At 36.9% G+C, this 288,358-nt stretch overlaps 1 protein-coding gene across 11 annotated transcripts; it reads left to right on the top strand.

Annotated features, from left to right (window-relative positions):
* Nucleotides 1–128,599: 128,599 nt before the first annotated feature.
* Nucleotides 128,600–255,002, top strand: NETO1 (neuropilin and tolloid like 1). 11 transcript variants are annotated; one of them, XM_054538083.2, is made up of 12 exons: nt 128,999–129,356; nt 129,513–129,875; nt 131,379–131,432; nt 131,677–131,814; nt 137,570–137,818; nt 202,528–202,569; nt 202,688–202,815; nt 213,160–213,388; nt 240,992–241,105; nt 246,414–246,972; nt 247,944–248,018; nt 249,285–255,002. In XM_054538083.2, exons 2-11 carry the CDS (start codon nt 129,872–129,874, stop codon nt 248,002–248,004), a joined length of 1,578 nt encoding a protein of 525 aa, XP_054394058.1. In that variant the 5' UTR covers nt 128,999–129,356; nt 129,513–129,871; the 3' UTR covers nt 248,005–248,018; nt 249,285–255,002. The 11 variants fall into 11 exon arrangements, 10 of the variants coding, with proteins under 10 accessions (XP_024091713.1, XP_009250748.1, XP_024091716.1 ...); XM_054538081.2 differs by having other exon boundaries at nt 202,649–202,815; nt 248,868–255,002; XM_024235945.3 differs by lacking the exon at nt 129,513–129,875 and having other exon boundaries at nt 128,600–129,356.
* Nucleotides 255,003–288,358: the final 33,356 nt, after the last annotated feature.

The raw sequence follows: 288,358 nt of genomic DNA, 5'->3' as shown, positions 1-288,358 counted from the left end.
AATTTGCTTTACCTGTGTCTTTATAGAATATAAAAGTATTTTGTCTGGATGAAATTTATTAACAGCCCAAATAAAATGAAATTACAAGGCATTTTACGTGTCAGTGTTTTTAATTGTATAGTCTATTTACCGGGGCAAATAGAATCTTCTCTTTCAATGAAATTTCATAAACATTGTAATAGTTATATGCTGGACATAAAAATAAATTTATAAGAGTGAAATAGACACACACTAACCACACTATATTGTTAAAAATTAATTTTCTGAGTTTTGACATTTTTTCAAATATATGTGTTATATTTTATTTAAAATGCCTCATCAATAGTGGTTATTCAATGAATGCTTTGAGAAGGATCATCATTTTTTTCCTTACCTTGGTCCCGCGATAGCCAATAATATCTTCTGCATACAAGTAAAATTATTTTAGCTGTGATCCCTACTTAGCCCCCTCTACCCACTAGTAGAAAAGCAGGCTTGACAAGGAAATTACTAGCTGAATTGATTGCAGTCTTAGATGTTCATGTTCCAGCTTATATATTTGCTCAGTGGCTAAAGGGTAAAAAGAAAGAGTGACTATAAAGTATGTAATATAAACATGGTCTTCAGAAAACAAGATTACAGTCACCAAAATTGTCATCCTTTACTTGTGGACCACTAGTCCTAAAACTGTTCACTTTATATTAGTTAGAGTCCTATCGTTTTTGCAGGAGTTATTTTAAATAAATGAATTTGACATTATGAAAATATTTTATTCTGATTATGTGTTCACTTCTTTAATTATATAGTGACCTAGAGAAGTTTTTTTTTTTTTTTTTTTGAGGTGGAGTCTCGCTCTGTCACCCAGGCCAGAGTGCAGTGGCGCCATGTCAGCTTACTACAACCTCCACCTCTCAGGCTCAGAGGATTCTCCTGCATCAGCCTCCCAAGTAGCTGGGATTACAGGCGCCCACCACCACGCCCAGCTAGTGTGTGTGTGTGTGTGTGTGTATTTTTAGTAGAAACGGGGTTTCACCATGTTGGCCAGACTGGTCTTGAACTCCTGACCTCAGGTAATACACCTACTCCGGCCTCCCAAAGTGCTGGGATTACAGGCGTGAGCCACCGTGCCAGGCTAGAGGAAATCGTTAAAGATGTTTTTTGATACAAAATGTAAAGAGAAGTATTTTGTTTGAGACAAAACTACGTTGAATAAATAAATAAAATCCATTCATTTTAGAATCGAGTGACAGGCCTGAGTTTCTTTCTAGGCTTGGACTAATGAAGTATACTCGATGCTAGAGAAACACACACAAATAGGTAATTAAAGCTTTGGCCATTAAGAAGCACATTCCTGCAATCTAAGAAATTAATATATCACTCTGAATTTTAAAAGAGAGAGAAAGGAAGCTGATAGAGTTGCTAGCCCTTAGAAGGGATGACAGTTCTCTGGTAGTTTCTGACTTGAAGACCACTTCACAGATTTGAAACTGGAGAAACATTAACAAGATCACCTTGAAATAATCAGTTGATCATTATATAATCTACTTGTCTCTGTAGGGAAAACTATGGTGCCCTCAGACCTGGCCTAGGCATAGCCTGAGACTGTAAGCAAATCTTGGGCGCTACTGCTATTTGGAAAAAATTGAACATCCATGTAAGGTGTTTCAAAATGGCATCTTCTCAAGTTGGTGTTCCTTAGTTTTCTCACTTTGTGAAACAAAATCCATACTGCAACAGTCAGGCACCTCCCACTCATCTCAGCTGTCTGTGTGAACACCCAAAGAAACTGTTTAAAATATAACTTTATAAAAATGGCCAAAGAATATGTCCAAGATGATTGAGTCCACAGGGCTTGCTACAGAATTTGGAGATGGGAAGATAAAAACTAATCTGGCAACTATATTTGGATAATTATGTCCAATTGCTTTTGGAAGTGACAATGAGGAAGATGTCAAGATAAACATTGGTACCTATGGGAGAAAAGTCATGGACAGAGCTTATACTTTTCTTCTTAGAATTCTGGAATTCTTCAAGTTCTGGGGTTTTCTATTTTCCATCTCAGTGATGAGAGCTACATGTATTTATTTGACAACAAATATATACGCTGGTATATATACAAAGGTATGAAGGACATATTAGTCCAATTATAAAACTACCCCTGACTTATATTTTTCTCCAGCCGTAATAGCGGAAAGAAAAGCAAATTAATTGAACTCTTATAAACTTCTCTATAAACTGGCCTGAGCAGGATGATCTATGACTATTTGATCTAAAATTATTTCATCTGTGTTCCTCATCAAAATTCACTGGGCATATGTTCCATTTTTGAAGCTCCTTATTCTTAACTGTGCTTAGGGCTTGTAATCATTGACAATATGTCTGTCAATGTTAACAGTTGACAGCTTAATGTGTTAGCCTTCTAGTGGATTTACATTAAAGTAAAACATTATTGCAATCATCTTTTTTTAAAATTGGAGTGAATCTTTACAACTTGAATTATTGGTTTCACCTCAATAAAGACAATGGGGAGAGAGATACGCTTTTTTAGACAGGATTTTCCAGCCACTACTTTGTATACCGTATTAAAAATTGATATAATACAGTGCTTACCAGTCACCCAACAAAATTTTCTTACACAATGCTTGAGTACTCCAGGCCCTTTAGCATAAGTATAGAAGTAAATGTGCCACGTTATAATTCGTATTGAATTCTGTTCAGCATTTCCTCTCTGCATTGCTATCCCTTATCAGAAGAGGCGATTTTAGAATAAATAATCTTTAAGATTCATTAAAACTCTCAAACTCAGAGATTTCAACAGAGGCTATAATTTCATGTTCTAAAAGATGTCTTTCCAAGATTTCTTTCCCAAATCTTGATTCTACCTATCATCTATTGCATTAGTCTTTCATTCCAGCTTTTTAAGGTAAAATTTTGATAATGCCAAATGTTGACATTCGAGGCTCTAAAATTCTGATGATCCTGTAAGTTTTGATAAAAATACAAAACAAGACTTGGTCAAGGACAGAACTCTCTGGAATTCCAACTGGACACTTGTTACAAGAAATAATTTTCTTTGTCCAGAAATATTAGAAATGTTTGAATTTTAACCACACAGCAACTCCAGTGTAGCTGCATACTACAAATAGGAAAACTGAAGTTCACAGAATTTAAGCAAATTTTTAAAGCAATCTCAGTAAGCCTTAGACTAGGGATCCAAATTCAGATCTTCTCTACTACAAAGATTAAGATGTTTCTAGAACACAAATAGTTTATTATTTTTTCCGTTGAGATTCATCTCAGGTGGAAATAGGCTGTGACTGGAAGACCTAGAAGGGAGACATCTCTATAAATCACCCCTTCACTAATCAATTAGTTCTACTTTCAACATATATAATACATAAATAAATTGTATATATAATCTCTTTATTAATTAAAGCGTTAAATGTGTTGAAAAGGAACTATCTGTTAAATTAAAAGTCACATTGGTCAAATATCTTACTCAATATCCAGATTTTTCACAATTTCAAAGACACAAGTAATTACACAATGGGTCTGGGATTCCCAGTGCACATCCACAGAGCCATACTCCCCACAGAGGGCTGTAGCCTAGGCTATTTTTAGGGTCCTTAAGTAATATGAGCAGTCAGATCATTGACACAGAAAAGACAGATTTGGATAATTAAACAGCTCGGTTTTATACTCGGAAGATCAAATAATTTACCTACATTTTCCAGACTGCCATGCTTCATCAATCCATGCACTTCAAGACCTCACACAAATTTTACAAATCCTATGTAAAGCTTTCTACAAATTCATTCTGTATGTTGTGATGAAAATACAAAACAAGACTCGGTCAAAGACAGAACGCTCTGGAATTCCAACTGGACACTTGCTACAAGAATTAGTTTTCTATGCTCCAGGAGATATGTTAGAATGTTTAAATTTTAACCACATAGCAATTCCAGTGTAACTACATGTTACAAATTGTAAAATTGAAGTTAGTAAATAGTTTGTTAGTAAATAGTTTTTAGTAAATAGTAAATAGTTTTTAGTGCATTTGTCAGTTTGGTCAAGAGCAAGTTTCCAAGGGAATTTAACCAGGTCACCTCCTTTTGTTCTTTCCCAGGGAAATTTCTTCCCCTGTAAAGAGATATAGGGAACTTCCACGGTGCTTCTTAGCACTTTCTTCCCAGTTTCTAAAGCTGAAGTAAAAATGTGAAAACTGATGTTTTTCAGTTGTAGATTGTAGATCAATATCTACAGATTATATAAGACATTTAATCAGCACCCATTTAGCAAATTAAGCCTTGAAGTTTTAATATTATTACTTTTATTTAACCCATTTTTTATCCTCTTGTCAGACTTGTCCACCAAATATAAATGTTTTTCCAAATGAAGTATAATTATTTTTCAATATTTTTATGTCTAAGTGTTCCAGTATTTTCTATGAATGGCAGAGGAATATGGATTAAATTATTAATACAATATAATAGTTATCATTAGCTAGTACAACTCATCAAAATATTCTCACACTATCCGTTTGATAAGTTTTAGAAATTTTCCATAATTTCGTATCAGCCTATATTTTCAAGAATATTATTTTCTTTCTCCCCTCTAACAATTGGGATATTACTTTACTTCCAGTCTATGAGCATACCTACTATTCTGTAAAAATTTCAAAAGTGGTGGTAGCTCAGTTATAAATCTTCAATTTTGCTTCATGCCATGACATATAATTAGTCTACATCTAGTTAAACCTATTCACTAAAAGGATGAATGTATTCTTGTTATTTTCTTAACTTTTTCCCCGTTTGCCCCAAGAATATTTGCAAGCAATGATTGCAGCTGCACCTGAGATAATTTTGCCACAAAATATCTCACTTTTATTGTTATTTTCGTATCACTCTGGTATATTGACATTGGAAGCAAAAGACAACATTCTATTTCTAGCATTCTGTTTTTAGTAGTGATATGTCCTTTTACAAAATGTAGTAATTTTCAGTTGCTGAAAATGTCAAATCCTAGTAAACGTAGCAATCCCACCTATGACGTTAACATCTTTCTCTAACACTTGTTGGCGGAAGATTTGTTTGAAAAATCAGATTTTTTTTCAAAGTAGATGATTCTGATGATTCAGATGATTCTGATGTCTGTTTTGATTAGAAATAACTCCAAGAACAGTTTTTATATTTTATTTTCATGTTGAAAATCAGTCAGATTTAGTTCAGCCTCAAAGATTGTGTTTATGTAAAATTAAATGAGTGCTGACAGCATGCTGCATCTTTATTTTTCTCAACAGGAAAATGGTTAACTACCTTAGGCTACAACTTCCATATTTTTAAAAATTTTGTTTTGATTGTTTTATTTAATATTAAAGGAATTTTCCCACATAAAGAGTAAGAAATTCACAAAGTTTTTCTTATTTAATTGCTTTTTAATCCAAGAACCATTGATTTTTTCCCCATATTTTAAAAATGACAATGTATAGTACAAATTCATCAGGAGGTCACATATGTAGACACACTGTTGTTTTGTAATTGCTACTATTGCTGTTATTACTATTTCCTACTTTTCACTCTTGTAATTTTTGCTGTTTTATACATACACACACATATATGTGTAACATCATATATATGTGTATAAAACTTGTGTGTGTATGTGCACATGTGTGTCTGTGTGTGGATTCTTACAGAATCCTGACTTTTTGGTATCATTTACTGGGCTACTTGGATGACTGTTTTTAACTGAATCGCTTGTGTCTTGCAGTTTGCTAAAAGTGAGTCTAAAATGGTTCTTTTACTTTTTTCTTTTTATTTATTTATTTATTTTATTTTTTTGAGATGGAGTCTTGCTCTGTTGTGCAGGCTGGAGTGCAGTGGCATAATCTTGGCTCACTGCAACCTCTGCCTCCAGAGTTCAAGTGATTCTCCTGCCTCAGTCTCCTAAGTAGCTGGGATTACAGGTGCACACCACTATGCCCAGCTAAATTTGTACTTTTAATAGAGATGAGGTTTCACTGTGTTGGCCAGGCTGGTCTTGAACTCATGACCTCAAATGATCTGCCCGCCTCGGCCTCCCAAAGTGGTGGGATTACAGGCGTGAGCCACAGCACCCAGCTTAAAGTGGTTCTTTCTTTTTTTTTTTTTTTTTGTTTTTGAGACGGAGTCTTGCACTGTCACCCAGGCTGGAGTGCAGTGGCACAATCTTGGCTCACTGCAACCTCCGCCTCCCAGGTTCAAACAATTCGCATGTCTCAGCCTCCTGAGTAGCTGGGATTACAGGCACCCACCACCACACTCGGCTAATTTTTTGTATTTTTAGTAAAGATGGGGTTTCACTATATTGACCACGCTGGTTTCGAATGCCTGATCTTAAGATCCACCTGCCTTGGCCTCCCAAAGTGCTGGGATTACAGGTGTGAGCCAGCATGCCCGGCCTAAAGTAGTTCTGAAGTACAGTATTTGCTTATATGTCCAGGCTTATACCCCCACAAAATGTTTTCAAGATACAAACCATTGTCTTTTATATACTTGTCTCATGTCATAACACCTATTTTATTTTATCTGTGGTCCACTTTTTGATACAACATTAAGAAAATTTAGTTTTTTTTTAATTTGTCATTTGCAATAGTCTGATAAGCAATGATTTTTGTGATGATAAACATCACTATATTATTTTTTTCTACAGTAACATAGCGAAATTAGTACTCATACTGACATTTGCCTTAAGTTTTCATTAGGTACAAAACAATACATCAGCATATTAGTATATGGACAGGTCTTTATAACTCTTTCATCACAAAAACAAAGTAGTGTTGATGTTGGATTGTATCTAGTGTCCTTGATATTGAGTACTGAGCATGTTTGTGAGTATTTTAGTGATTCATTGCTAAGATGACAAAAGGAAAATGTAGAGATGAGACAGATAAAAAGAAAACAAATATTTTTTAAGTTATCAAAGTTTGAGTATAAGCTTAACCTGGTATAATTGAAAAAATGTAATGTGGAATGGCAGGACTAAGACGATGATTTAGGTAAAGTGTAAACTGATTTGGCTGAAAATATATCAAAACTCTTCAATTTTGTTGAAACATCCTTTACACATCTAACTAAAGAATTTTAAGTACTTATATTTTGTATTATCTGGGCCATTACAATTAAAGTGAATTAAACCATATGAGTTATATTCATACATATGAAATATAAACTTAGAAAATATTAAAATATTAGTGTATATAATTTTAATAGAAAAAAGTAATACAAAGTTTCATTTAATAAAATAATGAACAAAAATTTATTCTTGCAAAGATACTTTACTGCTATTTGATGACAGACATTGGTGTGTAGTTGAAACAATTGACATAAATGATGCATTTTTTATTCCTTTGAGAATATAAGATTTTACCCATGTAACTGATATGAGCGAATTCAAAACAAGGTGATATGTCTGGTAAAGAATAGAAAATATTAAAGTTCTTCATTAAAATATCCTGTGATATTAATATAAATATCTTATATTTTAGAAAGTCAACCAGTTTTTGTTTTTACAAGCAAAGTTTCAGAAGTTCAGAAATTTTTTACAATGTTCAGGAATAGCAAATACACCTCAGGCTTCTGTCAACTCTAAGATTAGCTCGTGTATTGCTCATATGTTATGAGACTTATTAGTCATCCTATTGATGAATCAGTACTCTAACCTTATGGTAAGCTGAATTTTCTATGAGTTGCATTGATTGGACAGTATCATTAATCTGAATAGTTATACATCCTTAATTCCATTGCCAACTTATTAAATGAGCCTAAGCACTAATTCCACTTAACTTCATTGTGATCATCAATCATAAACTTTTAAAAATGTTCTTTGTGCATACAGCAAAAACCACTTTGGGATAAAGTAATGATTAGGAGACAACAGCAACAAGCACAAAACTTTTATAGTTTTATTTCAAACATCTTTAAAGCAACTATAGCTTTATATCTTGGTCACAACCTCCCTCTGTGGTTGACTGCAATAGGCTAAAGGACTTCAGCAAAACTTACTCTCAAAGAGGGCATCAGATAATGAGAGTGAGAAAATCACAAATGGCAATGCCAGTCTGAAATTCAAGCTTGTGTGTGTGCTAGGCTCTTGTGGTTAACCAACCAAGTTTCAGTTATAAGTTATATGAGAGAAAGTTATCACTTACACTAGATTAATAAATCTACTTAGTCTCTGACTCTCTTTCTTCCCTAATCCATCACTCCCCATTATAAGAAAAAGAAAAGATTACTGAAGAAATTCAAAGTCATATATTTAAATCAATCTATTGCATTTTTTGATGGGGATTTTTCTTAAGGTTTGTAGAGAAGATGAGCCAAATGCTTAAAAACAAGCCTCTGATAATCTTCTTCTCTGTTAATTAATTATAAAGCTAACTTTAAGACACCAATAATTGCTAAATAAACAATGATTCAGCAAGTTTTTAATTTTAATATTATCTTTCTCTAACTTGTTTTTTAAATAATTATAATTCTATATTTATTCAATTATTACTTTATGCAAGATATTGTTCCCCAGGTTTTTAAAAAATTATTACTGTGGTAACAACTTCATGAGATTTTCCCTCTTCACAAAATTTTAAGTGCACAATATGGTACTGCTAACTATAGACACAATGTTATATGGCAGATCTTTATAACTTATTCATCTTTAATAACTGAAATCTTGTATCTATTGAACAGCAGCTGCCGGTTTCTCCTTCTCCCTAGGCCCTGGCAAACACCTTTCCGCTCTGCTTCCTATGAGTTTGATTAAGTGGAATCAACAAATCACAAAGAAAGACAGAGAGAAAAAGAGACACAAATAATTACAAAAGACATTGAAAACTATTAATAACATGACAATGAGTTTTAAGCTATCGATAATTACTATAAATACGATGGATTAAACTCCAATAAATAGATAGAGTGGGTGAATGGATAAAGAAATAAGATCCAGCGATATGCTGTCTACAAGAGACTCACTTTAGAATCAAAGACATGCATAAGCTGAAACTGAAGGTATAAAAAAAATTATTCCATGCAAATGATGACCAAGAGATAGTAAGAATGGCTACACTTATATTAGACAAAATAGACTTCTTGTTAAGAACTGTCACAAGATACAGAGGTCTACATAACCCTGTCATCTGTATAAGGAACAGCATAATAATAAAATGAATAATCCATTGGGAAGATAGAATTATAAATATATTTATAAATATGTAAGCACCCAACATCAAACACCTAAATATATAAAGCAAACATTGAAAGATCTGAAAGAACAAACTGGCAGTACTACAATAATAAGAGACTTCAATACCCTACTTTCAACAATCAATAGAACATTCAAAAAATCAATAAGAAAAAAGTGGACTTGAACAACACTATACACTAAGTGGATCTAACAGACATCTGAAGAGCACTGTAACCAATAGCAGAAGAAAACACATTCTTCTCAAGTGAACATTTTCCAGGACAGCATACATATTAGGTCACAAAACAAGTTTCAACAAATTTAGGAAGATTGACATCATACCAAGTATTTTTTTCAACCATGACAAAATAAAACTAGAAATTAATAGCAGAAGAAAACTAAAAAATTCACAAATATGTGGAAATTTAACAATAAGGTTTTTAAAAATCAAAAGGGAAATTTCCAAAATATCTTGAGACAAATGAAAATGAAAAGAAAACATACCAAAACTTATGGGATGCCACCAAAGCAGTACTAAGAGGAAAGTTTACATTAATAAATATATATCTTAAAAAAGAAAACATCTCTAACTCTTTCTAATTCCAAACAATGAATTAGGAAATGAATTTAAAATGAAGGAAAAATAGTTACACAAGCCACACAACTAATAAAACAATTAAATGAGAAAATCTTAGGAACCTAATCCACCGGACAAGAATATGTGTAGCAGGAGCAAGTCTTTGGAGAGAGAAGAAACAGTGCTTGATGGTAAGAGAGTCTTTCAATACTACTCAGGTAGTTGATGAGGAAAATGAAAAATCAAGTCATATTTGGAACAGCAAACTATTTGAATATATACTATATATTTTGTTGTTGCTCTTATACATGTAGTAATTTACAAACATTTTCAAGCATTGTTAGAGGAAGGCATCTAGAACAAGAGTAAATTTACCCACGGCCAACTTGGAAACAAGAGATCATGAACACTTATGACTTACAAATCACTGACTCTGGTACATCCTATTTATATTATTTACATCTATTAAGATGTAAATAATACTTCAATATATGCTGGTTAATTAGGATCTATCTTAAAGTTTGGATAAAAAGAGATGAAATATTCTGAAGGGAGAAATGAACATATTTGGCATACAATCAATTTGTTAAATAATTATAGTATCCAAAAGATGTTATTGGTCAGATCATATTATAACAATAGAAATCTGACCCACATACTCTGTAGCTCTGTCCAGAAAGCCAAACCACTGCTTTTGCAGCAACCAGCCCAGAATAGTCAGGACGGTCAGCTTCCCTGTTTTTTTGTCCTTCTTGCAAGCCAGGACCAACTAGAGAAAAACAAGTGTAATTTCAAAACTAACACAAAATGCCCAGCTTCCAGTTAGCTCACCTCCAGCTTCTGCAGGCAAACAACTTCTGATCAGAGTGTACTAGAACCATTACTTTTTGTTGCTGTTTTTCACTCAACATATTTTCTTCTAACATGCCTCCTTTGAGTCTCTGCTAATCACAAGTGGCTGACTCCCTTGCTATAGCAAACTCTGACTATATATTATCTGCTGCTGTCATTTGGATGGTCTCTTTTTTCTTCCATATCTGTAATCAGTTACTCCGTTTATTAGGTCTGCTTTGCAAACAAATACAGTAGTTGGTTTGGAGCATAGAAGGTGTACAAATCTGTTAACCTAATGCAATGGAATCTATAGCCCTGAGCTTCCCTGCAGTGATTGAATAGCTATCACAAGCAGTCACAGGCAGTTTAGGATAGATAATTTTTCTTGGTTGAGCTATAAACATTTTAATTATCTCCTAAATTTTATATTGTCTCATTTTTTAGTTATGAACTCCATCTTGAATAAAAGTTTCCTTTTTTCTGTTATTTAAATGGCTCTGAATTATCCTGTGCTTAGCCATACATCAATAACAAATATAATAAACTGTGCTATTCAAAATATTTAGAGAATGGGCAATTATTATATGCTACATGTTTTTGTCAATAAGATATCCCACTTCCCCGATACCGCATACAATTTAATTCATTCTCAATGATTGAGAAGGCATTTCCAAATTTGTCTTTTTTTCAGAATTCATGTTCAAAATGTGACTATCAATTCTAGTAGTTGCATAAAACTGCAAAATATATTTTAAAAAACTATAGAAATCCCTGCAACAGAGAGGGAATGCAACATTGTTTGCAAATACATGGCTAAGGGATCTAGTGATCAGATCAGATCAGAAGTAAATCTCCAAAGAAATCTTAACAGTGCTTTAAGCAGCACAAAAGGTTACTGAACAGTGGTGCATCTGAACCACTTCAGATAGGTAACATCTCTGTGAGCTTCTCAGCATACATATGAAGACCAACAAGGACAGTGATACCAGATTAAGCAATGCTAATGCTAAAATGACAATAATGTCACATTAACAACCACTATCATAGCTATTACAGCTGTCTCTAAAAGAACAAGTAAATAGCAGGAGATGATAAAGGAGTTTTTCTCATATCATTATGCAAAAAATATATACGAACACAATCTAACATAGCATAATGTATTTTACATTTAAGAAAAAAAATTAATAATTTTTAGCAATGTTAGCGTTTACTTCTCTTTCTTCACTGAAGTTGTAAAATAAAATAACATGGTAGAAAACCTCATATTTAAACAATGTCAAGTGTAAAAATGGAAAAGTAGAGCATAAGCTTTCCCATCACTGAACTATATAATATGGGTGCCTTCCTTCCCAGGCAATTGCTTGACATTAGGCAGTCATTAAATACAACCGAAATTCTGCTCCTTAATGCTAAGTGTTCTTCACTGTAGGAAATACTATCCAAGCCAGAAGAGAGGCAGTGCTCTCAACCTAAATTGCAGCCGACATTAACATGGGATTATATTCAGAGACATTTATTTTATAGTACAGTATATTGCTTTAAACATAATTTCAGGCCACAATTTAAAAACACACATATGGTATAGTTCTCATTAAAATGTCATCATCTAAATAAACCAGGGTGGGAACAGACATTTATGGGGGATGTGATCATGAGGAAAGAGGAAGCAGGGAATGTTGACCAAGTATAGGAGATTTTTGTGGTCTAACGGAGATTGAAAGTTACTCTATCTGTAAATGTACTGATTCAAATCATACAATTTTATTGTAGAATGAAAATACCTTAATAGCTCCAGGTATGTAAATGGAAAAAAGGTGAAGCTATGACATCTGTCTTCTCTATATCATTGATTGACAATGGAAAATTAATCATGTGGTATTTTCTAAAAGCAAGAGAATTATACAGCTATAGATCTACCTAATTCCATTTCTTTTTTCTCTTTTTAGACACATAGTAAAATGACACATTACAGCCTCCCTGAGTTCTGGTGGGAGGAAGGTAAGCAGATACTATATCTGCTTACATACCCATTCTAGGTCACAACAGTTGTCTGTAACCCTCCAGCTCCATTTCTTTCTTTCTTTGAGACAGAATTTCGCTTTTGTCACCCAGGCTGAAGTGCAGTGGCGTGATCCAGGCTCACTGCAACCCCCGCCTCCCGGGTTCAAGCGATTCTCCTGCCTCAGCCTCCCGAGTAGCTGGGATTATGGGCACGCGCCACAATGCCTGGCTAATTTTTTTTGTATTTTTAGTAGAGATGGGGTTTCACCATGTTGCTCAGGCTGGTCTCGAACTCCTGACCTGAGGTGATCCGCCTGCCTCAGCCTCCCAAAGTGCTGGGATTACAGACATGAGCCACCACACCCGGCCCCCTCCAGCTCCATTTCTATGCCATGGAGACCCTGGACACCATATGCTGAGATGATGGCAACACAAGGCAATGGGGTTGGCTATCCAGGAGGAATGTGCATCTGGGGAGACAAGTAAAACCTTCTTGTTGATCCACTAAAATGATTGTAATTATTACATTACTGCCACATAGTCTAATCTATAGTAAAAATTAGATCATGAAAACCTCTACTTTGCATATTTGCAACTTCTTTAAAATAGGCATTTCACAACCTCATGTTATTTTAACATGTAAAATTTACACTAAGTTGTAGTTAGGTAAAACCCTGAAAACAGAAAAATTGCTTTTATAGATTCTTTATGCATCAAAATGTAACTATATACCTAAGAAGACTGATGATTTAATGAAATAAAACTATCTTTTATTAAACTTTCATTATCTAGAGGTTCTTGTGACAGATATTCAAAGATAATTTTCATAGAAAACATTCAAGAAACTGCTCATAATGTGATGGAAATAAAACCACAAAAGTAATTATGTATATTCAAATCATCTTTATTTTCAGGCTCTGAGATTACAGGATAATTCACTTTAAAAACTAGAATATGAGAAATACACCCGTGACTTAGAGGAAAAAGGTGGAAGAAACTGCTGTTGAATTTGACACAAAGGAAAGCCAAGTCTTCAAGTATATTGAGTTTATTTTCCATCATTTAAATAATATATTAGATGTAAGTCTTTCGACAGTCCATCTACAGTAACAGAAAATATACCTTCCATGAGCTGAAAACCGTTGTTTCAAAATTATAATACCAGTTGTTAATATTGAATAACTACCATGTGCCTGGAAATGTGATTAGTGCTGTAGTATTTATTTCTTTCCTTATTTATTATAAAACGGTGGCTGCCAGGATCGGTTAAGGGAAAACTTTGTCTGTAGTTCTCTCTAAAATATATGCATTATGAATTCAAAGTACTACCATAATATAATCTTTACCATATTTGTATAGAATTCTGATTTGTTTTAAATTTCTTCTAGGCCAGGTGTGGTGGCTCATGCCTGTAATCCCAGCACTTTGGGAATCCAAGGGAGGAGGATCACTTGAACCCAGGTGCTCGAGACCAGCCTGGGTAACATGGAGAAACCCCATCTCTGCAAAAAATACAAAAACTTAGCTGGGTGTGGTGGCATGCACCTGTGGACCCAGTGACTCAGGAGGCTGAGACAGGAGGATCACCTAATCCTAGGAGATGGAGGCAGCAGTGAGCCGTGATGGTGCCACCCTGGATGATGCTCTAGAGTGAGAACCTGTCTCTAAATAAATAAATAAATAAATAAATAAATAAATAAATAAATTTGTTCTAAAATTATAGTATCTGAGATTTTTAAAGCCTGTAAAAGATAATCGAGGTAATGATGTTAAGTATTATCAATGCATCAACTTAAAATATGCATCAAGACGTAAACAAACTAACCCAACAGAGCTTAGGTTGTCTACAGTTACATCTCAGCTACCGGTAAACACCATGTTTGAGCTACAGTTTTATTTGTGATCCACCACTTGTTCTTTATAGCTAGCTGCCTACTGTAGAAAATACTCTAATTTCCTACTTTCTGTTGGCATTTACGCTAATAAAGCCTACATTTTAATTAAAAACATTTTAATAGCCTCATAAAAACTGTGAGAAGATATCTTATGCAAAAGATTTCCAAAAGTGAAGAATTTTTTGACCACATTAAAAAAAATGTTGGTGATTAAAAATGCCTAAAATACAAAATATATATTTAATATATTAATATCACTAATATTAAGATGTATTTCATTGCCTAAAGCAAGGCTTCAATGTTTATTTTGAAACAACTGTGTTACCCCAAAAATATGATTATTCCATAAATAATGACATCTTTAAACAGTGGGCTTGCTTTTCACAGATCATTAGAACAACTTGCTTGGAAATTACATCTTATAAACTAAAACAATATTATCATATTCATGACTGGCAAGAAGGAAAAAAATTTGATTTTGAAATTTCATTCAACTTTATCCATTGTGAACCCTGAAAAATCTATTGAGTGAGCAGAGGAAAATGTATGAGTGAATAAATGCATTTGTTCCAATTTTCTTTCAATCATTTATTAAAGAATATTAACTTAAAAAGGGAGAGAATTAGAGTGTGCTTTGGACTATGTCCCTGCCCAAATTCATATGTGGAAGCCGTAACCCCAAATGTGATAGTATTTGAAGGTAGGACTTTTGAGAGGTGATTAGGTTAAGGTGAGATCATCAGGGTAGAGCTCCCATTATAAGATCAGAGCTTTTATAAGAAGAAGAAAAGACCAGAGTTCCTCTCTCTCTCTCTACCATGTGAGGACTCAGCAAGATGTGGCTACCTGCAAATCAAGAAGACAGCCCTTGGCCGGGCGCGGTGGCTCACCCCTGTAATCCTAGCACTTTTGGAGGCTGAGGCGGGTGGATCAGGATGTCAGGAGATTGAGACCATCCTGGCTAACATGGTGAAACCCCGTCCCTGCTAAAAATACAAAAAATTAGTGAGGCGTGGTGGTGAGCGCCTGTAGTCCCAGCTACTCGGGAGGCTGAGGCAGGAGAATGGTGTGAACCCAGGAGGCGGAGCTTGCAGTGAGCCAAGATCCTGCCCTCTGCACTCCAGCCTGGGTGACAGAGTGAGACTCCATCTCAAAAAAAAAAGAGAGAGCCCTCACCTGACACCAAATCTGTTGGCACCTTTATCGTGGACTTCCCAACCTCCAGAACTATCAGAAATAAGTGTTCATTGTTCAAGCTCCCAGTACCTTGTATTTTGTTATAGCAGCCTAAATGGACTAAGACAGTGGGAAACTGTTAAGACAATCCTTTGTTCTTTCAATAAATATACTTTAATTTCACATTACTAGGAAAAGGTTATTCACCATAACAGGAAATGTAAATCTTTAAGAGAAATTAGGAAACTATTAATATGACAGAAAACTGAAAGAGAAATATCACTATTTTCAAAAGAAAGAGTTTAGATATTCTTTCCTTCTTTTGAAAATAGTGATTCAGCCAGTGATTTGATGTTATTTGGTGAGAAACTTAGTAACATGCCTTCTAAAGAATGTATCCTGGAACATTAGCACCCCTGAGAGCTTTGAGGGAGAACGTACTGAGTTTTCTCTGGTAAACTTGGTATTAGAAATTCCATATATTATGCAAACTGTGTAATCACAGTAGACGTATACCATAAACAATATAAGAAATTCTGTTAAGAAACATTCTCTTAAATACATATGATGTATTATATTATTAAATATATAAACACATTTGTTTACATATGAAAAATGTTATACACACACAAACACACAATCAACCCATCATATCCTAGGGTTCCACATCCACTGATTCAACCAACTACTGACTGAAAATATTTGAAAAAATAATACTGCAACAACAAAAAGTAATACAAATTTTAAAACAATACAATATAACAACTATTTAAATTTCATTAACATTGCATTAGGTATTATAAGTAATCTAAAGTTTATGGAAGGATGCCAATATGAAGGATTTGAATGTCTGAAGATTTTCATGTCTGCTGGAAGCAATCCACCTTAGATACAGAGGAACAACTGATTATTCCTTTGTTGGTTTATTCATGCTGGTTTTTAGTGATTTCCAACTCTTTTTTTCATGATTGACACACCTTTTTTAAATTAACTCAACCACTTTTAAATCTAACTTTCCTCACCTCCACCCCATCAGCTATGGCTGGAGAAAAACAATCACCAATCATGCTAAATGGCTTTACTTTAAGTTCACAGCAATCAGCCTCAGTTAGTCTCTTGTCATTGACAATCTTAAAACCCACTTACTGTCTTTCCACTCCCCAAGTAACCCGAAGAATATGTCAAGGCTTCTCCTCTCCCCACAAACAGATAATAGCCGTCCTGCAACTCCTCCTCGCTCTCAACTGAAAAAACAGGAAGTATCCAAAGAGAATTGCCAAGCATTCCCCACACAGTCTTACTGTCCACCTGCATCTGTGCCTCTGTCTTCTGTCTCACCTCCTGACTGGATTGGTTACCTCATGTACTTCCAACCGAAGCAGTTCTCTATTGTGCCCCAGATTTGATCCACTGCTGACCACTCAGTGATTTTGCACCCATAATTTTCTCCTTCCTTCTCTTCTGCAGCATCAGTGGAAAATTTCTTTTTTATACCATTTTAATCAGCATGGAAACATAACATGGAACCTGACAGCATTAAAAATAGAAGGCAACAAATTGGGTTCAGTGTATATTGCTTGAGTGATGGGTGCACCAAAATCTCACAGATCACCACTAAAGAATTTACTCATGTAACCAAATACCACCTGTTCCCCCAAAACCTATGGAAATAAAAAATAAAATTAAAAAATAACATAAATAAATAAACAAAATCTTCTTTGGCCCCTAATTCCTCTCCAGTTACCACTCCATTTCCTCTAGTTTACAGCAAAATTCATAAAAGAGCTGATATACTTACTGCCTCCTAACATGAGGTGCCTTGTGAAACTCTCAGCAGAGACCTTAGTGGAGCCCACTCATGACCTACAGAGCTGTGAGATAATGGGTGATGCTTTAAGCTGCTAAATTTGTGGCGATTTGTTATGCAGCAACAGAAAACTAATCCAAGTGGGGGAAGAACTGTAGTTTTTAAAGGTATGGCTGTGGAGAAGGAGACATGAGAACCATCTTTACAAAGCTGAAGGGCCTAATTTTGTGGATATTTGGGTAAGACGGTTCTAGGCAGAGAGTCAGCCAGTGCAAGGGAATAGGGCCAAAGCTAGGAAGCTGGAGGATGAGCGTGGAGGCCAGTGTGGCTGCAACAGAATGAGCAGGGGAAAGCAGGGGAAAGGGAGCAAAAGAGGCATCCGGGGCAGATCATGTGGAGCCTGAGAGGTCATTCTAAAGACTTCAAATTTTCACAAGGTGAAATGGGAAGACAACACAGGATTTTGTGGTGGAGAAACGTAGCTGCCTTTGTATAACTACCGTATTGCACAGGAGCAATGATAGAAGCAGGGAGAACAATTGCAGTAACTTAGGTTTGAAGGAGATGGCATCATGGTAGGAGCAGAGGAGGTGGAGAGAAGTGTGTTGGAATGTGAAAAATTAATCATTGACATTTGAAATTCAACCAAACAGAAGTGGTTCACTGCAGTCAAAGTAATGACTGGGTGGTGTTGCTTTGATCTCATGGACTTCTGGCAGGATAGTGGTGATTAATACTATATGTCCACTTTGCTGGGCGACAGTGTCCAGGTATTTGGTCAAAGATTATTCTATATGTTTTTGTGAAGGTATTTTTTTCAGTGAAAATAACATTTAAATCAGTAGACTTTGAGTAAAGCAGATTGCCCTCCATAATGTGGGTGGGGCTCATTCAATCTGTTGAAGGCCTTAATAGAAAAAGACTCACCTCTGTCTAAGAAGTGGGAATTCTGCCAGTAGACAGCCTTTGGATGGAAATTGTAGCATCAGCTCTTCCCTGCATTTCCAGCCTGCTGGCCTACCCTGCAGATTTTAGAAGTCACCAGCCTCCACAACTATGTGAGGCAATGTCTTAAAATAATCCCACTTTCTAGACACACACACACACACACACACACACACACACACATATTCTGTTATTTATGTTTCTGTGGGGCACCCTGACTAATACAAGGGTCTTTGGTACACTGCAGATGTGGAGCATCTGAATAGGCTGGAAACAATGAAAACCTTACCCTAAGTTCTTGCCATGTGTTAGATCTGGGCTAGGTCCCCTGGAGATGGAAGGAAGAAAAAGAGGAAGAGAAGATCCCTGTCCAATTTTGACACACCATTCTGTCATTTTGGAAACACTACTTAACAACCTAGATTTCAGGATCTTTGTCTAAAAATGGGCATATGACTAACCTCGCACAGTCACTGAGAAAATTAAATGCTTATAAAGTATCTAGTCATGTGCCAGGCTCGAATTGGGCTCTTAACAAATGACAGTATTATTATTACTGTCTCCCATTCAAAGGGCATTTTGTGGCTGTCATGACTGTTAATAGTACAGGTGTTGAAGCGATAATAGTAACTTACAGTGATTTGACTCATGTAACATTTTAAAGCACTTGCATATATTATTTTATGATGCCACTGGTAAGCTGTGTAGATTACTGTGCTTCTAATATCAATGGAAACCAGGAAAATGTTACATACTTTTATACTCAATCAAGTCTAGGGAAGTATCTGTCTGTAGGTGTAAATCTGGCACTCTGCATAGTGTGGATGAAAATTTATTTGGCGTTTGTGATGTGTAATTATAGTTTAAATAATTATTGCATCAGAAGCCAATAAAACACACAAGGAAAATTGTTTTCAAAAAGCATACATAATTGTTATAGGAATAGTTAAGGAAAAATCTGTAACAATTTTATTGAATTTTTAAAATAAATAAACAGAAGTTTTATGTATCTTAGCACCCAATTGTGCATATATTGTGTCTGTCTTTAATGGAACTGTACAAAATTTCATCAAAAGCAATGTCAAATTTTCTTTAGGGATTTTGAAAGAGTTTTGCACTAAAAACTGTTTCATTATATTTTAGTTGTTTTCCCAAAGAACGCACTGATTTTCTTTAATACTAAATTTAATTGAAAAGACTAGATTGGATTAATAATAATGGCAACACTTGCTGAGTACACAATAGGTAGCTGGGAAAAAGGTAAAGATTTTACAGGATTGCCCACGTGTACATCACTACAGGCCTATGAATCAAACATTTTGGCTTATTTTTCAAATGGCTACACTGAGATCTAAAACAGTCAAATGTTTATCCAAAGGTTTTGCAGCTTGTACAGCACAGCTGTATTTAAACTCATATCTAACCATAATAGCAAAGTCAGTAATTCTCGTTTAATTTCATGAAAGGTACTAGAAATATTGCTAAAATGCAGATTCCTAGAACTACACCAGACCCCCTGGATCAGAAGTTGTGAGAATGGGGCCTAGGAATTTATGTCTCTAATATGTAACTCAGGTAGTAACCCAGCTATGGGTGTTTGAGGGATAGACAACTTGTTAAACACTATACTGCTTGGCGATGAATCATTAAGGTATTTTTTAAGTAAAAAAACTTTTTAAAAATGTGCTCATGGTAAATCTTTGTCAATGAAAGAATTCAAATTTCTGTCCCTACTATTGTATTAAATACGTGTTACTGTTTTAGGAAAGAAACTACTGGGGACATCTTGAAGTATCTCTCCTCAGCTTTATCCAAGATTAATGCATGCCGCAGGATTTCACTCTTTTTTTCTAAATTCACCCTCTAAGCTTTTGTGGATATACAGGGCTAGGCTGAACTACTTCGGAGAGACCTAATCCAACTTGAAAGAGCACCTACATCCTTGTGCACTTTTTTTTTTTTTTAAGATGAAGGTACTTCTCATTGTATACCTTCTAGTACCATTTTTATGTTCTAATATTCAAGGCTACTTACATCTAAAATGCCATGGGAGCTTCAAAATATATTTGTGTTGCACATGTATCCACTAGTAAATTCAGTATATTATCATTAATGGAAAAAAATAGCTGGAGGGTAGAGTATGTGAGGATGTTTAATGTTTAGGGTGTTATAAGAATAGCTAAGTATTATATGAGTATTTTAAGAAACATAATTATTAATTATCTGACTAGCATTGTTTAATATCCATTTTAAGTGACTTATTTATTCTAAATCAATATTATTCTAGCTAACATATTTAATTTGATGGGTTTTTTTCCCCAAGAATTACTTGATTAATCTCTGTTTGACTTTGCAAAATTATATTTGTATGTTAAATTTTTAGCTATTAATGTAATTGGTGCAAGTAATTGTTTTATATTAAAAGAGAGAGATAATTTTATTTGTTTTTAATGAATAAATTATAGCACTGTCTTGTTTTAAAATAATCAATCAATAATTTTGAGGAGTTTTTTATCTTCAAAATAAATTCATAGGGATAAATGGTACCTTTTTGTAAATAAACTGGTATTCAAAAGACTTATATGACTTGCCCAAGATCGCACAAGCAAAGGTCCAACCTGGAAGACATTTAGGTCTGTGGACTCCTTGTTTAGTGGTGTGTTATTAGTTTTTCTAGTAGCCTATGCTAAAGTCTATTTCCAGAATGTGTATCTATATGTACTGATGTCTATCCATGCGGTACATTTTGGAGGGTACTATGACATTGGCCTGTTCAAATCACTTCCCCAAAGGGTTTGTCTGAGATTCATACAATCCAACTCACTATTCTGTCCTTTCTGCCACTGAACAGAGTTGCTGGATGGTGGTCGTCTCTTGGGCTCACCGCCAGGGCCCTGTTGAATAGGGATTTTCAAGGGCAGAGTGGAGCTTAGGAAAGCAATGTCTGTGCTATTGGAAGAGCTGGCTGCAGTGTTGGATCAATTGTGTGTGGGCAGCCCCCAAGCATAAAAGTCCTGGAGGGGTGGAGGTGAGCATGGAAGGGAAGCTTAAGGGGCCAGGGCACCCTTAAATACTCTGTAGCCCTGACTGGGACAGTCTGGTCCTTTCTATTGCAAACCACTCCTGCTTTAGTTTGTCCTCACAAGAATATCTGGGTGTGCCTCAATCTTTAAATTGATTGTAATTAATCGATGAATTAATGTTTAATTTTTATAGCATTCTCCAAGTTTAAACTGCATAAATGTGTCAGTTAACATTACATTTCTTTTGTTGTTATACTGAAACTTAAATGTCAACCTAAGAGAAACAGGGAAAGCAAATATTAAAATAACAAAAACAAAAAATCTATAAAATATGGTTAGGTATTTAGTGAGAAGTATATATTTTTCTTCTGAGAGATGAGAATGAAATACAATAATTTTCTGGCAATCACCAGTCAGTGGCTCCTCCAGGACTTGCAGTGAAGTCTCCTGAATCAGATGCTCCATCCACTTTCTCTCCACTATGCTCCTTCTCACATCTATGTCAAGCTGAGTTATGTTTTCAATAAAAATCACCAAAGCATTAACATTTTACAGCCATCTGTCACTACCAATGCTTATTTTTGTCAGCATCGAAGCTATACTTGAAAACATTCAAAAGTCTATCTGCATTCTCTCTGACGGATCCAGAAAAATCAAGAATTCTAAAGCCAGACTGCTGAGATGTGTGCCATGCTCCTTCCATTTATAACTTGTGTGAGCTTGGGCTGGTTACCTGGTCTCTTCGTGCTTCAGTTTCCTATCTCTGAAAAGAAGATCATGATGATAATGTCCACACTGGTTTATCGTGAGGAGTCATGGAGGTATAGGTCAAACACTCACGACTTACCAAATAGTAACTCCCATAGATGTGCTCCTTTATAAACATGATGCGGTATCAGGCAAAAAAAAAAAAAAAAATGCATGAAGTGATAAAGGAGATTATCCTCTCGGTTGGAGTCAAACTGCTCCCACTATTATTCGGAATACAGTTATTTGGGAGACATTGAGTACTGCTGCAAATTCGAGCACTTACTGCTGTTTGAGCTATGGAAACAGTTTCCATGCATAATGTAGATATATCCTTTTAAATAATTTACCAGCCACTTTATTGTCTTGAAAGAAATATAAAAATATGTGAAATAGTAGAAACCCCATATATCCCTTCTATTTGGAAGTTTAAGAGTAGAGATTTAAGAAATGTTTAGTCTCCTTTTTTCTCTTATGGGCACATGTCTCTAGCTTAGTGATCATTCTGTTATTTTAAATTTTGTTTGCTTTAGGAAACACAAGGGCAGAGTGTCTTATTGTAAATACAGAGGAGAAGAACTACATGTGTGGAGTTACTTGCTGACAACCTAGAATGAGATCTCTCTGGAGGCCAGTTAGCCATTTGCTTGATATTAGGTTAAATGATTTAAGTTTTTATCTCATTAGTGGATGTGACCACACAAAAAAGTTGTCGAGTTGACCTAAACAAAACAAAGCAACAACAACAACAGGAAAAACCGTCTACAAATTCCCTTATGACCTTGCCCCCGCTTTTCATTCCAAACTCACTTCTAAACCATGTCTCCTTGGTCAGTCCACTCCAGACCTATCGACTTCCTTTTCATTTTTTAAACATGGTAATTTTTTTCTAACCTCAGCATTTTTGCACTTGGTCCTCCCTCTGACTGAGAAGTTTTTCCCCTGGATCTTCACACACTGTTTTCTTTTTCTTACATTATTCAGGTTTTCACTGAGACTCAACCTGAAGCAGCGTAGCTCTCAAGATGTGTTTCTCTCGCTGGGAGATGAATTTGACACTTCACACCATATCAAGAACACCACGAGGGCAAACTCAGCTTTCTGTGACTTCACAGATGGTGGTGCCAGCAGGGAAAGCAATTCCATGGCTACAACATGGCTCTATTCTAGGGAGGAAATCATCACCATTTTGGGATGACAGAGGCCTCGTGCCTTCCACCTGTCATCAGGTGTCAGGCTACTCTACCCAGGAATAATCCTATATTGGGGAGTGGTATGGTTTGTCTGTGTCCCCACCCAAATCTGAACTTGAATTGTATCTACCAGAATTCTCACGTGTTGTGGAAGGGACCCAGGGGGAGGTCATTTAATCACGGGGTCCAGTCTTTCCAGTGCTATTCTCATGGTAGTGAATAAGTCTCACAAGATCTGATGGGTTTATCAGGGGTTTCAGCTTTTGCTTGTTCCTCATTTTTCCTCCTGCCGCCACCATATAAGAAGTACCTTTCACTTCCTGCCATGATTCGGAGACCTCCCCAGCCATGTAGAACTGTAAGTTCAATTAAATCTCTTTTTCTTCCCAGTCTAAGGTATGTCTTTATCAGCAGCGTGAAAATGAACTAATACAGTAAATTGGTACCAGTAGAGTGGGGCACTGCTGAAAAGATACCCAAAAATGTGGAAGTGACTTTGGAACTGGGTAACAGGCAGAGGCTAGAAGAGTTTGGAGGGCTCAGAAGAAACAGGAAAATGTGGGAAAGTTTGGAACTTCCTAGAGACTTGCTGAATGGCTTTGCCCAAAATACTGGTAGCAGTATGGACAATAAAGTTCAGGCTGAGTTGGTCTCAGATAGAGATGAAGAACTTGTTGTTATGTTTTAGCAAAGAGACTGGCTGCGTGTTGTCCCTGTCCTCGAGGTTTGTGAAACCTTGAACTTGAGAGAGATGATTTAGGGTATCTAGCAGAAGAAATTTCTAAGCAGCAAAGCATTCAAGGGGTGACTTGGGTGCTGTTAAAGGCATTCAATTTTATAAGGGAAGCAGAGCATAAAAGTTTGGAAAATTTGCAGCCTGACAATGCAATAGAAAATAAAAACCTATTTTCTGAGAATGAATTCAAGCCAGCTGCAGAAATTTACATAAGTAACAAGGAGCCAAATGTTAATCCCCAAATCAACTGGGAAAATGTCTCTAGGGCATGTCAGAGATCTTCCTGGCAGCCCCTCTCATCACGGGCCAGGAAGCCTAGGAGAAAATGGTTTCTTGGCCAGGACCAGGGTCCCTGTGCTGTGTGCAGCCTAGAGATTTAGTGCCCTCTGTCCCAGTTGCTCCAGCCATGGCTGAAAGGGGCCAACATAGAGCTTGGGCCATAGCTCAGTCTTGTTTCTTCCAAGTTTCTGACCACCCTAGCCAAACCATTAGCAATAGCCTTATAAGTTAGTGTAAATTAGTGCTTCTATCCACCTTTCACTCCAGAAATATTAGACCATCAAATGTACTCAATGTTCTTCCTGCTGGGAAAATTTTCCTTCACTTCTGGCCTTCATGTTCACCCCCAAGTACTTCTACAGTGCTGCAGCTACTCCTGTTCGAGTAGTGCCAGTAGATCATAGAAAACCATCTATAAAACAGGCTTGAGTGTGTGGTTTCCCAGCTATTTACCATAAACTAGACAGCCACAGACTTGGATTGAGAGTGAAGAGACCATGAAGCAGTGGTTTGTGTTAAAAGAGTCTGAACTACCTGTTCTTGCAACTTATTTGTACCTTCAGGGCCTGCTTGAGGTCAGTCATTTACCTCACTGCATTCGATGATAGCTTGCTACCATAGGCACCCAAACGTATGCCTAGATGGGTCAAACAACAGCCACTCAATGATGGAAGCTCAGGTCATATGGTCACCCTGGTTAAGTGTCCAGTTTCTGCAAGACCCAGTAGCAAGCCAAAAGTTGTATCCGAAAAAGAAAATTGTTATTTTCAGAAAAGAGCACACATTTATTCCAGCATCCTCAAGGTTCATGCAGTGACTCTATTGGTGCTTGCCAGAGGCTCTATACAGCCTCTCTGTTTGCATCAGACACCTGGAATATTGCTGGTGCTGCTGGCCTGGTACAGGAGCTTGTTCTGCAGCCTGAACTTGCTGCAGAGCCTTCTCTAGCTCCAGGCCTCGCTCACAGCAGGTAGCTGTGTGGGTTACTCTATAAATATGGGTTGGAGTAACACACTCAAATATGGCATATATTGCCTGCAAAAATAACATCTTCATTTTTCTAATGAGGCATTTTGTATAGATTCCATCAAAATAATTATTTTTAAGTCTACAGAATTTATAAGGATGTGTTTCTAGAAAATATACAATACCATTTAAATGACTGTATTGAAAACCTCAAAAATTCCTTCGAACATTAAAATTATGTAATTCAAAAGATAATTTTCGGGTCAACGATATTATTTTCAAAGTAATCTATTATTGATAGAGCATTCTATTCTATGCATATTCTTGTAATTTCATAAATGATTAGTAACCTTATGTTAAATAGCATAAGAAAGGTCATTTAAATCAAGGAGACATGATTTTTTTCTGGTAGAAATTTTCCAAATGTATTTCATTTGGAAAACGAATTTGCATTTAAATCTGCTTTAAAATAGACAAGTAACTAGAAAAGGTAATTATATTACCTATATATTATATGAAACCTAGTAATTTGTATCCTAATTTTACATGTCTATAGCTTCTCCAGGATAAACCTGAATGTGTTCAAAGTTATATACTTATAAACTATTTCTTTTTTTAAAGAGAGGCAGAGTCTCACTCTATTGCCTGGGCTGGAGTGCAATGGCACAATCATAGCTCACTGAAGCTTCAATCTCCTGGGCTCAAGAGATCCTCCCAACTCAAACCCATCATGCCTGGCTAATTTTAAAATTTTTTATAGAGATGGGGTCTTTCTATGTTCCTCGGGCTGGTCTTGAACTTTTGGACTCAAGCACTCTTCCCACCTTGGCCTTCCAAAGTGTTAGGATTACAGAAATAAGTCACTGCTCTTGACCTATAAACCAGCATTTTAAAGTTTTATTTTCTAGGTAGAATGTGTAGGTAAAGCAATGCTTTTATGGTGTATATATTGGTTTATAATATAAATTTGTCACATATGTAAAATAATTGACTATAAATTATATGATGAAATAATCACTTAAAATGAACTGATTTATATATATTATATATTGTTATATAAATTATATGTTATGTGTTATGTTATAATATATGCTATTTTACACATATGTTATAAATAATATGTGTGTAACATATCTTATATGCATATATTACATACATTATCATATACATATATTATATGTATTATATATAGTATTAAACTATGTTAATTATTAATATATTAATCATATTATTATATATGATATGTAATACATATATTATTATTAGTAGTATACATTATATATAAATCAGTTTATTCTAAGTGATTATTATATATAATAATATATATATATACACACACACAAAAAAAAAATCCATTCCAGATCCATTGGCTCATATACTCATATATATATATATACACACACACACACACATACATAAAATCACTGGAAATGATTACTTGAAAGTATACTATTTCATAGAATTTTCATGTCAAATTCATCAATACAGTGGAATCAAAAAAAAGCTCAGCTTTCATGATTCTGAAGCTTAACCTAGAGCATCTTAAGATATACAAGAGGAATTGCATACTCTTCAGAACCTGCAAACAGGTACCAAACTGGTTAAACTTGTCTGTAAAATTGTTTCCAACCTGTGCATTCTTTTCTTCACAGAACTTATGTCATACACATCAGTGGAGTGAATGAGCACCTTATACATCGTAACCGGGAAAGCAGTGCTCACGCTGCTCCACCATGTATGGTGCTCCCCTGTACACTCTCTCTCTTGTTTCTTACCGCCTCTGGGCTGTCCCACTCCCGAGTGGAGGGGATGTTTAACTGAGCTCCCAGCCCACAGACACCTTCTCTCCATTGCCTTGTCACCCACAAGACTTCATGATGCTCAACTTGTCTTCTCTCTCCTGTAATTTATAACCACTCTGTATGCACGGTTAGCCAAACACACAGTCGATGGTACTGATAAACCACATTTGTTGTTTGATTGATGTTTATGGACACAGAAAGGTATTTGATTTTCTAATGTTCACTCTAGGACGAGCCAGTATAAAGATCCAGGCTTACAAACAATGGGAATCTCAAGCCAGAAGCAGCCATGTTTTGATTTTAGGAAATTCATTATGGAAAATAACCTACCAAGTGCTTATTTAAAGAGTATTAATTTTAAAATCAAATTACTCTGGGCTGTCCAGAATCTTAAAGTCTAAAAGGAAGCACACCACATGGAAATATGGACAATTCCAAACTCAGACAAATACACAACAGCAGGATAACTGCCATTTTTAAATCTTTGACTCATTTTAAAATTATTTAATATAATTATAGAATCTCATGGGAAATTTATCAAAAATATGCCTTAAAAACACATAATATCAGCTGGGCATGGTGGCTTACACCTGTAATCCCAGCACTTTCAAAGGCTGAGGCTAGTAGATCATTTGAGCTCAGGAGCTCGGGACCAGCCTGGCCAACATGATGGGACCCAGTCTCTACTAAAAACACAAAAATTATCTGGGTGTGGCGGCGCATGCCTATAACCCCAGCTACTCGGGAAGCTGAGGTAGGAGAATCACTTGAACCTGGGAGGGGGAGGTTGCAGTGAGCCGGTTTCACACCACTGCACTCCACCCTGGGTGACAGAGCGAGACTCGGTCTCAATATATATACATAATATATATGTAATATCTTTGAAAAATTATTTAGGTAACAGACAGTGCTCACTTTGCATGATTCAGTATTAACTGAAGCTTCCTGCTATTAGAGCAGTACCCTCACATTGCAGGGCTGAAAGCCTGGATAGAACATAGACCACGTCTGCTCCCGACCACCCCTTGACACACTCAGACCCAGTTAAGGGTTAAGTGTCACTGAGTCTTCTAAACCCTTGTAGCTGGATACAAAAAAAAGCCTCACCAGAGAGTGTTAATGGATCAAGTTATGCTTTCCACTGTTCCAGTTGATCTCAGGATCATATCTTAGAGTCATCCTCTCATTCCTCCTTCACTAACTCTGCATAACTCTCACTTTGCTGATGGATGCTATTTGCACAGTGAAACAGTGCCTCAGGGTTTCTGCACCTGTTTATTATGTTGTTGGCCACCATTGTAGCAACTGCACATCTACAGTTATTTCTGGAACTGGAAGCCCCCAGCAGGTACCCAAAGGACCTGCTGAGTTCCAGATACTTCTCCCTGCTGCTATCATGAAGGAGCAAACCTCTCTCTTCTTCAAAATTTCAGTCAACTGCCCAGCATTATATTAACTCTTTCTCTGCCTAATGGCCCACTAGCATGAGGAACCCAGCATGACCAGACCTAGCCATAACTTTGATTTTTGTGGATCACTTGCTATGTCCCTGGGACCAGCATGCCTTCCTAGGGAGCCAGGACCCCTGTTCAACCAGAGCCTGAAGTTGAGAGGACAGGAAGCTCAAATTACTCAAATGGGCTTTTTCTGTTATCTTCTACTGGCTGTTGGGTCAAAGTATATTCTATATCTAGTAAGACATTGCTCATAAAGCCCCACCTTCTTCATAAAGCAGATTTATTTGTCTAAATGATGCTGGATGAGTTTCTGTGACAATTTTCTATCTGTGAGTATGCACACAGCGCTGCATAGTGCAGTGGCTGGCTCGGCCACTGCGGGGAAGGAAGGCAATCCCAGGACATGACTCCTTCTCCATGAGGACACACACTTCCTGCTGTAAGGTGGAAAATGTCTGGCAAAAAAGACTATCATCACATGGCTAGTTGGTTTCCTCCAGGATTGGTGCCATATCAAGGATCAACTTGAGTCTCTGCTGCTGAATGCACGCATCACTTTTCCATAACTGTATGTCTCCAATCTTTCAACCTTGCTCCTTCAACGTTCCTGAATTCCCAGCCAAATCATTCCTCACTGCCCAGGAGTGGATCTTTTTTCTTTATCACATGTCCCTTCTCCCAAAATATGAAGGTGATGACAATATGTATTGCTAGCATCTTTGCCTAGGGGAAGGATTTCCTTACCAAGATCTGTCAGGCTCACCTCTGAATGCAAAGTTGATGCTATACAGTGCATTTTGACCTGCAATTATCTATCTATCTATGGCTACTTATATCCCATTCTTAAATGAGGCTCGAGGTGTTTTCTATCAGGTGATTACAGAGAACCTTCTCATCACCATAGTGCCAGAGCTGTGAACTGAGTGAAAAATATCAGTGCTACAAGGCCAGATAGCATGAAGGTTTGGACTACCTTTTTGTGTGATGTCCTTTTGTCCTTCAGCCTGCTTAAGCCTGATTTTGAATGCGCAATGTCCCTTGCATAACGGATTCCTGTAGCCTGCCTGACCATCAAGTCATATTGAGGGGTGTAGCAGTAACCATCTGATGACGAGCAGCTCCACTTACATTGTCGCTTGGCTCCCTGGGGTCAGGAGTTTAGTCTCTTATTCTCTCTCGGGGCCTCATAGTCTGCCAGAAGCAAGGTTTGGAATGTACTCTGCTAAAGATGGCATTGTCTATCTAGCTCCAGAATCATAGTGTCTGCATTTTAGCTTAGCTGTTTGAGCTTTCCAGAGATGCCACACCACTTCCTCATTACCACAAAATACCAGGATCTCCATTGCATCTGCTGGATCTAAATGCCCAAGTGGCAGTGTCATAGTCCATTTGGGCTGCTATAACAAGATGTCATAGGCTGAACGGTTTATAAACAACGAATATTTAATTCTCACAGCACTGGGGGCTAAGAAGTCCTAGATAAAAATTCCAGATGATTCGGTGTCAGCCAGGCGTGGTGGCTCAGGCCAAAAATCCCAGCACTTTGGGAGGCTGAGGTGGGTGGATCATGAGGTGAAGAGATCGAGGACCATCCTGGCCAACATGGTGAAACCCCATCTCTACTAAAGATACAAAAATTAGCTGGCCATGGTGGCACGTTCCTGTAGTCCCAGCTACTCGAGAGGCTGAGGCAAGAGAATCGCTTGAACCTGAGAGGCAGAGGTTGCGGTGAGCCAAGATCGTGCCACTGCACTTTAACCTGGAGACAGAGGAGGAATCCTTCTCAAAAAAAAAAAAAAAATTGTCTAGAGAGGCCCCACATTCTGTATATAGACAGTCTTCTTACTGAGTCCTTTCTTGGTGGAAGGGGCAAAAGTTCTCCCTTGGGACTCTTTTATAAGGCTACTAATCCAATCCATTAAGTCTCCACCCTCATGACATAATCGACTCCCAAAGGCTGCATCTCATAATTCCATCATAGATGCTGAGCATCTAGAAAGAGCAGTGGGAGCGTAGGGTACCCTGGCCTGGGGGTGCTTCCACACCTGCTCCCAGCTTGGCAGTGCCAAGTTTCTGCTAGGGCGTGGCAAACAGTGAATACAGCTGATTCTCTGCAATAGTTATCAGGGGCTGGCTCATTTGGCAACAAAGGGTGATGGCCATGCCCAGCAGCTCTGTCCATGGCAGTGACTTCGTGGAGGCAGGCAAGAGAGGAAGGGCCAAATTCTAGGCTCTGTTAGGCCGAGGTCACCTTCTCACTTGGAGCAAGCAAGTCTTGGCTGAAGCTGAGCACGTAAACAGCTGAGACCAAAGGGGGACAGAGATATTCACATGCTTACGGCCTCAAGGTTTTGAAGTGTAATGCATGAGCAGACGAGACCTGGAAGGGCCCAGTGAAGGGTAACTGGGCCACTGAGCACTCAGTGCTCAGACGTTAGTTTGTAATACCATTCTAAGAAGAGAAATAAGAATCCTTGCAGAAATGGCTTGTTCTAGGGCTGGGGAAGGGAACACAGAATATGAGCCTGTAGCATATTATAGTACCAGAAAAAAAGGAGTTGCTCAAGAGAAAATACAATAATGGGGTTATGTCCAAGAATAAAGGATCCCACAGAAAGGGGTTTTAACAGGCAGAACTAGGACGGCTTGAGCAACACAACAAAAAATATGCTTGGGTTGCAACCCCAAATGTAAAATACATATCCGTGAGTCTATGCTGATGAATAAATTGTAATTAAGTACATAAATGGGAGAGAAGAGATACCTCACTCATGCCGGAGAATTCCTAATAGCTTACGTAGACATTCTGCCCTCAAGGTGGCGGGACCCAAATCTCTACTGCCTAAGTGTCAGTTGCATGTTTGGACTTTCTCCCAAAGTGGGCTATGTGGAAAGGAGGAAGAAGAGTAGCCACACACTGGATAGATCTGTCAGGCACTTCCTCAGCCAGGAGATCAAGTTTAATATCAACAGCGATAAGGCTTGTCATTAGGACGCACCTGTGGTGTGAGGTGAGGAGAATGTGCTTGATTCCATGGCCTTCCTTCGGAAACTGACAACCCCATGTTTAACCACAAGGAAAACACCACGCAAACCTAACATGAAGGATGTTCTATAAAATAGCCTAGTAGTACTCCTCACAACAGTCAAGGTCATCCCAAACAAGGAAAATCTGAGAAACTCTCATGGTATAGAGGAGCCAAAGGAGACTTCATGGTTAAAGGTGGTGTTTTGTACAAGATCCCGAAATGGGTAAAAACTGAGGAAATTTTAACAAAGTGAATAATTTCATTATTAATAATGCATCAATATTAAGCTTATCAATTATGAGCAATGTACCCTATTAATGTCAGATGTCAAGAATACAAGAAACTAGGTATGAATTATATAGGAACTCTGTTTACTATCTTGGCAGCATTTCTTTAAATCTAAAGATACCCCAAAATAACACATTTATTTTAAAAAATAAGTAAGGAAAGTAATACAGGAGGCAGACTTAAAAGGAGCCTAAGTTTTTAATGTTTCCCTTACAAAAGGTTCTGTCGGCAGAGGATGGAAGTCTTACTGGCTGGACTAATTTCAGCACAAATTATTTCCAATCATTAGCTAACCCCTAGAAATTCCTACATAAAAGTAAAAATAAAAGTACATACAAATAAAGAAAAAACTTAGCAGATACATTACAGAAAATGTATACTTCATTGCTACTTATACAGAAAATGTATAATTCATTGCTTTAGCCCAGGCATGCTACTAAACAAACAGACACACAAAACAAAACACAGCAATCTTCAGGAGAAAAATACCAGACTCCCTGCCTCCCTTCCTTCCTTCTTTCCTTCATCTGCCTTTTAATTTATTTAATTAAATGAAAATATTAAATTTCTGTCTTCTACCCCTTCTAGCCTGTCTTTCCTCCAAAGTTTCTTGAAAGGCAACTATATGCTCACTATAGAACTAAAGATTTTTTAGAAAATGATCAAGGCTTTTAGACGAATCAAAACTTGGTTTCCAGATCCAAAGATAAGAAAATATTTTTTTTCTGTAAATGAGTATTCACTTACTCAAAGCAATAGACTATTAAAGTGTGACTAATATAAAATCCAGTTTTAACATTACCTCTTATTTCTCTAAACCCACTGGACAAGATGGAAGGATGTCCTTGGCTCAAGGGCTTCCTTATGCCTCTGGCTTCTTATTAGCCTAGTAAAGACATGGCAGAGGCTGAGGCAGAAAAGAGGCTGAGCAAAAACCTAGCAGCTCAAATTATCCAACTCTAACATTTCACGCGGTGAATGTGACCTGAATTAAACTGGCCCATTACAGTCAAGTGCCAGCTTTTAATTTAAGGCCTAGGGATATCAGCTAATTTAAGGTAGGAGTGATAAAGTCTATTGCAAAATGACAGATATGCCAATGACACATCATCTCTGCCCGCAAGGACCTCACCATCTCATAGTTAAAAGAAATAAACCAATGGCCACAATACAGTAGGATCATAGAGACATTTCTAAGGCTTATGCAACCCAGAAGGGAATCTTCTTCTGATATTCAGGTGGAAGCTTGGGTTTCTACCTGAGTTCAAACATGAGTCTACAACTTATTATCACAGAGGCCTAATAATGGATTGTAGAAATCACAAAAGACAATCTATAGATAATCAGGAAGTAGTAATTTCTAACTGCAGAAGGGATGATTGCCAATAATTATGTGCTCAGAGTTTTCATCCACACTTGCTAATTGTACTAAATCTTCAATCTAATTATCATTAAACACATTTATTACACATTTAGAGAGTTAAGGATGCAAGAAGTGCAAGAAGTTAAATAACTTACCCAGGGTCATGTGACAGGAAGAAAAGGGATTGGAACCCATGTCTCACTCACCTGATGTTGCAGCCTTTGTCACTGAACCTCTCGTCTGGCAACCACTAAATGTAGTTAGTAGAGCTCAAATAGCACATTCTACATTCATGTACAAGATGCCTACCTAGCTATATGAAGCAGGGTCCAATTAGGACACTGAAACCATACCAGTTGTCTTACAATTTAGGGAATAGTGTCATATACACATACACGTTATTCAGCTTTTTGAGATCTGCAAAGGTTAAAAATATGACACTAAAAAGTCATCAGGTGCAATGCACAAAGCAACAAATCTTTAAAAGTTTGGAAGAATAAAAGGTAAATGTTTGGCTTATTTTTAGAATTTATAAATTTGAAAGATATGCCTTTTAAGCAGGAACACAGATGTTTACCGAAATATCTACTTATGATATTATGCAGAAGCTCAAAGAAGGGATTCTATGTATTGGTAAAAGAAGAAATGTGGTTTGAAGAGGCCAGCTCTTGCATCCTAAAGCAAAGTATATCAAGATGTATTTGAAACTGAGGGACAGTAGCATAAAAATTGATATGGTTTGGCTGTGTCCCCACCCAAGTCTCATCTTGAATTGTAGCTCCCATAATCCCCACGTGTCATGGGTGGGACCCAGTGGGAAGTAATTGTATCATGCAGGTGGGTTTTTCCCATGCTGTTCTCATGATAATGAATATGTCTCATGAGATATGATGGTTTTATAAAGGGAAGTTCCCTTGCACACAAACTCTTACCTACCACCATGTAAGATGTACCTTTGCTCCTCCTTCACCTTCTGCCATGATTGTGAGGCCTCCCCAGCCATGTGGAACTGTGAGTCCATTAAACCTCTTTTTCTTTATAAATTACCCAGTCTCAGGTATTTCTTGATAGCAGTATGTAAATGAACTAATACACTAAATTGGTACCAGGAGTGGGGTGCTGCTATAAAGATATGCCAAAATGTGGAAGCAACATTGGAACTGGGTAACAGGCAGAGGCTGGAACGGTTTGGAGGGCTCAGAAGAAGACAGGAAAATGTGGGAAAGTTTGGAACTTCCTAGAGACTTGCTGAATGGCTTTGACTAAAATGCTGATAGTGATATAGACAATAAAGTCTAGGTTGAGGTGGTTGCAAATGGAGATAAGGAACTGGTTGCGAACCGAAGCAAAGATGACTCTTGTTATGCTTTAGCGAAGAGAATGGTGGCATTTTACCCTGCCCTAAAGATTTGTGGAAATTTGAACGTGAGAAAGATGATTTAGAGTATCTGGAAGAAATTTCTAAGCAGCAAAGCATTCAAGAGTTTATTTGGGTGCTGTTAAAAGCATTCAGTTTTCCAATTTCATTCATGTCCCTACAAAGGACATGAACTTATCATTTTTTATGGCTGCATAGTATTCCATGGTATATATGTGCCACATTGTCTTAATCCAGTCTATCATTGTTGGACATTTGGGTTGGTTCCAAGTCTTTGCTATTGTGAATAATGCTGCAATAAACATACGTGTGCATGTGTCTTTACAGCAGCATGATTTATAGTCCTTTGGATATATACCCAGTAATGGGATGGCTGGGTCAAATGGTATTTCTAGTTCTAGATCCCTGAGGAATCGCCACACTGACTTCCACAGTGGTTGAACTAGTTTACAGTCCCACCAACAGTGTAAAAGTGTTCCTATTTCTCCACATCCTCTCCAGCACCTGTTGAATCATCATTCTCAGTAAACTGTCGCAAGAACAAAAAACCAAACACCGCATATTCTCACTCATAGGTGGGAATTGAACAATGAGAACACATGGACACAGGAAGGGGAACATCACACTCTGGGGACTGTTGTGGGGTGGGGGGAGGGGGGAGGGACAGCATTGGGAGATATACCTAATGCTAGATGACGAGTTAGTGGGTGCAGCGCACCAGCATGGCACATGTATACGTATGTAACTAACCTGCACATTGTGCACATGTACCCTAAAACCTAAAGTATAATAATAATAAATTAATTAATTAATTAATTAATTTAAAAAAGTATTCAGTTTTATGTATTCACAAAGATACGGTTTGGAGTTGGAACTTGTGTTTAAAAGACAAACAGAACATAAAAGTTCAGAAAATGTGCAGCCTGTCGAATTGATAGAAAAGAAAAACCCATTTCCTGAGGAGAAATTCAAGCCAGCTGGAGAAATTTGCATAAGTAACGAGGAGCTAAATGTTAATCCCCAAGACAGTAGGAAAAATGTCTCCAGAGCATGCCAGAGACCTTCATGGCAGTCCCTCTCATTACAGGCCTGGAGGCCTACGAGTAAAAAATGGTTTTGTGGGCTGGGCCCAGGGCCCCCCTGCTGTGTGCAGCCTAGGGACTTGGTGCCCTGCATCCTAGCCTCTCCAGCATTTGCTAAAAGGTGCCAAGGTACAGCTCAGACCATGGCTTCAGAGGGTGAAAGCCCCAAGCCTTGGCAGCTGCCATGTGGTGTTCAGCCTGTGGGTACATTTAAGTCAAGAATTGAGGTTTGGGAACTTCTGCCTAGATTTCAGAAGATGTATGGAAATGCCTGGAGGTCCAGGCAGAAGTCTGCCACAAGGACGAAGCTCTCATCGAGAACCTAGGGTAGTGTGGAAGGGAAATGTGTGGTGGGAGCTCCCACAGAGTCCCCACTGAAGCATTCTCTAGTGGAGCTGTGAGAAGAGGGCCACTGTCCTCTAAACTACAGAAGGGTAGATCCACTGACAACTTGCCCCATGTGCCTGGAACAGCTACAGACACTCAACACCAGTCCATGTAAGCTCTCAGGAGTGGGGCTGTACCCTGTAAAGCCACAGAGGTAGAGCTGCCCAAGGCCATGGAAGCCCACCTCTTGCATTAGCATGACCTGCATGTGAGACATGGACTCAAAGGAGATCATTTTGGAGCTTTAAGATTTGACTGTCACGCTGGATTTCAGACTTGCCTGGGGCCTGTAGCCCCTTCATTTTGCCAAGTTTCTCCCATTTGGAATGCGTGTTTTTATCCAATGCCTGTACCCCCATTGTATCTAGAAATTAACTAACTTGCTTTTGATTGTATAGGCTCATAGGTGGAAAGGACTTGCCTTGTCTCAGATGAGACTTTGGACTATGAACTTTTGAGTTGATGCTAAAATGAATTAAGACTTTAAGGGACTGTTGGGAAGACATGATTGGCTTTGAAATGTGAGGACATAGATTTGGGAGAGGGCAGGGGTGAAATGACATGGTTTGGTGGTGTTCCCACCCAAATCTCATCTTGAATTGTAGCTCTGATAAACTGCATGCCATGGGTGGGACACAGTGAGAGGAAATTGAATAATGGGGCAAGTTTTTCCCATGCTGTTTTTGTGATAGTGAATAAGTCTCATGAGATCTGATGGTTTTATAAAGGGCAGTTACCCTGCACATGCACCCTTGCCTGCTGCCATGTAAGACATGACTTTGCTCCTCCTTCCCCTTCTGTCATGATGTAAGACCTCCCCAGCCATGTGAAATTGTGAGTCTGTTAAACCTCTTTTCTTTATAAATTACCCAGCCTCAAGTATTTCTTTATAGCATTATGAAAATGGGCTAATGCAAGAATCAACACACTCACCGCAGTTATATTTCTGGAATCTCAGATGCTCTTTTTGCAACTTGCACAAATTTTTTTCATAGATGTGACTACAAGGATCACCATCATTACTGAATTTATCAGGAGCTGCAATAAAGTATTTTGTTCTCAGGATGTCAAAATTTGCCCAAATAATTCAGAATGTAATTGATATAGTTTATAATTCACAGTAAATTTTACTTATAAAATGATAATTTTTATTTGCATTTCAAAATTAGTGCAGGGATGTTGGTATTTTAATCCACAGACGCATGACTGAATACAGTTCCTCTGCTTCAATCTTATATAAAATATTTACTTAAGTATAATTATACCACAAAAGCTTACTCAAATACCAGGCTCCTCTAGGAGATTTTCACAGTTGTCTTAAATCTAGACATGAGGGTTAATCACAGTGTAGTTATTCTGACATTAAGCCTCATATACCTTTTTATATACCATGCTATTTATAATGCATTTTGGCAGACTAGCCTTTCAAATGCATAGGAGTCTTTTAGTAAAATGGATTCTCATTATTGTCATCAAGAGTACATAGACATCGGTAAGACACAGTTACTGGACACCACCTAAATGCACTGTGCTTTTCTAGAGACACAAAGAATTATAAAGAAGCTTGTAACTCGCTATGAGCTCATATTCATGGAGACACACATGAAGACCTGACTTACAGTATTTAATTAGAAGCAGAAACATGCTATAATCTTTAACTGCTATACATACTGAAAGTAGAGAAAAAAAATTCCCTATAACACTCATTGAAGCTTTCCAAATGAAGTGCAATTTGAACTCAACCTTGAAGAATTATTGCTGTCTGCTCTCTTTCACAATTCACACACTGACCACAGTAGCAGCACTTAACTTAACAGTGTGTTGTCTATGTCCTTTTCTCTTTCTCCCATAAATCTCTGAGTTATTCAGCAAAAGGGATTTTGCCTTATCTATCCCTGAGCATCTAGTATAACACGGCATCTGTTATTCAAGTATTATATTGTAAGACGCTAGATAACATTAGGTTCAAAAAGCCATTAGCCCCTGTTCTTGCAACCTGGTAGGTCAGAGTCTCACCAGAAAGAGATGTGTGTGCTACATTCAATGGCCAAAACAATGCAAAGGCAGTGTGCTACATGCTATGGCAAATATATCCACCCAAGATAGAAGGAACAATTTACCAAGTAAATTTATAGTATTCAACTGAATGAGTTTGACAAATGTGTTCATTCATCAAAACATCATGGCAGTCAAGGTGCAGAATAGTTCCATCATCCCCAAAAGATTCCTCATGTTCCTTAGACCTCTACCCCACACTCTGCCTTCATCTATAGGCAACCACAGTTTTGCCCTCTGTTATTATGCACTAGTCTGCATTTCATACAAATGGAATCATAGAGCATGATATACATACATGTATCTTGTATGTATGCAATTTTGTGGTTTCCTTTATTCTTCATAATAATTTTGAGTTTCACCCTTGTTGTTTTATGTATCAGTAGTTGGTTCCTTTTTATTGCTAAGTACTCAGTTGTACAGTTTATATGTCTTTTCAATTGTTGATGGACATTTATTTTTTACTATTATGAGTAAAGTAGCTATGAACATTTGAGTACACGTCCTCATACAGACATATATATTTTTTCATTTCTTTTGCGTAGATACAACAGTTCCTTTTTTTATAGCACTATTGTTTCAGACCATTCAGTTATAGCAACTGAACTGATATCCAAACAATATCGTTACATATTATTAATATAAAAGCTAGATCTGATAACTACGTATGATATTAGAATTGCATTTCCCCTTGAATCTTTTAAATATTTCTGTTGGTCATTCTTGATTATTTTTAATAGTTAATATTATTTTTGGACAAGCACAGAACTATTTATGCATGAGTAACTACTCTACATAACAGAGCAGCTCAAAAACTAAATTTAAAAAATAGTTTTAGTTTTTCAAAGACGTCTCATAATATTATATAGAAATTGCATTGAATCTGCCAATGGCTTTGTGTAGTACAAACATTTTAACAATATTTATTTTTGTATGTTGATTTTGTATCCTTAATAAAGTTGAAGAGAAAAGGAATACTTTATAAATTGATACTCAATATTAAATGCTGTTTTGAATAAAAAGCGTCTAAGTGGGCAGTTAGGGCACACAGCAGTAGAGTGGCACAGCTGTTCAAGCTGTAAGATTAGAATTGAGTTTATTTCAAATGACATTTTCTCTAGGTAAACTTCCCTATCTATTGGCAAACCAGTTGCCTCTATTTTTCTGCATGCTATTAAAACTTCTATCATGACAGTTACCTAGATAGACTGTGTAATTGTCTGTTTACTTGTCTTTGTGTCTGTTAAATAAAAACCACAAAAGTTAAGTGATCTGAAAAGATCTTTGTAAAGAAGAAAAAAGAGATTAGGAATAAGTATAGGAAAGACCACAGTAACTGAATATTCCAATCGCTCTCTTACATTTCTCCAGACTTCCTTGGAGTTGGATTTCAGTCATGCAACCCATTTGGGCAATGGTTTGTAGACGGTGATGCTGTCATTTTGGGGCTGAGGGGTTAAAAATCAAGTGTTCTTCTAGCAGTGCCTGTAGAGGACTCAGGATGACATGATGAGATGGTAAAACCCCAAAATTAAAGTAACCTAAATTCCTGTGAAAGTTGCCAAACCCATGTAGAATTTTGTGTGAGTCAGAAATACATCGCTATTGTGTTTAATCAATAAAATTTTGTGGTTTGAATGTCACAGCAGATAGCAGTAATTATTCTACTTGAAATGCATGTGTTACTGAAGAGCTTAATGCTTGTTGCTATTGTTTGACTCTCAAAAATATTTAGAGTATTGGTTAGGGCAAAAATAATAGTTTGCTAGTACTAAAACTGAATATGCTAGTGCAGTTAATATTCATTTTTTAACTACCACCTCAACTTCAATGTCATGTAGAGAATAATTATCACCAAACATATCCTGAATTCAAAGGTTAAGGCAAAAAATAAACTCAACTGAGTAGACATTTATAAGAAGATCATGCAGCTGATATTACATGAATAATTTGAGATCTTGAACTTCTAATAATCCATAATGATATGTCACATAGTTAAGTAACAAATCAGTACTTCCAAAATTCATTTATGCAGCAGTTCTTATTGATTTATTCTATGAGGGCTCAAAATATTCTTGCCGATACAAATTTAGCCATTATCTCTAATCTATCCTAGGTATTACTATATTTTTTCACAAAAGCACTTGAATAGATCTATCACATTTGAATAGAATATTTTTAATAGTTCTTGCAAATGTATACAAAGAGGAAATTATTTTTTAAACCTGAAGAGTATTATCAATGCAGCTGAATTACTTTTGAGTAAAAGACTTGCTTTTGAGACCTCGGTGATCAGTGATGTGTGAAGGAAAATTTCCTTGCCATATTTTGCTAATTACCTTTCAAAAAGAACTTGTTTCCTGGGTTTTACATTAAGAATTTTTAAAAATAATGTATAACATAATAATACACTATTGTTTCTCTATCATTATTATAGTTGATGTATCTGTAATCGCTGAATATGAGTATCCCATGTGAATTGAACTTCAATCACAAGTGAAACAAGACCACAGAATCAAAGGGATTGTGCAGAAGAACGTTGACAGAGCAGGCCTGAGGCTGCTCTCACCTAAAAAATCCTGCCAACAAGTTCGGCCCTTGGGTGATGTCTGGGAACTCGGATTTCAGAACAATTCCCATGATTCCTTGATAAGGGTGACTCATTGTCCCTAAACTGTTTATGCAAGCAATATGGCTTCTCCTCGAACTGCTTTTCTTCTGAGAGTCTAGAATTATGGCATGTAGTACACACAGGATGGCAAAGCAACCAGCCCTATAAAACCTGGGAACTGAATCCTCATGAGCATCACCTGTAGACATTTCGCATGTGCTGTCCCTCAGCATGGCCCTGAGGGATTAAGTGCATCTTGCGTGACTCCACTGAGAGAGGATTCTTGGATACCTGCCACTGGTTTCCTCCGACTTCATTCCATGCATTTTTGCCCTTTGCTGACTTTGCATTGTGTTCTTTCACGGTAATCACTTATAACCAAGAGTTGAGCGTGTGAGTTCCGAGACCTCCTAATGAATCATCCAGCATGGGGGTAGACTTGGAGACCCCTTGACACATGGAATTTTAAGTTATCTATATAAAACTTCAGGATTTCTGCAACAAAAGCTTATTTTTGGAGTTTGCGGCTATAATGTTCACCAAAGTTGCTAAAATTATTCACGTTTGTGGGTACCTTTCTCTATGCACCTATTTTACATATGTGGTAAAGCCATGGTTGTTGTTATGTACATGCTCAACTGGAAACTGGTTGAAGCCCTGAGGACAGGAAATAAAATTTATCCAGAAAAAAAAATAAAAACATAATTAAAGTGATTTCTCCAAAAATGAGTTATGTACAAAATAATCAACAGGAGGCATGGTTAGGGCCCAGCTTAGAAATCTGTCCTTAAAAAAAAATAATGCCCATAAATGTCTTCTTTTATATATCAATTTGTTGTTTTACAAGTCTGTGAGCAATTGATCTGCTAGAAAAAATATTTTTAAGTAATATGAGCACATGGACTGATTTGTGATTTGTTTTCAAGATATCTTTTAGTATGCATGCAATTTCTAGGCTTTTATTTTGCTCACTCCATTTTTTAACTTATATTGTAGGTTGATGTTCAACTTCACAACTGAACTAAAAACCCCTTTAACTCAAAAGAAGTACTATTCTGACTTCAAATAAGGACTTATTTAACTATAATCTACAAATTTAAACTTTGACTATAGGGTGATTGAGAAATGAAATACCACATTGGAAAAGAATTCACAAAAGCTTTAAGTTAGTTATAATTTGTCTCTATAACCTCATTGACAGGTAAAAGGTACCAAGTACTGAATAATATAATTTCTTTAAACCCACCTCATACTATCTTGTGCCTTATAACTGTTTTGTTGTTTTAAATTGTATGTCACATACATTTTATCTGCATTTCAGCTGGTAAGGTTCTTAAATGGAAAACTCTGACATATTTTTTCATTTACTCAGAATCAAATCAGTAAAACTCAGACGATATTTTGGAGTAGGATTTTAGTCATAACTCTTTTACCACACATTCCAAGGGACATGTGAGTCTTTGACCATAGGACAGAGGACAGGAGGGTACAAATGTGGATCAGTCCACTTTGAGAACAAGATTGCGTCTAGAGAAGTATGCCAATCTCTTAGAAGAGTAATGTGGGTGGACAAGGGGTGGGATTGGTGAGGGGAAATTCATGGTTTTAGCTTTTGGACTCATTTGTTAATTTAAATGTAATTTCCTATTATATAAAAATTATTATAAGGCCAATAATTTAAGCTTCCTCTTTTCATATTCACTGGGTCAAGTAATTGGCACCATTTAAGCAATCATTCACATGTACCAAGCAATTGTACATATAAAAGAGACCTGCCTTTTACTAAGAAAAAATAATTTATTATTAAAGCAATCACCCACAAGAAATGTGCTTAGTGAATTCATACCTTCCAAATTGTTACTTATTTTTATGTGTGCACAGTTTCAATAAAGAACATCGTTGCTCTAATTTATTTGATTTCCTAACAACAAGTTATTTTTATTTTCTCATATTTCATTACATGATAGCTAATTTGCATTGTATAATGGTCTCCAAAATGTTGCCAGACTAACATGCATTATGTGATCTGGGATATATTGTTCTGGACATGATTATCAATTCCTATTTTTCTAATGCTAATTGAAAACAATATTTAAAGTACTTGGCATTCTTTTTCATGCATCAGTACTCAGTAGTTGAGCACCAATAAATTCTCAAAGCACATTGATCAAAATTCTACTCAACACTTCTGAAATGTATTTGTCAGTCAAATGAGGATTGAATACCTTTTTATCCTGGATTATTATTCTTCCATTTTATTACTCATACTTTCTAACACAAATGTGAGTTTACTGAAAAGGAATAAGAATAGTGGTTAATTGACCTATTTTGATTGTTTTTTATAAAACAAATATTTTTAAATTTTATCTTTAATTCTAGAAGATCAACTGTCCCACTAACAACAGCTAGAGGAGCTATAAAAGCAATTTCAAAAATCTATTTATAGGCACCAGCACACCAACAAAGTGACCATGACAATAGGAGCCATCGTTATGGAGGGAAGGAAGTCCACAGAGGGGCGTCCTGACCTTGGCAACATGTTGGTCTTTGAGGCATTTGCCCATCCTAAGAAGCAGCTGGAATTGTGAGTAGAGCTTTCTGCAGTGTCAAAGAGATGCATCCATGATAGGTCTTCAGACTGTCATCTTCATTTGTTGAGGAGTCATCTACATCATTAATGCAACATTTCTCTGGTTGTTGTTAAGATTCCTTCTTTATCTTACACTTTCACAGTTGTACTATGAGGTGCTTTTGTAGTTTTCTGTTTTTATTTTGTTAGAGGTTATAGAGGTAGAAGTAGAAATGGAATTGAATTCAGGATTCTGTAAGAAAATCTGCTTCAGTAAACAAATCAGGCTTTTAGTTCAGATAAAATAATCACCACAATAGGAACAGAAACAAACCTGGATAAGCCTGTTCTCATAAAAACTGAGGCCAGGTTCAAGTAGCTCAATCTTTACTTGGAGGAAAATTACCTGCCCTTATCCTAACTGACTGCTTGAAGTATAAGTCCTCTCTGGCAGAAAACAACATCATCCAGATTCTTCAATTGCCTTTATAATTTTTCAGACACAGCTTGTCATTTAATCAGAAAAGGGTATGCATTAAAAAGACAGGCATTGACCGAATTCAAAAGATCAAAAATAAGAAGAAAAATAGAGCCACAGGACATCACAATATTGCAGTTAACCAACAAGAATTTTAAAGTAACTGTGAGTAATATGGAATATTTTGAAAGAATAAAACACAGTACAAAATAATCAAGTGGAATTCTACAAGTGAAAAATAAAAGCAGAAATATGTTAGTACATCACTTTAACATTAGTTTAGACACACCTAAAGAGAGCAATAGTACACTAAATCTAGATCAGTAGAAAATTTACACATCAAGGTATGGAGATAAAAGCAGGAAACATACAGAAACAAATGGAAGAGATAAATATACAGAAAGGTCTAACATAACTGTGATTACAGTCTGAGAAAAAGAAGGGAAACAAAAGTGGGATAGAAGCAATATTTGAAGATGTAATAGACAACATACACCTCAAAAGTATTAAAACTCTCAATGAAAATATTTGCAAAGCTGTGTAACCTCTAACAGAGTAAATACGGAAAAAAAAATACAAAAGTACGTTATAGAATGTTAAAATGTAAAACAAAGAAGGAATCTTAAAAACATCCAGAGAAAAGTTGCCTTAAATGATGTAGATGACTCCTCAACAAATGAAGATGACAGTCTTAAGACCTACCACGGATTCATCTCTGCTCAGAGTCTGTGATACTGCGGCCCCAGATGCCTGCTGAACTCTGCTAGCATCTGGAGTCACAAGCAAGTGACTTATGGAGGACAGAAGGGAATTGATACTTTTATTTTTTTCCTAATAACTGAAACTTCTGATATAAATTGTATGTGGATCTTCAGAAGACTTTTTCAGAATCAAGCTCTATTTGTCTACATGGTGAGTAGTTAGGTAATTTACTCTTGTGCTAGGTTTCCTGCCTTTTTCCCTCTTCTAAATCTCTACTCTGCTCCCTAATATTACTTTCTTGTCTCAAGTTCCACTTTCAGGGGAACCCATGTTCAGACAGGAGGCAATGAGCTAACTAGGTTTAGAAGGCCCTGTTCTCCATATTATTCATTCTACAACTTATCTTTTTGCTTTGTAGTAGCTATTATGAATCAATATTCGAGATGCTCTTTCCGGCAATTAAAAGAGTTCTAGTTTATTTTATCTGTTTATGTTAAATTCTATTGTTTATCTTAAAATATTTAAAGTTACCTCGGTATCTCAGTACATGCACCGTTATAAATATTTTGTGCTTACTAAAAAAAAGTGTTGTATGTTCCATGAGTGTATGTTATTGCATATTAAAATAGATCAATTGGGTAAAATTATTTTGGATGGTGTAATCTTCTGTATCCTTTTTAATATTTTTCTCTGCTTAATTAATCAAATCCTGAGGATATGACAAAATTTCAAGCTGTTACTATAGATTGATCAATAATCCACATATAATTCTGTTTTTATTTTTAATATACTAAAGCTATATTTTAGGTGACCACCTCTTCCCGATAGATTTTAATTTTTTTATTACTCCAGGAAATTTTTGATATTGTCATAACATTAGCCCTATTTTTTATTGTTTTGGCCTTATCTCCCTGTTTATTAATTATCTTCAAGTGCAATTTACAGTATATTCATTTGAAGTAGTATATTTGGCTTTTGTTTAATCCAATATTACAGTTTTTGGTTTCAGTTTTAATGTCTAAGACAAGTTCCAGTCCTAGATGTTGTATTTTCAAAATAGCCACTGAATTTCCTTTTTTTGGTGGGAACTGAATATCTGCTCAAGTTATAATTCTGTAATTTGTTAAGAAAAGAGTACTGAAAGATTATAAACATGTTATCTTCTTTGGGGCAGTAATCTCCCTGTAAGATAACCATAGTCATCTTTATTCTGCTAAATGCAACTATATAAAACTAATTCTACTTGTTTCTGCATGCCATTGTTGAGAACCTATTATGTGAAACAATATGCTTTCCCACTAATTCTATCTTTCAAATTTCGACTGTTGGTAGAGATATCATGATTCGTTTAGGTTTCCAGAAATGATTTGAATATTTACTTTAGTTCTCAGAGCCTTGAGAAGTTACAAATAATAGTTTTTACTTGCATAAAAACTTCCAGTAATCAGCTTTAAGTCTATGTACATATATGCAACCCATGCCAATATCTAATACATTTAGTTTTTTTGGACATTAGTGTATACTTACTAAACTTATTTTCCTTATCCTTCTCTTTAATTTTATATACACATCAATGTATCCTTTAGAATTCTCTCTTCTACAAATTTCAGTACTTACCTCGTTTAAACTTTTTTTTGACACACGAAGTTTCTGTCTTTACACTCAATTCTTTTTTTTTTTTCTAATATACTTTAAATTTTGGGATACATGTGCAGAACGTGCAGGTTTATCACATAGGTATACACGTGCCGTGGTGGTTTGCTGCACCCACCAACCCATCATCTACATTAGGTATTTCTCCTAATGCTATCCCTCCCCATGCCCGCCACCCCCCAACAGGCACCAGTGTGTGATGTTCCCCTCCGTGTGTACATGTGTTCTCATTGTTCAACTCCCACTTATGAGTGAGAACATGCAGTGTTTGATTTTCTGTTCTTGTGTCAGTTTGCTCAGAATGATGGTTTCCAGCTTCATCCATGTCCCTGTAAAGGAATTATTCTTTAAATAAAAATATTTAGTGATGCCTTTAAAATGTTTTGAGTATGTTCATATCTTAGGAAATAAAAAGGATAATAAATAAAATGAAAATAGCTATGAAAGTTCATGTAAACATAGAAAAGCCTATAGAATCTACAGAAAAAAAAACTGGAAAAATGAAAAATACACCAGAGACATGAGGCACAAGCTAGTTCACATTGAACTTGCTCTTGTGATAATACTCCTGAAATTAAAGCCTTCAAAATGTGTGACTCATTAACATTAAAATGAAATTTTGTATTATTGTGCTGAATTAGCACTTAAAGAAATCTAAACTAAAATTACTACAAAAAAGATAACGTTTCAGGTTCAGTGATTGCTAACTAAGCAATTTATAATCAATAAACTTAACATCATTGCTTATTCTATTCCATATACCCTACCCTATGTAGGAAATTACATGTGACTTTATATTTCAATGACATTGAGAAGTTTTCTACAGGATGTAGAGTCTTTACTATTTATTGTTTCCAATTAATAAAATGACTAATGTTAAAGATATTTTTAATAAAATTTAAAGTAATTATTTCTATATCTTTACATTTTAAATAATATAAACTTTTTAAGGAATTAAAAAAGTACTTGATTGGGTAGGTGTTTCCTTACACATTGTCAAAGATAATTTATTGTTATTCTGAAAAGTTTTCAATTTACAAGTCATGGATATTATGCATATAATGAATTTATATTTATTTATTTATTTTTTGACACGGTGTTTCGCTCTTGTAGCCCAAGCTGGAGTGCAATGGCATGATCTTGGCTCACTGCAACCTCCATCTCCTGGGTTCAAGCGTTTCTCCTGCCCCAGCCTCCCAAGTAGCTGGGATTACAGGCATGTGCCACCATGCTCAGCTAATTTTTGTATTTTCAACAGAGTTGAGGTTTCACCATATTGGTCAGGCTGGTCTCGAATTCCCGACCTCAAGTGATCCACTTGTCTCGGACTCCCAAAGTGCTGGGATTAAAGGCATGAGCCACCGTGCCCAGCCTACTTATAATGAATTTCTAACATTTACCAAAGACAATAGTGAAAGAGCACGGGGACACTTCTTCCCGGGTGCCTCTCCTTCCTCCCCTCACAGTCGTCTTCTGTCCTGGGCTCCTGGCAGGGACTGTAAGGTGTGAAGGTCCCTCTTCTCTGCGCAAGCCTGGACTTCCTTATGTCCAACCTGCTCGTGCTGGGACCTCTGACTCTTGATAGGTCGTTCTGTATCTTATTTACCACTCATAAACAATGGTTTTTAGAGGGCTATAGGTTTTTAATGTTCTTTGAAGTTATAATTTCAAGTATTAAATGTATTAACCATCAAAAACACTAAGTAGTGTAGAAAATAAAGATTAAAATGCTGTGAATGTTAGAGTATTACCAGATTTCTTATTTCCTGGGCGTATGCTCATAAATGAATTTTAATAAATATTCAGTAACTTCAGCTTGTAGTTGTATCACTTTACTGTCCATTATTCCTGACTTCTCATCATATAAATGAAATGTTGTTTTTCCATATCAGTTTTTTGGCTAGGTATTGAATGATACAACCATGAGAGTGAAAATGAGCAAGTTCTTGGCTTGGCCCAATAGGTGAAAAGTTGTACTGTGTAGGTCCGCTCTGACTACTGTTTAGTGGATAAACCAAACAAATACTTAATTTCTACAATGCCAGAAGAAGAGTAGAAATTTTTTTCTTTGCTTAATTTTTGTATTATAGTTTCTCACAGAATGAATGGTAACACCTTGCATAATTTTAGGGACTTTTAACCAAAAATATTTTACCTTCCTTCTTTTATCCTGGATATTTCTAGAAAACTATTGCCTCAATCCTTTGTCTAGGGATTTCACATTCTCAATAAAAATTGGTGTGTGTGTAAGTGTGTGTGTGAGAGAGAGAGATTGCATACACAGAGAATAAAATAACATTCTGCAGATATACTAAATTTAATTTGAGATTAGGTAACATACAGAGAATCAATGCTCCTATAAACTTCTGAGTGGGTACCCATAGTATACATGGGGACACTAGGCCAAATTGTCATGAAAGAAAACAGGAAATTCATTTTTATGTGCTTTGCTTCAATTATAAAATTAGTGAGAATTTTCCACTGCTTTGACACATTATCCAAAACAAAAATCCATTTCTTTTTCCCATAGATTTGAGAAGACTTCAACAGTATTTTTCAGTCTTAGCAAGTTCTGAAATCACTTGAGTATCATTAGCTCATAGAAGTTTAATTTTAGTGATTTGTGGAGTTCATTTTACATTTCTTACATTTATATATTGATGGGTTCATTTATCTATGTTGAATATAATTTAGGGGGCACTCCAAGCAAATTGGCAAATTCAACTACGTCACTTTTTAATACAAAATGTATATCCGTATTGAAGTTTACAATTCAAAATAATTCATGATCAATTACAACAGAAAACTAGCCACATCATCCTACTTTTGAGAAGTTAACATGATTATTCTTTGAAGTTGAAATATTTTAAGCTGAAACTGAAGAGGTGTGGAATTCCTTAAGTTTATACAATAATATTCAAGAAGGACTTTTGATTAAATATGCTATACACAGTCTTGAATATACGCTAAGACTTTTTATTTGTCTAACTAAAATTTACATCCAACTATCTTGAAATTCTTGTTGAAGTATTATGAGTAAGCCATCACTTTTTCTAATCAAAATATCAGTAGTGTTTTAGAACTCATAATAGTCAGAAATTTAAAAGATATTAATAATGGAAAAGAGGATCTAGCTTAAACTATTGGAGAAGTTGTATGGATAGTTCTCTGAGATGTAGATTTCGATTGGCTATAAAGGAGCTTTTATCAGGGCTAATTTTGGCTGCTACATCATAGAACCCAACTTAAAATCATTGCTCAGGCCGGGCACGGTGGCTCACGCCTGTAATCCCAGCACTTTGGGAGGCCGAGGCGGGTGGATCACGAGGTCAGGAGATTGAGACCATCCTGGCTAACACGGTGAAACCCCGTCTCTACTAAAAATACAAAAAATTAGCCGGGCCTGGTGGTGGGCGCCTGTGGTCCCAGCTACTCGGGAGGCTGAGGCAGGAGAATGACGTGAACCTGGGAGGCGGAGGTTGCAGTGAGCCGAGATAGCGCCACTGCGCTCCGGCCTGGGCAACAGAGCTAGACTCCATCTCAAAAAAAAAAAAATAATAAAAATAAAAAAATAAAAAAAAAAAAAATCATTGCTCAGCTCTCTCTGCCCTAATCCCATAGCAAAGTCCCCTTGGATCTGCCCTGATGGTGATACCACTACAGAATGATGGCTGACATTGGAAATGTTCTTCTGATTTTTTTTTTAAGTCATTTCTTACTCAGTTGGAATGTGAGAGTTCTTTCAGTCCAGGTTACCTGCCACTGGCCACAATCCTTAAGTCGACTTCTAGATAGAAGTAGAAAATAGAGTGGAAGGCTGACCCATGACTCACAAGAAACGAGATCAGCTCCCAGGAAAATGCAAAAGAGTGGGTGTCTTTGTTTCTTCCTGAAGTATCATCACGTTATAGAAACCTATGTGTCCAAAGCCACTGAATCCATCATTCTTTTTAAGAATGCCACATAATACATTAAGAGTTATATGATGATTCTTTAACTAGACGTAACACCAAAAGAGAACATGCTGCTTTCTTAATACTAATTTAATGTCAACTGTTTTTGTGGATATATCATTTAAATACATGTAAAATAATTTATATGGAGGGTCTCCTTCCTGTAGGTAGAGGGGCTGCAAATGTTCCCAAGACACAGTTCCTATGGAAAAAAGTATTTCTTAATCATGGCATCACAAAGCTGTGATTAATGCTGTGGAATGGAGAATAAAGGCTTCAGAGGATATGAGTAAGAGAATGCTTCCCAAATAAAAATTAACTTTAAGAAATAATAGTGAAGAGTAGTAATTACCCAAGCAAAGCAGACAAGACAGGGCCAGAGGCAGGTGAGGTTTTGGTAAAAGTTTCATGATAGCATTAATCATAGTAGCTAAAACTTGTGTCACACGTATGATATATACTAGGCATTCTTTTAAGTATTTTTCATGATTCATGAGATAGGCACTATTGCTATTTCTATATTGTAGATAAAGAAGCTTAAACACAGAGATATCAATTAACTTGTCCAAAATTACACAGCTAGTACTTGGTGAAGCCAGGTAATCTATCTCCTGAGTCTTGTTATGGCCATTGTCCCAAGAAGTAAACCTTGCTGGAGTGCTAGACTTTTATTTTCCAACCAAAAAAATCCTTTCCTTAAGGTACATGTATATCCCTCCCATCTTATTAAAAGATGAATTTCCAATGAAATTTTGCTCTTTATGCTTAAGTATTTACTAAGCATTTTATCTTTATACCAATAATAATAATGATGATATTTTGGTTATCCTTATGCAATAATAATGATGGTACTGTAATACCATTGGGCAGAAAAATTTCACAGCAATTTAAGATCACAAGAACATTTTAAATCATATATATATGCGTAAACATACATACATACATCCATTTGCAAAGAAACATTATAGATGGTCAGTAAAATATTTTCAAAAATAAAAGCATATTATATTATGATGTGATATTGTGGGGAAGATAAAATGCAATTAGGAATTCAAAAAGGAAAATGCAACAATGTAAACTTTCTGACTGCTGAAGAAGAGTTTTTTTTCTGTAAATTTTACAAGGACTCTGGTATTGGAAATAAAATGGTATTGAATGACATTGGCATTTATTATCTATGGCATATATGTCAATAAGAGAAAATAATTGTGGTTCATAATGTCAATATGCAACTTTGCAAAATTTGCCCTTTACAGCTATTTTAACTTGTGATGAGAATCATAAGATGCAAATTTAAATGTGAGGGGAAATATTTAGGTTACCAAAGAAATTAGCAAAATATTTGAAAACCAAAATTTGAGACAGTTGGGAAAATAAGCACTTTTCCACATCTTAGGAACCATGGCCATGGCCAGGGCTGATGCTCTAGCACTTCATGAAAAGCCTGATTTCTCTCCAAAACTTAGAGTGTTTTCTTCCTGCCTCCTTCTTGTCACACTGAAGGGAACAAGATACCCTCAGATTTAGTGCTGTCCAAGAAAAGGTTGCAACTAACCACCCAGAGGGTATTAGGAGAAATCCGTTGTTCATGAGTTACTAATATGAGTTACTAATAAAGTCCTTAAGCTACAGAGTATGAGGAATTGAGTCTTTTTTTTTTTTTTTTTTGAGATGGAATCTCACTCTGTCGCCAAGGCTGGAGTGCAGTAGCGCAATCTCCACTCACTGCAATCTCTGCCTCCCAGGTTCAAGCGATTCTCCAGCCTCAGCCTCCTGATTAGCTGGGATTACAGGCATCCACCACCATGCCCAGCTAATTTTTGTATTTTTAGTAGAGACGGGGTTTCACTCTGTTGATCAGGATGGTCTCGAACTCCTGACCTCGTGATCCACCTGCCTCGGCCTCCCAAAGTGCTGGGATTAGAGGCATGAGCCATCGCACCTGGCTGACTCTTAATGGTTAAATTACAAATGTCTTTGATGCCTACATCTTTGCAGGGTATGCCTTGTTGAATCCTTCCAGCTTCTCAGGAACAATTCATATCTGCTGATGGGACATTTCAGCAAATGGTGTTTTAGAGAAAAAGACCCAAGAGACTTGCTCTCCTTTTCATTTTCACTTAACTTCAACAGTTGTAAGTCACTTATAAAAAGTATTTGGCAATGTATCTTCTAAGATTGTTAAGTGCTTTGTAATGTCTATGCCCTGGCAGGCTGCCAGATCAGTATTCCAAATTCACCAAATCCAAACGGGTTATGTAGAAAGAGGTACCCAAGAGTGACTTGATAATGCTGATTATGTGAAGCTGCTCCTGAGAGTTCAGTACACTCTACAAGCTGCTGTTGCTCCTAGTATTTGGTGTGACAGAGCTACTTAACTCCCTTGATGCTGTAATTCTAGAAGAAGTAATTACTGCTTTCCAACAATGGAACACTTAGTCGCTTCAACTCCACCTCATGGCAGCATCCTCAAAGAATGAAAATGGTTCCCAGAGCCACTGTCTTTTTTATTATTAACTCACAATAGCAAATTAACCCTAGGTTAATAAAAACTTAAAAATTAAAAATTAAAAGTGATAATTTCAAACTCAACTTTCAAAATTTCTAAAAGCAAACTAAATTCTCTGGGTCAATGTGGGACGCATCGATGTTCTGAAAATGAGGCTCCTGGACCAGAGGCACCAGTATCACTTGAATTTTCTTAGAACAGCAAATTCTTGGGCCCCAGCCTAAGCTATGGGATCAGAATCACTGGGGTGGGACTCAGAAGTCTGTGTGTTCAACACGACCTCCAAGTCACTCTGATGCATACTTAAATTTGGGAGTCACTGATAGATTCATCTGTGCTCTTTGGAGTGACCAGGCCCTGGATCTTAATCTCAGCTCTGATACTTACTGTCTGTGATGGTAAATACTCAGTGTCAACTTGATTGGATTGAAGGATGCAAAGTATCCTTCCTGGATATATCTGTGAGAGTGTTGCCAAAGGAGATTAACATTTGAGTCAGTGGACTGGAAGAGGCAGACCCACCCTTAATCTGGGTGGGCACCATCTAATCAGCTGCCAGCACAGCCAGAATGAAAGCAGACAGAAGAACGTGGAAAGACTAGACCGGTTTAGTCTTCCCATCTACATCTTTCTCCTGTGCTGAATGCTTCCTGCCCTCGAACATCGAACTTCAAGTTCTTCAGCTTTGGGGCTCAGACTGGCTTCCTTGCCCCTCAGCTTGCAGGTGGCCTATTGCAGAACCTCCCCTTGTGATCATGCGAGTCAATACTCCTTAATAAACTCCCCTGTATGTATGCATCTATCTTATTAGTTCTGTGCCTCTAGAGAACCCTAATTAATACACTATATGTACAGCATCTGCTTACTTACTGATCTGTGTTTTAATTTTGCCATCTGCACATTGGAGACAGTGCTTACCTGGACAACATTTTTGTCGAGAGGGTGGTAGCAAAACACCTGTGAAAATGCTCCCATTGCTGCTAGATCACCGAAACTAGAAGAGCCATAGATTAGGATGATGAGAGTGGCACCTATTTGAAATCCTAGAGCAGCAGACACTCCATGAACAGAGTTAGATGTGTGGGTACATGCCGGGTTTGAGAAAGCAAGCTACCCATGGCAGCTGCTTTTCACAGATTGCCACCAACCCACCCATTCTGCAAAGGTGATGTATCCAAAGACTGACTGTGGACTTTCCTCACCTGTCAGGCACATTCCCTGAAAACAGCCTGAAATGACATATAAGGGACCCCAAGATTAAAAGTGTGCCCATCAGCATGGGGGAGATAGAACAAGCAGTTTCTATTCTTGTTCTCATCATCAGATCAGGAACATAATTCTGTTTGGATTTTAGTGTCAATCGGTTTTTGAATTCACTTGAGCGGAGCTCCCTCCGCCCAGACACTGTAATATAGGACATGTTTGGGGACAGGTGTTGAATGTGTTGTGAGTATTTCATATTCATTAATCCTCCAAACTGCTTATTGGAACAAGCACAAACTCAGCTAAATTACTAACTATTTAGGATTTGTGAGTTAGCATGGGAGCCCAACAGCTATTTGTTCTGTTTATTTTAAGAGAAAACATCCCATTTTCAGAAAGAGCAGATGATTTATTCAGAGACAAGACATTCAGAAATTGGGATATCTCTCTGATCATGAAGAAAGCTCTCCCCAAATCAGCCTGATATCCTTTAGGAGTCTGAACAAAGCGTGCTGCATCAGAAAACCTTTGCCCACAACTCTGTTTCCTATTTAACCTGCCTTTCCTTTATACCCCTTTTTCTTCTGCATGTTTCTTCATGGTACTCCCAATATCTGATCTTTTAAATGTTTATTACCAGATGCCTGTCCTTTACAAGGCAAGAACCCTGTGTGTTTGTTCACTGCTGTGTTGCTAGCACTTAGAAGAGTATATGAATATGGTAGCTGCTCAATACATATTTATTGAATGAATAAATGAATTAGTCTCCTTGCTATTTTTGCTAATATCTTGCTGTTAACCAATTCATATTTTTTCATTATATAATTTTATTCAAAACAGGCGTAATGCTACTTACATTTTCTCTATTTTAAACACCAAGGATTCAAAAAATTCTACATTATCAGAAACGTATTATTCTTATATGAGGAAAAGTTAAGGATCCCTTCTTAATTAGAATTACGCACTGTAGCTCATTTTCTTTTTATTCCAAGCACTGCAAAACAACCACCTAAGGCATATTCTTTTGATTCTGCATCACCCTCTTCTCTTAATATTCAACATTTGAAAATAGAAAATAAGAATACATGACACCAAAATACAGGGGAAGGCAGTTGTTGTACTTTTTACAGTAAATCTCTATTTGGAATAATAAAAAAGAAAGTCATCAATGCACAGATCTTATAAAAAGAAACGACTAGGAGAAACTGCAGAGACTAGAGTATGACATCAATTTGCTTTACAACCTCTCTGACAGGACAGTCAAAGAACATCAAAAAAAAAAAAAAAAAAAAAAGGAGGAATATAAGAGCAGCAAGGCCGTGCCTAAGAACTAGCGGCTCCGGAAGGAGGAGAATGTGAGAGTTGGCCCTATGGCGACACTGGGGTAAGTATAAATCACTGCCTTATTCAGAAACACACTCACAGGATGTTTCTTGGAAAAGTAGCCAAAAACCTATCACACAGTGAAGTTGTTCAAGAAAGAAGAAAAAAAAATCAAGGTTTATATTTATGGCTCTTCAGGCTGAGAAACATTTAAACTATTTTAAAGGAGAAAAAATGGAAGGAAATAAAGGCATGAGATTTCTGATTTTTGTCAAGAAAGGGACAGAAAGAGATTAACTTTCTTTCATCGTCACATGGGTAATGTAGAATTTGTCACTGAAGTAATCTTCTTCCAGATTTCTTTTATTTATTTTTTCCCAAGAATGTCAATATCTTATCCTCAAAACTATTAGAATGGGGCAGGGGAGGAGGAGAGATGTCTCTAAGACCACTGTTCACAGGTTTGTATCTTACCAACAATCCTGTCACAGACTTTGGGGGCCAGTTTGGCGGGCAAGGTGAGGTCAGGGACATGAGCTTCTTGAGCCTGAAACCATCAGTTTTATGAGCAAAACTATATATTAATTATCTAAAAGTCAATCACGAAGCCCTTCCAAATCATTTTGCTTATACAAAATCTTGTATTTGATTATCATATAGACATGATATTCCCCTGAACCATCCCCTCGCTTCGAAAACACAGCCTGGGTTTCCATAGGATAACCTCAGCCCATTACACACTATGAACTATTGCCCACTGCAGCTTCATCATGCACACTTTCTTTCGTGGATTGCATTTCCTTTACAGAAACTTTTACACACCCTTCTCTTTGATAGATCCTTCGATTAAATTTAAACAGTGCTTTAATTGGCAGATGCCTCCAATGTAGCAAGCCTGATTAACAATATTTATTCTCAGTTTCATGCAGCTTGAGAATCCTTATTTGTCTGAAAAAGAATAATTTGGATATATTACATTTTTAATTCCTAAGCAAGTAACAATCACACTCCATTGATGATGTTGAATAAAATCAATTTATACAACAATAGTTCACATAATTTCCAAAAACTTATGAAAGTTCTGGAAGCATATTACCATGTATGAGCCCTTCATCTATGGAGAATACAGGATAAATCAATACAAATCAACAAGTAAACACTCTGTCATTCATAATTTAGCAAAATATGTTTTGAATCAAAACTAGCATTAGACATAATAAAGGTAGATAACAATTCACAGTGAATTCACACTGTGAATTAATACTCAAGAAATAATAATCAGATCTTTGTTAATAAAATAAAAGTTCAAAGAATTTGATAGATATTTTATAAATATTTTGTAAAAGTGAGAAGATAAGTGAGAACACAAAACATCTTCTATAGAAACCTTTTACTATGTCCAGAGATCTAATGCAAACTTTTGTTGGTCTCTATTGATCTCCCTCAACACCATTCTAATATCTACTCCCAATAAAGTTTGAATTAATAATTTAAAAAATTATTCAGGGCAGCAGACCTAAACTATGGTTCTATACTATTTGTGCAAATAGTGTTGGGTTCTTATGTTTGTTCTACAGGGTCATATTTATTTGAATATTTTATTGTAATATTAACACTATAAAATCATCATTTAATCTATGGTGACAAGATGGATTATTCAACAAATGTTGTGATAATCTGGCACCCATTTGAATGAAAATAAGAATAAATCACAAATTCACAAACCTTTACCAAAATAAATTCCAGAGGCATCAACTATGCAAATCAAACAAAATAAATAATGAGATACGAATGGAAAATACAAATTTTGAAAAAACACTGGAGTATAGATCTTTGTAAGCATAAACAGAAATCAAGAATCATTTTTAAAAGACCAATAAAGGTCATTACCTAAAATATCACCATTTTCTTCATGGCCAAAAAATCACCACAAATATATAAAACACAAAAAAATGGGGAAAATCACTTATGACAAATATGGCACTGTAAGCTTTGATATTCCTAAAGATAAATAATAACAATAATAAAAGTTATATAAACCAATAGAAAAATAACTAAAGGAAATGCCAGAGTTCTCTGAAATCAGAAATGATTTCAATAACATAAAATGTTACTAATCTCATTCATAAGAAGAAAGAAATGAAAATGACAATAAGATACAATTTTACAGAGCAGTTAGCAAACATCAAACTATTTGACAACTGTTGTTAAAAGTGTGAGACAGTGTGAGGAAAGATGCATTTTTGTGTACCATATTGGTTACTAAGATATATTTAACAAAAGGACCACAAAACGGAGTGTATTGAAAACGACTGATGTTTACTTTTTTATTGTGTCACCTGCACCCATGTCAGGGTCATGATGCAGCTCTTCTCCGTGAAGTCACTCAGGGATCGAGGTTTAAAAGCCCATGTCATTGCTCTTCCACCCGCTAGGGAGAGGCCCTCCTCTGCACAGCAGAAGAGTCACTGCTACATTTGCATTCTCCTGGAATGGAGGAAAGAAAAACAAGTCCAGGGCTAATAATTTCCTCCTATCCCTGCTCAGCACTTTCACCACTCTGTATCAGAAACATGGGCAAACACAGGCATTAGAAAACCCCAGAATGATCACAGAATAGCTGGACCGAAAATATCTGTGTATCCACCGAGCCAAGTAAAACACTCGTTTTCCCTTAGAGTATGTGTGAACTCCCTGACCCTAAGCCAAACAGAAGACAGCCAGCAAGTGTGATGAGTTTTCTCTCCACCTGAGACTGGGGTCGAGCTGGAGCCCCGGAGGCAGAGGCTCAGTTTTTTTGCCTGGACAGTGACCTGGAAGTCTCCTGACTACCAGCTCCTCCATTACAAGCCTCAGGGCAGATACCATCTACTATAAACCTCAAGGAACAGACAAGGAAGTCCTACCATCAAAGAGTACAAACCTCACAAAATGCCCATAGTGACATAGAGTAGACAAAGGTGACATGTGACACCTACATAAACAAAACAAAATTTCAAGAATATATATGAGGATTCAAGTACAGGCTCCATGAGAGATATTCTGGAAATAATTTGTCTAAAAAAATTATTTTAAAAATAATATACTATACTATATACTATTTTGTGTAAGTGTGTGTATACACCTTGTGTGACTGTGGGTATATATCTCCTTAGAGAAAATTGATCGTGCATAACTTTATAACTAATATCTTAATGGGTTTTAAAAAGCATAGATTTTAAACCATAATTCAATAAAACTAGAAATAACTAAACATTTCCTAAATACTTTGATTATTGGAAATTAGAAATCTGTTTGTTGATAAGTGCCAAAGAAAAGAACATAATTGAAATAACAACCTAGCTAGAAAGCAGTAAGAAATTATAAGAAGTAAAACAATTGAGAGAGCAATAAGAAATTGGAAAAAAAAGAGAACAAAAACCCATTAGACATCCAGAATTACGTATATAATATTCACAAATGATTTGCCATCTGTGTATTGCATATAGCCTATATGTCTTTTTATACATTTTTGAAATGAAAAATTAATCTAAAAGCTAATTATTTAAAAAGATTTTTAAAACAGATACATACCTTGGGGAAGTTAAGAATCAAGAAAACAAAAAAGATCAACCTGATTTGGAATGAGAAAGATTAGCCAGCTACAGTTATAGAAAATATTAAAAGAATAATGAAGGACATTATGTAAAATATTATTACAACAGAAATGTAATATTGATTTAACAATGACTTCAAGTGTATTATTTAACACAAAGAATCATTAATCAAATCAGATTAACAGGAAACACAATTTTACATGTGTCTTGATTTACTAGCAGTTTCAAAGGCAAGTAATCAAGAGAGAGAGCAAAGGAGGGAGAGATCTGAGACCATCAGCTGAGCTCTCCTCTGGCCTAGATGTACAAGAGCAGTCTCTAAGCAAGTTATGCATTTCATATCACTTACATAGAAGAAAGCTATTTAGTCATGAAAACATTTTATACTCAGTTACATAAGTTCTGTGAGCTTATGTGAGATATTTTCTAAAGAACCATGCCCCATCCACCCTCAGAATACAAATTTCTTTATTGTAAATAATCCCAGACATCCAGGTGTATCCTTCTTAAAGTGTTTCATGATAAGAACTCTCTTGCTAGCAAAAACTATTAGCTTGTTGTCAGAGGGTCCAATAATGAAATGTTTCCAAGGAGACAGTTCACTTGCCTTCTTTATTCCTGGGTACACCCACTAGTACTGGGAGAATTGCTGCTTAATTCTTTCCATCCCAAAGAACCATATTTAATTGTCTCCAATTGTGTCAAAAATACCACCTACAATATTTTTTCTTATGACTCACACAGGCTATTTGATTTTCATGTCTCTTTATTTTAATCAAATGTAGAGAAATACCTTATATATTTGTTTGTCTTTTATGAAAATATTATGTTTTTAAAGTCCAACTCAGTTGTCCTGCAGACTCTCCCACATTCTGGATTCTGGATTTCTCTTCTTTGCTTTCTTCTTCATTTTTAGAAAACAGGTAAAATATTGTTGTCATGAACACTACATAAGTGATATTGTACAATATGATTTTTTTTACTTTTGTATTCCTGACCACTTAATTTATTATTAGCTATTGTTAGTAGGATGCACAACAGATGCTAGTGCATGATTAAATTGTAAATGACATGAATTAATCCTGTTGTAGTAGATTATTCATTAATACAAAAAAATCAAAGGAACATGGATTTTATACACACCTAAATGCCTCACCAAAACCATGTTTATTTAGTTATGCAGCTTTTCTTGGACAAAGAATTCTTATTATTGTGACTCTAAACAAATCCTGGATTGATAAAGTGATGGGAAAATTACCTACGTAAGGTGAGTAGTGAGTATGACAAGTGTCATTCAAAGTATGATTGACATCTCTGAGCTGTTTTAAGGAAGATAAACAAATGACTTTCTGCTTATTTCTTATCTATATAGTTCTTTTGCTTTAAAATCTATATAAAGATTTGTATAACCTTTGATAGAACACTGTATTGATTTTGTGAGCATGTATGTGCCTGGAGTGTCATGAATTGCTATTTTACCATCTTATCATTTTATTAAACTTTCAGATCATATTCTTGGGGATAATCATAGATTAACCATTCCTCTAGATTTAAAAAGCATTTCTTTTCATTTTTATTGAAATTTTATGTGCGTGTCTAAATTGAATGTGAGTCCCATTGCTTTCTATCCCTTTCTTTCAGTGAATTCTTCAGTGTAGGGTGCTGTGATGTCTTCTTATGACTATAATTCTTATTCAACCCATTGTCTTTTTCCATAATACCAGTTGGCATTAAGATTTCATGGTTTTTTTACATTGATAATAAATTTTCCAGTGAAAATCTTCCACATTTCACACCTACAGTTTTGATCTTTCACTCTCAATGTCATTAAGCCCTTCTAATTTCACTGGTGTATGGCCAACAGGGTCTTATGATACTTTATGCTTTCTCAATATGAGACCAAAATTGTGACGTGTTTGATGATACAAATGTTAAGTCATAATTTTCTGAGAGTAAAGATAAGTAAAGAATGGTATGGGATGTACTATATTGACATTGCCCATTATTATGCATATAAATGACCCAAGATGATATTTCCAGCAGTTATGTTTTTTAACCAAAAGTGAATTTGTATAATTGGAGTAAGTATTGAGTATTTTTGCTGTTGTTGTTGAAATGCAACTTTTGATAGAAATATAATTTTTTCAAGTTGTAGAAAATGAAATGCTAAAAAAAATTGTATTTTGATAGCCTTAGAGGGAATAATTCTTATCAGTTAAGGTCACTGCATTAATATATATCTTCTTAACACTTTTAAAGAAACATGAAGGTGAGAGGCTGTGAAATATTTCTAAAAATGTGACATCTTCATTATTTCCACATTAATACCCACTGGATAAGACTTGTAATGTAGGCAGCTTTCAGAATGGAAAAATCTACTGATAGGATATGGTTCTGAGGCAATGGAGAAGGGCAGCACAAGAATGTAAAGAAAACCCACATTTTGAGAATAAGCCACAGAATGAAGAATAACTTACTACTGGGGATGAAGACTGGAGCATTTTGGGACGAGAAACCAAAAGAAAAATATCCACTTGAATCTCACAGCCCAGGACATTATTACAGCTCCTTGTACAGTATAAATTGCTAATAGTCAATTTTCTCAAGATTATGTCTAGGGACATATGCCCTTTGGGGACAAGGTGAGTAAAATTATATTATTAGATTATTTTATCCTTAGCATAACTATCTTCATTCATTCCAGTCCATTTTTATTTTTCTGAAACTTATTGATCAACACAGACTTTAGCATTCAAAATTTAGGCACTAACATGAAACTTTGTTTTGAAAAAGATTCTAGAAGTCATAGTTTAGTTTGATTAACATTTGGTTTAGTCTCATAATCCCTTTTGTTTGAATGTAGTTGTCACAGGGTAAAACTTGCCATACTAGTTTAAAACTAATTTTTATATATTTTAAAATATTATCTAAATTGAGTTTGATTCAATTTCTATTTTTTGGAATCAAATATTCTATCAAAAAAGCATTTAAAAACCAAATTCCAATTCAGACTTTAAATTTTGGGATCTGTGACAAATGTTTTAATTTGTCATATGAATAACCTCTTAAATGACACAAGGTTGTAATTCATGATAAAGTGTGGTTAAGTGACACATTTCAGCATGGTATAAGTGATTACACCCCAAAACTGGTAACAGTTTAGAATATTTGAACAGGTTCAATGCGTTTTACTGAGCTTTCTTTGGGAGATTAATGGGTAAAATAGACAAATGAAGTCAATTTCTGACTTTACAGTTGAAGTACGTCAAGATTTTTTCCTATTTTATTATTGTGTGACTAAAGAAAAGCACCATATGATCCCTCCTCTTCAGAGTTAAAGTCAGGAGGAAAATTATCTTCCCTAAATAACTTATTATGATTCTCCTTCTCATAACTAAAAGTATCTCTCTTTTTTGCCCTGGTTGCCAGGAAACTTAAATCCATGATATATTTACATATATATAATTTTACCAAACTAGCCTGTATATTATATAACATTTTATAAAATGTGTCTATTTACACAGCTATGATAGGAATTGTTTGTGTTTACGTTTAATTGATGTATTTTATTTGTTGTTTCTTGCCACATTTGTTCATAAATTAGTTAAAATATATTTATTTCCTAGGATAAAAGAAACTTCATTAACAATAAACCCTATAATCTGAAGCTTCTCTATTCCTGTTCTCAAAAAAAGAAAAGTAAATAAATTACCCGTTTTAGTATTATAACCTATTCAGTCACAGGCAAGCAAACAGACTAACTCTGTAGATGGGAAAATACAATGTGTATAAAATATATTGAAATATATTTTGATCATGATTTTTAAGAGCACTAGAGAAGCTTTTTTGTAAAAAGTAAGAATATGAGATGATTGGCTAAAACCAAGGAGCCAAAAATGGGAAAACTATGGCCCCACTCTTAGTGTTAACATCCAGAGATTTTCCCAATTCTGCAGTTTAAGTACTGTTTATAGCCTTGTTTTTACCAACCTGAATTGTAATTTCTAATCTAAAGGATAATTGGCTAATGAGTAATTAATTCTGAGTTATTATTACATTTCTGGTTTTCATAAACTGCTATTGATTTCTCACTGGAAAAATAAAATAAATTTAGGCTTAAAGAATGTTAAGTGAGATGCATATGAAATAGTAAACTGGATAGGAAACACAAGCATGAATCTACTATTTTACTCTGGAAAGGGGTTAGTGCTATAGGTTCTGAGAGAAGACACTGGGTCTGAACATAGAAATATCAAAGTCATAGTAGGAACATCTAGCAGCCAGTGGAGATCTAAATATGCCACTGAGTATAATAAAGTGGTGGCTCCTTGGGTGTTCACGTCACAGAGTTCACAAGCCATGCTGACCCTTTTTTGTAGTCTGGAATCGCCCCTTTCCCAAGAATGTTTGGGAAATAAATTTGAATAGAGAACTGTCCCAGATGTGAGAAGTCATGGAAATGCTTAGTTATTTTTCATTGCTCAGCCCCAGATAAAAAGTTTGTCACTTTCTAGCTACCATCTGGAGGAATCCCTTTGTAAGCCTTTCTGTTCGGCCCATTTAATTTTCTCGGGTGTATAGTATGGCACCGCTGACATGGATGGAGTATCAGGTGTGATTGCAGCCATCAGTAGTACCAATTTTCCATTAGTGGTGGCCTTGGCCACTCCGTCTGCCAGGGCATTTCCTCTAATAACAGAGATGCCTCCCTTTTGGGTTTCCCTGCAATGACTAACTGCTGTTTCTTTTGGGATTTGGACAATATCTAAAAATGTGATGATCTCAGAGTGATGATTTGTGGGGGACTCCTTGGCTGTTAATAGTCCTGTTTCTGACTATATGGCAGCATGAGCATGGAGTACTAAGAACCCATATTTAGAATCCATAAATATATTGACTCTTAAGTCTTTTTTCAGTTGGAGGACCCTAATTAGAGCCATTAATTCCACTTTTTGAGCAGAAGTCTGGAGAGGTAAAGCTTTGGCATCAATAACATCTTGTTAGCCTTGTGTCTTTTGTCTGTAAACCACTTAACAGTAGGAATAGGCTGGGGTTCATCTTAAATGTCATTCCTTCAAGAGTAGTTCTGTTTCATAGTTTCCACACATGAGTAGATGAATTAAGGATGTTTCTTGGGTTGTGGGGTCCAGCAACAGGGTAGTGAGGTTTAAAACTTGACATACTTTAAGGTTAATGTCTGGGATGTCAAGAAGAAGGGTGTGATATTTAAGTAACTGGCCCCCTCTTAGCCACTGATGTTCTTTTGCCTCCAGAACTCAACACCCCATACTTGGCAGGGAGGTCATAACGTCTAATTGTTGTCCCAAGGTAAACTTACTGGATTCTTCTACCTATAAAGCAGTGGCAGCCAAATCTTGCAAGCATGCTGGCCATCTGGCTGCCACGTGATCTGTTTAGAGAAATAAACCCTTGGTCTAGGAATATTCCTGAGCCTTTTTGTTAAAACACCTGTAGCTGTCCCTTGTTTTTAGCCACGTAGAAGGTGAAAGGTTTTTCAAGTTTGGGAGTCCCAAAGCAGAGGTCATTCTCAGTTTTTCTTTTAGGGTTAGCAATACCTATTGGCAGATTTTATCCCAAGTCAAAGGCTTGTGATCATTCCCTCTTAGAGCTTAATAGAGTGGTTTTGCTAGGATTCCAAACCTAGGAATCCAAATTCAACAGAATTCTGCCACTCCCAAGAGGTTCTTAACTCTTTCTTAGTCTTAGGGGATCTGGAGTGCCAAGATGGTCTCTTCATTCCTGGGCCAGGATTCTTGTCCCAGAGTGAACATGTATCCCAAATATTTAAACTTTTGAACAGAAATGTAGGCCTTGTGGGTGGATACCCAATACCCTCCTTTTCCCAAAAAAAGAAGAATCTGAATTGTATTCTTATCAGTGTCTTAGGGCCAGAAATCAATAGGTCATCCACATATTGTAGGAGGGATCCATTTGTTAACAGTAGTTCCCTTAATTATTTTGCCAGTGCATTCCCTAAAACCTTGGGGGAGGACATTCCAGGTAAAGTGAGATGTAGCATGAGTATCTGGATCAGTCCATTCAAAAGCAAAGATATTCTGGGTATCCAGGTGTAAAGATATGCAAAATAAGTATTCATTAAGTCTAATATCATGACCCAATTAGCATCTTCATGGACTTGGGTCAGTATTGTCCAAGGTTTAGGAACTATTGGGTAGACTGGGGCTACTGCCTCATTAACGGCCCTCAGATCTTGAACAAATCTGTATTCCCCATTTGGTTTCTTTACACGCAGGATAGGGGTATTACATGGGGACTGACAAGTTGTAATAGTCCGTATTTTCGAAAGTTCTCTATCTGGGGCTGTATGCCTTGTTGTGCTTCAGGTCTCAAAGGATGTTGTTTTTTCCATGGGTAACCAACACTGAGTTTCAAAGTGACCTGGACTGGGGGTAAATTAGCAGCTGTACCAGGAACTTCCATGTCCCAAACAAAAGGATCTACTTGAGAAGTAATATGCAATGGAAAAGAGGTCGTCTCTTTACTGTTTCAAGTCAATCATTTAGAGCTAGAAGTAGTGTCCCTTCTGGTGAGGCTCTACAAACTGAACAGTGGCCTGTAACTAAGAAAGTAGGTCCCTTCCCAGTAAAGGAATAGGGCACTCAGGAATAAGCAAGAACCTGTGGGAAAACTTATGATCCCCAATGGTGCAGCCAATGGGGGTGGATGAACCTCCTAATTTTTGGCTGGCCATCAATCCCCATTATGGTACAAGGGTGAGGAGGCATTGGCCCTGAGAAATGGGTCAGAACTGAAAGGGTGGCTCTGTATCCAATAAAAACTCAGTATTCTTTTTTTTTTTTTTTTTTTTAAACAGAGTCTCCCTCCGTCACCCTGGCTGGAGTGCAGTGATACGATCTTGGCTCACTGCAATCTCCGCCTCCCAGGTTCAAGTGATTCTCCTGCCTCAGCCTCCCGAGTAGCTGGGACTACAAGCACCTGCCACCACAGCAGGCTAAGTTTTTGGATTTTTAGTAGAGACGGGGTTTCACCATGTTAGGCAGGATGGTCTCGATCTCCTGACCTCGTGATCTACCCACCTGGGTGAAAGTGCCAGGATTTCAGGCATGAGCCACTGCTCCTGGCAAAACTCAGCATTCTTACCTGCCACATCAAAAGTTACCTGAGGCTCCTCTGTGGAGGTGATAAGGTGTGCCATGGGAGCCATGGAGGATCTCAGGGCCCGTCAGTCCTCTGTTCTCTTGGTCATTATGGTTTTGAGTGGCTCAGGCTCCCTTTGGAGCCTGGGGCAATCCCTTTTCCAATGGCCCTCTGGCTTACAGTAGGCACACTGATTCTAACCCAGGGGCCACTGGGTCAGGGGTTCTCATCTGGGCATCCCAGACACTGATCTCTTGCCACTTTCTCAATAGTTAACCCTGAGGTAGGGGGTCTGAAGATTACAATTTCTGCCTATTTCTTTTGGTTTTCTCTGCCTTCTCTGCACTGTCCCTATTGTTGTAAACATCAAAGGTCATGTTTAAGAGCTGGGTCATGGGCAGAGTTTGAGCCAACTCAGCCTTGTGTAGCATTTCTGCCTTCTGTAGCTTCTTCCTAACATCAGTGGCACATTGAGTAATAAAAAGCATACCGAGGAGAGTTCACCCTTCCAGGGGATCTGGGTCTGCATTAGCATATTACCTGAGTGCCCCATCAAAATGGCCCTGAAGCAGAGTGGAATTTTTGCCCTTCCCCTGAGTTACTTCTCTAACCCTGTCACAATATACTGGTTTAACTACACGATATTTCATACCTTCTATTAAACAGGTTACAATGTGATTTCTGCATTTGAGATCTTAGGAACCCCTAGGTGTTTCCAGATGTGTTTTGTATACCCCAGGACTCGTCCGTAAATACTTCCCAGGTGATTCCCCACACTCTGTCTTTCCTTTTCTGTTGGAAGGATGTCAACATCAGGGTGGCCTGGGAAGCCACCTGTTGAGGATGGCAAAGTTGACATTAGCAAGATGACTTATATGAGTGTCTGGGGAAGAAACAAGCCCACTCCCTGAATGTCAATTGTACTTGACATGGGCAGGTAATAAACTTCGATGTTATTAATCTACTGAGACTTCAGTTCTCTTTTAAAGAAGTTACCATATGCTTTCATGCAATACCTCAGTGTTAGCAGTGATAGGTAGAAAGCAAACTACTCAAATCCTATTTTGTTTGCTTTTCCATGCAGGAAATTGTTCAAAATGGAAAGGGCAGGACCAACATAAAATGGAAGTGCATGAGGGTTAAAAGTACAGCCAGATAATACTAAGGCATTATGAACCTTATTAGTATCTAAATTAAGTAAAGACCCTCCCCCCAAAGAAAAGATTACAGAAAAGCAAAAATGAACAAATATTTGCTAAAAATTACCACAAAAGAGGTTAAACATAGTTCACTGTTACTTCAAGTTCTAGTAAAACTCTTGAGACAAAACCAATTAAAATGAAGAGGAACCACAAAATATTGCCTGTAAAACATATTGAAAATTAATTTTATTTACTTTTTTTTTTTTTTTAAGACAGAGTCTCACCCTGTTGCTCAGGCTAGATAGAGTGCAGTGGTATGATCTTGGCTCACTGCAATCTCTGTCTCCCTGGTTCAAGCGATTCTTCTGCCTCAGCCTCCTGAGTAGTTTGGATGACAGGGGCCCACCACCACGCCTGGCTAATTTTTGCGTTTTTAGTAGAGATGGGGTTTCACCATGTTGGTCACGCTGGTCTTGAACTCCTGACCTCAGGCAATCCACCTGCCTTGGCCTCCCAAAGTGCTGGGATTACAGGCATGAGACAACATGCCCAGCTAATTTTATTTACTTTTTAGTGACTGATGCTAAACCAGAAGACAAGTAAACGCCCTGGTCAAAGTTTACATTACACAAATTAAATGCCTGTGTATAACAATGGAAAATTCCAGCCTGTGGTTCATAATTGTCTTTTGTTTTCCCTATTCCCAGAGATTAACTCCAAGGGCAATCATTTGGTGGGACTTAGAACAACCTATCTCCTAATTCACAAGTCAGATAAAATTGTTGTCTTTCCAGTTTTCCTGAAGTCAACCTGATTACTTGGCGCCTGTGTTGTCCTTTGGTAGAGTTCTGCCTTTCATTTCTCTCAGATGGCTATTGGCTCTAAGATGATAGCATGTTGCCTGTTGTCTTAACCATTCTTTCAGTCAGGGACACTGCCTCAGCCTTGTTGTCCCCAGTTACCACTGCATACTAGTATGGTTTGAATCTGTGTCCCTACTCAAATCTCATCTCCAATTGTAATCCACTCATATCAGGAGAGGGGCCTGATGGGAGGTGATTGAATAATGGAGGTGGACTTCCCCCTTGCTCTTATCATAATAGTGAGTGAGTTCTCATAAGATCTGGTGGTCTGAAAGTGTATGGCACTTCCCCTTTCTCTCTCTCTCTGCTGCTGTCATGATAAGAAGTGCTTGCTTCTTCTTTGCCTTCCAACATGATTTTAAGTTTCCTGAGGCCTCCCAGTTATGCTTCCTGTTAAGCCTGTGTAACTATGAGCCAATAAAATATCTTTTTTTCATAAATTATCCAGTCTCAGGTAGTTCTTTATAGCAGTATGAAAATGGACTAATACAGAAAATTTGTGGCAGGAGTTGAGCACTGCTACAAAGATACCGGAAAATGTGGAAGTGACTTTGGGACTGGGTAATGGGTAGAGGTTGGAACAGTTTCAAGGACTCAAAAGAAGACAGGAAGATGTGAGAAAGTTGGGAACTTCCTAGAGACTTGTACCAAAGTGCTGATAGTGATATGGACAATGGAGTCCAGACTGAGATGATCTCAGACGGAGATGAGAAACTTATTGGGAATTGGAGTAAAGATCACTCTTGCTATGCAAAGAGACTGGCAGCATTTTCCCCCTGCCTTAGAGATCTGTGGAACTTTGATGATTTATGACATCTGGTGAAAGAAATTTCTCAGCAGCAAAGTGTTCAAGATTTGGCCTGGCTGCTCCTAAGTGCATAAAGTTATATGCATTAACAAAGTGATGGTCTGAAATTGGAAGTTATGTTTAAAAGGGAAGCAGAGCATAAAAGCTTGGAAAATTTGAAGCCTGACCATGTGGTAGAAAAGAAAACCCATTTTCCAGAGAACAATTCAAGCCTGCTGCAGAAATTTGCATAAGTAAAGAAAAGCTGAATGTTAATCCCAAAGACAACAGTGAAAATATCTCCAGGGAATGTCAGAGATTATCACAGCAGCCCCTCCCATCACAGACCCAGAGGTCTAGGAGGGAAAAATGGTCTTGTGGGCAGGGCCTAAGGCCCTGCTGCTCTGTGCAGCCTCAGGACATGGCACCCTGAATCCCAGCCATTCTAGCTCTAGCCATGGCTAAAAAGGGCCAAAGTACAGCTCAGGCTGTGGCTTCAAAGGGTGCAAACCCCGAGTCTTGGTGGCTTCCACATGGTGTTGGGCCTCCGGATTTGTGGAAGGCAAGAGTTTTTGAACCTCCACCTAGATTTCAGAAGATGTATTTGCATTTTCTGAAACCTGGATTTGTAGGCGAAAGTCGGCTACAGCGGTAGAGCCCTCATGGAGAACTTCTGCTGGGGCAGTGCAGAGGGTAAATGTGGGGTTCAAGTCCCCACACAGAGTTCTTACTGGGGCACTGCCTAGTGAAGCTATGAGAAGACAACCACCATCCTCTAGACCCCAGAATGGTAGACCTACTAACAGCTTGCACTGTGAGCCTGGAAAAGCCACAGACACTCAGTGCCAACCCATGAAAGTAGCCATGGGGCAGAGCCACAGGGCTGGAGATGCTCAAGGCCATGGGAGCCTATCCCATGCATCACCATGCCCTGGATGTGAGACATGCAGTCAAAGGAGAGTGTTTTCTAATTTTAAGATTTACTGTGTACCCTGCTGGATTCGAGACTTGCTTGGGGCCTATATGGCCCGTTTGTTTTGGTCAATTTCTCACATGTGGAATGGGAACATGTACCCAATCCCTGTACCCCCATTGTATCTTGGAAGTAACTAACTTGCTTTTGATTGTACAGGCTCATAGGTGGAAGGGACTTCCCTTGTATCAGATGAGACTTTGGACTTGGAGTTTTGGGTCAACCCTGGAGTGAGTGAAGACTTTGGGGGACTGTTTGGAAGGCGTGATTGTGATTTGAAATGTGAGAAGGACATGATATTTGGGAGGGGCCAGTGGTGGAATGATATAGTTTTGCTCTGTGTCCCCACTCAAATCTTATCTTGAATTGTAATCCGTACATATCAGGGAAGGGACCTGGTGGGAGGTGATTGAATAACGGGGGCAGACTTCCTCCATGCTATTCTCATGATAGTGAGTAAGTTCTCATGAGAACTGATGTTTGAAAGTGTGTGGCACTTCCCCCTTTGCTCACTCTCTCTCTTCTGTTGCTGCTATGGTAAGAAGTGCTTGCTTCCCTTTCACCTTTCTCCATTATTTAAGTTCCCTGAGGCCATCCAGTTGTAGGAGGGAAAAATGGTCTTGTGGGTGGGGTCTAAGGCCCTGCTGCTCTGTGCAGCCTCAGGACATGGCACCCTGAATCCCTGTTAGTCCTGTTAACCCTGCAGAAAAGTGAGTTAATTAAACCTCTTTTCTTAATAAATTACCCAGTCTCAGGTATTTCCTTATAGTAGTGTGAAAACGGACTAATTCGCATACCTTATTTTTTATTACTGGAGTTTTGCCTTGTAATATACACTTTTCTTCCTGGGTTTTTTTCTTTGATGATAATCTATGAGATCTCATAATTTCTCTATTTCCTTATCAAAGAGGACACTCCATTTTTCCTATAAAAAATCAGAAAGCATCCCTTTTCTGCATGAGGCAGAGTTGCCACAGCCTTGGGGTATTTCTCTTGTTCCTACGGATTATTTCTGTACGTCTACCTCAGACCCTATATCAATTCCTACGAATCTCACTTCCCAGTACCTTCTCAACTCTTCTGCAAAAAGCTGCTAAACTCAAATTCTTTCCATTTTTTCTGAGTCTTCTCTGCAGCAGATCTCTGAGCCTTTATATTTCTATGCCTTAATCTTGAAATATCATCAATATATGGCTGAGTAATAGCAGATAGTGGATATTTCAAGAAAAATATGCATTCCCTAAGATTGCTGTTTGATGTGCAAGAGCATCATCCAGATGGGCTCTGTCCTTGGCTCTTTATTTTAATATTTTATCATTTACTTCTAGGATGTAAAATGCCAGTTAAACAAATACTTTGATAGTAGAAAACTAGTAGGCTGTCATGTAGAATTGTAGCAAAAGTATTTGTAATGCTCTTTGAAAATGAAAATGAAAGGCCAAATAAGAAACAGAAAAAGTAATAGGAAAGAAGTGTCTAATCATATATAGATAGTGTATGTATTTAATGAAGAAATATGTGCAGGGTTTGAGAAAGTAGACTCTGAAGTAAAATAGGCCTGGGATCCAGTCAATGAAAGACCTGCTATTACCTTTGTGACCTTGTTCAACTATTTATTTTCTAAGACTCAGTTTTCTCTTTTTTAAATAGCAATGTGAGCAAGATAGGATGCAGAAAGTGTTTAGCATGATACATAACACGAGGTAAACACTCAAGAAATATTAGTTACTGTTATAATTATCATCATCATTATCATTGTGTGGAAGAGCCTGATAAAGTAGTGTATTTTTCCTTGTCTCCCACGTATTAGAGAAATAAGCAACTTACAGGTACTTGAAGATACGATTTTTTTTTCACTTTAAGTTCCTGGATACAAGTGCAGAATGTGTAGGTTTGTTACATAGATATACATGTTCCATGGTGATTTGCTGCACCTATCAACCCATCATCTAGGTTTTTAGCCCCACATGAGTTAGCTATTTGTCCTAATGCTCTCCCTCCCCTCGCCTCTGCCCCCACCCATTGGCCTGAGCATGTATCCCCTGTATTCATGTGTTCTCACTTTTCAACTCCCACTTATGAGTGAGAACACGTGGTGTTTGGTTTTCTGTTCCCATGTTAGTTTGCTGAGGAGGATGGCTTTCATCTTCATCCATGTCCCTGCAAAGGACATGATCTCATTCATTTTTATGGCTGCACAGTATTCCATGGCATATATGTACCACATTTTCTTTATCCAATCTGTCACTGATGGGCATTTGGGTTGGTTCCATGTCTTTGCTATTGTAAATAGTGCTGCAATAAACATACATGTGCATGTGTCTTTATACGAGAATGATTTCTATTCTTTGTGTATATACTCAATAATAGGATTGCTGGGTCAAATGGTATTTCTAGTTCTAGATCCTTGAGGAATCGGCACACTGTCATCCACAATGGTTGAACTAACTTACATTCCCACCAAGTGTAAAAGCATTCCTATTTCTCCACACCCTCACCAGTATCTATTGTTTCTTGACTTTTTAATAATTGCCATTCTGACTGGTGTGAGATGGTATCTCATTGTGGTTTTGATTTGCATTTCTCTAATAATCAGTGATGTTGAGCTTTTTTTCATATGTTTCTTGGCCACATAAATGTCTTCTTTTGAAAAGTGTGTGTTCATATCCTTGGCCCATTTTTTGATGAGGCTTTTTTTTTTTTTTTTTTAGATGAAGTCTTGCTCTGTCACCCAGGCTGGAGTGCAGTGGCACGATCTCAGCACACTGCAACCTTCATCTCTCTGGTTCAAGCAATTCTCCTGCCTCAGCCTCCCGAGTAGCTGGGACTACAGGTGTGTGCCACCACACCCAGCTAATTTTTGTATTTTTAGTAGAGATGGGGTTTCACCATGTTGGCCAGGCTGCTCTAGAACTCCTGACGTTGTGATCTGTCACCTTGGCCTCCCAAAGTGCTGGGATTACAGGCGTGAGCCACCATGCCTGGCTTTGTTTTATTCTTGTGAATTTGTTTAAGTTCCTTGTAGATTGTGGATATTAGACCTTTGTCAGATGGGTAGATTGCAAAAATTTTCTCCCATTCTGCAGTTTGCTGGTTCTCTCTGATGACAGTTTCTTTTGCTGTGCAGAAACTCTTTAGTTTAATTACATCCCATTTGTCAATTTCGGCTTTTGTTGCAATTGCTTTTGGCATTTTCATCAAGAAGTCTTTGCCTCTGTCTATGTCTTGAATGGTATTGCCTAGTTTTTCTTCTAGGATTCTTACAATTTTGGGTTTCACATTTAACTCTCTAATCCATCTTGAGTTAATTTTGGTATAAGGATGGGGTCCAGTTTCAGTTTTCTTCATATGGCTAGCCAGTTTTCCCAGCACCATTTATTAAGTAGGGAATCCTTTCCCCATTGCTTGTTTTTGTTAGGTTTGTCAAAGATCAGATGGTTGTGGATGTGTGGTGTTATTTCTGGGGTCTGTGTTCCCTTCCATCGGTCTATATGTCTGTTTCGGTATCAGTACCATGCTGTTTTGGTTACTGTAGCCTTTTAGTATAGTTTGAACTCAGGTAACGTGATGCCTTCAGCTTTGTTCTTTTTGCTTATGATTGTCTTGGTTATATGGGCTCTTTTTTTGGTTCTATATGAAATGTAAAGTAGTTTTTTTCTAATTCTGTGAAGAATGTCAATGGTAGTTTGATAGGAATGGCATTGAATCTATAAATTACTTTCACAAAATTTTTTCACAATATTGATTCTTTCTACCCATAAAGATGGAAAGTTTTCCATTTGTTTGTCTCCTCTCTTATTTCCTTGAGCAACGATTTGTAGTTCTCCTTAAAGAGGTCCTTCACATCATTTGTTGACTCTGTTAAGTATTTTTTTCTCTATATAGCAATTGCAAATGGGAGTTTATTCATGATTTGGCTCTCTTCTTTTCTATTGTTGCTGTATAGGAATGCTGGATAAATTCCTGGACACATACACCCTGCCAAGACTAAACCAGGAAGAAGTCAAATGCCTGAATAGACCAATAACAAGTTCTGAACTTAGGGCAGTAATTAATAGCCTACCAACCAACCAATCAAATAAACAAAAAAACCCAGGACCAGACAGATTCACAGCCAAGTTCTACCAGAGATACAAAGAGGAGCTGGTGCCATTACTTCTGAAACTATTCCAAACAATGGAAAAGGAGGGACTCCTCCGTAATTCATTTTATGAGGCAAGCATCATTCTGATAACAAAACCTGGGAGAGACACGACAACAACAGCAACAACAAATTCAACCCAATATCCTTGATGAATATCAATGTGAAAATCCTCAATAAAATACTGACAAACCAAATCCAGCAGCACATCAAAAAGCTTATCCACCAAAATCAAGTCAGCTTCATCCCTGGGATGCAAGGCTGGTTCAACATACGCAAATCAATGAATGTGATCCATCACATAAACAGAACCAATGACAAAAGCCACGTGATCATCTCAATAGATGCAGAAAAGGCCTTTGATAAAATTTAACTTCCTTTCATATTAAAAGCTCTCAATAAACTATGTATCGATGGAACATATCTCAAAATAATAAGAGCCATTTATGAGCAATCCGCAGCCAATATCATACTGAATGGGCAAAAGCTGGAATGATTGCTTTGAAAACTGGCATAAGACAAGGATGCCCTCTCTCACCACTCATATTCAACACACTGTTGGAAGTTCCAAGGGAGTCAAGCAAGAGAAAGAAAGAAAGGGTATTCAAACAGGATGAGAGGAAGCCAATTTGTCTCTGGTTGCAGATGACATGATTCCATATTTAGAAAACCCCATCATCTTAGCCCAAAAACTCCTTAAGCTGATAAGCAACTTCAACAAAGTCTCAGGATACTAATTTGTTACACTTAGGAAATGTTACGTATGAATGTACCACAAAACGTTTGCTATATGCTCAGTCGTGCTAACTTCCATTTGTTAAAGACCTAAAATTAATTTAAAAAGTTATTAAACAATCTATTATACATAAGTTATTGTGCCTAAGCCTAGAAACTTAATAATAATGCAGTTGGCAAATCACATTGAAGTAGTTGAGACAGATATATAAGTATTTACTTATAACAGATAAAACATAGCCAACTCTAACCCAATTTACAAAACAGCTACCGATAATGACATACTGAATGTTTAAAGAAAACCAGTTACTTAATATATTAAATCTTGTATTAGCAAATTAAAATAATAAAATGATCCATGAGAGTACAAGAGTTAGATACACAGCCAAATTCTCTGCCATATTTAATTCATTGTTCAGAATAATATATACCATGTTTTATATCTAAAATATTCTTAGCAACTTATATTATTACACTCTTGAATATAAATCTACAGAATATATAACTATAACCAGAAGTAGTGGTCTATAAACAAATGGCCATCTGATAACCCCTAATTCTTTCATTTAAGTGAAATAACACCAAACCTCAAGAGAGTTGGCTTATTTTGAAATTGCCTCATTTTCAATTGCTTTTTGCTCCTCCACCAGTCACTATTATATAAAATATAATTAGCACTAATAATAGTACTTTACAGACTGCTTCATCAAAGGTACAGAATGTATGTACTAACTTCAAAAAATGGTGTACACCTAGGTTTCATTTTACATATTACAAATAAATATAATTATATCATGTATAATATATAATGTGGTGTGCCTGTGTGTGTGCAGGTATGTGTGTGTGTGTGTGTGTGTGCACACTGGATTTTTTTAATGCTTCTATATTTTTATTTTCTGTATTTTTAATGCTTCTATATTACCAGAATTATTTGTATAAGGTGGCAGGGACCAATCAGAATATTTACCCAATGTTCATCTTCTCTCTTTCCGAAAACCGTGGCCAAAATAAAACCACAAAAAGCATGCTGAAAGAAAGAGTAATTGAGGAGATTGGAATTTGTAAACATCATACAGTGAGTGATACATTTAATAAAAAGATTATACTGAAAAAGCCAGTGCAAGATGGCTAAATAGAAGCTTCCAGTGATAGTCTCACTCATGGGATAACCAGATTGAATCACTATCCACACGCAAAAAAATACCTTTATAAGAACCAAAAATCAAGTGGGTGGTCATATGGTTTTAACATCATATTAAAGAAATTGGCATGAAGCAGATAGGAAAGACAGTCTTGAATCATCTACACAACCCCTTTCTCATCCCCTGGCAGTGGCCATGTGGTGCAGAGAGAGAATGTGTGCATTTATGGGAGGGACAGCACAGTCATTGTGGGACTTTGCATTGGAACTCAGTGCTGTCCCATCACAAAGGAAAGCAATACACAGCAGAACTCAGCTGGCTTTCACAGACAGAGTATTTAAACTAGCCTAGCCAAAGGAGAATCATCCATCTAAGCAGTCGAAACCTGAGTTTCAGCAAGCTTTACCACAATGGGCTAAAGCATTCTGAGGTCCTAAATAAAGTTGCAAGACATTCTAAGCCACAAGGACTGAAATTCCTGGGCAAGTCCTGAGGCTGTTCTGGGGTGGGAGCCAGTGAACTTGGGGTGCTTGCAACCTAGTGAGACACCAGCTGAGGTGACCAAGCGAGTGCTTGCATTACTTCTCCCCCAACCCCAGACAGTGCAGCATGCAACTCCGGAAAAGAATCTTATCCTCTGCTTGAGGAGAGGAGAAGAGAGAATAAAGAAAAGTTCTTTTGCAACTTGGATAGCAGTTCAACCATAGTAGAACTGGACAGCAGGCAGCATCCCAAGGCCCCCATTCCAGCTCCTAGCTCCCAGGCAACATTTCTATATACACCCTGTGCCAGAAGAGAACCTGCAGCCTTGAAGGAAAGGACCCAGTCTTGGTAGGATTGATCGCCTGCTGACTAAAGAGCCCCTGGGATCTGAATAATCAGCAGTGGGAACCAGACAATATTGGTCACAGGCTTTGGGTGAGACTCAGAAGTGTGCTGGCTTCAGGTGTGGCCCAGCACATTCCCAGATGTGGTGGCTGCAAGGACAGTCTCATGCTTGAGGAAAGGAGAGGGAAGAATAAAGGAAGGGGATTTCATCTTGCAACTCGGGTACCAGCTCAGCCACAGTGGGATAGAGCACCAAGCAGGCTCCCAGGGTCCCTGATTCCAGTCCTTGGCTCCTGGATGGCATTTCTGGACCTGCTCTGAGTCAGAACAGAGCTCACTTCACTGAAGGGAGAGACTGAAGACTGGTAGAATTCACCAAAAGCTGACTGACGTGCCCTTGGGAGTTGAATGAACATTGGCAGTATCCTGGAAGTACTTGACATGGGCCTAGGGTGGTGGTGGCCACAGGGGTGAACTCTCTGCATGAGGAAAGGAGAGGAAAGAAGGACTCTGTCTTGTAGCTCAGGTGCCAGCTCAGCCACAGTAGAATAGAGCATGAAGTAGATTCCTAAGTCTCCCCCACTTCGGGCCCTGGGTCCCAGACAGCATCTCTGGACCTGCCTGAGGCTAGGAAAAAGTCACCACACTGAAGGGTAGAACACAAACATAGCTGAATTCACCACCAGCTGATTGTAAAGCTCCTGAGCCTTGAGTGAACACAGGTGGTAGTCAGGCAATGGTCATCATGAGCCTTGGGTGACAATCAGTGTTGTACTGTTTTAAAGCCTAACCCAGGGCAGTCCCAGTGCTGGTGGCCACAGAGATGCTTCTGTCACCCCTCCTCCAACTCCAGGTAGCTCAGCACAGAGATACTTCATTTGTTTAGGGAAAAGTAAGAGAAGAAAAAAAGGATCTCTGCCTGGTAATCCCGGGAATTCTTCCAGACATTACGCAATACCAAAAAGGCAGCACCTCTAAAAGTCCACGAAAACCACAATGTTGCTGGGCTTAGGGAGCCACTAATGCAGATATGGCTGCAGTAACCAAAGACAGATCACAACACCCATGTCCCTGTGACTACCTGGAAGCCATCCCAAGAAGGACAAGTACAAAACAAGCTCAGACAGTGAAAATTACAGTAAATACCTATACTTCAATGCCTAGACACTGTTGAACATTCATGAGCATCAAGACCAACCAGGAAAACACGACCTCATCATACAAACTAAATAAGGCACTAGTGACCAGTTTTGGACAGAGATATGCAACTTTTCAGAAAAATAATTCAAAATAGTAAAATTTCAGACAACAGAAAGAAATTTAAAGCCTTACCAGATAAATTTAACAAAGAGACTAAAATAACATAATAGAATCAAGCAGAAAGTATTCTGGAGCTGAGAAATGTAATTGACACACTGAAGAATGTGTCAGAATCTTTTAGTAACAGAATTGATCAAGCAGAAGAAAGAATTAGTGATCTTTAAGACAGACTGTTTGAAAATAGAGGCAGAAAAGACAAAAGAAAAAGGAGTAAAACAGAATGAAGCATGCCTATACCAGAGAAAATCACCTTAACTAATAAGGTGAGAGATAAGTCTATCTCTCTCTCTATATATAATATATACTGGAGGCTTAGACACTCCACTTTCACCACTGGACACATCTTCCATGCAGAAAATCAACAAAGAAACATTGGACGTAATGTGCACTGTAGAAAATATGGACCTAGTATTTACAGAATGTAACATCCAATGGCTGCAGGATACGCATTCTGCTCCTTAGTATGTAGATCATTCTCAAGGATCACCAAATGTTAGGTCACAAAACAAGTCTTAAAATTCTTTTTAGAAATTGAAATTATGTAAAGTATATTTTCTGACCACAGTTGAATAAAGATATCTATAATGAGGAATTTTGGAAACCACACAAACACATGGAAAGTAAACAATATGTTCCTAAATGACTAGTGAGCCAATTAAGAAATTAAGAAGGAAATTTCAAAATTTCTTCAAACAAATGAAAATGGAAACCCAATATAATAAAACCTATGGGGTAGAGTGAAAGAAGTACTAAGTAAAGTTTATAGCAATAAATGCCTACATCATAAAAGTAGAAAACCTTCAAATAAACATCTTGATGTATCTTAAAGAACTAGAAAAGCAAGAGCAAATCAAATTCAAAAACAGTAGAGAAAAAGATAATAATTATCAGAGCAGAAATAAATAAAATTAAAACAACAACAGAAAAGATAGCAAAATGAGAAATTACTTTCTTAAAAGGATAAACAAAATTGACAAACATTTAGCCAAACTAAGAAAAAATAGAAGAAAAAATAAATAAAATCAGAGTTGATAAAGAAACATTACAACTGATGCCACAAAAATTTAAAGGATCATTAGAAGCTACTATGAGCAACTATATGCCAAGAAATTGGAGAACCTAGAAAAAAAAGGACAAATTCCCAGACACATAAAACCCATGAAGACTGAACCAGGAAGAAATCCAAAACCTAAACATCTTGACCCCTCCAGTACAGCAGGTGTTTGACCTTGAGGGGCCAGAGAACAAATTCATGAGCCTGGCCCTAGGCCCCCAGGGTTACAGCATGCAGACCACGAGTGCTGAGCTGAGCCTTGGCCCACAGAGAGCATCCAGAAGCAAAATCAATTGACTGAACCCAACTTATACTACAGTCAAACTCTCAATGGCATCAAAGAATACAAAAGTAAAGAGCCTCATTGAAAGAATGGTAACTTCAAGGATTAAAGGAATATCAGCCCACAAAGATGAGAAAGAACCAGTGCAAGAATCCTGGCAACTCTAAAAGGCAGAGTTTCTTTTTAACTATAAATGATCACACCAGCTCCCCAGCAATGGTTCTAAACCTGATTGAAATGGCTGAAACAACAAACATAGAATTCAGAATCTGGATGGCAAGGAAGTTCAAGGAGATATCGGAGAAGGTTGAAACCCAATCCAAGGAAACCAGTAAAATGATCTCAAGTGGAAATACAGCATAGCCATTTTAAGAAAAAAACAGAAGATCAAAACCGTCCTGGCCAACATGGTGAAACCCCATTTCTACTAAAAATACAAAAATTAGCTGAGTGTGGTGGCTTGTGCCTGTAGTCCCAGCTACTCGGGAGACTGAGGCAGAACAATCGCTTCAACCTGGGAGGCAGAGGTTGCAGTGAGCCAAGATCATGCCGCTGCACTCCAGCAGCCTGGCGACAGAGAGAGACTTCAAAAAAAAAAAAAAAAAAAAAAAAAAAAAAAAAAAAAAAAAAAAGAAAAGGAAAGAAAAGAAAAAACCAAGCAGAACTTCTGGAAATGAAAAGTTTGCTCCAGGAATCTTATAATGAAATTGGAAACATTAATAACAGAAAAAAACAAGCAGAGGAAAGAATCTCAGAGCTCAAAGACTGCTCCTCAGAATCAACATAGACAAACAAAAATTTAGGAAAAAAAAAGGATTTTAAGAAATGAACAAAGTCTCCAATAGCATCATTGCTAAATTTTTCCAAACATTTAAAGAAGAGCTAATATCAATCCTACTCAAACTATTCCACAAAAAAATAAATAAAATAGAGGGGAAGGGAATACTTCCAGTCTTATTCTATGAGGCCAGTATTACTCAGATACCAAACCCAACAAAGACACATCAAAAAGACAGAACTACAGGCTAATATTTCTGATGAACATTGATAAAAAAATCTTCAACAAAATACTAGCAAACTGAAATCAACAACACATTAAAAAGGTCATTCATCATGACAAAGTGGGATTTATCCCAGGGATGCAAAAAGTGTTCAATATATACAAATCTATCAGTGTGATACATCATATAAACAGAATGAAAGACAAAATAAGAATAAGACATATGGTCATATTACTTGATGCTGAGAAAGCATTTGGTAAAATTCAACATCCCTTCATGATAAGAACCGTCAAAAAATGAGATAGAAGGATCACAACTCAACACAATAAAAGCTATATATAACAGACCAACAGCTAGTATCAGTGAATGGAGAAAAACTAATAGACTTTCCACTAAAATCTGGAACAAGACAAGCATGCCTACTTTCACCACTGTTATCCAACATAGTACCAAAAATCCTACCTAAAGCAATCAGGAAAGAAAGAGAAATAAAGGTCATCTAAATAGGAAGGGAAGAAGTCAAATTATCCTCATTTTCAGATGATAGGATCTTATATGTAGAACAACCTAAAGACTCCATCCAAAAAACTATTATAACTGATAAACAAATTTAGTAAAGTTGTAGGATACAAAATTAACATACAAAAATTAGTAGTATTTCTTTATGTCAACAGTGAACAATATGAAAAAGAAATCAAGAAAGTAATCCCATTTAAAATAGTTACAAATAAAATAAAATGCCTAAGAATAAACTTAACCAATGAAGTGAAAGATCCTGACAATGAAATCTATAAAAACATTGACGCAAGAAATTGAGGAAAAAGCAAAGAAATGGAAAGATATTTAATGTTCATGGATTGGAAGGATCTATGTAGTTAAAATGCTGATACTATCTAAAGAAATCTACAGATTTAATACAATCACTATCAAAATACCAATTGCATTCTTCACAGTAATAGAAGAAAAAATTTCTAAAATTTGTATGAAACCACAAAAGACCCAGAAGAGCAAAAGCTATCCTGAACCAAATTAACAAAACTGGAGTAACCACATTACCTAACTTCAAATTATACGACAGAGCTACAGTAAACAAAAGCACAGGGTACTTGCATAAATACAGATACATAGACCAATGGAACAAAATAGAAAACCCAGAAGTAAATCTATACATCTACAGTTGACTCATTTTCTACATAGGTGCCAATAACATACATGGGAGAAATTACAGTGTCTTCAATAAATGGTACTGGGAAAACTGGACATCCTACCCATATGCAGAAGAATGAAATCAGACCCCTATTTTTCACTGTATATGAAAATCAATTCAAAATGGGTTAAAGACTTAAATCCACGGCCTCAAACTATGAAACTACTAAAAGAAAACATTGGGAGAAACTCTTCAGAACATTGGAGTGAGCACAGACATCTTGAATAATATTTTATAAGCACATGCAACCAAAGCAAAAATGGACAAATGGGATTACATCAAGTTAAAAATTTTCTGCACAGCCAGGGAAACAATCCACAAAATGAAGATACAACCTACAGAATGGGAGAAAATATTTGCAAACTACCTATCTGACAAGGGATTAATAACCAGAATACATAAGGAGCCCAAACAACTCAAAAGGAAAAAAAATCTAATAATCTGATTAAAAAAATGGGCAAAATATTTGAATAGACATTTTTCAAAAGAAGACATACAAATGGCAAACCAGTATATGAAAAGCTCCTCAACGTCATTGATCATCCCAGAAATGTAAATCAAAACTACAATGAAATATCATTTCACTCCAGTTAAAATGGCTTTTATCCAAAAGACAAGCAATAACAAATGCTGGCAAGGATATGGAGAACAGGGAACCCTTATACGCTGTTGACAGGAATGTAAATTAATACAATCACTATGGAAAACAGTTTGGAGTCTCCTCAAAACTAAAAACAGAACTAACATATGATCCAGGATCCCACTGCTAGGTATATACCCAAAAGAAACGAAACCCAGATACTGAAGAGGTATCTTCACTCTCATGGTTATTGCAGCACTATTCACAGTAGCCAAGATCTGGAAGTAACCTATGTGTCCATCAGCAGATGAATGGATAATGAAAATGTGGTACGTATATACAATAGAGGACTATTCAACAATATAAAAGAATGAAATCTGTCATTTGAAACAATATAGATGGAACTGGAGGCCATTAGGCTAACTGAAAAAACCCAGATGCAGAAAGACAAACTTCACATGTCTTCACTTAGTGATGGGAGCTAAAAACTAAAACAATTAAATTCATTGAGATAGAGAGGAAAATGATGGTTACCAGAAGCTGGGAAAAGTAATGGGTGGGAAGGTGAAGTGGGATAGTTAAAGGGTACAAAAATATAGTTAGAATGAATAAGATTTACTATTTGCTAGCACAGCCGGGTGACTACAGTCAGCAATAATCTATTGTACATTTTAATATAACTAGTATAGTATAATCGAATTGTTTGTATCACAAAGAAAGCGTAAGTGCTTCAGGAGATGGATACCCCCATATAAGGGATACCCCATAATAATCACCCTGATGTGATTATTATTATGCATTTGTATGCCTGTATCAAAATACCTCATGCAACCCATATTTGCTCACCTAGTATGTACCATAAAAACTTTAAGTCATTTAAAAAATTAGACGAGTTATATTAAAATGTAAATATCAAATAAGCTGTCAAATTAAGTAGTTCTGCTATAGTTATCTAAAAATAATTATAAAGTTCCTCTCAAAGCCTGAGATTAAGAACTGAGGATAAGCAGCATTGACTGCGAGTGAAGTCTAGGTGGTGTAATCCACACGCTAGACTGTATGCTGGCTAGTGTCACTGACTGCTATCCGGTGGTAGTACCCAAAGTGGTGAGAATTAGAAAATTAAGAACTGTAAATGTTCTTTTTGAAATGGAATCTTTCAATTCTAGATTGTATGCAGTAAAAGATGTCATTTAAGAAAGTTTAGCTATATACCAAAATATGGCCATAATAACTTCCTCCTTATCCAAGTAGGTTGATATTCTGAATTGTTTTGTTTTGATTTCTATTTTGATACAAGGTTGTGGACAGATTTGTATTCTTTTTTTGGCCTTCATCCCTCATTATTCTCAAGTCAGTTGAATCACTGCAGTTTATCTCATCTTTATTTAGTGTCATGAGGTCTAAAATGATAGTTGTGTCAAAAAAAGACTTGTGACCACACAGGAGGAACTGTGGCTGAAGAACTTTACTGTGAACCCAGATTTATTACAGAGTATATTCTAGGATTCCATGAAAAGTAGGAATGCACTCTTTAAAAATACATCAGTGCTTCTTGAATCCATATGATGGTGGGATTAATGCAGATGGCTCATGCTGCAGACTACAAATAGCTTGTTTAAAAGAAACGTGCACACTTGAACTAACAGAGCCCTCCAGTCAGCAAAAGGTGAAAACAGGAAGTTCCCTGAATATGTCCTTCCGGAGCATCTTTTGAAGTATAAAGACAACATAGGTAAGTCTTCCTTTCAAATAATGCCCATGTCAGACAAATCTGGACAGATCAGGAAAATGAGGTGGGGATGTAGAACAGCAGAAATAATGCTAACTCTTTCAACTTTTCCTTTTTTGAAAAGAACAAAAAACACAGCAGCAACTGTTTGGTTGAAATGTACTGTGTGTTATTGAAAGAAAATAAGTATAAGACCTTTAAGATTAGCATAACTTACCCTTAAATAAGCTGCTGTATGCAGAGTGAAGAAGTCACTAAACATATATTTTTAAAGTATCTATCTATACAACTGTCCTTTCTATTTATTACAGTTTGAAACTGTCACATTCTAAAATGGTATTTATTCCATTCTAAGAAATTAACATGTAGATATCGACTTGAAGCATGAAAAACAAACACATGCCTACAAATGCCAAAATGCTTGGTCACTGGTCCTGAGAAGGCTCTGAGAATGGTTTTGCACTTAGAAATAGATGTTATACTTCTGTCTCAGCATTTAAAAGTTAGCCTTTCCATCATATAAAGTTGATAAACTTTGCACTGCTATTTCAATGAGCAATTGATCCTTCCCATGTAACACAAACATAAGAAATTTCTCAGTTTTAAATTTAGATGCAACTCTGCAGTAAGAATGATGAAGACAACATTTCTCCTTGTATATAATAATAATTTAAAGCTGAATTTGTTGAACTACAGTCTTCACACCAGGTTTTTAAAAGTAGAGTTTCCATTATAATTTTCAAAAGTCTAAAGGTTTTGCTTCAAATGCAAAAATTTTGAAATTTGTAACACAAATATGTGGATTTTTAGTTGACTATCTTTGAATGTGACAGATGTGACTATTATTTTCTACAATAGGAAGTGTTATGTAGTAAAATCACTTGATTTTTAGAACAGTTATTCTTGTGAAGGTTAAACAACTGAATTATTCTCCTGCATTTCACAGATTTTTTTAAAGTCACTTCTAAGATTTTGTATCTGAATATAATTGAAAAAAATTTTTCAAAGGGAAATGTCAAACACATAATAGGGGAGATAAAAATAAAGCCTATTGAGGAAAGAAATGTTTTATATTATTAAAATTTTTCTGCAGAATCCTATTCTTTAAACTAAGGTCTTTTATTTAAATTGCTGTATAATGTGGTCTTGCTTGTAGCCAATTATATGAAGACACATTTTAATCTTCCCTATGAGAACTTATTTACCCAAATTCATCATGCTGTAAATGCAATGTATCCAATATTTAATCCTGGAAGAAAAAAATAAAAGGCCTTAATGGGAGCAATAAATCAGTGAAATGTAAGTAAAGTGTAGACTGACGTAGTAGTAGTGTGCCAATGTTGACTTCTTAGTCATGATGAAGTGTCATGGTATTGTAGGATGTTGTCATTTGAGGAGACTGAATGAGGACTGTATCGGAACTCTGTACTATCTTTACAACTTTTCAGCAAGTCTAAAATTATTCCAATATAAAATGTTTATTAAAAATCTCAATACTTCAATCATATATTTCTATACCACTGTTGTGGAAATTACAGTTATTCATGTTGCTGCACTTTCCTTGATTTTTATAATTTGCAGTAGATATAACATTAATTACAACTAAAATCAATTTGTCATGTTTCATCCAAAAAATTTGTTAAAAATACGGGTTTATATTCTTGTCCTGCTAAATTGTGCCATTTTGATGATAGAAATGTAGATGAGTTCACTAGTTATGAGGAGCCATTTTTATACTTTCATTTGTTTAGCAGATAGTATTTTCTATTTAATGTATTTTAGAATATTTTGAATCCATAATACAGCAATCCATTACAAGGTAATAAAGGGGAAAACATTCTACTGAAAACAGGCTATTCCATACCTCAGATTCTAGAATGAGGATAATCACTTTCAGTACTTCACAGCTACATAAGTTATCACAAAGATTATTTGACTCACATAATGAAAATAATTTATGGTAGTTTCTGTTTTTAGATCAAATATTGCTACCACAGAATGGTATATGTACCACTTCCACCCACCAAACAAAGATTAGCAATATTTGTCACAGATAATATGCTCTATTTACCAGATGTTAAAAGATTAAATTCATTACATGGATTCTGAATTGATTATAGCCATCATGCTTTAAACTCACTAACTGGCAGGAAATAGACAAAGAGTTAAAGGTTCAGTGAATCTGCAGCCAGAACTCTTAAGGGACACGTTAACTTTTACTGACTGTATTTCCAAATGTAAAGGATAACTGCCTGATACTTTCTTAAGATCAGGACCAGGAGACATCAGATGTGAGCTGAAAGTTTGAGGAACTAGGACATTACTATGAGTATTTAAACTGCCATGCCAAAGAATGGTGATAGCATAATGAGGTCACCAACAAAAGCAGAAAGAACTTTGGGATGGGCTGGCAAAGACAAAGTTGAGCACAGCTTGGGATCGGTCAGGGCCAGTTCAAAGCAGAGGAGATAAGAAAAACATATCTCTGTTCTCACTGTATAATAAAAACCAGGCCTATTAAAAAAATTTTATAATACAGGTCAAATATTCCTTATTTGAAGTGCTTGGACCCAGAAGTGTTTCTGATTTCAATGGCTTTTTTTTTTTTAATATTTTCACCTAAATAATGAGATACTTTGGGGGTAGAATACAAATCCAAACATTAAATTCATTTACATTTTAGATATACTTCGTATACATATTATGAAGGTAATTTTGTGTAATATGTTTAGCAATTTTGTGTGTGAAACAAAGTTTGTGTACACTGAGCCACCAGAAAGGAACGTATCACTATCTCAGCCACCTGTGTAGATGTCTGTGGTTGTTTGGCATCACCATTATTCCTGACTCTGAATTTAGATACTACCAATAAGCAATCATCTTCTCATACTTATTTACACATAAGTAGTTAACAGTAAAAAATATGTCATACCTGCCAGGTGTGGTAGCTCACGCCTGTAATCCCAGCACTTTGGGAGGCCAAGGTGGGCAGGTCACCTGAGGAGTTTGAGATCAGCCTGGCCAATGTGGTGAAACCCCATCTCTATTAAAAATACAAAAATTAGCCGGGCGTGGTGGTGGGCACCTGTAATCCCAGCTCCTCAGGAGGCTGAGGAAGGAGAATTGCTTGAACCCGGGTAGCGGAGGTTGCAGTGAGCTGAGATCATGCCATTGCACTCCAGCCTGGGTGACAGAGCGAGACCAAATCTCAAAAAAAAAAAAAAAATCATACCATTAAAACAGCGAGAATAATGAGTTCAGGGTAACTCAGCAGCAGAGTAGCATCACCGGAACACCTGGATCAGGTGCTAGACAAGAGCAACAGCAAATAATGCAGGCTTCCAGTCTCCACCTACGATCCTGTTATAATTGAAAGGCTGCTGTGCGTGGTGTTTATTATTAATTAATTAATTATTGATTGATTTAGGGGAGAAGAAACATGGGAAGCAGTCGAGGGACTGGGAAGTTGGTCCTCTAGGGATGAGGAGGTGTTCTGCTGGATGGCTTTTTGAAATGTTTCCTCCAGTCATCTGCGTCATTGACAGTGTATTTTGTCTTAGAAGTCTCTCTTCGATTTTATAATCAGACATGATTCCTTGTTCTGTTCCAAATACATTCTGCTTTAGTCCTCCAATACACCTATCACATATCACCATGTCGTCTACAGGCACTTTTTCTGCAGCATTAATGCCATCGTCATCATCACTGTTATCATAATATCCTTGATTCAGAACTATTTGTTAAAGAATTAACAACTGGAGCCTCATTATTGATGTTAACAACTTCCTCAATAGCTGCTTCTTTCAGCTTATAGATGAACTCTGAAGGTATGTTTTTCGCGTATGTAAGAAGATAAAGCATTTTTTTTCCTCACTTGACATACAGAATTCTTCAGAATCACCACCTTGTTCACCATCAGCACTGAACACAATTGCAGGCCAGAGGTTGTGCCAGGCATCCACAACTGTGTCTTTAGTCACTATGTTCCAAGCATTGACAACAGCATATATAGCATCCTTCATGCTAAACTCCATTGGGAACCTTCCACACTCAGACCTCTGCTTACTGCTGCTAGCATGCTGTTCAAGAAAGTGTTTTAATATTTATGGATCTAACGATACACTGGTCACATGGCTGAATAATGATGCCACATTTGTGGAACAGCACCTGGCATAAACATTATTTTTGATGAGCTATTCCGCTGAAGGATGAGCAGAATAGTTGTCAAGGAATAACAAAATCTGGAAATCTGGCAGTCTTCCAGTCCTGCTTCCCTGCAGTGAGCATGAGCCACTGGTATAAAATGTTTGTAAAACCAATCCTAAAATATTTCCCTGGTGAGCCACGCCTTTTTTTTTTTAGCATAACACGGTAATGGACTGGTAAGAAATTCACTTCTTACAGACAGCAAGGAGGCAAACTTTTGCCTATCACGGCAAATTTATACACTTACGTGTGCCTGTTACTTTAGCACGTTCCCACACAGTTATTCTGTTTTTGACATCCTTAATGCCTGTAGGGTTGTCTCATCAGCAGTAGCCAGTGTTTGGGGCACTAATGCCAAAACAAGAGTGTTTGATCTGCATTATAGACTTGTTCTGGTGTCAGATTTTTATCAGTGATGACCTTGGCACAGCTGTTAATAATTTTCTCCACTGCTTTGTGATGAGCAGATGCTTTATCACCACAAATCATTAAACATTTAATGCTATGTGATTTCTTAAATTTCAGCAACCATCCTGTTGAATATTCAGTTTCCTTTCATTTTCAATTCATCGTGACAGATCTTTGCTTGTTTCATGATCAGCAAAGCACTAAGTGGCCTGTGTTCACTTCAATGCTAATGGATCAACTTTTTCAATAAATTATCAAGATCTTCATTTTAACTTTTATGTAGTGTTTTTTCTGTTTTTCTTTCACTTCTGTTCATCAGTTTGAACATAGAACTTCAACAGCTCATCCTTCTGTTTCTTCAGGTCCTATATGGTGGCCGTTCCAACACCATACTCTTCTGTAAGTTGTTTCACACACCCTGTTGTCCGGTTTCTTCAACAGTTTGACTGTCCGTACTATAGATCAACATAAATGCTTCTCCCTTGTTATATCACTGTTCCGCATAGGGATATCTTCAGGCCTCTTTGACATTTTCCACAATATCATTACACTGCAGAGCAGAAAATAGGCAAAAAACCACAGGGAGTATTGTGATAGGTCTTGGCTTCACGGGCCATCATGGGGAACCTGCCATCAACCAGCCTGTCTGCACATGTGCCATTTTATTACCCTTTGTGGGTGCACTTGCCCGGGGGAACTTGGTCATGTAAGGAAAAGATACATCACAGAGGAAAGGAACTGGGAGGGTCTTTTTTCCCTTGGGGATGCTGAATACACTGTGTGTTTTGCACCTGCTTTTTGACTGTGACCTGTCACATGAGATCAGGTGTGGAATTTTCCAATCATTGCATTATGTTAGCACTCAAAAAGCTTTAGATTTTGGAACATTTCATATTTCATATTTTTGGATTGGGGTACTCAACCCGTACAATGTAGCTGAGCAGAGAATGACGATGGGTACATGGAGCTCAGTGAAGATAAGCTTGAGAGGCAAGAGCCTGTGGAAGATTCACTGTAGGTGTCGCTGTGCAGATCTTGAGCTCAAGAGCAGCACAGACTTCAGGCTCTTCATTGCCGCACGGCATCTCTAGTATCTATCGCCACATGTCTGTGTTCAGAAAGTGATCAATAAATACTTTGTGAATTAAGTTGGACTGAACATTTGTTCATTCCTATAACATATATTCTTAGAGGACTATCATGTATAAGACATTACCTTAGTGAAAAGGATATATCACTATATTAATGCATGCCCTGGAGTTGTTATTCCAGTGAAGAGAAAAATAACGAAGACATGAACAAATAAATATACAGCATGCAAAATAGTGGAAAGGACTCCTGTCAAAAAGTAAAGCAGGATGAGAGTGATAAGAAGGGTAAAGGGAACTGCTTTTATGTATTGGGTGGTTAGGTCAAGCCTTACTAATAACATTTGACTAGAGATTTGGAGAAAGCAAAGACTTCCTGGGGGAATAACTCCCAGCCAGACTGAAAAGTAAATATGACAGACCTGAAAAGGGACTTGGGCCTGTCTGATGAAGTGAATGGATAAGCAAGAAGTGGGGAAATAGGACTAGGTAAGTCAGAGAAGTTACAGTGCTTTGCTCAACAGGATCCCTTTTGAGAGCAAAGTTAGAGACCAGAATATTAGTTAAAAAGGAAAGTCAGTGGGGGAGTCTGAGCAGGGTGAAAGGATTTGACATGCCTAAGCATTGCTGGTTACAATGTGGAGATCACACCATTCAGACGTCAGATGGCGTCAGAAAAACCTTTCAGAAGGCAACTGGATCCACAAAGGCAAGGAACGAAGGTGGGACCCAGACATTGTTAAAGGTAGAAGGAGTTCTTCTCTAAGTGGAATTGAAGAAAGGCTCACAATGTGTGTTGATTGATTGGATGAGGGGTATGAGGGACATAAATTGAGGGTTACAGCCAAGTGTTCATCTGACCAGCTGCAACAGAGAATTTCCATTTGCTCTGACGGCAAAGACAGGCGGAAGGGGAGAGCAGGTTTGGAGCTGTCCAATAGGCAATTTGGAAATCAGAGGAGAGGTGTGGGCTATAATTTAAACGAGAAGAGTAATAGATAGTATGTAAAGCCATGAGTCTTAATTTGGATACTCTAGAAACAGAGAAGAGTTAAAGATTATGCACTAATACTTTTTATTTGGAAGGTGATACCCCAGGGCAGCAAAAGGAAAAAAGAAAGTGAGGAGTGAGACAGGGAAGGGTGGGGAGCATTGCAATGAGAAAGCACACAGAGAGTGTGTGCCCCATCCTGGGACTCCTGACAGAGAAGAGAGCTTGAGGAAGTACAGCCTCTTCTTTGTAAAGCTCATATGGTGGAGAAGGAACAGGCAAAGGAAACTCCACAACAGCCAGCCAGAGAAGAGCCAGGAGGAAGTGTGGTCCCTTAAGGATGAAGGATAATGTGGCTAGGTCAAGTGCAATGGAGATAAAGAGAATGGAAAATAAGAAACAAGGATAAAGAGCAGAAAGGAACAAAGAGCTTTTCAAAGAAACATTATCACTCCAAGGTGACCCACTCTTTTCCTTCTTAAACAACAACTTATTTATCAGAAGCATAAATCTTGCTAATTTGCAGTTTATTCAAAGCAGTTTTTAAAAATTGTAAGTTGTTTTCTAAATATGTGAATGCTAATTTTTCACAAACATGCAAGGAACATTCAAACAGTTAAAGCACAGTCTATATTACACTTATAGTCATGTTTACCCAGGAATCTAAGAAGAAATTGATTGTTCACAATTGGAATCATCTAACTTCCTAAACTCATAGAAATATTCAATTGTTAAAAACATACACTGACATTCCTGAATATTTCAGGAATATTTCTGAAAGACTTTACATGGTAACCATAAAACAACAGTAGACAATTAAACTTGGCTTTAAAATATCATTGATAAGATATCCAGATGTAAAAATAAGTATATAAGAAATTAAATCTTCATCTAAAATAATCTCAGTTAAAATATAACTGCATTTCTTTTTGTTTTTGAATATATTCTGCATTTGAGAATTTAAAATTGATCAGAAATGGACAGTTCTTTTAGATCTGGACCTTCAAAAATGTTTTAGACACGGACCTTCAAAAATCATAGAAAGTTGTGAATTAGTGTAGAGGTGGGAAAGATTCCTAATTAATACATTCATGTCAGCTTGTGTATCTTTTTTCTTTTTGAAATCAACTGAAAGTAGACGCTAAATATAAATACTAATTAATATGCCCCTCTATTAGTTTCTTGAAGCTGCCATAGCAAATTACTACAAACGATTTGGATTAAAACGACAGAAATTTATTATTTCACAGTTCAAGAGGCCAAAAGAGCAAAATCAAGGTATTGGCAGAGCTCATTCCTTCTGGAAGCGCTGAGGGAAAGTCTATTCCACGCCCTGCTCCTAGCTTCCGTGGCTGCTGGCGTACCTGGTGTTCCTTAGCTTGGGTCTGCCCTCTTGTGTCTGCTTCCTCTCTGTGTCTCTGTCCTCTCCTCTACTGTCTTCTCTAAGGACATTCGTCACCGGATTGAGGGTCCACTCTACTACACGATGATCTCATCTCAAACCTTTAATTACCTCTGCAAAGAACCTTGCTTTAAATGAGGTCACATTCTGTGGTTCGCAGTGGACTGGAATTTTGCAGGGGACACTATTCGACCCACTACAGTTCCCACCGATATACATTTTTTACTTTGTGGTAAATTTTGGTAGCTTCTTTTGCTCCTTTAATAATTGCCTACACTTCTTTCCTAATCCTCCTTGACTGGTGTTGTTTATACTTGGGGCTTATTAGGTAGATGGGTTTAAAACAATAATATGCCTTTGTGACTTTCTTATGACCAGGAGAACTCTTAGCAAGTGTATAGGTAGTGAATAGCAATCTATTAGTATATAAAATTGTTTTAATTAACACAGCATTTTATTATGAATTTCAGAAGCAATTATTTATTGTACTGCATCTCGATTTGATTAACATAGTATTTGGTTTGTAGTAAAAGAACAGGTAAAACAGTGTGCTGTTTATTTTGAGTAATGTATGCAGAACGCACTGAGTAAATTGAATTGTGATTAGTATGTCCAAGAGCACATTGTACACTTAAACATAAAAGCCTGAAATGGAAAAGTTGTGCACTTGAGTCTAGAATAAAAATCACTTAACATCAAAATCTAACCTCATTTTAACATTAACAGTAAAATGATGCTAAACTTCATTCTGATCAGGACTTAAAACATCATTGATTACAAGTTTGCTTCTCTGGAATTAGGAACATTCCATCTTACTAAAAGCATCTTCCACGTTGGAAAAAAATTACAGAATTTGCAGTTTCATAAGTTCACATCAGAACAAAATGAATGTTTTCTCTTCTATGTTAAGAAAAATGTCAATTCCTCTTTTTCAGATCAATGTCATAAAGGCTGTTAAATACTCATATACTTAGCACAATTCACAATAGCAAAGATATGGAATCAATCTAAGTGTTCATAAATGAATGATTGAATAAAGAAAATGTATTACATATGTACCCTGGAATAGTATTCAGCTATAAAGAAGAATGAAATCATGTCTTTTGTAAAAGCAACATGGGTGGAACTGGAGGCAATTATCTTAACTGAAACAACTCAGAAACAGAAAGTCAAACGTCACATCATCTCACTTCTAAGTGGGAGCTAAATAATGTGTACACTTGGACTAGAATGTGGAATAATCAACATTGGAGAATCAGAAGGTGGGAGGGTGGAGGAAGGTAAGGGATGATAAATGATGTAATAGATACAATGTACATTGTTATGGTGACGGTAATGGTTATGATAAAAGCCCTGACTTCACTACACAATATATCCCTGTAACAAAACTGTAATTGTATCCATTAAATTTATACAAATAAGAAAAATACTTTATGTTTCATGTTATTTACTTGGGGGAAATATAGTCTATGGTATGTAAATATTCTGAAAGTTTTCATTGATATCCCTTTAAATGTTCAATTCATTCAAAACAATGTAAACTCAAGTAATTTAATCAGAAGATTGCCCTGTAGGCTACTGAAAGTCCTCCTCTTAAGGGAAGTAGCTATAAGATATGCTTGATATATTTTTAAATATTTAAAATACATTAGTTCCATTAATTCTTAGTTTCAGTCAAAATTTGCATTATAATCTTAATAATTAATGTCAATGTCCCATGTACCATATGGTATATTACTGTAAACCCAAGGAGATTACTGAAATTAATTATCAATATTTATAAAGTAGCATTTTGACAAAAGCTCAGAGTTGTAAAGTGGCTATCATGTTTAAAGATAAATAACAAAACAGATTTGACGCATATTCTGATAAGATTTATTATTGTTTTTCTAAGCCTATACTGTTTCCATAGATACAGCATGAAGCTCACAATCACCTCTTTAGCTATAATATGCTGAAGGATAACTATAATACTTCTGACAAAGTATAACTTTTAATAAGTAAACTCTCATATAAGTACAATTTTTTTTTTAGATCGAGTCTTGCTCTGTCGCCCAGACTACAGTGCAGTGGCATGACCTCAGCTCACTGCAACCTCAGCCTCCTGGGTTCAAGCCATTCTCCTGCCTCAGCCTCCCAGGTAGCTGGGACTACAGGCATATGCCACCACACCTGGCTAATATCTTTGTATTTTTAGCAGAGATGGGGTTCCACCATGCTTGTCAGGCTGGTCTCCATAATAATGCTTCATGTTTTGGCACTAAATATGAATAATAATTCTTCGTGTTCATAGGGGTTCTTATTAAAGCAAACTAAAGGAAAGAAAAAGAAATAAAATAATTTTAGCTTAGTTGATTTTATCTTATTACAATGATGTAATTTCATTTTTATTTATGTTACTATAAGGCCACCCGTTTATTTATCCAAATCAGTGTTTGAATATTAGCTTACAATTTGTAGTCTCTTACGTCAACTGAGACCTATTGTGTCTTTAAAACAGTGAACATTTGACAGAAGTTCCTTGAATGGTGGTCCTTTCTTTCCCTCCTCTCCCACAGCTCAATTCTCTGGGTAGAGTTGAAATGTCCTCCACTCTAGCTTCATCATTTAATTCTACATTTGTCGTGATTAAGTCACTTCACTTTTCCAGTCTTAACTTTCCTCATTGAAGATGCAGGGAAGACAGAGAAAAGTGCTTGACCTCTCCCTAGCAAAGACATGAAGACCAAAAAAATAAGATGTGGTGAGAATGAATGAAAATGCATCCACAAAGAATGTTTTATGCTTTTCAAAATAATGGTCATAGCATATATCAGGTTATTTGAATTAATTCTTCAATTTGAGAGGCATGTATAAAAACAGCAAACAAAGGTAAAGAAACATCTTGGTCTAAAAACCAATGGCTAAGAATTTTTATGTTAAATTTTTCATTCCCATTTTGCAGGTGCAGTTTCAGAATAAGATGAATACATTTTCAGCAATTACAGACTTTGTTGAATAACTGAATCAGCCAACTCTTCACAAACCATCTTCTACCTATGCCTGCCAGAAATCTTCTCACTGCTTTAGAGGCTAACGACTAATATACAGCAGTCATCTGTTGTACTGCAAAGCCCTATAAACAGATTCAACGTGATTGTTCTTTAATGAAAAAGAAATATGGTCTCTATATGCTGCTTTCATCCTCTTGGGGTAAAAAGATTTTGTTCTCAATTTAAAACCAAATGCTATCATCAATATCCCCTGGAAATTCCACTTAATTAAAATGCTCTAGTCATAAAATCTGCCAAATAAAAACTTGGTTAAGTTTTTCAATTAACTTTATTTAATTAGAATTCTATAATATGGAGGAGATCTGCTTGTGTAGCTTATCCTCATCAAAGAGGTTGTAGTTTGGTCAAAATAAAGAGAACATTTAAAACATAATGGATATCAGTAGGATAAAATGTTCTTCTTCCAAACTAATTCCTCATCTGGCTGACATAACAAGATAAAAAACTCTCACACTCGTTTGCTCTGTATGTCCTGGATGTGTTCTCTTGACTCCAGCCTGCTGCGGCCGAATGCCTGCATGCCTGCAGCCACATGATTATGGCTCACATCACAGGGCAGCTTGGTTTCCGCATCCTTTTCAAACCTATTACTAGTTCATTCCTGTGGCACCTACCTGAAAAAGGAAAAGTTAAAACCGAACGAAAACAAAATATCTTCCATGTAAGTCACATAGTTTATGAATTGTATTTCCTTCAGTTCAAAGAGACAAAAAAAGACTCTACTAGCAATTCAATAACAATGTAACAAGGCACTGTCTCAATGTTTAAAAAGAAATAAAAAGCTTGTGCTATTTGGAAAATTATGTGATCAAGGTCTGTCATCGCTCTTCTCTTGGATGTCAGGGTAATCGTTTTCATGTACGTTGGCAATTCTGAGGCCGGAACATTGTCCCCAGGTGAAAACACACTACTTTCTGTGCAAATAACACGTATGAGAAAACATGGAAATGGAAAGGCCAAGACATTTCACATTTATAACCATAAACTAGTATTTATATATTTGAAAACTTTTTATGTTCTTAAAAATCTTGATTTTTCTTTAGAGTGGGAGCATTGCTATTTGTTGTTCAAACTAAAGATAATGGGAAGAATAGGATTATATAATGTAGATGTGAAGGCTTCGAGGTTGTGTTTGATCTCACCGTGGACAATCAGGTTAATTGGGGAATTTGACAGGAGAAGGAAGAAAACTCATGGCTGGACCTAGGTCAAAGGCAGGACAAGAAGCGCAAACTCCTACAGCATAAAAGTGCTCACTCCTGTGACTTAATACAGGTCGTTACTTTGACTTTTGAATATGAAAACCACTCTTTGCTCATCAGTCATCCAATAACAAGCCAGGGACCCATGGCTGTAGTCAGCTTACCCCAATTTAGATCCTTAAAATTGGTGCTAACTTCTGTCATCCCTACTGCCACAATGCAGTATAGTTTTGATCCACTATCTTGACTTAACTTAAATATTTATCTATTTGCCTGCTTTTGATTTCTTTATATTATTTCTTCAATCGAATTAAATATATTTTAATTTTTTCTATTAAAGTAATACTAACTGCTATACTATAAAATCAGAGCAGAAGTTTATGAATTATTCCAATCCAACTGGTGACCATTATAAGTTGAGTTTTTTGGAAGCAGAATCTGAGATCCAGTGTGATGTGGGAGATATTTATTAGGGATCAACAGCTACCAGTGCCAGAGAGAAGATGGTAAAGCAGATTGCTCAGAGACAAAAGGCGAAGTGCGATGCGAGTTCAACAAGCCTTGGGGCCAGGTGGAGCATAGCCAGCTAGGCAGAGTTGTCCCGTGCAGGCTTGAAATGGCCAAGCCTTTATAACCTGGCTTTGATTATTTATTGGATGTGGGCTATACCAGGAGAGGCAACTCACTGCTGCTGAGGCAAAATCCTGAATGAGGTAATAGCTGGATATTGTCTGCTGACATTATCCTCTTTTCTGATGGAACAGGAACTAATATATTTGACCAATCCATGGTAGAATGGTATGTAACTGTGCCGTGTTTATCCGCTCTAGCCGTTGGGCTTAATATTTAGCAGGGTCCACAGCAGTGCACTGTCACTCTCCAGGATCCATCATTTGTCTACAGGGACCAGATGGTCAATGAAACAGAAATATGTTGGGGTCCTGAATCATTTAAATGAGGGCGGCAGAGTCATTTTTCTGTAAAGATAAGTAAAAAAGTACATATTTTAGGCTCTGGGAACCACATAGAGTCTCTGTAATATATCCTTTGTTTGTTGGCTTTTACAATTCTTTAAGAGTGTAAAAATCATTCTTCGCTTATTAGCCACACAATAACAGACCACAGACTCACGGCCATAGTTAGTTTTCCCAGGATGTAGATGCTGAAAATCAGTGCTGATTCGGCATCCCTACAACCACAATGCAATATTATTTTATTTGCTCTCTCTACTGAGAGTGGAGGGGAGTTTCTCAGACTTCTGCTTGGACCACCCTCAATAAAAGCCATTTGTTATGTGGCTCCCATGTGCCTCCATTCTAACTGGGGCCATGATTAAGCTTGGGGTCTTCAGATTGCAATGTTGACATGGGCCTTGTATCCAGCACGCCTCACAATACTTGTTATCAGTTTTTTTCCAGTATTAGGGGTTGAATTTTGGTTCTCTGCAGAGTTAGTATGTTAGAGTCCTAACCCCAGCACCATAGATTTCGACCTTATTTAGAAACAGGGTCATTGCAGATGTAAAAAGTTTAGATGAGCTCATACTGGTGTAGGGTGGGCCCTGAAGCCAATATGACTGTGTGTTTATAAAAAGTGGAAAGTTGGACACAGTTACACACACCAAGATAACCCAATGTGAAGATGAAGGCAGAGATGAGGGTGATGCTTCTATGATACAAACCAAGGAGCCCTAAAGATTGCAATGGCCACCAGAAGCAGAAAAGAGCCCTACAACAGATTCTCCTTTGCAGTTCTCAGGAGGAACTGACCCAGACACCTTGATTTTGGGACTTCTGGCCACCAGAACTGTGAGACAATACATTTCTGTGGCTTATTTTTTTTTCTCACCCATGGATTGGGGTTACTTACATTTCTGTGGTTTAAATATTCTAGTTGGTGGTTCTTTGTTACAGCAGCCTTTGCAAACTAACATGCTGAGTAGACATTCACCCAAGGAAATGGCTATGACCCCTGGGCAAGGCCTGGGGACTCCTTACCAAGTACACTGATTGTGATGGTGTGGGTCCTTCCCTCTGGGAACATGGCCTCCCCTGCAGTCAGTGAGTTCCAGTTCAGAAAACTGACTCAGATCCAGAAATCAGGAAAAGGATGTTAACACTTTTGGGCAACTGCCTTCAGAATTTTGGTCATATCTCCTCGATTTCTCCTGACTGTACAAGCTCAGCAGCACCCTGCTGGCTTTCTACCCATGCTGTTTTCAGGGTTGCTCTGCTCTATTATCTCCACAACTTTCAGTGGATCAGATTTTTTGGCTACTGCCCTCCTAACCCATTATGGTCATTGTGACCTTCTAGTCACCTGGTCTCTATTGTTCTAGGGTCCTCCTGTTCCCACTGCTATCAACTCGCCTAATTCTGTAATGACAAATGACATTTCTTACCATCGGCCTTGGTGTGAGGAAGAGAGCTACAACCAAACATTCAGAGATGCTGGTGCTCTTGCCAGCAGTTCATTCCGTATAATATAATTATCCTGCAGGCTTTCTGGTGGATCATGACCATCTGCAGCTCTTCCATTCTTACACAGTGTCCGCCCCAGCATTTTAGCTTTTCTATCCCTTCTTCCAATATCTGACCCTTCAACTTTACTTAGTGCCACAGATGCAAGGTACAAAGAGGGGTGGAACTTCATCAGAACTGAAAAGAGGAGAATTAATTAAGTCTACACATATGACCGTATGCTGTCATTCCCCATCTTCATGCACAGAATTTTGCCTGCCTCATGTCTATCTCCTTCCCATTGCCCAGACATGAAATTTAAGATTTCATCCCTGAGGAAATTAAACTGTCTTCTACAAAAGCAATCCACAGTCTGAAATTTGGTTATTTCTCAGAATATTTACATTTATCTTGCTTCTTAATTCTAGAAAAAAATCTGATAATTGACACATCTTATAAATGTACCCAGATGTCCTACTATCTTTTTCTCACCTTATTGTTAGAAATATAAAACAAACTATGGGCAAACAAATATATGAGGAAGTTTTTAACTTCCTCATATACTGAAGCACACACTGAGATACTTTAGCTAGATGAAGAAAAACTAAAATGTAACAAAGAGCATTCTCATCAAATTTCATGTAATCTGGAATATTGAGAGCATTTTGAACACTTCTAGAAATTTAAAAAAATGCAATTACACAGAATAAAATCTAATAATATTTTGACCTTAACTCTAAAGTACCTTAACTCTAAATTCTTTCAAAATGTTGTGAGAAAATTATTTTTAATTTAAAATTTTATACCTCACCAGACTATCAATGAAATGAATATCCACTAAAGGATTTTCCAGACATGGAAGAACTCAGAAAATTTCTTGCGTTGCAAGCTTTTCCCAGGAAATTACATGATATTTGTTCCAGATAAACAGCCAATTAAACCAAAAATTATTAAATCACATGTATCAATTAGGTCACTTTTAACTCTAAATTACTGAAAACCAAATACAAACTAGCATATGCAGTTCACTATAATCATCAATATCATCATCAAAATGGCATGGAAATTCTTTATTCATTTGTGTAGTGTTTGTTTTTGTTTTTGTTTTTGTTTTTTGAGATGGAGTTTCACTCTGTTGCCCAGGCTGGAGTGAAGTGGCTTAATCTCGACTCACTGCAACCTCCACCTCCCAGGTTCAAGTGACTCTCCTGCCTCAGCCTCCCAAGTAGCTGGCATTACAGGTGTCTGCCACCACGCCCAGATAATTTTTGTATTTTTAGTAGAGGCGGGGTTTCACTATGTTGGTCAGGCTGGTCTCAAACTCTTGACCTCAAATGATCTGCCTGCCTCGGCCTCCCAAAGTGCTGAGATTATTATAGATGTGAGCCAATGCGCCTGGCCTATTTGTACAGTGTTGATGTTTAGGGGCAAGTTTGGTTTGAATTTGAAGCAATTCCACCTACAATTGATTCTTTCCATCTTTTGGCTCACTCTCTTCTCATTCACTTCTTGACTCAATTCTGTCTCTTTTAATCTTTCGACTGCAAGTGGACGCAACAGACACAACACAACATCTTCTTAGCCTCGTGTTCATGAAAGGCAAGAGCTTCTTTCCCACAAATATATATATATTTTTTTATAGACAAATATATATATTTTTATAGATAAATATATATATTTTTTATAGATAAATATATATATTTTTCATAGATAAATATATATATTTTCATAGATAATATATATATTTTTCATAGATAAATATATATATTTTTCATAGATAAATATATATATTTTCGTAGATAAACATATATATTTTTCATAGATAAATAGATATATATTTTTCATAGATAAATAGATATATATTTTCATAGATAAATAGATATATATTTTTCATAGATAAATAGATATATATTTTTCATAGATAAATAGATATATATTTTTCATAGATAAATAGATATATATTTTTCATAGATAAATAGATATATATTTTTCATAGATAAATTTTTTTATAGATAAACATATTTTTTATAGATAAATATATATTTTTCATAGATAAATATATATATTTTCATAGATAATATATATATTTTTATAGATAAATATATATATTTTTCATAGATAAATATATATATCTAAAAAACTACTGTTTTTAGACTACTGTTTTGTTTTATATATATTTATCTATGAAAAATATATATTTTTCATAGATAAATATATATAAAACAAAACAGTAGTCTAAAAACAGTAGTCTAAAGTCTGACTTTTTCTTTTCCTGGCCAAAGCTAGTAACTTAGACCAAAAAAAAAAAAAAAAGAGAGAGAAGGTGAATTAGCTAGAATAAATAATTTTAACTATCCAGATTCCCCTTCTTGTTATGAGGTTTGGGGCAGTTCCATAGAAATTACATTATGTTAAAGTGAGATAAAAGAATTTCTTGGGAAAAAAAAACAGCATGGATAGAGCTAGGGAGGAGAAGGAAGCTGGGAGAGCAGCAAATGCCAAATGTGCAGTACACACAAGAAACAGGAAACAGAAGGTCCTTTTAAAAAACAAATGGGTGAATGGGCAAAATAATGTGTGTGGGGGAACTCCCTTTATAAAATCATCAGATCTCATGAGACTTACTCACTAACACCAGAACAGCTGGGGAAAGTCCCTCTCCCATGATTCAATTACCTCCCACCGGGTGCCAACAAGGACCTGTGGGAATTATAGGAGCTACAATTCGAGATGAGATTTGGGTGGGGCCACAGCCAAACCATACCAGTCAGAAACTCTAGTGAAAAGCAAAATTTTTAAGTGAAAGAAATGTAATCATGATGTAGTATTTGACTTTTCAGTGAACACTATTTACACAATCATATTGTTTTAAATACTAAATATTCATTGCTTGTTTAATTGAATATACTCTGTATCTCACTGAAGGATGAAGCAGGGGAGGCGGTGTGTGGTGAACAGTAGCTAAATTCTTGTCCCTCATAGCAAGAAGCAAATAGATAGTGTCAAAACTTGAGAAATCAATATATAGTAATCTGTTTAACTTTAAAAATATGTAACTACCAAAAGAAAATCTAAAGGATGACAAATCTATTGATTCAAAGGGAAAGAAACATAGGGGAAAAGAAGATGGGGATATTTTAAAAGGCTTTCAAGATTAAGTTAATTTTTATTTTATTTATTTCATTTTATTTTTGAGACACAGTCTCGCTCTGTCCACTAGGCTACAGTGTAGTGAGAAACACAGTCATGGCTCACTGTGGTCCTGACCTCCTGGGCTCAGGTGATCTCCCACTTCAGTCTCCCAAGTAGTTGGGACTACAGGCACATGCCACAACACCAGGCTATTTTTTTTGTTTTGTTTTGTTTTTTGTAGAGACTGGGGTTTCACCATGTTTCCCAGGCTTGTCTCAAACTCCTGAGCTCAAGTGATCCTTCTGCCTGGGCCTCCCATAGTGCTGGGATTACAGGTGTAAGCCACCACAGCAGCTGACCTATTTTTATCTATGATCATGTATTTTATGGATAAAATTAAATATATTTTTAAAGATAAGTTCAAGGAACCTCTCTCTTTTTTTTTAATTATACTTTAAGTTTTAGGGTACATGTGCACAACGTGCAGGTTTGTTACATATGTATACGTGTGCCATGTTGGTGTGCTGCACCTATTAACCCATCATTTGCATTAGGTGTATCTCCTAATGCTATCCCTCCCCCCTCTCCCCACCCCACAATGGGCCCTGGTATGTGATGTTGTCCTTTGTAGGGACGTGGAACCTCTCTCTTAATGGAGTCCCAGATCAATTGCAGAATCACAGTCTTTCAAGTTAAGAATTATCAAATGTTATATAAAGTTATATGAAGTTTTCAATAACTGGAATAGATATTTGTTTTTACTTTGTTTTCTAGCCAAAAAAATAATTCGGAAACAGAATGCCATTTTCTTTCTTACATTTTATTCATTCCAAGTTCTCACAATGGACTAGTCTCATCAGTGGTCCAAAGTTTGTTCGGTCCAAATTTTAATATAACTAGATTTTGATATAACAGATTAATAACTGAACATAGAACATAGAATAGATAAATGCAGTTTTGAGCTGCTACATTGTTGCAGTCCGTGCATGACTTCTATAGTCTGTGAAATTAAATAAATACTCAGTTCTATCATTCATCTTATCACCAGATATGAGAAATTGTCCTTAGGCAATAGTGACAGGGAAAGAAAATAAAAGAGATCAAAATTAGCTTATCTGTTTTTTTCATTTTTACACTTCAATATATCTGAAATGAACAAACCCAGTAATTTTAAATGTGAAAATAGGAAGGCATTATGTCATAAACATGAGCATATTTCTTGAGAGTGAATATGAAAGAGAGAGGAAGGAGTTTTGCAGCTTGCTCCCATCCTACCCATGTTTCTCCTGAACACACATATGTGAAGGCCTCAGCCTGTTTTAGTCCTGACTGGCGGGTTCTACCTCCTTCTCCTCCACCTGTTGTGCTTCTCTAGACACCTGGTCCCTCTTCCAGCAAGTCTTTGCAACATGCAACCTTCAGAAGTGACTCTATTTATAACAATACTTTTACCATTGAAAATTCCTGAAATGGATGTTTTTTAAAAAGGGAAGGGAAGAAGGCCGATGTGACTTCTGGTATTACTAGCTGCAATGGATGTATTTGATGTTTTATTTCTCTAATGCATAACTCACATTTTTATTGGTTTCATGGGTTAGTTCCTTAAGGCACCTATGTGTCTGAAGTGTTTTTTTCATTACCAAAGGTTGAATTTCAATACAGATGAATCTAAACAGAACCTTTTAAACTGTACAATCAGATTTAATATTTTAGTGTGCATTGGAGAACAATTGTGCATTTTATAGAAAAATAACATTTGACTTAAGCAGCAGTAGCATATTTTATTCACTTAATAAAAATTTTAGAGAATTTCAACAGCCCAACTGTTTAATCAACAATCAGAATCTTTCAACTTTTCCATACTGCCATTCTCAGCATATTTTTATCCTTAAGTTTTTCCTCTCGTGTTCAAATTGGCCATGAAGCCATCTTTTTATACATCCCCAGGAAATATGTCTTTATATATATGGATATGAGAATACTTCTATTTGCTGTGGGTTTGCCTCTAGGCGGATATTATAATAACAAAAATATAACAGACTATCATCTTATGCCTCAAAATTGAGTGTTCCTATTTTTAAAAAGGCAATTATTCATCAATCACCAAGACTTAGAGATACTTTATCTCTTGAAATAAGCATATAATGGAATTTTCTTCTGACTTACATAAAGGATATTTTTGTCAATTCAATTTTCCAAAATTGGTTCTTATTCCCAAAATATTTCTAAATGGAAATTCTATTAATTGAATATTTGAAGAGATAAATGTCACTTCTAAGTCTTGTATTTTATTATAATCTCAGTACTCTTTTCTTTCATTTAAACATTAATTCATGCATACATTAATACAGTCATTTATTTATTTAATTAAACAAGTGATAATATTGTGGAAAGGCAATGTGATCTAATCTTTAAATACATTAATTCTGCAGCAAAATTGCTTTTGTTGGAATCTGCTTCTTGGTATATCACTCAATCTCACTGTGCCCAAGTGTTTTCATCTGGAAAATTTGAATAAAATACACATACCTCACAGGGTTATCATTTTTATACGTTAAGATACGTGAGTTGCTTAGAAGAGTTCATGGTTTCTAATAACTACCAAATGATTTCAATACAGACAAATAAATATATGCTATTCAAAAGAAAGATACTGCTTTCATAAATGCTATATGTAGTTATTCCTGTATAATTCAAAAGCACAGGAAATAAAAGAAAAATAGAAAAGCATGACTGCACAAACTGAAAACCTTCTGTGCAACAAAGGAAACAATCGACAGAGTAAAAATGCAACCTGTGGATTGGGAGAAAATATTTGCAAACCACATATCTGATAAGGGGCTAATACTAAAATATATAATTTAGGTATTAAATTTGTACAATGCAACAGTAAAAAAATACCCTACAAATAACCCAATTAAAAATGGACTAAGAATTTAAACAGACATTTCTTAAAAGAAGACATACAGATGGCCAACAGGTATATGAAAAGATGTTCAATATCATTAATCACCAGAGAAATTCAAATACAAAATAGAATAAAGCATTACTTCACACCTGTTAGGCTGGCCATTATATAAAATAACTTTTTTAAAAAAAGCAGAAAATAACATTGTTGGTGAGGATGTGACGAAATTGGAACCCTGATACACTGTTGGTGGGGATGTAAAATGGTATCTAAGCCAACCAGTGTGGAGTTTCCTCAGGAAATTAAAAATAGAACTACAGTAGGATGTGGCAATCCCAATGCTGGATATTTGTTCTAAATAATTGAGCACAGGATCTCAAAGAGATGTTTGCACTCCCATGTTCATTCCAACATTATTCACAATAGCAAACGTGGAAACAACCTAAATGTCCATGGACATACAAAAGGCTAAAAAATGATGCAGTATACATACAATGGAATATCATTAGGCCTTATAAAATAAGGAAATCTTGTCATATGCAACAACATGAGTGAAACTTGAGGACATTATGCTAATGGAAATAAGCCTGTCATGTAAGACAAATTCTGCATGATTCCACTTACTTGAGTTATCTTAAGTAATCAAACTCATAGAAGTAGAAAATAGAATGGTGGCTACCAGAGGCTGTGGAAGGAGGGGAAAATGGGAGTTGCTGGTCAGTGGGCATAGAGTTTCAGTTACAAGAGATAAAAAATCTTCTAGAGATTTGCTGCACAATGTTGTGTTTATTGCAGAAATACTGTACTGTACACTTCAAAGTTTGTTAAGAAAGTAGATTTGGTGCTTCATGTTCCTTTCTACAGTTAAAAAAAATTCAGTTCAAACATTTCAAACCCAGAAAAACTGGTGAAAAAAAGATACCACATAACCCAACAACCAATGGGTTATCTGTATTTTTCATTTTCAATTTCACCTCCTGGTAGGACAGAAACTAGAGTTTAGACTCTATACTACAACATCTTCACAACATAACTGCAACTAGATTTTATTAGACAGAAATGCTTTAAATAGTATTAAATCAGTTAGGATTTCTTTCCTATGCAAGTAAGGATAAATCTGTGCAAACTAGCTTTTTAAAAATTGGACCTATTAAAAACTGAAATCGAACCTATTTTAAAACTAAAAACCCAGGAGTAGACTTTCGGCACAATTTAATTCAGATGCTGAAATTATTTGGAATGATTTTCTTGCGTTCTGCTTTTCACTACACTGGTTTTACTCTGCCACTCCTTGCCATCCCAGGCTTGTCCCTTTCTCTGTGACAGCTTGCAACCTCAAAAGCTGCCTGCTTCTTTTCAAGCCAAACTATATTATTAATCTCTCATATGATACAGCTTTATAATCTAGTGATATAATATCTTTTCATAATGAAATAGTTCAATAGGTCCAATAACGCTCAACAGACCATTTAGACATATGGTAAAGCCCTAAGATAAACATCAGTTTGGCTGCTATTTTATGGAGATACCTGGACCAATGGCCTCGATCTGAATATTTGATAGAAATGATAGAAACAGTGTAAATAGTGTCATTATATCTCATTTGCCTGATTTGGTGGCATGTTCTGATCAGTTACTTTAACCATCAATTTAATGCATTGGTTGCATGACCACAAATCCATGTAACCATGGAATCAGGAGTGAAACCAAATTTCTACAATGCTTATGGAATAACAATGGGGAACATGATTCCTCAGAAAAACATCAGGGTGCTGTTACCAGGAAAAAGATGAAAGGATATTGAGTGGCAAAATCCACAGATGACAACTGTAATAGCAACTTACTTCACTCTTTTGCCCTCTTAGCCCTAATAAGTGAAATCTAATTCAGATAAAGCCCATTGATCTAAGTATCTGCATAAAATAGGAGTGAAATGGAGGTTCACCTTAGGGCTTTATGAATATAGCTAAATGCTGCATTGAGTATTATTGAACCCAAAGGACTATTTGCAATGATAATTGTATATTAACCTACTATCTATTTCATATGCTAGAAAACTACAGTGACAGACTATAAAACATATGCCGGTTTTCAACTATACCCCTTATTTCATTTCCTGTATAGCACTAATACCAACTGAAGTTATCTTGCTCATTTGTGTGATTATTTTTTGTTACATCTCTTTCTAGAATGATCCTTCTGTCTTTTCAACCACAGCAAACACTGCATCTAAAACTGTACCTTGTGCATGGAAGATATTCAGTAAATATTTGTTGAAGAAATAAATTCTAGTATCACTCCTTGATATGATTTGACTCTGTGTCCCAACCCAAATCTCACCTTGAACTGTAACAAGGTGTCCCAGTCTGAAGGAAGTCAGGCAGGAAGAATTTTCTCTTTCTCAGGGGAGAAACAATCTTTTGTTCTATTTAGGTCTTCAACTGATCAGATGAAACCACCTCACATTAAGGAGGGTAATCTGTTGATTCAAACATCTACTGATTCAAACATTAATCTCTTCCAGAAACACTCTCAAAGACACAAAGTATTAGGTCATCTTGCATTGCTATAAAGAAATACCTGAGATTGGATAATTTTTAAAGAAAAGAGGTGTAATTGGCTCACAATTCTGCAGGCTGGACAGTAAGCATGGTGCTAGCATCTGCTTGGCTTCAGGTAAAGCCTCAGGAGGTTTCAACCATTGCGGAAGGTGAAGTAGGAGCAGACACTTCACATGGCAAAACCAGGAGAGAGAGAACGAGTGTATGCAGGGGAGGTGCCACACACTTAAACAGCCAGAGCTCATGAGAACTCATGTACTATTGTGAAGACAGCACCACAGAGCCACGAAGGCTCTGTCCCCATAACCCAAACATCTCTCACCAGGCCCCATCTCCAGCATTGGGGATTACAGTTCAGCATGAGATTTGGGTGGGAATAAATACCCAAACTGTATCACACTCCCAGAATAGTGTTTGCCAAATATCTAGGAAGCCCATGGCCTTGTCAAGTTGATACATAAAATTAGCCATCACATCCAAGATGTCAGACTGTGGAATATAGACTGTGGCAAATGACTCTAACTATATTATAATTATAATATAACCTTCCTGCAGGGGATGGAGGGAAAAGGAACTGAGTTGCTCACTACCGTGGGGGTGGGGAAGGATTAGAGATAAAGAGCAGAAGGCTAATATGAACCCTGTGACACTGGATTAGAGTTGGAGACATCAGTATGGACTCTTGTTTAGCTCAATTTACATACAGATGATTAGATGCAGAGGTTGTAGAGCTTTGTATACAAGGGATACCATATACACACGGATTTTCGAGTCTTGTCCAGTGACAAGACATAGAAGAACGGCATCCCAATAGCAAAGAGCACATTTACTTTCAGATTTGGGGTTCTAATATCCTTCTCCAATGAAATGAACCAGCTCTCTCTTTTTTTTTTTTGAGAGGGAGTCTTGCTCCCTCGCCCAGGCTGGAGTGCAGTGGTGCATCTCAGCTCACTGCAAGCTCCGCCTCCCGGGTTCACGCCATTCTCCATCTTCAGCCTCCGAGTAGCTGGGACTACAGGCGCCCGCCACCAGGCCCGGCTAATTTTTTGTATTTTTTTAGTAGAGACGGGGTTTCACCGTGTTAGCCAGGATGGTCTCGATCTCCTGACCTCGTGATCCGCCTGCCTCGGCCTCCCAAAGTGCTGGGATTACAGGCGTGAGCCACCGCGCCCGGCCGAACCAGCTCTCTTTAAACAAACAGCTGATTATAGGACTAGGTCAGGGAGAATCCACGATGGAGCTTGAAGCATCTTCTTCCAGAAAGTGTAGAAGTATTCGAAACTAGGAAAGGAAAGTAAGGGCACGTCAAAAAGACAAAGAATTCAATCTGAGAGAGATCCCAGTAGTGAAAGGTGAAGTGACATAAGAAACACAATGAATAACACAGTATTAAGTTATAACTTGAAGTATAAATTAAATGTATGCAAAATACAAAATAAAATTTGAAAAAACAGTTAAACGTAGATAAAGAGACAAATCTCCCTTACAGAAAAATTCTAAATAGTATAAGTAGCTATTCCACTTCCAGAAGGAACTAAATATTCCCACCTCCACTCTTTGAAGGTGGGCAGAACTTACAGGCTCACAAAGAACAGAGTATGGAAAGAGGGAAAATAATAACTTTATAGTGAAGAAAACTGAAAACGCTAAGCAGTTTAATAAAATTAAATGTTATCATAACAAATTAAACATTACACATAAGACATGTTGTGTATCATGCATCCCATAATATGATGTGGTAAAAATGGTACCTCACCTCTGGAATTTCCCCAGAGCCGTAACTTCAGTGAGATCGTGGCAGAAAACATCAGACAAACCTAAATTCAGGTGCATTCTATGAAATCTCTGACAAGTGCCCACCAAAACTGTCAAGGTCCTGAATAACAGTCTGAGAAACCAGCACAGAGAATAGAGACGTGATAACTAAATGCAACCTGGTATCATGAACTGGATTGCAGAAGAGAAAAATGACATTCTTGAAGAACTATTAGGATCAAATGAAGTATAGAGATTGCTTAATATTAATGTACCAATACTGCCTTCTTAATTTGGAAATGTATCATGGTAATGTATAATGTTAAATTAAGAAAAATTGGGTGAGGACAATGCAGGAACTCTTTACATTATCTTGGCAATGTTTCTTTAAATCTGAATCCATTCCAAAAGATAAAGTGCACTTTCTGAAGAGTCTGCTTCTTTTTGTGGAAGTTTGTGTTTTTTAAAAATTTTTTCTTCACATGAAGGAAATTTTAAACTAAAAGTCAACTATTTCTTGAATATTATATAAATCTCCCCATAAAAGTAGCTGAACCTAATAAATTATTTTGGGAAGGAAGAGACAGATTGAAAGAGGATCATTTTTAACAAACTTTTCTATTTTTTCTCACTTTATTGGCCAATTCAGCTTTGTAATGTGTTTTCGAACCATATATGGTCATTTATATTTTACTATGCAGTCTAGATTTCAAATTTCCAGTCCTAAGGGTGCTTTTTTCTTTTTTTTTATCTCTAGCTTTTGTCTTTACCCATTTTATCTCATAATTTGCATATTTTATTATGTATCTTCTGGTTTAATTGTCAGAATGATCAGTTTTGACTGAATTTCTGGCTATTTTAAATTTAAAAAATCAGTTTTGCTGATCACTTTTACTATACTTTTGTCAAATTACTTTATCTGTAGTAATACTTCATGCTTTTTCCCACTTTTTGTGATTTGAATATATTTTTATTAAAGCATTAAACATAATATAGACAACAGAATGAAAATAAATATCCAGATCAATAAATTATCACAAAGCAAACCAGTATTTATTTAACCCCCGATATAAAAAAAATATTGCCAGCACCCCAAAAGCCTTCACTATATTTCTTTGATTGCTTTCATTCTGCTATTTGGAAACCATTCTCCAGCCTTGTGACTCTAAGGGAAATTTTTCTTCTTTCTGAATTTTACACAACTGGAATCCTAAAGTGAACATTCTTTGGTGTCTGGCTTTTTTGGCTGAACATTGCTAATGAGATTTGTCCATGTTTTTACTCCCAATTGATGTTTCATTTTATTGCTGTGTATTATACCATTTGAAGAATATACCTAAAACTGTTTACTCATTCCAATATTTTCTTTTTTAATTTTTAAGGTATGTTTTTTGTATTGAGAACTACCCTCTTAACAATTTTATTTTTTAAATTATTTTATTCATATGTATTGGGGAGAGATCAACTTTCTTTTTATTTTCAGCCTGTATAATTAGCACCACTTTTTGAAAGACTCTCAATTTTCTTTGTTTTTGTTGTTATGCTTGTTACAAATCAAGTATACCTTGTGTTCACGGATCTATTCCTAGACCTTATTATTTGTTTCATTGGTACATTTCTCTCTTCATGAACTAAAAACACACTGTATCAATTATACAGATTTATAATAATCTTGATACTTAAAATATATACTCTCCCACTTTCTTGTTCTTCAGGAGAAACTGGAACATTCCTGGCTTGTAACACTTCTACTTAAATTTTAAAATCAGTCTGCCATTGTCCCAAAATGGTTGAGATTTTCATAAGGATTACATTGGATCTATATATAAAGTTATCAGCTCCAATTAATGTCTTCACAAATTGTCTTCTAGTCCATGAAAATGTTAAATATTTTCACTTAAAAATATCTTCTTCATGTTCTCTCAATAATATTCTATCATTTTCTGTGTAAAAGCCTTGCATATTTTTTGTCAGGTTAATTCCTAGATATTTTACATTTGTGATGCTATTGAAATTGTATCTTTATTCTGTGTGTGTACGTGTGTGTGTATGTGCAAGCATTATGTTACTTGCAGACACACATACACATATATAATTCTAATGTTGATTTTTATAGCCAGTGACCATGTTTTACTTTTTTTTTTTTTTTAAGACTGAGTCTCACTGTGTTGCCCAGGCTGGAGTACAATGGGCTTACTGCAGCCTCTGCCTCCCAGGTGCAAGTGATTCTCCTGCCTCAGCCTCCCAATTAGCTGGGACTACAGGAGCCTGTCACCAGGCCTGGCTAATTTTTTTTGTATTTTTAGTAGAGATGGGGTTTCACTATGTTTCCCAGGCTGGTCTTGAACTCCTGACCTCTTGATCCACCTTACTTGGCCTCCCAAAGTGCTGGGATTACAGGCATCAGTCACTGCCCCCAGCCTACTGACTCTTCTTAATTGTCATACTTTATTGGTAAATTCTTTTGGAATTTCTATACACACAATCATATTGTCATCAAATATTGGTAGTTTTATTTACCTTTGTCTAAATCTTACATTTTATTCTGCTTGCCTTTAGTTAGACTTCCAGCACAATATTGAACTAGTAGAAAGAAATATTTCAATAGTTTTTCATTAGGAATGCTAACCACTACAGTTTTATCATTAATATATTTATTGCATTAAGGAAGACCCAGTTTACTCCCAATTTGCTCCCAGTTTGCTTTTACTGAGGATAGCCTTTGAAATTTTCTTAATAATTTTTTATGCTTCTATTAAAACAATAATAATTTTTTCCCTTTTTTTGTTAATCTGAGAAATTGCATTGATTTGTTTAAAGATTAAACCAACCCTGCATTGCTGTTTCTGATACAAGTTTCTGTTGCTTTGACTGATTTGAGCATTCAAAGTATAAATTAAGGCAAACCAGGTACTTGTTTCATTTAAGTAATTGAAAATATCTTTTGTTGGTCTACTTAACAGATTTTAAATGAGGTCTATATGTGTTCCCTTATGGTGGTAATATTAGCAAAATATTTTTGTATTTATACAAATGCTTTTTTGCATTCATTTTCTTCTTCAAAACTTTAAACTAGAGAAATAATTTCTGCATATATATGGCCACACATTTTCCATGTGTGCTATTTAGAAGTTATTTTATCCTCCTCTCCTTTGACAAAATTAATTTCAATAGTCCGTTTAAATAAACAGATTAGTTCTATATAAAAATAATAGATTCTCATTTGGAGTAGAGATTATAAATTGACTGTACTTTATGTTTCTCCTGATTTCTCTTATTTTGGCAACAATAAAATAATGGCCTTTAAATGCTACTATCTCCATATTTATAAATCTTTGTGTACTACTTATTTATTGACTTGATGTAAATAAAAATATCATTTTAAATACATGTTGTCTAAAAATAATGTTTTCATGTTTTAAGTGATTAATTCTGTTGATACATAAATTTAATATAGCCTCATTCTAGTGGACATATAAATACATTGACAAAAGAAACTTCTAAGCCAAAAGGCAGATTTTGAATATTGTTCAGAGTAATGGTGGAAGCCAAAACACAGAGCCAATAGAATGCGGAGAAAATAACTTTTATTTGGAGGATTACAGTTTTGAAACTTTTAGTTAAATGTAAAAGAAGATCCAGCTAATCATGACTTAAACAATAGAGACATTTTATCTTTTTTTAATAACAGGAAGTTCAGGGATCCGGCAGGCTCCAGGTCCCCCATTCCCGGGCTCTGGGTCGTCATGGATGTTCTTCTCTTGACTTTTCCCTTCTTCCTCCATATGTGGGTTGGATCTTCAGACTCAAGATTGCAAGAGAACCATAACATTATTGTTGGAACACAGTTGAAATAGCATAAGATTCATATAATAACAGTTAGGAAAGAGAAAGTAAATCTCTTTCTAGTTTCTCTAAGATCAAGGTAGACTTTTCCTAGAAAAATTACAATAATGTCCAGAGCAAACACTGGCAGCAGTTAAAGCATTATCATCATCAATTTTAGTATTGTTTATGCTGAAATTCTAAGCAAACAAAGAAATACCTTCAAAAATTGGGGTTGAATTAGCACCTACAAAGTGAGCAACTAATGACTATATAGTAACTATCAATGCCTATTTCGACTTCTCTTTAGATATTGATATGGTTTGGGTGTGTCACCACCCATATCTCATCTTGAGTTCCCACGTATTGTGGGAGGGACCCTGTGGGAGGTAATTGAATCATGAGGGCAGGTCTCTCCCATGCTGTTCTCATGATAGTGAGTAAGTCTCATGAGATCTGATGGTTTTATAAGCGGGAGTTTCCCTGTACAAGCTCTCTTCTCTTTGCCTGCTGCCATCCATGCAAGACATGATTTGCTCCTCCTTGTCTTCCACTATGATTGTGAGGCTTCCCCAGCCATGTGGAACTGTAAGTCCATTAAACCTGTTTCTTTTGTAAATTGCCCAGTCTTGGGTATGTCTTTTATCAGCAGTGTGAAAACAGAATAATAGAGATATACAACATCCATCCATACCGTTCATTCTATACATACATAAAAACACATGTTTACAATAAATGCACTCATCCCACACAAAATCCCCATGTTTTCATCCTTTTACTGCTCCAGCTTCAAGTTCGGGATCTCATGGCTGTGTATAGTTTGCTCCATCAAATTCCAAATTATTTGTTATACTTTGCTTTGCTTGAGAGAAAGAAGACAAATTATCCATTCACAACATACCCAGGATGCAATGCCAGGGAAAGCATAGGGTAACTAAGTAGAAACTAACATTCATTAAGCAGGAAATGTGCAACACACATGGTAATTACTGGACCCTCACCTACATCAGCTCCTGTCCTAAACAAAGAGCGAAAATCCCCTGGCCAGAGAGGAAATGGATCTGATTTTTCAGCCATTCATGTTGATTCTTCTCCCCTGACCAGGGACTAATTTAGGCAGGACCATGCGACTCAGCGATTGCCAAGGAAAGGTGAGGAGGAGCTCACCTCTGTGCTGAGAAGCTTATGCCAATACTTTCCCTCACTGATTCGAAACAGACGATGGGGAGAAATAGAAACTTCTGACACTTTTTTGGGGTTGGAATGCTATGCCTACAACTGCTAAAGACATACATGAACAGATACATTTCACTTTCTATCATCACAATTAATATGCTAATTGTAGAACATTTTAAAAGTACACATAGGCAAAAACAAGATTCATAACATAAACTAATCTGAGGATATATCTTCCCAAAAGTCAGGAGTTTTCAGATTGAAAGATGCTGAGGAATTGCATTCTGAATAAAATTGAGAAAGGCCTTAAAGTCACCACGGGGAAAAGAAACAGTTACTAAGCTTTAGGAATCAGCATGAAATATTAGTAATAATTGAGATCGGGACTACAATAAAAAAATCAAATTTCTACACAATTATACTGTAGAATTATATATTTAGTCCAAATATTACTTGAAAGTTGAGAGTAGATGCAGTATATAAAAAACTAAGTTATCGAAAATACATCCATCCTTTGGATGTTTAATCAGAAATCTGTTAGACACTTAATTCTGCAATTTAGAATAAAACCAACATATTAATTTATCTATAATTTAATGAAAACAAAGGATTTTTTTAAAGGGCATAGACCAGCACCTTTTGGGACAATTTATCAAGAATTGTATTCACCCACTTAGGATAGATTATTAAGCTATTCTGATCACTTAAAACATCTTCCTGTTTTACTTTATTATCTGTAACTAATTGTACCCATATGTTTAAAGTGGGGTAGGTATATCTACCAGTTATGGAATTTATAAATTTTTGAAAGTTACAGAAACATGTAATAAGATATCATGATCCTTGAAAACTGGCATCCCCATAAACTCTCTTCTAAAAGTGAGTTTATCCTAAGTGCTCTCTACCCTAAGTCTCTCTTGGGATGTATCATGATCCATTTGTTTTATGTCAAGACGAATCTAAATGAGAAAAATAATTTGATGAGTTTGACTTTTATTGATTTCATGTTTTATTCCATTGATAAATTTAGTAAGCTTCTTTGTGTGTCAATGTGTTATGTCTTAGCTTTCTTTATCAAATGGAGTTTTCTACAACAAAGAACAGCCAAATCTGATTTCATGCTACCTATTTTTCTCTGATGTACTCTTAAGACTTATTTAAAAAGATGACCTGATAGAGTTGCTAACAAATTCTTATCTCACAGAGTAATCAAGCAACTGGAAATTTTCTCTCCACCTAAGCATGGATAACAATAAATAAACTAACTGACTTCAGAAGCACAGTCAGACTTATGCTGAGTTATATTGAGGATCATAATTGTAAGAAGAATTGATAAATTTCATAATTTCAGATATCCCTAGAACGTATAGCCTAGAAAGACTTATTAAATAACTACTACAAAGGACAAGAGTTGAATGAGTTTGGGTGTTTCTATTAAAGGGATCCCCTTAGGGAACACAGTTTTGTATATAATTTGTGCTACATAAATGGGAGTTTCACTAGAATAAAACCAAAATGATGCAGAAGACATTTTCAAGATTATTAGCTTATCCAAAATAAAACAGAATTCAGTATAAATCAAAGACATTTTTTATTGTTTAAGCAAAGTACAGACTCATTATATTTTAACAATGATTTTAAAAACTATATTGCATCTTTTATTTGTTTCCTCCAAATTCTGCTTGTAGTGACTTTAATTTTGCATTTGGTATTCTAGAAGAGCAGATTTTCTGTTCATGCACTTCTATCCGTATATATGTAGTTATGAATCCTGAGTTGTATGCCTAAAATAAAAGAATATGAGTCAAAGGTATACATTAAGAATACATAATAAAAAATGCTATTGCAAAGGGTAACAAGAGCAATGCATTTTATCTTTAAAGTAATGTAAGCTGGTCATAGTGGTGCACACTTGTAATCTCAGCTATTAGGAAGGCAGAAGCGGTGAGCTATAATCACACCACTGCACTCCAGCGTAGGAGAAAGAGTAAGAACATGTTTCTTTTCTTTTTTTTTAAGTAATACATAAGTTTCCTAAGTAAAGGTAAAACCTTTATTTCAAAAACATGGATAGGATGGTACTTAGTAAATGCTAGACAAATAAGGTATTAAATTCCAACATAAGATTATTTATTAGCTCTTTATCTATCCACATCTATCATCTATCTATCAATTATCTATCTTTACACCTATATTTTCATTTAATCCTTTTCCCTATTTTGCAGACCTAAATTATCAGAAAACAACACTTTTAAAAAAGTAATCTGTACTATGAGTATTCCTATTTAAGTAGGCCTTGGTTGTGCAAAACATATTCTGTGGCTGTATAAGAAGTGGATTTTTGTACAGCACACTGACTCTACATGAATTAACCCAACTGTATAAGTCCATTTTCACACTGCTATAAAGAATACCAGAGACTGGTTAATTTATAAAGAAAAGAGGTTTAATTGACTCACAGTTCTGTGTGGCTGCGGAGGCCTCAGGAAATGTACAATGGCGGAAGGTGAAGGGGAAGCAAGGCACGCCTTACATACCAGCAGGAAGGAGACCTCAGGGGAAACTGCCACGTTTAAACCATCAGATCTTGTGAGAAATCCCTCACTGTCACGAGAACAGCATCGGGAACAGCATCAGGGAAATGGATTCCATGAGCCAATCACCTCCCACCAGGATCCTCCCTCGACATGTGCATGGGGTTTAAAATTTGAGTTGAGATTTGAGTGAGGACACATAGCCAAACCATATCACCAACATTCTCTCATTTCCTTGCAAATTTACTCTCTGTTTATTCAATACAGAATATTATTGAAAAGAAAAGACAAAACTAAAAAAAAAATTCCTTTATATACGAGCTTTGTTCTTCCCTGGATGACTTTGTCACTTGAAAAATAATTCAGGAGAAACTGAAATAACAACAAAAGATAAATATCTACTCACTAAGGTGAGTGTTAGGACCACAGATTTCCACAAATAATGTACTGGGCATTAATTTGACCATCACCCAGAATTCTTGAGAATCTTCTCTAACATGTGCCATAAACTTCTATAGCTGTAATATGTTACAAATATTTTCCCATTTTTAAAGTTGAGACAATTTTTCAGATTGTATATAAGGTTTCATGAGGAATTGCCATGCTAGCTATCTAAATTTTATGAGGAATGCCTCATTGAACTTTGAACATAACATTGTTTTGTGGGGCAAAAGGAGAAAACTGTGTGTGAATATAATAAACTATGTGTTCAGTGTGAGAAAGTATGACTAGTTCTATTTTCCTATTTCTGAACTCAACTTGATAGTAACAGAATTACTATTAATAGCAAAACCTAGATATAAAGGCCATTACCAGGCTGGGATACGGGGGTGGTGGAGACAAAATATAGGTATCGGTAAGATATTTTTGATGTTGGGGAACTTGCTTGTGACTCAGGATTGAATTTAGCAAGGACACCTGAAGTACATAAGCACTAATAACAAACTACTATTAAACTACTGGGAGGTTTCTTTGAAACTTCAAGAAAATAATGGCTCTCAGTGTATCTGCTGGAGATCTTGAAGGCATATAGCACCCACAAGATCCATTCTCAGGTTCTGCTAATAATCTATTTTTTCCCCAGACAGAAACAGAATTTCCCCAGTGAGGACATGCTGAAACTTGAACCTCATAATTGGTTTAGAATCAATGAAGGGAGGTGAGGTCAGATCTTGAGGACAGCAAGTATATATTATCCTGTATGGCTTTTGCCTTAGGATGGGGAATTAATGGGTTTGAGAGGAGGGGAGGCTGCTATTCTCTAGCAGGTGTAGATGAGATGCTTGTGCTGATCCAGAGGACTTAGGGGAGTCTGAGCGTTCAACATTCTCAAGCACTGCCACCCTGGAGTCTCCACCCCAAGTCTTAACGTCCTATTTCTTCCCTATCAGAGTCTGACTTTAATATAGAAACACTAGAGATAAGACATAAACCAGGGCACACTGTTCTATTTTCTATCCCAGTTTTCCACAGGCAAAAGCCTTAGCAATTGTGATGGGATAACATGCCAGGGGCACTGCTGTTCCAATAATCCCATCAATGGAATGCCTGCTGTATACAGGCAGGGAGTGGTGCACATCCAGAACCCAGCCAGGGTATCTCCATCCTGGGAACACTTTGGGTACCAATTGCCTTTCCCAAGAAAAACAATGACAAAAACCCTGGGATAAGAATTAAGTATAGTTATTTCGGAGGTTCTTCCAGAATATACCAGCAGAGAATATTCTGAGACCAGGACAGGAAGACAGCCATGTAACTGTTTGTTATCAAGCACAACACTACTGTGCAAAACTAGTCAGTCACCCTGCTGGGAACTCTGGAGGTCTGCACTATGTGAGGGGTGAGGGAGACAAAACCCCAGCAGCCATTGTTTGAAGGTTGTTGGCACTTGTCCCTGCTGTGAGGCTGAGCAAAGTGGGCTCCAGCAGCCAGAAGAAGCCCTTAGAAAATGTCTGCAGTTGCAGGCCATTGGAGATCAGGTCAATGGACCTTGACATAGGCCCAGAGGATAATGCTGGACACAACACCAGAGTTCAGTGCATCTCATTTTGATGCCAAGGCTATACCAGCTTCTTGAAATTAGTGTTATGGTTTTTCCTCTTTTTGCAAAATTTTCTGGAACACCTTGTAGGCAAAGTGGATTATCACATCCTTAGAGGTACGTGTCATAAACTTTAGATGTGATATATTTTTGTCCAGGGACTCATTCATTTGTGTATTCGTCCATTCAATCAGCCTGCAATCACTCATTTAGGTATTTATTTTGGTGGAGTGAGAGGTACTGAGCAGAATCAGCAATTCCATTTATTTATGGTTATGGATATATCAATAAATTATTTTTTTCTTCAGAAATGTTTGCACTTTATAGTTTTTTTTAAAAAATAACTTTATCCATTTCATCCTGGTTTTCACATTTGTTTACATGCAATTGCTCATACTCTCTACTGTTTTTATCTCTATTTTCTCTGCATTTCATTCTTTATGTTGTTGGTAGGACTTCTATTTTTTTATTGCTCCTGATCACCTTGCTACAAGTTTATCTGGCTAATTTTTTTTTCAAATAACTAGAATTTACTTTTAATAAATATTCTTTTTCTATTGGTCTGCTTAATTGATTTCTAGTAATTTCTTTATGTATTTTTACTTTTTCTTGAGTTTACTATGTGTTCTATACCAAGTATTTAGTGCTGTTGTACTAAAAATTGAAAGTTTTCTTCTAAACCTTACTTTATAACAGGCCACAGATTCAGACATCTGTTGATGAAAGATTTAGATGTTATTATATACTTGTCATTAAACTATACATAGTAAACTTTCATAATTTCATATTTGATCTAAGAACCCCATATTAAATAACTGTATTATTGTTGTAAGCATTGTTTAATTTTCAGACCTGTGACATTAAGCTTTACTTTGGATATCAGTTTCTAATATTGTTATATCTCATAGGATATAATCTGTATGTTAACTCTGTGAACTTACACTTTTTTTGCCAAAAATATATTTATTTTAAATAAATGTATTATAGGAGTTTAAAATGTGTTTATTTTTGTTGAATTTAAATTCCTACTTATCTAAAATAAACTGACTTTTACTCGTATATTCTTAATATTTGCTAATTTTAAAATCTGTTTTAATCAGTCAGTTTCTGAGAGGACTGTGTTAAAAATTTCCAACTACAATTATTATTTAACATAATGTTTGTTATTTTTCACTCTAAAAAACAATTCGAGGCTAAACTTTAGCTGCATATGTATTTGGGACAATTATATCAACTTGACTTTTTTCCTGACAGTATATGAGGAAATTTTTTTCTTATAATTGTCTTGCTTTGATGCCATTTGCCTAGTATATAATTGTCATCCCAGTATACTTATTTGACTTGGATGTCTTTTCCCAGTCATATATTCTCAATATGTCTATACGTTGTGTTAAATACATACTTTACACACGTTCATGAATTTTATTTTAGTTGATAGCTAATCAGAAATATTTTCTCTTCTCACTGAAACATTTAACCCATATAGGTTTATGATTATTTCTATCATTTTTTCATGTTTTCTGCCAGCATACTTTTATTTTTTTAAATTTTATTTTGCTTTTGTGCTTCATTTATTATTATTATTATTATTTTTACTGGCATATTCCATTGGGCAGGTTAAGTTTTCCTTAGCCAACATGAACATGTAATATTCTGTTTTATTCTTATAGCAGTCACCTAACTTACTTACACATAGCTATGCTAACACTCTTTTCCAATATCTAGTGATATTGTATATCGACCTTTTTTATCCAAGCAAGACAAGAAATTTACAACACATCTCTCCCTTTTCTTCCCATCTTACCCCTCACAATACATATCAATTATTTAGACAATGAATTTTCATAAGACTTTACTCTTTACTTCCATATTGCAATATCCTCCTGAAGTCATCATTCTTCTTGCTATAATACATCATCTAAGTATTTTTTAAAAAATTGAGTATGTTAAAGTATCTTTCTTTTAAAATTTAAGCAATACTTTACAGGCATATAAATAAATATTAGGTTCAAAAAGTTTTTCTTTAACATCCTGACAGTACAGTTCCATTGATTCTTTTGTGCCCAATGTCAGTTTTCTGAAGATGGTTGTCAATCTAATTCTTGCTCTTTTCTGAAATAATCTGTTTGTTGTTATTACCGTCTTCTTTTCTTTCCATAATCTTTAAGAATTTTTCTCTGTCTTCAATTTTATTAAATGCTATTATCATGATTCTAGTTGTGTATTTTTTGTTCAAAATATTCTATTTAGTCCTCTATGCCTGTTTTTGTTTTGAGGTCTTATGATATTGTATAATTATATTATGACATATCATTAAGTTGAAATATTCCTTTTCCTTTTTCATTATTACTTTGCCCTTATCACTCTGAGACGGCATTATTACAGAACTATCTTGCAGAAAGTCCCCACTTACAGCCCTTAGCCTTCTCCAGTTTCCTCCACCAAGGACACGAATCTTCTGTTTCCTACAGAGATTTTCACATTTTTCGTATTGGTTATTGAGCTTGTCTTTGATGCATATGAACCTGTCTTGACTTAGGTTTCTATCAACATTGTTATATTAAACTATAAAAGACATATGCTTGATGATGCAGATAGAGACATAAATACAAATATAGGTGTAGACATAGATATTGAAGTAGGTATAGGTACCTGCACAGTTCTAGGTACACTTATAGATATGGATATTAGCCATCTCTAGGCTTGCATGGAACAGCTTCCATATGCTGCTGTTCACAATAATGGGCAGTACTGACCGTGTTAACAAAACATAAATATTTATTTATATATGTTACCACTGTGCTCAGTGTTTTGATGTCTTCTCATTTAATCTCTTAAACAGTTCTATGTGTTATTAGGACTGTCTTACAGAGGAGAGCACATAGGCTAAGAAAGTTTAAGTAATTATTATATACCTAGTAATTGATAGACCTGGTATTCAAACAAAATGTTCTTGACTTCAATGCTCTTAACTTCCACACATCATGTTTTAACATTGTAAAAATCGTATTAAGGAACTGTCGCTTTTCTAGGAGGTCAAGTTATTATTATTCAGCTAGGATATTATATTCCCTTTTTACTCACCTGCTCTCTCCTTATACTGCATGTGTGTCTATAAATGTGTGTGATTCCAGTAAGACTTTGCAATAACTTGATAATCTCTGCTCTCTCTCATTTTTACCTTCTGCATGCCATGGGATTTCTGATCCCTGTGCAGTTCCCTACAATGAATTTGCTTTATTTTTCCCCGATAATTGCCCTTTTTAAATGTATTTTTTTCTTTTCTTTTTGGGATCAACTGTTATAAAGCTTATTACATTTGGCAGTGGCCTCGAGGCACTCACACTCTGGCTAGAAGTGAGTGACTAGCAACATGCAGAAAGAATGAGGTCTTTCCCTTGAACTCAGGTGAAACAATCTACGTAGATTCCTGCCCCCCCCCCCCACCCACCCCCACCAGTATGGTAGAAGGTCTTGGATTCTATCAGTTATGGAGTTACCAAAAAAAGTGGCATTACAGAAATCGCTGCATTTCTTTTGGCCTCATTTTCTTCATTTGAAAAATGATAAGATACGATAAGATCAAGGATTGCCAACCGAAATACATACATAGGCAGGGCAAGTAAGACCTAACAAATCACAACTATATCCTGTGTGCTAATTAGTAAAAACTGGTGTCTTAAGAGTTTTGATAGAGATGCAAAACTTCATATTAGTGCAAATGAAATGGAAAGTAGTGTGGATATTCCCCCCCTTTTTTTTCTGAGGCGAAGTCTCGCTCTGTTGCCCATGCTGGAGTGCAGTGGCGTGATCTCGGCTCACTGAAACCTCTACCTCCCAGGTTTAAGCAATTGGCCTGCCACAGCCTTCCAAGTAGCTGTGACTACAGGCATGCACCACCACACTCAGCTAATTTTTGTATTTTTAGTAGAGACAGGGTTTTACCATGTTAGCCAGGCTGGTCTCGAACTCCTGACTTCAGGTGATCCACCCACCTTGGCTTCCTAAAGTGCTGGGATTACAGACATGAGCCACTGCGCCTGGCCAGATATTTCCTACATAGTGTCAGGGAGTTATTGAGGGTGTTGGAAATTGTGGTGAATTATCCATTGCTTGTGGCTCACGCCTGCAATCCCAGCACTTTGGGAGGCCGAGGCAGGTGGATCACCTGAGAACAGGAGTTCAAGACCAGCCTGGCCAACATGGTGAAACCCTGTGTCTAATAAAAATACAAAAAGTAGCCAGGTGTGGTGGTGCGTGCCAGCTACTTGGGAGGCTGAGGCAGGAGAATCACTGGAACCCGGGAGGTGGAGGTTGCAGTAAGCCGAGATCGCACCACTGTACTCCAGTCTGGGTGACAGAGCAAGACTCAGTCTCAAAAAAAAAAAAGAAAAGAAAAGAAAAAAATATAATATATACCAAAAATTAACTGCATCTATCAATTATAAAACTATATTAGAGAATATTTAAATAATAATTTACTAAAAAGTAAAATATATTTTGCCTTAATTTTTGAAAATTATTGTAACTATAACTATTTGGCAAAAATTCTGCTGCTATATACGTTGCTACTTTCTGAAAATATATTATTTGTAAATTTATCTAACCTAAAACTGAAAACAAAGTTATTTTATGGTTCATTTCTTGTCTTGCAAATGTAAATGGAAGCATGGTAGGACATTGCCTTACACCATATTAATTGTAACAGAGAATGGACACTCAAAGAAAGAATAGGTAAATCAGGTAGTTAGTATTTAAAAAAGGAAGATTTTCATTTAACACTTCCCTTCATTAACAAAAGCTTGGTACTCTCCTCAAAATGTATTTAAGTCAGATAAGTACTGGATGTTAAGTCCTACCTTAACATCCAGGGTTACTTTCACCAAGTAAATCATGGCTTTTGTTAGTTTCCAAATCCACATAATAATATATCATAATAAGATTAAAGTATGTGCTAAATAGCCAAAGTTATTAAGTTTATGTGATGCTATTAACTTATATAATGATGAAAAAAGGCTGGGCACTATGGCTCACACCTGTAATCCCAGCACTTTGGGAGGCCAAGGCGGGCTGATCACCTGATGGTAGGAGTTTGAGACCAGCATGGCCAACATGGCAAAACCCTGTTTCTACTAAAAATATTTTAAAAAAAATTGTGCGGGCGTGGTGGCACACACCTGTAATCCCAGCTACTCTGGAGGTTGTGGCAGGCTTGAACGCAGGGAGCAGAGGTTGTAGTGAGCTGAGATCGCGCCACCTCATTCCAGCCTGAGCAACAGGGCGAGACTTCAACACACACACACACACGCACACACACATGCACACACACGCACACACACACGCGCGCACACACACACACACAAAGTATGTCTAACCCATGAGAAACTTTCACCTGCCTGATTTAGCACACTGAAGTAACATTTTGTTTGTATTTATTAATGGTTATTTTGACATGGAATATGTAGATTTACCCTTTAGTTTAGCTTATATTTTCTAAATACGCCATCTTCTAGGAGTGGAAACTTGGTTTTTCCCCGAAATAGCAGTGAGTGGACTTTGTGGTACAATACTTATACTACAAAGGTGGCTTCTGTACAGAGCCTTTACACTTTTAATCTTGGAGTACATCTTCATAAATGTTCCTGAAGTTTATGTTGATTTATAGAGGATGAGCTGATAATCAGTCAAGTGATTATAAAAATAATTGGCATTATTTTTAGAAGCCACTGCGAAGTAAATATCAATCAAAATGAAAATTTTTTTTCTGAAATTTTGGTATGGATTGAAGGATCATATATCTGAAAGTGCTATTAAATAACTGGCTAAGGAAGTGCTATGAAAGTTCTTTCCCACAAGAGGCAAACATTCTTGTGCTGTCTAAGAATACAATATATTTGTACTTCTAACAAAACCATATTTTATTTTTCCCTAGTGGTGATCATAAAATATCCTGTTTGGTTTAAATGTAAAATTTCAGAGATTTTGACATGTCTTCTATTTCATGGAGACTTTCTACTGCGTTGGGATACTCCTACAGATTTTTGAAGAGAGCTTCTTCAATATTGCTTAAAACCAGCTTCATGTTAGAGTATTTCAGATAATTTTCAAGAAACATTCCTATATTTACCAGCAAATTACTTGTGTTTGAGAAACTAGTATTATGACATATATTGTTAAATGCAAAAACCTTTACACTTCATAACCATGTAAATAAATTACGTAAAAATCAAAAAATATTATTGTAATATGGATGTGTCAGTAGCACTATTATATTTGAGTTATTTTTTGTAGCACCACCTCTTTTACTGATAGACAACTTTTAAGATGATGCCAGTACTGGAGATTAATTAACAAAGGAGCCCTGGTAGAACTGTAGTTTTATTTTTTCCTATAGAGAAGTACATGTATGTAGACAAATACTATGTGCATTTGAATTGGAAGGGCATGTAACCTACACCAATTCTTTTTAGGATTTTGGAAGTCCTTCTGATCTTTCATTGTTAGGAAGGTGTAAACTGAAAAATAAAACCAACTTACTAATGACACCTTCATTGGTTCAAGTGGCTTTAATTCTGCACCATCTTCTATGGTAGTCACTATTTCAATGCTAACCTTGGGGAACTGCGACAAAGCACCATCTTCCAGGATGGCACACTCAACTCACAAAAGCTATCAGTTTATATGCTCTTCCTTTCAAAATAATGACATCTTGTAATTTGACCATATGTGTTCGCAACCTTTTCTTGGAGAAACTGAACTTTTCCCATATGTTGGTTTTTCTCAGAAAGAAAAATCTTATGGGTCCCTATTAGGGAGGTAGCATTACTCAGCAAGTGTGGATTCTGGAACTCAAAAATGAGAAGGCAGCTTGCCAAGTAAACAGGATGTAGTGGATGGTGAAAAGCGTGTATGGGTGTGTATGAAGAAAAATGAATGGAATCGTCAATAACAATGCTGCACCTGCAGCCTGGGAAGAGTAGGAGAGTGCAGCCAGGGCCTCAGCATCTGTGTTGGCCCAGTCTCTTGGTTGATTATCAGAGCACCTGAGCCGGCCAGGCCTCTGTCCTGTCCTAGGTCCAGAATGTGCACACTCACTCCCTGAGCACTGAGGTTTCAGCAAAATTTAATGCCTCAGCCCCACGCATTGCCCAAGAAAGCACCGAGCATTAAAGATCAGCGGGAGGCCAGAGGATCCCTTTTGGCCAGGAGTCTGAGAACAGCCTGGGTAACATGGCCAGACCCCCTCTCTAAAAAATATAAAAAATAAAACAATTAGCCAGGCATGATGGCCTGTGCCTGTAGTCCCAGTTACTCCAGAGGCTGAGGTGGGAAGCTCAGTTGAGCCCAGGAAGTTGGGGCTGCAGCAAGCTGTGATCCAGTCACTGCGCTCCAGCCTTTAATTCATTTAAAAAAAAAAAAAAAAAAGAAAAAAAATAGAGGCCACTGTTTACGCAAGATATTTGATTTCAAATACAGGCATGGACAAAAGGTTAGGACCCTTTCACCTTCCCTATGAGTTCCTTCCTAATTTCCTGTCTCCGGATAAAAGGACTACCTGTTTAGCAAGGTAGCCACTTCCTCGGCAGGTTACAAAATCCCAGTGCCCTGGGAAACTGTTCTGGGCAAAGAGGACAGAAGAAGGCAGGTGAGTGAGAGCATTTATCATAAAACCAAGTTTTCTTTTCTCTGCCTTCAAACTGTGATTGAGAAATGCGGTAACTTTCCATAAATAATTTTAAATGTTGCCAATTTCTTTGTAGAACTGCGTCGTTTTCACGAATAATGCATATTTTGGATATAAAGAAAGTGCCATCCAACCATAGGAAAGATTCCAATATTCAACTGGTAACTCTTGTGACTGGTCCTTTTGCAAGACCCCCACCCTCTCCTCTATAGATGACCCGGATCCCCAAAAGCGTTTTCCAGGCATTCTGCCATCTGCATATCCCTCTGTTAAGCAGCCTCACAGATCTTTGAACTCTTTTGCTTCCTTAAGGCTGGAGAATTTCTTCCTCAACTCCACGACCAACATTGCCCACCACCTCCCACCCCGCGCTGGCACGAGCACTTCACGTGGGTCACAGGACTCCCGCGGGACCTTCTGCGTGTTTCCCCTTGATCTTTTTACAAGCAGGTGCGTGGGCGGATACTCACTAATCTCCCTTCATCCACTCACCTCTCTCCCTTTGCTCAAGCTTGCAGCTCCTCTCACAAGCCTCCAGCTCTGCTGGACTTGGCGTATTCAGAGGCGCGCAGCCTCTCTGTCCTCTTCCCTCTCTCCCCCATTTCTTCTGTCCCCCCCCTTCTCGTCTCCCTACTCTCTTCTGTCCCCTCATTCTCTCTCCTGTCTCTCTTTTCTCTCCCCGCTCCTCTTTTCCCTTTCTTCTCTCTCTCCTTTCTCTCTCTCTTACCCTGTCCATGTCTTCCCCCTTCTCTCACCTTTCTCTCTTTAGGTCTCCATCTCGCTCTACTCCCGGGTTGACCCATGACCCACCTTTCATTAAACGGATGCACAACACGCGCGCGCGTAGATGCGCGCGCGCACACACAAACACACCATTCTCTCTGCTCGGTCACTTTACCCCACCCTGGAAATCGAGGAACCAGCAGTTTGGTGTGGTGGTAGGAGGCTTGGGGGCGCGTGTGAGACTCTGAATCCCTTCCAGACTTGGGGGTCACCTCATCGTCCCTCATCCCAACTTACTGGCAGGAGACCTCCACCCGCTCACAGCCGCTGCGCTAGGCGTGGGCAGGACCGCGACGAGCACCCCACGCCCGGGGCAGCCCCGCGCGCACGTGGGCGCCCCAGCAGCAGGTGCCGGGAAGCGGAGGCCGGGCCAGAGCCGGGAGGCAGCCCCCCAGCCTCGAGCGCTCGCCAGACTCTTCTCATGGCCCTTTCTCCTTTCCTCGGCCTTTCAGGGCCACCCTAGTCTTCACAGCTCAGCGTCTGCTGCTGACCCCCCGCCCCCCGGCGACCCCGCCATTGCCATTAGCTCTTCCTACCCCAGCTTCTTCGCCGCCACAGTCCCCAACCCAAGCCCCAGCCGCGGCGCGGGGTGTGGGTGGCCGGACGGGATGGCCTCCGTAGTCCCGGGGTCCGGCGGGCTCGGCTGTGGTCTGCGTGGGTCGCGTCCGCAGAGGCCGAGGGAGGGCGGGACGGAGCCGGGAAAGGGAGGAGGTGCCGTTGCGGCGCCCAGGGAGGGACTCCCTGCACCCCCGCGCGCTCCAGCCCTTCCTGGCGCTGCCTCGCGGTTGCCCTTATTTCGTATTCATTGATTCGCATTTTACAAGCCCGGGCTCTTCCGGTGCTGTTTCCCCGCAACTCGTGTCTCCCAGACTTTAACGTGCCGCGCGCACCTGCAGGAGGAAGTGGCGCGGGGGAACGGGGGTCCGTGTGTGCCTTGGGGTGGTTTTAAATACCTCGAGGTGGGGGGCTCAATTGCAAGAAGCCCGCGTCTTTGCAGGAGTAATTTGGTGGGGGGACTGGGCATCAGGCCCAGTGCTCAACTGCTAAACTTTTACCGCCGCCTTTCCCTGGGGCGCGCCCCTGCCGTGTCTCCCAAGCTGAGCGCGGAGTCCGCGGCGAAACCTGCGCCCCAGGGAGGGAGGGAGAGGGGGCGCCCAGTTCCTTTACGCGGATGGAAAGCAAGGGGTGGGAGGCAGACAGCCCGCAAGGTCTAACCTTTAAAAAGTGAAACGCCAAACCCTACAAGGGATTTTCACACGAAGGCCCCTCCCGCTTCCACGCCTTCCGTCCGGCACGAGGATCCAGCTCGGGATTTGCGGCTGCATTCTCTCTCTGCGCCCTGGCGGGCCGAGCCGCGGATCCCAGCCGGGTCCTCACCCCCTCCCCGCCCCTCCCCCAGATCCGCGCGGCTGGGATGTCCTTGCTGCCGCCGCCGCGGCCCCATTCTGCCGCGCACCAGCCCCGGGGCGCCGGCCGCGCGCAGCCTCGCTATCCCACCCAGGCTCCGGGCTTCCAGGAGGGTCGCGGAGCCCCAAGCCATGACTAAGGAGCCCATTTGGTAACTCTGCCCTCTTCCGGCTCCTTCCTCCTCCCTCCCTTCCCCGCCCCCCGCCCCCCCCCCCCCCGGCCACCCCGCTCCCCTGCACCGCCCTCCAGCCCGCCTCCCAGACGCCCACCCGCCCGCTCCTCTTTCCGCAAGATAGCAGAGGTGGCGCGCAGCCCGGCGAGCCGATGACGGACCCCTTCTTCCTGCCTTCAATGCCTCAGCGGAAGATCCCCAAGGGCTGGAGCCAGGAGCGCTGCCGCTGGACATCCTCCCGGGGAGGCTGCTCCGACCTGCTGCGCGGCGCGTCTGAGACTGGGGACTGAGCCACCCCGCCGCCGCCGCCGCTGCTGCCCGCTCCGTCGCTGCCGTCGGTCTGGACTGGCCCCCACCTCGCTGCGCCCTCTCCCCGGCCCCGGCCCCGGCTCGGGGCGTCCCGGGGCTCGCCCTGCGACCGCCGCCTCCCGCGCGCCGCGTCCTCCCGACCCCGCGGCGGCGACGATGCCCGGGAGGAGGGTCCTGACGGCGGCGGCGCGGATGGTAGCGGCCGGCGCCCGGGTGTGATGCGAGCGTCACGGTGGGGATGCTGCTGGCTGCGCGGCGCTGAGGGCCAGCGAGAGCGAGAGCCCGCCCGGGGCGGAGGACGGACTCATCCGGATCTGGCTGCAGCGTGGGCTCGGAGCTCCCCCTTCCTCTCGGTCTCCCTCTCGGCCCCCCTTTATTTCGTTCTTGCTTTGCGTCTTTAACACCTCTCGACCCTGTCCTCCCCCCGCCACTGGAAGTCTTCCCGTCTCTAAATGGAATTAGTGGAGCCCGGAGCCTCTGGTGTAACGCACAGACATGATCCATGGGCGCAGCGTGCTTCACAGTGAGTACCCTCCCCCGCCGCGCCCGTGCGCTCCCGGAGCCAGCCCTCCCGCCCCTTTCCCCGGGCCGACCGCGCAGGAAAAGCCTCTGCGCCGCGCTCCGGCGGACCCTGCAGTCCCGCGCGGGTCGGGGCCGACGTAAACTTTCTGTATTGCAGCATCGTGGAACCGGGCGTGGGGGCGGCGCGCGGTCAGCCGTCGCCCGATCCCAAAACCTGCCGGAGAACGGTCTTTCAGTGCGCAGGAACCCCCCGTGGGTGGAGAATAGCGTGCAGTTCAGGGATGGACACGTGCGGCAGAGATTGGCCCAAGCGAGGGCGCAGGTGGAAAGCGGGAGAGCGCGGATGATACCTAGTGGGGCGAGAGGAGTCTTCCTCTTCTAGTGGCTCCCGGAGCTCGGCGGGCCCCTGTTCGCATTCTGGGAGGTAGCAGAAGGCACACCTGAAGCCAGCGCTGGAGGGAAGGGCGAGGGTCAGCCTCCACCCCTTTCCGCCCTGGAGACCGCTGATGTCGCTTTATGGGTGTGTGGCAACGCGGGCAGTGTAGAGGTGGGAAGGAATGAGAGGAAAATAGTATCACGAGTCATCGAGTAAAAGGCAGTATAAGAAAATGTGTGGTGGAAATTTATCATTACTAAGCAAAGATGAGAGTGTTGATCGCGGGCCACGCAGTTGAGAGGGCTTTGCTGATGAGTTAAACACAGTACATGGTCTATAATGTGATTTCATCAAAACAGGAAGAGCGGAGTAAACAAATACACATCCTGATGCTGAAGGATGTGTACCTGTGTGTTCTGGGTGTGAGCAGAATCATGACAAGTTAAATTGATTTTTTTTCCTGTGGAAACACACAGTAACAACAGCAGCCAGTGCCTTAATTTAAAATGCAAATGAACTGGCTAGAGCATAAAGTAACACACAGTTGATAATATTTTAAATATTAATATCAAGACCTAGATACGTTTCTTAGAATAATGTTTAAGTATAAATGTATAAGCCTGTGGTGAGCTTTAATTCAGGAAATATTTGTGAATTGTGCTCTCCCCCGAATTCATTTTAAGTGAAAATATGAAAACATAGACCTTTTATGTCATTGGATAACAAAATGAATAAAAAAATTAAATAGAAGAAAAATCAAATTATGAAGACTAGATTACTTACTATTTTGCTAGTGTTTTGTCTTGTAAAAATGTTGATTAGATCAAGAATATGGAAGTAAAACAAGTTTAGATTATAATGGCATTGCAGATTTACTGTTAAGTTACAGATCAGAGTCTCTTTGACACTGGAAACCTGACTCAATATAATGCTTTCGGAAATCACGTTTCTCAAATTAATAATCAATTTCTATATATTGATTTGGTACTAAATCAAGTTAAGGTTAGAAGAGATTAATTTCACAGCTTAGAAAGTGCTGAGGTTCGGGGTTACTTGGAGGTTCAGAACATTTTTGTAGGCAACATTGTAATAATGCTGCTTAATGCCCACAATCCACATTAATCTGTTTCTTGCTTATTCTCCTCCCCCACAGCCTGTAGGATTTGTCTAAGTATTTATTTTCTAAAATACAGCCACACTGCAGTGTGTCAGGAACAGTCATGGAGCTGTTCTCATCGTTTGCCTCTCCTTTTCCTCCTTTTTACCTTCTGGCCCCTCTCTTCCTTCAGAGATGCTAGCAGAGCCATTCCCTAAGGGTAGTTTAGATGCAGTGTGACTCCTGAAGTCCCACTGTACTGTGTGTGACATGAGGAAATTGTCATGTTGCCTTTAGAGTGAACGATGTATTTGCCTTAGGAGTTTGGGTCTCATCCATTCTTAACTTGCATTAGTTCCTTAAGGGAGTCCCAAGGTTTCCTCATTTGTACATTTCAAATTGGTTTTTGCAAGTTCTGAATCAACTTTTAACAGTTAACGAGGATAAAATTAATCTGCTTTGATATTATTTTACCTTGAAATTATGTTATGTTTTTATGGGATTTGATCATTTCAGTGTATTTTATCTCTAATTTTTCTTTTCTATTTCAGTTGTAGCAAGTTTAATCATCCTCCATTTGTCTGGGGCAACCAAGAAAGGAACAGGTGTGTTTACTTAGAAAAATGCTAGTGGAAGACCTCGAATTATTTTGTATTTTCCTATTTTCCTCCTACTGTTAATATTCCAGAATATCTGAACCTGTTATAATATGTATAATTGATTGGTTTGGCTAAGACAACATTTAAAAATTAATTTACTAATGGATATTATAAGAATGTTCTCTCTATTTTTAGTACAATAGAAAATTGGATGATGGCTCTTTTTAAAACATTTTTTTTTTTTTAACAGAAAAGCAAACCACCTCAGAAACACAGAAGTCAGTGCAGTGTGGAACTTGGACAAAACATGCAGAGGGAGGTATCTTTACCTCTCCCAACTATCCCAGCAAGTATCCCCCTGACCGGGAATGCATCTACATCATAGAAGGTAAGGGGAGACAGTGCCAGAGTTAAGAGAGCACTAAGCCAAAACCTGGCCATCTCTGTGCTTTGGATGAAGAATATGCGTATAGGCATTACAAAATTGATTTGGAGATCATGCGCAAAAATATCTCTTGAGTGAATCAGTAACTGTAAAATCTGGAATCAGGTTAATTATTGAAATTATTAGTAATGAGTTATGAACAAGCAAATTCTGTACAATAAAAACAAATGAACAACTTAGGAGTTTATTTTGCAGTTGGCTTAATTGATTTAGAGTTCTAATGCAGTAGAATGGATGCATAGTTGGCACAATATTAACTAATGTGTAAGTTTGAGAAACTAGTTTTTTTAGCTCAACAATTAGAATAACCTGCATGTTACATTTTCTTTAATATTATAAATTACAAAAATCATATTAATGTCAAAGATGAATCTATAATCACATTTTCTAAACACCAGTCTGAAAGATAGTTACGTTATTTGTGTTAACAAGTGACATCTCATTTTAAAGTCAAGCTCAGGATTGTAAGTTAGGACCCTTTATTTCATGACTTTTTTCCAACATGAAAGATAAATGGTGTTGGAAAGAGACTTCTCTTTGAACATTGCCCATTTACACTAACCTTGTAAACACTTTTTTTTTTGAGACAAAGCGAGAGTCTCCTGAGTTACAGTGATTCTCCTGCCTCAGCCTCCCAAGTAGCTGGGATCACAGGCATACGCCACCATGCCTGGCTAATTTTTCTATTTTTGGTAGAGACGGCACTTCACGATGTTGGCCAGTTGGTCTCAAACTCATGACCTCAAGTGATCCACCCACTTTGGCCTCCCAGAGTGCTGGGATTACAGGCGTGAACCATGGCTCCCGGCCAACACCTCTCTCTTAAGTACAACTTTTAAAATGTAGAAGCATTTCATCTGGTGATGGAAGTTTTCAGTATTCCAACTGTTAGTACCTAATAGCCTAAAACCTGGAAGTACCCACCTTCCCCGCCCCCAACATACACGGCAAAACTGTCTTAATGATAAAGATATATGCACTTTCTACTACTTATAAATGGGGACACATTTATTTGATAGATTTTTCAAAGAAGCAGGCTTTCTGTTTACCTAATTTTAAGAATCTCTATTGAGAAATGATTTTTTTTTAGTAATTATTGGGCCAAAGATCTTCCCCCACCCTTAGTACTTGAAGTTGAACTTTCAGCAAAGATAAACCACACTGTAAGAAGGCAAAACAATTAGCTATGCTATTAGAAGGATAACACTGAAAACCTAAGGTCTGGCAGTGCAAATTCCTTTTACGACTGATAGAAAAGGTACTTGCTACTTGCCTCTTAGGACTTAACAATATTCTCTGGGGACTATGTCCCTTTCCGTAAACAATCTAAAGGGGCTCTAGGATTAGCACAAAGTAGTTGCAACGGGGAAGCCAAAGAGAAGAATACAGAGAAGAAAAGATGCTAACCTTCATTTCTGAAGAACGTCCAGGGAAGGCATTATTCTCTACATAGAGCAGCATGTGCGGAAGTTCAGAGCTGTGATATGGTTGGGGACCTTCGTGGCATATCCTAGGGCTTCTGCAGAATCTGAGGAAAATACAGCGGGAGGCTGAAGAGGGAAGCAGTCTCAGACAAAGAGGTACCTGGTATTCCTTCTGTGCCCGCTGGATAAAATCTTGAACATTATGTTGGAGACAATGAGGTGCCATTGAAGTAATTTAACTTGAGGAATAATGTGAGATTTTGATGATGAAGTAACTGAAGGAAAAGAACATAAACTAAGAAACGATTGCAAAAGTCCAAGTAAATAATAATAAATACTTATACTAAAGAAGTGGCATCAGTGATGGAGTACATGAAAGAACTGAGAGGTATTTAAGAAACTGGATCGCCAGACGCGGTGGCTCATGCCTGTAATCCCAGCACTTTAGGAGGCCGACGCGGGCGATCACGAGGTCAGGAGATCGAGACCATCCTGGCCAATATGGTGAAACCCCGTTTCTACTAAAAATACAAAAAATTAGCCAGGCATGGTGGCGGGCACCTGTAGTCCCAGCTACTCAGGAGGCTGAGGCAGGAGAATGGCGTGAACCCGGGAGGCGGAGCTTGCAGTGAGCCGAGATCGCACCATTGCACTCCAGCCTGGGTGACAGAGCGCGAGACTCCGTCTACAAAAAAAAGAAAAAAAAAAAAAGAATCATGAGTGGCTGGATCAGGGGATCAGAGAATAGGGTATCCTGGGATTGTTCTAATGTTTGTTGCTCGATGACTTGTTAGATACACGGAATTGCCATCCCAGAAAAGAAATATAGACAGAAAAAATTGGTTTAAAGGAAAAATAATGTGTTTAGTTTGTGTTTATGGAGATGTTCCACAAAAAAATTGGATACATGTAGGTCTAGCTTAGTGGAGAGAGAGATGTGTGCTGAAAATGTATATGTGTATGTCATAAATATAGAGATTGTTGTTGAGATTATTAGTATGAATAAAATTATCCAAGAGAATATTTGGAGCACTATTTTTCAACTGCTTTTAAAAATGCAGCTGCCTGGGCCTTTCCCCAGGAATTCTGATTTAATTGGCCTTAGATAGAGCCCCAGGCATCATTATATTATAGTAACATTCCATTGGAATGCCCGTGGCAACCTGGTGTCTTCATCTAAAATGAGAGAAAAGAAGATGTGGAATAAATTTTTCGGAAAACAAGTAAGAGAGGGACAGAGTATGGGAAAAAAAGTAACGGAATGAGAGGGACAGAGTATGGGAAAAAAAGTAACGGAATGAGTAGGAGAAGCCAGAGGGCTAGGCAGGAGGGTCAGGTGCACACGATGCCACAGCAGCCAGCGCGGACGGGGTCTTGAGAAGCAGGGAGTAGTCAAAGTGCCAGTTGTTACAGCAAAGAAAAATAAGTGAAAAACAGAAATGCATCTGTTACATGAAGCAATTCGGAGTTTGTTAATAACAAGGATGAGCACTCCCATTGGCATAGTAGAGATGGGTGGTTTTTTCTCTTTTAAAGGGGCAGATTGCACATATTTAATTCTAAAGTGAATATTCTGTAGAGAAAGGTAAATTTAAAACAGAAGAGAAAGAGGGATACATAATTGGTCAGATTTCTAGAGGTATGACCCATTGTGATGAAGAATACAAGTGAGGTCTCAGTCACAAAAAAGCGGATCCCTTTTTGAAAGTCAGGTGGCCTAAACATTCCCTCAAAATGGAGGAAATATTCTGTATATATGTGCACTATCCAGGTGAAAGTGCTCATAGTTTTTAGTGCGTCTGAAGATTCTCAAAGTGGTTGAGACCTCTCATGAGCTAACCTCAGTGTTAGATCAAATATAACTTACAGAAATGTTCAAAGGAAAGGCAGCTGTGAAGAAAATTCTTGAAGGTGAAGCAAATTGAAGTTGAGAGAGTTGGATAGCTTCAAATAGTTTCTATGTGCCGTAATCACTCATTTTTAATCTACCACAATAAGTATGTGGCAAACTTAGTTTTAAGAAGTTATTTCACTACCTTCTAAAATTCAGCTATGTAGGTTTCATTTCCGGGTGTGTGTCATTAACTTCAACATGCTGGACCAAAAGAAAATAAATTGTCCACATATAATGTTGCCTACCGAAAGCCATAATGGCAGAATGTTTCCTGGAGAACATCGAGAGGTTGACTCAGCCACAGAACTTATGAAATAATAAGAGTGAAGGTATGGAGAAGTGAATTCATGTTAGATGGCCATTATTTCTTAGTAGGGGAAATTGGTGAGTGCGTGTTGACAGATGACAGAGTTCTAAGTAAATTAGCTAGGGACTGTCTTCATTGCTGTATCTTTCCCTAGCCATACATTATTTAAATTAACCTACAATCCAAAATAATTTGTTTCGTCATAAAACTTGTTATACTGATTCATTGTGGAATAAACTGGTAGATACATGCTACAGGATGATAATGTATGCAAGTGCTATACTTAGTACTGATATGTAAATGGGTCTAACTCCTTCAGTATTTGCTTTTTTGTTTTAAGGCTAACACTTTAAGCATAAAACATGGTTAGTCATTTCTTTGGGTACTTTCAAATTTCCAAAAAAGAAAAAAAAACGACGTCATTGAAATTCCCTCAAATCTGTCATTATTGTGGTTACTCATTTGTTCACCTTTTTGATACAATTTAGTGATGGATAAAATATTTTTCTTGCGTGAGTTATAAATGTCTCTTTTCAATGTATGAGTCTGAAACTTTTTTGGAAATTAAAGATTATTCATGAAATAATTCATTTTAAAAATGAATTGCCCTTAAACTGTTGATCTTTAATTTTATACCTGGGGAGCATCAGAGTTACATTTTATTCTGTAGGTCTCCAATTTCCAAGTTATACCATGTGTCTCAATCTTACATACATTTTTGAAAACCATGCATACCAGAGTTTACATTTTAGGTCATCATGGATGATGTTCAGTGTATATTTAAGAAGCAATGGGGTGTGGACAGCCACTATTCTGCATAGTTGCTGACCGTAGAGGGAGCAGGCCTGACTGTGCTAAGTCTTAACTTTCAAGTGTCTAGAGGGGCTTAGTCCCTGAAAAGGGCCAAGTAGCAGGGAAGCACTCAGAGGGCTTCAGGCAACAGCTGTTTGCTAACCGGGATACATGTATGTTGACATTTCCGCAAACTTTATGGCCATTCGGGAGTATCCTGGCTGAATGTAAGTCTGAGATGCCAGAATTTTGGACTGTTTTGGACATATCAGGGGAAGAATGAAAGAACATTAGCAAAAGCATTCATGTGGTGCTGTATAGAGTTGCCAGCCCTATAAAGCTTTCCCTGATTCTTTAGAGAGCTGTAAAAACGTTTATGAATATACACTCATTATAATTCACTCAAAGACTTTTTTTTTTTTTTTTGGAAATTTTCGATGACAAGTACTATGCTAAGCGCTGAGAAAGAAGGTGAGTGAGATATGGTTCTTGTCTTTCAAGATCAGATTTAGAGAGGAGGCTTCTTTAAAGCAAGTCTTTCCCGTGTAAAGAGGAGATAATGTTGGGTATGTAGATATTCAAAAATGTAAGAAAATCCATGAAAGTGTGAAGGAGCTTACTTTCTTAGAAGACAAGACATGTCTGAAGTGGTCTGAGCTCAGGCTCTCTGTGAAGGGATAGGGTCCTGGGCGCAGGATGTTCTTAACAGATAATGTGTGTCGAATGCATTGATCATGGTCCAGCTGCTGAGGTTTAAACCTGAGAGGGATGTGATCAGGTTTGTGTTGTAGAAAAATTACTCTTAATGTCCTTGTATATGCATTTGGATCTGATCTAGACACATGGCTTGGATGATTTGAAAGATTATATTTAATATAACTCTATGCCAAACAATTCTCAAGTGATTTGTGACCTTAAACCTGAGTATTTCTGGAAATATGAGAAAAGAGACAGAAAAATATTCCTTGACCTTCTAACTCCAAGTTAACAGCCTTTCATAAAAATACTGTGCTTTGTTAGTCCTGCGCAAAACATCAAAATGGTCATCTTGTATCAGAATAATATTTCATGCAACATCATCAGTTTTAAGGTTCACTCCTTAGACATTTTTATGAAAATTGTATCCCGTAGAATAGTATCATATGCTTTCTTTATATTTCCATGCATATCATCCATAAAGTTTGAGAGAAGATGTACAAATAACATCTGAAATAGAATCAGAAAATATCAACCTGAAGATGTAAGAACTGGCTTCCTAGACACAATCTTTCTTCTTTACAGCCGCTCCAAGACAGTGCATCGAACTTTACTTTGATGAAAAGTACTCTATTGAACCGTCTTGGGAGTGCAAATTTGATCATATTGAAGTTCGAGATGGACCTTTTGGCTTTTCTCCAATAATTGGACGTTTCTGTGGACAACAAAATCCACCTGTCATAAAATCCAGTGGAAGATTTCTGTGGATTAAATTTTTTGCTGATGGAGAGCTGGAATCTATGGGATTTTCAGCTCGATACAATTTCACACCTGGTAAGTAAGTACTTAAAAAAAAAACTTTCTTTTTCTTCCTCATTTTTCTGTCTTCATAGTACAAAATCTTTTGTAAGACAACATTATACTTTCTCAGAGAATGTTCCAGTTCTATTTAAAACCAAATCTACAGTGCTTTTTCTTTTCCCTACACAAATTCTGAAAGGAAAAGATGTTTTCCTTAAAACAGCCTATACTAGACTAAAGAGTAGTGACTCAAGGCTCTAAATGGGCATCAGCCACACCATCAAGTGGACTTTTGTTATGATGGAATGTGTAATTGGAGAGACAGTCTGTGATAAGGAAACTATACATAGGAGCTCAATAAACTTGAAAAGACAATTGTAGTATTATAACATATATCCACCAAAATGATCTTTGGGGAACTTGAATCAAAAGTTCATTTGTTCTAAAAATTACCATGTTTCAATCAAATAGATCCTACTTTACCAAGTAGTCTACTCTTTTTTCAGGAAAGCAAATTCTTAAGAGTTTTGATGAAAGGAAAACTGAGACCTGTAGAAGCCAAATACTCATTTACAAGGTCTTGCAGAAATTGTGTGCAATTATCAAATTATGCAATCTATATCAATTTTCCTTTTAACTTGCTGGAATTAAAAAGATTCTGTGTTGTTGACTGGCCCACTTGATTAAGAGTTATCATTCATTACAATAAAAATAGGTTATCACATTTTTTCACTGCAAGAATACTACATGCATTAATTTAAATGGAAAAATGATTCAAATTATGTAAAGCCCATTTTTTGTATAGCATTTTTCAGTTTGTAGGTATTGTTTTATTTCAGTTAGGCAGTAGCATAATTTGAAATATATGTAAAGTTTGTTGAAGTTTGTATTCCATGTTAAAGAAGTAACATCTAAATAGGGCTTTGATACTCAGTTAAAAAAACTAAAATTTTAAAAATTATTAATATAAGTTTAATGATGACTTTCATTATGACATTATGGTGTATGTTAAATCAAGTATTAACTGTGGCATATATATTAGCTTTAAGCATTAGGAATGTTTTTAATAATAACACTAAAGGATTGTGGTTTTAATTACGCTTTGCTGATAATGGATTACTCACAGAAATCATGGGTATTTCATGTGCTACAATCGAACTAATTTGAAGTATTCCCAAAAGGTACAAATGTTAGCTTAATTTGTTTGTTCAGATTATTAGTGCTAGAGTTGTAAATGGAAAGGTAGGTATTTTTTTCTTAACTGATAATTTTGAATATAACCTGTACCTAGAGACAGTGACATACGGCACGGTCTAGGTTTCATAAGTTGTATTTTCATTCTGGGTTTGGTGATCATGAAAATAATGTCTTTGGGATTTAAAATTGTGGTTTCACAAAGAATGTAGTGTCAGCTGTCATGCTTTATCAACATAAGCAATGCTATCCATGTTTCTGGCTCTATTTGAGATGACATAAATGGTGGCACTCAATCTGTTCTTCCAGGTTTTAAAAAGCCTTTTTGTTCCCTGGGTTTTGTTCTTTGCTTTTTGTTTCTTTAGAGCCACCGTACTGCATTTGTAGAGTGAGATTTCACTGCTGCGAGCGACTGAATCAGAACGGAACTCTTGGAGATTTTCCCATGAAGTAGGACAGGTTAAGGATGGGCTGAGGCTTCTGTTTTTACTCAGATCAACTAGAACAAGACTTCTGGGGAAACCTACATTTGGCATATGAGGGAAAGCTAGGACCATAAAAAGGAGACTTGGAAAACTTACACGACAGCAAAAGTTGACGTTGTGTGGCCCAAGGCCATTCCCTGAGTGACATAACGATTACACCTCTTCTAGAAAGAGACAGTATTAAGGAAGCCAATTACTTATTGAAATAGGAAGTGGGAAGGGATTAGTAATAATTTAGATAGCATTTAGGGAATCTGAAGCCAGTCAGGCTATAGTTGTCATTTTGGCTTAATTTTTGTTTAGTAGTGTCATTCAACTGGTGACCTGGGGAAATTGAAGGAGGAAGAATTTCTCAAGTCAGCTTAATGATTTGTGTTATAAAGCGTTGCGAGGATTGCCAGGGCTCTGCAATGGACTCACATTGGAGATGAAATTCTGCCTACCAATTCATCTTAGAGAGATGATGGTCTCCAGGACAGCTGCGAGGAGCACTGAATTTGAAACCAGATCTGACTTCCAGTTCTGGCTTTTCTTTTCTTTGCGTCATGTAAATTTTGAACATAGTCCTTTATATTCTATCTCTCAATATTTTTAATTATAAAATAAAAATAATATTGAGCAACTCACAGAAGTGTTTGAAAGACAATTAACAAATGCATATTTATGAATTTCTTGAGTGCCTGTAAGATCTCAACTATCGATAGCTGTTGTTTTTATTAGTTTGATCATGTGCTTTTTAAAAACAAAGCATACTTGGTACAGGTTATTGGGAAAACAAGTGTCTCAGACTTAAAAACAATTCCTGAAATTTTTAGGTGAGTGCACAAAATTTCTACCTATACTATGTCACTTTTTTTAGTCTATGAAATTTAGTTACTTTAGATGAGCCCAGACTTCCAAGTAGGAGTTGTAGTTATTTCTAATGTCAGTCATAGAAAATGTCAAGGCAGTAATAGCAGCAGAAAGGCCTGGTGGTCTCTATTATTTTAATGAATTTATCACAATCTGGAATCTAGATGTAATCTTGCAGTCCCAGAAACTTTATGTAAACACATTGAGAGTGTACCCATCTCTTAGAAATGAATCACATTTACCAAGCTAACAGGAATGAATATACATATATACACAATATTTATACATACTCATACGTACTAAATACACATATACATTTTCATTAAGAATTCTGAGTATTACAAAGTCCATTTCTTCCTGCAAGCAAACATACCTGGGTGGACAGATTATAATCAAAACACTGCATAGTAGTATGGAATCCAGGTATTGAAGTTTAGATGTATAGCATGCATATTTCATAAATATGGAACCAAAGGTTTGATAATTCATCTTCCTAACACAGATTGTTTCTTCCAATGGTGGTTTAGCCCCCACACAGCCATGGGTCCCAGTGTCCAGTCTCCTGGTTCCATCTTGCCTGAGTGGCAAACTAATTTGTGTAGGCTTTTATCGCCAAATTTTTTTTTCTATTTCCTTGTATCTGAGTCTATGACTTTCTTTCCTACTGAACTTAAAATAATAGCTTTTCAGTCCCAAGCTCTTGCTGTTCATAGTAGCTGTGCTTCTGAATTCCCATATGTACATGGGAACAGCCCAACTGGAGGTCCTGCATGGATGTGGAGGTTAGGGAGGCAGAGCAAGAGAGAATAGAAATGGGCTTAAAGGAGGCCCTTCTTTTTCCCCTGGCACATTTTGATGAATCCTCACTTTTTGGTTTGCTGATGGTTATTTTTACAGACTGTGTCATTAACCAGGTCCACAGTGCAGCGATGAATCACCTAGGATTATAGTCTAGCATGCATAAGAAGGATTGTGAGATTGAGCAGTAATCAAGGAGAATCAGCTGGTTCAAATCCTGGGGTCTGCAAAGGAGAAGAGTGAGGCTTATAGAAGGGCCAGGGGGCACAGAGCCTTGTGAGCACCTCGTGGATGATGCCCTGAAGAGCTCTCTTCTTTCTGTGTACTGAGCCTCTCCTCTGCAATATGCTATCCCAGTTCAGAAAAGGAAATAAGTGCAGAATCACCGAGAATGTTAAAAGTTACACCACAGAATATTTGATAACTCAAACAATTTAATAAAAAATAGAAGACATATCAAAAGTGTTTATTGTAATAAAATTATATTGTTTTCTCATTTAAAAAGAGTCTTTAAACAAGTTTTAAATCAAGTTTGGTATATAAAATCAAATGACTAGAAAATACGTTGTGATAAAAGCAATTTAAAACAATAACGGTTACCTCAGATAAGGGATAGCAGGAAGAGGGGAATGAGGAGGATTTTAGAGGCCAAGATGGAGTAAAAATTGACTCAACTTTATTGATAATGCTTTAATTTTTGAAAAGAATAAGATATTTTGGTATTACTTGTACAAATTATTTAACATCAAAAAAGAAAAAATAGAAAAGACTATACTTGATAATTTTTAATGAATTTTTAGAAGAGGGAATACCACTTTCCATTTTTCACAGACTTTTTACTCAAACTAAGAAAGCCTTTTGAGCAGAATGTAACACTTCCCTGCAGCCAACTGCCTTGCCTAAATTTTCTTTGCACTTGAAAATATAAGGAAGAAAATGTAACAGTATCTACTGTACTCCTCATTCCACTGGCATGACCCAGGCCATTCAGATGCTCTGCTCCTGGAGAAGGTGGCCCTTCCAGTCTCTTTAATGACAGGTATCTTTTGTTGGTCTTATAATTCACTTCCTCGTGGGAAGATTTTCTGTCATTTACGGACATAGAATGGGATGTTTATGGACTTTTCCTTTTTCGATGATCGTTTTCCTGTACTAGTTTTAAGGAACAAAGTTACACACATCCCACTGGAGAAATTGAAATTAAGGAATAGGCCTCAAAGTACCAAATAGGTGAGGATTGAGTTAGGCGTTGACATTGAAGTGAGTGGAGTTATTAAATATATTGAAATTATTACGATACTTTGTACTTAAATAGCACCTTTCATCTGGGGAGCTCAAAGTGTTTTAGAGACTTTCTGCCCAACTCCTAGCCACCTCTCAAGCTGCATGCTTAATGGACTTCAAAGGCAAAGGGAGAAATACACTGCACCACAGTGATTTAAATGGAGTGTTTTAAACGGATTTCTATGCGTATTAAATGAAATATATTATTAAAATAAAATATTGTCATGGATTTAATGTTATTTCAAATATTCGGTGCAATGTTTTTTTCCTCTTTGGATCAGAAACGTGAATATATGTGTATTAACCATTTTGAAAGTTTCTAAATTTTTTTAGCTAGATAATCAGAGTTCTGATAGGTGCTCTGGTAAGAAAGAAAAAAATCTTCGTATTATTTATTCAACAACTAAAGTTTCATTTAAATTTTGCACAAAAATGTGGAAAAATAGAAAGTTTTAAAGGCTAAGATTAAAAGAAGACTTTTTTCTTTTTTTTTTTTGACATCTCACTCTGTTGCTCAGGCTGGTGTGCAGTGGTGCGATCTTGGCTCACTGCAACCTCTGCCTCCGGGTTTCAGTGATTCTCGTGCCTCAGTCTCCCGAGTAGGTGGGATTCCAGGCATGCACCTCCACGCATGGCTGATTTTTATATTTTTGGTAGCGATGGGATTTCACCATGTTGGCCAGACCAGTCTTGAACTCCTGGCCTCAAGCGATCCGCCCACCTCAGCCCCCCAAATGCTAGGATCACAGGCGTGAGCCACTACATCCAGCTAAAAGAAGGACTTTGATTTTTTTTTTTCCACATAAAAATAAAAGATTGAAAAAATTTAGGTCAGTATGTGTTGTCTGTTTAACTATGACTTGGTGCAAAAGTACTTGCGGATTTGCCATTACCTTTACCTTTAATGGCAAAACTGCAATTACCTTTGCACCAACCTAAATGTTATATTTCTACTACTGACTCAAAATATTCTCATTTCAGCCCTAGCAGAGGCTCTTAAATGGAAAAGGTAAGGAGCACAATCACATTTATTCTTGAGACGTATTTTTCAAGAAATGAATTTAAAAACTTGAGAATCACAGAGAATCACAGCACTGAGAAAATTACCAATGTGTGACAAGGTGCGGTGGCTCATGCTTGTAATCCCAGCACTTTGGGAGGCTGAGGCGGGTGGATCACTTAAGTCAGGAGTTCGAGACCAACCTGGTCAACATGGTGAAACTCTGTCTCTACTAAAAATACAAAAAAATTAGTCGGGCATGGTGGCAGGTGCCTGTAATCCCAGCTACTCGGGAGACTGAGGCGAGAGAATTGCTTGAATCCGGGAGGTAGAGGTTGCAGTGAGCTGAGATCATGCCACTGCACTCCAGCCTGGCCAATAGAGCAAGACCCTGTCTCCAAAAAAAAAAAGAAAAAAAAAATTATCAATGTATTGATATTTTTGAAAAATCAAGATATTCATGTGAAGGTGATTTCCTCCATCTCTCACTTTTCCAGCCAGTCCGTGACTTGGCTAATCTTATCTGTATAATAGTGGGCTCAGGAGGAGGGATGAGGAATGAAGAGAGAGAGACAGAAATCTTGTTTGGTCTAGGTGGGTGTTCAGGAGAAAAGCTGAGAGTGGGAGAGAAAATTTCCAGGATTAGCTCCCATCTGTGCAGAGAATATTGAAAGCAGTGGCAAAGGAAAAGGAAGATTTTTAAGAAGTTTCCCATAAAGAAAGAGTATCTTCCGGCCAGGCACGGTGGCTCACGCCTGTAATCCTGGCATTTTGGGAAGTTGAAGCCGGTGGATCATGAGGTCAGGAGATGGAGACCATCATGGCTAACACGGTGAAACCCTGTCTCTACTAAAAATACAAAAAAATTAGCCGGTCTTGGTGGCAATGTGCCTGTAGTCCCAGCTACTCTGGAGGCTGAGGCAGGAGAATCACTTGAACCCGGGAGGCAGAGGTTGCAGTGAGCCGAGATCATGCCATTACACTCCAGCCTGGGCCATAGAGCGAGACTCCATCTCAGAAAGAAAGAAACAAACAAACAAACATAAAAAGGAAGAAAGGTGTCTTCCTCATCTTGTTTCCTGGAGAGGTGGAGAAAAGAAGAGTACTTAAGTGTGTTTATACTTATTTATCGGCTAATCGCAGAGCTATATTTTAAATAGAGTACATCTGAGATTGGAACACATGGGGTCCTAGATATATTTCCATTATTGATATATGTTTTCCTTAGATTAGAAAAGACCTTGGAATTTATTTCCTTCAAGCTTTCTACTTAAAAATCAAGAAAGCAGAGTGCTAGAGAAAATGTGTGGCCTGGGTTCATGTACTCTGTAAATATTGAATTACTGCTTGTGTATCAGTTATATAAGCATGGTGCTGATACACCTTCTACAAAGTGTTGAGATTATAACTTTAATTACATCACATATTGCAAGTAATTTTAGTACAGTTATATTAAGAAATTTAATTAAGGGATAATACTATATCACCCGCATTTCACCATTAGTTGATACATGAATTTAAAATTCATCTTCTCCATGTTGTTTGAAATGTTTTTCCACTCGCAATGTCCAAAGAAATGGTGGTTTTTCATCTCTCCTTCTACCTCTATTGTAAAATTGTGCCTTCTCAACCCATCTGAGCCTGAAGTGCGTGATTCATTTCCTGTTCTTCTCAAATACCTATTATTACTGACATAGTCTTCTGTGTGTACCATGCTGTCATTAGTTGAAACTTGTGGCTCACATGTTAAATACTCAAGGGGAAAACTTTAGTTTATTTCTCCTAGATCTCCCACGAATTTTCTTTTCTTTCTTTCTTTCTTTCTTTTTTTTTTTTGAGGGAGTTTTGCTCTTGTTGCCCAGGCTGGAGTGCAGTGGTGCAATCTCAGCTCACCACAACCTCCTTCCAGGTTCAAGTAATTCTCCTGCCTCAGCCTCCCTAGTAGCTGGGATTACAAGCATGTGGCACCACACCCGGCTAATTTTGTATTTTTAGTAGAGACAGGGTTTCTCCATGTTGATAAGGCTGGTCTCGAACTCCCGACCTCAGGTGATCTGCCTGCCTGGGCTTCCCAAAGTGGTGGGATTACAGGCGTGAGCCACCACGCCCGGCCGGTCTCCCATGAATTTTCCTGCTCCGTGACACACAGGTTTCTTTGGGTTTTTCCTGTGATGCCGGTTCCTTTCGCTCACCTCCCACTCCATCCCTCTATTCAGGGCTACTGATCCCAGCAGTACACAGGAAAGACACTTAGTTGCGGCAGAGAAATGAGCTCGTTCCATGCACATTCAGATTCCCCAGAGCAGGGCTCCATCCAGAAGTGGGACTGTTGACTAATCTACAAAATGTTGTTTTATGGACTGGTAGAGGCCTTGCTTGGGTCAGTCCTAAGATTACCTCTATATCAAATCCCATCATCAAATGACCAGCACCCACACCCCTCACTAAATTTCCCTAAAGATAAATTGTATCACTTGACAAGATAAAAACTCAAGAAACCTAACAAAAACAAAACAAATAAATAATTCATATACTCCGTCTCCATTTTGAACTTTCATGTGTCTCAATGTCTTTAGTTACTGGGCTTCTTGGTAAAATCTCCTGAAATCTCTGACTAAGATTTAATTCATTATTATGTATTCAAGAAACATGCTTTTCAAATTACTAAAGCCCTGTGTATTTTTCCTAAGAAAATATTGACAAGTCTATTCTCCTAAACATTTCCTTTCATAACAATTTGCAGACAATTTGAGGCTTATTTTTATTTAATTATTTGAAAACTAAATCAAGGAATTATAAACAACCCATAGTGTTCTTTGTCTAGACCAAAACATTTTTCCTATTAATTTTATAATTTGCATGCCATTACAACTACTTGAGTATAACTCATGTTAATATTCTTAAAGTGAATGCACAGAAGACCTTGATTTCTACTAGGTGATATTAGCCACTTACACTTATTTAACAACTGTTTGTTGATCCACTATTCTAACACTGTAGAAATATAGTATCAGCAAGACCCTAGCTTTCATACATTGAGTTCATAGTCTGTTAAAATCTAGAAGTCATGTATAGTAGCCAGAAAATACACCCTCCCCACAAGATATCTATGTCCTAATTTCTGGAATCTATGAATATGTCAAGTTCTATGGCAAAGAGACGTGAAGGTGGAAAGTTGTATTAATAATGCTAATAAGCTGACTTTAATAAAGGGAGATTATCTTGGATTATCCGGGAGGACCCAGTGTAATTACAAGGATTTCTCAGTGTGGAATGAAGGAGGCAGTAGGGTCAGGATCGGGTGATGGGATGTGAGAAAGACTCCAGCTGCTATTGTGGGCTTTGAAGATGGGTGAAGTGGCAGCAAGCCAAAGAATGTGGACAGCTTCTAGAAGGGAAAAGACCAGGCATGACTTCTCCCCTGCAGCCTCCAAGAAAAGGAACACAGCCCTGCAAATGCCTTGATTTCCAGGCCAGTGAGACCCATTCAGATTTCTGACATCAGAACCGGAGATAAATTCCTGTTGTTTATTAAGGTTCTAAGTTGTGGTAATTGTTAAAGCAACAAATAAGAAACAAATACTTGATTTTATTTCCTAAAAGTGAAGTGCTACAGTAAAATAAATAAATAAAAACCCTAAAATTTGGAAATAGTTTTGGAATTAGGCAGTTGGCAAAAGCTGGAAGAATTTTGAGAAGCATGTTAGGAAAATGTCTATATTGCCTTAAACTTAGTGTTAGTAGAAATGTGGATCTTACTGACTCTGGTACAAGGACACAGAAGGAAGTGAGAAGCATGGTAGAGAAAACATGCAAGTCTTAAAGAATACCTAAATCTTCATCAACAGACTATTTGTGGAAGTATGAAGTTTATAGGTGCTGATGACGACAGCTCAACAGAAAATGAAATATGTGTTTGGAAACCGACGGAAAGGGTGTATATCTGTTACGTTGAATCAGAAAGCTTAGTAGAATTATATCCTGGAGTTATATGGGTAAATAAAAAAGCAGAACATTATGCAATTATCTTGGATATTTAACTTTAAGGAATTTATTGTCAATTAAAATGTAAGCCCTTCTTGGATGAGACTGGAAAAGCATGCCCTAGAGAATAAACTGAGCTGGACAACTTTTTGCTGATCCCCTAGAAAGATCAAAAGATCAGAAAATTCAGTCTCACAAAAGGCTCTTTGAAATGATTAGGAGTGTGACTCATAAAGCTCTTCAGTCAGTCATCTCAGCAGAATCCAAAAATAGGATGAGATTATCTAGAAAAATTCTATGAAGAAAATCTTTGGCTAATGGAGTGAATCTGAGGACATACACAGGAGACACACATGGTTCTTAAGAATGTTACATCAGCATAAACGTTGCCATCTTGAGCTAAAGGAGACAGATATGAAGATTGAAATGGAAAAAGGGCATCAGAACTTTCAAATGTCTACAAGCAAGTAACATGCTGATGTAACTATTCAGCTGCTGATGTGCTACTGTGTCAGTAGGCTGACTCAGAAGGCAGGAACCTCAAGTCAAGAGGGTGGGGAGTTAAGTCCAGAAGGTAGAGCTCAAATGACAGAGTACAATCTCAGCCCTTGAAACCAACTGGAATTTGTCAACTGTATTTCAAAACTGCTTAGAACTGGTGAATTTCTTTCTTTCTTTTTTAAATTCTTCTACTTTTTCTTATTTTGAGCAGGAATATCCGTAGATGTTATTGTTTGCCTGCCCTCCCATTGTGTTTTTGGAGCAGGTAACATATTTCTTGAATTTTATGGTTCAATGATGGAGAGAAATTGTGTCTCAAGAGTGGATCATGCCCAGAGCCTCACTCATACCTGATTTTAATGATGTAGATAGTGTGATGTGGGACTTTTGAGCTGATGAAATTTGGACTTTTGAGTTGATGCTGTTGAGACTTTTGGGCAACATAGGATGGGTGAATTTATTTCATCTGTGGGGTTGGTATGACTCTTGGTAGCCAGATTTAGGATTGGTAGGAAGAAAAATGACGCATAATGGTGTCTGCATTTTAAGTCTGGAGCCTGTGAATATGTTATGTTACATGGCAAAAGGAAATTAATGTTGCCGTCAAGTTGACTTGATGATAGGGACATTATCCTGGCTTTTCTGGGAGGGCTTATTGTAATATAGGCAGCCTTCAATATGGAACAGGAAAGTAGAAGTGTCAGTGCCAGAAGGCACAATGTGAAAAAGACTCAAATGATCTCCATTGGCTTTCAATATGGAAAGGCTCATTAGCCGTGGAATGTGGGAAGTCTCTTGATCCTGAAAAAGGCAATGGAAACATTCTCCCCTAGGGCCTGTAGTAAGGAACACAGCTCTGCTAAAACTGCGATTTTACCTCAGTGAGATACATTTCAGCCTTCATATCACTTTGAGGAGTGATACAGAATGTAAATAAACAATGTAAGGTTTTACTGATGGGATGGATGGAGAACATAATAATTTGGGTCTACCAGTCCAAACTTTGAAAATACCTTCTTTCCAAATGCACCAAATGCAGGATACACAGTTCTCCATTCTGGACTTTCCTACACTTAAATTAAAAATCTATATTTAGATAACTGTATGTGTATGTCTTTTTATATCATTTGATTTTATATGAATGCCATTTTTATGCATAAATATGGCTAAAACCCCAACAGAATAATAACTTGCAATCCTTCCCAAAGATGTGCATGGGACAGTGGCATTTTTGTTTGTGGCAATAATAGCTATTTGTAGAACCTGGCACTTTTTAAGGCTCTGCCTCTTCATGGCATATTTGCCTGATGCCTTTGCTTCAAAAGAGCTATGCTGTCTGTTCTCACTTGCTCAGCTGGCTTGCTTCCCACCATTCCACAGCTCTGCTGACTTGCTTGAAATTCAGCTTCAATGTGTCCTCATGGCATTTTCCCTTTCCAGCTACCTTCAGACACCTCACTTCCGCTATACTACCCCAAGAATCACAGAGTGATTACACTAAAGTATGACTGTTCACAATCAGCAGGGCATGTGCCCACGAAAGAACTGTAGTTGACTTTTTAAAGCAGGAGGATATATTAGTCATAAATATGTCACTTCTCTTCTGTTTTCTATTCATCATACCCCAAATCAGAAGACTGTTCTATTCCCTGGGAACTTTTCTTCAGAAATTTGCACTTCAAAGCCCCAAGAGTTTTCTGTAAGTAATTCAGAGAGAAATGCAGTTTTACAGGTGTGATACAAAAATCAGTGCAACCTTAAACCTTCTCCAACCTCCGTTTTGCTTGCCCATGCAGTCTGAAAGGAATGCGTACTTCCTTTGGCAAATTTGGCGCACAAACAAAGTAGAATTTGTGGAATGGTCAGTGGCTGTCCTGATGAAATAGGAAGGCACAGATGAGGGTTGCCATGGCAATGATAAGTAAGATCTAAAACAGAGAGGATTTCCATGGGCATAAAATGAACTGGCCTTTCAGAGATCTGCTGTTGTAAATAATAGGTTAACTGGTGGGAAAATTATTTCTAGCTTTTTTGCATGTGCACATGACTTTCTTCTAATAATTATCCTCAAGTAATATTTGCATCTCAATTTTAAATAAAAAAATTATAAAAAATACAAATATGCTTATTTTCTGTTTATCAGTGTTTTACCTTTGACATTATTTCAATTTTGTCCATTTTATTCTTTCTTTCACTTACATAAGCAGGGGCTATGCATCTTTCTTTTTTTTTTTTTTTTTGAGATGAAGTCTCACTCCATTGCCCAGGCTGGAGTGCAGTAGCACGATCTCGGCTCACTGCAACCTCCGCCTCCCAGGTTCAAGCGATTCTCCTGCCTCAGCCTCCCCAGTAGCTGGGACTACAAGAGCACACCACCATGCCCAGCTAATTTTTTAATTTTTTTAGTAGAGACGAGGTTTCACCATATTGGCTAGGCTGGTCTTGAACTCCTGACCTCATGATCCACCCACCTTGGCTTCCCAAGGTGCTGGGATTACAGGTGTGAGCCACTGTGCCCGGCTGCATCTCTTTTATTGACAACTCCTAGGCTGTGCCTCTTCCGTGGTCTCCTGCTTGCTCCTTCTCTTGGCTCTGAATCAACATTGTATCTTTTGACCCAGTCAGCTCCAATCTTTATTTTTTTGGTTTGCTCTCACATTTTCTGGAAAAAAATCCAGATACAGTTTCTATCTGAACTGTTTATGAGCCTTCAGCGTTGGAGATATGTAGTGATTATACGAATAGACAGGGTATTTAGTTTCCTGTTAAACATGCTGGCGCTGACATTTATGTTCATTGTGCTAGACTTTTCAGTCTCTAGCTTGCATTGGAAATAGCTTTCTATTCTAACAACAATGTATATATTCTCTTCTAGACTGCAAAGTAATATGCCATACGGGCCAACTCTTAATTTAAGATAATATGGTTATAAACATGTGATTTGCTCTGTTGTTTGCAGTATCTCACATTTAGTGTATGGTTTGGATGAAATATTCTTTTATACCGTGTTCTAGAAAAGTTTCTCAATGGTTTGAAGTTATTTTCACTGTAACTTGTACTTCCCCAGAAGGGAAAAATATTACTAATCATTTGGGGCCCTACTTCACTATACACATTCCACTAAAAATAATTTTTTTTGAGTTTTGCCATTAAAATATGTTACCTGATGCTCAGTTGTTTTGAGACATACTGACCAGATGCCAAATCATTGTTGTGGTCTATTTGTGTAGGTCTTCAGTTTTTCATATTTGTATAAACTTAGATTTTTAGTTTCATATAATATTAAATATTACTATCATATATCATTTATTTTTCTATACTGTATATGTTATATATACAACAGTTGCATGAAACATAGTTAAACGTGGACTACAGTGATAGGTTGTCTGAGGTGGAATTCTGGCTCAGCCACGTTCTGGCTATGACTTTGAGAAGCAGCAATCGACTTAATCTCTCAGAGCTCCAGATTTCTCGTGGGATCAGCACTTGACAGATAGCATTATGGATGTTGAGATGTTAGAATGGTTGAGATGCAGCATCTGCTCTTGAGCTTACAGTGTGTTTATACCCAGTTTGGTGAGCGCCATGGCATGTGCATAATGTGGGGTGCACCTGGAGGAGAAGTGGGTAACACTTGATGTCACGTAAGACCTGCGCTTCAGTGCTGCTTCCCACAGAGCCCTCACTGTGTCCTCAGGATGGATGAGGTGTGTGGCGTGCTCACATAGCCACAGCTCCATCACACCCTTGTGAAGTGCACTGCAATCAAACATTCTTTCTCTATATGGACACCAAACTTCCTGAAAACAGAAAAACAAACAAACAAAACCCAACAACCTTGGTTTACATCTTTAAATTTCCAGCGCCTCATCAGTGTTTAGCCACAACTGATGCTTAATGAAATTTACCTGAATGACTATCTAAATGAGTCAATGAATGAATAAATGAGTAAAATGAAATAAAGCATGTAGAATGAGTGAGACGCCAGATACGAAAAAATCTGTTCATGCGTTATCTGGTAGTCAAGAGCGTTTGAAAAGTAGGTGTGTAACTTTCAAAGGAGAGGAGGTTAGATAAGACTGAAGTCTGATTCAGATTATGAACAACTCTGGAAATCATGCCAGTGATTCACACATAATTTTAGAAAATGTGGGAAGTATATTAATGTTTTAAATTGAATAGTGATGTTTGAGACCTCTATTGTAAGAGTGCGATTTATCAGAATATGGATGATTAATTGAGTAGAGAGAGAATAAAGGAACAGAAAAATAAGACGATTAAAATACAATTAAAAATGATGCAAGTAAGAAATTGTTAGAAGCAATCTCACAGTAGTGTCTGTGACAATGTAGTGAAAGAAGAAACTTGGTATCAATAAAATTTAGTGAGATGAAGTCTGTGTGTTGAGAAAGGGAAGTAGAAATGACTGTGGCTGCTGTTCTTAGTAATTTGGTGGTTGGTTAATGTCATATATTTTGCTGGAAAAATAACAGAATGTTCTGTTTACTTTTAAAGATGTTTCAAGAGACGTAACAATGAGATACCTTTGTGAGCATGTCAGATATTCAGAACTGAAACAGAGAATAGTGACCAGAAAAGGTGGAGAGAGGAGCTTGTTGGAGAACTAAGTACAAAACTTCAACTACTAAGACATCCACATATTAAAATAGAACATTATATGAGTTCGAGCTAATACTCTTATCTAAGCAAATTACAACACAATGTTGTGTATTTTGGAATTTTACATTTTATTCAGTCCTAGCCTCTTACATTACAAACAATCTTAGCAAGTTACCAATTGGCATCAGTTTTTTTGCGGGGAGAGGTAGACTGACCCTAAAAATACACTTTATATTTTAAGGTAAGGGAAGAGTTTTTCTTGTGTCCCATGCTTGCAGCCTTCTCCTACAGAGGGACATTTTTTTTCTGAATTATGGTGGTAACTACTTTCCTGAGGCTGGTTACCAAAAAAAGGAGCTTTCTTGGTCTATTCCTGAAAGGCACAAGGGTACACATGAGCTACACTGCATATGAAATGACCAGATCATATACTAATATTTGGTTTAGTAGTTCATTTTTTTTTCCCATATAACTTTGTCATGCTTCCTTTTAGGAATGGCCTCATTTATTTCTACCTACTTTTGAAAATATCATAGTATCTCTATTATCAGGATGATTTCAGATATCCTACAAGATTTGAGGAAATATATTTGGTTCAGCTTTTAAAAAGGAGGATAGTAGAGAAAAGAATAACTTTTTCTCTATTCATTATTTCTTTGTCATTTAGACAATATTTGCTTTACTCCTTTGTCTGTTGTTTGATTCTCTCTGTTAGGATTTACACTAATTGCAATTGCAAGCCATAGCACAGTAAAGTTAACAATATTAATGACCATTGACTACAATTTAAGTGATTGGCATAAGAACGGGTAAAATATTTTGGAAAGTATTTTTGATACATATATCCTACATGTTTACAAAAAAACTTCTTTCTTATCAAACATGTTTGGTTTTCTTGATTAGATTAAAACACCCCCTCTCAAATTTCCCCATAAAATTGTCCAGCAGAATAATATGTGATAAATTAGGCGCTCAAAATTAATTCAAATGAAATAATGGTATAATGAGGCAATGGTTTCTGCTTTCTAAAAATGCCATTATAAGAAATTCATCTTAATAAAAATAATGAATTATTGAGCTCTTATTATATGCCAAGTATTGTTCAAAGCACTTTGTATGCATTGTTTCATTTTAGTTTATAGCATACCTATGAGGTATGCTGTACCTATGAGGTATTATTGCCATCCTTATTTGGGAGTAAAAGACTTAAAATGTTTAAATGATGGACCCAGATTCATCTCTCTGGCAAAGCTGAGATTTTTACACGTTGAGCTATCCCATTGTCAACAAGTAAATGCCTATTGGCTTCAGGCTTAACTTCTCAAAGACACCAATTTTTTCAATCTTTGTGATTCTACTGAGGGGATTTCAGTTGTTCTCAGTGATTCTAGAATTTATCTTTGCTTTATGCTCTTTACATCTTTGATACAACATTAATAATTGTCCCTATATCATGATTTAAGCAAAAATTTCCCCTGGATTTAAAAAACCTTAATTATGGTATTATTGACTTCATCGTTGGTGGCATCATCATCATCATCACCATTACCATCACCATATTAGCATCAAAAATAATAATCAGTGTTAGCAATAACAGTGCTTATAAATTATATCCCATGAGTTTATTTGAAACTCGTAACAATATTTTTTGTTGTCATATATATGTATACATATAATATATAATATTTACAATAGGAAAATAATTCCCTCAATCGATGTGTTGTCAGCTAGTGGAAAAAAATGAATAACAGTTTCAAATACTGAGGTAATAATTGACTTCAGCCTTCTTTATTTTGAACATTTCCCCCCACAGGCACTACTCTGCATTTTTGCGTACCTTAAAACAATTAATTTTTAAATAATATTAAACTTACAGAAAAGTTGCAAATACAGTGCAGATGTCTTCCCTCCCTCTCAGGAAACTTCTGTATACATTTTATTTATTTGTTTTACTAAGTGGAAAAATAGCATCATTCAGCTTTACCTTTTCATAAAATTTCAGAAAGAGCTAAATGTCTTTTTTCTGAGTCACATTTCCTTGGCCGTGAATTTCAAAGTGGCACAAGCCCTTGGTGTAGTTGTTGCTGGCAGGTGGCAGAGCATGTGACACAGTAAAACAAACACAGCAGATAAAGGAAAGCAGATTTGGAAAGCAGGATGGACCTGTGATTGGGCCATTTTGGGCATGCTCCATCAGTGAGAATAAAGTGACTTTTTTTTTTTTTTTTTTTTTTGAGGTAGAGTCTCACTCTGTCTCCCAGGCTGGAGAGCAGTGGCACAATCTCAGCTAACTGCAACCTCCGCCTTCAGGGCTCAAGCAATTCTCTTGCCTCAGCCTCCTGAGTAGCTGGGACTACAGGCGCACACTACCATGCCCAGCTGATTATTGCATTTTCAGTAGAGGTGGGGGTTTTACCATATTGGCCAGACTGGTCTCAAACTCCTGACCTCAGGTGATCCACCCGCCTCAGCCTCCCAAAGTGCTGGGGTTGCAGATGTGAGCCACCGCGCCCAGCCAAAATGGCCTTTCTGAGCTTGATTTCTCATCTGCCAATTGCTCATCATACTGCTTGATCCAGTTTCTCAAGGATTAAATAAGATCCTGTAAGTGTAACCTGTTCGAAAGGATCCCATGCAGCTTCTTCTCTCACCGTGGACCTGTTTATAGACTGGTCTCAAGAAGCCATTTCATCCTGCCATCTCAGAAAACACAAATATATTAGCAAAGTCATTGATCCACAATGCAAATTTTGTTCAAGCTTCTCAAGAACCTGAGTTAGGTAATTACTTCAAATACCAAAAAACACATTTCCTAAATATATTTTTTAAACACAGTCTGGCCATCAGACTGGCTTCAGCTTCCTCCTGTCCATTCCCCTGAAGACGAAAACAGCAGCTAGAAGAAGAGTTGTCACCAAAACAGAAACCTGGCAGTTAAATAAACAGCTGTTGTTCTTGAGGCTTGTGCTGCTAATAGGGGCAAGGAAAGAACTCCCTCTTTTGAAAATTACGTAGAAGAGTGCTTAAGACTACATGGGTTAGTGGGACTCTGCAAACGGTAGTTAACAGCCTTACATTTAACTATTTGATAGTTGACGTTCACCTGTTCTGCTTAGTGTGTACTAAGATTTTCTTTGCTGTACTATTGTGATCATTTCTAATGTCAGTCACTCTACCTGAATCCCTAAAATGAACACTGACTGGTCTCACTAAGAAATTTAGCCTACTTCACCTTACTTTAAACTTCAGCCAGCCACAATCTTTTATCTGAATGGTTGGTTAAGTCTAAGAATATAATTTCCAAGAAGTTCTTTCTTTTTTAAAAAAATCTCTGAATTTCCTGTTGGAGCAAATTCAAATTTCCTGTTGGGTTATATAATGCATGATTTGTGGAAAATTTCTCTAGGCTACTAACAGGCTTTTTAAGATCTTTATAAATCATCCTCAGTAATTGCCCTCCTATTGCTCATATCGTTGGAAGGATGATCCTTGAAATGTGAGATACTTGACTGGCACTCAGTGATTTGTTTGTTGTAGTGTTTGTTTGTCTTTAATTAGTGCTCTGATAATGTGGATGATGGCTTCTGGGCTAGGTCGCCTAACTGCCCGCATGTAGCAAATGGAGAGGAGGAACTGTGGTGAGCCCGTGGGTAGCTTCCATTTCTGCACTTCCTCACTTGTCTGCCAGGCTTTCCTTATCCTCAGTTCTCACCTCAGAATCTTATCTGGTGTCTCAATCAGGCAGATATTATTCTGAGCTAGTGTCCCCACTGGAGAATGTCCCTGTCAACCAATCCTTACTGATGAGGAATTTTACATCATGAGGACTTTTATTCACTCCAGCTAGGGCAATCTGCATTTTAAATGAGGATTCACAAAGACTGAAAACCATACTGTTTTCAAAGGAATTAAATGTGGAGGATATACTTTTAGACTATAAGACAAGCTACAGAGAGGCAGAAACAACTGATCAACAGCGTTGCCGTGTTCTTTAGCTCCTATAGTTCGTGCATTTATTAACTGGATGTTCATTGAGTACCTACTGTATATTAGGCACTGGAAGCAATGGATAAAAAGTCTGTCCCTGTTCTCCAGGAGTAGCAGACAAACAGAAAATATAATTATGGTAAATACAAAGGGCTGTGGTTAAATTTAGTACAAAAAACTTATAACATGTCTTAAACATGCTTGAAAATTTGGATCACAGGAAAAGTTTGCCTCTTCCCATTTTTCCGTCCCTTTCATGTAGATATTACTCTATTTACACTCTATCTATACCGTAGGGAGGGTGTCTGCACCTTTCATGTGACAAGAGTTAAAAGAAATAGGCATTTTAGAGGCAAATGAGGAGTTTTATTGAAATAAGAGAAAGCTGTCTCACCTTCAAAGCCCATGTTCTGATAGGCCCTGGATCAAGAACTTGTCCATGTGACCTTAGGAGTCCTTTAGCCACTTAGACCTCCATTTCTCAAAGAGATGCATAGAACTTTCTGTCATCCAAGAGTGTTGCAGCTTCAGTATTTTAAAATTGTAGAATTGTTCACTGTTCCATTAAAACTGCTTTTAGGAACATTCATCCCTTGGTTTTTCAAAACAAAATTATATCGTTTTTCCTGTGTTCCTGTTGTATAGATGAATCATTCAAATTTTGGAGTAGTTAAGTGGCTTATGCACATTGATACAACTAATAACTGGAGAGCTAATATCCAAACCCACTCTTTATAACTTTAAGTTCTGCATTGTTTCTTTTTACTCATACTGGGATTCAGATTCCTCATTTCATACTCAGTAGAGTTTCTCCTTGATACCCAGTTCTTAACAACAGCCTTGGGATAAAAAAATTGATCATTTATTTTATTAACTTTCTTTTGACATTAAGCAACAGTTTAAATTTGTTAAAGGTCAAGTGGTTGTGAATGCTTAGTGGTACAGTAGGAAAATAATAATAACAACGGGCAAAATCTTTTTAGACCATTTATGCTTTATCTCTTTTAGCTTCTAAAACAATCCTGAAGGATAAATAATTATTATGAGTATAGCAGAATTTAATTTTCCCTGTTGCTTCAAAATTTTAATGAAAACTTTACAGTTGAGAGAAATAGGAAAATAAGAAAAACTTCCTAAAATTCTAAAGACAACTGTTGAATAAAATTTAAGTGAATGAGTTGGTGCTTCATATTTAACTTTTAACTTTCCAATAGGTTTTATTAAATAGGTTTTATTAAATGGAATAGGTTTTATTAAATGGAAAAGCTGAAATTTCCGATAGGTTTTATTAAATGGAAAAGCTGAAATTTACGAAGTCTTAGAGTAGAAGCATTTTTATCCTGGCTAAGGATTCTCTAAGAGAACCAGTAGCACCAAGATGCACTGGAACAGTGCAACAAGAGAGTTCATGCCTTAGAGTTTAGAAGCATACAAGCAAAGGGAATGGTGCCCACTTCTCACTAGAAAAATTTCACAGCTGGAGTCTGGGCGGAGGAGCCTGGGATGACAATAGAAGTGTGCGGGAAGCACGAAGTCAAGCCTGTACTACCACCTCTTGGATTAACAATAATGTATAAGTTACCTACAAGCCAAGTGGTCACTGCTGAAACCATCTTGAAAGAAACTGCCTATCCAGGTGGCATATCAGGGAGATGAAACCTAGAGATGTCACAAGACTCATCTTAAGATATCAGTCAAAGAGAATTGGTCAGGAAGGAGTCCAAAGTGCTCACATAACTATATCCTCTGAGTGAGAACCGTTATGGAAATACCTGCCACTCACAATGTATTCGTCTAAAGCCTAGAGTTAACCACAAATGTCACCAGCTAAAGGTACAAACTTTTTCTCCTTTGTCTTTAACCTCTTTCTTAGCCAGAGAGTTGCAGAAGATGACAGCGGTCAGGGCACCAGGAAGAAGAAGGACAGGCTTGTCTCATTTTTCTTTCTGTAGGTCTCTCATAGAGATATCTGTCATAGGGGATGGTGATGGGGAGGGAGAATGTTTTGTGTGGCTATTGGCTGTTACGCAGCTTTACTATCAGAAAGTGAGTCGTAACAGGTTTTTGTTGGTGGTGGTGTTTGTTTGTTTTTTAAGAACTGAAAATCTATAGGATCCCCCCAAGCTCTCATTCAAGGACAAGGAAAAGGAAATTCTCCATTAGCCAGAGCATATAATTGGAAATAAAGTAATATTATTATTCTTTGAATACCGTAAAGGTTAAGTTCAGTAAATCAGTTACATATATAACTATATTCCTATATTCTAAATAAGAAAATAGAAGCTTGGGAAAGCTAAGAAACTTTGACCGAAAATCAGCCACTTTAAAAATTGCAGCCTAAAAATTTCAATCTCGTGCAGTCTGACTCTAAACCGTTGCTGTTAACTTCTGTGCAGTTCTTCCTATGAAAATTAAAATGATTAATTAGGTTTAGTCACAGATATTGTTACCGTAAGGAAGAATAATACTTTGACTCAGTTTTTATTTTACTGACCAATGCAATGATTATTTATTCTTATATCTAGACCACTTGGCATTCCGCTTATTTATCTTACTGCATTTTCTATGGAAATTCAATTCAGAATTCAGAGCTATGTACCAGGAATTCCATAGATGTATCCTGCACATATTTATGATGTCCAAACTTGAACTCATTGACCCCAGATCCCCAGATGAACGCCACATTCTGAAAAGTACCCCAAGCACAAGTTTTTTCCTGTTTATTGAACAATAGCACAATATTCTCTTGAGAACAATAGAATATTATTATTCTGTTGAACAATAATACATCTTGATTTATTGAAGATTAGCACAATATTTACACAGAAATTCAAGTCCACATCATACGAGACATATTTGACTTATCCTTTTCCTTCTAACTTCAGTCAGTCACGGATTCCTGGGGGATCTGCATTCTAAAACTTCTCATGTGCTTTTCCTTTTCTGCATTCCTACAGGCATTACATTTGTTTTCGTACCCAGTATCTCACCTGGTCAAATTTAATAGCTGTCTCCTTTCTTTCAAACATCTTTTCTATTGATGTAGCAGAGTTAGATCAGAGATATACGAAACAAAAATCTGATTGTATCCATCCCCGGATTAAAATCTCTCAGCAGCTTAGTATACCGTTTCTTACCATGACAATCAAGGGCGTTAACACTCTGATCCCTGTCTGTACAGCCAGCCTTCCTTCAGTATCCTCCCTCTGAAACAAGTCCTCCATTCATGCAAAACGATTTGCAATATAAATATTCTGTGCTTTGGTTTATGTTTATCCTGCCTGTAATGTCTTTCTTAACTCATTCATTTATTTATGCACTTATTAATCAGATGAATATTATGTACTTGTTCTATGTAAGGTTCTACTGTACTGGGTACTGGGAACACGGTGAATATCCAGACCAGTGTGGACCTCAGTCTAAAGGACCTTAGTTAGAAATATTAAGTCACATATTTAAATCATTAATTAAAGTTACAATAAGTGGGGTAAAGGAGAAGAAGAAAATGTATAAGGAGAGTATGACAAGTGTACCTGAACTAACTTATGAGATAAGGATAAGACTTCCCTGAAAAAGAGACTTCAAGTTGAGGTTGATAGGTTGATGGAAGTCAACCATGCAGAAGAATGGTGGATCACGGGCTGGCAGAGAAAGGGGGAGCACCCTGGGCAGTGGAAACTGCCTGTGCAAAATTTTTGCTCAGAGGTGAGAAGCAGCAGGGCACATCTGGGCTCTAAAAGAAGGCGGTGTGTCGACAGCATGGGCTGTGCTCAAATCCAAGTACTGGAAGATGGCCTACTTGAGAAATTCTTTCTTTTATGAATTTTCCCTTAATACTACTCCTTGAGTCATTCCGTTCCTTTTACCCCTTCCCTCTTCCTACGTCAAGGTCCAGAAGCTGCCCCATCTCAGTGTTCTCACTGTAAGAGATATGTATGTTTCTTGTTGCCCTCTCACATTGTGTTGTAATTATCTCTTTACGTATTTATTTGTTTTCCTCTCACGACCCTGTGGGATTTCTAAGGAAGTAACCATAAGTCATATGTGTTTTCCAAACATTAGTAATAGTGTCGACACGTGGAAGAATATACATGAAGTGTTATTTTCTTCTCACCCATTTATTTCTCAAGTTTACTGCAGTTTTTACGTGAATGTCCCATTTCTTCCTCAAATTTATGAATAGCAATATTTTTGCAAGAAAGTTACGCTTTTCTTCTGCATTTATATTTGGAGTAATGGTTCTGCCAACTTCGGGTCCACCAAACAATAAACTGTAGAAATACCCATCATTCTTCCTTCTCATTTCACCTCTATATCCTTCAGAAAGGCTTTCTAATTATTCCTTGAATCTATGTCTTAGCTTTCTACCTCAGCACTAATTCAGGCTTTCCTAATTTCATACCTGAGTTACTAGAATAGAATGAACAGGAGTTTTAACTTGTACTCCTACTTTGGATTTGCTTCTCCTGGATTACCCAAACAGCTGTTAAAGTGGACTTCCTACAGTTCATGCCTGATCATATACTGGTCTAATTAAACTTCTTTAATTACCTCTTTGCCTCCAGAATAAAAGGCAAACTCCTTAGCAGGATCTACAGAGTGTTTCGTGATTTCTCCTTCTCCATCATCTCATCTCTGGATGCTGTGGTGCCCAGAACGCTGATCTAACACCATCTTGAAGCACACATGCTGATCTCCAGGTGCACCATGATTTGTGTCCTTGAAAATGCTGTTTGCTCAATCTTTCTGGAGAAAGTTTGCCACATATTCGGACTTAGTAAATTCGAACTCCTACCTTGAGACTCAGATGAAGGTTCAGTCTTCCCCAGGATTCCTTTCCTCACCATTCTCCCATGTGAGGGACTTCTTGTATTATAATCTTTTAATATAATACATTTTATGTAATATTATGTCAAATTATAGTATTTTATATAATATATTATTTTATATAAGTTATATTATTTTATATATTATATTAAAAGATTATAATTATATAATCTTTTTATATAATTTATTCTTGTATTATAATCTTTTTATTATAATAGTGTCCACCCTCCCCAAAATATTGTGATTTCTTCAGCTGAGAAGTTTTGCTTTAGTTTCTTATCGCCACTGACTGGGAATTAACATATATTTAACACATTTTGCTCAAACAATCAAACAGTAAAAGCTGAAGATAGCGTATTATTATTCGCCCGTTTCAAAAGAAAGTTGAAGATGATTGAAGAACTAAAAATACATAAATGAATTAACTTATTATAAACATAAATTTCCTGTAGCTCCAACATGACTATGATCTGAGTAATAGTGTGGTCAAATAGATTACTACATGATTTTCATTGCTTTTATATTATATATAGTGATTAATATTCTGAATAGTTGATTAACTTTCTTAAGTGTCACATAATTTAAAAATGAAATTGGTGTTTGGCCCCAGATATATTTTTCTGTGTTCTTTTTAAATTTCAGTGAGATTTTCTTATACTCCCTTCATTAAATCTATTATCTAGTTTCTAAAGCTTTTCCTATTTAATGTCTCTTTTCCTTTCTTTCTAAAAAGTAACTGGTTAAACTACAGTTTTGTCATTTATGAAATTTTGTCTGTTAATAATATTATTATTATTGTAGGGATAGTCAATATTATCATTTTAAGGATAGTTAAAACTTATTTTGCAATTAATACATATTTTACAGCACACTAATATGTATATATGTTGTATTTTATTAAAATATTAAAATGTTTTTTAAACAAAAATATTGTTAGAAACTCTAAATACCAGAGTATTGATTTTAAAGTCTGCCAATAACACAACTAAGCCTTTCTTTAAATAATAAAACAAGTATCTAAATGAAAATATATCTGTCTCTTGAAGGTTGGGTGTTAAAATGTTGTATTCACTTTGGACTTGCTAATTTTACCATAGGAATGTTAAAGAGGTAGAAGTCGTAAGTGTGAAAATACATATTTTTAAAAAAGAAATTGAGTTATTTAATGAGATATATAATAATGTTTTGTGTGGGGATGCTGCAACAGCTATTTAGTGCAGGGACATTTAGAGTCTTCAGTTGTACACAGTTGTTTTAAAATGAAGACTATTTTAGTAGGCCCCCAAAGAAGGCATTAATTTTTCAATTTTTGAAAGTCAGCAGATATATGCACAGCAAAAATTCCATGCCATCCGTGAGTCATCTCCTCTTCTGGTTCTCACCCCACTACTGAGAACCGCAGACGATAGGAGAGTATGTGCAATGTGGCAGGCCTGTGGTTGGGTTCGGGGATGTCGTGAGAGTCAGAAAGGCATCGAGCATCAGGGAGTTAGTGAGAGACAGTAATGGAGCCAGAACTCATTTATTAAACCAAGTTTCCTTCAGAATTATTATGGTGCAAGCATGGTTCAAAACAGGGCAGATTAGAATGAAGAAGATAGAGCTTGTAGTTCAGTGGCAAATGCGACCTTAAGGTAGAATAAAGCATTTGGGGTCATAGTGGAGAAAACAGGATGATATCAGAGAATACAGCAAAAGAACTTAACAGTCTAGAGGTCAGAGAAAGTCTTCTTGAAATATTAACATTCAAGTACAGATCTAAAGTAGGAGGATTTAACCAGGTGAAGTGCTTAAATGTCAGAAATATCTATGACTCAAACAGCTTGGCAGTGAAAAACGGTAAATTCATATTTTGGGAAAGCTGTTTCGTATGGATGTATCAATATACAGATGCGTCAAAGTTTCCTCCAGTTCTACCGATGATTACAGAGAATTTAAATAACATATATATGGAGTCTTTAAGTTGAATTCACAAAAGTAATAGGTTAGAGCTGTATGGAGACTATGGAGACTACAGTTCATCTCTTAAATTGATGACCAATTTTTCAACTGAGTGTTGAGAATATGAAGAGCATTAGAGGAAACATTTACATAGCCTTCTAAAAATGTCATCAATTTTGAAAATAGAAGCCTGAATTCTAGACTATATAAATTATGAGACAATTTTGTATAAGGTGTATCTCTCTGTTCAGAAAACATGATTATGATTAATTTGTGTATAAATCTGTATGTTTATTACACTACTCTACTATACATGTGAAAATATGCATATAAACCTCAACACTATAAAGTTGGGTACACTATACACTATAGTTTGGTACAATACACTATAAAGTGAATTGTAATCAACCATACTTCAGCCTATCCATTAATAGCAGCCTGTACAAATGACAGCAGCAGGCAGAATAAATTAGGTTAGTCTAGTCAAACATCAATCCCTTGGATGACACTAAGAAGCCAGAAAATGTTGTGTAACAGGACTTAGACACATCAACTACCAGATGTTACCTAGAAGCTCAAGAGACAGAGTCGTAAGATCTTCTTATTGCAATGTATGGGTTAATAAAATCTAAAGAGGACTACTTGGCTATTTTTAAATTCTTTTGCAGTATTATTTAGAAGTGGTTCTTCCTGAGAGATAAATGTAGGTAAATAAAATCTGAAGGGTTATATCACCGACTGGGAAAAAGAAAAAAACTTGATCTTTATGAGTGTAATGCACATTTCTCTAATTTCAGACCTGAGACTTATTAACGGTTACAAACAGTAATGTTTTTCCCCAAATATTTTGAGTCATATTAAATTTTTTAGAGTGCTGTTGTGGAATTTTTAAACAAATTTTAGGGTGATTTTTGTTCTACTTTTTAAGAATTACAAAGTATCTTATATGGCCTCAAATTTAAAGAATTAGGAAATTGGAAAATTAGCAGGAATTTGAATATATCATCCAATTCATCTATCAATTATTCATTTACTAATGTGCTAAGCACTAGAGGTAACAAATAATTGAAAATCAGACACTATTTATATCCTACTTAGGGAGATAGGGAGTACCATGTGATTTTGTCATAATGAAGATAAGTACATCACTTTAAGGAAGTAAGGGCCTTTAACTCAAACTGTGCTACAAAGTAGAATAACACTTTCAACAGACAACACCAACACTTATGTTGAAGCACCTAGAAGAGTTATCTAGGAAGAAGGCATGAAAGGGAAGTTCTAAACTATATGACTACAATACCTAAAGACAAGTACTGGTATTGCTTTTCCACCAGAAAAATTGCAGGTGATTTAGTTTGCATGAAATAAAAGCTTCGCACAGAAACATAATGAGGAATATGTTTGGAAAAGTTATACAAGATGTATGTGAGTGTTTTTTATGCTAATCTAATTGAGTTTAGTCTTGAAACAATGAAACTGCCAAAATATTTTACATATGAAAATTATCACATTTGAGACATAGAATCACCATTGGATCACAAGATAGAAAGTATATTGAGAGAGGGTGGAATTGTTAATGAGTTGGGAAGCTGTAAACGATGTCCAGGTGAATTAAAGTACTAGTGGTAGCATTGAATATGCACGGGGAGATACAGCTTCAGAATTATAGAGATGTTAAAATTTATAACATATGCTGTTTGATTGTCTGAAGGAAGAGACAGTGAGTTATATTGCTACGTCTTTCATTTGAGGTACCTTTTAGATATGGAAGTGGAGTTAACCTAGTGTCTTTTATCTGACACACCAGACTGTAATTCTCTGAAGAAATAGATCATTTTCATTCATTGTTGTGGCTTCAGTTGTTAAATAGGATTTTACATTGTGAGAAGATGTGGTCTGTGGAATCAGATGTGTTAGTCACTGGCATGGATGTGGATGGTATTGCTCAGCTAAGAAATATTGAGAAAGATGAAGACAGAACATCTGAGTAGGTTTGCTGGCAAGTGAATAGATGGGCTGTTGTTTGAGGAGCCAGAAATAAATACTGAAATGGCTGGCCAGCAGGGCACAGTGAAATATGAGGTAGTGGGGTCAGGGGGTCTTGAAAACCAAGAGGAAGAGACATATTTAAATCAAAGCCGTTTGTGATGTGTAAAATAGAATACCTCATCAAGCAGATTTTACAGTCAGAAGGCATAATTGATAACCCTATCAAGTACAGTTTTTCCTGTAGTGGTAAATGAAAACTCAATGTTCAGAGAAGAAAACAGGGGATAAAAACTGAACAACTGGAACCCATAAGTGTAGCATAATCTTTCGGAAACCTTTTCTGTGAAAGCAATCTTGTGATGGAAGGATTAAGAAAGAGGAGATGGTGAATTTGAGGGAAAATGCAGTCAAAGTGGGGGTGGTTAAAATTCATCTTTTGTTGCTTTATGCAAGACTCAGTTCAACTAGGAATCAGGATTAAGACAGATTTTCATATGCTTTGCCTGTACCTGGAGAAATCCATCCCCTCCCCACCACATCCTACTTCCACACCAAAAGCTGCTCCTAAAAAATTCTGGCAGTCTTCTGTAATACATCTGTTCATTGAGGAATTGTAAGCCAACCCTCAGACCTTATGATCATTGTTATTTTTGTCATTTGTATTTGTTTTTTGGATTCCTTGTTTAGATGCCCTGGTCCCTTTCACCGCCCAGCAAAGGTGATCTCACAAAATTTTTCTGAAAACACATGTGGCGCTACTGATGTCTTTGAAGTTCTGGCCTCCCTGCCAACCCGTTTCTGGGGTTTGGACGCTGTCCAGGGTTCTGAGTGTGTGGCTGCAGCCTCAACAGACTTTGCCAATTTTGTGAGCACCATGCCCACTCTCGCAAGCCGGCACCAAGATAGCGCTGCTGTTCCTGTCTCTTGGGAGGGCTGCTTCCTTCCATGTGCCACCGCTTCCTCTATGCTTTGGACGGCTTATATGCATGATCCTATACGATGATAAAGCCATAGGTTTTATAGTACTCCCTTCATATTTCAGCCACATAGGTAGATGTGGGCCTGAATTGAGGCAATCTCACAGACACACACTATGATCCACCCCACATCCCTTTGTCTTGAACCTTTGTTTGGACAACCAAGAGTCTGTGTCTCTTTTTGTGAGTGAAGTTTATTATTTTCCCCTGTGGATACACTGCAAATATATTCAGAAATGTGCCAACCTACTGAGTCAATCCTAGGGTAATGCAGTTTTGTCTGAAGCCAGAACTTCATACTTATATGTGGTGTGTTGCCTTTAGAGATGCACTGATACGACAGAACAGGAAAGCAAGAGCAGCTCTGTCTCGCACACCCAGCTTAGAGCACCAGTGTGAACACTGTACTCCCTTTATTTAAGAGGTGCCCCCAAAATATTATTTTGTTACTTAGAGTTTTTATTCTGTTCTTATTATTCCATATTCTTTCAGTTTATCTTTTGGCAAAGGAGCAAATAATTAGCTTGTATTCTAAAAATTAAACATATATTTGGGGTAAACCAAGCATAGAACTATTTTAACAGCTACTGTAGAACCTAATGTGATATACATTTAAATATACATTTAAATTTCATAGTGTTCAGAAAATGCTAGGTGTGTCCAGGTAAAGTTGTTAAGATTGTAAAACTGCTATCATAGCAGTAATGATAATAATGATACATAATATCATAAAAAGATTGAATAACTGATTGTAGTATATTAGATATTTTTGTCTCTTTATTCATCCTCAAAACAGTTGATAATTAACTTTTTAAGTTTCTTTAAGGAAAATCAAGATTGAGATTTTGGTTGGTCTATAGATCAGCTTGAGGAAAGTTTCCATTTTTAGTATTTTGAGACTTAAATTTCATGAACAAGGTAGATGGTATGATTATTCGCTTATTTATATCTTATCTAATGCCTTGCACTACCATTTAATCCTAAGTCTTTTAAAATGTCTTCTTCAATCCATTCTTTCTTTATAATGATTGTATTTTTCAATTTCTAAGTGAAATTATTTTTGTTTATAATTTCTAATATAAGTTGTGTTGTAATAAGATAATTGGAGTGTTCCTTTTTCCCATTTCATTTGGTCTCTCAAATGAATGGTCTTTCTTGCATTTGAGACTGTTAAGGGGTAATTTTCTTTCTTATGATTTTTTTTAGAACAGTTCTCTTGGAGATTAAATTCTCCAGTGTTTGCTTATTCTCTGAATATCTTCCCATTTCCCCTTCAACTGTAAGAAATAATTTTGCCAACTGACAATTCTAGGTTGACAGGTGTTTTCTCCTAGATCTTAGTAGACATTATTTGAGTGTCTGTTGGCTTTCGTTTTCGCTGTTGAAATATCTGCAGTCATCCTGTCATTTCCTTTAATTGACATGGCTTTTCTTTCTGTGGCTTCAAGATTTTACCTTCATCTTCTGTGTTTAGCAATTCTATTGCCATGTGTCTAGGTATGGATTTCCTTTTGTTTATTTCTTTTGTAGAATATGTTATACCTTCTAGAACAGTGACTTCAAATTTTTAATCACTTATCAAAAAATATAGCTACTATTTCTTTAAATATTGCCAATTTTCAATTATAGTTTGAAAAATTTTATTGAAAATTTCACTTTGAATCTCTTTGTTTTTGTAGTTTCTTACTGTATTACATTTTTGCAAATGTTTCCTTTTAAAACAGTGCACATATATCTACAGAAAGTATTCTGTGTTTGATAATTGCAAACTCCAAGACTTATTGTATGTTGCTTCTGCTAGCTCTCATGTATGATGATGTTGCTTCTGTTCTGGGAGCCCTTGATTTGCATTTTTTTTCTTGAGATGCAGTCTTGTTCTATTGCCCAGGATGGAGTGCAGTGGTGCAATCTTGGCTCACTGAAACCTCCGCCTCCTGGGTTCAAGCGATTATCTCCCGTCAGCCTCCCGAGTAGCTAAGATTACAGGCATATGCCACCACACCTGGCTAATTTTTGTATTTAGTAGAGACGGGGTTTCGCCATATTGGCCTGGCAGGTCTCAAACTCCTGAGCTCAGGTGATCCGCTCACCTTGGCCTCACAAAGTGTTGGGATTACAGGCGTGAGCCACCACGCCTGGCTGCATTTTTAATTTATTGCTCTTACGTGGACTAATTTTGGAAAATTTCCTCCAAATATGGCTTGTTCTGTTTCTGAAAGTAGCAAAAGATAACATCTGACCAAAACAACTTCAACATAGCTCACAAGTTTTGATGCAGAAAAGACCTCCAAGCCCAGATTCCCTTTGGGGTTCTTTTCCAAAGTTCAAAATTCTCACAGAAGTATTGCTATAGGAGTCGTAAGTCAGAGCAACTGTCCCTTTCAACATGCCCAAACAACAAGGACAATTTCCTGTAATCTTTTTTTCCCCTTTCTTTCTTTCTTTTTTTTTTTTTTTTTGAGACAGGGTCTCACTTTGGTTGCCCAGGCTGGAGTGCAGTGGCATGATCCCAGCTCACTGCAGTCTCGACCTCTGAGTCTCAGCTGATTCTCCCCACTCAGCCTCCCAAGTAGCTGGGACTACAGGCAGACATCACCATGCCCAGCTCATTTTTTGTATTTTTAGTAGAGAGGAGGTTTTGCCATGTTGCCCTGGACAGTTTCTTGCAATCTTGTTTCTAAAATTTTCTCCTGCTTTGGGCCTGGCCACTTGCTGTGAGTTCCAGATACTGTACTGCAGGTCCCTCCAACCCAGGCTACAACCCTATGGAGGGGCTCCACTTATGGCCGTATGGTTGTTTGGGGCTGAAGGGTCATTCTGCAGCTGCTGAGTGCATAGAGGCCTGGACTGTAAAGAGACTACGGAAGGGGCAGCATGTGTGTTTTGCTTCTCAGATTCATCGTCACTCATGTTGCATAAAGTCCTCAGTTGTTTTTAAGTAATTGTTTTACTATGGATATATTAAACATACAGAATAAATAAAGGGAATAAACATATAATTTGGCAAACCCACTACTGAGCCTTTAAAAATATTGGAAGGTTGGTACTAAACCAGGTAACTTACAGATTTGAAAAAAAAAAAAAAAGAAAGCATTGAATATGGCTGGGCAGTTCTCTGGGGATCCTTGGGCAGACCCAGTTTGCCCCTATTTCTCACTGTAGTTTTCAAGAATAACTGTAGGAGGCGGTGGGAGTGCAGCATCCTGAGATAAGGGAGACGAGCCAGAACAGCCCGGGCACTGTTCCAGCCCCCCCTAGAAATGGGTTGATCTTCAGTGCTTTAGCTCAGTGTGTCATGCTTCACCCACGATGTAAAAGCCTAGGATCAGAGGCTTCCCCAGGGTTCGTCAGCTCTGGCACAACAGGGCCCATTGCAAATAAGATTCTATTTCTGTCAGGCAGTTTCCTGAGTCGTGGGGGAACACTCACCCTAGGCTTCTGTTGTCCCTTCATGCCTGTGTGTTCCTAATCAACTTTTTTCGTGTAACTTGTTGTTTTTGAAAGTGTCACCAGCACACAGTGAACCTGTCTCACGGAAACAGAAATACAGTCCATAGTTTCCAAACCATCAGAGAATTAAAAGGAAATACAGAAATCGTTATCAATCAAATAGAAAGCAAGAAAGAGAAAAAAGGAATTGTGAAAAAAAGTGGTATAAGAAAAACACAAAATATGAGGGTCAAAATAACTAACAAATATAAACAGAATAAATCTACCAATTTAAAAAAACACGAGAAAAGAATTACATTGAGGAAAAAATCCCAGCAAGATAGTGCTAATAAGAAACATTTGAAATTAAAACATACAGACACACATGTAGGAAGGTTGAAACTTTTAAATATGAAAAGATAAGTGTTAAGTAAAAGAAAGCTACTAAAAAGCTAATATCAGACCAATTATAATTTAGGATAAAAATCATTAATAATAATGAAGGGAGTAACTGCGTAATGGTGATAAGAAAATGTTCAAATAAAATAACAAGCTGTAAGATATCAAAAATGTATTTTAATTAAGATATATTAATTAAAAACATATTTAAAACAGGAAACTAGCAAACCACAATAATTGTGGAACACTTGTCATTTCTCTAAATGTACTTATTGTTTTACACTAATACAAGTAAGTTATATGAAAGACTTCAAAAAGATAATGAATATATTTGATCTAATAAATGTGTTTACAACTCTGCACTCAATAAAGGAAGTATATATGATTTTTAAGAATACACAAATTATATGCAAAATTTCACCATATATGTCACAAAGAAAATCTCAACACTTACTAAAAAAATCTAGTGTTTTTAATCACATTTTATTTTATTAAACAGAATAAATGAAAAGATTTTTAAAAATTCTAAGTGATTGAAAACTCAAAATTTCACTTTTAAAGATCACATGGTTACCAGGAGAAAGCAAGATAAACATGACAAAATAGAGTTTTGTGCTAATTCAAGTATTAACAAAGATTTGTGTAACACATCTTTTGGCCTGCACTCAAAGTAGCTGTTAGAACCTAAACATAATTCTCAAAAAATAAGGAAAGTATTGAAGATTTAGGCATTATCTCCAAAAGTGGGAAAAATAATAGTAGAATAAATGTTTTTAGAAGTAGAGTTATAAAGAATATAAAGATAAAAGCAGAAATTAATGAAATAAAACAAAGAAACTAAAAAAATGTAAAATATGGTATTTTGAAAAGAATTAATAAAAATTGATCCAAAAATAAAGGTAAAAATAAATAATATTAATGAAATTACAATATATGAGTACAGTTAGATTAGAAAAGGTAAAGGGTTATCAACACTTTTTGCCAATATATTTGAAAAGTTAAAATAGGCCAATGTTTAGGAAAACAGAATTATCAAAATCACTTCAGAAGAAATAGAAAACCAGCATCAGCTATTATTTGATGAAGCAGAAATCAGTAATACTTCAGGTGATGTGGAAAGCCCCAGGTTAGGGCTCTGAGATGTACATTCCAGTCTTTGAGTTTTTGCAAATTGTTTTTCTTTACGAAGCCACCTCCTTGTCTTCCTCAGGACTAACTCTTGCTAGTCCTATATTATAAGATCATACCCTAAATTGTGACAGTTTATTTTATATCCTCTGTTTAGGATTTGTCTTCCTTGTCTATTGTGGTTGATTTATGAGTCCATGGCTGTAGATTTCTTGTTTTATTTTACCTTCTACAAGAATAGTTTATAACTTTTCTTCTTCTGTTACTCTAAAATCAAGAGGAACTTTTATATTTAATCCCAAATCTCTTTATTTTTAAATTTTTATTATTTTTTGTTTGTTTGAGACCGAGTCTCACTCTGTCGCGCAGGCTGGAGTGCAGTGCAGTGATCTTGGCTCACTGCAGCCTCCATCTTCCAGGTTCAAGAGATTCTGGTGCCTTAGCCTCCTGAGTAGCTGGGACTACAGGCATGCACCACCATGACTGGCTAATTTTTTTTTTTTTTTTTTTTGTATTTTAAGTAGAGACAGGGTTTCACCATGTTGGCCAGGCTGTTTTTGAACTCCTGACCTTAGGTGATCTGCCTGCCTCGGCCTCCCAAAGTGTTGGAATTACAGGCGTGAACCACCACGCCCGGCACCAAATCTCTTTTATGGCAATTCAACTTGCTCTTCTAGTCTCAAGAAATGAAATAAATGTTTGGGGACTATTCTCATGTGATGATAGTCTCAACAATTAATGAGTATTTCCCAGAACACTTTCTGTTGTTCAAAAGGGACTTTTAATTCTACTGTACTATGTATACAGAGCCAGATAATTATACATTCAATTTGGGATCATAATTCTAAGATAGAGGCTCACAAATGTATTACAAGAAGAGACACACAATCATAGAATGCCATGGAAAGGAGACTAGAAATGAAGTTACCTGCAGCCAAATTCCAGCAAAAGATTTGAATGTAGTAGTTCTTTAGTAATTATTCGATAAGTACCCACTAAATTTAGGAATTCTGGGAGCTCTATTTACTGAGATCAAAACAAACAAAAACCCTGCTTATTCTCAAAGTGTGTAACTAATCTATTAGAAGTTGTGGATGAGTAAACGTTACTACTTTAGAACAAAATGCTACAACACAGACATGCAGCTGTAGAAGAAGTCAAGCTCTTGTTCCCAACACTGTTTTCTACATAGCAGCCAGAGTGATGTTTGAAAATGCAAGTCAGGCCGAGTCACTTCTTTCCAAGCCCCTCCAGTGGTTTTCCATTTTGTTCTGTTTGTCTAGGACATTGTGCATCAGGAGCCGGCAAGCTTCTCCTCTGTTTAGGGGCAGAGAGTAGATATTTGAGCCTTTGTGGCCACATGTCTCTGTGGCAACTACTGGGCTCCGTCTTTGTGGCAGGAAAGCAGAAATGAGTGCCCATGGATATGTTCCAGCGAAGCTCGATGGACACAAGCATGTGAATTTTATATTCTTTTCTCATGTCACCAAATATCCTTCTTTGACTATTTTTAAAAGTCTATTGAAAAATATAAAGAACAAGTTTAGCTCATTAGGTGATAGAGAATCAGGGAGTCGGGGGAATTTTCTGACCCTTGCTCTGTACCACCTGTCCTGCCCCACACCTCCATCCTTTTAACTCCCATCTTCTCATACAGCGGCAGTCACTCAAGGCTCACTGATGTCCCTTTGTTGAACAAGCCTTGAGGTCTTGAAATATCCTTTTCCCTCTACCTGGCAAACTCTTCCCCTTGTTCTCAGGCTGGTTCTCCCTCTTCCCTTAGGTCCCTCACATGATCTCAGAGGCCTTCTCTGCCCTCTGTGCCTTCCTCTGCTCCGCTCATATAAGAGTTACCTCTTTCACACCTCACCTCCCTACTACCTACCTACCACCCAGTGACTCCTTAATCCTAGCTAGTTTTCCCAAAGCACTCATTGCTTATCACTGCACGACACTTTATATTGTCTCTTACTACCAGACTATTAATGCCATGAGGTTAGGATTTTTTTTTTTAAATATTGCATCCTCAGTATCTAGCATGATGTCTGGAATACGGAAGACAGATGATAAATATTTACTAAGTAATAAAAGGATGGGAAGGACATGAAAGAAGTCAGAAGACTGTGAGATACGTGGGAGGCTTTTTGGGTATCTGTACCTTGTAAAGTAATGTAAGCTCTTAAGGAGTCAAAACATACAGAGATGCTTGAAGGAAAATATTAAATCTCCCAAACTCCTTGTACTCCCACTCATTTGAGACATTGTAACAATTTGGTAGGTAAAATATTCACACTGTTCTTTGTGCTCAATAGATATGAGTACAATATAAATATACACACACATGAATATGCCTCTCCCCATACTCTCTCTTTTTTTATTTTAGAGAATTTATTGCTATTGCTCCTGCTGTTCTTGTGGGGGAAATATGATTATATGTAAAAACTTAACAATTTATAAACAAGATTACAGAACAGTGTCTACCGCAAGTGAAGTCTTCAGCTTTTATTCCTATGACAATCCACTTGTTTTGAAAACAACAGCACAATTGATGTATGTTTTACAATTACAAGATGTGCAAAACCCCAGAATAGAAAAACGTCATTCTCTTTTATATCTGAGCTCACGATTTTGCTTGGCAGTAGGAAAGTTAAACTTATCTAGTGAATTCTCTCTTTTGTCAAAATCAGATTTAAGCTTTGGTGAGTTAGATTCTTTGAAAGTGCCCCTGCAAATGGCTCCTGCTCCCTGCTCCGCCTCCCCACGTCCTGCAGGGGGATGGGACGGTTGCAGTGCTCCTGACCTGTCCTCCTTGTTATCTGTTCTTGTCTGACCTGTGGCATGGTGTCCCCCAGTGCCCGCTCTCCCAGGCAGCACGTTGGACAGTCTGCAGTTTTCTGGCTTTGGGAGCCTGTATGGAGTCAGGCTTCTCACCCAGTCCACCTGCCCACCTTGTTGGCAGCTGTCCCTCTGAGCCCATCCTTTCCCAGCCCCTCCAGCCTCTGAGACTTGAGCCCTAGTTAAGCTCTCAGATAGTTTCTGCCATCCTTTCTGTATCCGTGGGTCACACACAAATTCCCCTACAGCTGTGAGGAAAAGTCAGGGCTGATCCAAGACCCTTGTTCCTCACTCTTCAAAGAAGCCTCCATGGTTATCTCGAGTCCCAGGCAACTGTGGCAACAGAGCTGTCTAGGAAAAATGTCCCTAGAGCATCACACCTCAGAGAGGGAATAACATGTCAGCTTCTCTGCTCCTCAGTGGCCCCACTCCCACCTCCATAGGGCAGGGCAGTTTTTGAAAATTAACAAATGGCAAGTATGTAACCCAGTTGAGTGGTGAGGAAGACATCCCATGAATGCCCCGAGGTTTACCCATTATGATTATTTTATGTTAAATTTTAGAAAGACATTTTAATAGGTCAGATTATGGCCCTTAGGATAAGATTACCTGTATTCATACTCTAACTTTGCCACCTGCTTGCTGTGTGACCTTTACCAATTTTATCAGTCACCTCAATGTCTCACATTCTTCATCTCTAAAAATTGAGATGATAGCCACCCTATGCAATGAGTATTGTTTTGAGATTAATGAGATCATCAGTGTTACATTTCTGACAGCGGGCATGGTGTACTTGCTAAGTAGTACATGATTCTTCTGGAGAGGATTCCATTTTTTTTTTTTTTGAGTTTCACCCTTATTGCCCAGGATGGACTGCAATGGTGCAATCTCGGCTCACCGCAACCTCCACCTCCTGGGTTCAAGTGATTCTCCTGCCTCAGCCTCATGAGTAGTTGGATTACAGGCATGTGCCACCATGCCCAGCTATTTTTTTTCTTTTTTCTTTTTTTTTTTTATTTATTTATTTTTTTTTTTATTTTTTTTTAGCAGAGATGGGGTTTCTCCATGTTGGTCAGGCTGGTCTCAAACTCCCGACCTCAGGTGATCCACCCACCTCGTCCTCCCAATATGCTGAGATTACAGGCATGAGCCACTGTGCCCGGCCCCATTTTTTTTTTTTTTTTTTTTTTTTAGTTAATATGAAGAAGAGAATGCTTAGAAGAAAAAACTGCTTCAGGAGACAGAAAACAGGGCTAAGGAGAGGACAGGATGTAATTTGTCAGCCAGGGGAGGCTGTTCCAAGATTAGCAAGCTGAAAGAGCTGTTTCCCAGGCAAGAGATGGGTAGAAGAGATACGCAGGAGTAGATCATGAAGGCCTTTGTGCCTTTTGTGTATTCAGGGTTCTAATTAGGAGGTTTTCTATCTGTCTATTTGTCTATCTATCTGTCTATCACCTATCAGTCTATCTATCTATCTACCTAGAGATTTATTATGAGGAATTGGTTCACACAATTACAGAAATTGAGAAGACCCAGGAGTTGCAATTGACAGGCTGGAGGCCCAAAAGTGTAGTTCCACTCTGAAAATCACCCGACTCAAGACCCAAGAAGAGTCGGTTTTTCAGTTTGAGTCCGAAGGCATGACAAGACCCATATCCTTTCTCAAGCAAGGAGGGAGGAGGAGTTCTCTCTTAGTCATTTTGTTCTATCCAAGTCTTCAGTTGAATGGATGCCGCTCATCCCCATTAGAGAGGGCCACTTGCTTCACTGAACCCACTAATTCAGATGTTAATCTCATCCAGACGCATCCAGAGTAATGTTTGGGTACAGGTCCAGAGACCACCCCCTGGCCAAGTGGCCCAGTCAAGGTGATACCTTTTACCATCCTGTAAGTTTTCAAAGCTATAGTAAAGTAGTCTGATGGCTGTTGAACAAACAGCTCCAATAGCAGGAGATTGAATGGGGTGGAGTGGAGAAGGGAAGAGTTAGTTTTATAGTATAGTTATGTAAAAATAACAAAGGAGAATGCGCACTTATATCATCACTGATTTTACTTTCCAATCTGAATGGTTTCCAACATGTGAATTTCTTTGTTTAATTGCTCTACATCTGTGTACATTGTAATCATTTTAAACTTTAGAAACATGTGCTTATAAATTTTATCTGCATACATTTATTGTTGGTCTTTCCTAAAACAAGCAAAGTAAAAATTATTTATCCTCCTCTCATTGTCTATATATAAATTAAATGAACATTAAGGGACTATCCATGTGTCAAAAGACCATTTTAAAATTTTTTAGAGTACCTTATGAATTTGAAATTTCTAGTCGTATAGCTTTCATACAAAACATATTCTTCATTTCTTTCTGGTACAAAAGCAAAATAGAAACCATTTTATCTTTCTGGTGCCAGACGAGTGCCATCTACATGTTTGATTTTTCATTGCATGCATCTCTCACCAACAAAATAAATTTTGCAACAAATTGCAAATTATTTAATAACATAAGCTAACAGAAATCAGGTCTTAATATAATGTCTGAATGTAATATCCTGAAATTAGAGGTTCTTTTCCATTCCAAATATAAATTAACATTATTTTATGCATTTAAAAAGTATATATTTTTTCACTTTTGTTAAGTTTTACTTAGAACTTTCTCTACATTTAGTGTTTCTTTTTGTGTTTAATATTATTTTTTGGTATTTTTCTCTCACTAGGAGGAAATTTTAGAAAATTTCCAATAAGAAATTTCAGGAGAAGAATTTTAAGCATGCAAATTCAAAGATGAAATTGCATTATATTAAAAGTTTTTATGCTATTAAATATTCCAAATCAAAGTTTTTTAAATCCAGATTTCTTTACATATTTTAGTGTTGGCATTAATAGAATTAATTAAATGCTTGAGGACTACGGCAAAGCTTAGGAGTGTTATGAAGCTCTCATTTTGAAATAAATCCAGTTTTCATTTTGAAGTTCTCATTTTGAAATAAATCCAGTATCAATGTCAAATATTTTTGAAATCATAGAATTATCTAATTATAAAATACTAATCAGTTCTCAGAATTTCAGCAATTATAGAGCTCTTTAGAAGCCCATCCTTTTTTGTAACACAAGGAAAGGCAAATATATGTAAAGGTTTGTTATCAATATATATACACCATTCCAGTGAAATGTGGTACAGTTTTCCTGAATAATTACTTAGGTGGCAGCACTCCCTTATCCTGAACATGATACCACAAGACAGTCAGAGGCTGTGAGCTTCCACCTAAACTAAGGTGGAAAGAAGTTTGAGAGAGGGAGAGAGAAAGAGAAAAACAGTAAGACAGTAAGACAGACAGAAGGTGGGAAGGGAGGAGGGATAAAAGGGAAGAAGACATGGACTTAGATTCACTCATGGCTTTATAAGTTAATGTTAGATTAAAAAAAAAAGAAAGGACAGCTCTGTAGAGTTTCTCATGCAAAAACATTTTCATCTGACATTTGTGGAAAAATATAATTCATTATAAACGTGTGTGTTTTAGGTGTAGAATACACATATACACCTATGTTTCCATTTTGATATATTTAGCTAATTTTTAATTTTTTGTGTTGTTAAAATTGGAATATTATACATATAATTGCAGTGACTATTGTGAGAGTTTTAAAAGAACATGTTGCTTGTTTCTATAATTGACTAATAGATAAACGAAAAAATGTTTAGATAAAGTTATAATAAGCGTGATATTTTACGATATATATTTTTCCCCAAGAAAGATTATATTTCAAATACTTTTATTATGAAGCCAATCATAACATCTCAATAAGCAGTGGATTTTCTGGGATGAAAATGTCTCATGCTTGACTTTAAAATCTGGAAAAATAAGGTTGCATAAAATCTTATTTTCTAAAGAATAGTCATGAAAATGGCGAAGTGAATATTTTTTTCTAAAAATGAAATCACGTATGTTAATTTTGAGGAAGAAGCATATGACAGGCTTCTACACCTTTTCCACTAGTGTGACACAAGGTTAGAATACTCCACAGTGAAATGTCCTCAGCTGCTCATTGTGCCTTTGTAGCGTTTCTTAAATATAGGAAAGCCTGTTGCCATAGGCAGAATCTGTTGTATGTGATACTGTCAATATTTTTCTTAATATCTTGAAATTGCAAGAGTAAAGCACACAAGAGAATTTGGAATATTTCCACTTGCAAATGTTATTGCTTTAGGATTCTTCTAACAGTGAATAGATAGCATGGTCAGATTGATTTTATTTAGTACACTTGCAAATTTATAATTATCGCTATATGTGTAAGTATCTTAGTTTTGTTTTTACTAATTGTATGCATTTTTGATTAATAGTAACTAACTACTGAAAGTCAAGCAGTGCAAAGGTAACAAAAGCTAATCTTACTTAACACCAAAAGAAAAAAAAGATGGATGATTTCATGTGCAAGATTTTTATCAGCCCGAGTTGCAGTCATCTCAAGCATCACCTGGATGAGGATCCACTTTCCAGCTCGTTCACACAGCTATAGCAGGCTTCAGTGCTCACTGGCCATTGGTCAGAAACAATATTTCCATTCTATATGGGTGTCTTCACTGGGTAGTTTACAGTATATGAACTGACGTCTTTTAGAGCATGAGCGTGTTGGGGTGGGAAGGAAAAAGACAGGTCTGAGAGACAGAGACGGACAGAGAAAGAACAAGACGGAAGTCACAATTTTTCCAACCGAATCTTGAAAGTGACATCTAATCACTTTTTTTACTTTCACTGGAAGTGAAGCACTATTTGTTAGAAATGAGTCACTAGGCCTAGCTCATGCTAAGAGGTGATTAGGCATTAAGTATTAATACTTAGCGCTACCTTACAGGCTCCTTCCTATCGGGCGGTTTCTGTCTCCATAGGTAGGTTTTTGAATATCAGCAATCTTTTGGTATTTGTACCGAATCTTTACTTTGTTGGTTTAAAAAAAATCTCTAACATTTAGTGGCTTACACAGTGACAATGCATTATTTATCACATCTTTGTTGGTTGACTAGTTGGTTCTTCTCCATTTGATGACAGCCTGAGCACTGGAATGGCTGTGGGGCCGATGCACTCACTCCCATGGTGGGCTGGTGTTCTTGGCCATAGCTGGGAATTAAGCTGAGGCTGTGGGCTGGGAGACTTGATTCATTTCCATATGGCTTCTGCATGTGGTTGATGAAATTTCTTCACAGTATGTTTGCTGGGCTACAAGAGGGAGCATATCAACAGTGAATGTTTCAGAAGGTAGCAGCAGGAACCGCCATGTCTAGTGTCAGAGGCTCAGCATGTTGCTCCATTCTATTGGTGAAAGAAGTCACAGGGTAAACTCAGGTTCCAAGAGAAGGGAAATAAACTCTACCTCTTGGTGGGAAACTGTCATCCCTATAAAGGGAGAGGAGGAATTGCTGGAGAGCATCTTTGAATATAGACCTACTGGAGGGTGTGCCCCCTGGCTGTAATAACCCATATGCCTCCCACAAGCTGCATTCACTCACCCCCTTCGAAGACTCTTACAAGTGTCTCCTCATCACGACATCAGCTTAGAGCCTTGTAGCCATCATCCTTACTGGGTCCAAGTGTAGATGGACTCCTTGGCAGCAGCCAATTGGTGCAGCTCTTCAACTGTGGTTTTCTGAATGCAGACTTTAGAACTAAAAAGGCAAGCTACCCACCCCCACCCAACCCACAATGGGAAGATGGTGGGATAATCATAGTAGCCATTCTTACCAGGAAGAGTTAAAATAGGCCCATAGTGGGGTGGGGACTCACGGTGATGATTCTAAAATCCATCCAGGCACGGTTGCCTTTTCCTTTGACGCTGGCAGCAGGAAATTCTCCTTGCTGCTGCCCGGAGAGGTTGTCCATTGCCATTGGCGCTATGCCCTGAATACTTGGCTCTGCTGCCTGATTTACCCTTCCTCCCTTTCCCCGCTCCCAGATGGCCCATGTTGCAGGTCAGGAGCTTTCCCAGCCTTCTTCCTGACTGTAGGAAGTGGAATGCTAGGGACTTCTTTTCATTTTGAATGGTCTCTGTCCCTTTGAATAAAAGCTGGTATAACAGCCTTTGAAATTTTGTGGTTTTACCAAACAACACAAGTAGTCCAGTTCATCAGGCATTTTCCAGCGTGCTTTGGGATATCTTTAAGATTTTTCAAACCTAGTTGAGAAGTTGCATGAGTGCTTCTTTTTTACACCTTTTTGTAGCTGTAACAAAGTATTTTACAGCTTTACCTTTGAATTGTTTGATTTGATCTTCCTCTTAAGGCCACACTCAGCTCACTCTCAGCACTCTGAAATTCATCTTTGTCCCTAATTCCAGGCTGAAGAGATAGAGAATTGCAGGGGGAGGGGTGGGGGAGGGGGGCGAGAAGGGGACAGAGGGAGGAGGGGGAGAGAGAGAGAGAGAGAGAGGTCGCTTAATTCTGATTAACAATTCTTCTTAGGTTGATCTCTATATGTACCTTACCTCTATCTGTACCTGTCTGCACCTGAGAGAAGACATTTGACATTTTCGACACTCTGTTGAGTACTCTCATTAGTAAAATGTACAAGTCTATTGTGGATATTTCCTATCTTCTACCCAGGCAATAGTGTTGCCAGACTTTCTGCCACTAAATAACACAGCTGTCTGTGTTATATCCAGTAGGATTTTCTTACGTGTTCTCCCAGCCACAATTGATAGTTTTGTCAGGAGTCTTTCAAACCCTACTCAGTCCCAAATCTATGCCAAAATTCGTTCTACATGTGGTTGCAGTAATGTCCACTACTGTCAGCAGCGGACGGGAGTTTTCATTGTTCCACATAACACATGAAACCCGATGTCGTCAGTCTTATATCCTTTTCTGTTTTGTTGGCTGCTTAATGGGATCACACGTTGTTATTTTTCTTTTTTTTTGGTGTTCAAATTTTATTTTCAATTTTACTCTCATAAATTTAAATTCTCCTGTGTGCTTTTTTTTTTCTTTTTTAAAAATTTTATTATTATTATACTTTAAGTTTTAGGGTACATGTGCACAATGTGCAGGTTTGTTACATATGTATACGTGTGCCATGTTGGTGTGCTGCACCCATTAACTCATCATTTAGCATTCAGTATACCTCCTAATGCTATCCCTCCCCCCTCCCCCCACCCCACAACAGTCCCCAGAGTGTGATGTTTCCCTTCCTGTGTCCATGTGTTCTCATTGTTCATTTCCCACCTATGAGTGAGAACATGCGGTGTTTGGTTTTTTGTCCTTGCGATAGTTTGCTGAGAATGATGGTTTCCAGTTTCATCCATGTCCCTACAAAGGACATGAACTCATCATTTTTTATGGTTGCATAGTATTCCATGGTGTATATATGCCACATTTTTTAATTGCATTTTGTTTATTATTAATAAGATTAAATGACTTGCATTAAATGTTTTAGAGGCTCAAATTTCCTCTTGTATGAAATACCTGACCAGGACTTTTGCCTGTCTTATGTTGTGTTGCCTTTCTTTTGTATGCTGATTTATAGTAGGTCTGTATATATTCTAGATATTGGTGATTTGAAGGCTATAAGTGTTGATAAGGTCTTGCAGTGTGTGGCTTACCTTTTTATTCTCACTCTGATGTCATGTGGAGGTTGAAAATTCCTAGTTTAAATTTGTTTATTACTTTTATTTTTCATATTGTGACTTAATAAATCTTCCCTTATAGAAATCATAAAGCGATTCTTTTTTGTTGTCTTCTAAATACTATATTTGTTTACTTTTCAGATTTTGATTTTTACTGTGTGGTGTAAAGCAGAGATTGAGTTCCATTCTTTAAACATATGAATACTGGGTTATACCAACATGAGTAATTAAAAATAGATCACCAAGATAGATGCTGCCCAAAATAGTTGAGCATTTTTGCCTTTTAGCACAGGGATTTGAAACTGTAAATATCCCTGTAAGTTCTGCTTTAGCAACACCAAACAAGTTGTTTTTGTAGTATTTTTATAATAATTGTTTTACTAAATAATAATAATTTTAAAGTTTTTTTTTCTTTGATAAGCTCTGTCCCTATGGTGGTAGATTTTTATATCTCTTTGAATTCTGGAAATATTTCATTGATGCAATGCTAACATTGTATCTATGTCATTAGGTATATATACATTTAAAATTCTTGTATCTCTCAGAGCGTTGAATCTTTTGGAGTTTAAAAATAACTCAATTTATATGTAGTAATGCTTTTTTCCTTGAAGTTTTTCTTTATTCCTATAATTGCTATATCAGATCTTTTTGGATTTGAATTTGCATAATTCTTTTCCTAACACTTTAGACAGTTATGTTTCCCTAAATTAGAGATGTTTCTTAGGAGCAACACATTAGATTTGTGTTCTAATCCAGTTTTCTGGTCTTTGTTATTTAATATTGTGTTTAGTTCATATATCTGGGTTTAGATCAGTCCTACATTTCATGCTTTCTATTTGTTCCTCCTTTATTTCTTTTTTAGTTTCTGCTTTTCTTCTTCTTATTATGACTTCCTCATGCAATTTGTCCGCCTTTATTTATTTTTGGAATTAAATTACTTTTTTCCCTGTCCTATTAGTGGTTACTCAAGAAACTACAACATATACATTCTCTTCTCAAAATCCGCTGTCATTATTCCCTTGGAAAACACAGAACCTTAAGATCTTATCTTACATTACTATCTCATGATTTATCTGTTATTTTTGCCTTACTCTTATTATTGGATTCAGTGAGTGCCCGTCTGTTTACCCACACATTTCTTATTCTTTATTCCTTTTTGCATCTAAAATTGGGGACCTAATATCACTTACCTTCTGCTTGAATTGGAGACTTCAGACATTCCCTTAGTGAAAATAGATTTTTGGCAGATAATTCCAGTTTTCACTTCAGTTTCATTCTTGGATGTTGAAGTCTGGATGAGCATTTTTTTTTTTTCAGCATGCTGAATACATCATTCCAGTCTCCCGGATGCCACTGAAATCAGGTATCAACCCCATTACCGCTCCTTTCATGAGTGTGTTATTCTTTTTCTCTGGATAGTGTACAGATTTTTTTCTTCTTCAACAGTTTTGAAAACTCTCAATAATTATCTCTTTAAATATTTCATGCCCTTCATTTTCTCCTCCCTTTCTAGAAACCTGATAAGATTAGTGTCTTACTGTGTCTTGCCTTTTAACTTCTCCTTTATTTTCTCACTCTTCATCTCTCTGTGCAATGCACTGGAGATTTCTTTGGGTATCCTTGAGTGCATCCTTTATAGTCTGTTATTAAATCTGTCTATTGAGTTTTTTTATTGCAATTATTGTGATTTTCATTTCTACATTTATTTAGTTATTTTTCAAAAATACTGGGGTATTTTTTGATAGTTTCCTGTTCCCTGCAGATATTTTCAGTCTGGCTTTTAATGTCTTAAAACATGATAAACATTGTTCTTTTATGGTCTGTGCATGGTAGTTCTATTATTTGGAATCTTTCAAGATTCATTCCCTCTCTTTGTTTTCACTGTTTTTCCCTCAGGTCTTATGCTCCTGTGATTAACTTTTTGCTGTAAACAACTCATTTTTTTTTGGAAAATTATTTGGGGGAATTGTTTCAGGCCTAGAATGAAGTTATATTCCTGCAGAAAGTAGTTGTATTTATTGCAGCCCATGCATAATCCGTGTAACTCTTGTCACTTAAATGTATGGTTTAAGATATTTGGATAATCCAGGTCTTATGTATTTGAGCTGCAGTTCTCCTGTAATGACAAGTATTGATTGAAACTTCTCATGCACATTGTCATGCCTCACTCTGCTCAACAGCAAAGCATCGTCCCTCTTATTATTTTCCATAGCCCCTTCAGTAGAGAAGGAGCTGGACAGTCTCTCATTCAGCTCACGTAAGTGGTGGTAGATCTCCCTGTTTCAGCTTCATGGAGAGTGACTCTCCTGTCAGAGTCCCAGCCTTGGTTAGACATCTGAGGTCCTAAAAACAATTATTATAAAAGTACTATCTAATCAGTATCTTTTATTTTATTACTTTAAAGTAAATCCTTAAAAATTGAATTGGTAGTTATACACATTTTATGTGTCATAGGGAATATGTTATGGTGATGGGAGGTAGTTTCTTCTGACAGGGCTGTTGACTCCAAGAGAAAACTTAGGAGATGGATCTTGAATTAATGTTAGGAAATGTATCTAGAACTTCAAGCTTTATGAGTTATTTATAGGAGAAACTGAATATTTCGGAAGAAGTTGGCAGCATCCGAGGTACATTCTAGAGAGACCGAATTGAAAAATGTTAAGACTGAAATTAGGAGGACTAGGTGGAACAAATGATTTGCTCTAAGCATTACTAAAAAAAAATATATACCGGGAATTGAGAATTAAAAAAGTAATAAAGGTCAAAACTTCCTAAGAAAGGAATTGACGTGAACTTGGTCATTTTGAAGTAGATGCAAGGAACTGTTAAGAGTGAGGAAGAAACCAAAAAGTTACTAGAGTCTAAAGCCTGAATCACTTAAAATTCAATGATGACGTTGGCAAAAATCACAGGGAAAAAGTGGAAGATAACAGTGTAAATTTTGGACTTGTTGGTCCTGAAGTGGTAAATAAATGTTCAGGCACAAATGTCAAGACTAACTAGCAGTGAAGCTGCTGCCTATTTTGGAGGTTTAGTGAGTCCAGGGTCACAGCTGTGAACAATTGTGCAATCAGACAGATGATGTTCAAGTACTGACTCTCCACTGACTAAATAGTGCCTTTGAGTCACTTTATAATCTTCCATGAACTTCCGTTTTCTCCGGCCTTCAATGAGAATAATTGTACTTATTTCATACAGTGTAGTGATTTCATCACTTAAACACCATACAGTGAATGTAGGGAAGTTTTACCCACAGTTGTTCCTCAGTGAGGATGTTAGCATCACACTTACAATTGCGGTTTTAAGGCTGCAGTCACTGTGTGAACACCAGATCTCTTAATGATATTTGTGTGCTCAGAGCTGCTTGCTTCATTCCCACACACTGTTGAACTAGGAGTCCTCTCTCTGGTACTGAAAGCATGAGTGTAAATGAGACACAGAGCCAAGAGAAAGGTCTCCAAGAACCAAAAGGTTTCAGAATCCCAAATCCATGGATTCATTAATGAGCTACTTTTTTTTTTTCTTTCTTTCAGACAGGGTCTCACTCTGTCACCCAGGCTGGATTAAGGTGGTATGATCACAGCTCTCTGCAGCCTCGAACAGTTGGCTTCAAACCATCCTCCTGCCTCAGCTTTCCAAGTAGCTGGGACTATGGGAGTATGCCATCACACCTGGCTCATTTTACTTTATTTTGCAGAGATGTGGGTCTCACTGTGTTGCTTAGGCTGGTCTCAAACTCCTGGCCTCAAAAGATCCTCCTTTTCTGGTCTCCCAGAGAGGTGGGATGACAAGCATAAGCCACTCCACCTGGCCCTACTTTTTGAAATAGTCTGTAAAAATTTTTAATCATTTAATTTGTAGCAATGTCACTCATTGAAATTATTGAGATCAATGAAAGGTAGTTTGTATTCCAAAACATCCAGAAGAAAGCCTCTCAGGAAAGGAAGACAACAGTTAGATTAGTCCAGCTAGCAGCACAGCTGATGGGAGTTTCATCTGGAATATGGAAGCTGGAGAGTTTCTGAATTGAGGGGAGGCTGTCTGTGTAAAATGGAACCGTAAAGACAATGGAGAGAATCATTGGTAGAATGAGTGCAGAGATGAGTCACGGGTTTTGCATTACAGAACAGGTGGTGCCGTTAGGGTGAGTGGGCCCAGAGTGAGATACTCAGATCTGGATGTCAGAAAAGTGAATGCCAAAGACTATAGGATGGAGGGGAAAAGGCTTGGAGACAGTGAGTACTGTGAAGCCCGAGGGTGAGGAAGGCCGTGACAAAGAACACCATGGCAGATACGGAAAGGGAGGGAGGTAGTAGAGATTTTACAAAGAATAATTGCAAGCTCTTGGTATCTTTCTGATGAAGGGAAAGTGTGAGGAAGTAGTCAAATTTATTTTGTTTTTGCAGTTTCCAGCTTAGGTTAATGATAGAACAAAATGAAAAGTCTAAAAGCAGTAAAGTAGAAGGCATCCCATAAATCTTCCTCTCTAACTAAATAAGAGAAACCCATTCTTTCCTTCTAATATCACAGAACCTAAAAAATATGATATTGATTTATGTTGCTGTAGACCATTACTCTGGGAAAGCCTCGGATTATTTTTCTCACCTCTTAATGAAATCACCTTCCATGCTCTTGTTCTTGAATGACAGAAAAACGAGCGAGGAACTGCAGATTTAGCAGGTGTCTCATAAACAGCTGTGTCTTAAGGTGAATTGTAGGAGCAAGTGAACCATTTCAAAGTGCTTTTATAATGCAGTGCCATTTTCAAAATTACAGATTTTCTAAATGCCAGTGGAAAGAAGTTTTATAACACTGTTAAAAATTCTAAGACTTCCATTTTAGCACTATTTCCAGTTGTATTAGATATAGGCTGTAAGTGGTCTCCATTCTTACAGTCCTTAAGAGATGATAGGTTTGCATGCCAAATGCACCCTGGCAGTTAGGTCTGGAGGTCCAGGAATAATCATTCTTCACATCCCCCAAGATGGAGACTATACTTTCTAGAAATAATTCCTTCAGAGGCAGAATGTGGTCCCAAACTAGCCACCTGACATGATTACTTCCATTTTCAAGTACAGTGCCCAGTAAAATTATTGGTTTCAGATGCCCGTTCACACCTAAATTACTGCAATAACTGGGAAAACAAGTACAAAGGAGACAAATACAAGAAATAGAGATGGGAAGATTGTGAATTTTTTTGGTAATCATGTACTTACTCTGTATTTAAAATGGACCAAGATTACTTGATATTGTAGAATGCAAATAAATCCTTTAAGCTCTCAGATAGTTGTGCACTTCCAGGAGATGACCCCTTAAATTGCAAATAGTGACATTAAACACAATTTTTTTAAAAAAAAAAGTTTCATATGTATTTAGATTAGCTTGGTTTTACCATTATTTACACTGAAAATGTTATTTTCAAGCTAAATAGACATAAAAGGGACTTGCACACCTAGCATATGATACTATATATTAAGGGAAAAGTGGCTATCTTGGCATGTAGCAAGTATCTATCATCACTTTGATATTTGCAATATGCAGAAAAAACTATGTTAGGAAATTTTCTGAGGGTATTTTCCTACTGATCTCAGGCATTTGAAGACATACAGTTAACTTCTCTTTCGTCTCAACATTAAATGCTATCTAATAAAAATAAGTGCAGTGTGCAGAATAGCCAATGAGGCTACAACAACAATATTTGATTTGTAAATAAATTCTACAGAGCAGTAATCATATTTGATATATTCTTTGAATTAAGATAATTTTTATTCATGTATCACAAAGAAGTTCAAAATCTGAATTGTACAGGCATGGGATAGTTTATATTTACGTAACATTTTATACTTTAACAAATCCATATCCCCTCCATTAACTAGTTGATACGTGCAGCTACTACTGCTTTGTACCAAGCCTGGTTGATATATTTTACCCCAGTCTTTTAGAAGCAAGGCAATTGATGCCTTAGAAGGTAGACTTCTGTCAATAAGTGTTAGTTACATACAGGTTCAGCATATTAAATTTTTCTCATCAATGGCTTTTCAAGAAATTAAGTATTTGACATACTTTTTGCTTATTTTCATTTAGGTTTTGAGTCTGTTTTGTTTAACATAGTATCATTACAAAAGCTTTTTGTCATTTATTTATTGCTTGTCTGGCATGTATTTTTTTGCCTTTTTAATTTCTACCTATCTACGTCAGTATATGCCTTATGTGTGGCTTTTATAAAAAGTGGGTGGCTGAGTTTTCTAGATGTGACAAGCAGAGTGATGGCTAGAACTTACAAATTCTGACCTTGGTAAAGGAATGAGAATCATAACTTAAAAGGACACATTTACTTTTACAGAATATGATAACTTTACCTCTTTTCCAGACTGACAGAAATTCATGCAGTTCAAACAGCTCCAGGATTGACCAAGAGGTGCCTCATGCATGCACCCATGCCAGGCTCCTGGCAAGGCACCACTTGGCATCTTGCATTTGCTCTCTTGGTCCCATGATGGATCCTCCACTTGCCATGTGTCCCACTGCTGCCTGGCATAAAAACTCCAGTGTCCTTGCCAAGGGCACCAACAGAGGACACTGCTAAAGTTTCCAGTAAGAGGCTGCTCCAACTCTATTTAGAAAGGTCTAATGTTCATGAAATTCACTGGGAGCACAAAAGGTCTTGTCTTGAAGCTCCATTAGCATGGCTTGTACAGCTTTATTGTGTCCTTAACATATTTATGTGGCTGTAACACACAAGGCTTCGTCATGATGCTTAAACGTACATCTTTAAATAATTTTGAGAAAGCATAACTTTTCTTGTAAAATATTTTGCTTCTTGATTTTCATTGACACCATTTATTTAGTTTACAGTGGCGTAATTGGGATGGAAGAGGACAATGTGAGATTAATGCCATCTCCTCACCACACACACTCAAACACACACACGCACACACACACACAAATCTGCAGTGCCACCACTGCTTCCAACCTGTATGTATCAGAGACAGCATTTTCCTCCTCTGCAACCTATGTCATGCTTGTAAGCCTGGGTCCCAAAGACTGCAGTTCGTTATTCCTAGACACTCATGTAGCTCTTAGGAGAAGTTATGTCTTCTTCTCACTTTTCTGGGCATGAAAGCTCAGCCCCAGTCCAGTATCACCTGCCTTGGCATCAGCTCCAGAACCTTCTGTAGCCTGCCGTTTCTCCCTCCTCCTGATTAATCGCCAGTGGTTTCTGTGCTTATCAATAAGCTGGAATTGATAGTGGGAAAACAGTGAATGTGGCATAATTGAGAAAAGAGGATAATAATGGAGGCGTTTTATTCACTAACAGCACTGGCACCACATTTCTGCCAGCAAGAAATGCCGTATTAAACCAGTTCTAGTGAAAAAGATGGCTCAGGAGATGGGTTCATGTATTCTTTGTGTGACTTAGGATGAGCAAATAAGGGCATTCTGAGATAATTAAGGGGCAGGGATATTGCTAATAACCAATCAAGAGCATCCCTGGTTGCCCTTGGACAGAAACAACAACAGCAACAGCAACAATAACAACAACAAGAGCAACAAAACTTATTCTATGACAGCTAATTCAAATGTGCAAACTCCAGTATTTGGACAATATAGGGGGGGGTGTGTGTGTGTTTGTTTTTGTCTTCATTGCTCTGTTTCTGCCCATTTTTGATCGTCTGATGATTTCTTCTTCTTTCTATCCCCCACATCTTTCTATGATTATGTTTAGTAAATGCGTATTTTCTCTGTAGAACAGTAGTATTGCCTTGTTACTATCTATCAAAAGTAAACATTGTAAAAGCCTACTTAATGTGAACAAAAACTAAATCCAACTTCTGTGTACTCATAAGAGTTATGTTTTCTCATTTTGCTTAAATATGTGAATACAAGCACCGTGAGGAAACTTCAAATTACAGCTAAATAAATAAAATAAGGGAACAAAAAAGCTTTACAAGCCCAGCACATAGCAATAATATTTTAAAGGGCTTGAAAATTTTCTTCCTGTAAATCTTGTAAGTTTTGGTTTCTTAAATTTATGTATGAATAAAATTTATGTTAAACTAGAAAAGAAAGTCGGGTTATATATACTCTGTGCCCACATGAAACCCATTAGGTAGACAGACTCAAAAAGAGAAGCTATAATTGTCAAGCCCATACTTAGAGAAAAGAGTATACCTTTAAAAGAAGTTTAAAACATGGTGATATGAATTCTATACTAGAGCAATGCTGCTTCTAGACAAGAGTGAATTAAATCAGAGTATTAAAACAATATGATTATGCAAGCTATTTTATACTCTGCTGTTAAGATTTTTTTGCCATTGATATTTAAAATGGCACTTTAAGTTTGTTCAAATGATTTCAAAAACTACAAACACTCTGGTTTTCAACCTTGAGTAAAAAGCAAGGGGTCCAACACCTGTTGCAGACAAGTCTGGAAGGATGGAAATAAGAATGTCACCATTGAAGGGTGTAGTTAGTTTCAAATTAAACATTGTTTCAATAAAGATGTGTACACAAACATGATGGGACTTTCAAAAGTGAATAGGAGACGTGGGTGTGAAGATTGATTATGGATCTCAGGTCTAAGAAATGGAAGTCAGTCATCTGGGAATTGAATGAGAACAAGGAAGAGTGAGTGGACAGTGGGAAGCAAGGTGAAGGAGGAGTTTGCATTGTGTTATTAGCTAAGAAGGGACTTGAGCAGATTTATTGTCTGAAAGGATGTAGATAATAGAAGGTAGGTTAAAAATTTTAGAAAGATAATTGATGTGCTAACTACTATGAGTAGGAGTGATTAGAAAATCCAGAAGATAGGTGGAAAATTAGATTTAGAGAGATAAATTTTTCAGAATTGGAGGAATATAATTGATGTGCCAACTACTGTGCATACGAGTGATTAGAAAATCCATACGGCAGGTGGAGAATTAGATTTAGAGAGAGAAATTGTTGGTAGATAGGCAGTAATGACAGTGGATCTAGATGAGTTTATAGGTTGAGAGTGGGAAGTCGAATAACTTCCTAGCTCATGGAGTCTTTGTTGATGGAAATGAGAAAACTAAACATTGTCCCTGATTGTTTTCTCCTTCACTTCCCACACCCAATCCATCAGTAAACCTAAAATAAAGTGATTGGTCATTGAATGTTAACTCTAGGGTCTGTAAATTTGACCAACTTGCTTGAACCCAAATATAATCATATGCTTAGAAGAACTAATCACAGAATTACTGGGCTTCAGGGTGAAAAGGACATCGTAAGTAATGTCGTCTACCACCCCACCCCCCATGAAACATACACAGATACTTGTTTCCTATGGCGGCATTTAGCACATCTCATCATTAGCTTTCAACACACAGCTCTAATTTATTCCTCTGTAGGACAAATGAAAAAGATTTACTTACCTGGATCTTGATCTCTGAAATTTATTTTTGAAACATTTTGGACATATTTGTGTTTTTAACCATAGCTCCAACATCATACTCAAACGTATTTTTCCCATGCCAAAAAAATTGTATTTTATCTGTTTTATATATAAAATTGCTTTAGGTTACGTCACTCCCAATTCAAGAGAGAAGGAAGTACAGCCACATGGAGAATCCAGACAGGCCCAGTAGACCAGATGACGTTCTTAGCATTTACAAGTCTATAATGAATTCAAATAGAATGTGACAATATGGAAATCTGGAGGTCGACTGCCTAATTCTGATTTCAAGTCCTGCCATTTACAACTGTATTCTTAGGCTAGTTACTTAATCTCTCTGTGCTGCCTGTTTTCCTCAGCTATAAAACAAGCATAGCACTGTTATCTACCTCATACAATGTTAAGGAATAAAGGATTTACTACATTTAAAGTAATTAAAATAATATCTGGTACATATTAATTATTGCAATTATATTAGCTATTTTCATGGATCTAACTAAATGAAAATAAAAATTAAAATGAGAAAACAAAAAAAAACCTTTTAGTCATGTAGATATATTTCAAACTTGTATTCTTTTCATTTGTGTAGAATATTTGAGAACTCTGTCTCATAAAAATTTGATTGATTCGTATTTTAGTTTGTATTATAGGAAAATTCTTGAAGATTACAGTGGAGTGCTTAAAAATATAAATTGATTCTAAAGTCTGCATTCTCTTTTGTAGCATAAATACTAATTTCTATCAAAATACTGGATTCATTTTTCTGTGGCCAATTAATAAATTGTTTGCAGTTAAATATTGGTGCTGCATGTTAGCTCATTCGATTTTTGAGGTTTATGAACAACACTGTAACATGGCTTTAGTTTTTCCAGATTTTACTTATCATTTATTTGATAAAAATGTAACAGTCAAGACAATTTAAAAATTCCGGCCAGTTATTCAAAGCCAATGCACATAATAGAGATTGTTAGGTAACTTAGGAAATTAGTAAAGATTTTATTTGATGCCACTTTCAGTGTCTACTTGTCAATAAGAAGGAGAATAATAAGGATGAATGACATAATTCAGGATGTCTGAGATTGTGGAAATTTGGGGAAAACTTGTTTTCTAAGACTATCCTGTTAGGTAGTCGAGCTGTGCGTTGAAAATATCACAGTATTAAAGCTGATTTTTATAATCAGAAGGTTTGTAAACATAGTTGTGTCACCTGGTCAGGAAGTGACATGTGCTCATGACCTCTTCTGTGATGTAATGGCATACATGAGTTGTAAAAACCTAAACCAACAACATTCTTATTTCAGTTAAGGAAAATAAGACTCAGAAATATGGAATGGTTGGTTCAGTGTTCTGGAGACAGCACTGAAGCTGTCTAGGTCTTAGATCAAAACAAGTTGCATTTTTCTAAAGTTGTCAATTCCCTATTTCTTTCATTTATAAAATGAGGAGGCCTCTGATATGATTCAGTTATAATCTAATCAGTTAACAGTAGTTTCCAGAAAGTTCATCTGCAATGTGGATAGCAGTGTGAAATTTCATTGGATTATGAAATAAATACATCGTGCAAGCCTGAGCTATTAAATTGTAATTTAGAGTTCTGTTAGAAGAAGGTACCCATGATACAAAGATAAGGTTGGTCGGGGCAGACGTTCTGCAGCTTTTTAGTCTCAAAACTCCTTTCCTCTCCTAAGAATTATTGAAGAACTCAAAATGTTTGGCCTATTGGCTGTATAATTCAATATTTATTATATTAGCCATTTAAACTGAGTATATTTTAAATAGCTATTTATTAAGTAATATTCAAATTATACCAATAAACCAATAATGTGTTAAGATAAATAGCATACTATATTAAAGTATAAATTAATATTAAGATATTAATGAATATTAAAATATTAATTAGAAGAATGGCATTATTTACATTTTTGCAAATCTAGTGTCAGGTTTATTATGCTGGATTATCACCCCTGCTTATGCATTAAATCTGTTATGCTGTGTTGTTATGGTGGAAGTAGATGAAGAGAACCCAGTCTAACAGAGATAAATATGTAGTTGGAACAGCAGGAAAGAGTATGTTTTTTTTTTTTTGGTACGGAGTTCCGCTCTTGTTGCCCAGGCTGGAGTGCAATGGTGTGATCTCGGCTGACTGCAACCTCAACCTCCTGGGTTCAAGCAGTTATCCTGCCGCAGCCTCCCGAGTAGCTGGGATTACAGGCAAGTGCCACCACACCTGACTAATTTTGTATTTTTAGTAAAGATGAGGTTTCTCCATGTTCGTCAGGCTGGTCTTGAACTCCCAACCTCAGGTGATCTGCCTGCCTGGGCCTCCCAGAGTGCGGGATTAAAGGCATGAGCCACTGCTCCTGGCCAGGAGAGTATTTTAAGAGCCTTTTCAGGGAGTGGTGATTATTCTTTTATACTACACCAAAGCTCAACAAGTGATAGCTTCTTAAAGGTTAGTTGCAACAGGGAATATCAAACTGTATTGATGAATTTCTTTGTATTCTGTTACATTAACATCCATTAGTGTATTTTCCTCTTCAAAGGGCTCTGTTCCACATGCATGCTTGTTTAACTTCATGCATTATTTATTTGGCAGTTATTGGATTACTATTATGCAGAACTGCTAAATGTTGACACAAATCAAAAATCACATTTGTTCACATCAACAACAATCTCATTTAAAAATTCTCTCAGTGTTGGGAAGCTGTCAAGTGCACTCTAGCAAATACATCTCCTTCCCTTGAAACTTGAATTTTATCATTGGCAACAAATATTGTCAGTTGTTTTTCTTAAAAATCAACAGATTCATTTTGTTCATTTTCAAGAAAATGTCTGCCAAATATCCAAATCTAAACAACTGTAATATGCTTTTCAAGCAGAAATGATGCTTCATGAAAAAAGTGAGTAACTCACAAAATTCGAACAACTGCAAGGTGCTTGTTCTTAAGAAAAACAGGAAACAATTCAGTCTGCAGCAAAAGTGCCTTATCTGTACTTAACATTTCCTCTTACAGAATATTAAAAGTTACTCTAGACTTCAGAATCTAAATAATTGTTTTTAATGCTTCATCATGATGATTTTAAGTAAAATTCTTTTTTGTTTTCCTGCTGCGCAATTGCATGGCAGTGAGTTATGCAGTGAATACTAGCTGCTAAGATTTGGTGCCACAGTCCTGATTCATTGCTAAGACATCAGCAGTTCTATCCACCATTGTTTTTGCACCATCAATGCAAATGTCAACCCAGATGTCCCAGTATAAACCGTAGGATTTGAAAGTTAACCAAAAATTTGAATATTTCAACACTGCTTCCATTTGTTGTCAAGCATTCACATAAAAGATAATCCTTGATCATTGGCCCACGCTGACATTCAGCGAATTCAAGCAAACGAAGGAAGCCCAGCCAAGTTTATACATCCGTTCATTTTTTAGACAAAAGTAAAATTCTCCAGACAAGGCATTAACTCTGTCTTCTTGTCTAAGCTGAAACTTGAATCAGCAAGTTACTGTGTGATGGGAAAGTGGCAGTGTCCTGGTTTCTTTTACCGACTTTTCATCCAGTAGGCATTCAGCAATGGCAGGTGTAAATGGTTTTATTAGCCTCCTGTGAGCTTCTCGACCAAGGTCTCACAACAACTGTGAGACATTTCAATGAGTTCACTATTTTGAGTTTGAAAAGTGACATTTGGCTTTTAGAGAGCTAATGATGTCTACGTTTAAAATATACTGTTTTTGTCGTTTTTTTTTTTTTTAGAATTCTCATTTTCTCAACTCTTCAATCAAACTTTCAGAATAAAATCATTCAAAAATGCCTGTTTTTCTAAGTCCTATTAAATTATTAACATCTATAAAGTGGAGGAAAAGATACATTTTCTCATATTTTCATTTTTATTTACAGGTTTGTTTGATTTTATTTGGAATAGATTCTTCCATAAGAAACCTGTTTGAAATGTCAGTTTCATCTTTTTTCATAATTTAGAAATAGATGGTGTGACTGTGGTGGAGACAGTGAGTCTTTTAATCTCCCCTTTCTAAGACAGATGTCCATCCTTCAACATAAGAAAAATACGATATAACTATATTTTATTTAAGAGGAAATATTATTAAGCCGTATAATTATTATATATCTAAATAAAAGTTAAATATAAAAGATTTCAAATTAGATAGATAAGTAAATAGATTTACAAAATAAAGCAGCAAACATACTTAATTCTTGCTGTGCTTCTGTGTAACCTCAGTAAACATTTTGAAGTTTAAGAATAACATTGTATTGGACAAAAATCGGGTTACTGGGATTGTATTAAGAACTGAAAATAGCCAGTAAGTGTCCAGTAAAATCACTGAGAACAAACTAAGCTAATTTCTGAAAATGTATCTTATTTACACTCTAAACTTAGAATATTTGAAAATACATCCACATACTTTATTAGCCATAGTAGTGTTAACGCCGTGTCACGTAATATCTGGAAAACTCTTCCATATATTTTTGAGAAAATGAGAGTGCAAAAAGACAAATAGATTTTTAGTATTATTATGAAAATAGTGACCTTTGGATAAAGGAATGCTCCTGGGCTCATAGAATAATAGTTGCAATAACATTTTAAAAACTTTAGTAATTTCACATAATTGGAGTATATTATTTACTGAGGAAGAGTCTAATCAGAGTCAAGGAAAATGCTGTCTGCACTGCACATACTCATCTATAAAATTAAGCTGATGGAGTTTTCGCATTTCCAATGCCTGGCTTTTGAGGTAGACCATGGAAGAAAGACAGAGTCTGTAGGAATTTTTTAAAGAAGATGGTAAGCACCCAGCCTGCGAGTAAAATTAACTTTTGTCTGCATTTATTTGCCAGAGTTCACTTCCATGGCCACATAAAATTGCAAGGGAGGCTGGGAAACATAGTCTAGATGTGAGCCTAGAAAGAAAAAGGGAGAGAGGTTTGTTAAACATGAGGCTGCTCTCTAATAGAGTGCCTAATGTGATCCATTTACTGTGAGAACTTGTGGATTGGACAAGTGTTAAGTACAAGCCTTGCAATTATATCAACATATAATAAAATCAATTTGGGGTAAAGTAACTGTATTATTTATAGGAAGAGACGTGTTAAATTCAGTACTGAGTATGATCACCTATTATGCCCAAGCACTGTTCGAAGTCCTGGATAGAGAGGGTCAAGAGACACAAAGACCCTTATAGCACATTTTTAGCACCAGGGACCGGTTTTGTGGAAGACAATTTTTCCATGTGCTGGGGTGGGGGATGGTTTCCAGATGATTCAAGTGCGTTACATTTATTGTGAACTTTATTTCTATTATTATTACATAGTAATATATAATGAAATAATTATACAACTCACCATAATGTAGAATCACTGGGAGCCCTTAGCCTGTTTTCAGCAACTAGACGGTCTCATCTGGGGGTTATGGGAGATAGTGGCATCCGAAGTGTGTTGCTTATGTCCAATCTACTCTGTGATCTCGTTTTGGTTACTGTCACTGCAGAAAACCCTGCTTCACAAAGATAGGATGTAGGAAATGGAAGCAGGCTTTTCAGTTCATTCTGTGGCAATCTCAGGAGATTCTGCCTTAACTTTAATCCAGCATATATGGAGATTTGAAGTTGTCTCAAACACGTTTAAAGTCACCATCGTTTGCAGTATCAGGCATTTGATCCTCTTCTATCGTGGCTAACGTCCATTCACCTGGCTTATTTGCAAATGGGTCACGGATCCATTCATTCCCAGTTCCGGGGTCTTTTTTGGTTCGGAAGTAACCTCAAGCTCTTCTGAAAGCTGAGATGGGTGCTTATGCACCAACTGTGAGAAAGAAGGCCCTGGCTCCATCTCTCTCAAAATCTCTGCTAATGTTTGAAAGATGTCAGAAATTCCGTTGTTCACTCCCATAATTCCAGTTTGGCTTTGAATGCAGTCACTTTACTTGCTGACTTGAACACAGTTGTTGTTCTCCCCTGAAGTGACAGATTGAGTTTGTTGAGCAGGTTGAATATGTCACACAAGTAAGCAAGTTTTGCAACTGAATCTGTGTTACTGAAATGTGTTGCCAGGGAGACTATTTGTCTACAAGAAAACTCTGGAGTGGCTCTCTTAACTAAAAAACTCTGGCCAGTGATCTACATTGGGAAAGCCATCTCACTTCTGTGTGTAAGAGAAGACATGTGTGTTCAGTGTCCAACTCCTCAGAGCTGCGCAAGCAGATGTGAGTTAAGGGCACGTACTTTAATGTGGTTGATAGTTTTAATCACATCCTGAAAAATGTTAAGTACACATGACATTTTTTGGCTAGCCAGCACAGCATTTCCGTGTGGCTGACACAGTGCATAGACTCACATTCCCTACCTTTGACCGAGGTAGGGAAACCAGAAAGCCGTCCAGTCATGGCAGACACTCCGTTCATGCATATACGGACACAAAATGACTAATTCAGTTTTCCTGATATGTAATCATTCAAAGACTTGAACAGTTCTCTAGCTGGATGTTGGTTGGCAATAAAAGTGCACATAACATATCATCATGCACATCCTCCTGAAAAATACACCATACAGAAACAGATATTGTTGCCTCGTTGTCAGTACTGGTAGACTTGTCATCCCAGATTGTGTACCATGGTGACTCATTAATCCTAACAATTGTGCATCATCATCTTCTGCCATTTCATCAGTTCATCTAGTTATGGTGCTAGCTGAAAGCAGCTGTCTTTTGAACTGCAGCCTCTCCTAAAAGTTCATGACAGATGTCCTTAGCAGCAGGCAGGATCAACTCTTCACCAATAATAAAAGGCTTCTTAGCTTTAGCAATGAAGTTAGCCACTCAGAATGATGCTCTCAGTGCAGACACATTTGATGAAGTGATGGTTTTCAACAATTGCTTCTGTTCATTATGTTTTTGTTTTCTTTTAAAAACTCTGAAGTTGTGTCTTTTAATGAAGGGTGCTTGGTCACTATGTGGCAAAGTAGTTTTGAAGGTTTTGTGGCTTCCTTGGATAACTGGTCACCACACATTGTACAGAGTGGTCTTGGAGAATGTGAATCATCTGTTGCAATGAACTTGTCATTTAAGTAGGACTCTTGGTATTCTCTTTACTTTTTGTTGGCAATCTTAGGGTCTTCTGCTGTCTCATCATTGGGTCTTTAACCCTTTTCAAAGAAGCTCTCTGATGACATTTGATTTTTACTCACTTTGGCTAGGCTTAGCTTGTGGGCTTACCAAAACTGTGACTGAGACAAATGTGCAGTGTGGGAAAGATGCATTGATGGAAGTAAATAAAATAATGGGTGTGCCACATGCAGACTAAAATAAGTGGCGGATTTTGACTTAAAGCCCGCCAACAGGTGCAGCTGTACAACTGAAGTACATCAACTCACTTGCCACTACAAAGCCTGCCACCAGATGCTGCTTGTCACTTGCCACTCACTGATAGGGTTTTGATATGTCTCAGGAAGTGATTGCTTTATTATGGTCTCTGTTCAGTCAGACTTCTTTGCTAATGTTCATCTGTATTTCCAGCTGCTCCCCAGTGCTAGCATCACTACCCCAGATCATCAGGCATTAGATTCTCATAAGGAGCGCGCACCCTAGATCCCTCGCATGCACATTTCACATTAGGGTTGAAGCTCCTGTGAGAATTTAATGCCACTGCTGACCTTACAGGAGGAGGAGCTCAGGTGGTGATGTGAGCCATGGGAAGCTGCTGTAAATACAGTTGATGCTTCCTTTGCTATCCTGCCTCTGCTCATCTCCTGCTGTGTGGCCCACAGCTGGTTGGGGAACCCATCCTTAGAGAAGTTCTTGATTATGGAGCAGTGAAAGTAGACGGTTAGTAAAAAAATATACAGACAAATAGTTAAATAATTATAAATTGTAATAACATGAGGGAAGTGAAATTAGGGACGTTGCTATTTTAGAGAGGATTGTCAAGGAAGGTGTTTCTGAGAATATAATATTAGAGCCAAAAACCAAAGAATGAGAAAGACCCAGCTCTCCAAAGCCAGGAGAAAGGTATTGCAGAGAGACAAAAGGACAAGTTCCTGGTACAGAGGATAGGAACAGCCTGGGGTGTATGAGAAATAGGTGAATGTGATCAGAGAGAAGAGAGTGGAACCAGCAGCATGGAGCCAGGGACCAAGATCAAGAACTCACAGGGTGTTAAGATGCATTATAAAGACTGATGGTCTTACTCTAAGGGCAGTGGAAAACCAGGAGAATTCCATGATTTGATTTACATGTGTAATAGTTTATTTAGGGTGCTAAGTAGAGAACAGGCTGAGGGATAGATCCAGAGTGGAAGACTAGTTACCAAGTCCAACGTTATTGTGCGTCTACCTAATAATTCATGTCCTCGCCCACAAACAACCTTGGCCAATCAATCTTTATAATCTTAAGTTCAATTTAGGCTGTTTTTAAAAAAGAATATTGTTTATTGGTTTGTTTTTGCAGGTCATATGGCCCATCCGTTATTGTGATATTAATATGAATGGAATTGCAAAAACATTTTTTCATGAAGTTTTGTTTTTTAAACTATCAGTGCTATCACTGTTAATACAAAGAGAAAAATAAATTTTCATTTCCCAGAACTGGCATTTCTCTCTACATTGCCTGGCATTTCTCTCTACATTGCCTGGCATGAGTTATAAAAATGACAAATGTTAGCCTTCAAACCAGAAAACAGAGTATCAACTACATTCCACAAAAATTGTAGAAACAGGCACATAAGGCTGAAACATTCTAATCAAGAAGGAGATAATGAGTATTAATTATGACTATAATTAAGCATTATTCTTAATAGTAAGAAGGATACAATGAATAACAAAAAGTCTAGATAACAGGTCATCAAGATTGATGGAAAAATAAGGAAGATACGGGGAATCTTGTCAATACCAATGAAACTGCTTGATGAGAACAACCAATTTTAGCAGTGCTATGCAAAACATAGCTTTTATTACACAGTAGGTGTTAAATACGTATTTATTGAAATAATAACTATATAACTATTGATTTAGGTGAAGAAACAAATTTCTACTAGGAAGTATCTTGTTCCAAATGATCTATGATGTCCCTGTTTTTTAAATGGAGATTGCTTACAGTTTTTTTTTTTTCCTTTTTTTCTAAAAAAGATTTTTTAAATCTGTTTTCGGCGGGGCGCGGTGGCTCACGCCTATAATCCCAGCACTTTGGGAGGCCAAGGGGGGTGGATTACGAGGTCAGGAGATCGAGACCATGGTGAAACCCTGTCTCTACTAAAAATACAAAAAATTAGCTGGGTGCAGTGGCGGGCGCCTGTAGTCCCAGCTACTCGGGAGGCTGAGGCAGGAGAATGGCGTGAACCCGGGAGGCGGAGCTTGCAGTGAGCCGAGATCACTGCGCTCCAGCCTGGGTGACAGAGCCAGACTCCGTCTCAAAAAAAAAAAAAAAAAAAAAAAAAAAAAAATCTATTTTGAAAACAGCTTTGCAAAGGAATCTGTAACTTGTTTCAAAATGTGTTAACACTTTCTAATAGTGTCTGTAGTAAAATAAGTCTAAATAGCTCATATGATCACATTGATTGTAGCATGGCCAATCCAAGCCTCTCAGTTTCAACAGATCAGTTCACATAACTGTTTGACAAAGCAAGAAACAAACAACAACAACAACAAAACCTTTAATGAAGATAACTAAACTAACAATCAGCCTATAGTTACAGGTTTTGCATATCCAGGCACACAGCCATACAAAGAAACGCACTTAGATACCCACGTACATATTAGCACACATAGTCGTAATATGCAGAACTAATCTCTTCCAGAAAGGATGCTACTTTTTATATGGCAGTCCTGAATTGTTGTTGAGCCATGTCTCATAAAATATTTCTAACTCTAAAAGGTTGTAACTTATAGCTGATGCCGTGGTAGTAAGAACAAATGCGTTTCCCAATCATCTTTTAAATTGTATGCCAAGTTCCTTTAACATATAGTCATTGATGCCTTCACCCACTCATAAGTCAAAGAAACCTCAACTCAAAGTGGCAAGGGCTGCAAGGACGTGTATTATTCAAAAAGCAAAAAGCCCAATTTCAGGTAGGCAGGAAGAATAATAAGTTCAAGAGATCACCATGGTAGCTGTAGTTAATAACGATATATCCTATAATATACTTGAAAATTGCCAGAATGTAGATTTTAAGTGTTCTCACTATGCAAGAAAATGATAGATACATGTGGTAAGACATGTGAATCATCTTGATTTAGCCATTCGACAATGTACACATATATCAAAACATCACGTATCAAAACATCACATTGTACACGATGAACATAAACAATTTTTACTTGTCAAATGGAAAAAAAACAGTATAAATCTTGGAGAAATGCAACTCCAGAATAAGTTACTCCATAAATATATACAATGACTATATACTTGTAATAATTAAAAATTAAAAATTTTTTAAAAATAGGAATATATGTGCATCAAATAAGATAATACAGTGTCTCAGTGACATCATTAATGACTCATAGTCATTATGCTCTTCATCACAGTTAGCCTTTTATTATATTAACACCTTCAACATTGAAAGGTGGCTAATGCATGATTCCACGATGTCCGATACAAGCATGACTGCAATGAGAGCCAGAAAAGTGGTACACACCTTGTCTCTATTACGAGGAAAACTTTCTCAGAAGCTCTCTAAAAGGCTCATCTTTATATTTCATTGGCTGCATACCTACCTCAAAATCAATTCCAGGAACAAGAATGAGACCCCCAGTTTGCCTTTTCACCATTAGAAAACATCTTAGACTCATGACACAGCAGGCTTCCCCTGAAATACATAAATTAGCAGAGGACAGGTGGCTGAGCCTGGGCTTGACTCCGAGGAAGACAGGGAGAGTGGGTGTTGAGTTGACAAACTAGAATACTGAGGAATGCTTTGAAAGTTAGCATAGTATGAAATGTTGCAGAGAAAGATTTGATGAAAACAGGATTGTTCAGTCAGCCAAAGGAGAGGAGTTCTAGATTTTACATCTTAATTTGTGCTTCAAATATTCTAGTTAAAAACTGTGTTACTACACTTTACAGAATATTTTGAATCAGAAAAGAGGATAGTATGTAGAACGAAGGGAAATTGCCTCAAACCTTGAATTACCTATTGATACTTTTTACAAAAATGTCTATTCTCCTGTTATAGAGGATAGATAATATGACTAATTTAATTATTCTACCTATGGAGTTATAGGTAATGAGTAAGATTTTTATTTGATAATTAGAGGCAGGAATGGCATTAGAAAAAAAATTTAAATAGTGATTTTGTATTGAGAAAAACCTTGTAGTAATACTAAATTAACATTTCAGTCCCAACATCATTATGCACTTTTTATTTAATCATTTACTTTTCCCTAATGTGTTTTTTAAGGCAGATTTCTGGAAAATTTAATGATATATAACTTAAACTCACTGTAAGTAATAAATGTAGAATGGGACTAATTGTCTTTTCTCAATTTTTAAGATCCTGACTTTAAGGACCTTGGAGCTTTGAAACCATTACCAGGTTGGTAAAATAGATATTTAATACCGTTCAGAAGACTTTGTTTTCTGCTATGAAATACACTTTTGGTTTATTATTCAAGCTCCGTTTTTGTGTGTTTGTTTGGCATTTTGTTATTTAGCGTGTGAGTTTGAGATGGGCGGTTCCGAAGGAATTGTGGAGTCTATACAAATTACGAAGGAAGGCAAAGCTACTGCTAGCGAGGCTGTTGATTGCAAGTGGTACATCCGAGCACCTCCACGGTCCAAGGTCAGTCTTAAGATGAAACCCACACTTGACAGCTGACGTGAGAAGTGTCTATAACAAGCATTGCTTTGAAGCAACTGGACGTGTCTAATACATTTCAGAGTGCAGCCATCATAGGTTATGATTTCATTTTGGTTTCTGAGATGTAACTTGTCTTCTCTTGTCCAATCTAAATTTGATGTCGTAAATAGCAATCTAGAGAATGAGTTGAAGAAATCATTTGATAATCTAGACAAGAGACTTTAAGGTAAGTCGACCTCTCTGAAACATGGATTGAAATGGTATGCAAGAGCCATGGCTCTTAGTATAACTACACTTATGCTTTTATTGTCAATATCTGCAGTTGGTTTATTTTGTAAACTAAAATTCTATCTGTAGAGGTTTTTCTGGGGCCTACAAAATCATGAATATCTGGCATGTAAAATACAAGTGTGGTAAGGGCTGGCAGCAATGGTAACAGGGCCTGGGAGATCCTGTGTCCATTTGAAGGAGACAGGCATGAGTTAGCTGCCCATGAAGCTCTTTGTGATGCTGTTATGAGAAAATGTGGGTCCAGCATTATCAAACCCTCCATTATTTCTCATAACTTGCCAAAAATCTAGATTTTATGTTGATCACCCTGATTTTTGAGGGTTGGCAACACATTATAAAAATTAAAAGTATTATTACATGTATTAAACTAAATTTATTGTGGGCTAGATTTTGACTCAGGACCCCATTTTGGAAACACTTCCATAGAACAACTATGTTGATTCTGATTATGGAAATATTTTCCAAAATGCAGAGGATGAGTCATTTTGTGCCAGCAGGTATCATAGGGCTAAGGTGTTATTTGTTCATTCTCCTGTTTTTGTTTTTATTCCTCAGTTACAAAGTTATAAGAAAAAATATTGACTTACTAGATTTGTAGTCATTTATTTATTGAGGCTGAAACTGTGTGTTATTTAATTAATTGATTTTGTGACTCTGTAAAGTCACAAGCACTCTGCCAGCTACACGAAAAAGCAGGCCAGGCCCTGTTCTCAGGTGCTTCCGTTTAGTTCTTAGACCAATATGTAACAATAATTTAAGCAGTAAGGTTAAATCCTTGGGGTATTTGTAAGATATAACAGAGAGAGAGAAAAGACCCCTTACACCAGATAGGGTAAGTCAATGGTAGAATCGTACAGCTGCCAGGATCTTGGTGAATCTTAATGAGAAGCATTGTGTCAAGTAGACAAGTTGACAAGGCTCTCCAGACAGAGGGAATAGCATCTATCAGGTCATGGAATCATAGGAGAGAAGAGAGTACGCTTTTCCAGGAATAATGTAATTGCACGTGACCAAATGAAGGCGTGGGTTGAGAGGTGGTGTTGATTCCTTAAGCTAAAGTGTTCCTCAGGCCTCTCTAAAGAACTCAGCCTTCATCCGGAGTGCTTCAGCGACATACAGAAAAACAAAGCAGAAAAGTGATACGACCAGGTTTGTATATTTGGAAAATTGTTTTTTCCTGCAAAGAAAGGACAGAGGAGTCAACACTGCAAGCAGGAGACCAAGTGGGAAGCTGTGGCGGTAATCCCAGTGTTGGAAATTAGGCCATGGTGGTCCAATATGAGGGAAATATTAGAGAGAGAGAAGATAGAATTTGGTGACTGGATATTTAGGCTGAGGGGAAAAGAAGAGCCCCCCCACCTTTTATGTTGTTTTTTAATTTTTTGTTTTTGAGACGGAGTCTCATTCTGCCTCCCAGGCTGGAGTGCAGTGGTGCGATCTCGGCTCACTGCAACCTCCACCTCCCACCTCAAGCGATTTTCTTGCTTCGGGAATTACAGATGTGTGCCACCACACCTGGCTAACTTTTTTTGTATTTTTATTAGAGACGGGGTTTCGCCATGTTGGCCAGGCTGGTCTCGAACTCTTGATCTCAGTTGATCTGCCCACCTCGGCCTCCCAAAGTGCTAGGATTATAGGCATGAATCACCACGCCCAGTGAAGAACCTTTTTTGAGGGCACTGATTTTTCTTCACTTGACTTTTTTCTTGAATATGTCTCTAGGGTTTGCATATAAAGTGGAAATGTGGCACCTTTCCCCCAACTTTCAGTTACAGAGATTCAGAGATCATTCTCCAGCTTCCAGCTTTGATGCTAGCATTTCTCTTTGCCTCTGAATAAATCTTGAAGTTAATTGCATTATGAAGAAAGACAGTTATTTTTCTTCTATTTTTTTTAAGTCAAAAGCTGTTGCTCACATGAAACCACAAAAACCCACTACCTGTATTACAAGAGAGCTAGGTTGCAGTTTATTATGCTGTTTTCATAAGATGTGGATTCACATGCAAGGGCTATTTATTTTTCTTAGACTCTATGAATGAAAGATTTTTAAAGACTTTTTGAAAAACAGGATTATATGTGCCCCACCTTACTGTCATAACCAGTACCTTTGTCACTGCAGTCTTAAGGAGAAAGTTTTCATGACAGTGTAAATGCACACCCTCTTCTTCCAGCTGGTAAATAGACTGTCTTTTGTACAATCCCAAAGCGACAATAACCGATGTACCTGTCTGTTACAGAATTTGGCATTCCGTGACCCAAAGGGGAAGCTGCCTGCAGAGCTGGACAAAGATGGCTCTATTGTAACAGGCTTTCTCTGTTCAATTAAAGGTTAGAGGATGGGAAGTGGCTTTGAATACTGTGGAGAAAAGCACGGACTGGAGATTACTGGCTCTGTGGACTTTCTATTTTTGTAGAGCTCCTAGCAGCTTATGAGGATAGACTATCAAAGCTCAAGTTAAACTTGAAATGGCTCGTGGTGAATATTTGAATGACACCTGGTGACTGAACCATATTGCACAAGGAAAGTGCTGAATAGCTTACTTGGCTCTATTAAAATGTATACACATTATTTACTGCTTTTCCAGCTTTTGACAAACAGAAAATATAATACCTGATGTCTCCTTTACTAAAGAATATTAATCTAGATGGTCCCCTTTAATTAGAATGTGATTAATCTAGATTTCATAGAATTTGGAAAACCAGAGGCAGAAAGAACCTTGCTGCTGACTAGATCATTTAAAAGATGAAAAGACTGAGTCAGGATAATGCAATTCAATAGGAGTTAACAAAGGAGTGTAGACATGTGCCTCTCTGAGCAAATACTCTGGGGTCTAATTCAGAATCTGGTCTGGAAAACAGCCACCAGAATGAAATGATGGGAGACCAAATCATGGTAACTATTAATTTCATGAAGGCTGGACCATATTTATCTCCAGATACCCAGTGCCAAGCACAATGTCTGTGACTCAATTAAAACTCACGGAATAAATAAACGGATTATTTCTTAAAATAAAAAAGGACATGGTAGCAATCTTTAAACATCTGAAGGACTGTCACATGAAACAGGAATAAGACTAATCTTCAGGAGTAAGACTTTTAAGTACTGTGATTTATTTGAAAGTTTGAAACTAGAGAAAAAGCTATTAATGTAACCCAGAGAAGCCTTTCATTTTAATAACAGAGATTGAATGAGATTTCACCAGAGGAATCCAAGCAGAGTCTGGCAGAGATTTTGTATAATAGTTAAAAGTCAAGTAATATTTTGGCACAGATAACATGAAAGTCATCTGAAACCAAATTCAATGAATCTATGATAAGTGACTTGCCCAAATATTTGGCTAGTTAGCAACAGAGCTGGAGCAAGGTTAACAACTCCCAATTCCTGTCCTAGTTTGCTCTTACAAAACCACATTCTTTGAGGAAATGATCAAGGTTTTTAAAAATTAATTTTAAAATATTTTTAAAATTTGTTTTTAATTGACAAATAATACTTGTTTATATTTATGGGGTACGGTGTGATGTTTCCATCATGGAATGATTAAATCAAGCTAATTAACAAATCTATCACTTCCCATTCTTATCATTTGCTAGGACGGGATAAGAGACAGAGTCAAAATATGTATAAAATACATAAATGAAGGTAATTTAATGTTTAATGTTTTTGGATAATAAAACTCTAGCTTACACAGTTTACTCATTTCATATTTAAAGTTGACTCAATTTGTTGTTAACTAATTCAAAAATATTTTCAGTCAAAATAAAAATATAAACACTTGACAAATATAGTAAGTCTCTTACACTAAAGTTGTGATAAAGGTATTAAAGTTACTTATCTAATGAACACAAATTTCCAGCCCTAATTGCTGGGATTGTGAATATGATAAATTTGCCTATGTGATTAAAGTTACCAGTCAGGTGACTTTGGGATAATCAAAAGGTAGATTATCCAGGTGAATGTAATCTAATCACTCGAGCCCTTTAAAAGTAGAGCAGATTCTTTAGATGTGAATGAAAAGGGAAGTAAGAGAATCAGTGGATTAAGAAATGTGTTCTAGGAGTGAGGGTGACCCCAGGAAGCAGTCCTCAAGAAAGTAGAGACCTTGGTCCCAGAACTGTGAGAAACTGGATTTTCACCCTCATCTGCCCTCGCCAAAGAATCCAGTACTTCTTACCTACAAAACTATTAATATTAGATAGTACATGGGTGTTATTTAAAGCTGCTAAAATTGTGGTGATTTGTTACGGAGCAATAGAATATTAATGCAATAAACCAAGTGTAGTAACTGTAATTGATTACAAAGATAAGCATCAAGGGTTCTGAAGATTGAGCCTGCTTTTATCTCCAAAAAGTGAGAATAAAATTTGATAAACAAAGTAAAAATTTAAATAGATAGGTAAATACTAAAAAATTTGTACAGTTCAGGTTTTAAAATGGCATTTTTATACTCTCATATTTTCGACAGATACTCAGGTGGACTCTAAATATTTTGGTACTTGTTTATATATGCCAGAAAATTATTTTTTATTGTTATATCAGGAATTGTTGTGCCGTGCACATGCGTGTGTGTGTGTGTGTGTGTGTGTGTGTATGTGCTTGTGTGTTAATATTTTATAAAGCATTAAGATGTTCTGGTTCCTTCTCCAAAAATAAAGGGAACATTGATACCGTCCGAATGGAATATTCTACGTAAGTTTATAAACCTGACATGTCTGGTCAATAATAAAATAGAAAATTCAGAAATCCTGGGCTACATACTTTGTAGAATTTGATTTTATTTATAAAGGTATCTAGTAGTATTGAAACCATGTACAGCGTTTCTCAGACTGCGACAGATTTAATTTTTACTTATTAAGGAGAAAACTGTTCTGGCAAGTCATAAATAATTGTGTCAAATAATGTCTATTTTCTGTATATCATTTTGATATGAGGGGAGGGACCTGGTTGAGCAGTTGGTATTAAATTTTGTTTGTGAATATCATTACTTAGTAAATTGTTAGCTAGATTTATTTGCTTTACATATAAAAAGGGGTTCTGCTTTCTATGTGATTTGAAAAATAGATATTACTAGAAATTATTTATATGTTGTGAAGTTTTCCATGTCTTGGTCAATAAATTATCTTGTCAGCTCCAACTCTTTATGATTGATTAAAAAGAATGCATCAAAATGATTCACTGAGAAGAGATGATAATCTATTTTACTACTGTTATATATTACTCTGTTTATCATTTTCTCTTTTTTTTTCAGTAAGTGACTAAAGAGCTTTCTGTAGTTTGCTACATTAAATAATTCTTTCTGTTAGTATTATTGTGGTACAAGATTTAAGCTAATGAGATAGTCATTCAAATCATAATATATAGAGAGATTTTACATGACATACTCTAGAGTTAGTATGGGAAAGCGTGATCCCTTTTTCTGGATAATTGAATTTGGCTTTTGTATTGACAGCTCTGGACCCAGTAAAGTATATTCTCTTTTTCTATATAATAAAAAATCATTGCCGTCACTAGGTCATAGGTAAACACTACTGAATGCTTCAGACGTGATTACCTGGGATCTAGTGACGGCAATGATTCACTTACTCTCTAATTAGTGTTCTATTTAATAAGAAGGTCCTTTAATAAGAAGATGCTTAGGTAGCAGTGATTGCACTTCATGTACAAATGCAAGACAGTCACCTCATACAGAAAATATAGAACTGTCAAATGAAAAAAATATAGGGCCAATATGCAAATTGACTTTCTAACTATAGCAATATTCTTATATAAAATATTTCTATTTTTAAAGAATTTAAAACTGCCATTTATTTTTGAGGGACACATTTATTTTCTATAAATTTTATTTATAACTTGATAGTCAACATCTTTTCTAGCTCATTAGAAAAAGTGGATAATTTTGCTTTGCTTTCTTATTTATTTGATTACTCCTTTTGTTTTAGATTGTTTTCTTTAAGAATATAACTTTCTTTCTGGGCTGTAAGTTTGAGCATTTAAAAACATTACATAAGGCTGCATAGTGTGATGAGTATCCAAGTGTTAGGCAGATCTGACTTCAGTACCAGTCCGTTACTTAAGTGACATTACTGTGTCACTCTGAGAAAGTTACTTAATTTTTATAAACTTCAGTTCTCTTCATCTTAAATGATTATAACAAGTATCTATTGTTGTTGGGAGATATGAAATAATGCATTAGCAGTGTCTTAAGCTGTCGTCAATATAACACGCAAACTTTCTTTTCTTAACAATAAATTAGTATTTTAAGGTGTGTTTCTACATGCAGTGTTAGAAATTTTAAATAATTGTTGAAACACCTTGAGCCACTGAAACATTTCAACTTGAAAACATCAGGTGGTCTAGTAGTTTTTTTGTATTAGCCAAACAATTGTTTAAATATTTTTCCTCCCGTGGGCTTAGTACTTGGTTTTTATAACTTTGTAAGACTATTGGGAGAGATGCGTCATTTTGTATCACACTTCAAAGGAGTGGAACGCACTCTTTACTTACCCTAATCTGTGTTCTCCTGCTTGTGACAATGTTTACTTCCAATTATAATTGCATCTTTTTTGAGAGCTGGTAAACTTGTTGAGTTTATTGCATAGTATTTTTAGAGTATAAGTACATGTTTGAATTTTTGTTCCACTTAACACGTTTGTATAATACCTAGATTTTAGCTTTTATTTTTACAGTGTTTTCAGTTTGTTTACTTTTAGTCAAAAAAGTAAACAAAAGTAAACAAACTGAAAACACTGTTGTGACCTGATGAAAAGAACCTTAAATCCGGAGTGGGAAATTTTAATGCTTTTTAAGGTTTCCACATTAATTCACTTATGATCCTGGAGCAAGTTATTATTTTTTTCTTCTTTGCTCCAGCTTTTTTTTTTTTTTTTTTTTGAGACGGAGTCTCACTCTGTCGCCCAGGCTGGAGTGCGGTGCAGTGGCACAACTTCCAGCTTTCTAATAAAGGTCGTCTGAAAAAAAAAATCTTTTTTTTTTTCTCATGTTAACATTTAAAAAACAAACGAGTTAATATAAACTTGGAAGTTTAACATTTTTAGATGCATATATACCTTCTTAAACTGGATATTTCTGAAATTCCCTGAATAATTTTATTTATTTATTGTTTGTTTGTTTTGTTTTTTTCTTTCTTTTTATTATTATTATTATTATACTTTAAGTTTTAGGGTACATGAATAATTTTAGAAGTAAAATATTGTGTTGGGAGGAGAAATCACAGATGGACTGCATGAGTAATATCTGAGTTTTAGATAAAATAAAACAAAGCAATAACCTGGGCATACAGAAAATGAAGGCCTCATTGGGGCATATGTCTCTCATAAGGCTGTAGCAATGGCAGGTAATTTAAATAAGCATCAAAGTATTTGGAAATTTTAGAATGGCTTCCAACTTCAATGCTACAAATTGCTCATATATGAAAATCGTCCTACCTTGCAAAGCATACTACAACTCGGTGCTTTCCACTGTTGTTCAGTTTGATTCATTTGTCCACATTTCTCTGATTTTGTTCTTTCTCATCAAATTGTGTCTGGATTTCCTCATTTAAAACTTCACATTCTATTTTCAGCATCTTACAAGTCTGCAACATTTTGTCTTGTCCTTTTATGTCATAATTTAGATCTATATTATACCTTGTTTTGAGAATTACTGCATATAATTTCCACCGTATATAATAAGACTATTCTATGTAATTATCATTATTTATAATACTTAAATGTCTGTCATATAGGTGCATGATAAATATGAACGCTGAACAAAGGAATTCAATAAAGAAAATGAAACTTCCAGTTAATTAATCATTCACAAACATTTCTGGAGTGTTTACTATGTGTAAAATATGTATTAATGCTTAGAATACAAAAATATGAACCACTGATTCAGCTTTTTGAGAACACAAGTTTATTAGAAGGGACATAAAACCTATAACTATGGCTTTAAATATGTTCAAAATCACATGGAGGCTATAGAGATTAAGTCTGCTGCGATCGGGGAGTGGGAGCAGTGAAAACCTTTCATTGACGTGCAACCGTTGAACTATCTTGACAAATCAGGAAGAGGTTCCTAGACAGAAGATGGAGAATGACTACTTCATGTGAAGCTAATGTCATGTTCATAAAGGGTGGCTTTTTTGAAAATATTTATAATGTTGGGAGATAAGAAGGATGTAAATTTGCTAGTTGATGTCTTTAGACTTTTTAAAAATTATACACCAGTTACAAATTTTAGCTATACCTAATGTTAAATGACGAGTTAATGGGTGCAGCACACCAACATGGCACATGTATACATATGTAACAAACCTGCACATCATGCACATGTACCCTAAAACTTAAAGTATAATTAAAAAAAGACTGTGATTATTAGATTTGTTTCTTAGAAACATAACTTTGGCTAGAGTAAACTAGTTTTTATTAGAGTAAACTTTGGGGCTGTAAGGAGAATCTGTACCTTGCAACCATCCATGCTGGTCAGGAGAGTGTTGAAATATTATAGAAATGTGAATGGACATGGAAAACAACTAGTTTGAAGGTGAAATTGACAGGAACTGGTGCCCTGTTGAGTAAGAACATGGAGGACAAGAGATACATTTTCACTAATTTAAATAGTGAAATTATAATATTTAGGACAGACATACTGGATCTGGAAGAAATTATATCAGTTTCAGATTTTATGAAATAAGAAAAAATACATACAGAATGATGAAAGAGATGAATGTTTGCTTGAATGCCTTGTCTTTAGTTTATATCCATGTTAAATTAAGAGAAATGCATTTAAGAGGAAATAGCATATAGGCATTCATATTAAAATAAAATGTAAAATATTCAGGAGATATCTGTATGAAAGATGTGTCTTTATTAGGAAACCATTCTAGGTATCCCTCTCACAGTGCATGGGTCTTTTGGCTTTATATAATTTCCACTCTTTGACATTCTATCTTATTGTCATGGTTTAATTGACATACATTTTCAGCACTGGCCCTCATTCTTTTGTTCACCGTGATATCCACAATGCCTTGAACAGTGTCTGCAACAATCACAGGCCAAGCTGTGGATGCCACTGAATCGATGGATGCATGAACAGATTATTTCTTCATAGACTTGTATTTGGTTGAATGAATTCCTTGTGATTTCAAATGCACATTAGCCAAGAGTCAAATAATGTCTGTTGATGGAAAAGCGGTACACCTAAGGCAGCATAATGTCTGTTGATGGAAAAGCGGCACACCTAAGGCAGCATAATGTTGTGAAAGAATTACGGACTAGGAAGTGAGGATGCTCACATCCAATTTTCAGTTTATACCATCTGAGTCTGAGCTTCTTCATCTGAATATGACAATAAAATGGGCCACTTTATAGAGCTGTCAGAAGTGTTACAAAATAACATATAAAGCAAGTTGCACGGTACATTTTACTCATAATTTTTATTTATGTAGCTTAGCTAAATGGCTTGTCTATATATGGCATGAATGGTCAGACACTAGCTTGGCCTTTTTATAAAAAATTATACTTTGACTCAAAAATGAAGCAGTGTATTTATGTTAAATAATTTAAACAAATCAGAGACTGTCTTTCAGTATCATTTTTGTTTTTCTTTGGTATTAATAAAAATCACATATTTTTGTACATTTTTGGAAGTAAAAGGAAGCCATGGAACTGAAACAAGAATGTATCAGGAATACTTAAAATACATTTTGCTAATCGAAGTAAAACAGTGTGTAGGTATGCAAAACTAGTAACTGATTTCCAGTAAGTTATGAGAAGACACAAAGCGAATTTGGGTAAAAATACTCAGCTCTAGAAAATGGTGCATTTAAGTAAAGAAAGGATAATAGCATTTGAAAAAAAATATTAAACACAGTTTGTTCTTATCGTACATCTTCTTTCTATCCATAAGGGAAAATAATAAGATTGATTGCAATCAAGATTGTCTTGTGAGACTGAAAAAGAGAAAAGGAGTTCTGGTACTTACTGATGTACATTCATATTTTGATTTGTGGAAATTATTTCATTTTTGTTTTATAGATTTACTTACGATTCTTGGACTATGAGATGCAGAATTCAAATGAATGCAAGAGGAATTTTGTGGCTGTGTATGATGGAAGCAGTTCCGTGGAGGATTTGAAAGCTAAGTTCTGTAGCACTGTGGCTAATGATGTGATGCTACGCACGGGTCTTGGGGTGATCCGCATGTGGGCAGATGAGGGCAGTCGAAACAGCCGATTTCAGATGCTCTTCACATCCTTTCAAGAACGTAAGATTCTCTGCACTTGACTTGTTTTTCCTTCATATATGCCATATGATGCCAGTTTCATAAGCTGTTAATGGTGTTTTCTTCACACAGTGAGCACAGCAGGCTATTCTCTAATACATTGTGTAAACCACCAAGGTCCTCTTTTTTTCATTTTGATCCATGACAGGAAAGAGTTACATATTATATTTTGCTTTCTTATTTCAACATACGCACCATAGCCTCTCTTAAGACAGTTCACACTATTCAACTGGGAAATGATGAATTTCATTTGTCTTTGGTTTAGCTCTTAGGAAGCCTATGGAACTGATGCAGCAGCTTCTGATGAAGTTTGGGTTTAAATCTTTAAAAACCTGCGTAAAAATGTTTGGTAGGTTCTTTTTAGTAAGCTTCTTTTGCAGTCCCATTTATTTCAAATAGGTTTGTGACCTCAGAGTTCCAATTAAAGTAGGTAAGGAGAGAGAATTGCTTGGGTAGATAGTAAATGGGAAAAGTTTCAGAAAATATTTAAAACAGCACAATGGGTGATATCCAGAGTCAAGGGCAAATCACAGAAACTTTAGAAAGTTATGTTCTAATAAATAATGAGTCATACTAATAGATATATTCTGAATATTTGTTAGAAACCCTGAATATTTCATGTGTTACAAATTTATGCAAGTGAAAAAGGATTCTGAGAAATTTAACTTTAAGAAATAAGTACCTTGTGACATGAACAGATGCTTTGAAAAGAAGAACAGACACTTCATGTGGCCAGCAAGCATATATAGATGTTCAGCATCACTAATTATTAGAGAAATCCAAGTCAAAACCACAGTGAGATACCATCTCACACCAGTCAGAACAGCTGTTATTTCATTTATTTATTTGTTATTATTATTTTTTGAGACGGAGTTTTGCTCTTGTTGCCCAGGCTGGAGTGCGATGGTGCGATCTCGGCTTACAGCAACCTTCGCCTCCCGGGTTCAAGCGATTCTCCTGCCTCAGCCTCCTGAGTAGCTGGGATTACAGGCATGCACCACCATGCACAGCTAATTTTGTATTATTAGTAGAGATGGGGTTTCTCCATGTTGGTCAAGCTGGTCTCAAACTCCTGACCTCAGGTGATCCGCCAGCCTCGGCCTCCCAAAGTGCTGGGATTAGAGGCGTGAGCCACTGTGCCTGGCCTCAGAATAGCTGTTATTAAAAGTCAAACAATAACAGATGCTGGTGATGTGGTGGAAAAAAAGAGAACACTTACGCACTGCTGGTGGGAATGTAAACTAGTTCAGCCACTGTGGAAAGCAGTTTGGCAATTTCTCAAAGAACTTAAAACAGGTCCACCATTTGACCCAACAATCCCAATACTGAGTATAAATCATTCTGTCATAAAGACACATGCATGTGTGTGTTCATCACAGCACTGTCCCCAATGTGTTCCCATAGCAAAGGCATGGAATCAAATGAGATGCCTTTCCATGCTAGACTGCATAAAGAAAATCTGGTACCTATATATTGTGGAATACAATGTAGCCATAAAAAAGAATGATACCATGTACTTTGCAGTAACATGGATGGAGCTGGAGGCCATTATCCTTAGAAGTCTAATACAGTAACAGAAAATCAAATACCGCATGTTCTCACCTGTAAGTGAGAGCTAAACACTGAGTCCATATGGACAGAAAGAAGGGAACAACAGACTCCAGAACCTACTTTAGGGTGGAGGTTGGGAAAAGGGTGAGGATCATAGTACCCCTATTGAGTGCCATGCTTATTGTATGGGTGATGAAATAATTTGTACACCAAACTCCCGTGACACACATTTTACCTACATAGTAAACCTGCACATGTACACCTGACTCTGAAACAAAAGTTAAAAACAACTTTAAATGAAAAGAAATAAGCACCTTGTATTTCAAAACTATGTATTTTTATATTCTTAGAAAAGACAATACAATATTTTTGAAATTTCAATGATTTCTCTTATTGTCAGCAGCAGAGCAACCAATACTGTTTTAAATTCATAAATGTTAAGTGTGTTAGACAGTTATTTTGTATAATGAATAAATCGTTTGGGCTTTAAATTCCCTTTTAATTACCCAGCTGGGGAATTTTATGACACCAGAAATACTGAATGTCACTCAGTCTTTCTAAGTCTTGACACCATCATCTAGTGTGTCAAACATCTCTCCCAGCTTTATGTCGGATTAAAACAGTATGCTGTTATGTATTTGTTTCAGTAGTTGATTAAAATGTTAGAGGTAGTGCATTTTTATCTCAGCAAAATACTTGAGGAAAATTTTTTCATTTTATTGACAAGCATATGAGATTCAGGCTACAAGACAACACCCTTGGTGGCTCACTGCTGATTGATCTACCAAATTCAATGAATCATTCCTTCAGTGAGGGAATTTCAGGGTTCTATATTTATTCAGTATTCTTATATGTCTTCGGGAATAACATACCGAGAACTCGTATTTAATTTAAATGATAAAAATTTGGAAGGGCAAGCTAATATATTAAATGATACAGTCCAGATTTTAATAAATAACAAAAATCTGTAATTTTTAATCGAAAGTATACCATAAAATATAATAGAGATATATGATAAAAGCATTATATTTCAAAAATCAATAACATAGAGGAACCCTGATGCCTAGGACGGTCATGTGGTCTTATTTCATTCAAACTCAATGTGAGTCAATACTTTGATTATGACTGATAAAAATAATCTTAAACAATATTAGCATATATTAAAGTTAGTGGAGTAACAATGCAAAAAAAGATTTTAGTCTTGTAGGAAGCTGCACCAATCAAAATGCAAAAGGCACAGTCTGTTCTTTCCTGACTCTTATTAGTGAGGAGAGTAATCACCTAGAAGAGGCTGACAAAGATGTAATGCCAAATAAGAAGAAATGTTTACTTTAGAATTTATTGTTGTTGTTCAAAATGTGATAACTACCTCACACCTATGTCTCATGGGTCTCAAAGGTAAGATTTATGTTTGAAAGTTATAGGGAAACTTTTGAGCACAATTTAGGGGGAAAAATGTTTATCTTGTGAGTTGTGATATTCAAAATTTGAAAGAATGCCTATGAAGGATATGAAATATGGATAGATGGGTGATTGGATCTGAAAATGGATTATTATCTGGCATGAACGGTATAGAGGAATCATCTGTGTAGGTGAGGTGAAAAGACTGGCTAACATCAAAGATCCCTTTCAACTCTGAAAATAGATTAAGTTCTATGAGTCTTTAAAAATCTGCATAGATAAGAAATGGTGAACTGTATATATGTTGCATATATTATTATAAATATGTCTATTTGAGACTATAAAAAATAGAGTTTCAAGGCATGTGATTAAATTATCTCTGGAAGTCATTGAAGTGGGTTGACTTTTCAATGAGTAATCCAAAAGACACAGGGTGTTCTTCCTACAGAGGCACCCATCCCAATATGTTCTTTCACAGTGGACAAATAATCACTCTCTTCAAATGATGAGTTTTAACAACAGCATTCTCTGTGATCATCTCATAAATTTACAGTAAGTTTCCACTGAAACAGGTTTATCCTTTATGTCATGATACCATCTATGTTGGTCTGAATGGTTCTGGGGCACCCCTTCAAAAATTCCTATGTTCCAAATCCAGTTGCCAAGGTGAGGGGATAAGGAGGTGAGGCATTTGAGAGGTGATTAGCTCATAAGTACAGCTCTCATCATAGGGGTTAGTCCTCTAATGATAAAGAGGGCCCAGAGAGCAGCCTTGCCCTTTCCACCAGGTGAGAACACAGCTAGAAAGTTTCATCCATGAACCAGCAGATGGGAACAGACACCAAATCTGCCAGCACCTTGATCTTAGACTTCCTAACATCCAGAACCGTTAGAAACAAAATCCTGTTTTTTATAAGCCACCTAATTTATTGTAGTTTGCTGTAGTAACCCAAACAGACTCAGACATTGCCTGTGTATATTTGTCATGTTTTACTTTTTATTGCGTTGGCTAAAATGGTGCAGGATTCTACCATTATTTATACCTAAGATCAAAGTCATCCTATGATGACATACATGGGTCTCGACTGTCTTTATTCATTGAAGTGAAAGTATTACACATAAGAGATGAAAACTTCAAAACAATAGAAAGTGGGCTTCAATCAGTGCTACTACTTGGAAATGGGTGGGTAGGGATCATTCTAAGGGTACTTAAGAGGAAGCAAAGATACTTTGTTTAGGGAGTTTCAAGTTCCTCGATGGTATTGCTTTATTCAATATTAGTGGCTGAGAGAGAATTTTGGCTTACATTTTTGTTGTGGCTGATGATTTTGGTTCTTCTAGAGGGTGATAGTTATACAACCTATTCATATATTTTTTATATATGGCTAATATATACAATTACATTAATATATATTAGTGTATATATAATCTAATATATAATTATACATTTAATATGTAACTATATGTCTAATATATAATTATATACATCCAATATATGCCTTATATATGTATATATAGTTATATGTATTGTCTAACATTTACTCCATTCATACACCCATGAAGTAAAAGTTGGAGATACAAAATCAGTGATCAACTTTCGTCTTATTCAAGTAATAAGAAAGTACCTGAATATTTTTCCTGGTGCCTACACATTTATGAAATAGTATTCCCAGTTCAGTGGTGAAGTGCTTACAGTGTACTGGTGCTTGAATGTTATGTCCTTTCAAAACTAAGAAGTTGGAATTTTTAATGCTGTTTACAAGCCGTCTAGTCTATGGTATTTTGTTCTAGCAGCCCAAGTGGACATACATAGAAAATTTCTGCTGATATGTGGGGATGTTGCTATAACAAATACCTCAAAATAGGTGGCAATGGCTTTGGAATTGGGTAATGAGTAGAGGCTGGAGGAGTTTTGAGGTGCTAGAAAACATTTACGTTGCCATAAACAGACCATTAAGGCTGATCCTGGTCTGGGCTCAGTAGGGGAGGAGGAGAATCTTGTTAGATAATTCCTAAGTTATTCTGAACAGAATGCTTATAGAAATATAAATAGTAAGGTCGTTTTGATGAACTTTCAAATGGAAATGAGGAATATGTTTTTAGACAATGGAGGAAAGGTCATCCTTGTTATAAATTGGCAAAGAATATGGCAGAATTGTGTTTATGCTCTCGTGTTTTGTGGAAGGTATTGCTTGTGAAGGATGAAATTGGATATTTTGCTGAGAAAATGTCTAGGCAAAGTGTTGAAAGAACGTTTGGCTCCTGACTGCCTGTCATAAAATCCAAGAAGAAAGAAAAGATTTAGATATGGAATTATTAATCAAAATGGAAGCAGAAATTAAATATTTGGAAAATTCTCAGCCTATTCATATTGTAAAGAATGAGAAAACATGCTTACAAGAAAACACCAAAGGTGTGGCCAAGCAGGCGTCTGATAAGTGTGGATTGGCCAACTCGGTGGAAATCAGGACCTATTGCTGAAGTCAGTGGAAGGATGACACTGAAGGTATGTCAGAGATTACTGCGCCTGCCTCTCGTCTCAGCCCCAGAGGGCCAGTGTCTAGGGGGACAGAATGAGTTGAAGGAGAAAAACCACTGTCCACTACTACCTCGTATCTCAAACTGTTATCCCGGCACTTTCTGGCAGCAGTCTTCCTCACTGCACCAAGTGGAGCGTGCACATTTTGATCAGCAAAGTTGTGGGGGCATGGCTGCCTTCACCTAGATTTCAAAGGGTACTTGGAACCCAGATAGAGAATCTTTGCAACAGAGCACACTGCAGAGAGCCCCCACTAACAATGGCAATCAGAATCAAGGGGTGGGGCCACCCCAGGTCAAGACCTTTAGAGACAAGGATATGTGACTTCAACCTATGAAGGCTGTGGCTGTTCCCAGAAAAGCAGTTGGGTAGACCTCTACCCCAGTGTGTTTAAAGGATAGAACACTAAGATAAAATTCTTTTTTTTTTTTATTTACTTTTTTTGAGATGGAGTCTTGCTCTGTTGCCCAGGCTGGAGTGCAGTGGCGCAATCTCAGCTCACTGCAAGCTCTGCCTCCTGGGTTCAAGCCATTCTCCTGCCTCAGCCTCTGAAGTAGGTGGGACTACAGGCGCCCACCACCAAGCCCGGCTAATTTTTTTGTATTTTTTTTTTTATTTTTTAGTGGAGACGGGGTTTCAACGTATTAGCCAGGATGGTCTCGGTCTCCTGACCTTGTGATCCATCCCCGTTGGCCTCCCAAAGTGCTGAGATTACAGGCATGAGCCACCGTGTCCGGCCGTGTTTTTCTTTTTTTTTTTTTTTTTTAGATGGAGTTTCGCTCTTCTTGCCCAGGCTAGAGTGCAATGGTGCAATCTCAGCTCCCTGCAACCTCCCCCTGCGGGGTTCAAGCAATTCTCCTGCCTTAGCCTCCCAAGTAGCTGAGATTTCAGGCATGCACCACTACACCAGGCTAATTTTTTTGTATTTAGTAGAGACTGGGTTTCACCATGTTGGTCAGGCTGGTTGCGAACTCCGGACCTCAGGTGATCCACATGCCTCAGCCTCCCAATGTGCTGGGATTACAGGCAGGAGCCACTGTGCCCGGCCAAGAAAATGATTCTTGAGCCTCAAGGTTTTGGGTTTGCTGGGGACCTGCTGCTTCTTTCTTATGTCTCCCTGTTGGACTTGGCATTACTGTCCTATGCCTGTCCCATCCTTTATTTTGTAAGGTTCATAACATTTTCATTCATAGATTTACAGCTTAAGAATGATTTGCCTCAGAATGCGTATGGCGCCTCACTCGTATCTGTTTTAGATGAGATTTTGGACTTAGAGTTTTAAATTGATACTGAAACAAGGTAAGACTTTTAGGGCTATTGGGATAAAATGAATATATTTTGCATGTGAGAAGGTCAAGGATTTGGGGGAAGAAGTTAGGGTTAGGGTTAGTCTGAAAGGTTATGTCACCTCAAAATATATATGGTGAGATCTGCACCTACCCAAGGTGATGATATCAGGAGTTTAGACCTTTGTGAAGTGATTGCATTATGGAGCAGAGCCCTCATAAGTGAGGTTAGTGCCCTTATGAAAGAGGCCCGAGAGAAACCCTTCACCTCTTCACCTCTTCTGCCATGTGAGAGTCCAAGATAGTTGTCCATGAAGAAGCAAACCCTCACCAGACTTCACATCTGATGGTGCCTTAATCATGAACTTCCCAGTCTCCAAAACAGTGAGAAGTAAGTTTCTGTTGGTCATAAGCTGCTCCCTTTATGGCATTTTTAGAGCAGCGCAAATGGACTAAGAGCATGCTATGGTTTGGTTTCTTTGTCTCCACCAAAACTGCTTTTGAAATTAGATCCCCAGTGTGGTGGTATTGAGAGGGGTAGCCTTGTGGGATGTATTTAGGTGATGGGGACAAATACCTAACAGCTTGATGTTGTTCTGGTAACGAGTGAGTTCTCACTCTCAAAAGACTGAATTTATCTGCTCAGGAATGGATTAGTTTCTACGATATGGGTTATGATAGAGCCAGGACGTCCCTCAGGTTTTTTAGCTCCTGTTTGCACATGGCCACTTCCCCTTGGAAACTCTCCACTGTGTTGCAACAAAGCATGAAATCCCTCACCCAAAGCCAGGGCCATGCCCTTGAACTTCTCAGCCTGTAGAACTCTGAGCTAAATACGTCTTTTTTTTATTTTTCATTTTTTTGGAAAATAAACTACCCCAGTATGCCTTTATAGCAACAGAAATTGAAACAAGACAGAGCATATTTGATAATAATATCCTAATATCTCTAAAAATTGCTTGCGATAGGACCATAGGATATTTTTAGGGGTTAGAAGACAATTTAGAGAGCATTTATTTCAATTTTTCACATTTTCTGAATTCAAACAGAAAAAAAGGGTTCATTGAAGTTAATTGACTTTCCCCATACATACTTAACCCCATGCTTAATGATTTGTTAACAGAACTGAGGCAAGAATTAAAGACCTGACTCCTAATCCATGATTTCTCTTGTATCTTTGCTACTTTTGAGACACTTCTGAGACAGAACTCGAATGTTCTAAAGAGGATGATGATGATAATGATTATGAAAATAGATAACAGTTATTCTCATATGTCAGCATTGTTTTAAGTGATTACAGACTGAATTTTGATTCTTCCGTCCTAACCACTGCATTTTATGCCTGCATACTGTGCTTTCACACCATAATCACACAGCATGCCACGTTCACATGGCTCTCAAGTGTTAGACAAAAGTACACTATAACGAGAGGTTTCTATTCTGAAACATGCTAATTTGGGGACTATATGAATGCATTTTTAGCCATCATATTTTTACATTTGTATCTGAATAAATTATAGGAAAAGGAAATAATGAGTGTATGAAGGAGGTATGAAGTTCTTACTAAAAAATTCAGCAGATGTTTAACTCGCAAGTGCACATTAGAAGCATTTTATAAAGCTTGTGTTAAATGCCAATATTTCTAACAAAATTTATCTAATACCAGTAAAGGGGAGAGCATAAGGGGCACTGAAAAGGGTAAGTATTTACTTGCAACTAGGCTTGAGAAGCACCACCTTTGCAGCTTGCTCCCATAGGTATAATACTGCTGCATCGACCGACTTTGCTAACTCTTCACCTCTGCCTCTTTCAGTTTTGTCAAAGATTGCTGCCCTGATTTATGGCATCACAAGGCTGTTGGCTGCCCAGCTAAACTTTATTTTTTTGCTTCAGAAAAATCATATACAGACTTCATCCTATGAAGCAATTTTGAAACCCAGGGACAAGACAAAAAAAAAAATCAATATTATCACCTAAAGAGAACTCTCTTCTTGACTAGATGGTAGCCTTAGTAATAAGCTAAATGGCACTTTGCACTTTGCACTTGAATCACACAAAACGTTTAGTCTACAATTTACCCAGTGGAGAAGAGCACATGTATGAGTAATCCAAAAAAGAAGACAAAACATTTAAGTATTATCTTTAGCATATATTCTTTAAGAAAGAGTATTTGTTTAACATTTAAATGTATTTTGAGGCTAACGGTAAAAACAATTAATTAATCAGTAATTAATTTAGTTTCATAGATGAAGAAGTCACAAATACCAAGAAACATATTTGCAGACAAAGAATTCATCCAATTTGAGATATGCCATACATTGGATAATTCTTACATCGATTATTAAAAGTGTGCTGTATTTTACTTTATGGAATCAATTTAAGATTTCTTATATTATTACAGCTTTACACTTTGGCATCTTTTTTGAAAATTCATTGACCCTAAAGAATTACTAATTTTAAAGGAATGATTATATTTAGAATAATTTTAATTTTGAATACACTTATAGATAATTCATAACCAATTATGATAGGACTGTGTATTTGAATAACTGCCCAATATGAAAAAATAGAAACCTTAGTGGAATATGCCCATTCAGATAAATCACCTGCTAAGTTTTCTGAGCCAATCTTATTCTGTGTTTAGAATATGAACTGGCAGTAACTGGAATGGATGAATGAGTAATAACTAGTTTTGACTTCTGAAGTTCTGCATTTAGCTGCTCTTCTGCTCTTTTTTACAACTTTTGCACCATAAAATATGAATCACTTAATATTTGATTGATGAATAGCTTATTTCTGTTAAAAACAGACATATAAAATAGAAGAGAGGGAAAAACAAATTGTCCACATTATGGTTGTATGGAAGTTATTTACAATAATTTGCTAAAATGAGATAATGCATTTAGTTTTATGTTAACTCGTGACAAAAGACTATCAAGTCTAACCTATAGATTTATTTATAATAAAGAGATATACATACAGTAACATTTAAGTTCCAAGAACTGAGTTGAAATATTCTGTGGAAGGCAGATTGAGATGAACCAAGACATTCTCACCTGTATTAGTTTGTTCTCACACTGCTATGAAGAAATACCCAAGACTGGGTAATTTATAAAGAAAAGAGCTACACATAGCTGGAGAGGCCTCAGAAAACTTAACAATCATGGCAGAAGGCACCTCTTCACAGGGCGGCAGGAGAGAGAATGCATGCCAGTAGAGTAAATATGAGATGCCTATAAAACCATCAGATCTCCTGAGAACTCACTATCATGAGAACAGTATGGGGGAAACTGACCCCATGATTCATTCACCTCCAGCTGTTCCTGCCCTTGACACCTGGGGATTATTACAATTCAAAGTGGGATTTGGGTAGGGACACAGAGTCATACAATATCACAACTCTTGGTGTATAACACTTATATAATCCCCTCCTCTTGAGACAGTCAGAACGTGTGAATAGCCTGGGATATCATTTGGTTATTAACTTACATTCTTTCTCTGTGAAGAGTTATTTTGCAGATGTATATAAAGGCTATTAAAGCTTGATTGACTTTGATTTAATCAAAAGAAGGGAGATTATCTTAGGTGGCCCTGACCTAATCAGGTGAGCTCTCTAAAATTGAAGAACTTGAGAGAAAAATGCCCAAGCTTCCTTGGACAGGGGCTTGGTAGAAATCTGGATTTGGAGAACTACAGACGATGACTCAGATGCTAGTGAGGAGGAATATGTTATTAGGAACTGGGAGAGGGGGAATCCCTGTTTTGTAGTAGCAGAAAGTCTAGCACAATTGTGTTCTGCAGGTATGTGGCAAAGAGAATTAGTAACTTACTAATATAGGCTAAATATAGGCTATGTAGCTAAGTACATTACTGAGCTAAATGTTATAGGTGTAGGCTAATTTCCTCAGCAGAAATACTGTGAACTTGGACAGGAAGAGAGAGCGAGAGTACCAGAAATACAGGAATGCCAGAATTCTAACAGCATGATCAATCTGATGAAGCTGATATATATATATATATATATATATATATATATATATATGTGTGTGTGTGTGTGTATATATATATATGTGTGTATATATATGTGTGTATATATATGTGTATATATGTGTATATATATGTGTATATATATGTATATATATGTGTATATATATGTATATATATATAGAGAGAGAGAGAGAGAAAGAGAGAGAGAGATCTATATAGAGAGAGATCTATATATCTGTATATATAGGGAGAGAGAGAGAGAGAGATGTGTGTGTGTATATGATACACACACGTGTATATCACATATATATGCCACCTTCCATGAGAAAGAAAGGCTGTCTCAGAGAACAGAACCAAGGGCGACAGAGTAATCAAGAAAAATTTGACTTTACCCTGATGGACTTCAGAATTATTATGAATTCATTACTCCTATTTATTCTCCATTCTTCCTTTGTTGTACTAGAATCCTATGCCTCTCCCATCACTGTGTTGGGAATGTTGGAGCCAGACAGCTTGTCTCTAATTTCAAGAACCCATACACGGAGAGAAACTGTACCCCCAGGATCTGCACCAGATTTAGATGATTCAAACAAGGAGACTCTGGACTTTAAACCGATGAGATTTAGATGAGATTTGAACTTTATGTCATAGGGTCATGGGGGTATACTCTTGGGATCTTTATAATCACAGTCCCTAATCAGTTCATTTTGAGTTAACTGAAAAGGAAACTATCCTAGTGAGTCTGACCTAGCTAAATAAAGATCTAATAGTTAGAGATGAAAGAAATCTGAGTTTTTAACTGTAGTGAACACTCCACCTGGCCGTAAAGAAGTAGCCTGCCATATTATACAGAGAACTACGTGGCGGGAAATTTTGAGCAATCTTTGGAAGCTGAGAATGTCCTCAGGTTGCCAGTCAGCAAGAAAGTGGGGACCTTAGTTCTACTATTCCAGCATACTGAAACATTCCAACACCTGAACAAACTTGGAAGAGGCCTCCACATTTTTCATGAGAACCCAATCCAGACAGACTTCTTGATTTTAGCCTTCAGAGACCCTAAGGAAAGAACCCAATTGAGCCCTGCCTGGACTTCTGACATACAGAACTGTGACATCACAAAAAGGCATTGTTTTAAGCTGGTGGGTAAATTTGTGATAATTTGTGACTCATCAATAGAAGATAATACATAGTATTCCTATTGCAATGATGTGGGTTTTTTTAATGTAATGGATGATCCAAATATCAGTTTTAACCTATTACTTAAAAACATTTTTAATATATTGCTATTTATTAATATAGTACTAGTCCTATTTTTGGTAGTTCAAGAGATGGAGCAAGATATACTGTAATTGCAGGAAACAATCACTCCAGCATCAGATTGACACTAAAAGTTGAGATTCCACTAACCTAATCATTAATAACTTTTCATTTTGTTACATATTTATATTCCTCCTTTCATTCTTTTATTCCTTCATTAAACTTTCCGGCATGGATGGCTCAAAGATGAATATGATGGTTGCTTCTCTGAAGGCACCGCACTTCCACACTAACTCAGATTCAACTCAAGTGTGTGACTCACTTCAGATGTTCATTTATAACTGGTATTCTGTGCCACACTCCCACCACATACTCCCTCATTTATTTTAGTAAATTACCCACAGAAGGTTGTACTCTAAGAAGCCTAATTCTCTTTGTGTGTAGTTTTTCTCTGTAGCGTTTGTTTATGTTAGCTGGATATTTGCTCTACTGACACAGTGATTGATTTTATTTCACTCTTCAGTTTTATTATCTTTTCCTGTCTAGAACAAGTTATAGCCTGCCATCTGCCTTTTGTTCACACAATTTTCATTCTGTCTTGGATAATGCAAATTCTTAATTTTGTAATAACTAAGTAAAATTGTCATATAATCTCAGTAACTAAATTTAATGGATCCTAAGGGAAAAAGTTATAGATTATAACTCAGTAACACTCTGAGATTAAACAAAATATCTTCAAAATAATCAACTTACTTTAATCCTTTTTAACTTCTTTCAGATTTAAATGGGATGACTTTAAATAACTTTGTTAGTTATGGAAAAATAAATTAACACATTTTCCAATTTAGAGTTATTTTAAAGAATCAAAGAGAAGAGGGAGTCAAAAATGTAAATCCTCTCTCTTAATATTTCACAACACTGTTTAGTTTTTCCTCTAGAATAAGCAAGGCCAAACACAATTTACAAGTTTGGTGTAAATACTAAGCTCAAAAGACATTTTATTCACTATATATTTCACCACGAAAAGAAAATGTTATGTACTGGAGAAAGCAGTGTTACCAACCATAACTTAGGCCAAAGTGTAAATTGAAGTCTTACTATAAATCTTAATGCCACCACCTTGTGAATTGACGTGATTGATGTGTCTTAAAAGGATTAAGACCACTTTACTAATATAGGAAATATTTATTTATGTGTGTCATATAGTAGCATAAATACCAGGTGGTACAGATTTAAATATAAACAATACACAATGTATGCTGAGAAAATTGCTGAATGTGTGTCATATATTGTCAGGTCTTCCTAAAATATACATAAAGCACACTATTGATAAGAAAAAAATCACCATATTCAAATATACATACATTTCAAATAGTTATTAATACAGAAACATCATAGTCAACATAAATATGGAAAAGTTGACCTGGAGAATAATTGGTAAGATAACAGCAGGCAATAAGTACATATTTGTATCTTATAAAAAATAATGATTATATTCAAAACTAAGAAAAAGATAAGCATTCTAATAGAAAATGTGGCCAAAATGTGTATAATTAATTCATAAGAGAAGCATAAATGTCCTGTAAGCATAAGAAGCAAACATGTAAACATATTAGTAAACAAATACATAAATTTATAATTTAATGAGACATCATTTTCATCTTTCAAAAATGTTAAAAATATGAAATAATGTTGGAGATGGAATCTTGAAATAAAAGCATATGCACTGCTTATAGGAAACAAAATGTTTCCTGAAGGACAATTTAGCAGTATATATCAAGATTCCAAAATAAGGAACAAAGATAGAATATCACCTTTAAATCAGAAATACTAACCTCTAGGAATATATACTGCTGATGAGTCCATATTTATAAGCATGGAAAAATGCTTAAGTAGATTGGTTAAATGGTTCTGGGAATGTGCATATGCTCTTTATTAAGATGATGTGGTAGATTGATACTGATATTGTACTATGTTAAGAAACAAGATGTTAGAAGCAAGTAGCGAACACGTGTACATTACATTTATACTCTTGTAACTACATGGGATAAACATTTAATACATGTCATCTATTATATATGTAATACATATATGTAAAAGACAATGGGATTAAGATATTAATGGTTATATTTGGGTGATGATATTTTTTGCCTGTAGTTTCTAATTTTTCTAAAATAAATATATACTGGTTTGGCAAACACTTTTTTACAAAGCAATAAATAGGAATTTCTGAAAAGATGTATTAAGTCTAGGAAAGCAAGAGTATATACATTATTTTCTATGTTGGGTTAATTGACTCATCTATAATATCAGAAAAGAACCTATCAGTAGAGTTTTAATATGCCAATTTTTGAGGATACCACATTGCCATATACTGACATGTTGTTTTCAGACTAAATAATAACTCTGCTCTGTAATAGAATTTCTCCACCATTTATCTTCCGAGAGACATTCAACTGATGACTGACTTACTGCATGACAGATCCTGATGGTAAGCCCACCAGATACAGTATTGGCCTTTCTCTCCCCTTGATATGAGTGTGTACACCCTTGAATTCACTTTGGTAACTTAAAGACAGATGATAATTAGAAAAAAAAATGTAGACTTGGATTCATTCCAGGACTAATTATGACACGAGTTGTCAGGGTATCCTGGCTGGAAACTGCCACTCTGCATCAGCGGTCTCATCTTTACTTTTCTCATCACTGCCCTCTCCTGTCCTTGCTTGCTGGGCTGTACAATGACGGCCACTTTGGCAGAAGGCTGATTAGTCAAAGTCAGATTGCCTGAGAAATCTGCTACTTGGCATTTAGTTTCCCATTGCTGCTGTAGCAAACTAGCATATGTTTAGAAGCATCAGATAACACAACTTTAGTATCTTAACACTTCTGGAGTTCGGATTCCTAAAACAGGTTTTACTGGGCTGACACCAGGGTGTCAGCAAGGCTGCTGCCCCATAAGAGGCTCCAGTGTAGAGTACATTTCCTTCCTTTTCCCGTTTCTAGAGCAGTATTTCTTGGCTAATAGCCCTTCTCCTTTGTCAGAGCCACCAGTGTAGCATCTTCGTGTGCCTTTATGATTTGCTGTTACATCACCTCTGTTCCTTCAGTCTCCATCTCTCTTTACTTATTATTGCATTGGGCTTAACTGGATAATCCCGAATAATTCTTCATTTTGAAATTTTTAATCACACCTGCGAAATCCCTTTCTCCATATAAAGTAACATGCACAGGATGTGGGACTAAGATGTGGACAACTTGGAGAGCCATTATTTATTTGACCACAATAGAATTTATATTTCTGTGTTGTTTTCGCTTGTTTGTATTAAGCTGATGGGGTCTTTGACTGAAATTCTGAAAGCAGTAATTAAGTTGACTTTAAGGCCAAAGGTATACAATGTCAACTGATAAAGATGTATCTTAACACAAGTCTGTCTTCACACCTTGCTATTGAATAAGTGTTCTTTTATATAAAGAATTTATTTTTAATTTAAATATTTTATTACTATAGAAAAAAATTAAAAAGTTAATCTGTCCTAAAGATTTAAATATAACTTTGGGCAAGTATAGATGTGTTTGAAATTTTAAAATAAAAGATAAATGTTTTTAGAAACAGAATCACAAAGTAGCCATTTCAGAAAATTGTTTTGCTTTTGAAAAAGATCTGAAATGGAATTACAATGTGTAAGAGCACATGTTCAGTGTCAGTCAATTCTTTCACTTTCTTATGTGTGATGCCTGGACTTTAATCCTCAATTTCCTTTCTGTAAAACAGAGAAAACATCACAGGGCAACTGAAAGTTTTAAATATATGTCTGGAACACAGCAAATGGTCAGCAGAAGATGACTAGTATTGTATCTGTTAGTGAGATAACAACATACTGAAACTTGGGTAGTTAACACTTTCAAATACGGTGAGGCTATTGAGCAAAGGAAAATGAAATAAAATTGTATAATCTACCAGAAGCCAACCAACCCTCCTTTCCTCCCTCATTTCCTTCCTTCCTCCCTCCCTCCCTCCCTCCCTCCCTTCCTTCCTTCCTTCCTCTTACCTCCCTTCCTTCCTGTTTTTTTAAAGCTTTTGATTGAGTTTGATGGCACCGTAAAGAAAACAACTGTCAAAAGTATTCTAATATTTGAAATGAATTATCGATGGACTTTTATTACTGATACGGTTACTTAAACCATTGAAAAAGTATTATGTGTACAGACATGTAGTTTGATGAAATACCTAAAATTTAAAGTTAATTTTCTGAAGTAATTTGACTAAAACAAGTATCTTAAATAATTTTCTTCTTTGCCTATTCATTGAGTTACTAAGAGAATATTACAGAACTTTCCATTGAACCATTTAGAATAATTTTTTTAAATAAAGTATGTGGGTCTGCAAGGAATCACTTGGACAAGAATAAAGGCAGGAAATTTCCTGTAATTTTTAGTAGAATCATTGGGAATAATGTATATTAATGTCTCTGATTCTAGCTTTACAACCATTGTAGTTTATGTCTGCCTCTGAAAATACACAGCATATGTGTGTTATATGGAAACAGAAAATTATTATTTTTAGTTAATAGCCTCTGAACTAGCAGATTTTTAAGCTTGAGGTCATGGTGATGTGTTTAGGCTTGGCTCTAATCTTCATTTACTGCAGGCCCCCTTTGTGGGACTTGGCATGTTCAATGAGAGCAAGTATTGCACCTTTAGAAAAGAATAATGTGTCTAAACTAGCCATCTGCTACTAACATGTACATATTATGAAAACCAACTCTGGCCCACATGTCCAGGGCCTAATAGTAATCAGCATGCAGATGCCAAAGATATTTAATACCCTCCTTATTGTAATTGTAATGTCTAACTACACACATTGAAGAGATCATTGTGGGGCTGAATCAAGGCAGACATAATGGAAGTATAAAAGTATGTAGTAATTTCTAGGGATGATAAAATAATGGATACATTATGATAATAATGGATAAATTCACCCCACATAAAAGGAAAGATTTTTTATATATGGAATGTAAGTTTCCAATGAAGATGTGTTTCTTAATGTAATATCTTTCAGAACAGTAAGAATATGTAATTTTTGCACAAAGATTGGGGAGGAATCTCATAAATATGTGTGAGATCAAATTGAAATTTGTGAACAGAATTTCTTGTATAAAAACAGATTAATATATATACATCTTGATAATACTGGATATTTTCAAAGTAAAACTTAGTCATATTGGAACAGAGTTTTGAAAACATTGATTTTTCAAAACAACTATGAAGATGATAAAGGACATGAAAAAAAGATACACAAATCTATTTCTGGCCTCAAGTCTGGTCACCATTGTTCAAATAAAATATCATTTCCTCTCATTGCGTAGCCTATGGGCCATTTTAAGTTTCAATGTGGTGACAAGGGAAATTTTTCCATTTGTTTTGGAAAAAAATTGTTTTGTGGGAAGTTCTGATGGCCAAATATATTTTATATATTTTTTATAATTTTGTTTGTGTAGAGTACCACAATTTAAAATGATAGTAGCAAGCTACACACACACATACACACACACATATATATATATATATATTTTTTTTTTCTGAGACTGAGTCTCACTCTGTCACCCAGGCTGAAGGGCAGTGGCACAATCTCGACTCACTGCAACCTCCACCTCCTGGGTTCAAGCGATTCTCCCCCCTTCAGCCTCCTGAGTACAGGGATTACAGACATGCACCACCACGCCAGGCTACTTTTTGTATTTTTAGTAGAGATGGGTTCTCACCATGTTGACCAAGCTGGTCTTGAACTCCTGACCTCAAATGACCCACCCACCTCAGCCCCCCGAATTGCTGGTATTACAGATGTTAGCCACTGCCCCCAGCCAAGCTGCATATTTTTAATGATATTTTTGAAGTTTTTAAAAATTTGCATCTTCAGTTGATTACTCATAATTGATATCTCTAATGTTTTACTTTCTTTCAAGTTTTTTTTTAAGTTTTGCTGTTATTTAAAAATTTAAGATCATTGTCAGACATTAATGAGAAGATGGCATTTAATATTCATTGTGTTGCTTAAATAATTTTTATTCTGGCCGGGCGCTGTGGCTCACGCCTGTAATCTCAGCACTTTGGGAGGCCAAGGTGGGTACATCATGAGGCCAGAAGTTCAAGACCAGCTTGGCCAAGATGATGAAACCCCATCTCTACTGAAAATACAAAAATTAGCCAGGCACAGTGACAGGTGCCTGTAATCCCAGCTACTCGGGAGGCTGAGACAGGAGAATTGCTTGAACCTGGGCAGCAGAGGTTGCAGTGAGCTGAGATTGTGCCACTTCACTCCAGCCTGGGTAACAGAGTGAGACTTCATCTCCAATTAAAAAAAAAGAATTTTTATTGTGATATATAGTCTGTCACCAAGTATTTATGAAGCATCTACAAAGTGGTACATCTGGTTGTCAGACTTTTAAGAGGAAGCAACAAGGCACAGGTAAGTTAACTCAAAGGGATCAGCCCAAGCCCTAGTACGTATTGTGGGAAAACCAACATGGGTGATGTGGTGGGAAAGATGAGGGCAGGGTGACCTGGTGGTTATGGTGGGTGACATCTGAGGTTAGGAAGAATTTTATAAATGTTTAGGGTGAGCAGAGGCTGTGAGAATATAAATCACTTGCTGTGTACTGAGGGGTACAAGGAGCTTGGAAATTAATCTAACATTATTGGAAAGTATTTTGGGGTGTCTTCAACAAAGTGAAATGTGGCCTGATTTACACTTTCGAATGGCCAAGGTCCCCATGGCTTCTGTGTCCCTGAACTCCATGTAAGATTGCTGTCAGTGAATGGTGGCCTGGCTCATTCACAGCAGTGGAGATCTGAACAAGAGCTTTGCATTGAGATGGAGCCACCTAAGAGACGACAACTGGCTCAGTGGTATTCAGGGAAGAAAGGACCCAAGGATGGTCTTGAGCCTTTAGCCTGAACACCTGAGGGGATGGTTTTGCCCTTTGTCAATGCCAGGAAGGTGTGGGAGGTGAGAATTAAAGGGGAAAATGTGGATAAGAGGAGTAGGGTGATAATCATTAAGCCCATCAGCCATATCCTGTTTGGGATGGTAATTACAGTTCCAAATGGAAATGTTAAGCAGGAATTTCAATGTTCAGAGTAAGTCTGGATCTCACATAGTAGTCAGAGCTGGGGGTATAAGCCCCCTCGTTAGTGTGGGCTCTGTGTCTGATGAAAATTGCCGAGAGAGAGGACAGAGGAAGTAAGGGACCTGTGACAGCCTCAGGGGGCTCAGCTACAGGGGTCTCCAAGACACTAGCATAGAGGCCTGAGAAGGCAGGGGGAAAATCACCTTAGTTACCTGAACTGATAAACATTAGTAATGAATAAAAGTAAGTATGCTAGATTTTGCTCTTCAGTGTGAGTTCTTGACCTAACTATAGAATGTTGGTATGTGTCATATTTACATGTTCATGTAAGTGTTAAGCTTTGCTTCCATCCCTCACCAGAGTAATAGATTCTAGACCATCCCAAGAATCAGAAGTTTTAATTTAAAAAAGTAAGTTTTAGTAAATATTCAAGGTTGATAAAAGTTGAACCCAAGAAATAAAGCAAGAAGATGTAATGTACTTTGATATGGTTTGCCTCTGTGTCCCCACCCAAATCTCACCTTGAATTTTAATAATCCCCACGTGTCAAGGGCTGGACCAGGTGGAGATAATTGAATCATGGGGACAGTTTCCTCTCATGCTGTTCTCATGATAGTGAGTTCTCACGAGATCTGATGGTTTTATAAGGGGTTTCCCCCTTCGCTGATTGTCACTTCTCTCTCCTGCCACCATGTAAGAAGTGCCTGTTTTGCCTTCCAACATGAAGACATTGTAAGTTTCCTGAGGTCTGCCTAGTCATGTGGAACTGTGAGTCAATTAAACCTCTTTTCTTTATAAATTACCTAGTCTTGGGTATTTCTTCACAGCAGCCTGACGGTGGACTAATACATGCTCCAAGCTGTTTCCTCCCCCAGCTGCTTCTCCACAAATGTCTGTGAGCATTTCCATTCAAATTGAAGATCAGGGAATGGTGAAGAATTAATAAAGAGCCGAAGTAGAAGACCTAGAGGTGTGACTGTGGTTGTGTGGTGTGTGTATGAGTGTGTTTGAATATGTGTGTGTGAGTGGTATGTGTGTGTCTGTGTGTGAGTGTGTGTGGTATATGAGTTTGTGTGACTCTGTGTGTGAGACAGGCCTGTGCCCACACAGGCCAGCACAGAGCTGGGTGTTTTAGACAAAGCTCAAAATTAAAGAAGTTAAAATAATTTGAGGAAAGCAAGAAGCAAGAATGTCTGAAGAGAACAAGATGAGTGGACTGGGGAGGGGAGGTGAAGAGAGCCAGACCCTAAGTCCAGGGAACATGTGTTCCAGTGGTGTAATGAGTCTTTAGGAGAATATGATCAAGGATCACTTCATTTTCCAATTTTTCGTGATATAATATGATGACTTATTTGACGTTGAACAAATCATCAATGATAGTTTTATTAGCCATAAATCATGGAGAGTTGAAACATCAGTGTCTCAAAAAAATCTGCCTGTTTTTATTTCAATATGTTTTAATATTTCTTGAATATTACTTAGTGGATTTCTGGATTTCAAAAAAAAAAAAAAACGAAATAATTCTAATAGAATAAGCCTAGTGGATTCTGCATTAAAGTAGCTATTATAAATTAAAAACCTTTAAGTTACAGAATTGAAACAGTGTTTATCCACATATGATAAACACTAAAATCGGAGGTACATCTTTGACTAGATCTTTCACATTAAAAAATAATGTGTTCTATGATTATTAAATTCATTATGTAAAACTTCCTTTATTTTGAGTGTTGTGGCTTTATTTTATCTTCTCCTACATGACTCAAATATGTAAGAGATTTGTTGTCCCCTGCTACATAATTTGTTTATTTAAAGAATTAGTAATGTATAGGTTTAGGTGTTACTGCAGGTGCTTTCATGGTTTATTTCAATCATCCCCATGAGGGATTGAAACGCTCCTTCACTGAAGTCTGATGTAAGTTCGCCACCTTGTGGTAACAATGGGAATGGATGAGGGTTTAAAAACAATTCGAGAGTAAGGAAGCAATAGAGCAAAGTAAAGGTGTTATGTAAAAACTGTTTTCCTGATTTAAAAATCTGAAAGAGAAAATTAACTTTTTTGATTAACATTTCATATTTTTTCATGCAAACTTATGAGTTATCCTTTAATTATAAAATTTTTTTTGTGTGTTTTTAATGTATATATACATATACTTATACATAAAAGTATATATGGAAAATTTCTCCAAAAAAGGTCAATATAATTTCAGTAAATCCTAGAAATCATCACTGCCAACATTTTGGCTCTTGCATTTCTGAAATAATTTACATAAGTGCGTTGATATGTGAGTTTTCATAAATTAAAAACTGTATTATCAGTTTAGCCGGGCGTGGTGGTGCATGCCTGTAATCCCAGCTACTCTGGAGGCTGAGGCAGGAGTATCACTTGAACCCAGGAGGCAGAGGTCGCGGTGAGTGGAGATCGTGCCATTGCACTCCAGCCTGGGCAACTAGAGCGAAAATCAGCCTCAAAAAAAAAAAAAAAAGTGTATTCTAATTTTTTATCCAACTTTACATGTTAATAGTCTCCCACCTATTCTATGTTCTTTTAAGAATTAAGAATTCCATCACCATAATGATTTCTGGACACAATAGAACACTTTGCAAAGTTTTAGTTTTTAAAATTTTAAGTGGTAAACAAGTAAGTTGGAAATATTTGGATTAAACAAAGTTAAACAGTCATATTTTGCCTCATGACTTCTTTAAATCTTTCAGTGGGTGCAAGGCCCTGAGAATCACCAAAAGTAGCATACCGTATTTCTTAGTCTTAAAGGTCCTCTCCTCAGCAAAATATTGTACTCAATTTTGTTTCCAAAGAATTTATTATAAAGTATTTGAATAAATGTTAACTGAAGATCATTTATATTGGAATTTTTAAATTAGAGTTAAGGTACCCATAAATAACATCAAAATTAGGATGTATCTACTATATTACTGTGAAAATTTTGTTACTAAAATTATAAGATGATACTGTCACTTTTATCCAAGCCTCAATTCTATAGGATCATTAACATGTCTGCAAAAACATTTCTTTTAGATTGGAGCCAAAGGTTGAGAGCTATTCTGTTCTACATAAGGCCTGGCTTGGTTTTCCAAGATGGGATCTGAATGTCTCTCTTTACAATTGGATGTTAGAAAATACCTGTTATCTTGATGGTCTCATTAAACTGTTAAGAGTATCACAACTAAATATCTTACACAGCTAAACCTTCCTCCTATTAAGTAGTACAGACACATTCCAATATGTATTTGTATTTTATTTAATATGCATAATTTCTGTTTTTTGCTTTTCTTTTAGAATTGAAACATAATATTTCATATTAGACATGGTTGTAGCAAAGGCATATGTTCTCCAAGGTACAAAGATAACTAAGAGGTCTTAGCTTCAGAGAAGTCCTCGACGCGACTTTCAAATATGCATTCTCATGTAGTCTTAACAAGGGATCTGTGAATGATTTTCTTCACTTTACAAATTAGAAAACTTAATGTCAGTTAAGTCACATTTATATCATGTATCTTAACATTTTAAATTTTTTGTTTCGTTTCATTTGCTTTTGTTTTGGTAACTGCAGTAGTAGCTCAAGAACAGGTAACATTCTTGTATCTTACACCATATGACAGTATCTGTTATGGTTTTTAAAGATCTATCACATTTAATTCTTAAATTTTATGTAATAGTTATAGTTATCCTCATTATATAGATGTAAACAGAAGCTGAAAAAGTTGGTGAATTTGCTCAAGATCACATAACTCACATTGGAAAATCAGACATATTGACTCCACAGCCTCTGCACAGTACTCTCCTAAAACGGTTTACAATTTTGTCTTGTAATGTTTGCATCCATACTGCTGACACTATGCAGCATTGTGTGCATTATTAAATCACTTGGGTAAGTATTATCTTTATCCCCATTTTACAGATGTGGTAACTGAGCAACTTACAGGTTAATCAGCTCAAGGGCAAAGAGTGTGAAAGAGGCAACCCTGGGAGTCAGAGACCAGGTGGCCAGGCTGCAGGGGACTTAATCACTGCGCACCACACTCTCTTATAAACCTGCTTTTGCTCATGAGGAAGCAATCTGTCCTTAAGGATTATCGCTCCTGACAGCCCAAATCACAGCTGGGCTCTCTGTCCTGTTGGCAGGACTCTTCAATCGCAGGCTGATGTGTCTGTCTGGAGAAGTACTCTCTAAGCTGTGTTTAATCTACAGTCTATTGCATAGCCACAAATGAGTGCTTTGCACAAAGGTATATGTATTGGTGTATGTGGGAGGAGGAAACAGTGAAGAAAGATTCATTTTGAAGTGTTGTAGTGTCTACTTTCTTTGTGAGTGCTTTAAATCAGGAGCAATGATATGCTTATACATATGACATTATTTTGGCTGACTAGAATATTTTACTTCATTAACAGAAATCAGTTTCCATCTTTGGGTCGTTAGATCTGGATGATAAAATGGTGATGTCAATAAACCCAATAAAGTGAAATCAAGTTAGTTGGAGGGTCTCATGTCTAAATACACTTTCAAATAGTTCAGTGACAAAAAGCAATAGCAAATTGTTCCATCTATGTTTAGTGTTTTAACGTCAATAGGAAGCTCTATTTGCTATTCTGATAGAAACAAGTATAAAGTTGTGTGTCCCCTCTTGTGACCTGGAAACAGTGTGAGGTACTTGGCATTTGGATTGTTACTTCTTTGGCTGCCACTTTATTATAAATAAATTTTGAGTTTCCTTGAAATCACTAGGAAATAAAGCAGCTGGTTTATAAGAGACAATAGCTTGAATGATGAATATTGAATCTCGTAAGTAGAATAAGTCTTATGTAAATTGGTCGAGGAATATGTGCTTTGTCAGAAATAGTAAAAGAAGCAAAGACAGGATGCTGAGTTTAGTTTCTGAGAATACATGCTGCCCATAGTCACTACATGCTGCATTGGAGACCGTGGCCTTGACTGGAAGAAGGTGACCTTGAAGGTTAGTTCTCAACCAATAAACACATTTGTTAGTCTTCTGCTCTCTGGAATACTAAGGTATGCAACCCGGTCAGAGTTAACCTTTTGCTAAGTAATATTAATCAGTTAAAATATCTATTGAATATTTACTACAAGCCTAGTAAGCTTAAGCCATTATGAGAGATTAAACATAAACATTAATTTTAAAAAAAAGCATAGTCACAAGCCTCAAAAATATACGAAAAAAGATGATAAAATATACTCTTAAAACTTTAAAAAATTATATGTGAAATAGGACTTAAGGAACAGCTAAGTTTTCTGATAGATTGGAATGATATTTTAAGACTGTTTAAGACAGGTTTATAAATTATAGGGTTCTGATGTGATTTGGATGGCAGAGTGGAGAAGGGGTATCTGGGGCAGGTAGAAGGAGGGAGTGGTGTGTGGACACGGTGCCGGATATGTCAGGAGTGTGCTAGGAGCAATGGGTTACACGCATTGGTGCACCGAGTGCACGCAAGTCGTTGAAAGAGCAATGAGAATGTAGGCTTGATGTGGTCTATTGGTGCTATTGTAGTTCTTAACCAGGAGAGAAATTAGAGTCTTTAATGCATCATTGCATATATGCATTTCTGAGACAAGTATCCAGACAATAACGAGGAAATTTGGAACCCAATATAATATTATATTTTGGGTGTCTATAAAACAAAATGAATTTTTGTCCAAGGTATGTACAATTTTATATATTCCTACTTTTTTGTTTGTTTTTGTTTGTTTTGTTTTGAGATAGGGTCTTGCTCTGTCACCCAGACCCAGGCTGGAGTACAGTGGCGCAATCTCGGCTCACTGCAACCTCCACCTCCCAGGTTCAGGTGATTCTCCTGCCTCAGCCTCCTGAGTAGCTGGAATTACAGGCATGTGCCACCATGCTCAGCTGATTTTTATATTTTTAGTAGAGACAGGGCTTCACCATGTTGGTCAGGTTGGTCTCAAGCTCCTGGCCTCAGGTGATTCACCCGCTTCAGGGTCACTAAATGCTGGGATTACAGGTGTGAGTCACCACGCCCGGCCTCTACATTGCGTCTTAACCATATCAGGATTTGCTTACTTGTTTTTATTTTTCATTTGCACAGCAATTCTTTATTAGCAAAAGTAAGGAAGAAAATACATGAAGAAATACCTAGGATAATACAACCTCCCCACCCCCCTCCTCCACACACACACACACACACAAAAAAAAAGAAAAAAAAAACACCACAAACAAAAGGAAGGCTAACTCCTAATTAACTGGCATATTTGCATAATTATTTAATGCAAAAAAGCATGTTAAAATGTGATTTATTGACATTCCTGGATTAATTATTGCATTCTCAGTAAAACCACTAATATTTAGTAACTTGATCCTGGAACATTGATAGTTTCACAACTACCAAGCAGCAGAAACAGACACAATCCCATTTGGATTATTTGGAATTCTAATTGCAGTGCTCTTACCAATATACTAATGCAGTTCACTCGATTACCAGAATGCAATGTTGTTTTTATTTATATGTTTAAATTTTTAAACTACCCTTCCTATTTAATAATTATAATAATTTTTCCAACTCACAGAAGGTCGATAAATATATAATTTTTAAAGGTATTTCTTACTTGATGAGTAGTTACACTTTCAAAACATATACTACAATTTGTTAGGTAATAAGTGTTTTAAGCATTTTTACAAAAGCATTTTACAACCATTCTAATATAAAATTTGCCAAAATCTCCTTTATACGCTGCGTACAAATTTTGACAACATTCACTATCTAATTAACAGACCTTATCAATTCTGCAAAAGCCATTATAGTCAGCTACAGAAATTCAAATTTAGTTGCTTACTAAAGAGCAGGTCTTTACAATAATATACTGGATTGTTAAATTTTACATTATGAAATGTTTATACAGAACAGTACTTAACAAATCGTTAGCAAAATAAAGTGTTAAGCGTGATACTTTTTTTTCACAATGACTACTACATATTTTCTACTCTAATTTTCATTTTCCAAAATTACTATTATATGCTTTTTACTCTTTAACCAGGAACATAAAGTCAAAATGAACAGAGAGGGAACTGTTTTGGGTTGGGGGAGGAGGTAGGGGATGAAGAACCAGGAAGAATAACGTTGCTTGAATTAGTTATTTCTTTGCCTTACTTTTGGTTTTCAGAATTTGAGTCTTCTTTTTTTTTTAAGGATTTCTCTGGGAGTATTAAAATATAGTAAGTTGCCTTAAGTATATTAAATTGCAAAGTATTGTTTTGACCGTTGTGATTAGTGTAGCAAATACAGTAAAGAAGATAACTCTAAAACTTATGTAATATACAGTTTTGAAAGTGAAAAATAAACTAATTACAACATGACTGCAGTGTCTAAATAGTACTGATCATTAATATATCTTCATTTGTTAATCATTGGAAATTAATGTGTTTAGTGTGCAATAGATTTTGCTAGAATGCCTGTCCTTAGATGGATTGTAGAGCCTTTATTGAAAAAAAGAAACACTAAAATTGCATTTTATCTGATACGTGGAGTGAATACAAAGGTAAAAACAAAAGTTAGCTTTAAAAGCACTTTCTGTAAGCAACCATCCACAATGCAATATTACTATAAAGACTGGTCACTTAAAATATTCTGTCACTCCAATAATGAAAGAAATGTATTTTTCCTTATATTGAAATCATATCTAACATTTTACATTGCTATATTAAACTCATGTTTTCTCATCATTATTTAGCCATATTTTATACCTTCTTGAAATTCATATTTTACCTCTCAGTTGCCTCAATGTGCATTGTAATCTGGAGATAATGATCATTGTACATCAAATCACTAGAATGTATGAAATACATGCATAGTAAGCTAATTTTATCACCATATATATTAAATGTAATAAGCATAATATATTTTTTATGCTGTTCAGGATTAATTTTTTCATGATTCTGAATTTCCATGGCATTTTGTTTTTTCATATTCTTAAGTAATGTTACAGGGTTTGCTTTAGTATATTTTATTCATTAGTACTTGGTAAGTATATATTTTTTAAAATTATTTTAAAATTTCTATTAAGTTTTTTTGCACAGTAAAACTAAATTTATACATTTTTAATTTCTGTATAAAGTATAATTTATGCACATGGTAGATGCTTCAGGTTTGCTAAATAAATAAGCCTACTTAAAAAAATGTGGATAATGTACTTCATTTTAATGATGGAAAATACCCTATGGCATTTTTATAAGCTTAGCCTCTCTAGAGGAATGCCAGCACTGTTAGTAACACAAGAAATAATTACCACTACGGCACCGTTTCTGAAAATCGCACGGCAGATCATTTATCTCAGTTTGTGGCAAATTATTCTAATCTTTTCATTTTTAGATTTGTAATGTGAGTGATTTACTACTGAGTATCAGTTATAACTTTCTTCCTTTGTCTTGTTCTTCTTGTTTTTAGCTCCCTGTGAAGGCAACACATTCTTCTGCCATAGTAACATGTGTATTAATAATACTTTGGTCTGCAATGGACTCCAGAACTGTGTGTATCCTTGGGATGAAAATCACTGTAAAGGTAATGATTAGTCCCTGAAATTTGAAAAAATTTCCTCCCTATGGAGTGGGGTAGAAGTTTATATGTATCAGTCAGACAGACTTTAAAATAAGAGTGCATAGTGCCTTTATGAGCACTGCATATGTCTTATAATCGATTTGTAAGCATTTTTCTTAGCCTTTACTCATGCTGTGTCCAGATGTTTCGTTATTCATTAGTGCACAGTGGACTATCCTTAGCACTTGAATTCTCGTTAAAGACATCACCCTATTAGAGCCTGCAGAGCTATGAAAACGGGAGCTTTCAGGGGAGCACACTACTTTCCTATCATGTGTGATACCGTCTGCTTGTGGTTACACCTCTCTTTCATTCCAGTTTGTCTTGATTGGACTTTGTGTACATACTCTAGAGATAAAATATATTGAACTAGCATTTGTACTTTCAATTACTTCCAGCTACTTCACTCCACTTCAGCTTTGCTATGAAAATGCTTTTCTTCCTTTCCCATGAACAGCTCCCAAAGCCCTTGCCTCCTTCCCTTGTCTATACACAAAGGCTTGTTTATGTAAACAGGGATCCTTGGCTGGATTATGGATGTTGCATGTTTTAGTTAAGATGAAACTGCCATATGAAGTATTTTACTGAGATCCAATATTAAACAATTGACAAAAGAAGATAGGCAAATGACTCTCTCATGCTTGAAGTCCAATATTATCTACTAAATGCCTTCTGCGCATAGAAGTAAAGAAGTAATACCACAGTATTCATTGTTTCATACAGTCAGTAGGAAAGGCAGTTACACTATCAACTATTTTGTTGTTGATTACTTTCGTAATCCATTCCTTTTGAATGGATTAGAAATTTACTAAGTGATCTTATTGCAGACCTGTTAATAATTCGTAGTTACCACTGGCTTTGTTTTGCCCTACATAAATGTGGTCCCATGTGTGTAAGAAATATTTGACATGCAACAAATGTGAATGGATGTGCATTATGAAAGTCCATATTTTTTTTTTCAGAAAGAAAAATGATTCCTTTAACCTTTAATTCATTCTCTTGTGATAGGAGAAAAAATTTTTATTACTGCAGTCATTTGTAATTTATGGAGGTTATGTCTATGGCAAGCATGTAGTGTAGCCTAAAATTAGTCCCATGCGCCCTTGAAAAGAATACGTATTTGCTGTTGTTGAGTGAAGTGTTGTATAGGTGCCTGTTATGTCTGGTAGGCTTATAGCATTGTTCAAGTCTTCTGTTTGCCTTTGATTTTCTGCTATGTTTTATCCATTATTGAAAGTGGGTGTTAAATTTTTCAGCTATCATGGTTGAATTGTCTACTTCTCTCTTCACTTCTGTAAAGTTTTCTGCTATGTTTTATCCATTATTGAAAGTGGGTGTTAAATTTTTCAGCTCTCATGGTTGAATTGTCTACTTCTCTCTTCACTTCTGTAAAATTTTTCTTTCATGTAATTTTAAGCTTGGTTGCTAAATTCATATATGTGTGTAATTGTTATATCTTCCTCATGACCCTTTTATCACTACAAAACAATCTTCTGGAGTTTAGTGCAGTTTTTTGTCTTGAGTTATATTTTTTCTGACATTAGTATAGCCACTACATCTTTCTTATGGTTTGGTTTCCATTCTTCTTTTCCACATTTTTACTTTCAGTCTATCTGCATGTTTGAATATAAAGTGTTTCTTTTGTAGACAGTCTATATTTGTATCTTATTTTTTATCCAGTCTGAAAATCTTTGCCTTTACATTGGGTTCTTTAATCCATTCACATTTAGTACTGTCATTGATATAGTTGGACTTATATATTCCATTATACTTTTTGTTTCTAAATGTCTCATGTATTTTTTCTCTTTTCCTTCTTTATTGCTTTCTTCTGCATTGTTAGTATATTCTAGTCCAACATTTTAATTATTTTAGAGTTTTTAATGCATTTTTTTTACTTAGTTGCTTTAGGACTTAAAACATATAGCTTAGCTTCTCAGAATGTATTAGATTTATACTAACTTAATTATAGTGAGACATAGAAACATTCTTCCTATATAGCTCTATTCTCTTTTCCCTTTTCCAATTATATTTGTACCTATTACATTTTTAAACATTACAAACCCAACAATACATTGCAATAATTATTACTTTATATAACTGTATGTCTTTTAAAGTGGTTGGGAGAAGAAAGAACAGCAAGTATATTAGTGTAACTTTTTATATAATCCTTTTGATTTACTATTTCTGGTTCTCTTCATTTGTTTTTCTAGATTTGCATTACCCTGTTGTCATTTCCTTACCCAATAACATTTTAGCTCCCACCCTGTTTATGCTATATTGTCACCAAATATATTGCATTTTTGTAAGTTATAGTCCAACATTATGATTATATACATAGAACATTGCTTTTAAAAAAAATTAAGTGAAGACTGCAGAAGAAAGATGCCACTCTATTGTCCTTTGCAATTATTTACATATTCACTGTTACGGACCTTACTTGCTTCCCTGTTTATTATCTGTTCAATTTTTTCACGTGGATTTGAGTTACTGTCTGAACTCACTTGTTTTCAACATGAACTCTCTTCCATATTTATTTTAAGGAAGCTCTTTTATCATTGAATTATCTTCATTTTTGCCTGTCTCACAAGGTCTTTCATTTGTGAAGGCAGGTTTGCTGGATAATGGGTTTTTGGTTGACAGGTATCTGCTGGGGTTTTGTTGTTGTTGTTGTTTGGTTTTATTTTGTGTTGTTTTTGCTTGCATTGCATGTGTCATCATGTTGCCTTCAGGCCTCCACTGATGATAACTCAGCTGTTAATTTGATTGAGGCTCCCCTCTCTGATGAGTTTTTTTTTCCTCTGTTGCTTTCAAGGTGTTTTATTTTATTTTTTTTTAATGTTTTCAGTGTCATATGTCTTTGTGTGGATCTCTTTGCATTTATCCTACTTGGAGTTTGTTGAACTTGGATGTGAGTTTTCTAATTAAGTTTGGGAAGTTTTAGCTCCTCTAGTTTTTTGTTGTTGTTGTTGTTTTTCCTGTTACTTTCCATCTCTCCTTTGTTTCTTATACTCCCATTACAGTATGTTAGTGTGCTTGTTGATTCGCCACATTTTTTTTTTCTGAGGCTCTGTTACTGTTCTGCCTTCCTGTTTTGAAACTCATTTTCATATTGCACTGTTCTCATGCCTCTATCTTTATAAAGTTAGCTGATACTTCCTTCTTCCAGCTGAAATGTACTGTTGAGGCTCCAGGAACTTATCATGTTAGTAATTGTACTGTTCAATTCCAGACTTTCCATTTTTGTATGATTTATATTTCTTTATTTATATTCTCTATTTGATGACCATTGTCCTCATTTTCTTTAGCTTCTTCAATCATAGTTTGCTTTAGTTCCTTAGACATACTGATTATAGGTGCTTTGAAATCTTTGTCTGCCAACTCCGATATCTGGCTCCCCAAAGGGTCTTTTCATTGCCTTTTTTTTTTCCTATATATACACTTCGCTTTACTGTTTCTTTACATGCCTTATAATGTTTTGTTGAAAATCACATGTTAGATTAGTAGCATCTCTGAATACTAACTCCTTCCTCCCAGGACTTGTAGTTTTCTTGTTTGTTTCTAAATGTAGACTTGGCTGGGCCATTTTAGTGAAGCCTCTGATGTTGCACCACAGAGGCCACCGCCTTGGGCTTCACACCATCAGCCTTGGGCAACACGGTTTTAGCAGGGCTCTCTGTGCCTCTCTCATTTCCTGTTCTCTCTATTTAGCCATCACCTCTGTTGGTATTGCAGCCAGTTGTTAGTCTCCACCGATTGCCGGCTGATTGCTCTACTGCTTTCGACAATGCCCAAGATCATACATTTTTCTACAGTCTAGTCAATTAAATTTAATTAATTGCAAGGGTAGTCCTTGAGCCTGGCCTTTGTGAGTTGTTATAACCCAGGAGGACTCTCGTTAGCTGTTACTCTCCTAGCTTGTTCTGTTAAACTTCTAGATGTTCTAAGGTTCGTCTTATTGCTCTTAAGACACTAACTGTCTCTTAATTGCATACTTAATTGCATACTGCCTCTTAAGTGCATACAGCACTCGGTATTCCCAGGTGGTCTCCCATCCAAGTGCCAGCCAGGCCCTCTTAAAACACTAAGAGGCAGTTAGTGTATTTAGAGCAATAAGACGAACTTTTGAATGTCTAGAAGCCTGTGCATACCACAAAATCTCCATAGTTTTTGAAATTATCATTAGGCTTGAGTTTCTCCACACACCATTTCAAATAAACTAACTTTATTTCGGGGAAGCTATAATGCTTTCTGTACTTGCAGCCTGACTCTCTTTCTGGGCACAGCTTCTTCTGGGTGGGGGCAGGAACAGTGGTGCAGGTCTGTTTATGCACAGAGCACTTGGGTGAGGTTGCTAACATGTGGTGTTGTCAACTTGCCACTCCAGGCAGCTCTCCTGTGTCAGCAAACTTGGGTAAGCATGATCCAGGCCTGGCATTCTCCACTGGAGACACCTGGTGTTGAGCTCCTGCCCTCCAAGTGGAGGCTGAGAGGAGGAACCTCGGGAGCCCATCTCAGCCACTCAGGCCAGAAAAGAAGCATGTCCAACATGGACCTGGTTGGGCATTGAGAAATGCTGGTAGCTTTCCCCTTCTAGGGAGATTCCATAACTCACTTAACTGGGAGCTGCAGGGAGAGGGTGCCCTGCGTTCTTGTCCACACCTCCCTGAGTAGGGCTCCCATCATGGTGAATCAAGAGTGGAGGAAGCAAGTCGTGGCTCAAATGCCACAGACTCTCACTGTTCCTAAGGACATTTAGTAGATTGGTTTATATAAATATATCTCCACTTGATATACACCATTAGGACAATTTCCTGAGTTTCATTAAACCAGGCTTTAATTGGTTGAGTTTTTAAAGTAATTTTCTACCAGTTGTGATTATTTCATTTGGGAAAGAGTCCATGCCATCATTCCAAAAGTGTGTGTCTTCAGATTGAATTGAATTATCCTTTGGCATCAGAATATTGTTGTTACTTTATAGATAGATTGTGTGTGTGTGTGTGTGTGTGTATGTATGTGTGTGTGTATTTTAAGATGAGATGCTGGACAGTGGGGAGGGGGGCTATTTTTAAGACTGGTCAGTGTATTTTTTGTGAAAAACGAGACCTTGCATTTATTTTTAAATATTTTCTTAAGCTATTATAAGCCTGTAAAAATTCTGTGCTCAGCCTGCTTTACTTTAAGTTTTTAATACACATTTTGAGTATAATATTAATGTTTGCCGCATTGCTTCTTGTTTTGTCCGTTTGTTGTTTTCACTCTCTCCAACCTATAGAGAAGAGGAAAACCAGCCTGCTGGACCAGCTGACCAACACCAGTGGGACTGTCATTGGCGTAACTTCCTGCATCGTGATCATCCTCATTATCATCTCTGTCATCGTACAGATCAAACAGCCTCGTAAAAAGTATGTCCAAAGGAAATCAGATTTTGACCAGACAGTTTTCCAGGAGGTATTTGAACCTCCTCATTATGAGTTATGCACTCTCAGAGGGACAGGAGCTACAGCTGACTTTGCAGATGTGGCAGATGACTTTGAAAATTACCATAAACTGCGGAGGTCATCTTCCAAATGCATTCACGACCATCACTGTGGATCACAGCTGTCCAGCACTAAAGGCAGCCGCAGTAACCTCAGCACAAGAGATGCTTCTATCTTGACAGAGATGCCCACACAGCCAGGAAAACCCCTCATCCCACCCATGAACAGAAGAAATATCCTTGTCATGAAACACAACTACTCGCAAGATGCTGCAGATGCCTGTGACATAGATGAAATTGAAGAGGTGCCGACCACCAGTCACAGGCTGTCCAGACACGATAAAGCCGTCCAGCGGTCAGTATCAATAGATTTTTTGATGACAACTATAACCTGAGGACTGAAATACTTCCAGAGTATTGTCTTCTATTTTGTCTTCATATTTCAGTTTCCCTTTAATGATTTAAACCCTAGTTTTCCAATAGTTTCCCTCTTCTTTTTCCTTTTCACTGCTATCCATATTCTTCCTAAACCCCATACATGTGCATGATATGTATGTGTGTGAACACACATGCACACAGAGACCAAAGATACTTTATTTATTTCTAAACATATACACATATTTATTTTATAAAATGATGGCTTTTAATTTATAATACAGATTTATGATGCAAACTTGCTTCCATGTGAGCATTGCTCCCATCAGTATTTATATATTTTGAGATATGAAATGATATTTGAAAACGATTGCCTTACCAAGATGGCTCATCCATCTTGATGAACAATTTTAATCTCAAAATAACATATTTTTCAATATAATGTATTTATTTTTGGTAGGAACACAAAAATACTTTTCTTTCACATAGTACATAATATTTATATAGGAATTGCATAGGATAGTATAGTATATTCATCATTTACACTTAAATGTTGTAAGAAATAGTAGAAACATTTGATTTATTTTCCTTTAACTATAAATGCAATATTATCTGTGTTGTAGTATTAGCCTTAAAATGAGTAAAAGTTTTCAGAAAAAATATTTAAATTTAGGAAAAATTATTTTAAATGCCAATATCTTGTCAACTTATACTTCCTTTTGCATGTTTACTAGCATTTAGTTTATTTTATAAATCATGACATACTTTCTCCATTCATTATACATTCTCAAAACCTAAAATACTTTAGTTGATTTGATATGTTTTGCATGCTAACATAAGTCTATTTCCACAGTTTTCTGAATTTTAAAAATGCTTTTGAGTAAATATTTGTATACATATTTTTTTTGTGCAAATAGTACTTTGTTGAATGAAATAGCCATAACATTCCAGGTTCTGCCTCATTGGGTCTCTAAGCAAACATGAATCTGAATACAACACAACTAGGGTCTAAAAAGAAAATTCAAGGTAAGCAGATGCCCTTGGTTCCTTTTCCTACTTTGTTGTATTCTGTTTTGTTGCAACTGTCTTGTAATTTTTTAGGGAATGTGCTATTTATCCATTATTTCTTGAGATATGTGTTTCATGACATTTCACGATTAGAAATACGATGGGTTCAGTGTTTATAGGAGAGATGATTCTCAGGATGCATACCTTTAAAACAAATCTTAGTATTCTTACCATCAAGAATTGTACTAAAATGTAATTTAGAAGGACATCAAATTAATAATCTAAATTTTACATGTTTTAAGGTAAAGTTTTAATGAACTATCTCCAAAGAAATACTAGAAAAAAACCCAAGGTTTTCAAACTAAGAAAATAGAATATTAAGTCTCAGTATAGCTGAAGTTAATATTTAAAACTGGTAACTACTTTTTTTATGTAATTTGGCAACATTCTACTCAAAATTCATACACTAAATATTTTTGGTACTGACACAATTTATAAACTCTTATTTTTGCATGAATATGTAGCTCATCTCATCAAAATTAAATGCAGCATGTTATATCAAATTTTATACTATAAAATTTGAATGCAAAAGGTTTCATTAATCCCAGTTGTCTATGTGTACATCGATTTTGTCATCAGATATCACAATGGCTTTACTTTTTGCTCTGGATTGTCTATATCTATATTAGCCTAATTTGTCTCCAATTGAATTTGCTTGACAGCTAATCTCTTCTAAACTCCTCAAGTCTATCAACTATTCTTGAACTAGGTGAATGCATTTCCATGCTCTATATTACCTTAATAAATTGGTGTATTTGTATGCATTTTTCATTGGGAGAAAATGTTTTAACTGTTTTTTATTTTCAGAGAAGAACTATTTATACAAACATGGGGACTGTGAAAAGAAAATTCTATAGTGAATTGTGAAAAGTGGACATATTTCTAAATTCATTCCACTGCCTTTATCCAAACTTAAGAATTACAGACATTTGTTATTCCTTCGGCAAGACATCCCCGCTGCACAATGATATGTTCATTTCGTAATTTGGTTGCTGGCCACCAAGTGCTCCTTAGTTTTTAAATACATTTTGAGATTAACTGGAAACTTGAAGAAGAAATTAGTTCCCGATTAAGACTATCCCAACTTTATTTTTATTGTCAGTTTCACTTTTGTTTCTATGTTGTTTTATGTCTTTGTTATATAATTGTACATTGTGTGATATGTGAAAAAAACACGAATTTGGATGAACCTTGTGTTACATGTACATTGTTTTCATTATATAGACAGCTTGAGAATAGTGCGTTCCTGAGTGATTTTGAACATGCTACAGTGAAAAGTGACAGTGTGGACCATGGAATCACCAGCTAGAGGTTATGGACTATACACACCTATTACTATATTCTGATTAAATACAGGAAAAAGTAACAAGTAAAATTACTAGATTGCAATAAAAAATTTCATTTTTTGGTCTTTCCTATATACCCCTGATTTCCTTTTTGTTTTATATCAAAGAAAGTAATGAGTTTCAGAAATCCTTTTTGAAGTCAGGTATTTTACCATTCATACTCTACAGTAGAAATGTTTTTGATTAAGCACTCAGCAATATGACCAAATTGACAGTTTGAGAAAATACCCTGCATGTCAGTACTGGATATTTGAGTTGGGAAAAATATCCTTTTTGTTAGACACATTGTGAAAAGCATGCATTGTCAAATACTGTTGTTACTCTTCCATTTCTTTATGTCATATGCTTGCTACTTACGACTTTTTATATAAATATATATAAAATGTATAATAATTTCCTAATTTGAGTTAAGAGAAATGTTTTCTTCCATTAGAGTGATTAAAAAACTGACTCACATAAATACACATTTTATATCAACTCTTTCCACCTTTTAGGGTACAGGATGTCCTTCAGTATTGAGGTTTACTTCCCAAAATATTTGTCTTCTAAAAGTTTAGGGGAATATTTTCTTCTTTTAGAATAGGGAACTCTTTTTAAAACTGCTTTAAAATCACAAGCCCTTTTATGAACTAAACTACACCATTATGAATTATTCTTATTCTCAGGCACACATAATACCCCTGAAAGCTTAGTGATTATGATATGTTTAACATAAAGTAAAATCCTAAAATATATTTTATTGCTATTAAATTATATACACACTCTGTAAAGTTTGATTTGGTGAGTGATTATTTTTTGAAATATTCAATGTTTAATCTTACAAAATAAATTTTTAAAATAAGAATTACTCTCAGTATATATGCTTCCCAACATTTTCAAAACTACTGAATTCTCCGAGTTGAAAGAACTCTGTCCTTCCACTAGCAGATCGGTCTGGTCTACTAAAATTTGGACTTTGCAATTCAAGCAGGCTTTGCAAACTAAATAGATGAATTACTGTTACACTTCCCTACTAGGAAGACAATGTCATATATGTTAAAAAAATAAGTAAATAGAAAATAAAATAAAATTTTATAATAGAAAAGTCAAAGAGTTATCATAGCCATTATAAACACTCTATCTCGAAAAAATGTCAAGCTACAGAATCACTTCAATGAATTTGATAAACTAGGGAATCAGAAAAGGTTTTGAACATGACAAAGATTATTTTTCATTGTTACGCTACATAGTTTTATACACATTGCTTATGATAAAATGTACACTTTTTTATTTGGCTTGACTGGTTTATTACCATGGTTCCTTTTTTGCCCTTTAATTCAAAATTAATCCACCAAAGATTTTTGTAAGGGATTAATCATACCTTATATTGCTTTCTCCATTTAGAAATCTTCAGAGGACTCCTTTCCCTTTGAATGATAATCTCAAAAGTATGATATAACTGTCAAGATTTTTTTATTTGTAACAGCAATAAAAACAGTGAAATACGTTAGGTGAACACGTTACTATTAATTTGTTCTATAACTGTCTGGGATGTCTGTCCCCTCCAGTTTCTCCTAAATATATAGAATGCTGATTCCCTGCTTAAAAGATATCTTCACTGGAAATCCACTAATGGGACTTTTAAAAAAAAACACTAAATGAAGTATAATAATAAGAATGAAGAGCTCACATATATTTAACACACAGCAGCTTCATGGGAAAACAACTGTATTTTAAATGAAGAACAGGCCTCCTCAGTGATAACTCTAAAATTTCTCAACAATGTACAGACACAGACTAATCATAAAAGAAGATAATGACGATGCTGGGCAGTGTCTGGAGGTATCCTTTTCTCCTGGCATTCACTCTAGATGCTGAAACTTGGGAGTGCAGCGCTCTAGCAGAGCTGGGGGATGTTCTCTGAAGGGCTCTGGTGGTGCTTATTTATCAGCCAGTATTGAGATTTGTCAATATATCAAAAACTATTTAGTAGCCATATCAGACCTTATCACCTGAATGCAACCTTTGGCCCACATTCTAAAGGTGGTGACACACATAGATAAGGAATGAGATGTTTCAAGACTTTTAAGTCATGTTATTTTAATAAATGATTATATTTTTGATAAAGTGAATTCAGATATTACCAACCCAAGTGCTTTATTGATTTAACAAGATGATTTCAAATAATGTGTTAAGTTACCCTGCTGTGTTAATTTGATAAAGCTATTATTTTTCATTTTATTTTTTCAAGTTTTCATTCACTTTTCAAAATCATGGTAGCATATAATCACATGCAATGCCAGTGAAGCCCCATATTAAGCTTCATACTTCTGTCCAAATGCATTGTAGTTGCCTAATTTCAAGGTTCTAATTTGGAAATCCGATTTATTTTGTTTGTTTTTCTATACATACCAATTTTAAGCATTATCTTGCAAAGTAGACATAGGTGGTGTTTGATTTGCCATAATTAACTTGAATTTGATTTTGTAACTAAAATGTGGCTATCCACATAATTGGAAATCAGTGTCTTTGGGCTTTTAATGGAGAACAAATCACATTGTGGTCATGCTGGTTTTTCTGTTTCACATTTACTTTTGCTCTAGAAGTATTTTCGTGAGTCTGATGACTCCATAAGTTATGATCCTCAGTGTTAAGTAACGTAGACCATTGGCATTACTTTAATATTCACTTAAGCTTCTGTATCATTTTTTTCTGTATTTTTCCCTTAGGAATTTAATTCAGGTCTTCCTCAAATTTTATAGCTTTAAAAAAATAATTCCAACCTCAGAATAACATAATAAATTACAAGACATGACCCTGGTTCCTATTACCTTGATTAAAGTGACGGCAATTAATTTACTGATGTTTTGTCAGTGAAATAAATAATAGCATCTTATGAAGTTTGTGTATCTCTGTGATGAAAATGAGTCACGTCAGTTCCCTCTCTGAAGGGAAGTTAAATGAACAACATTTTTAAAATTATTTGAATTCTAAATAAATATGCTTTGAAAAGTGAGTTAGGGTTTTGTCTAATTGCACTGAGGCGAGTTAGCTTCGGTGCCATTTTTCTCTGTACCCTTTTTCCTCCATGGATTCATTTCTATCTGTTGCACTCTAGCATAAAGGACCCAGCCAAGAAATTGTAAAATAGATTCAACAACAAAATAAACAGGTCTTGAGTTAATTATCAATCTCTATGTACTTGATTAATATTTCCCAAGCCCATCTTAAAGGTGTAATAAAGTAGAAAAATAAAAATACATTGTTAAAATAGCCAGAAATGTTTTTATAAATAATCCTGCTAAATAAATCTGAGGCCCTTTGTTAATTTACAATTATCATGATTCATTTTATTAATAAACTTGTTTGAATTGTACTACAAATTTAACTGAATTATATCATCAAAATAAATCAAACAGGATAATAAAAATAACAATTATAAGTGACTGATGTCAGAAACTCATAACAACTCATCATTTTCTTGTAGCCTCTGATTCTGTACTTTCTTGTGTATTATTAAAGAGGTAAATGCTCTCTTAAAATGCCTCTAGTTCTTCAGAGGTAGGAAACATAAACTCAACCTGCTTTGGACTTGTGTATTTACTTGGGTTGGTTTCCAGAATCTCCTTATTCCTGAAACAGTATGATCATGTAGTTAAACTACTCCTTTATATCTATAAGTACTGTGCAGCCAACATGTTCTTTTTTGTCCCCAACTTCTGCCATCTTTCCAACCTCTGAGGCATGCTATTTTATAGTGGTTTGCTCTTTGAAAAATTGTTTTTGTGCCCTCTCTTAATAGTCACAGATACTGACACAAAACTTAAAAATGACCAGAAAACAATGTACAAATTATTTAAAATAAAACATTCTTTTTATATCACATTATCAAATTTGTACTCTTTATTCACTTTTCCATTAAGTGTGATATCAATATAGCTAGGCTGTTTTGAGCTTGCACAGTCTGTCTACAAAGCTTCTTCCTAAGTACTTTGAGGGTAAAATGAAGAAGGCAGTCTAGGAAGGAACACAACTACAGAGTCTTGTAGAAGGCGGACTGCTTACAGGAGCTGTATAAGGAAAATTAAGCCCAACATTATGTGCTGTGTTGGCCATCATGCAAAGCTGATTGCATAGCCATGGTTACCTCCTCCATCATCTTCCATGGAAGATAAAAATAAATTCAAATGTTAATTCAATAGACATGATGTTTTATAATGAAGAAGTTTGTAGCAGAAATCTGAGAATATGGGTATCTTCTTAAGAAGATCAAGAGAGGCTTTGTGAATAGCTGACCTTCTAAGCAGGTCTTGAAGGATGGAGACAATGGTCAAATAGTAGTGCAGGGAAAAATTTCCACTTAGAGTAATTAAAGCAGATGTAGCCCCGGAAGATCATTTAATTGAGCTGGTTGGAGCATAGACAGGAGGAGTAATACTAAGTATATTTGACAGAGTAGGTTTGAGTTTACATCATGATTTCTGAGTGCATGGAATACTATCCAAAGGAATTTACATTTTATTCAAGGGAGAATATTTTAAGATCTCAGCAGAGTGGAACTTAAGATTCCTACTTTCAGTAGAAGCCTCTGACGGGTATGTTTGCTAAATTGAATGGGAGTGAAATACAGTAGAATCAAAACAGTGTAGAAACAAGACATGAGAAAGAGTAACTGGCAGATTGTTAGATATCCAGGAATATTTGTCTGGCTTTTTTACTTCTACTATACTTGTTTGAAGGTGATGGTTGACTAGCAAACATATTGAGTGTCACATGCCAAACACCATTTTGAGTGTTTTACATGTAATTTTTGTCCTTGGTCATCTTAGCAATTCTATGACTAATTAATAATATTTGTTGTTATTTATTGTGCAGATGAGGAAACTGAAGAGAGTTTTAGTAACTTTTTTAAGATTACACAATAAACAATGATGAATCAAGCTTTGAAGCCAACCTCACCAACCACAAGATCAACCAACACTCTTCACCAATGTGTAATATAAACACGTTAATATTCAACATAGTACGTACTGCTGAAAGAAGTTGATACTTATTAACCCCGTAGTTTTGTTTCCTCACCTGTAAAAATATGTATTATAACACCTTCTCTCCACCTTACAGCGTGTGATGGTCAAATGACCATTCATTGGAAGATATTTTTTATATCCTATAATGCATTATAAAAATAAATCATTTTTCCTAAATCATGTGTGAACTTCATTTCATGATCGACATGGAACAAAAGTATCATCTATAAAGAGTAGCATTGTAGAGTAACCTCCCTCTGAACTTGTCCACAGTAAAATATATGACTTTCCGAATCCAATGACTCTCTGTCTGGATGATATTTCCTCAGGTGCTATTTTGTTGCATCATCATATCGAAGTGCTGTTGTTCATCATCTGTCATTCAGCATTGAATGCCAGAGCTCCTGAGTAACCCCCAAAGCACTCATCATGAAGTATACACAGAAATAGCAACACTGGAAAGCAAATCTTGTATTTCAGTCACAGATAATCGTTTGGCATAAATTCACGTAATAGCATCCCGGTAGATAAGCAAGAAGCAGACAGCTGTATCGGTAAACGTAGTTTCACAAGCAACATTACAACATAAAAAAGTGGTATACTGCAGTGAAAATCAAATTTAGTTTTATTTCATACTATTTATGTGCTTTTTAAAAATCTGTTTGAATCCTCTGAGTTTTACCTTCTTTACTTTCTTTCTTCCTTTCTCTTTCTTTCTTTCTTTCTTCCTCCTTCCTTCCTTCTTCTTTCTTTTCCTGTCTTTCTTTCTCTTTCTCTTTTTCTTTTTCTTTTTTGAGACAGTCTCACTCTGACGCCCAGGCTGGAGTACAGTGGGGCTATCTCAGCTCACTGCAACCTCTGCCTCCTAGGCTCAAGTGATTTTCATGCCTCAGCCTCCCGAGTAGCTGGGATTAGAAGTCTGCACCATCACCCCTGGCTAATTTTTGTATTTTTAGTAGAGATGGCATTTTGCCATGTTGCCCAACTTCTAGCCTCAAGTGATCCACCCACCTCAGCCTCCCAAAATGTCAAAATTACAGGCATGAGCCACTGTGTCTGGCCCTCACCTTCTTTATTTGTAAAATTGAGAAGGCTACACCTCGTGAAGAAAATTTCTGTTAACATTAGAACTGGGCCAGACATGGTGGCTCACACTTGTACCCTCAGCACTTGGGAGGCCAAGGCTGGTGGATCATCTGAGGTCAGGAGTTCGAGACCAGCCTGGCCAACATGGTGAAACCCCATCGCTACTAAAAATACACACACACAAAATTAGCCGGGCATGGTGGTGGGTGCCTGTAATCCCAGCTACTCAGGAGGCTGAGGCCGAAGAATCGCTTGAACCCAGGAGGCTAAGGTTGCAGTGAGCTGAGATCGCACCATTGCACTCCAGCCTGGGCCACAGGGTGAGACTCCGCCTCAGAAAAAAAAAGAACAAAACAAAAAACTGATGTGCACACACAGGCAATATGAGATCAGTGGGACCACAGTGGAAGCCATGGCACCTACAGTGGTGTTCTAGCAGTTTGCTCTCCGGAGCAGGAAAAATGCCTCGTGTTACAGTTTTCTCTACCTGCAGCTCAGGCATTCCCAACACAAATGATTGCCCTGTCTCAGTGATTCCAACAGCACTAGATAGTTCAGGAGCAGACGTCACCTTTCAAAGACACAAATCAGTGAATATCAGTTTCTGAGAGATTATTAAGACACGACTAAATGGGAAAAAAATGGAGGGGCTAGTAAGGCGGGAAGGAACCGGAGTCAGACACTGCCTAGTAGCTTTTAGTGTGCCACCATACGCTGTAAGAGAGAGGATAATCATACTGGAAGAGGCACCAACACAGATAGGCTATCAGTAATGGGTAATTGAGAATTGCTGATTTCTAGAATATGTGCTCAGAGACAGGCATCAGAACAGACCAAGCTACATATTCTTCAAAATAACAAGGTGCATTATACGTAATTGGTAATGAGTATGTGTTGTTAAATGAGCGCAAATGAGTGGAAAAATTACATTCGTTAAATTTCTTTATTCCTCACAGAAGCTCATCCCTGACGCCAAGGCCTATTATCCATGTATAAACTATTATCCTTATAGAGAAGACCAATTCTTCTATATCATGAGAACACATGGACACACAGAGGGGAACCACACAGCACTGGTGCCTCTGATGGAGGAGGGTGAGAGGAGGGAAACGATCAGAAAAATGATGAATGCGTGCCAGGCTTAATACCTGGGTGATGAAATATTCTGTAAAACAAACACCCAACACAACAAACCTGCACATTTACCCTGAACTTAAAAGTTTTTTAAAAAGGAAATAGTGGCCATAGTTGTAATTTCAGTTGCCTTTTCTCTTCTGTCTACACTCATTCAATATTTTTATAAATGTATATTTTTGTTATCGTGAATTGCCATAAGTAGGGAAAAATATGGTATTTCCTGGAGATTATTTAGCCAAAGCCTAGGTATAAAGTTATAAAAAAGCTTTGAAATTGCCAAGAAAGTTTTGTAATTTTAGTTGGTATTCGCATTTACAATAATTTCTTTTCCACCTTCTTCTGTAACTTAATGGATTAAAAGTCCTCAAAGACACATATTTTCAGTCTTTCTTATGAATGTATATTTTGAAAACGGAAACTGAAAAGCACAATATTAAATCACTATTAATTTAGAAAAACAGAGAAGGGACCCCTTTAAAAAATTCAGCGTGTTACTCTTGTCATTTTATATTAAAATATAAGCCACAAAATAGGTAATTCCTAAAATATGACTATCTCAATTATTTCCTAGTTATTTTCTTTTTAAATATTTTCTAGACATACAATAACATCTTTAGCTCTCAAAGTGAATGTGGTTTTATTGTTCATCAAGTTGGAAAAAATCATTTTTCTAAATATATGTAATCATAAATATAATTCAAAATGAAATTATATTAGTTGAATAACAAAGGATGTACAAGATTTATGTTTATTTAAGCACAGAAAAGAGAAAGTTTCCTTTCTCATCAGCATTGTTACTCTAAGCAATTAATTATACGATTACATTTCCCTAAAATATCTACAATTTGAGAAGTTCCATCAGCTAGAATGCTATTCACAAATTACGTATTAACATGATAATACAATCATTATTTTTATTTATACTGTGGTCATACTCTTTTTTAGTCAACAGGTTGTTCAAATCATAGAGGCATGCTCATTATAATGTAAAAGTTTCTGCGAACCCGCCCAAGCAGCTTTTTTAGCCATATGCACAATGATGAGTGGTAGGCAAACTCCAGAATCCCATGGAATTTTAACAGAAAATTGGAAATTGCAATTTTCAAACATCTTTTGCATTCTCACTCAAAATGAGAATGATAATCTATTTATATACATTCTATTCTCATCAGCCTGATAATCTGGCTTTAATCAATTTCAAATATACTTTATTCATCATTTTTTTTTCGGAGATGGAGTCTCGCTCTGTCGCCCAGGCCAGAGTACAGTGGCGCGATCTCGGCTCACTGCAAGCTCTGCCTCCTGGGTTCACGCCATTCTCCTGCCTCCGCCTCCCGAGTAGCTGGGACTACAGGAGCCCGCCACCACGCCCGGCTAATTTTTTTGTATTTTTAGTAGAGACGGGGTTTCACCATGTTAGCCAGGATGGTCTCGATTTCCCGACCTGTGATCCGCCCGCCTCGGCCTCCCAAAGTGCTGGGATTACAGGCGTGAGCCACCGCACCCGGCCTCATCATTTATTTATTTGCTATTTATTTTTATTAAAAATCAATGAATACACCGATTAAAAGTTGTTACACCTAATTAAATAAAATCAAAAAAAATCAATGAATAATATTTTAAGAAACCATACCCCAAAATATGAATTTATTAAATCTCTGGTACTCTGTATTGTTACCTCCATGAATCTTTTGTTATAAATACCACTGAAAACAGCATTTAAATAACGGGGGGAGGGGAAAGGAAGTTCAGGATGTTCCCAAGTATTAATTAATATCAAAATTGTCTTTAATATAACTGTTTATAGCTCTAAAATTCTAACTGTAAAGGCAAAACACATTTTGGGACAACTGAAATTGTTCTTACATCATCATAAACAAAATAAGAATATTGAATTTGTGCCAAACATAGTAGATACACACATAGTGTTCGGGAAATCACAAGCCATAATCACCAGCTACTGGAGGATAAATAAGAAAAATATTTCTTGTCTAATTGAAGCAGAATAAAAATTAAACCATTAAATATATAAATAGCTTATTGGTTCAAAATATTTTATTAAGGAAACATAGTTCATCATTGCTTATCTGTATTTTCAACTAGATTTTGGATTCCGGTGGACTACTTTGTGACGTGCTTTGCCACATTTAGGTTACAATAATACTGTTCAACTAAAGATAAGAAAACCTCTCTCTCTCTCTCCTTCCACTACTTCCTCCTTTCCTCCTTTATTCCCTTCCTGTCTCCCCTTCCATTTATTTTTAGCCCTTTAAAATAACAATTGCCTGTGGGGTTTTTTTTTTTTTTGGTTTAATTTGCATGGCTATGTCAATTTTTTTTTGTATCAAGAAATATTCATGATTTTATCGTATTCCTGACTGTATGCACTGATCCACAGCAGAGGCATTTTTGTTTGGCTAATTTTTAACTATTTTGAGTCCTGAGGCGTAAAGATTACTCTTGACATCTACTCCAAGTAAAGTTACGGCATTGTCTTTGGTGCTGTTTTAACTGTAGAATAATTAGCATAATTAACTCAATGAATGTATATCCTTTTGAGTGTCTATCCTGTGCCTGATAAATGACACAGAATATGACATCTTCGGACTCACAAAAATTCTAATAATGTGTGGAAGAGGCAAATAAAGGGAAAATACTGTTTCTGGATTTATTATGTGAGCACAGACCATAGTTCCTCAGGCAGAATTTTCAGCTAAGTTGTTGATGACTAATCAATACATATCATGGTCACTGCTATTTATTTATTATTTGTTGTTTTGTTTATTTATTTATTTTTGAGATGGAGTCTTGCTCTATCACCCAGGCAGGAGTGCAGTGGCGCAGTCTCGGCTCACTGCAACCTCAACCTCCAGGGGTTTAAGCAATTCTCCTGCCTCAGGCCCCCAAGTAACTGGGATTACAGGCACCCGCCACCACGCCTGGCTAATTTTTTTCTATTTTTAGTAGAGACAGGGTTTCTTCATGTTGGCCAGGCTGGTCTTGAACCCCTGACCTCGAGTGATCCACTCGCCTCAGCCTCCCAAAGTGCTGGGATTACAGGCATGAGCCACGGCTCCCGGCCACTGCTAGTTATTAATAGATGCTTGGACCCACTTGCAAGTAAGTATTCAAGGTAAGAGCAAAGATATCTTAATGCCTGCTTTCAAATATTCTGGGGTAAGACACTTTCAATTGGATAAATTGGGCCTAAAATGTTTCAGTTGTCCTGAATGAATTCCTTGGATATGTGGGTAAATTAAATTATGTCTCTCTCATTTTACTATTGGAAGAAAATAACATAATTGCAAAGTGCAAAAGCTGGATTCAGAAATTTCCAATGCCTGCCCCCATGAAGAAGAGGAAATCTCCCAATATATGCAACTATTAAGATAACATTGAAAAAGTAATGAAATAAATCAGCTCTAAAAAATACAGAGCAACTCAGGAGATCGAGACCATCCTAGCTACTTGGGAGGCTGAGGCAGGAGAATTATTTGAACCCGGGAGATGGAGGTTTCAGTAAGCCGAGATTGCACCACTGCACTCCAGCCTGGGTGACAGAGTGAGATTCCATCTCAAAAAAAAAAAAAAAAAAGCAACATTTTATCAGCATTTTTCTCTTGCACATGTTATTTATAACTTGTAAAATTCTAAATATGTGCTTCTTTCTACTGAGACTGCATATATAAATGGAGAATAAGTTTCATTAAAATTAATGAAATTGATTATCTTCGTATTTATAATGTAATTATTTTAATTACATTATTTAGCATCTTGGGTACAGTGAACACTGCACGGGAGATGGATGCACCAAAATCTCAGAAATCACCACCCAAGAAACTTATTTATGTAGCCAAACACCATCTGTTCCCCAAAAACCTATTGACATAAAAATTAAAAATTTTAAATAAAATAATAATTTTTTAAAAAGAAAAAAGATATAAAGAAAATCCACATGTGCAATGAGCCTTGCATCACAAATATTAGTAGTTTAAGAAGCACTAATCTGAACCTTACCTTCATTTCCATCACTTATACATATGTATATGTAAAATATATGACAATAATACATAGCACAGGACAAGTTTATTCCAGCATTAGTCAAGCCCTTATATTTTTCCAGAGTGGTGCAGTGTTAGCCCTAAGAAGACTATGGTCAGACAATGACGCACATTGTAAATACGAGAGTGGTATTTTTTTTTTAATAAAAAGAAGTGTAACTAAAAATCCAATGGAGGAATTCAAATTTAATATTTAAAACAATTCAGATAACCCACATGAAGAAAGGAAAGGAGAAGTACAGACTCAGCGAAAGAAATGGTACAAATAGAACAAATCAATACAGTGGACATAAAAGCAAACAATCACATTAAGTTTAAATGAACTAAACTCTTATTAAAAGGCATGTATTAACAGATTAGATTTTAAAAAAAATCAAACTATTTGTGTCCTACAGGAGACAAGCATGTATGACTCAGGTTGATAAGATGGAATACAACATACCTTGTGCAGGTAAACTTAAGGAGTTTCATGACTATATGAACATCACACAAAGCAGACTGCAAATTATGGAGTATTAGCAGGAAGAATAAGGATGATTTTCAAAATGAATAAAGTGTACAAACTTCAAAATCCATGAAGCATAATGACAGAACTAAAGGGAGAAATAGATAAATTCTTAATCATGGTAGATTTTAAACAATCTTAATAATTGACAAAACAATGAAACCAAAAACATCCATAAGAAGAATATGCAGTATTGATCAGTGCTACAGACTGACTTGACCCAACTGACACAATCAGAGCAGTGTGTGCAGCAGATTCACTCTTCTCAAGTGCACAAGAAATGTTCCCCAAGGTATTGTATAGGTTGTTCCATAAATGATTCTTAACTAAATTTTAAAAGATTGAAATTTTGCAATGTATTTTCTGATCATTTTTGCATTACATTTGAAATCAATAACAGAAATAGATCTAAATAATCCCCAAATACTTGAAAAATTAACATCTACATTTCTAAACAACAAAAAAGGATGAAGTAAATAGGAAATTAAAAGAGATATTAGGAATTACTTGAATTTGTTCAAAACTGAATGAAACTTCAAGAAAAAATAGAGGGAAATTTATACCTTAGAAGGAAACGGATGGCTTTAAATGCTTATATTAGTAACAAGCAAAATTTTAAAATCAGTCATCTGAGTTTTCATCTCAAGCTAAACGAAAGATGAGCTAAGTGAAATTATAAAATCATACCGCATTTCAAGGGATGGTAGAGAAAAATCAACAAACCCAAAGTAGTTTATTTTAAAATATTAATAAAATAGATAAATCCCTAGTAAGACTGATGAAGATAAAAACAAAGACAATATAAACAACTGTTAGAAACACATGAAGGAAAGTCATTAATAATCCTAAAGATTTATTTTCAGCTTTACCTATTTTTCGTTTCCAGATATTGTTAAATGGCTTACAATACACATTATTATCTTGTAAGTGTCTTCTTAGAGCTAATAAGTAATTAAAATAAGATAATAAACACATTTATGCTAATAAATTTAGGTAGAATGAACACATTTCTTGAAATATGCAAGTTTTCAAAACTACACAAGAAGAAACATAAAATCTAAATAGTTGTTTTAATCTATTAAAGAAATTGAATTAATAATAAAAACTTTTGCCATGTTAAAAACTTCAGGCGCCAGTAGTTTCACTGAATTATTTAAATGGTTTAATAAATTAATAACACCAAATAAAACCATGTCTGAAAAGTAGAGTTGCAGATTACATTTCTGAGCTCCTTTTATAAGGCAAGAGTTCTAGATCATTTGTCAGGAGCTGGTGACCTCAAAAAACATGAATGAATTTGGGAGGAGTGTTGACAGTATTCACTATCTTGATTGCAGTGGTGGTTACGTGATTATACACATCTGTCAAACCTCACCAGACTGTACATCAAAATAAATTTTACTATTTGTAAATTATATTTTAATAAAAAAACCCTAAGATATAGATATAGATGTCTTTCTCCTTTTTAAAAAATTTAATTAGCAGTGTGTGCTTCCTAAACAAAATCTTCATACTCAAAAAACAAAAATTGGGAAGTTTTAAAGCACAACAAACTTAGAGTAACATTTAGAATAAATTACATGAAGTACATATCAATTCAGTATTATTTAGAAACCATAGATTTTTAGCTCCTCATATGGGCTAACTTTATGAATGAAAATGTAATTTAAACGTTTTTGCTTTTTATAAGGCAGGTATTCTAAGCAGATCGTTGCTTAGGTGTATCTTATAAGAACATTTTCATTCAGTATGTTTGCCCACCTTTCTGTAAGGATAATCTTCATGTATTAAGAATAATACAGGTGGAGTGGCTTACACCTGTAATCCCAGCACTTTAGGAGGCTGAGGCAGGCGGATCACCTGAGGTCAGGAGTTCGAGACCAGCCTGGCCAACATGGTGAAACCCCGTCTCTACTAAAAATACAAAAATTAGCCAGGCATGGTTGTGGTCACCTGTAATCCCAGCTACTCCGGAGGCTGAGGCAGGAGAATCGCTTGAATCCCGGAGGCGGAGGTTACAGTGAGCTGAGATTGTGCCACGGTACTCCAGCCTGGTAACAAAGAGAGACACCATCTCAAAAAAAAAAAAAAAGACACAAACTCTAAAAAAATAAATAAAATAAAACAATGAAACCACTTTTTAAAATGTTCATTTACTTAGGAGAAAATACTGTCTCTTTCTACTCCTTTTCTATAGCCCAGCTTTTTCTCTCAGCTACATTGAGATTTTTGCCAAATATATAGAACGTTTCTGACCAGATGGTTTTAGTTGCTTATCTATATGTATTATATTTTTAAGGACCCTGTTAGGTAGACAGATATTACACTTCACCTTCCAATCTACTGTTTGCTCTGAATGACTAGAACTGAGAATCTACAAACTCTTTCCTGTACCAGCTGACTGACCACTGTCAGCTTCTAGCAGAGGTAGTGCAGCCAGATTGAAAGACAGATGAGAACATAAAGGACTTGCCTGTTTGTTTGCTTCCTATTCCTATCATGGTGCTCCAAGAAAGGACATTTCCAGGCAGGGGGAGCCTCCAGTGTCTCCTGGACACTTCCATTCCAACCTTCCCAGGGCCCCTTGGAGGCCTCAGCACCAGCCCGGAGTGCCCCGCCTCGGAGCTCTGCACCCTAAGTCTGCGCCACCTCCTCCAAGCTTCTAGATTCTGAAGCCCCCAAGTTCTTTTGATTGTTTCCCTAACCCGGGTTGATAGAGCTTTCTGGAGTGTATTATCTCTGTGTTACCTCCCTTTTCCCTTTTTGTTTTTTTTTTTTTTTTTTGCCCTCCAACCTGTGTAAAGGATTCATTTGTCAAAACCCCTCTGTTGATATATCCAGGATGTTTCCTGTTTTGCTGACTGGAGGATTAGCATGAATTTTAATTGGACAGTTTTTTCTTCCTACGGGCATTTAAAAATTCTTCCTTGAGATAGTTTTGCTTAATTTATGACAATTTGGCCTACTTAAATTTCTCACTAGAAAGAATATTTGGCTAAGTTATTCTTGGAATATTAGTTCTATACCAGGAGATACTAAATTTTATAAGGCTATAATACACAAGAGTGCAGATATTCTCTTTTCATGGAGTGGGCAGTCCTCAATTCTCATGGGGGTTTTATAGGAGCATATAATTTATATTGAAATAACATTGGAATGAAAGAGGAACATTTTTCTAATTGACATTCCTTACCTAGGCAGCTCTAGGCAACTTCTTAATTCACATATGTGGACCATAATCATTCTTGTGTGCCTCTAAATTTTACTTTAATTCTGTGTAAATAAAGTTCCTTTCAAAATGACTGTCCAGTATGGTCTTACTGACATCTTCAAAGAGAGCCTAGAGATTCTTTCAGTCTATTAGAAGTTTCAGAGCATCTCCTAAGAGGGTTAATAACTTAAATTCTAACTAATCCCAAGATGGCTGAATAGGAACAGCTCCAGTCTACAGCTCCCAGTGTGAGCAACGGAGAAAACTGGTGATTTCTACATTTCCAACTGAGGTACCGGGTTCATCTCATTGGGACTGGCTGGACAGTGGGTGCAGGCCATGGAGTGTGAGCCGAAGCAGGGCAGGGCATCGCCTCACCTGGGAAGTTCAAGGGGTCAGAGAATTCCCTTTCCTAGCCAAGGGAAGCCGTGACAGACGGTACCTGGAAAATCGGGACACTCTCACTCTAACACTGTGCTTTTCCAATGGTCTTAGCAAATGGCACACCAGGAGATTATATCCCACACCTGGCAGGGTGGGTCCCACGCCCACAGAGCCTCGCTCACTGCTAGCACAGCAGTCTGAGATCGAACTGCAAGGTGGCAGTGAGGCTGAGGGAGGGGTGTCTGCCATTGCTGAGGCTTGACTAGGTAAACAAAGTGCCGGGAAGCTCAAACTGGGTGGAGCCCACTGAAGTTCAATGAGGCCTGCCTGTCTCTGTAGGCTCTACCTCTGGGCACACAGCATAGCTGAACAAAAGGCAGCAGAAACTTCTGCAGACTTAAACGTCCCTGTCTGACAGCTTTGAAGAGAGCAGTGATTCTACCAGCATGGAGTTTGAGATTTGAGAACAGACAGACTGCCTCCTCAAGTGGGTCCCCGACCCCTGGGTAGCCTAACTGGGAAACACATCCCAGTAGGGGCCAACTGACACTTCATACAGCCGGGTGCCCCTCTGAGACGAAGCTTCCAGAGGAAGGGTTAGGTAGCACCATTTGCTGTTCTGCCACATTTGCCGTTCTGCAGCCTCTGCTGGTGATACCCAGGCAAACAGGGTCTGGAGTGGACCTCCAGCAAACTCCAACAGACCTGCAGCTGAGGGTCCTGACTGTTAGAAGGAAAACTCACAAACAGAAAGGAATAGCATCAACATCAACAAAAAGGACATCCACACCAAAACCCCATCTGTAGGTCACCATCATCAAAGACCAAAGGTAAATAAAACCACAAAGATGGGGACAAAGCAGAACAGAAAAGCTGAAAATTCTAAAAACCAGAGCACCTCTTCTTCTCCAAAGGATCGCAGCTCCTCGCCAGCAATGGAACAAAGCTAGACGGAGAATGAATTTGATAAGTTGACAGAAATAGGCTTCAGAAGATCAGTAATAACAAACTTCTCTGAGCTAAAAGCAGGATGTTCGAACCCATTGAAAAGAAACTAAAAACCTTGAAAAAAGATTAGAAGAATGGCTAACTAGGACAGATAGCATAGAGAAGACCTTAAATGACCTGATGGAACTGAAAACCATGGCATGAGAACTACGTGACACATGCACAAGCTTCCATAGCCCATTCAATCAAGTGGAAGAAAGGGTATCAGTGATTGAAGATCAAATGAATGAAATGAAGTGAGAAGAGAAGTTTAGAGAAAAAAGAGTAAAAAGAAATGAACGAAGCCTCCAAGAAATATGGGACTATGTGAAAAGAACAAATCTACGTTTGATTGGTGTATCTGAAAGTGACGGGGAGAATGGAACCAAGTTGGAAAACACTCTGCAGGATATTATCCAGGAGAACTTCCCCAGCCTAGCAAGGCAGGCCAACATTGAAATTCAGGAAATACAGAGAACACCACAAAGATACTCCTCGAGAAGAGCAACCCCAAGACACATAATGGTTGAAATGAAAGAAAAAAGGTTAAGGGCAGCCAGAGAGAAAGGTCGGGTTACACAAAGGGAAGCCCATCAGACTAACAGCAGATCTCTTGGCAGAAACTCTACAAGCCAGAAGAGAGTGGGGGCCAATATTCAACATTCTTAAAGAAAAGAATTTTCAACCCAGAATTTCATATCCAGCCAAACTAAGCTTCATAAGTGAAGGAGAAATAAAATACTTTACCGACAAGCAAATGCTGAGAGATTTTGTCACCACCAGGCCTGCCTTACAAGAGCGCCTGAAGGAAGCACTAAAGGTGGAAAGGAAAAACCAGTACCGGCCACTGCAAAAACATGCCAAATTGTAAAGATCACTGATGGTAGGAAGAAACTGCATCAACTAATGAGCAAAATAACCAGCTAACATCATAATGACAGGATCAAATTCACACATAACAATATTAACCTTAAATGTAAATGGGCTAAATGCCCCAATTAAAAGACACAGACTGGCAAGTTGGATGAAGAGTCAAGACCCAAGACCCATCAGTGTGCTACATTAAGCAGACCCATCTCATGTGTCCAGACACACATAGGCTCAAAATAAGGTGATGGAGGAAGATCTACCAAGCAAATGGAAAACAAACAAACAAACAAAAAGCAGGAGTTGCAATCCTAGTCTTTCATAAAACAGACTTTAAACCTACAAAGATCAAAAGACACAAGGACATTACATAATGTTAAAGGGATCAATTCAACAAGAAGAGCTAACTATCCTAAATATATATGCGCCCAATAGAGGAGCACCCAGATTCATAAAGCAAGTCCTTAGAGACCTACAAAGAGACTTGGACTCCCACACAATAATAATGGGAGACTTCAATACCCCACTCTCAACATTAGACAGATCGATGAGACAGAAAGTTAACAAGTATATCCAGGAATTGAACTCAGCTCTGCACCAAGTGGACCTAATAGACATCTACAGAACTCTCCACCCCAAATCAACAGAATATACATTCTTCTCAGCACCACATCACACTTATTCCAAAATTGATCACATAGTTAGAAGTAAAGCACTCCTCAGCAAATGTAAAACAACAGAAATCACAACAAACTGTCTCTCAGACCACAGTGCAATCAAATTAGAACTCAGGATTAAGAAACTCACTCAAAACCGCACAACTACATGGAAACGGAACAACCTGCTCCTGAATGACTACTGGGTACATAACAAAATGAAGGCAGAAATAAAGATGTTCTTTGAAACCAGTGAGAACAAAGACACAATATACCAGAATCTCTGGGACACAGTGTGTAGAGGGAAATTTATAGCACTAAATGCCCACAAGAGAAAGCAGGAAAGACCTAAAATCGACACCCTAACATCACAATTAAAAGAACTAGAGAAGCAAGAACAAACACATTCAAAAGCTAGCAGAAGGCAAGAAATAAGTAAGATCACAGCAGAACTGAAGGAGATAGAAACACAAAAAACCCTTCAAAATATCAATGAATCCAGGAGCTGGTTTTTTGAAAAGATCAACAAAATTGATAGACCACTAGCAAGACTAATAAAGAAGAAAAGAGAGAAGAATCAAATAGACGCAATAAAAAATGATAAAGGGGCTATCACCACCAATCCCACAGAAATACAAACTACCATCAGAGAATACTATAAACTCCTCTATGCAAATAAACTAGAAAATCTAGAAGAAATGGATAAATTCCTGGACACATGCACCCTCCCAAGGCTAAACTAGGAAGAAGTTATATCCCTGAATAGATCAATAACAGGCTCTGAAATTGAGGCAATAATTAATAGCCTACCAACCAAAAAAAGTCCAGGACCAGATGGATTCACAGCTGAATTCTACCATAGGTACAAAGAGGAGCTGGTATCATTCCTTCTTAAACTATTCCAATCAATAGAAAAAGAGGGAATCCTCCCTAACTCATTTTATGAGGCCAGCATCATCCTGATACCAAAGCCTGGCAGAGACACAACAAAAAAAAAGAGAATTTTAGACCAATGTCCCTGATGAACATCAATGCAAAAATCCTCAGTAAAATACTGGAAATCCAAATCCAGCAGCATGTCAAAAGCTTATCCACCACGATCAAGTTGGCTTCATCCCTGGGATGCAAGGTTGGTTCAACATAAGCAAATCAATAAATGTAATCCATCATATAAACAGAATCAAAGACAAAAACCACATGATTATCTCAATAGATGCAGAAAAGGCCTTTGACAAAATTCAACAACCTTCATGCTAAAAACTCTCAATAAATTAGGTATTGATGGGACGTATCTCAAAATAATAAGACCTATTTATGACAAATGCACATACAATATCATACTGAACGGGCAAAAACTGGAAGCATTCCCTTTGAAAACTGGCACAAGACAGGGATGCCCTCTCTCACCACTCCTATTCAACATAGTGTTGGAAGTTCTGGCCAGGGCAATCAGGCAGGAGAAAGAAATAAAGCGTATTCAATCAGGAAAAAAGGAAGTCAAATTGTCCCTGTTTGCAGATGACATGATTGTATATTTAGAAAAACCCATCATCTCAGCCCAAAATCTCCTTAAGCTGATAAGCAACTTCAGCAAAGTCTCAGGATACAAAATCATTGTGCAAAAATCACAAGCATTCTTATACACCAATAACACAATAACAGACAAACAGAGAGCCAAATCATGAGTGAACTCCCATTTACAATTGCTTCAAAGAGAATAAAATACCTAGGAATCCAACTTACAAGGGATATGAAGGACCTCTTCAAGGAGAACTACAAACCACTGCTCAATGAAATAAAAGAGGATACAAACAAATGGAAGAATATTCCATGCTCATGGATAGGAAGAATCAATATTGTGAAGATGGCCATACTGCCCAAAGTAATTTATAGATTTAATGCCATCCCTATTCAGCTACCAATGACTTTCTTCACAGAATTGGAAAAAACTACTTTAAAGTTCATATGGAACCAAAAAATAGCCTACATTGCCAAGACAATCCTAAGCAAAAAGAACAAAGCTGGAGGCATCAAACTATGTGACTTCAAACTGTACTACAAGGCTACAGTAACCAAAACTGCATAGTACTGATACCAAAACAGAGATATAGACCAATGGAACAGAACAGAGTCCTCAGAAATAATACTGCAGATCTACAACCATCTGATCTTTGACAAACCTGACAAAAATAAGAAATGGGGAAAGGATTCCCTATTTAATAAATGGTGCTGGGAAAACTGGCTAGCCATATGTAGAAAGCTGAAACTGGATCCCTTCCTTACATCTTGTACAAAAATTAATTCAAGATGGATTAAATACTTAAATGTTAGACCTAAAATCATAAAAACCCTAGAAGAAAACCTAGGCAATACCATTCAGGACATAGGCATGGGCAAGGACTTCATGTCTAAAATGCCAAAAACAATGGTAACAAAAGCCAAAATAGACAAATGGGATCTAATTAAACTAAAGAGCCTCTGTACAGCAAAACAAAACAAAACAAAACAAAACAAAACAAAACAAAAAAAACTACCATCAGAGTGAACAGGCAACCTACAGAATGGGAGAAAATTTTTGCAATCTACCTATCTGACAAAGGGCTAATATCCAGAATCTACAAAGAACTTAAACAAATTTACAAGAAAAAATCAAACAACCTCATCAAAAAGTGGGCAAAGCATATGAACAGACACTTCTCAAAAGAAGACATTTATGCAGCCAACAGACACATGAAAAAATGCTCATCATCACTGGCCATCAGAGAAATGCAAATCAAATCCACAATGAGATACCATCTCACACCAGTTAGAATGGTGATCATTAAAAAGTCAGGAAACAACAGGTGCTGGAGAGGATATGGAGAAACAGGAACACTTTTACACTGTTGGTGGGACTGTAAACTAGTTCAACCATTGTGGAAGACAGTGTGGTGATTCCTCAAGGATCTAGAAGTAGAAATACCATTTGACCCGGCCATCCTACTACTGGGTATATACCCAAAGGATTATAAATCATGCTGCTACAAAGACACATGCATATGTATGTTTATTGCAGCACTACTCACAATAGCAAAGACTTGGAACCAACCCAAATGTCCATCAGTGATAGACTGGATTAAGAAAATGTGGCACATATACACCATGGACTACTATGCAGCCATAAAAATGATAGTTCATGTCCTTTGTAGGGACATGGATGAAGCTGGAAACCATCATTCTGAGCAAACTATCACAAGGACAGAAAACCAAACACTGCATGTACTCCAATCATAGGTGGGAATTGACCAATGAGAACACTTGGACACAGGGTGGGGAACATCACACACCAGGCCTGTGGTGGGATGGGGGGAGGGGGAAGGGATAGCATTAGAGAAATACCTAATGTCAATGACGAGTTAATGGGGGCAGGACACCAACATGGCACATGTATACATATGTAACAAACTTGCGCATTGTGTTCATGTACCCTAGAACTTAAATAAAAAAAAAAAAGAAAGAAATTTCCAACTAATCAGCCACAGAGCTTGGAAAGTTAAAAATATATAACCTCAATTTTCCACAGGCAATCACTTTAAATCTAATCACCAGGAGATAAAAATTTTAATCTATTTAAAGTGAACTATCACCAAACTTTTAAGAGAACAGAGAGATAAACAGATGTGTCTGACAAGAGAATTGAGTAATTTTGACTCAGCCTGTGTTCTGTTTAAATCGTGACTTCCTACAGTATGTGATTATACAAGGGGAAAGGATTCATTTTTCTAGCTTAATTAGAAGAAACCATAGCTTATTATAATTAAGCTTATTTCCTACAAAATATTACTGACACTTCTCAGATTTGTATTATTACAGAACACTGACATGTATGTATTCCAGTTTTCCTTGTAAATCACATTTATCAAATTCTGAAGGTACAAGAAGAATGAATCTCATTGCAAAAGATAACCAGCAAAACAATCAGTCTTGCATTGAAGTATTAACTATAAGTAACCATTATTGAATATTTAGTTTGCATGAGACATAGCTTTAAGTACTTTACAGGTATTTAGGTAGTTATTATCAGATTTATTTTACAAATGAGGAAATGAGGCCCAAAGAAATTAAACAATCATCCTAAGATCACGTAGCTAGTAAATGGCAAGGCCTGTATTTCAGCCTGGGAAGTATGGATACAGAATCTATACTCTTAACCATATCTCATAATGCTTCTCATTGATTACCCACTCATTAATGTAAGTAGGTGGGAAGAAGCCAAGTGCTAGCCACTGCTGGAAACCCAACCTTCATACCTCAGCAAGCATAGAGAGAGAGGAGACACCAGGAACAAAAGAAGAAGTACACTCATCTCTCCTAAATACTTGCTACTAGAGATTCCCGGTAATAGTTACTGGAGAAAAATAATGGAGAATCTTTATCTCCATGATCTAGCTTGTCTGTCCGGGTTACTTATGGTAAATAAAATTTTAATTCATGGATTTGCATACAAGATCTGCTAAGGAAATGTGAGAATCAACATGTGATTATCTGAATAAAAATAATAATATTTTGTAACTGAAATACCACCTCTTGTATAAGTTACGCCCAGCATGTACCACTTAGAGAGCTCCCATGCTAAATCAGTGTCAGAGCGGTACTATAATAAAACAATAAAGGACTTGGAAAGTTGTGTTTGTGATATTATACTTCCACAGGCTTCACCTGCATCTCACAATCACCCGTGTCCTTTGAATTATTGGTAAATGTGAGTTCCGTGTAAGATATGTGATTCTTATAAGTCTGATTAGAGAGTTTGACTCATTGTTTTATTAAGGAGTAGCCTATACTGAAGCTCTTGAAATTCCAAGAAGTTCAATGCTGAAGTTGTATGATCTCTTGGTTTCTCTTGATAGTTAGTTTGGGCATTGTTATTTTATCCAACAAACACATCACAAGTACCAGCAACTCATTCAATAACTATTCATTGCATGCATATGAAGTGCATAGAGCTGTTTGAGTCACAAACCTGAAAAAAAAATTGCTATGTCATGGAATCTAGTTAAAGGAAACAGGAATGAACAAAAACATAACAGGAACAAGAAAAATGTCATGTTGTGATTGTGCCTTGACAACAAAAATTAAGGCATATGAAAGGAATAGAGAGTGTGGAGGTATGAAATTGGGTTTTTATGTGCAAGAGACATGAGCGGCCTTTCTGACGGTGTGATGTTTGAATAATAAAACAATAAAGTTTTATTTAATAAAATAATAATAATAAAACAATAAAGAAGTAGAACACTGAGTTATGTCAACATCTGAGGTGAGAGATTGCCTGCCATAGGGGACATGCTTCATGTGCTTGAGAAGAGGATGATGTGATGGGAGCAGAGCAATAGATTGTGGTAGGAAATAAAGAGAGAAGCATATGATAATGAGATCAGATAGGGATGGTCAAGCATGGCTTAAAAAGTAGATTTCATTCTGACTGAAATGAGTAGGCAGTGGAGGTTTTTAACAGAGCAGTGGTGTGATATGGCTGTGTTTTAGCTACTTTCCTCTGTCTCCCTTGGGGAGAATAATCCATGAAGGCGTAAAAGTTAATTCAGCGAGAACAACTGGAAAACTATTGCAATAGTCCAGTGAGAAATGATAGAGCTGTGGTGTATGTGTCAGGATGCAGTCAGGAAAAATTAAAGCTGCCATAAATATGTAAGGCATTAAAGCCATGCATAGGAATGAAGGACTTAAATAAACTTTGGGAAATATGGAGAAGCAAAGGTAATGAGACATTGCCAAAGATCTCCAAAGCAAGTGATATGGTTTGGCTGTGTCCCCACCCAAATCTTATCTTGAATTGTAGCTCCCATAATAGCCATGTGTCCCTAGAGGGACCCATGGGAAGTAATGAAATCATGGGGGTGAGTTTTCCTGGGCCATTCTTATGATAGCAAATAAGCCTCATGAAATCTGATGGTTTGATAAAAGGCAGTTCCCCTGCACACATTTCTCTTGCCTACTACCATGTAAGATGTGCATTTGCTCCTCCTTCGCCTTCTGCCATGATTGTGAGGCCTCTCCACCCATGTGGAACTGTGAGTCCATTAAACATCTTTTTCTTTATAGATTATCCAGTCTTAGGCATTTTTTCGCAGCAGTATGAAAATGCACTAATAGAGCAGGTCTGATGCCTGAAAGATTCTGCAATGTTCAAGATTCCCTGGAAAACTCCAAAAACTTATGTGAGTCTACACAAGTACAATAGAGGGGGTGGTTCTGAAAAACATGCTTGCACACATGGGAATATCACACATCCATGCACCTGGCTCAAGCTTCTGGCTATCTGTGCCTTTGGAGAATACCACCCTCTCTAACTCTTCCTCCTTCAAATCATGACTGCTTTATCACTGACAAATTCTATCTTAATTTATGCTTTCTACCATTCCTTAAATGGCAGTTATTATCTGATTTCTAGCATTGTTTTCAATGTAACCTTTCTGTATGTCTTTAATGATTCAGTGACTTGGTAGGGAGGGAAGATAAACATATGGTCTTATTCTGTCATCTGGAAGTAGAAATCTACTCCAAGGTAATTTAAAAAACTAAATCATTTATTTTAGCGTATCTCTTTCCTACTAGAGTACTAGCTCATTGATAAAAAATAGAGATCCTTTTCATTTTTGTATCTCCAGAATATAGCATTATTCCTGGGATATATTGAATGCACAGTAAATACTTTTTGGTTGAATGAAAAAGTATTTCATAATAAAGGGAATCATTATGGGGCAAATTTAATGCTAAGGTGCTAAGAGAATCAAAGTGAGTGAGTAGAGAGTTGTATATAAAAATGATCCACACTGACAGCAACTATCAACATGAAATGATTAGAATTTGAGACAGTTAGTGAAGGACGTATTGGACATAAGGGCTGGTGTGACAAGCATAAAAATATATAAGAAATGGAATTAAAACAAACAAACATAAAACCACTGTATATATGGCACAGCCAGGCTTCAAACAGCTGCAAGACCTAATATATCATTTCATTCTTTCTATTTTTTTTCTAATAAAACAGGGAAATCTTTCAACTATTCATGATGGAATTAAAGGGAAAAAGAGGTTAGAGATTTATATTCTCCTCAAAGTTTGTCGAGTAAAATTGAATATATTTTTTTCAGATGTCATTACATTTCTTAATGCAATACTTTGTCAAATCGTAAATTGATGGCTCAATCTTTTTGGCAAGTTCGGAAAAAATACATCTAAAGACTATCCAAGAAAATATTTTGAAAGCTTATTAAAAACCAACAATGCAATCACAACAAATCCCTTTTAGAATCCAATTCGCTGCCATTGCTTTATTTGTTTATTTATTTATTTATTTATTATTATTATACTTTAGGTTTTAGGGTACATGTGCGCAATGTGCAGGTTAGTTACATATGTATACATGTGCCATGCTGGTGCGCTGCACCCACTAACTCGTCATCTAGCATTAGGTATATCTCCCAATGCTATCCCTCCCCCCTCCCCCCACCCCACAACAGTCCCCAGAGTGTGATGTTCCCCTTCCTGTGTCCATGTGTTCTCATTGTTCAATTCCCACCTATGAGTGAGAATATGCGGTGTTTGGTTTTTTGTAACCAAACACTGCCATTGCTTTTTATAGACCATTCTTACTATACCTGACTGTCAGTCAGGCGGCATAGCACAGAGGCTGGAGCTCTGAAGCAACTCAGTCACAGCAAATGCAAACAGGTCATGCATCTGTTAGGACGACCAGGTTTTCAGCAATAGACACCTCAAATCTATAATGTCTAGAAGTAAGCATGCATGGTGAAAATGACAAGTTGCTACAAAGTAACATAAGTTTAACTGTGAAGAAGATTCTTGGGCACATATTGGTTTGTTTAATTATATCCTGACTATAATTTTAGAGAAAGGTATTATTACATATGCAATTTTACAACTAAGTAAACTGAGTGTCAAAGAAGTCTGCTGATTCATTCAGTTTACAGTCAACTGGGGATTCAGTCACTGGGTTTCCTAATGACAAACTCATTTTCCAACAAAATGATGACTTCCTGTACAGAGCACCTGAAATGTGCTTATGTTTGTTATACATTACCTCATTCAATCAACCACATTACAAAGTGGATAAAAATAGCCCATGATTTTCCCAAGGGAATTGAAGCTCAGTGACATTATACAACTAATTGTAAAATGGGTCTTTAGAAGTGCTAGTTCTCCAGAACAGAATCAATAGGAGATACATAGATAGATAAGAGAGGACTTATTATGGAAACTCACACAATGATGGAGGCTCAGAAATCCCACAATAGGCCGCCTGGAAGCTGGAGAAACAGGGAAGCCAGTGGCGTGGCTCCATCCAGGACCAAAGGCATGAGGACCAGGGGACCAGACGGTGCAAATCTCAACCTCAGGCTCGAGACCTACGAACTTGAGGTGCTGCTGATACAAATTCCAGAGTCCAAAGAGGCCAGAGAGCTTGGAGTTCTGATGTCCAAAGGCATGAGAAGATGGGTGTCCCAGGTCCAGAAGAAAGAGATAATTCACCTCTCCTCTACCTTTTTGTTCACTCCAGGATTAATGCCAAACATCTACATGGGATGGGGGAGGGTCTTCCTTACTCAGTCCACTGATTCAAATGCCAGTCTCTTCTGGACAATTCCTCAAAGACACCCAGAACTAATGCTTTATCAGCTACCTGGGTATTCCATCATCCAGTCAAGGTAACACCTAAAATTAACCAGCACAGGATGTAAAATCATTTAAATGGGCAAAAAAATTTATAATACACGTGTGTCCTCGTCTCTATGAAAAAGATTTTTCTTGTTAGCCCTGCATTATTTATTGGGCTTCTCTTTATAAGTATTGTGTTGCAGTGTCTGTTTTTTTAAAAAGCACTGCCAACACTCTACCAGGACTGGAAACTCGTTTCCACAGTTTGACTTCCCTCTCTGGCTATGAGTGAGAGCTTGTCAATGAAAATAACTCACACAGGATTTGGAAGGATAATTGGCGTGGAAGTCATCTTTCTCAGAAAGCCTTGGTAACAAGATGCAGCAGCTTCCTAGACATGGCTGCAAACTTCTGGGGTTTTTTTCGGTTTGTTTGTTTTGTTGTTTGTTTTTTAGATTTTTTTAAAACAGAGTCTCACTGTCACCCAGGCTGGAGTGCAGGTGCAATCTCGGCTCATTGCAACCTCTACCTCCCAGGTTCAAGCAATTCTCCTGCCTCAGCCTCTCGAGTAGCTGGGATTACAGATGCCCACCACCACACCCAGCTAATTTATGTGTGTGTGTGTGTATATTTTTAGTAGAGACAGGGTTTCACCATTTGGCCACACTGGTCTCTAACTCCTGACCTCAGGTGATCCTCCTTCCTTGGCCTCCCAAAGTACTGGGATTACAGGCGAGAGCCACCACACCCGGCCCTAAACTTCTGGTTTTTAATTGCAGTGACTAGAAGTGGAAGCTCCAGCCTCTCAGAGAGCTCTGGCTTTGCCCCAGTCCCAGTACTTACTGACCATTTCTCCTTTCCTTCAGCTGCCACCTTCCAGAACTTTGGTGACACCTCTCCTCCCGTATCTGCGGAAACCCTAATTCCTACATTAAATTTCTTATTCTTATAATGCTGAGAAAATTCTGTTTTCCTCACTAAACCAAGACTAACAAAGGTAGTAGATTTGTCCCGTGGCCTGATCCAAACTCTGATATTATCATTATAGGTACAGTGATTCTTTTCTAAAAGAAAGACAGTGGTCATTGGGCAGAACATACTATATATATATATAGATAGATAGACAGATAGATAGATATAGATATGGATATATAGATATATAGATATAGATATAGATAGATATATATAGATATAGATATTAATGTATATTTATTACATAGCAATAAGTAAACTTAATTCCACCCAGTTGATTGTGAATAAAAAAATGATAAAAGACATCAGAGAAATAATTAACATGTACAAAGAATCCTGTAGAAATAATAAGGTGAATGCTCTAACCAAATTACTTTTATTGGTCAAGTAGTCCTTTGGGGAGACATAATTACATGCATTGGTTTTTAAATGAGGTGAATTATACAATCATATGCAAAAAGATTTTTACATTATAAAAATAGAAATAGTAACAGTATTTTTATCGATATCTAGGAATGAGTCTAAGGATTTAAATACACTGATGATATTAACTATATTATTTATTAACTATATTTTGAAAAATCTGTACTCTAAAGTATGTACTTTACTGTTTATTAATATGGCTACTATTTATTGAGTGTGTGAAAAGTTTGAGGCCACTGAATTTATAAGAAATTATATTTTTTGCAATAGGTATTTTGGTGCAAAAATTAAAAAATAACACATTCAGGTAAGCACACATTGAAAAACCTTGCATTTTTTAAAATCATATATCGTGAAGATAAAATTTTGCCAGGTATTAAGTGACAGCATATAACATTATATATGTGGCAAAAATATAGCTTCTGTGTGCAGACTATACAACCTAAACATATAAAATAATAGTAATGTCATCAATACTATTATAAAGATGAATGCAAAGGAAGTCCTTTGAAAATGAAACTTGCTATTAAATGCTTTATTCAGTTACCATTACAAAATTCAGTCCCATTTATTAGTGTTCACTAAATAAAGATTAACAGCCTTCTCTGTATTATGGATGTTACTTATTTTTAGTCTATCAGTGTCTCTGGCAAATAAGAGAATGGTTATGCCTAATACTGCTGGGAATATATTATTGAATGGAATTAATTATCAATGTATGCACAAATATATTATTGGGCTCATGATAATCTGACAAAAAACAGTTACATACAACTCTGTGAATGAAACAGTTGTAAATAATGCTTCTCTACACATGAGTAAATAATGATGTGTGAAATTAGAATAAAATGCATTGAGTTTAATGTTTTTAATAATAGGGTGAAAAATAGTTCTATAATATGGTGAATGTTTAGTGAACTTTTCCTGAACAATGTTATGAAGAATGTATCTGGATCCCATTCCCAATTAAGAACTTCACTTATAGTGACAAGAAAGCCACTTCTTTCTGTATCTACAATTAGAAATGCTGAATCTGTTGCAATGATCACAATGATTGATGATAACTATCACCACCTCCTCAGGGGAAATCTACCCGATGGTGTTTCCTTTCATATATGTATTACATGATAAGGCCAAGTTTTAATCTAGAAAACTAAATAATAAAACAATTGCCTCTGGAAAAAAATGTTATTGTATTCTTGGGAGCCTTCTGTCTTGGTTAATTTTATAGCTTCTGTAAGATCCAGTTTTCCTGCTGATGATCCTTGTTGCTTAACTTTCATTTTGGCAAAAACTTTTTATCTGTCACGGATCTTCAGTCAAATCTTATTCGAATGAACAGTACCTGCATTACTAGTACGGGTGACCCTTGAACAACATGAGTTTGAACCACATGGGCCGACTCATAAGCCAAATTTTTTCAACCAAATGCAGATTGAAATACAGTATTTGTGGGATTGGACACATTGTATATGGAGGGCCAACTTCTCATGTAAGTGAGTACAGCTGGAATGACTGAATGTGAGTGGATTTTGTTATATGTGGAGGTCCTAGAACCAATCTCCCGCTTAACCCACGAAATGACTGTATACCAATTGAGTGATGCTCACTTCCCTGGCTCTTCAATCCACCTCCCCCCTAGGACGACCACTACTTCAATGCACCAACAAATAGTATAAAAACGATTATCCCTCTAGAGGGCAAACTCCGTGTAAGGAAGGCACCATGTATTGTATGTCTTAATAACCACTCTTTGTATAGTGTCTAAAACAGGCCCAGGTACATAGCAGACTAGCAATATATATTTGATGAATGAATGATACAGATATGTATGATATAGAATGTATTATATAGATAAGAGATTTTGAAAAATCATAATTCATATTTAGTTTTTTTATATCAAGCAGTCAATAGGCATTTTGAATATTCTAAAATGACATCAATGATTATTTACTTTAGCCTTGTGGTTTCAAGCACCAAGACCAATAGCTTGGCAACACTAAGATAGGACCCATGAACTCAATGGCTTGTGCAAACAAGCATCGATTTCTCACTGTCCTTACATATCAGAGGCTGCAGTTCCATGCCTGTGGCTCTCCCTCCAGATTCCTCATCTGAATCTATTCTGAAAGAGGAGGCTTTATTAAAGACATGCCATTCTCAATGAGAAGGAAAGAGAGTTGGAGGAAATTCTAGTGATGTTTCTGAAACTTCGGCTGGCTCTTGGCTTATATCACATTTGCTTACCTTCCATTAGCCACACATGTAACATGGCCAAGCCCAGAATCAGTGGGGAGGGGTGGAAAATCATCTTATAAAGGAGAAGGGAGCAAATAGTTGAGATGAAAATATAAATCTACCTCACCTGTCTATAAAATTGATCCTGTGAAGCAGGTATGTTTTATAAAAATATATCCATTTTAAGTACGGATTTCAAGGACCAGAATTAGTTCTTCAAAGTGATGACCTAAAATTATGAAAATAAGAAAGGTCTTTGCCATTGAACACACTAAATTTGAGATTTGCAACTAAAATATTTGTGACTTCTATAACTTTCATGGTTTTCTGGCCTTTCTGAATCTTAACGTCAGTACAGGAAAAAATTGAACTAAAATACCTACCTTATAGGACTTTTGTGCAAATTATATAATGATAGCATGTAAAAAAAAGTCCCAAGGACAGTTTCAGGCTTGCAGTGGAGCACAGACTCTTTCTCTCTCTCACTTTCTCTGAAATCTCTCTCTTTTGGAATAAACGTTTAGTTAAAACACATGAAAAAATGCTCACCATCACTGGCCATCAGAGAAATGCAAATCAAAACCACAATGAGATACCATCTCACACCAGTTAGAATGGTGATCTTTAAAAATCAGGGAACAACAGGTGCTGGAGAGGATGTGGAGAAGTAGGAACACTTTTACACTGTTGGTGGGACTGTAAACTAGTTCAACCATTGTGGAAGTCAGTGTGGCGATTCCTCAGGGATCTAGAACTAGAAATACCATTTGACCCAGCCATCCCATTACTGGGTATATACCCAAAGGACTATAAATCATGCTGTTATAAAGACACATGCAAACGTATGTTTATTGCAGCATTATTCACAATAGCAAAGACTTGGAACCAACCCAAATGTCCAACAATGATAGACTGGATTAAGAAAATGTGGCACATATACACCATGGAATACTATGCAGCCATAAAAAATGATGAGTTCATGTCCTTTGTAGGGACATGGATGAAATTGGAAATCATCATTCTCAGTAAACTATCGCAAGAACAAAAAACCAAACACCGCATATTCTCACTCATAGGTGGGAATTGAACAATGAGAACACATGGACACAGGAAGGGAAACATCACACTCTGGGGACTGTTGTGGGGTGGGGGGAGGGGGGAGGGATAGCATTGGGAGATATACCTAATGCTAAATGACGAGTTAATGGGTGCAGCACACCAGCATGGCACATGTATACATATATAACAAACCTGCATATTGTGCACATGTACCCTAAAACTTAAAGTATAATAATAATAAAAAACAAAACAAACAAAAAAACATTTAGTTTTATTGCTTTGTTCAGTGACCTTTGGCTTTCTCAAATCATTTTTCTCTTAGCAATTTTAAGTAAAAAACTTAGACCACCAGCTGGATTTGATACCTAAAGCTGGAGATTTGTTAACTATCTGTAGGTTTTGAGGCTTCAGGTCGCTTTCCGTATCTTTCCTCAGGTAATATAATTTCCCAGCCTACAGTATTAGATATAATTTAAAGAGTGGTTTTGTTTTTCCCATTTTAACTCTAGAGATCTACCAGGTCACTGTCATTCCTCGAGTCTTTTCCGGTGTCCTTCTTCATAAGAAAAGTGTTGAAAGACTTACATGAGAGCATAGTTACCAGGAGCAAGAAATCTCAGCTTTTCAATTCCATTCTTAAAGAAGTGGGGGGAGGGGGGAGGGATAGCATTGGGAGATATACCTAATGCTAGATGACGAGTTAGTGGGTGCAGCGCACCAGCATGGCACATGTATACACATGTAACTTACCTGCACATTGCACACATGTACCATAAACCTAAAGTATAATAATAATAATAATAATAATAAATAAAATAAAATAAAATAAATTAAATTAAACGTGAAAAAAAAAGAAGAACCTCTCTTTTCTCCCACCCATGCTCTTTCAAAACATCTCAGAATAAAGCGACTGTTTGTACTATCTCCTGAGCTTAAATAGTTTGATAGATTTCTCCTGAAATGAATCTAAACTTAAAACATAAACTTTAAAATTCATAAACATAGGTAATGTTGCACATATAAATTTTACCTAGTTACATGACAATTTGACACTTTGTTGCACTAATTCTTAGGTTTCTAGTAAAAAATCAAAATTGTTTATTGGTTTGACATTTGACTTACAGTAGCAGAAAATAGATATATTTATGGTAAATATTTAAAGTGTTGTGGTACATATGGTTATATGTGTACATATTTTATATATATAATGAAGTTTTATAATATATTACTTTGTGCTCATGTAAAAGCATGATCATTTTTATATTTCAAAAATATTTACAGTGTGTCCAGTTAATCCCGCAATCATAGCTTCCTACATTAAATAGTTATGAGTGGGTGAGACACCTATGCTAGGATAAAGGAACGTAAATATTAACATTCATGATCTCATAAGGAGCATATTAAATAGATAATTACAGTATAATTACAAGCTATATTGAAGGATAAATGTACTTGCATTTATACCACTTTTTTTTTTTTTTTGAAACGGAGTTTCGCTCTTCTTGCCCAGGCTGCAGTGCAATGGCGCCATCTCGGCTCACAGCAACCTCTGCCTCCCGAGTTCAAGCGATTCTCCTGCCTCGGCCTCCCAAGTAGCTAGGATTACAGGCATGCGCCAACACACCCGACTAATTTTGTATTTGTAGTAGAGACGGAGTTTCTCCATTTTGGGCAGTCTGGTCTGGAACTCCCGACCTCAGGTGATCTGCCCACCTCGGCCTCCCAAAGTGCTGGGATTACAGGCATGAGCCACCGCGCCCGACCCTATACCGCCTTCTATAAGTACAAAATCAGTATTGTGAAACAGAGAATTCTCCTGAAGAAAATCAAGAAGATATTTTCATACTTGCCTGCCATTGGGCTAATTGTTTTATATGCAATGTCTTTTTCTAACCTCACTAGCACAACTATCTTTTTACTTAGAAATGGAAAATACAGGCTCAGGCGAGAAGCTGCAATCCACATAATCCCACAGCCTGGAGGTGCCAGAGGCAGGATTCAAGTGCGGTTTACGTGGGTACAAAGCCTGTCCTATTTCCATGACTCTTAAACTGCGAATCAAAGAAGAAAAATAAGATTTTTCCAGGCAAGGAAGCTTACTGAGGGTCTTCCAAGCGGGAAGATGGCTGCTGCTTGTTGTAAAAAGGAACAGGGAATTCTAGATGTTCTGCCTAGGAGGTGACACAGGACAGTGTGCAGAGGCCAGGCTATCTCACTTCAGTCGTGATGGTCTTGCTTAACCGACCCTCTTGTAAATTAATATATTCACTAAACATTCACTACTTCAGTTCAAACGTTGCCATGCACGTGGTAGAGAGACAATTGTGAACAAAAGAAGAATGCTTCTCTGACTTTGAGAAAGTTATGGTCTAGAGACCAGTGGAAGAGAAGTCCTTCACTACTCACACAAACCAATGCAAGAGCGTAGGGAGAACACGTTCAGATTCTATGTGTTTGGGTATCCTTGGGTTTTGGCTTGAATGTTTTTAAGATATTGAAAACGAGATGTAGATAGGTGGATGGATACAAAGGGTCTCTGGAGCCAGAGGAAAGTTGAGCTGGAAATAGAAATTTGTAATTCATAGGTCACCACTGAATGCAAAGATTTGGATGTCTCCCCTTTTTAGAGGCCACAGAACAAAGGAGAAGGCCAAAGTGTAGGACCCAGTTTTGAGGAACCATATTTACCAACCAAATCACTTGTCTCACCTGGCCTCTCAGCTGGGATGCTTAGCTTGTGAGGTGATGGGGAGGCGACCTCCTTAGGGGTTAGCCTCCGGTTTAGTTTGGCATCCCGTGGAGGCAGGTGCAGGAGTAAGCTAGGAGAGAGGATTCAGTGAGAAGAATGTGAGGTGATTGGAGGGGAATGTGGGGAGCAGGCTCTTAGAACAAGAGCTCAAATTTAATAATGATATGACTTTTTTCCTCCAGAGCCAAAATGATAAATGAGAAATCAATGAAAAATCAAAAACCTCAAAAAACAAAAAAACTCACAAATATATAAATCAATTTCTTCCCTCTCCAAATGTTATAAAGATGTATAAGCATCTCAACAACACATGGGACATTCAAGTTAAAATTGAAGTGAAACACTATATTGATTGGCTATGTTTAAACACCTCATATTGATTCATGGAAATAATCCTATGTATAAGTAAAACATTTTTTTAAAAATCAAGAGAATGATATGCCCAAAATCATGACAGTAGTCACCTTTGGGAGTAAGACTGGTATTACTGGAGTCTCAGTAACAGAAATGGTATATTTCTTAATTCGAGTGAGTAGACACCTAACCATTTATTTTATTGCAGTTTTACAACTCAAGTATATTATGAATTTGTATTTGAACATTCTACTAAAAAATTTCTTCAATAAAAAACCACTTCCTTCAAAAAAGAATAGCAATTTATGAGCAGTTTATGAATTAGAAAAGTCATACAGCCATCTCATTTAAGATAAAGAAATTAAAATGTCCTTGCTTAAAAATACATTTAAAAAATCAATGATTTAAACAAAAATTGTTTTAAGTTGTTTAAAGCATGGCTTCATAAACAGGAAACAAAACTTCTTATGTTGGAAATGAAGAGACTCATACGTGGTAAAATACTGTGTGTGAGCTCAAACTCAGGTGTGTATTTCATCCAAAATTAGGCCCTAATTGGTGATTTTAGTATTCTAATTGGAGCAAAATATGTTGCCTTGAATCTGTAAAATGTGAAAAACTGGAACTGAGGCCCCAATATAAAGCCAGGACTATGAATGCACTGATAGGCACCATTATTAGGGTATTAGGATATTAGGTTAGAAATATTTCACCTAACAGCACACACAAAAAGCAACAAGTTAGTTGGGTTGATCACTTGCCTTTTAGGGCTCTTTAAAAAAAAAAAAAAAGTCTGCTTTGAAAAATCTAAACCCAAGAATTATGCTATTCATGGTATGAGATCAAAATATATGATTATAGTGTGAAATCTAAATAGATGTTAATGAAAAACATTTGTCCCAAATGCGTGAAACCCCTTGTTTACAAGGAAGAAGAAAATACATTACCTCTCAGGGGAACACTTTCATAACTCAAGGTAAATGGGATGTGCTGCTGCAAGTCGGGGAAAAATACCTAGAAAAGAAAGCACAAACAACTATAAATTAAAATCAATGAAATATCCATTACATAAGGACTAGTGGAGAGACACAATTAATAAGAAGGTAAAGGACAAAAGAAAAGAACAATTTGAAAGGAAATTTTAAAAAAGTATAAATAATCAACAGAAATCACAATGAGGCCAAGTAACTTTAAATAATAATAATACATTAAAAAATATGTGGGTTGGTTGTGTTAAATATTTTCTGCAGAATACATTTATTAACTGAATAATAGATCTGAAGAAATTTACTAGAATTTGGCTTAGGGAGAACAGAGGTGGGATGAAAAGGAGAAAGAAATGAGAAAATATGAAAAAGGAGTAAAAGGACATGAAGGACACAGGAAACTGCCCAACATACTTATATTAAGAGGTAAAGATAGAAAAAATAAATGATGCAGAAACAAAAATATTAGATGATCTAATTGTGGAGAAATTTCTAGAAAATTCAAAATGAATAGATTGAAGCAACAGAATGTTCTGTGCAGGATAAGTAAAAATAAATACATATCTATATATGTTTTGATAAAATTTCAGATTTTCAAAAACAAACATTTTAAAAGGAGCTAGAGAGAAAAACAAACAAACAAACAAAACAAATTATTTCCAAAAGATAAGCAAGTAAATTGACAGTAGCAAAGTTTTCATACCCAAAGCCCCTGGAGCCAGGTTCCCGTATCAGTCAATTATGAGCTGTGTCCCCTTCTAATTTCCATTGAATGAGGGGTAGGTAGTCTCTGTATATTCTTCACTGTGTGATGAGTATTAAATAAGTTAATAACGCAGGGCGCGGTGGCTCATGCCTGACTCAGATAGGGCTGTTATACTCACAGTGGTGGCTTAATACAAATTAATATCATCAGCAAAGGGAAAAGGCACGTGGGGCTGGGAAAGCTGTCAGAATCAAAATGCCTGACAAATAGCGCCAGGGAAGGCCATAATGGGAGAGTTCACATATGCTAATGACTGATGATAAGAACTATCAGAAAAGAGCCTCATTCGTCATATTACCAGAGTTGGTTTTCTCGTTCCTTCTCATTTGAGTAGGCACTATCAGAGAGAAGGTCTAGGGCTGAAGGCTGTTGTTCAGATTCTGTTGTCCCACGGGGTGTTTCTTTGATGTAGTACTCTCCCCCTTTTCCTATGGATGTGGCTTCCTGAGAGCTGAGCTGTAGTGATTGTTATTTCTTTTATGGGTCTAGCCACCCAGGAAGTCTACTGGGCTCTGGACTGGTACGGGGGGTTGTCTACACAGAGTCCTGTGATGTGAACCATCTATGGGTCTCAGACTTGGATACCAGCACCTGTTTCTGTGGAGGTGGCAGGGATATGAAATGGACTCTGTGAGTGTTCTTGGCTTTGGTGATTTAATGTTCTATTTTTGTGTGGGTTGGCCTCCTGCCAGGAGGTAGTGCTTTCCAGAGAGCATCAGCTGTGGTAGTATGGAGAAGAACTGGTGGTGGGTGGGGCCCTAGACTTCCCAAGAGTATATGCCCTTTGCCTTCAGCTACCAGGGTGGATAGGGAAGAACCATCCGATTGGGCAGGGCTAGGTGTGTCTGAGCTCAGACTGTCCTTGGGCAGGTCTTTTTGTGGCTGCTGTGGGGGATGCAGGTGAGTTTCCCAGGTCAATGGAGCTGTGAATCTAGGAGGATTATGGCAACCTCTGCTGAGTCATGCAGGTTGTCAGGGAAGTAGGGAAAAGCCGGCAGTCACAGCCCTTTTTGTCCCACACCATCTGAAGAGCTGTTCTCACTCCCATTGTATCCCCGCCAATAGCACCAAGTCTGTTTCCAGGCAGTGGGCAAGCAGAGCTGAGAACTTGCCCCAGGCTACCTGCCTCCCAGCTGCAACAGAAAGGGGCTTTAGTTCTTCTGCCACTTGTGCAGTCTGCAAGACAGATTCGTGCCCTCCCCCAGGTTCTGGACAGGAGGCTTCTTGACCAGTTGAAATTGTTACGAAGTTCAGCTAGAGACTTCCTTCTCCCTGTGGCGTTTTTCCCACACCTCTGGCTGCCCTCCTGAAAAATCCCTGTGATGCCAGGCAGGAGTGGCCTGCTTGGGGACCCAGCAAGCTCCTGGGGCCTTTCCCGCTGCTTCCTCTAGCCCTGTATTTCTCTGGGCTTTTTAAATTAACTCAGCTCCAGGTAAGGTTGGAATCTTCTCACACAAACTAGAACTTCAGTTTCCCCAGTGGGGGTGTGTGTTCGAGGGTGGAGGATCTCCCTTTCCCACTTCTGCAGTTTGGGCATTCACAGTATTTAGGATGTCTCCTGGGTCCTACAGGAGCAGTCCACTTCCTTCAGAAGGTCTGTGGGTCCTCTCAGGATTCCTAATTTATTCCTGCAGTTGTTCTGGAGCTAAAATTCAGTATGCGAGCCTCCGCATGCTGCTCTGTCCATCTGAGTCACAGCTGCAATCTAGTCCTGCCTCTCATCTGCCATGAAAACAATTCTAAAATTCTTATGTAACCAAAAAAGAGCCTGCATAGCCAAAACAAGACTAAGCAAAGAGAACAAATCTGGATGCATCACACTATCTGATTTTGAACTATACCATAAAGCCATAGTCACCAAAACAGCATGGTACTGGTATAAAAATAGGCACACAGACCAATGGAACAGAATAAAGAACCCAGAAATAAATCTAAATACTTACAGCCAACTGTTCTTCAACAAAACAAACAAAAACATAAAGTGGAGAAAGGACACCCTTTTCAACAAATGGTGCTGGTATAATTGGCTAGCCACAAGTAGGAGAATGCAACTGAATCCTCATCTCTTATCTTACCCAAAAATCAACTCAAGATGAATTAAGAACTTAAATCCAAGACCTGAAACTATAAAATTCTAGAAGACAACATTGGAAAAACCCTTCTAGACATTGGCTTAGGCAAGAATTTCATGACCAAGAACCCGAAAGCAAATGCAATAAAAATAAAGATGAATAACTGGGACTCAATTAAACTAAAGAACTTTTGTATGGCAAAAGGAAAAATCAACAGAGTAAACAGACAACCCACAGAGTGGGAGGAAATCTTCACAATCTATACATCTGACAAAGGACTAATATAAGTTAAACCGTTTACTAAACTCAGAAAGCAGAAGTCTGAACCAGTTAAATATCAGTCCTACCCTTGGCTTTGAAATCCAGAAATAGCCTCATTTTCTCTTTCTTTTGTTGAATTCATTTTAAAATTACATATATACTATTTTTGCTAACCCCTACCTCTTCTCCACCATCTCTTGTTCAGCAATCTTCAAAAGTTTCCCAATGCTTCTTGCAGCTTCAGTCAGCTTGGACTACAGTCGCCAACTGTCAACAAAATAAATTCCTCTTTATTCTAAGTATCTTTGACGTTTTTCAGGCCCTAACTTTCTGTATCATTGTGTATGTAATTTCCATCTGTCCCATTACTGACATTGTGACATATGTGTTTTCTAATCTGACATTCTAGATTAAGTAAATTACTATACATTAGGAGAATAAACTTCTTCCACCCCAGTCTTATATCACAATTTTACTAAGTATTCCAGTCATTATT

Source organism: Pongo abelii, chromosome 17 (genome assembly GCF_028885655.2).
Source record: "Pongo abelii isolate AG06213 chromosome 17, NHGRI_mPonAbe1-v2.0_pri, whole genome shotgun sequence".
Lineage (NCBI taxonomy): Eukaryota > Metazoa > Chordata > Mammalia > Primates > Hominidae > Pongo > Pongo abelii.
Note: the sequence above shows the minus strand (reverse complement) of the source record. Positions and strands in the feature narration are given on the sequence as shown.

Coding starts and splice junctions, on each gene's coding strand:
- NETO1 (XM_054538080.2), top strand. CDS start 129,329: ATGATCCATGGGCGCAGCGTGCTTCACA. Junction 202,570..202,648: donor AGCTTTGAAACCATTACCAG/GTTGGTAAAATA, acceptor TTATTATTCAAG/CTCCGTTTTTGTGTGTTTGT. Junction 213,389..240,991: donor CTTCACATCCTTTCAAGAAC/GTAAGATTCTCT, acceptor TCTTGTTTTTAG/CTCCCTGTGAAGGCAACACA.